The sequence below is a fragment of the Balaenoptera borealis genome, assembly GCF_965194805.1.
Source record: "Balaenoptera borealis genome assembly, chromosome: 2".
NCBI lineage: Eukaryota > Metazoa > Chordata > Mammalia > Artiodactyla > Balaenopteridae > Balaenoptera > Balaenoptera borealis.
Window position 1 is genome coordinate 36,219,494 of NC_138867.1, and position 288,358 is coordinate 36,507,851.

Sequence of the window (288,358 nt, forward strand, 5' to 3'; positions counted from 1 at the left end):
TTCTGTTATCTGTTCTTCTAATTAAACAAAAAAAAAAATCTTTGGAGAGGGGAGGAGATGGCTCTTAGCAGATTAGCTTTTTTTTTTTTTTTTTTGAGACTGTGCCTTATAAATAATAATATTTCCACACGTAGGAATCAGTATGAACAGAGAGCAGAGGCTTGAGATGTACACAGTCTTGGGTTTAGATCCTGGCTCTGCCACTTACCAACTGTTGCTGTAAAAGTTCATATCCAACACCAATTAATTTAGTACCTGTAAGTAGCCATGTATCAGGTTCCTGAGTTCTATGTGTGCAAAGGAAGCAATGGCATAAGAACTATATTTATTTATAACCTGTATTATTTTTGTAAATATATACATATTATACATATTGTAAGTATATATATATTTACTACATATATGTTTATATATATATATATATATAGAGAGAGAGAGAGAGAGAGAGAGAGAGAGGTTTTAGTTTTTGTTTGGCTTTGACTTGTTTCAAATAAGAACGACTAAGTAGTTTTAGGATTTAAATATCAATGATTTAAGTCACAGTTGCCCTTTCTTATATTATTCCTTTTTAAAATGCATTGTCACCTAATCAGCAGACTATACTAAATCCTCTGATTACGTTTTTTTAAAAACACTTTTCAAGAAGTTTATAAAGATATGCAACTGGACTATTCAAATGGAGGTAAACTACCAGAGATGTGGGAATGGGTCAGGTTGGGGGTGGAGGGAAGGGATGGCACAGCCTAGGACAAGTGCCATTACTGCAAACAACCACTAAATCCATCTCTGCTTATCATGGTAGACCAGGCCAAAAAGAGCAAAGAAAGTGAGATATGAAGTAAACCTATTAGGGAAGAGGTAGTCTTTCTTGGTAACAATGCTACAAGAAACTTATGATACATATCCTAATATAAGAGACAGGCAGTTAGATTTGCCATATAAAACAGGAGAAACTCAAATAATGGTTTAAACAAATTAGCAGCTATTTCTCTCTTGTATAAAGCAAGGTCAGACATAGTGAATCCCAGGCTTACTTGGAGAATCGTTATGGTGTCCCCAAGGACTCAGGTTCCTATTTTCTGATCCATCATCCTCAAGATGTATGGTTTTCATCTTTTGGTCCAGGATAGCTGCTGGAGCACCAACCATCACATCTGAGTTTCAGGCTGTCAGCAAGAAGGAGTAAGGCACAAAACTCATTTGTCTCTTTCCATTTACGAAAGCTTTCCAGAAGTCTCACCAAACACTTCCTCATCTATTTTATTGGCTAGAATTTAGTCACATGCCACATCACATAGGAAGGTAGGGCTGGCTGTGAAATGCAGTCTTCTTCTGGGTAGTAATGAATACCACTAAAAATACTTGATAAGCAACTGTTCGTCTCTGTCACAGACAGGGAATAACAAAATGCACAATGTCTTCAACGACCATTTTACAGAAAATTCAAATAGGGTTTCTATAGAAATATGTCATCAGAGACAAGGGAACATAATCCTTTGACCACAAAATATTGGTGCATGTACACCCCCTTAGCCCAGGTCTCTGGGAGTTTAGGAGAAATGAATGCTGAAGCTCCAGAGAAATGATTACATATATAATGTGTTGCTCTAGTTCAAGTGATCAGTTCTCTAGGGACCAACCTACTTAAAAAAAAATGAAGTTCTTATAGGGAAAACAGAAATCTAGTTTTTATTCAGGAGATGTAATCAATACATAGCCTTCTAACAGGCAATAGACACACAGAACTTTTGCCTGCAGTCTATGTAATAACTTAATTGTAGGGAAAGTGCTTTGTTCAAAGTAAATATTTATGTAGTCTGTGTATCTGGAGTTCTTCCTATCCTTGTAGATCTAAAAAGGATTGATTTGGGCCCCTGGACTGTGGATGACCAGAGCCCTTTCCAAGATTGTCATGAGCCCCAGAGGGACTTGTGTTCTCATGGTCACTTCTGGCTTTGGACATGTGCTTCCACTGTTGGCCCTGATTTTATGAATCGGCTTGCTGTCTTGCTCATGTTGTTCCTCTCCCACTGTGTCGACTCTGACGTAGGACATGGATATTTTCCTTATTTTCCACATACACAAAAAAATGCAACCCCCCACTTCACAAAATGAACCAACAAAAATAAGCAGACTCCCATACAAGGTAATTTTGTGTAGAAGACTTTCCTGAATTATATCAGAGTATACATCACATACAATAAACAAGTTCAATTTAAACTGTAGACATCTTTGGGATAAAAGTCCTTAAGCCACCATGCCACTGGGGACAGTTTCTTGGCAGCCTCATTTTCATTTCTACTTCATCTAATCCCTTCTCAGCCCCATACAATATTGCTGGCTTCTCGGCTCTCAAATACAGAGAGGTAAAGCTCTCTTTGGTCCTTATTCCCGAAGTTACCCTTGCATATTCAAGGTGAACTTGCATATTCAAGTTCCACTGAACAGCACAGCTGGATGGCAGTTGTGATTGCATGTAGCAGGTTTTGTACGCATCATACCTGCATTGGGCTACCTTTGGCCCATGGTCTGTTTTTAGGATCGTAGCAGTGAAAATGAGATGATGAATGTAAAAGGCAAATCACAGCATCTATAAGTGAATACATGGTAGTCATTTAATAAGTGTTAGGTATTATTATTATTAGAGTAACAATCTTCAATTGATACTGCTTCTCTCATTGAGAAAAATGTTGAGTTTTTCTATTCTTGAAAAACTATTCTATTAAGACTATTCAGAATAGTCTTAATTCGAACATAGAAGCCTCCAGAATCTGGATTTGGGGAAGGAGCCTGTCAGGGATCATGGACAGCTAGTTCTCAGGATAGGTTGATTCTTGGGGTGATTTCATAGGAATGCCAGCTGTGTTTCTCTGTTACCATATTTCAGTGGTGGAATGCCACAGCTAACCATGCAATAGTCAAGCACATGAGCACTGAATATCAGTCAAAGAACTAATTCATCACTAAGGAAATGTAATAACTATCATTTAAAGTATAAAAGAGCTGCCTAAGCTGATTAATAATAATTTACCCTGAGCTTCACAACCCAAAATAAACAATAAAAACGTACAACCAACCAACATCTTGGATATCACACCTCTTTGAATATTCACTTCTGTCCTTCACACTCTTGCCTCTTACTCCCTTCATTAATTTTCTCTCTTAACCTGTCCTGCTTTTTCCCCCCTTATTTTTCCTTTCTAAAAATTCTTCTGCCTCCTTAGATCCATTGCTTTAATTGATTATGAGTTGAGAACTAAGGTAGTTTACTTTTCCTTTGAACTAATTATGCATATTTAATAAATAATCAGTTTCCCTTGTTAAAGTAGCTAGACTATTTTCCTTTGTAAATAAAGCAAAACTTCTTAAGTTATTTTTTACAGTCAAGTGATTTTCCTTTGAGGATACTAATCCTTAAGAAAATGGTTTATTCATACTGGCCCAAATGTTTCTCCTCCAGGCTGTATCTTTCTCCCTCCCTGTGGTTTCTTGACTCTAGTTTTTCAAGTTATTTATTATTCAACCATTTCTTGAAGACACTGAGGTGGATGCTGTGGATTAAATAAGATTTGGCTCCCTTTCTGAAGGAGCGTGTAGCATATTTTGAGAGACAAGATATAAAAACACACAATACATATTTTAAGGAAGAGTTCAAGACATTCTATAAAAATGTCCTATGGTATGTCCTGTTAAGAGGTTTAACACTTAAATACAACAGTCCCAGTTTAGTGATAAATTATATTGTCCTTAATTCCCTAGCAACAGACTAAATTCTAACAAAAGACACCAACCAACGCTCTTTCAAAGGAAAGCAACAAGTATGTTTGTTATCTTTCAGAACGAGATCTGAAAAGGTGACACGGTCATGGATTATTATAACAGATTTACTCTGTATTCTAGATTTGCTATCTCTGGCACTCACTCAAAATAGAGTATCACTTAAAAGAAAAGTAATTCTTTCTTGAAATATATGACTAATATTTCATATAAAATGTCATTTTAGACGTAACAGTTAAGTACCTGAACTCAGTCAGACAAAGATAGCAGTATTTTCTATAAAAGGAACTTAATGAAGAGAAACGTAGGTACTTTTTTTAATGTAGGAAGGAAAAAAATACTTTCTTAGGTTACTCTCTGGTTGTTGGAGATGGGAAATAAATTACATGGCCTCAGAAAGTCCTTAACCAGGAAGAAGACAGCATCTTTCCTTTCTGACATCTTGGGGACAGATGAGTGAGGCCGACCTCACTTCTCAAGACAATGTGTGTTTTTATGTCACCTTTGCACCTGGGAGGCTCACAGATCTGTGACCTCCTCTGAGATCACAGGTCATTGTGGGGATAGTCAGACAAGAATTGACAAACTTACATATATTTTTCATATAACCACTTGAATTTTAGCTTATTTTATAAGAAAAGTATATTTCTATATGGAAAGCAGGGGCAGGAATACAGGGTAGGAGAAATCATTGTTCATATATCACATGCAGTCCTCAAAAATATTGTTCCCCTGACTTAGTTAACAAAGGCAGTTTCTCAGAGACTTTGAACTACCTTGGGCATGAGGAGAGGGGGTAGGGGTAGAGGGTAGTGGCAAATAGAAAGTTAGAAATTGTAGGCATTTAAGATGCTGAACAAGATGGTGCAGAAAAGGAAAATGGAATGAAGAAGAGAATGCTGGCTTGACCGGGGAGAGGAAATCATAGAATTTCAGGACCTCTGGTTTAGAGAGGCACATCAATGATGGGTCCTGAAACTAAGTGAGAATATTCTGTTTAGTGGGCCTGAGAAGTTTCTAATCTCTAGCATTCCTGTGTGTGTGTTGTGTATGTGTGTTTAAATATGTAATACATGCACATTTCAAAAGTTTGAAAGGCTTACAAAGATATACAGTGAAAATGTTCCTACAGTCACTGCCTCTAAGCCATCCAGGTCCTGATCCTGGAGGCAACTGATGTTACCAGTTTCTTGTGTATATTTCTAGAGATATTTGATGCATATATAATATGACTATATTTATTTTCTTCTGTTGCCAATATGGAGGAAGTGTTTTTGAGTCTACTGTGTTGATGATTTTGCTTATCAGTTAAGCCATCGGAAAGTTATGTGCACCCTCTGTAATAAAAGGCAAGCTCAGGACCGTTATAAGAATTGACTAGAATGCCAACTCATTTTCCTGAGAGATAAAACAGAAAATGGAGAAGTAATTTGCTGAAAATGGAGCAATGCGTGCAATTATTTTTTCATGAGGATCACTGTTAGGAATCTGTATTCGTCTATATTATGGAAATTATAAGGGCACTGTGCCTTGCCTCATGTTATAGGGGAGACATCACTGAATACAAGGGTAAAAGCGGAAAGGTAATGTGACCTAAGCAAAGAGGGACCTTCAGAGCTATGTTAGATTATAGTTTAGGTACATTTTTCAAGAATTATTGTGTAATATTCACTTTCAGAATTTCAGGAACTTAATTTCAAAGTCATGTCTGGAAAGAAGAAATGAGTAGCCTTGGACCTACTGAACTCTTGCTCAATATGGCTATGGCTATGGTATAGCCTGTTCCTGCCTTAAATTCCACTCCTCAAAGCCAGAAACTGTGCTTTATTTATCCTTGTATTTCTTACCTAGCCTAATGCTTAGAACTTGGTAGCTACTCTATAAATATGTGTTGAATGAATGAATAGATGAAAACATTTATAAATGAATCAACCACCCATCACACAATCTATGTTTAATTTCTGCACTTTTCAGCAATGAGTATTTCTGTTTGAGCTTTGATGAAAATAGAAAAAAAGGTATAACTGTCCAGTTTTTCATACTTCTTTATAGGAACATTCCATGAAGTATAAGGTGCAATTCTTATGTCAGTTTTGCTAAATTAAGATGTTAATGAAGAAAAATTCATGAGCCTTGAAATTCCTTTTTTAGCTGCCCTACCTTCACTTTCCAAAAGGACAAATGAACATCTGTGTGCCTGGAACAAAAGACAAATTAAAAATAAGAGCTTAATTAAGGATTGGATAGACATTTTTTAACACAAATTTTAGTACTATAGAAGTGGGGGAAATCAATCATTTCAAATGTGCTAAATTGAAGGGGGTTGGATTTTATTGATTAATTTACTTAAAAGCTGACTCAGTCTGAACAATTAGAATATCAGGCAGAGAACACAGGCTTTTGCATATATGAAACAAGCTTTGGAAGTATTGTCCATTAAGTACTATGATTGCTGCAAAAAAAAAATAAATAAAAATAACATGCTTTGCACAGCTTTGTTATCAGGAGCCTTTAACCTGACATTTTGGAAGCAAAGAAAATGAATGGCCTGAAAAGTTGAAAAGCCAATTCATCACGATGTCTGAAATTTGAGAGCTGATATTATTGTCTGCAATTTAAAATTCAGAATTTATAAAGTGCCGTCGTATAATACAGCCCAGCAAACAAAGGGTCTTGCTGAAATGTCTGTACTTATCTGGGAAAGCAACATAATCACAAAAAGTTGATGGTTTTGAATTTGAATATTTATTCCTCCCCACCTCACTCCCCAATTTTAGAAAATAACAAACTTCTACCTTCTGCAAACAACAAACTTCTATGTACAAGAGACTAATTTTATATAGGGAAATTTAAACATCTACTACATGGTCTCTGTTATTATGGCTAAGAAACTTTTCTTGAATATGCATCATGTGACATTTGTTGATCATCGTTTGCTTTATTTCTGCTCAAACTATGAAGCACATGAAAATATGTTCAAAGCTACTCTGGGAATTCTGCTTAGAATACCAATGGTAGTTGTGCTGCTGCTGTGTGATTATCAGTAAGATTTCCTAGTCCAGAGATTACTATCCGGTAACATCAGAAGGTATTTTCAGTAATGTCTGCATCAGAATACATCCAGTTGGATATATTCAGATCAGCTTTGGAAACCATAGTCTCAAAGTCACAAAAGGTGCCCCTCAGAGTTCTGGGGCCCAGATAATCTTCTTGGCCTTGAACCTGATCATCTAGTTTCCTTTTCATCAAGGGAAACAGCATTAGGATCGAGAGAAGGACATGAACCATTTTATGCTCAACCCTTTCCTTGTCTGGCATTGACAGTCTTGCTGCTCTCTCTCCTTAAGATTGGTTTGCTCTGTGTACTGTGCTTGGCTTTCCTGCAGTTATGCTTACATCAACAGAGCAAAATATTCCCCTTCTTCTTTCCTTACAAATACTTCAAGAAAAAGCACCTGGTGATTTGTACAATTGACAACTGCAACCACTGCTTCAGGGCAGATTGAGAAAAAGTCATATTCTCTCTAACATAACCCAGAAGTGCCTGTTCATCTACCTTATGGTGGAGGCATGTGTTTCCTTGCTGCTCTGTGATGTAATTCAGAGGAGAGATAGCTGCTGCATTTTCAGTTGATATATAAAAATAGCTGGTTGCACTAGACACCATTTGACGTAGTGGAATCATTAAAAAGCAGTGACCAGTCTGAAGAACGTCTCCACGGAAGCCACTGCAGCTCGATGTGCAGATACTTAAGCCATATCATTTTTTCTTTTGACAGACAGTCATCCTCTGTTGTAAGGTAATTTTCATCAATCACTTAGCTAAATATGTGGTCAAAGCTCAAGTTCTTTCCACTACACCATGGTGCATAATCCTATGTTAAAGTTCAGCTACATTTGCGAAGAGTTCATATCCTGTGGAGATGGAGAGAATGGACAGTGAGAACCTCAGGAAATATCTTTTTAGACTCCTAAATAAACGAGCCCACAGCTAAGCTCTTTTTATATTGGTTTCCAACTGTAGGCTGTTGTACTAAAACTTAAAGGTGACTGATGCAGGAGGCCACTGGTCAATAACCAGTATGATGCTGAGGCCCACTTACAAATTCTTTCCGAGAGATGGAGCTCATACCAGGAACCAGATATGAATATCAAAATGCCGGATGGGGTCAGGTTTGAGTCTGCCAAATCTGCTCTTCTGGAAAAAGTTCTGCTGCCCTTCCCTCCTGTATGGAGTCCCTTCTCCATTCTTCACTGTCAAGCTAAAGTCTACCCATCCTGCAAATGACCTTGAACTTTGAGCAACCACCCTGGCATCACATTATCTTTCCCTTTCCTGATCAAACTACTCCTGCTCATGGACATTGCCCAAGCTCAGACCTTCATCACACTCTCTTTCACTGTCACGAAAGAATGCTTTGCTGACCCCCATTTACTATATCTCCACTCTGTCTTTCACCATGCCCCAGTGCCATCCTTCTAAAATACCTTCTGATTATGCTAGGCCCTTGCTCAACAGCCATCAGTGTCTCCCTGTGTGAGAGCTCCATCATCGGGATTCCTTTTAACCAAGGCACCTCATCCATGTCCTACCCAGAAACCAATTAAACAAATGGTTGGTTCTCCAGGCCTTGGGACCCTTGATTTTACCGTACCCCTGCTTTTTGTTATTCACCTGTTCCTGCAACCACTTGACTTATGATACTCTTGACTTCATTTAGAGTACTTACCCCTCACACTTGACAGATTTGCCTTTGTTAATGTTGAGCAGTTGTGTTCTCTTTTGAACATAATTTGTTATACTCCTATGACTACTCAGGTAACATTCTGTTCAACCAGTATCCAGACCTAGGTCTCCTGATGGAATATGGCTCATCTCCCTCTTGGGAATAGGTCATATCCTCCCTCATTACCTGCAAGATAAACCCCATGGCACAGTACACAAAACTCCAATCCATCATTCCAGACTCTTCTACCAGTTTCCACCATACACCTGTATATCAGTCACTGAACCCACCACAGTCTTTCCTTCTTCTATTCTTCCATTCTTTTGTCACACTATGTCTTACATTTGTCAAACCCCTCCACCATTTTCCATTTGGCATATTTACCTTTTAATATTAACCTCAATCGATATCCCTTCCCCTACTAATTTGATTCTATCTACATGTTCCCATGGAAATGTGTATTTATTATGCTTGTAATTATTTGCTATTCATCTGTTTTCCCCCCCAAACTTGACTTTCCATAATGAAACTAATATTTTATTCATCTTTTTATCCTCAGATATAGATACAATACAGAGTCTGTCAAATGGTTCCTCAGCAAGTGTTAATTGAACAAATAAAATACACCGTATGTTTGAGCATAGCCTGATTTTTAAATCTATACCATTTAATACTTAAATATCCTTCATCTATGTATAATTACCTTTGATTAATAATAAACATGATGTATAGCAAGCATTTTAAAAATACCCTATATACTTCTAGGTCAGTGTTGAGAATTTATACTTGAGGAACTATGTTCTCTTTCTTGATATTAGCCTCTGGTTTCTGTTTAATCTATATTGTGAAATTTTCATCTATGAATATATTCTTTTATACTTGAAATTTTAGCCTTTACCATTTCTTAGGGGAATAAAGTTCTTGACAATGTTCCTTTCACTTCTTCACTCCCATTTGTTGATGGCTCAAATCCTATCCCAATAGAACTGAAACACAAGGAAGCCACTTACATGAGGGTGGATTAAAGTTGGCTAGGAAAGTTAACTTGAGGTCCCAAATAGGAGGAGAATACTTGTCGCAAAGGATATCCATTAATGGTATCTCATTTGCTCATGTCTGTGTCCTGCTGTCATCATCCTATATAGCCTTAATAATTGAGAGGGGGTCTTGTTTCAATCCAGGTTCTCTTCCTAAATACATCTAGAGAAGGTCACTTTGTTCTTCAATTTTTGTCTTCAGCCAGTTCACCCAGCTGCCTACTCAAGAGCTACCCACCCCATCACAGAGTATCTAAAATTCATTATGTAAATAGTGCTGCAATGAACATTGTGGTACATGTCTCTTTTTGAATTATGGTTTTCTCAGGGTACAGTAGCCAGGACATGGAAGAAACCGAAGTGTCCATCGACAGATGAATGGATAAAGAAGATGTGACACATATATACAATGGAATATTACTCAGCCATAAAAAGAAACGAAATTGAGTTATTTGTAGTGAGGTGGATGGACCTAGAGTGTGCCATACAGAGTGAAGTAAGTCAGAAAGAGAAAAACAAATACCGTGTGCTAACACATATATATAGAATCTTAAAAAAAAAAAAAAAAGGTTCTGATTAACCTAGGGGCACGACAGGAATAAAGATGTCAACGTAGAGTATGGACTTGAGGACATGGGGGAGGGGAAGGGGAAGCTGGGACGAAGTGAGAGAGTAGCATTGACATATATACACTACCAAATGTAAAATAGATATCTAGTGGGAAGCAGCTGCATAGCACAGGGAGATCAGCTCCGTGTTTTGTGACCACCTAGAGGGGTGAGATAGGGAGGGTGGGAGGGAGGCACAAGAGGGAGGAAAAATGGGGATATATGTATATGTATAGCTGATTCACTTTGTTATAAAGCAGAAAATAACACAACACTGTAAAGCAATTATACTCCAATAAAGATGTAAAAAAAATAAAATTCATTATGCCCAAAGTTTGAACCAATGATCCATCTTTCCAAACGTGTGCATCTTAGAATCTCTCCCATTTTCATAGTTAGCACAACGATTTCTTGATTTTCTCAGGTTACAAACAAACATGTGAGTAATCTTAGACCCCTTTCTTCCTGACCCTCCTATTGACTCAAAGACTAAATTCTGTGTTTTAAACCTACCTACTTATCTCCACCTCCACTGTCTTTATTCTAGTCCAAACCATCATCATCTCTTTCCTGAATTCTTGCAAAATATTTTTATTTGGATCTTCCAATATATTCTCCATATGGCATCCAGGGAAATCTTTTAACAAAAAATTATGATTACTTGCCTCTGGTGCTTAAAATCCTTTAATGGCATGAGATTGCCTTTAAAATACAGTCTGGAATGCTTCTCACAGTCCACAAGACCTTGTATAACCTCTTCAGCTCCATCTCAACCGCCTCCCTCCTCAGTCTTCATGAGGCTCACTGGAATTCTTTCTGATACCCAAGCATTCCATGATTCCACTTAATGCCGCTCCCCAAGCTCTCCCTGAACCTTCCTCCCTCTTTACCTAGCCACCACCTACTTATCCTTTAGAACTCAATTAAAGCATCACTTCTTCTAGGAGCCTGCTATGATGCCCAGATTAAGTCAGGTAATTCTTTTGTATGTACATTCACTTAAAATCATGACCTTCACTTCGTATATCATGTCACATTTGTGAGTATGTAACTATTTGTGTAATAATTAGTTTTAGTTTTCCTTGCTATAATGTAAGTTTTTTTCTGGGAGGACAAGCATGTTTATATCTGGTTCACCTCTCTATCTATAGGATATAGTGGAGTACCTGGAAAAGAGGGGTGTTCAATTAAAAGATTAATTCCATGAATGTATGACTGTTTCTTCTCTTTGAGAGTTCAGCTATTTCTTGAGATTCTGAATTTTTAATTTAGGCTTGGGTGTATGATTGACATCTCTATGGCTAAACTGATGAAAACAGGTGAAACATTGAACTACACATTTTTCTTTGCATTGGACTACACATTATTCTTTTTGGCAAAACTGCCTTCCTTTTAACTACCTTGGTAAGAAGTTCTCCACACTTAAAAACAGCACATACAGGAAGACAGCAGTCTCTACTGGGCTTTTCTCAAGACAAGAAGACATCTTGTGATTCTGAACTTGTGTTCGTTAGTTGTCTAGGTTGGCACATCATTGGCAAGTCAGACCTTGTCCTTTTGTTTGAGTGCTTCAATAAATATGTGTTTATAACTTGTTGGGCAGACACGGGTTGTAGCTAATCACAGAGACACCACTAGGCAGCTGCCAATGGAAACTGCAGGACAATCAAATCAATTCAATAAGGATGGCTAAGAGTAATTGCATGAAGAGGTGCCATAGTTAGACTTCATATTGTCTGGCCTGTTTCAGGGCACGTGGAATGTTTTTTTTTTTTTTTTTTTTTTATAGCTACTTTATTTATTTATTTTATTTTATTTTTGGCTGTGTTGGGTCTTCGGTTCATGCGAGGGCTTTCTCTAGTTGAGGCAAGTGGGGGCCACTCCTCATCGCGGTGCGGGGACCGCTCTTCATCGCGGTGCGCGGGCCTCTCACTATCGCGGCCCCTCCCGTCGCGGGGCACAGGCTCCAGACGCGCAGGCTCAGTAGTTGTGGCTCACGGGCCCAGCTGCTCCGTGGCATGTGGGATCTTCCCAGACCAGGGCTCGAACCCGTGTCCCCTGCATTAGCAGGCAGATTCTCAACCACTGCGCCACCAGGGAAGCCCGTGGAATGTGTTTTTAACTTAAATATATTTATTGTAACCATGTTGTTATTAGTAAGTATTTCAGAACTCTTCGGAATAGAATACACTTTCTACTTTCTGTCTTACGCCTTCTATTTTACTGTAAAGAACACGAACTTTGGTGTCAGGCAGCCCTGGGTTGAAATCCAATTTACGAATTTTGCAACGCTTTCAACATTATTATCCTTTGAGAGGTCCTGATTCTTCAACTTCACAGCCGCCAAGGTTAAAAATAACATGTATAAAAAGGCTGGCAGATAATAGAAGTTGGATAAATGTTAATTTTCTCTTCCCACACTCCATCCCTTATTTCTCTTTCTTTTTCTTTACTTCAATTCCTTTGTCTTGGTCTTCCTGGTCTGTGAGGCCCTGGGCGACTGTCTTTAATTCCTAGGATGTTGGCTGGCTAGTATATTGACTTGCAGATTCTCCAGAATTCTATACCTTAGGAAAATTTAAGCCCTCCTTAAGCACATTAGTAATTAGTGAAAAATTCTTCTTCTCTGTTTTTAACCGATGAAGGGTCTGTTTCCATTGACTGAAGAGTTTAAGATCTTTCTTCTGTGTGCTATATGTCTGCAGTTAATCAGTTTAAAATTTCCTGGGGCATAGCCATTCTAACTCATACTTCTCTGGTAGATACCCTGGAGGGAAGGAAGAAAACTTAGGATTAATCCTGCATCATCAAAATATCCAGTATCCCCTGAATGTCTACCAGAGAAAAATTACTTCATCTTTTTCTCAGGCAGGCATTCCAAGCAAGGAATAAAGGTCTGCCCGACCCCTAACCCACAGAATTGATCTGATATCTATTGGTCCACTGGAATTGGACATGAAGATGGATGAGTTGTTGCTAAAAACATTTTAAGTGATAGAAACAGAACCCACATTTAGCCCCATCCCAGTGGGCCATAGAAAATAGAGGAATTGATTGGGCAGAGTTGTTTACCTCACCAGGTTCTGCTCTCTATGATACCCCTCCCTGAATACTTCTCTGGTTTATTCTGGTTACCATTCAGCATTGGTGATTGGGGTAGGTGAGATGGGAAATGATGTCTTAGAATAAAAGAAATCTAGAATTTTAAACAGAAAGGATGATTGATGACTATTTCATGCCCTCTCCTTTCTCTCTTTACCTTCAGCACCTCCCCACCTATCCTTACTCTCAGCTGATGAATTTGCTTTCAGACTTAGTGAGTATACTATGGCAATCATAGAAGGTCCACAAGTTCCAACACTACATCTACCCACTGACTAGCACCTGCACCCTTATTATATTCTGTCTTCCCTCTTGCTATTATAGACGTAGCGTCTGTGCTCCTAGTAAGAACAACATCTTCAATTATCCATCAGATTCCATTCTCCTCACATTCTCAGGGATACTGCCCCAGGAATACTCCTTCCTACATCATCAATTTCCCTTCCCACCAGATTATTCCCATTATCTACTTATACGCTATTATTTTGCAATCTTAAATAAACTTTCTTTACCTCACTTTTCTCTCTAGTAATCAGTCCATTTGTTTGCTCTCCTCTACAGCAAAAGCCCCCAAAAGTGTGGTCTCTACTCACTACCTCTAGTTTCTCTTCTCCCATTCTCTCTTAAACCCACTCAAGCCATGCTTTTGTCTCTATCATTCCAATAAAAGTATTGTTTTCAGCAGTAAGCTCCAGTTCCTAAATCCAAAGGTCAATTCTCAGCACTCATCCTATTTGTCCTTTCAGCATTATATGGCACAATAAATCATGTTTATTTCTTTCATTTTATCCTCTTTTCTTCTTTTTTTTTTAAATTCATTAATTTTATTGTTTATTTTTGGCTGCATTGGGTCTTCCTTGCTGCACGCGGGCTTTCTCTAGTTGTGGCGAGCGGGGGCTACTCTTCGTTGCGGTGCGCAGGCTTCTCATTGCGGTGTCTTCTCTTGTTGCGAGGCACGGGCTCTAGGCCCGTGGGCTCAGTAGTTGTGGCTCCCAGGCTCTAGAGCACAGGCTCAGTAGTTGTGGTGCACGGGCTTAGCTGCTCCGTGGCATGTGGGATCCTCCCAGACCAGGTCTCGAACCCGTGTCACCTGCATTGGCAGGCGGACTCTTAACCACTGTGCTACCAGGGAAGCCCCTCTTTTCTTCTTGACGTGCTGTCTTCACTGGATTTCTGGGACACCACTCTCTCCTGGTTATCATCATCCTCACCTACTACACCTCAGGCTTTGTTGCTGATTCCTCTCTATCTCCCTCACTTTGATGTCAAAGTGTCCTGAGACTCAGTACTGTACCTCTTCTTTTCTCTAGTTACACTTACTTCTTTGGTAATTTCATTCAGTCTCGTGGTTTTAAATCCTAACAACACTTTGATAAGTGCCATCCTGGAACTTTCCCTAGAAATCCAGGTACAGATATGCCACTGCTTCCTTGATATCTCCACTGGGAGTTTATGGTTTATTGACTAAGTCCAAAACTGAATCCTTGAGCTTCCCCCCATACCTAATCTTTCCTCATTTTCCTCCTTTCGACTCATGTCAAATCAAATATACCTTGGAGTCATCCTTGCTTCTTCTTTCCTTCTTACTCCATAAAGTCCTGATCTATATATATCATCAAAATAGAACCAGAAACCCACACATCTCCTTCAACTCTGCTGCTACTCGCAAAAACCACCATCATCTCTTAACAGAATTGTGTCAGAAAACTCCTAACTGGGTTTTCACTTTCACCTTCACTCCTCTTCAGTCTCTCGTTAACAGTGTGCCCACAGGAATCCTGTTAAATCATAAGTCAGCATGTCAATAACTTTCTACCTCAATCGGAACCAAAGCCTAAGTTCATCAACATCTATAAAGCCTTACATGGTGGAACCTTCATTACCTCTCTGACTTAATTTCCTTTTATTCTTCCCATTGCCCCATCTAGTCTTACCTCAATGGCCTTCTTGCTGTTCTTTAGCTTGCCAATTGGATTTCTATCTCAGGATTTTGTCCTTCTTTTCCCATTTGTGTCTTAGCTTCAGCCACCCAGAAACAGAGGCATAGAGCTTATGTGATAATCAGGGAATCCAGTTCCAGAGACAAGAAGAGACATGTGGGAAAGGGAGGAGAACCAAGGCAAGGACACACTGAACTGGTTTCCATATAGTGCTATTAGTTGTTCAGTTCTCTGGTCTGCACTTTGAGCAGCTGTATTCCTGGGGAACCTAAAGAGTGAAGAATTTATCCACAGAATTCTCTTTTGCACTAGTTTAAGTTTATCCCCTTGGGTAACAATTCCCCAGCACTTCCAACTGGCACATGTGTGGGTTTAGGGCCCCAGGTTCTGCAGTAGTAAAAACAGGAAGCCCTGGGGCAGCAGGAAAGAAATTAAATGAGTTAGAGTCCCCACAGTAGTGGAAAAAGACACAAATGAGGCCAAGAGCATCTCAGGGATGCATAAGAGATGTCTGATAAACTCTGCCTGGAGTGTTCTCTTCTCCAGATGTTGGTATGACTTGCTTTACCTTTAAGCAAAAGTGGGTTTTGTTCAAACACTACCTTCTCAGTGACACCTTTCTCAATTTCCCCTTTAAAATTATAGTCACCTACATGTTCCAAATCCTCCTTCGCAGATTTATTTTTGTATTTTTAAATTTTCACTAATATACTATAAAATTACTTATTAATTTTGTTTATTGTCAGTCTCCTTACAAGACTTTAAGCTCTAGGACAGCTGTGTTGTTTGTCTGTTTTTTTCACTATTGTATCTCCCTCCTAAAACATAGTATATATTCAATAAATATTTGGTGAATGAATTATTTATAAAAATTCTTGAAACTGGAATTGTGAGCTTTCACAATACACTTGAATAAAATATATACAACATTCTAATCAAAGCATAGGTCATGTGTTTATTTTGTCAAAAAATCAAATATTCTAAACATTAAAAGATAGGATGGGGTGTTTCCTAGGTGGGTCCTAAAGCAAATTACTGAATTACTGAGAAGACTCATTAATGTCCACTGATCAACAGGATATTTATTTGCACAGCTTCTTTATTCTTCCAGTTGCCTTTTAATACTTTCCCTTATTGATCTGTTCCATTAAATCTCTATGGAAATAGCTCCTTGGGTTCAAGATGGCAGAGTAGAAGGACATGCGCTCACTCCCTCTTGTGAAGCATCAGAATCACAACTAACTGCTGAACAATTATCAACAGGAAGACAATGGAACTCAACAAGAAAGATACCCCACATCCAAAGACAAAGGAAAAGCCACAATGAGACGGTAAGAGGGACGCAATCACAATAAAATCAAATCCCATAACTGCTGGGTGGGTGACTCACAAATTGGAGAACACTTATACCACAGAAGTCCACCCACTGGAGTGAAGGTTCTGAGCCCAACGTCAGACTTCCCAATCTGGGGGTCTGGCAATGGGAGGAGGAGTTCCTAGAGAATCAGACTTTGAAGACTAGTGGGATTTGACTGGAGAATTTTGACAGGACTGGGGGAAACAGAGACTCCACTCTTGGAGGGCACACACAAAGTAGTGAGCACATCGGGACCCAGGAGAAGGAGCAGTGACCCCATAGGAAACTGAACCAGACCTACCTGCTAGTGTTGGAGGGTCTCCTGTGGTGGGGGTGGGGGTGGTGGCTGTGGCTGACCGTGAGGACAAGGACACTGGCAGCAAAAGTTCTGGGAAGTACTCTTCAGCATGAGCCCTGCCAGAATCCACCATTATCCCCACCAAAGAGCAGGGTAGGCTCCAGTGTTGGGTGGGCTCAGGCCAAACAACCAACAGGGAGGGAACCCAGCCACACCCATCAGCAGACAAGCAGATAAAAGTTTTACTGAGCTCTGCCTACCAGAGCAACATCCAGCTCTACCCACCACCAGTCCCGCCCATCAGGAAACTTGCAAAGCCTCTTAGATAGCCTCATCTGCCAGGGGGCAGACAGAAGAAGCAAGAACTACAATCCTGCAGCCTGTGGAACAAAAAACATTCACAGGAAGATAGACAAGATGAAAAGGCAGAGGGCTATGTACCAGATGAAGGAACAAGATAAAACCCGAGAAAAACAACTAAATGAAGTGGAGATAGGAAACCTTCCAGAAAAAGAATTCAGAATAATGATAGTGAATATGATCCAGGACCTCGGAAAAAGAATGCAGGCAAAGATGGAGAAGATGCAAGAAATGTTTAACAAACACCTAGAAGAATTAAAGAGCAAACACCTAGAAGAATTAGAGAACAAACAAACAGAGATGAACAATACAATAACTGAATTGAAAAATACACTAGAAGGAATCAATAGCAGAATAACTGAGGCAGAAGAACGGATAAGTGACCTGGAAGACAGAATGGTGGAATTCACTGCCATGGAACAGAATAAAGAAAAAAGAATGAAAAGAAATGAAGACTGCCTAAGAGACCTCTGGGACAACATTAAATGCACCAACATTTGCATTATAGGGGTCCCAGAAGGAGAAGAGAGAGAGAAAGGACCTGAGAAAATGTTTGAAGTGATTATGGTAAAAAACTTCCCTAACACAGGTAAGGAAATAGCCACCCAAGTCCAGGAAGTGCAGAGTCCGAGACAGGGTAAACACAAGGAGAAACACACCAAGACACATAGTAATCAAACTGACAAAAATTAAAGACAAAGAAAAATTATTGAAAGCAACAAGGGATAAGTGACAAATAACATATAAGGGAACTCCCATAAGGTTAACAGCTGATTTCTCAGCAGAAACTCTACAATCCAGAAGGGAGTGACATGATATATTTGAAGTGATGAAAAGGAAGAAACTACAACCAAGATTACCCTACCCAGCAAGGATCTCATTCGGATTCAACAGAGAAATCAAAAGCTTTACAGATAAGCAAAAGCTAAGATAATTCAGCACCACCAAACTAGCTATACCACAAATGGTAAAGGAACTTCTCTGAGAAACACAAGAGAAGAAAAGGACCTATAAAAACAAACCCATAACAATTAAGAAAATGGTAATAGGAACATACATATCGATAATTACCTTAAATGTGAATAGATTAAATACTCCAACCAAAAGACACAAGCTTGCTGAATGGATACAAAAACAAGACCCATATATATGCTGTCTACAAGAGACCCACTTTAGATCCAGAGACATACAGACTGAAAGTGAGGGGATGGAAAAAGATATTCCATGCAAATGTAAATCAAAAGAAAGCTGAGTAGCAATACTCATATCAGATAAAATAGACTTTAAAATGAAGAATGTTATAAGAGACAAGGAAGGACACTACATAATGATCAAGGGATCAATCAAAGAAAAAGATATAACAATTATAAATATATATACACCCAACATAGGAGCACTTCAGCTATAAAGGGAACAGCTAACAGCTATAAAAGAGGAAATTGACAGTAACACAATAATAGTGGGGGACTTTAACATCTCACTTACACCAATGGATGGATCATCCAGACAGAAAATTCATAAGGAAACACAAGCTTTAAATGACACAATAGACCAGATGAATTTAATTGATATTTATAGGACATTCCACCAAAAACAGCAGACTATACTTTCTTCTCAACTGCACACAGAACATTCTCCAGGATAGATCACATCTTGGGTCACAAATCAAGCTTCAGTAAATTTAAGAATATTGAAATCATATCAAGCAACTTTTCTGACCACAATGCTATGAGATTAGATCAATTACAGGGAAAAAGAACGTAAAAAAACACAAACACATGGAGGCTAAACAATACGTTACTAAATAACCAAGGGATCACTGAAGAAATCAAAGAGGAAATCAAAAAATACCTAGAGACAAATTACAACGAAAACACGGCCATCCAAAACCTATGGGATGCAGCAAAAGCAGTTCTAAGAGGGAAGTTTATAGCAATACAAGCCTACCTCAAGAAACAAGAAGAATCTCAAAAATGAATCTAACCTTACACCTAAAGGAACTAGAGAAAGAAGAACAAACAAAACCCAAAGTTAGTAGAGGGAAAGAAATCATAAAGATCAGAGCAGAAATAAATGAAATAGAAACAAAGAAACAATAGCAAAGATCAATAAAACTAAAAGTTGGTTCTTTGAGAAGATAAACAAAATTGAGACACAATTAGCCAGGCTCATCAAGAAAAAGAGGGAGGGGACTCAAATCAATAAAATTAGAAATGAAAAAGGAGAAGTTACCACAGACACCACAGAAATAGAAAGCATCCTAATTGACTACTACAAGCAACTCTATGCCAATAAAATGGACCACCTGGAAGAAATGGACAAATTCTTAGAAAGGTATAACCTTCCAAGACTGAACTGGAAGAAATAGAAAATATGAACAGACCAATCACAAGTAATGAAATTCAAACTGTGATTAAAAGTCTTCCAACAAACAAAAGTCCAGGACCAGATGGCTTCACAGTTGAATTCTACCAAACATTTAGAGAAGAGCTAACATCCATCCTTCTCAAACTCTTCCAAAAAATTGCAGAGGAAGGAACACTCCCAAACTCATTCTCTGAGGCCACAACGACCCTGATACCAAAACCAGAAAAAGATACTACAAAAAAGAAAATTACAGATCAATATCACTGATGAATACAGATGCAAAAATCCTCAACAAAATACTAGCAAACAGAATCCAACAACATGTTAAAAGGATCATACACCATGATCAAGTGGGATTTATCCCAGGGATGCAAGAATTCTTCAATATAGGCAAATCAATCAATGTGATACACCATATTAACAAATTAAAGAATAAAAACCATATGATCATCTCAATAGATGCAGAAAAAGCTTTTGACAAAATTCAACACCTGTTTATGATAAAAACTCTCCAGAAAGTGGGCATAGAGGGAAACTTCCTCAACATACTAAAGGCCATATATGACAAACCTACAGCAAACATCATTCTCAATGGTGAAAAACTGAAAGCATTTCCTCTAAGATCAGGAACAAGACAAGGATGTCCACTCTTGCCCCTATTATTCAACATAGTTTTGGAAGTCCTAGCCACGGCAATCAGAGAAGAAAAAGAAATAAAAGGAATACAAATTGGAAAAGAAGAAGTAAAACAGTCACTGTTTGCAGATGACATGATAGTATACATAGAGAATGCTAAAGATGCCACCAGAAAACTACTAGAACTAATCAATGAATTTGGTAGATTAGCAGGATACAAATTTAATGCACAGAAATTTCTTGCATTCCTATACACTAGTGTTGAAAAATCTGAAAGAGAAATTAAGGAAACACTCCCATTTCCCATTGCAACAAAAAGAATAATATACCTAGGAATAAACCTACCTAGGGAGACAAAAGACCTGTATGCAGAAAACTATAAGACACTGATGAAAGAAATTAAAGATGCTACAAACAGATGGAGAGGTATACCATGTTCTTGGATTGGAAGAATCAATATAGTGAACATGAATATACTACCCAAAGCAATCTACAGATTCAATGCAATCCTTATCAAATTACCAATGGCAATTTTTACAAAACTAGAACAAAAAATCTTAAAATTTTTATGGAGACACAGAAGACCCCAAATAGCCAAAGCAGTCTTGAGGGAAAAAAACGGAGCTGGAGGAATCCAACTCCCAGACTTCAGACTATACTACAAAGCTACAGTAATCAAGGCAATATGGTACTGACACAAAAACAGAAATATAGATCAGTGGAACAGTGCAGAAAGCCCAGATATAAACCCACAAACCTATGGTCAACTAATGTATGACAAAGGAAACAAGGATATACCGTGGAGAAAAGACAGTCTCTTCAATAAGTGGTGCTGGGAAAACTGGACAGCTACATGTAAAAGAATGAAATTAGAACACTCCTTAACACCATACACAAAAATAAACTTAAAATGGATTAGAGGCCTAAATGTAAAACCGGACACTATAAAACTCTTAGAGGAAAACATAGGAAGAACACTCTTTGACATAAATCACTGCAAGATCTGTTTTGATCCACCTCCTGGAGTAATAGAAATAAAAACAAAAATAATCAAATGGAACCTAATGAAACTTAAAAGCTTTGACAAAGCAAAGGAAACTACAAACAAGATGAAAAGACACCCCTCAGAATGGGAGAAAATATTTGCAAACGAATCAACGGACAAAGGATTAATCTCCAAAATACATAAACAGCTCATGCAGCTCAATATTAAAAAAACAAACAACCCAATCCAAAAATGGGCAGAAGACCTAAATAGACATTTCTCCAAAGAAGACATACAGATGGCCAAGAGGCACATGAAAAGCTGCTCAACATCACTAATTATTAGAGAAATGAAAATCAAAACTACAATGAGGTATCACATCACACCAGTTAGAATGGGCATCATCGTTAAATCTACAAACAGCAAATGCTGGAGAGGGTGTGGAGAAAAGAGAACTCTCTTGCACTGTTGGTGGGAATGTAAATTGGTACAGCCACTATCAAGAACAGTATGGATGTTCCTTAAAAAACTAAAAATAAAATTACCATATGACCCAGCAATCCCACTACTGGGCATATACCCAGAGAAAACCATAATTCCTAAAGACACATGCACCCCAATGTTCATTGCAGCACTATTTACAAGAGCCAAGTTATGGAAGCAACCTAAATGCCCATCGACAGACGAATGGATAAGGAAGATGTGGTACATACATACAATGGAATATTACTCAGACATAAAAAGGAACGAAGTTGGGTCATTTGTAGAGACGTGGATTTATCTAGAGACTGTCATACAGAATGAAGTAAGTCAGAAAGAGAAAAACAAATGTCGTATATTAATGCATATATGTGGAGCCTAGAAAAATGGTACAGATGAACCGGTTTGCAGGGCAGAAATAGAGACACAGATGTAGAGAACAAACATATGGACACCAAGGGGGGAAACATATGGACACCAAGGGGGGAAAGTGGCCGGGGTGGTGTGATAAATTGGGAGATTGGGATTGACATATATACACTAATATTTATAAAATGGATAACCTATAAGAACCTGCTGTATAAAAAAAAAATCTTTATGGAAATAATTTCAAGGATTAGTGGCAAGCTTATTAATTGTTCTGCCCTCTCCCGCAGGTTAACAGGGATCCCTGTGAGTCAAACAGTGATAACAGAAGAAGACTTACGAACATCAGATTCTGAACAATTCTGAACAAAAATTCTGAACAAAAACAATTCTGAACAAAATCGAGTGTGGAAACATGAAGGTGAAGGGGAAAAAATAATTCCAGTTAGTTCCTATAAGCATACATTATTAACATCATAAGTTATAATGTATGCTATTAAACTATAACCATTATTGATCTTCTTTCTCTAGTCTAACTCTCCAAGAAGCATTAATGTTCTCTGCCATTATTGTTGCAGGGAAGGGGAGGTAAATAATCAGTAGCAATGACACAATGATTTTATATATTTTTTATCATTAGTATTATTTTCTCAGGGGGCTTTACCAGGGCCTGATGAGTCATTGATCCAGAAATGCCTGCATTACATTCTGGTTCAGCCATCTTTTAGTTTGTGCAAACCTGGGCAAGTTATTAAAGTCTTGGTTTCTTTAAATAAAGAAAATAGAGATGATCGCATTTAAATTCCAAGTTAGATATTTGACAATTAAACAAGATGATATAAAGAAAATAATAGTACATAAAAAAATTTTAATACAGGCTAGATCCTCCTAGTGTTAATATTTATGAAGAAACAACAGTGTAGTCATAAAGATCAAAAGAAGCATGAGGTGAGAAAAAAATAAAGTAGATATAATACCAATTAGACTTCTAAATTAAAATAGTAATTTTACATAATGATTTCAATTTTATTCATATTCAAGATAAAAAGTATTATAATAGCCTAAGCATTTCAGGTCACTATGTTGAAGTGTTACACAAATAGCACACATCAGACATGAACGTTTTTGGCCTCCAGTGTTATAGTGTTCCCTTAGCACTTGTATAGTTTAGGGAACCTCTCTCTTTTCTCTAAAAGTTAGTTAGCAGCTAGAATATATCATTAAAGAATGAGAATCTGCTAAACGTTGTTAGTCTAGAACATTTCGTTAAGCAATAGAGAGATTCAGTTTGCAAGCTAGGAAATTGATGTCCAGATATGCCAGTTATCAATTTACTGTTCCAAATCCATACTTCATTGCCTGTCTTGTGAAAATATATCTGGGCTCTTTAAATATATTTTCTTTGTCAGCTGGCAACATGTCAAGCTTTAGGAGTAAAGAACATGGCGGGGATGGGACTGGAGCAAGAAAGTGTTATTTGTTTCCTAGGTCCTATTTGTTCTTCTTGCCAGGCTTCTGCAGCATGGTTCCTCTAGTGCTGGGTCCCTGCCGTACACCTCTTCTCCAGTGAGTGGTATCCCAAAGCACCCATGGAGTAGCAGCTTCCCCCAGGAACCCCCGGGATTGCTATACAGCAAACAGTTTCTGGAGGGCCACATCCCTGCCCATGGTTTCCCCCACATCCACTTGTGCAACATGCAATGAGTTCTGAGACTTGACACCTCCCTCTGGCTGGCTTTCTTCAGAGGGCAGATTGCCATCAAGTTCCGTGACACTGTACCTCAGCAACTCCCCAGGGAGCTATGAATCTCACCCTGGGAAGACCTCTTTTTTTGATGCTCTATTCCAGCCTTAGGGGTAGAGACTGCTCTTTATTTCTGCTCTTTCTCTATTCTTTAGAGTTCTAGTTCTCCTTACTTCATTCTAGCCAATACTCCATTACTTCAATCCCCTGTGTTAGTTAATTATTTCCCTGTTCAAATTATTGTGTGGTTTCTGTCCCCTTGTTTGATCCTGATGGATGCACCAGGGTTTATTATTATCTATATGGGACCACAATACAATAAACCTGTTCTATTTGGATATCATTCTATAAGCCTGTTAATGCAGGGCTCAGTCTATTATATCTCTTGAAGTGAAACATTTCAAAAAATGGTAGATAAAAAAGGAAAACAGGATTATTGATCATGTAATCATTCTACTTGAGAAGAAGCCTACAGAGACCTGTAATAGGAGAGTTATAGGAAAAAGACACACTGGTTGAGCAGAGCATGCTAAAACATTTTTCTAGTTACATAACAATGTAAAATGGTTGTTTTTTGGTGTCCAGGTCATGTAGTTCTTTGTTATATTGTCAGTATATGAGAAAAAAGGTGTTCCAAATGGGTTTTTACATACTAGTAGTTTGAATTTTATTTTATACAGTTTTGATATAAATTATATTTACTGAACAACTAGCCTACTGAATTATAGAGGAATCTTTCAAAAGAAAGATGGATGATATGCTAATATTATTTCTTAACACACAGTGGCTAATCCAGCATTTCTTTAAGATATGTACTGATTGGTAGCAGGTTGAATAGTGTCTACTAGAATCTCAGAATGTGATCTAGTTTGGAAATAGGGTCTTTGCAATTGTAATTATTTAAGATGAAGTCATACTGGATTAAGGTGGGACCTATATCTAATGATTGGTGTCCTTACAAGAAGAGGATGACACAGACATAAATATAGAGAAGGCAATGTGAGCTAGGAAGCAGAGATTGGAATGATTCACCCATTAGCCAAGGAATGCCAGAGAATTTCCTACAACTACCATGATCTAAGAGAGAAGCATGAAACGTTTTTTCCTTGGAGCCTCCAGGAATTAACCAACCCTGCCAACACCTTCATTTCAGACTTACAGCCTCTGGAAGAACTGTGAGAGGATAAACTTCTGTTGTTTTAAGCCATTGTGTTTGTAACGGCAGGTGTTGGTAATTCACTGGTAATAAGACAAAAATCACTTTTGTCCCCACGGGCTGCTAATTATTTTTGATATTTTCAGGGTTAGCTTAAAAACTTATTTTTACATGGTATTTTCAACTTGGAAGGGCTTTTTCTTCTTACAGCGTCATAAGAAATTGCACCTGCTAAAATGGCAGCTAAAGTTTGGAAATATGGCCTTGTGGAGGATCTTATTACATGTGGATATCTAATAAGTTTTCAACTCAATTATTAATAAAAGTTTTTAAGATGATATTCTGCAGAAAATCCAATGGAGCACCTAAATATTAACACACACACCCACCACTTTATCCAATTCCTTAATTCAGAAATGCTTTATCTCAGGAATCAGGTAGATTAGGTTTAGCTAATGGATTTAACTGTTACCCCAGGAATGAGCTGATGACTTCCAGATCTCCTGTGATTAGCATTGATTAGGGAGAAATGATTTGGTGCTACCAAGGCTATAAATTTCTCTCAATATTGAATTAATTTGACTATGTTGCCCCCTTGTTCTGAAAATAGTCTCTTTCAGAAGAATTGCCTGTCACTTCCCGCACAGTAAAAACTCCACATCTTATCCAGACAAAACAGCATACTTAACATCCTGCAATATATTATACATTTTAGGGATGTACAATTTATACATTTTCACATTTTCCTTCCTCTTCTTTTTATATGAGCCATTGGCTTTATTTTTATATTCCGTGTGGTGCTTTGGAATATCGTGCATTTTGAATGAAGACCTACTTTATTATATGAATGTTTTCAAGGATACAGCTTTTTAAAAAAAATCTTTATTGGAGTATAATTGCTTTACAATGTTGTGTTAGTTTCTGCTGTATAAAAAAGTGAATCAGCTATACGTATACATATATCCCATATCTCCTCCCTCTTACATCTCCCTCCCACCCTCCCTATCCCACCCCTCTAGGTGGTCACAAAGCGTTGAGCTGATCTCCCTGTGCTATGCAGCTGCTTCCCACTAGCTAGCTATTTTACATTTGGTAGTGTATATATGTCTATGCCACTCTCTTACTTCATCCCAGCTTACCCTTCGCTTTCCTGAGTCCTCAAGTCCATTCTCTACATCTGCATCTTTATTCCTGTCCTGTCCCTAGGTTCGTCAGAACCATTTTTCTTTTTTTTTTAGATTCCATATATATGTGTTAGCATACGGTATTTGTTTTTCTCTTTCTGACTTACTTCACTCTGTATGACAGACTCTAGGTCTTCACTACAAATAACTCAATTCCATTTCTTTCTATGGCTGAGTAATATTCCATTGTATATACATGCCACGTCTTTTTTATCCATTCTTCTGTCGATGGACGCTTAGGTTGCTTCCATGTCCTGGCTATTCTAAATAATGCTGCAATGAACATTGTGGTACATGACTCTTTTTGAATTATGGTTTTCTCTGGGTATATGCCCAGTAATGGGATTGCTGGGTCGTATGGTAGTTCTATTTTTAGTTTTTTAAGGAACCTCCAATACTGTTCTCCATAGTGGTTGTATCAATTTATATTCCCACCAACAGTGCAAGAGGGTTCCCTTTTCTCCACACCTTCTCCAGCATTTGTTGTTTGTAGATTTTTTGATGATGGCTATTCTGAGCAGTGAGAAGTGATACCTCTTTGTAGTTTTGATTTGCATTTCTCTAATGATTAACAACGTTGAGCATCCTTTCATGTGTTTGTTGGCAATCTGTATATCTTCTTTGAAGAAATGTCTGTTTAGGTCTTCTGCCCATTTTTGGATTGGGTTGTTTGTTTTTTTGATATTGAGCTACATGAGCTGCTTCTATATTTTGGAGATGAATCCTTTCTCAGTTTGCTTCCTTTGCAAATATTTTCTACCATTCTTTTTTTCTTTTTTTTGAATTTTATTTTATTTATTTATTTTTGTACAGCAGGTACTTATTAGTCATCCATTTTATACATACTAGTGTATATATGTCAATCCCAATCTCCCAATTCATCACACCACCCCCTTCCCACCACTTTCCCCCCTTGGTGTCCATACGTTTGTTCTTTACATCTGTGTCTCTATTTCTGCCCTGCAAACCAGTTCATCTGTACCATTTTTCTAGGTTCCACATATGTTTGTCAATATACGATATTTTTTTTCTCTTTCTGGCTTACTTCACTCTGTATGACAGTCTCTAGATTCATCCATGTCTCTAAAAATGACCCAATTTCATTCCTTTTTATGGCTGAGTAATATTCCATTGTATATATGTACCACATCTTTATCCATTCATCTGTCGATGGGCATTTAGGTTGCTTCCATGACCTGGCTCTTGTAAATAGTGCTGCAATGAACATTGGGGTGCATGTGTCTTTTTGTATTATGGTTTTCTCTGGGTATATGCCCAGTAGTGGGATTGCTGGGTCATATGGTAATTCTTTTTTCAGTTTTTTAAGGAACATCCATATTGTTCTCCATAGTGGTTGTATCAATTTACATTCCCACTAACAGTGCAAGATGGTTCCCTTTTCTCCAAACCCTCTCCAGCATTTGCTGTTTGTAGATTTAACGATGATGCCCATTCTAACTGGTGTGAGGTGATGCCTCATTGTAGTTTTGATTTGCATTTCTCTAATAATTAAAGATGTTGAGCAGCTTTTCATGTGCTTCTTGGCCATCAGTATGTCTTCTTTGGAGAAATGTCTGTTTAGGTCTTCTGCCCATTTTTCGATTGGCTTGTTTGTTTCTTTGAGGTTGGGCTGCATGAGCTGCTTGTTTATTTTGGAGATTAATCCCTTGTCAGTTGCTTCACTTGCAAATAGTTTCTCCCATTCTGAGGGTTGTCTTTTCGTCTTGTTTATGGTTTCCTTTGCTGTGCAAAAGCTTTTAAGTTTCATTAGGTCTCATTTGTTTATTTTTGTTTTTATTACCATTTCTCTAGGAGGTGGGTCAAAAAGAATCTTGCTGTGATTTATGTCATAGAGTGTTCTGCCTATGTTTTCCTCTAAGAGTTTCATGATGTCTGGCCTTACATTTAGGTCTCTAATCCATTTTGAGTTTATTTTTGTGTATGGTGTTAAGGAGTGTTCTAATTTCATTCTTTTACATGTAGCTGTCCAGTTTTCCCAGCACCACTTATTGAAGAGACTGTCTTTTCTCCATTGTATATTCTTGCCTCCTTTGTCATAGATTAGCTGACCATAGATGTGTGGGTTTATCTCTGCACTTTCTAATCTGTTCCATTGATTGATATTTCTGTTTTTGTGCCAGTACCATATTGTCTTGATTACTGTAGCTTTATTGTATAGTCTGAAGTCAGGAAGTCTGATTCCTCCAGTTCCATTTTTTCCCTCAAGACTGCTTTGGCTATTTGGGGTCTTCTGTGTCTCCATAAAAATTTTAAGATTTTTTGTTCTAGTTTTGTAAAAATTGCCATTGGTAATTTGATAAGGATTGCATTGAATCTGTAGCTTGCTTTGGGTAGTATATTCATGTTCACTATATTGATTCTTCCATTCCAAGAACATGGTATACCTCTCCATCTGTTTGTATCATCTTTAATTTCTTTCATCAGTGTCTTATAGTTTTCTGCATACAGGTCTTTTGTCTCCCTAGGTAGGTTTATTCCTAGGTATTTTATTCTTTTTGTTGCAATGGTAAATGGGAGTGTTTCCTTAATTTCTCTTTCAGATTTTTCAACACTAGTGTATAGGAATGCAAGAAATTTCTGTGCATTAATTTTGTATCCTGCAACTTTACCAATTTCATTGATTAGCTCCAGTAGTTTTCTGTTGGCATCTTTAGGATTCTCTATGTATAGTATCATGTCATCTGCAAACAGTGACAGCTTTACTTCTTCTTCTCCAATTTGTATTCCTTTTATTTCTTTTTCTTCTCTGATTGCCGTGGCTAGGACTTCCAAAACTATGTTGAATAATAGGGGCAAGAGTGGACATCCTTGTCTTGTTCCTGATCTTAGAGGAAATGCTTTCAGTTTTTCACCATTGAGAATTATGTGTGCTGTGGGTTTGTCATATATGGCCTTTATTATGTTGAGAAAGTTTCCCTCTATGCCAGTTTTTATCATTAATGGGTGTTGAACATTGTGAAAAGCTTTTTCTGCATCTATTGAGATGATCATATGGTTTTTATCCTTCAATTTGTTAATATAGTTTATCACAGTGATTGATTTGCATATATTGAAGAATCCTTGCATTCCTGGGATAAATCCCACTGGATCACGGTGTATGATCCTTTTAATGTGCTGTTGGATTCTGTTTGCTAGTATTTTGTTGAGGATTGTTGCATCTATGTCCATCAGTGATATTGGTCTGTATTTTTTTTGTGTGTGACATGTTTGTCTGGTTTTGGTATCAGGGTGATGGTGGCCTTGTAGAATGAGTTTGAGAGTTTTCCTCCCTCTGCTATATTTTGGAAGAGTTTGAGAAGCATAGGTGTTAGCTCTTCTCTAAATATTTGATAGAATTAGCCTGTGAAGCCATCTCATCCTGGGCTTTTGTTTGTTGGAAGATTTTTAATCACAGTTTCAATTTCAGTGCTTGTGATTGGTCTGTTTAAAATTTCTATTTCTTCCTGGTTCAGTCTCGGAAGGTTGTACTTTTCAAAGAATTTGTCCATTTCTTCCATGTTGTCCATTTTATGGGCATAGAGTTTCTTGTTGTAATCTCTCATGATCTTTTGTATTTCTGCAGTATCAGTTGTTACTTCTCCTTTTTCATGTCTAATTCTGTTGATTTGAGTCTTTTCCCTTTTTTTCTTGATGGGTCTGTCTATTGGTTTATCACTTTTGTTTATCTTCTCGAAGAACCTGCTTTTGGTTTTATTGATCTTTGCTATTGTTTCCTTCATTTCTTTTTCATTTATTTCTGATCTGATTTTTATGATTTCTTTCTTTCTGCTAATTTTGGGGGTTTTTTTGTTCTTCTTTCTGTGGTTGCTTTAGGTGTAAGGTTAGGTTGTTTATTTGAGATTTTTCTTGTTTCTTGAGGTAGGATTGTATTGCTATAAAGTTCCCTCTTAGAACTGCTTTTTCTGCATCCCATAGGTTTTGGGTCATTGTGTTTTCATTGTCATTTGTTTCTAGGTATTTTTTGATCTCCTCTTTGATTTCTTCAGTGATCTCTTGGTTATTTAGTAGTGTATTGTTTGGCCTCCATGTGTTTGTATTTTTTACAGTTTTTTTCCTGTAATTGATATCTAGTCTCATAGCATTATGGTCAGAAAAGATGCTTGATATGAGTTGAATTTTCTTAAACTTACCAAGCTTTGATTTGTGACCCAAGATATGATCTATCCTGGAAAATGTTCCATGAGCACTTGAGAAGAAATCGTATTCTGTTTTTTTTTTTGAATGGAATGTCTTATAAATATCAATTAAATCCATCTTGTTTAATGTGTCATTTAAAGCTTTGTATCCATTCAGCCAGTCTATGTATTTGGTTGGAACATTTAATCCATTTACATTTTAGGTAATCATCAATATGTATGTTCCTATTACCATTTTCTTAATTGTTTTGGGTTTGTTACTTCTCTTGTGTTTCCTGCTTCAGAAGTTCCTTTAGCATTTGTTGTAAAGCTGGTTTGGTGGTGCTGAATTCCCTTAGGTTTTGCTTGTCTGTAAAGGTTTTAATTTCTCCATCCTATCTGAATGAGATCCTTGCTGGGTAGAGTAATCTTGGTTGTAGTGTTTTCCCTTTTATCACTTTAAACATGTCCTGCCACTCCCTTCTGGCTTGCAGAGTTTCTGCTGAAAGGTCAGCTGTTAACCTTATGGGGATTCCCTTGTATGTTGCTTTTCCCTTGATGCTTTAATATTTTTTCTTTGTACTTAATTTTTGCTAGATTGATTAATATGTGTCTTGGTTGGTTTCTCCTTGAATTTATCATCTGTGGGACTCTCTTTACTTCGTGGACTTCATTGACTATTTCCTTTCCCATATTAGGGAAGGCTTCATCTATAATCTCTTCAAATATTTTCTCAGTCCATTTCTTTTTCTCTTCTTCTTCTGGGACCCCTATAATTCAAATGTGGGTGCATTTAATGTTGCCCCAGAGGTCTCTAAGACTGTCCTCAATTCTTTTCATTCCTTTTTCTTTATTTTGCTCTGTGGTAGTTATTTCCACTATTTTATCTTCCAGGTCACTTATCCGTTCTTCTGCCGCAGTTATTTTGCTATTGATTCCTTCTAGAGAATTTTTAATTTCATTTATTGTGTTTTTCATCATTTTTTGTTTTCTCTTTAGTTCTTCTGGTCCTTGTTAAACATTTCTTGTATCTTCTCCATTCTATTTCCAAGATTTTGGATCATCTCTACTATCATTACTCTGAATTCTTTTTCAGGTAGACTGCCTATTTTTTTCTTCTTCTGTTTGGTGTGGTGGATTTTTACTTTGCTCCTTCATCTGCTGCATATTTCTCTGTGTTCTCATTTTGCTTAACTTACTGTGTTTGGGGTCTCCTTTTAGCAGGTTCCAGTTCTGTAGTTCCTGTTGTTTTTGGTGTCTGCCCCCAGTGGCTAAGGTTGGTTCAGTGGCTTGTGTAGGCATCGTGGTGGAGGGGACTGGTGCCTGTGTTTTAGTGGATGAGGCTGGGTCTTTTCAGTGGGGTGTCCAGCACTGGAGCTTGCTGGTTCTTGCATGGAGCTGGGTCTTAGCGTTGAGCTGGAGATCTCTGGGAGAGCTCTTGCCCTTTGATATTACATGGGGCCAGGAGGTTCTGGTGGTGCAGTGTCCTGAACTCAGCTGTCCAACCTCAGAGGCTCAGGCCTGACAGTCGGCTGGAGCACCAAGTCCTTGTCAGCCACATGGCTCAGAAGAAATGGGAGAATAAAAAGAAAGAAAAAATAAAATAAAATAAATTAAAAAGCTATTAAAGTAAAAAATTAAGAAAATATTATTAAAACAAAAAAATAAAGTGATAAAAATAAAAGAAGTGAGCAACCAAACCAATAAATAAATCCACAAATAATAACAAGTGCTGAAAACTATATTAAGATACACATAAAAATCAGAAACTAGTCAGTCACATACAGCAAACCCCAAGTCTACAGTTGCTCCCAAAGTCCACCGCCTCAATTTTGAGTTGATTTGTTGTCTATTCAGGTATTTCACAGATGCAGGTACATCAAGTTGACTGTGGAGATTTAATCCACTGCTCCTGAGGCTCTGGGAGAGATTTCCCTTTCTCTTCTTTGTTCGCACAGCTCCCAGGGTTCAGCTTTAGTTTTGGCCCCACCTCTTCATGTAGGTCACCCTCTTGCATCTGTTCTTCCCCCCAACAGGACGGGGTTAAAGGAGTCACTGATTAGGGGGCTCTGGTTCACCCAGTCTGGGGGGCGGGAGGGTATGGATTGTGGGGTGAGCCTGTGGGGGCAGAGGCTGGCATGATGTTGCAACAGCCTGAGGTGTGCCGTGTGTTTTCCCAGGGAAGTTGTCCCTCAATCATGGGACGCTGGCAGTGGCAGGCTGCATAGGTTCCAGGAGGGGAGGTGTGGATAGTGACCTGTGCTTGCACACAGGCTTCTTGGCGGCTGCAACAGCAGCCTTAGCATTTCATGCCCATCTCTGGTGTTTGCACTGGTAGCCGCGGCTTGCGCCCATATCTGAAGCTCATTTAGGCTGTGTTCTGAATCCCCTCTCCTTGTGTACCCCAAAACAATGGTCTCTTGCCTCTCACACAGGTCCAGACTTTTTCCTGGACTCCCTCCTGGCTAGCTGTGGTGCACTAGCCCCCTTCAGACTGTGTTCACGCAGCCAACCCCAGTCCTCTCCCTGGGATCTGACCTCCGAAGCCCGAGCCTCAGCTCCCAGCCCCCGCCCACCCTGGCGGGTGAGCAGACAAGCCTCTTGGGCTGGTGAGTGCTGGTTGGCACCGACCCTCTGTGTGGGAATCTCTCCACTTTACCCTCCGCACCCCTGTTGTTGTGCTCTCCTCCGTGGCTCCAAAGCTTCCTCTCCACCTACTCCCCCTTTCCACCAGTGAAGGGGCTTCCTAGTGTGTGGAAACTTTTCCTCCTTCACAGCTCCCTCTCAGAGGTGCAGGTCCCATCCCTATTCTTTTGCCTCTGTTTTTTCTTTTTTCTTTTGCCCTACCCAGGTATGTGGGGAGTTTCTTGCCTTTTAGGAGGTCTGAGGTATTCTGCCAGTGTTCAGTAGGTGTTCTGTAGGAGTTGTTGCACATGTAGGTGTATTTTTGATATATTTGTGGGGAGAAAGGTGATCTCCACGTCTTACTTCTCCTCCATCTTGAAGGTCCTCCCAAGGATATAGATTTTTAAAGTTTTCAGTTATGACATCTTCATTGCTTCTGGAATGTGAATAATACTTTAAAACACACTATTTTTAGAACATTGAAAAAATATTAATCGACAAATGACTCCAAGGAAAGTATATGTGGAAGTTTTCTCCATTATTTTGGCAATTTTTCTGTAAGTTTGAAATTATTTACCATAAAAAAGATTTTTAAAAAGACCCCAAAACATAAAAGTTAAAAATCTACTTAGCATTAATTTTTACTCTCTCATCTCTGGAATTCAGACTGAATTCAAAGCAATAAAGGCCAACATTTTGAATAAAGGAAAGCAGTGCCCCCTACAGGACATGATTTCAGGGTATTGGGAAAGTCTGTAAAGGACATCTGTATTTGTACTTGGCTAGAGCAACTTCTCACATCTTCTAGTCCAGAACTTCAATTTTCCTTGTAAGCCACCGTTTCCCCATTCTCCATCCATTCTCATGATTGGGAACTTGACGTGAAGCGCAGCTCAGACCAATGAGACTCAAAATTTTCTTTCAGTTCAAATTATTGAGAAAAAGAAATTCTTTTTGATCATCTTGCTTTAGTGTGAAAAAACCCTACTTAAATATAGTCAATGCAGAGGCAAGTAAAACTGAGAGATGGAGAAAAATCAAGCCCTAATGATATTGTGTGAGAGCACAGATACAGTTATCCCCAAAGCTACTTCTTTTTCAGGTTCAATTAGCCTGAAAAGTACCCTCTTTTTTTTTTTTCTTTGGCTTAAATTAATTTGGGTTGTATTTCTATCACTTACGAACTGAGAAAATAAAAAAAATAGCTTGGACTAAGAAAGTAAAATCTGCCTGGCCATTCATTAGGCTGGAATAACAGGCATAGATAAAGTCAGCTCTGCAAAGTTAACAGGAAATACTTCTCTCAAGGACACACTGCATCTCTAAAGTGTCATAATAACCCCCTTCTTGAGTAATGAAGGCTATTATTGGAAATTCTATCAGTAAGAATGAAACATCCCACTCATGCATGCAGGATCTAAGTCACTTTGATACAGGAAATCAGCTTCAATTCACAACCTGGGAGCAGAAATTCAGATCCAGGGTTTCTGCACACAGCCTTCCTCAGCTATCTTAACTTTGAAGGGCCAAGACATTAGGCTCGTTTTGCAGCCCAGACCCTTTACACAGCCTTACTTTGCTTTGAGCCTATCATAATAGACTTAAATTTCATCTAAAGTTCACCCCTGCACAGAACTCTGTAACAACTCTGTTTTTCTTAGTTTGGTGAGATAATCCATGTTTCATCTTCCGCGTGGTCTCTCTTACTGCGATGGGTAAATAAACCTGACTTCATCAGACCACAAGTAGTTACTGGTGGCTTTAGGTTGACAAGGCTTGGTTTTCTTCTTTCCTATAATAATTCCTCCACTCAAACTGTTTGTTTTATAGTTAAAGATTTGGTCATTTACCCTTCCCCCCCCAAGTAAATCTCATCGAAAAGTCAAGACTTAGCAGTTGTTCTAAAGTTGGGCTCCATAGCCTGGCTACTCAAAGTGGGATGCCTGCCATAGCAAGATCAACATCATTTGGGAGCTTGTTTGAAAGTCAGAATCTGGGGCTCCATCCTCGTTTTCCTGAATCAGAATCTGCATTTTATTAAGATTCTGGTAATTGAAGGTGTAATAAAGTTTGAGAAGTGCAGCTCAGGGGAGTCCTAGGAATTTCTGTAGGAATACCCAGGAGAACTCATAGAAGGGGGACACAGAACCATTGGCCTTTCCCTTATGAAAGCCATCTGTAATATACTGTTTTGTGAGTTTAACCTTTCTGTAAATGTGTCTTTAAAGTAAAAAATGTTTGAAAACCACCATTTTAAGCCCCGTTAATATCAATACTTCATTGTGAAGTATTGTTCATCAGATTGTTTGTGAGGGAATAAGTTTTCTTTGCAGTGGACAGGGAAAGGAGGAATCCCAGTAAGGAGAAGCTAGGTACCTGTACACGAAATCCCTTACCCAATTTGCTCATTTGCCCATCTTGTGGAGATGGCTATGGGCAGGATCTGCTGGTCCTTTTAGGCCACATGCCTCTGGGGTCCTAGAATGAAACTAAATAACAGAATTGGGAGGGTGGGTCTATCAGAGGCCTACTGTATAAGAACTAAGGAAATCCCTAGGATAATTTCTTGAGAGAAGGAAAAACCAGGAAGATAAATTTGACCAGCAAAAAAGCCTTGGTCCTCAGAGGGGAGCAGGGATTTTCAGAATGGCATGGTGGCAGTCCCTGGAATTGATTTCTGTCCCAAGCCCGTAGCGGGGAGAGAGAGAGAGAGAGGGAAGGAGTTGAATAAACTCTTTGCCTCTGATCTTGGTTAATTAATTATTTTGGGACACAAGAATATAACATAAAGAGAGAAGTATTTCCTCACCTCTATTCACTTAGCAGTAGACCACTCATCCCTTTGACACCCGAGGACTTTACCTCTGGAGTGATGCTCAGCTGGGGGTAAGCAGTGCCAACTGGGCAGGTTGCTGGTTCTGGTGGAGAAAGGGCAATGACTGGAGACTGCAGGGGGCATTGAGATGAGAGTGCAGCAGCAGCCAGTAGCCAGAGGCCATGGAGTTTTACTCGGCACAGAAAACATCTTCTGGGGATGCAGGAAAGTGTGGTGAAGGGGACAGTCTCCCCAAAGGGTGTGTGAGCAGAGCTCTTGTGTGGAAACAGGAGCCTGTGGAATTTTAGTTAATGTATTCACGCAACCCCACTTGTATCTGCAAGAGGATGAGGGATGGGAAAATTTAACAAGAGATTTGTTGAAGCTCAAAATGGAATCCCCTCTCGTACCCTTTCTCAGATCCTTTTAAATCGATGCGTCTTAACTCAAGTTCCCCTGGGTGCATCTTCTTCACAAAGATTTAGAGTTGACTCTACAGCTAAGAGAAGAGGTCTTAGTGTTTGAAGAGAACACCACACAGTGTATTTTCCCCTAAATTCTCCCAATATTGTCAATATTTCTCCAAGGAATGCGAGAGGTGGAGGAAACTGCTGGTACTTTTCTGCACACTCATCACCATCCGACTGTGCTCCGCACGTGCACAGCCCTGATCAGGCACTTGTCTACGACTCGACTGGGTCATAACCCGTCACAATTTCATTTCATTGTTTCCAAACTGTTTTAATAACTGCTATGCCCTGGGAATACAAAAACAGCGAAGATGTGCCTCTAACTTTAAAGCTTAAATCAAAGATTCATAATCTTTTAGTCCAATGAGAAAAGAATTATTGGTTCGAAATTAATATTTTCTGCCTTTTCCCCATGCCAAAATAGAAACCAGTCTGCAGGCACATTTTTCTTTTTCCATAATGAAAGAGTACAATTTAATAATAGCTGAGCAGTCGTGTTGAGGCAAGAGATTTTTTTTCTTCATTATTTCTCAGTAAAACCCCAAGGGGTCAAGCTTACATGTTCCTCTGAGGTAAAAAGTGTGAGTAGAGGATAAGCATTCTGCCAAGGGAAGCTTGGAGCTGCCAGCACTAGAGTTCTCTGCCACCCTTCTCTGCTTCTCACTCAGGACACTAAATCCACTTTCTAGAATTTAATGTGGTTCACCGTTGCCTAAGGCTCCAGATGCTCCCAGGAATATTTCTATCCACAGGACTGAAAGATGAATATGGTAGAAGATGCCCAGTTACATTTAGGTTCATGTCTTGCCACTTAACTCAGGGCAGTCATTATGACAGACAAATATTAAACCACCTGTTGACATCCAATGTTGAAATGCTCCATCGTACCACAATATTACTTTCCACTAAGAAAGAAATATTTCCTCCAAAGCCAGCTGATATGTGGACTTCTTTGATCTAGGAGGTATCAACATCTTTACCCCGTGGGAGGGAGACACTTCTTTATGGGTCTGCTTTACTTTAGGAGGTCAGCCTCTGCTGGCTAGAAAAAGCAGCTTCATCTGAAGCTCTGGAAGTGAGGGGAGCAAAGAGAAGGGATGGAGCCTCTGTTTTTGCTGTTTTGGAGCTATGGATAGAACATGGCACCCAAGCTCATATACAGCATCCTATGCATGGTGACAGGGATCGTGGCAGTGGAGAGGGGGGATCCACTCTTCATGATATGACCAACCTATTTCCCATTATACTTACTGTAGAAATTGTCCCTTTCTTCTCAGGCTTTCAGGAACAAATGTGTTCAAACAGTTTTGCTATCTGGGGATATTACTTCGAAAAGGTCATTGAGAATGAATTTATATTTGTTTGTTTAGATGACAAAATGATGCCACCTGCTATTTCTAATGATAAACTACCTAAGATGTACTTATCCATTGTCCTAAAGAACATCTTAGAAATGCTTTGTAGTGCTTAGCAGGGGACCTGCTGTATAGTAGACACTTGGCAAATAATTGCTGAATTACTGAATAAATAAATAATGGCTGTGATTAAACTATAGCAGTGTTATGTTAAGGTCAAAGATATACTTACATGGAATATTATTTGCAGATATATATTATTTCATAAATGTAGAAATCATTACAGCTTTATAAATAGAAATCCTCTAATGTCATGAACCTACTAGTGTATATAACAAGCAGAGCCTTTTGGGGGATTTATGTCCAAATTCAACCTCAAAAATAATCTTGGACCACAATTTTTTGCTGGATTTTTATAATACTATTACAATGCTTAAGTTTTAAGACTGATTTGAACCCAACAAGTAGGGTTTATTTCATGAAATACAGTTTCACTTCTGACATAATGTTTCACGCATTGGACATAGTGGAGGTTCAGCAAAAGTAGATTTCACATTAAGCTTTTAACCTCAAGACGCTGTTTTATAATATTAATATACTATATTAACATAGTATTGCTATACTGATATTGGCCTTTGTGGCAATATCAGAAGCTAAAAGCATCAGACTTCGGAGATACCTAACTTTGATGTAATGGAAGCACTCATGGCATTGTCTTTATTGGTGGAGAATACTATATTCTTTCACAGAGGAAATCCTAATATGGTGATTTATATTTTTTAAAAAGAATGATATTTCCTGTTGCTCTGAGTCGTGTCCTATTTAAGAGATCCACTTTGGGGTTATCATGAAGCGCTGATGAATATGAAATAAAAAAATTAAGACAACTGGTATCAGGACTTTATTAAGCTTTTCACTGGATACAAAGAAACTTTTTTAAACATTAAGAACACGATCTTATCAAAAAAATTTCACATTTGCTAAACAGAACTGTAGGCATGTATTTTCTTTACACCACATTTATTAAAGTATCAATGACCAGATCCTAAAAAGAGAAGGCACAGATCTGTCTCCTTCTGGTGAATTTCTAGTGTCTAACGAAGGAAATGTCACCAGCTCTGCAAATTCCCATCCTATAGACATGAAGCAAATCAACACAAATGTGTGACAGCAGGGGCTATGAGATGGAAATGTTACATTAAGGGATATGGATTTTCTTATCACTTACACAAATTTCAAGAGAGAAGATAGCTATCCAAATGTTCTGAAACTCCATCCACATTCGGACTCTGCCAAGGATTCACCATTGGATACAACAGTATTTGAGAACTCTATTTTAGGAATGCCGACATGGTTCTACTCTCTGAAAAGTGTTCTAGAAACTGGCCTTAGCTCCCACTGTTCTTACTCTGGGACGTGTTGGGTTTCCTCAAAAAAGTGTTGGTTGTTATAATCTGTTTTGGCGAGCGTCTCTGTCAGGTGCTGGCTTCATTGTCAGGCACTGCATTCTATCTCCCACCTGCTGCCTGAGTAGGCACCAACAGAGCTGTGTTCATACCTCAGACTCTTCTCTCTTCCTCAGGCAGTCAAGAGAGTTCCTTTCTATGTCAAATTTTCTACAGTTCCGTAGAAGACCAGTTCTAATCTGATAAAAATAATTTGTGGTAAGATGTTAATGAGAAAAGTAATGGATTAGTTTGTTACTTCTCTAAAAGAAAAAGATAATAAATTTTAAAAGAGGTCCTGGTATGGGTTAGATGGTGCTACTATACTCCAGGGTCATTTTAAATGTCTGGGTGTGTTACTGGTTGTCCCAATTATTGGGGAATGTTACTTAAGGGATTAAGGGGGGCAGGCGGAGCAAGACTTGGATCTCACAACAGGCCAGTGAATGTGGCATTAATCTTATAAAAGTTCTTATCTGATTATTCCTCCTATATTTGAGTTAGTCCTTCATAATGCATTTGTAGGACTTGGCATGGGCCAATATTTTCCTTCATGAAGGGTATTAGGACTATGGATTTTCATGAAGTATCTTAACACAGGAGTGTAGAAAGAGGTAGGATTTTACCCCCTATAGGTAGCCCTGATGAAAAAAGTAGAAAGTCAGGATGGATAGGGATGCCAGATTAGAAAAAAATACAGACACAACCAGTTAAATGTGAATTTCAGATAAACAATGAATAATTTTTTTGTATAAGTACATCTCATGAAATATTGGGAAAATACTTATACTAAAAATATTCATATGTATCTGAAATTTGAATTTCACTGGGTGTCCTGTATTCTATCTAGCAACCTTAAATATGGGACAAAAATAATTGAAGATGGAGAAAGAGAGGAAAGAAGATTGATTAATATTCCATACCAAGATCCCAGGCCCAAAGATTACAGAGTTTTGCTTTGAACATGACCACCTGTGTAGATCCTCAAATTAGTACTTAGTTTTTTATTGCTAGACTGCACATAGGCAGATAGCAAAAATTTGAGTGTTGCATCCTGTTTTTTTGCAAAGGGTACCACCTAATGTTGATGGGTCTTTAGTGACTCTCACAGGGCCAAGGCAGTTAATCTCACTTGAGAAGATCCAATTTTTTAAAAAGTAATGGTTTGGAGAAACAATTTTTTATGGAAAACTTATCCTTATAAGCAAAATGGGTTTCATATTTGGAAGAACAGCTTTAGGAATGCACTGGTTCTGTTGTTGATGGAAATGAATCTGAATTTAGTTTCTTTGCATGTTAATGAAGTTAATAAATTAATTGATGTTTGAAACTTAAAGAGCACTGGGTGTTCCACAAGCTGGACTATTTGCTTGTGGGAACTCAAATAAGTGCTAAAGCACATTTCTCATGTGATTAAAAAAAAAAGGTCATTTTTAACAAAAATATAATTTCTTTTTAAATTTTAATCCCAAATTGCAACAATAACAAAAATGTCAATGAATTAAGGCTGGTCATAATGTGCCCTTTTTCTTTAGGATAAGTTTGATTTTGTATAAGATACAGTATACTTACACACACATACCACATACAAGCACACACTTCTGACTCATACAAATACACATTTAGGACTAATACCTACAAAAGAGTATCACAAATGAAATAAAAATTGCACAATTTTCAACTGACTTAATCAACACGTTTTACAAATTCTACAGAACATTTTATCTCTGTCATTGGGAAAACGAATAATTTAGAGCATTATTTAAAACTGTATGTAACACAGGAGCCACCAATAAGTTATGGCAAATACAGCATTTACACCATTGTGTCACTGAAATCTAGTTGAAGAGACTAAAGTGCTATAAAATAAAATACTTTTAAAAACCTTGTTTAGCATATCCTGAGGGACACTATGCATTATTTTCTATTAGCAATTCAAAAAACGAGCACTCTATCTGTGGAGCTCTCATTTGGACTAGCAACCAAAGGTCAGAAGATTGTGTCACTGGATCATTAAAATTGTAGAACTGAAAAAGTCATGAAAACATACACTTCCTGAGACTTCCAAACTTCCAGTCTGGAATCCTAACAGGGGAGATTCTGAATGGGTAACCTTAGCTAAAACATGTTAGAACTCAAAGAACTTAAAACAACATTAAGCAAAGATGCATATCTGTCTGTTTGTGATTTATATTTAAGTCCATCTTTGATTCTCCAGCTTGAAGTGTAATTGACAGTGCAGTTAGACTATTACTGCTAGGCATTTCTTATTTATGACGGTCTCATTTTTCATTGGTTTTCTAGTGATTTTTCTCCTCTTAAATATTTAAATATTTGAATTATGTTTGTTCCTACTTACGTAGGAGATATTAATTTTAAGAGTTAAAATGGCAATAGAATCAGGTTGAGTGATTAGAGTGCAGTTTCATCTTGAATAATGTGTGAGATGTGCATGCTGTGTGTGTGTGTGTGTGTGTGTGTGTGTACGTGTGTACACACACAGGTGCATACATACCAAACATTTTATGCTCTAATACATTCATTGTTAGGTGGCACTCCATGAAAAGTGAGTTTTCCCAGTATGGCTGAAAGTGAATATTGAGGTCATCATATAGAATATCCTAAGGCTTTTAAAAGATGCCTCCTCATTCTCTGCATTCATATGATTGTGTAGTAATAAGGGAGACATAAAGAATAATGGCAGGAGTATCTAAATATTGGTCCTTCGAAATTATAGACAGGAAAGCAAACCAAAAAATGATACTCTTTGTATATTTTCCCTCATCTCAGCCACTCACTCCTTTGATTTCCTGCTGTAGATTGGGTAAAAGTTGGATTTTGTTTCTGTTTTCTTTGCCTTGCAGGACTTGTGATGGAAAAGTCTTAAGAAATAAGCAAAACAAAAAAATGCACCAAGATGTATCTCCTACCATTTGGGGGTCTATTTGTAGCCCTTGTGCTCTAACTCTCTGGAAACTCAACGTCCAGCTAAGACAAAGGAGCTTAGGCTGATGGTAAGCTCTGATTGCATACCACTAGTCCTCACCCCCTACCTCTTTATTTAAGGCCCACAGCCTGCTCCCTAAGTGTGTTCCAGAGCAGGGCCAATGGGCAGAAGACAGCCAAAGGCATTTTCTCTCCATTCCCCTTGCAAAGGAATCCCTCCTAGTGAACTCTTTCTCTAGTGGAGAATGCATGGTTCACTTCTACCTGTTCCCTCCTTTAGAAATTAAGGCAAGTCCATTTACTCCCAGTGCCTGTTACATAGATACTGTATATCCACATGGACGCTAAACGTTGGCTTGGAAGTATCTTTTGTCAAACAAGGTCTCTATGTGCATATCATTAATAGCAATTAAAAGCTTTCTCCAACTGAGAAACTGCACAATTAATCTAATGCTTCAGCATGTTTGTTTTTTTCCAGCACCCAAATGACAGATATGACAAAGCTAATTCTAAGCAAACATAAGAAATCATCTAAGTTCAAGAAAATACAACATAGTTACCTCTATATTTTATTCATTTTTCATTAGTATTGAATATGTTGAAAGATCTATTTTCTCATACATTTATAAGTTAAATCCTTGTGTCATTGCAAGTGTGCTTGGCTAAAGATCCTCCTGAGGGATGAATAATGAATAGTCAGAGAAAACCTCCCCCAAAAACAACTTCACAGGACATAAATTTCAATAAGCTATAGTCCTTTAGAAAGGATTCATATTCAATTGCATATAAAGAGCAGGTGAGAGAGATAGAAAGACAATAAAACTGCAAGGGGAGGGAAAGCAGAAAGAAAATTATATTTGAAGATAATTAATATCTATTTTTACAAAAATATTTGAATATGATCAGCTACTCTACTTTCAAAAATCTCATCAACTCTTTTTCATACATTGTTAAGGGTTTTGGTCCTAAAATTAAATTATTTAATATTACCTAAGTTTTCACTTGAAAAGAAGAATTGTCACTGTGTCTGTCCATGACTGTGTGTGTTTGTGTGTATTTGTATCTGTCTGCCTGCACAAGAGTGGGTATATATTGATATATTTTTTCTGTTGAGACATATACACACAATTGGAATGGAGATCATATCTGTTGTGTGTATATGCATGCTACTTGGTCAACCACACACACCTGCACACTTTTCATAAACATTCTCTTCAGTATAAACAATTTCTCTTCCTTCCCCACAGTTGCTAATAAGCACTATTTTCTGATAGTGAGCATTTATAATCTTTTAATCAACTCTTGATTATTTATAATTTTGACGTATGTAACCTTGGAATCAAATCCCTTACCTACGACTCAAAGATTAAACCACATGTCATACATCTAAATTAACTGAAAACTGAGAGCATGCTTTTATTTCTCTATGGCCCCACTTTACATGGACTGTGTTTTCCCAGGAAACTATTGAGGTGAGATTATTTCTAAACATGAAGATAAAATAATTCAGAATTGTACAAATTTAGCAAATTTTATAGATTCTTATAAATGCCTCACAATACTCCTGTGAGGCATATTGGTAAGGGTTATCATGCTCTTTTAAGATTGTTTAGAGCTGTCAAATATCACAAAGACACCAAGGAGGAAGCAATGCTCAAAGTTGCATTACCATTTTTCTTCCTCATACACCTGGACTATCAAATGGTGGATGGCAGAAACTTTCTGTGAAACTTTGGCCTCTGCCTCAAACTTGACCCTGGGGTGGGACACAGAAGTGATTTTCAATAAGTCTGCCCAAATCACATGTATTTAAGAATCTCCTAAAAATGTTTCACAGATCCTTGAGAGTTCACGGTCATAGTTTCAAAAACATTGCTCTAATTCACTCTGCCACCCTTCCATTTTCCTCAACTTCAAGTAAAAAAACTCAGATTGAAGCTTCTCAGAATATATTCCTCAAAATCTGGAATTTAGAATGACATATTTGGAAATCTCAATTTGTTAGGAAAGCTTGCTCAATCTTTCATTTCTTTCTTTTCTTCTTTTTGTTTTTTCAGTCAAGATAATTGTTAGAAGAACTTTTGTAAGAGTTCTTTTCAGAGTTTTCTGATTTTAACAACACTTGTCATAATTTTTCATTTACTAAGCATTTGTAGGACAATATTATTTAAGAGATTTCTGAATTAAAATGACATCCATCTCTTCCCCCACCCCCACTTTTCACTATGGAGTTGGCACTAATAGTTCTTCCACAAAAGTTTTTACTCTATACTTATAGCTGCCTTAAACAGAAATACTGTGAAACACTATTGTTGTTATATAACACAAAAATTACTGATTATGGCCACCAATATTACTTATGTAGGGAAACTGATTTGATGCATACTGTTTATGACCCAAAGTTAGTGAGATTGCAGACTACAGAATATTATACCAGGTCCCACAAAACAAGTACATTTCAGTACAACAATGTATTGATAATACACATTATGTTGGGCATTTAATTATTTTTAAGTCCCATACAGCATCTGATTAAAAAGAGCGAGCAAGAGAGGGAGCAGAAAGGTTCATTTAGAGGATACACAGTGTAGGAGCCCTAGGTTGAAACAGAAACACAATCAAGTAAACACTCATAAGTTACAAAAACTAATTCTGAGAAATGAAATTTACTAGTCTTTTTTTTATTCCTAACACTAGAAGTAGGTTTTGCTCATCAAATGGGAAATGAAATATTTATAGTAATGAAGAGTATGATAATAATCACTGAAGAAATGGTTTCCCCTTTTTCCCACCCACTTTCAGCCCTTATTCCCTCAGAGACTCAGTGGAATAGGAAGATCAGAGTGTTTATACATAATATGCCTAATACAGTGAGTTTTCTCTATCTTATTCACTGGCACTCTAAATGGTACTATCAAGTGTTGGCTTCCCCTTCATCAAAGACATAGTTGAGCTTTATGACAGTGCTGATGAAATCACCAAGTTCTACGAAATCGGCAGTGACAATATTGATGCCACTCTCTCCTGGCTTCTGCGTGCGGACCCACTGCATCATGGCAGGAAGGGCTCTGAGAAAGGAAAAAAAAAAGAGAAGTCACAGAAGGAAAGATATTATTTTTCGAGCTCACAATTCCCAGGACTTCTTTTAGTTTTCTAACTTATTAAAATAAATGCCCCAATTACAGATACAGAATGGAGAAAAAAGCCAAATGGACAATGGTAAATTCTTAACCTCTGAAGTGACTCTGCAGGAGAAATACAGCCATCCCTGGAATCCACGAGGGATTGGTTCCAGAAATCCCCACAGATACCAAAGTCTGCGGATGCTCAAGTGTCATATAAAATGCAGTAGTAAAGTCATCCCTTCTCATACGCGGTTTCTGCATCCGTGAATTGAACCAACCCGGGATCAATTTTATGGATACGGAACCCTAGGACATGGAAGGATGACTGTAGTCACTACCTTGGTCCACATTGGACTCTATCTTTGGAGATCCAGATGCCGTGAGAATTTATAGAGAAGCTTCTCCACTAAGAGAACAACATTCTTGCACTCATATTCTAGTTTGGTATGGTGTGATTGCAAACCCTGCAAAGCTATGGGGTAGTGAGGTCAGAGATGCATACATGCACTTAGCAAACATTTATAATGAACCCACTATTTTCAGCAAATATGCTGGATATTGTAAATAGATGTAAGGGCAAAACTCCCCGCATTTGACAAGTGCATGGTTTGGTGGTGGGCAGGTGGACAAGGAAGAAAATTTTAATACTGTATAGCACAATCAATGCTCAGTCATCCTCTAAACATATTTACTGATCACCTCTTCTATTCCAGACACCCTTGAAGGCACTTGGAAAACTTGAGTGAACAAAGCAGATAAAAGTATCCACCTGTGTGGAGCTTACAGTCTAATAAGGAAAGACAAACAATGACTAATAATCATAAATTAATTATATCATTTGATAGGAAGGAATACGTACTATTAAAACGCAGCAAAAAAAGGAGGATTTGGAGTGCATAGATAGAGAGGTGTGGAGCAGATTGCAACTTAAAATAGGTGCTTACACAGGTCCATTGACAAGCGGACATTTGTGTGAGGGTTTGAAGGAGACAAGGGAGTTGTCATGTAGAAAGCTAGGGAAAGCGTTTCAGTTCCTGCCATGGCCCTGAAGGGGCAGCATACCTAAATGTGGCAAAAGAAAGAAGAAAGTATTAAAAGATGAAGTTAGAGAAATAATAAGGAAAGGGAGGCAGATGCTGTAGAGCACTGTAGGCTATTATAAGGGTTTTGAGGTTACTCTGAGTGAAATGGGGAGTCTTTGGAAGATCTTTAGCAGAAGAGTGTTATGATCTGACTTAATTATAAAAGATGATTCATTACCATGACAGCATAGTGGAGAGTCACCTAGCCTAGCTTGCAAGGTCAGGAAAAACTTTTCAGAAGAGTGCTCCCTGAATGTTGAGGGATTAGGAAGATTTAGCTGGGTAAAGGTGGGAACAGGGTGATGCAGTGCATTTTCAGACAGAAGAAATAGCATTCCTTCATTCATTGACAGGAATAGGGCATGCTTAGCAGTAGGGCATGCAGACAGATCCAGGAGATGTTAGTAAAAATGCAATATCCTATGACAGCACATTGAAGAGAAACCACTACGACCTAAGGGAGCAGGAAGGGAGGTTGACATGAAAAAGGGATAAATGAACTGAGGTCTGAGGAATGATAGTGCAATAAAAATGAAAGAGTGAGGAAATACATGTGGACATTAATTTCCTGGATGAGATGGAGGGAGAGAGAGAAGTGAGTGGGTAGAGAGACAATGATGAAATTAAGAATCTCAGAGAAGTTACAAAATTTAAGGAAGTCTTAAAAATGTTGGAGAAATAAGAAGGAACCAGATGATAGAGGGCTTTCAGAAATGTAGACCAGCTGAAAGCTGTTAACCAGGGAAATAATATGCTTAGACTTGTGATTCAGAGAGAATGGTCTGCCTTCATTGTGAACAAATGAATGGAAGAAAGCAAGACTGGGATCAGGGCTAACAATTAGGGAGCTGTGGAAGGAAGCCAGACCAGAGGTAATGGTAGCTTACATCTCAGTGGCCACAATAGATATATTTGAAAGGAACTGGGGAGATAAAATGACAACATTTGACTGGTGTGGGATTGGCTGTAGATGGAGAGGGAGAAAGAAGCCATGAATGATGCCTAGATTTCTAGCGGTATTCTGGCAGGTGAGCATCATTCGCTAATCTTGGAAAGATAGCACTGAAGGCTTTCCAGTGGATGTGCTAAGTTCAGTCTGAGACATGTTGACTTCGAGGTGACTTTGGGACACAGGAGTTGAGATCTTAATTCACAGTTAAGTACAGTTCTGATATTCAGGACATAGAGCTGGTCAAGAGTCATCACATAGAAAGAATAGTTAGAGCTATGAGAGTGGATAAAATTACCTGGGAAGATAGTATAAAGAAGGACGAGAAGAGAAAATTTGAAAATCAACAACATGGGCAGAAAATTTGCTTCAATTAAAAAAAAGAGAGAAGTAGGCATAGAAGTAAGATGAAAATTAGGAGCATGTAGTGTCATGAAAATAAAGGAGAAAAGAAAGCCATGCTTCTTTTGGTTTGTGAGGTTGAAGCATAGAATGTAATATGTGTGTCTTTCTCCAGACCTCAGAAAGTGTATCTAGTCAAACTTGACCCATCCAGGCAAAACTGAATCAACTGCCTTGGACTACATTCATCCTGTGGGTAATACCTTAAAAATTCTGATCCACATTTTTCAGCATACAGATAGAGGAGGATCCAAGTGCTTCTAAAAGAGCATAACATCGATTTAAAAGGCCCATTGCCTTCAGAAAATAGACTGGCAGTGGAGAAATTTGGTCTTCACAACAACAGCTTCAGAAGAGAATTCTATCTTGAAATGAAAAATCTGGATCCCTAGAGCACAGACACAAGTGTATTCAAGTTCATTAGAAAGACAGATGCCGTGGCAATGTGTGTGCAGCCACTTGGGTTTGAATTCCATTACTTTCTCTTCTGGACTTGCTAGGGCAGATGGTTATATCTCTGTTGTGAATATAGTATCACCTTGGCATTTTAGAAAAAGCAGACACTCTTTGGAAAAACTATCAGAACGAGTGCATTTCCTGGGAAGAATAGTTCTCTAGCAGATATACTCACCTTGAGAGGTGAGATGTGGGGTAGAGAAGAGTGATGCTGAGGCCAGTGCTGACTCTGTATTAAGTTTAACCAAGTAGCTGGCCTACCAGATCCCTAGGGGACTAGGTTTTGGGAGGCTCCTGAGCAAACAGACCCCCATTTTAGAACCATGACCATCACAGAAAGAGATACTCCGATGCCCACTACTGCTCTAAGACTGAAATTCCTGGGCCTGAATTTAGAACAACTAATTGTTATCCCCATGGAGAGATGTTAGGAGAATATAAGAGTGCTCTTCTCTGTTTCTCTATAAAGCAGATTGCTTTGAGGATTGATGAAATATCATTTTGGAATGGCTTTTAGGCCTCAGGTGAAATAGGAGTTTTACATTTAAATGCCGTTTCTCTGAGTCATGGGAATATTTCTCTTTTTCTGTTCAGATATAGTTTTGTAAAGTCAGTATGATACCAAAGACAAAACAAGCAATAACACCCAGTTGAATATGAAATACTCAGACAGACTTAAGTCGAATTATGTTAAACAAAAAGACTCAGTATACTGGATTAAAACTAGCAAATGCTACTGAAGTTACAATGATTATTTAGAGTGGCATTTCTTAAACTTTTAAAATTATTTCCCCCTTATGGAGCCTTTTAAAATACTTTTTCCCTCCTCACCCTCCTTCTCAATAAAATTTTAATACCACAGATAGACTCTAAATATGTTTATAAGTTGTTTGTATATACCTGTGCTTTTTATGTAAAAAGAGTAAATTTTTTATTTGCCCTCCTGAGAATCAATTTTTATATTAGGTAATTACAGTACATTGAAAAGCCTACTCTGGTGGTAATAAAGTATTGTCTCAGTGTAATAATTTTCATGGTATGAGACAAACTGGTTAACAAAGACCTACTGTATAGCACAGGGAGCTCTACTCAATATTCTGCAATGACCTATATGGGAAAAGAATGTAAAAATGAGTGGATATATGTACATGTATAACTGAATCACTTTTCTGTACACCTGAAACTAGCACAACATTGTTAATCAACCATACTCCAATATAAAATTTTTTTTAATTTTTAAAAAATTAAAAAGAAAAACTGGTTTAACTTTAATTTTTAAAAATCACCCATTCACTCATTCAACAAAGATATACTGTATCTGTGGAAGACAGCGTTCTAGGTGTAGCTCCCTAGAGCCATTTTGGGGTTCAGACCTTCCTCACCTCTCTCCAAGAAACGCTGCCACAGCCCTGCCACCAAACTGTTTTTTTGTGCCTTTTCTACACTACAGTCACAACACTCTTTCTCTCAACCAAATGCATTATTCTTCTACATGAACACTGCAAAGTCTTCTCTCACCTACAAGATACATAGGCTCTTGATCAGTATATATGAGTCCCTCCATCTTCCCTCACGCATCCACCACACACACCTCTCTTCAGCTGCATTTGTTGCTACTTCCTACATGCTAATTTTTTCTCTAGTAATACTGAAATGCTTACGTTTTCTCCCAAACATACCCTGTGGTTTCAGACCTCATTTTTTTTTTTCAGGACTTCTCTCTATATGAAATACCATTCATTCTTTCAGTACCCTTCTTGGTCTAGTTTCTGCTTGCCCTTCAAGACTTGGCTCAGGCAGCATCTCCATCCCTCAAGTCCAAATCTGGGTGAAGAACTCTGTTTTTGATGCTTTATCTCCTTAAGCACAGTTCTGTAACTACACACTGCACATGGCATTCAGATTTTCCACTTCCATGCCTATTTCTATCAGCACCTGAACACTTTTCAGAAAACAAAAATCATATCATAGTCATCAAAATATCCCCTGTACTTACCACAATCCCTGGGACCCAAAAGGAAAATAACACATTTATTGAACTCAAATGTTACCTAGAAATCCTGGTCTCAGCTGTCTCAAAGTCTAACAAGTAAAATGGATGTGAACCAACCATGACAATACAATATGGCACAACAGGCATGGGCATAGGATTCTATGGGAGCATGTAGGTAAAATAATTTATTTCACTTGGGAGAAATTATGGAGAAATTTAAGGAGCATGTCACAAAATAGGTGACATATGAGCTTGGTCAAGACTTTTTAGATAAAAAAGAAGAAAGCATTTCAAGAAAAGGGAACAGCACATCCAATAGAATATGGGCTGCATAGTAGATCTCCAGAACTTATTTATCTCGCATAACAGAAACTTTGTACACGTTAATCATCACCTCCCCATTTCTCCCTCTCTCCAGCCCCTGTGAACACCATTCTATTCTCTGCTTCTATGAGTTTGACTGTTTTTGATTCCACATATAACTGAGATCACATAGTATTTGTCTTTCTCTGTCTGGCTTATTTCACTTAGCATAATGCCCTCCTAACAAAACTGTACTGTATACTAAGATTTGCTAAGAGGGTAGATCCTATGTTAAGTGCTCTTACCACACACACACATAAAAAAATAATAAAGGGGGCAGGAGGAAAGTTTGGGAGGTGATGGATATATTTATAGCCTTGATGGTGATGGTTTCATGGGTATATACCTATCTCCAAACTCATCGAGTTGTATACATTAAAAATGTACAGCATTTTATATGTCAGACCTCAATAAAGTGTTTTTTTAAAAAAAGCATATGGTCATGAAAGAGAGGACATGATTAGGAAAGACAAGGTGACCAGAGAGTGGGCGCCATGGAGGTGTGGGGACACTAGGGGGACTGACTGGAGTAGGGGAGGAACAGCAATGTGTTTGGGCCAGATTGTTAACGCCTCCTTTGACAACCTGTGAAGTCAGAGCTTCCCTTTATATGCAGTTAGGTTTGCTGTTGATTTCATCCAAAGAAGAGTTCTTCGATTTTCCCATGCAATGAAGAATCTAATATTAATTCCATACAAAGTCTATCATCTAATGACACTGAAACTTGTATTCTCTTCACTTATAAATAAAGAGCTTAGGAAGTTCCCTTTGGAAGTTCTCAGATTGCTATGAGATCCTAAAAAGCATTCATTTTTTCATATTAGTTCCACCTTTATAACCAAAGTTGCTAGCAGAAATTTGAAGAGCATTCACTAATATTATGAAGGAAAATATTTCTTAGTGAAATTATGTAGTCTGAAGAGATTACTAAATTCTCTTTGAATTTGTATATTAATATTTTAGTATCTATTTATGGAATAGTCTCCTTTGGTCTCCTATAGTCACATAGAAAGATGTGACTAAATAAATACTGCAATGTTGTCTTTTAAATGTCCCTCTTTTTTCTTAATCTCTCATTTTCATTAGATGCTGGATTTACAGTGTGGATTTAGACTGTTTATTTGCAAGACCTCACTGACTACCAGGAGAATCATTTCAAGATAAAGAAAAATTTAAATAAAATCCTAGCACTAGTGTCAAATCTGGAGCCAGACTGTTTCTGCTCAAGTCTCAGCACCAGCATTAATTATGAGCAAGTTAGTTAACACTCTAAGCCTCAGTTTTACCATCTATCACATTAGCATATTAATGAGGATTAAAATGCTTAGATGAGTGCCTGGCTCTCTGTGAGTGGTAATGTACTGAATATCCGCTGAGTGACAGCCCAGGCAATGCCCTGCTCCAGAGTCTCAAAGAAGGAAGGCAGCAGGGAATTCTGAGGGCAACACCCAGCCATAATACAGTTGTGATGTAAAAATGAGCCTGCGGGATTTCTTTCCAACCTTCACAATTTCCAATCAATGATAGAAAGAGGGTGGGGGAGGTGTCCTTGTGTATAAGGGCAAGACTGGCAATGAAGCTTTAGGGAAATATCCTTGGAAGGGTTTTCTTTGGGGGCACATAATTGGGGCAAACGTCCAAATATGCTTTTCCCATCATAGATTCTAACTTAAGTTAGCAAAAGAGCAGGTCCAGAACCAAAATTTGGTACATGAAACCTCAAAGCCCTTCTCCGGAATATGGAGCTCTCCTGAGGAAAGGCATCTTCAAACAGTTTGCAGGCTTCTTAGAGGAGAAACAGGCAAATCTACAGGAATCAGAAAACCTTCCTCCAAGGAAGCAACAGGAGGGCAGCGATGTGGAAGCCAGAGGTCTTCTGATGTTCTAGTTTTGAGAAACAATTTTGAAAAGATTTAAAGGAAGAGATTTAGGAATTGGAAGTGCTGAGTTCAGTAACCCTCAGTGTGCTGACCCTGACTTATTAATTCATGTCAGTCTCCTACTTAGGATGCTTCAATCACCCCTCACTGCTTTTAGCATAAAGATTAAAATTCTTAACTGGTCTATAGGCTCTGAACAGCAGCCACTAGCTGCTCCTCCAGTTTCATCTCTGGTCACTCTCTCCCTCACTGAATTCTAGCCACATCCACAGTCTTGCTCATCTGGACCAGCCTAATTTTCCTCAGGGAACCATTGTAAGGGCCGTTGTTTGTTTGCTGGGTTTTTTTTTTTTTTTCATCAAGAATACCTCATCTTCCCTGCCCCTTCACTTGACCAACTCACTCACTTTTCTTTCAGGTGATAGTTTAAATGTCACTTCTTCAAAACACTAGTCAGAATTGTAATTATATTTACATGTTTGATCAGCACCTGCCCCCTATCTAGACGGCAGTGGCTTTGAGGACAAAGACTGTCTGTTTTCTCATTGTTGGAGCCCAAAGGCTCAGCATAGCACTTGGCATAGACTGAATACTCAATAAATTTGTATTGAATAACTAGATTTTATTTTTAGAAACAAAAGGTTGATTTTTAGAATAAAAGTGCATGCAATAACATAATTCATGGAAAGACTGCTCAGTTTTCCTCACTGTGGCTATTGCCACAGATTTTAGTTTGTGAATTCACTGCTATTTTGCTGAACAAAAGTCTTTTAAAAATTAACTTGAAGGATTTTAACTTTTCTGTACTTGGCAGGTCTTACTGGCAAATTTCCAAATTGAACAGTCAATTTGCAAAATGACTTTTCCTTCATTATACGTAAAGTGTCCTGAGAGTCTGTGTTAATAACGACAATAGTAGTCATCATCTTTCTAAGAATAAAGTTTATTAGCATTAAACTTAAACAGATTTCTTTATTTACTATCAATTTATTATTAATTATAATTACCTATCATTTAATTAGAATTAAATTTATTAGGAACCCATGTCAAATTCATATTCAAGTGTGTGTGTGTATACATAATACTTTTACAACAAATGCGTCTTATATATGCTACTTCTCTAAATTCTCTAAACTGTTGTATTTTGTGGTTATGAATGAACAATGTGGATAATAAAACACTTGAATCTTTCAGTGAATTTTATTTGAATATATTTAATTTTCAATGAAATGTTTCTTTTGTTGAACGAAATAGAATCTTTAAATTAAATTAATTTTTACAGAACTCTCTGATGCCCTTGGAAATAAAGATTACAATGAAAATGTCAGAGCCATGTTACTGCCTTTCTCAAACCCAGCCTCTCCTGAGAAACGGAGTCTTCACTGGTCTGTAAAATTTAAAATAATGATCACAGGTCTTTCTTCCCTTGGGCAACTGAGTCACTCAGGACCAACTAATTCAACTCAAGTCTGACATATTTAAAATGTGATTTCCTGTCAATCTGGTCATTTCTGAAGGCTTAGAAATTTCACTTGAAAATGTAAAGGAGAGAAAGATGAAACAAAAAGAAACTTTCCCAAAAGGTTGGCATTTCATGCACTGAATCATATAGTGATAAAAGGCAGGCCTTTGCATCTGTAGGTTTAAACCCCAGAAAGGGCTTCAAAATAACTTCAGGCAGACAGATGGATGTATCTCAGAGATTGTAACTTGCATGAAGACAAGGCTTACCATTTTTTGCTAAACCTGTTTCTGCTTAGAAAGGAGCATATCTGATTTATGCCTGATAAAAATAACTCATTTTTCGAAAAAAAACCTTTTCCCCCTAAAATTGCACTCAGAGAAAGAATGAAGTCATGTGAATGATCTGCAAAACAAATGGCCTAAAATCAACTCTAGAGATTTTAAAGGACTTGGGTTTTCTTGAATAAGAGACTAAAGTCCTCCCAAGTCTTCCTATGACAAGCGCTATGTACTTTCAGAACTAAATCACCACAACTATTTAGATGTAAAACAGATAATAATGAAAGTTACAACTAAACATATAGCTGATTTGAATTTTTCCCTCTGTGGCCATGAAAGGAAGAAATCCCTCTCTCCTTAACCTTCCCAGATTCTCTGCTCAAATCAAGTTCAAACTCCATCTGCAGCTTGATAAAGACATCTGTTCAATGCATATTTATAAAGCACCTCTTATGTGCTACATATTATTCTGTGTGCTGAGGACACCAGGGTGCTCAGAAAGAGACCCAGCCCTTGCCCTCTTGGTCCATACCCTCTAGTTGGGGAGAGAGAGATTTATTAAAAACAAACAACAAGCACCACTTATTGAAGAGGCTGTCTTTTCTCCACTGTATATTCTTGCCCCCTTTATCAAAGATAAGGTGACCATACGTGCATGGGTTTATTTCTGGGCTTTCTATCCTGTTCCATTGATCTATATTTCTGTTTTTGTACCGGTACCATACTGTCTTGATTACTGTAGCTTTGTAGTATAGTCTGAAGTCAGGGAGTCTGATTCCTCCAGCTCCGTTTTTCTTTCTCAAGATTGCTTTGGCTACTTGGGGTCTTTTGTGTTTCCATACAAATACCCTGAGAAAACCATAATTCAAAAAGAGTCTTGTACCACAATGTTTATTGCAGTACTATTTACAATAGCCAGAACATGGAAGCACCCTAAGTGTCCATTGACAGATGAATGGATAAAGAAGATGTGGCACAATATACAATGGAATATTACTCAGCCATAAAAAGAAACAAAATTGAGTTATTTGTAGTGAGGTGGATGGACTTAGAGTCTGTCATACAGAGTGAAGTAAGTCAGAAAGAGAAAAACAAATATGGTATGCTAACACATATATATATGGGATCTAAAAAAGAAAAAATGGTTCTGAAGAACCTAGGGCCAGGACAGGAATAAAGATGCAGACATAGAGAATGGACTTGAGGACACAGGGAGGGGGAAGGGTAAGCTGGGACAAAGTGAGAGAGTGGCATTGACATATATACACTACCAAATATAAAATAGATAGCTAGTGGGAAGCGGCCACATAGCACAGGGAGATCAGCTCAGTGCTTTGTGACCACCTAGCAGGGTGGGATAGGGAGGGTTGGGGGGAGACGCAAGAGGGAGAGGATATGGGGATATATGTATACATATAGCTGATTCACTTTGTTATACAGCAGAAACTAGCACAACATTGTAAAGCAATTATACTCAAATAAAGATGTTAAAAAAAAAAAGACTATGTAAAGTAAAAACAAAAAGAAACAACAAATAAACAAAAACTACCAAGTCAAATGGATTGGTGTTGAGAGAAATTTCAGTTCTGGTCCTGACTATAGTAATGCCTTTTATTGTGTTTTATAATCTTGCATAAATTATATTAACCCTGTGAGTCCCAATTTTTCCTAGTTGGAAAATTAGGTGTGACAACACTTGGGGTAGACACCCCCGCACAAGGTGATGATCTCTATGTGGGTACTATTCAGATATGTAAGGTCGGGGTTGTTCATAACAACTCGGCCACAGCCATGAGGGCTGACATGCTCCAGGGGCCGCAAGATAAGGACACAAGAGCCAGTGTCACACCAGGAATATCGGGGGACTGACTGACCCTCGCCTTCACCCTAACTATCCTAGCCACCTTCAGTTTTCAAAGGGACAGATTCCAAGTTCTCAAGAAGACATGGGAACGATCCCACCTCCCTCTCATGCCTGGAAGTTTGTTAGTTTAGTTTAGCTTTGTGTTTGTTTAACAAAAAGTAATGCAGTCAAATCAAAGCAAAAGACACCATCTGTTTCCTTTGATGATGGCAAAAGTAGCCCTTTTCATTGTGGCATGGAAGAAAACCATCAAAAATCCATTTTCAATTAAAATAAGATCATATAAACTGCAAGAAGAATGGTGTTTAGAGTTCATAAAATGTGCTGTGTCCTCAGGCCCATCATTCCCTTCAGCCCCTGTTTCAGAATAAGCCATAAACCCTGCCAGGAGACAGAATATGAGCAGTCAGCCCTCGATGGGGCCTCCGGCTGCGCAGGGACTATTCTGTCTGCTGATTTTCTAAGGGAGAGAAGGAAGAAAGAAAGCTTCGTACATTCTAAACAAAGAGACCCTTCAGTGTATTAATAAGATTTAGACTGCCAATGAGGCAGACAGTGGGTTTTCTTTCAAGGGTAGAGTCTCAAAATAATGAACACTTCTGTATGGGATCAAGTGTTCTTGCCTCACAGTCTCTTCCTCAGTACCAAGTAGCCCCTCACTCAGGACAAATGCTCCGGGAATCTGGGGACTCAAAGCTCAGAAGCAATTTACTTTACTCAAAGCGTACAGTTTCTATCTGCTGGTACCTGTCTGTCCTTTCTCCTCTTTGGAAAGATTTCCATTTGCAGAGAAAGAGCTGCTGCTCACCTGTGCAGAAAGGAAGTTTTAACATTTCTGGTTTTGCCTGGAACAAACATGTCAAGGACTATCTAGGTTTATCCCTTCACTCTCAATTGTTCCTGACTTGGGGATCCTGGATCTCGGGATAGCAGAGGTAATAATGTTGAAAGTCACAAAAGAAATCAGTCACCCATGAACTGTGGTCACACAATGTAACTGAAATGCTGCTCTTCTTTACCATGGGCAGAATCATTTTATCACTTCAGGTTTAGTATTGACCATCTGTTGCTTATTGGAAGTTCTAGTGGAAATCTGCATGCTTTTAATTTTAACAATGGAGAGATAAATTATTACCTATAAAATATACATGTATTAAGAGAAGATGGTCTCTGTGAGGAAAAATGGTGTAAGAGATTCTTTGTTTAAACTGAATTATAGTTTCTGTACAATATTATATAAGTTACAGGTGTACAATAAAGGGATTCACAGTTTTTAAAGGTTATACTCTACTTATAGTTATTATAAAATATTGGCTACATTCCCTGTGTTGTACTATATATCCTTGTACTTATTTTATACACAGTAGTTTGTACCTCTTACTCCCCTAACCCTATATTTCCCTTCTCCCCTTACCTCTCCCCACTGGTAACCACTAGTTTGTTCTCTACGTCTGTGAATCTGCTTCTTTTTTGTTTTATTCACTAGTTTGTTGTATTTTTTAGGTTCCACATGTAAGTGAAATCATACAGTATTTGTCATTCTCTGTCTGACTTATCTCACTTAGCACAATACCCTCCAAGACCATCCATGTTGTTGCAAATGGCAAAAATTTCATTCTTTTTTATGGCTTAGTAGTATTCCATTGTATATATACCACATCTTCTTTATCCATCCATCTGTAGAGATTCTTGATGGTGAAATCCTGGGAACTATTGGTCCCCATCATGTTCATATATTCTCTCTCACTTTCAATAGATTTTATTGAGTACTAATCATGTAGCAATTGTTGGGGTGGGTACAGGGATGAGTCAGACATGGTCCTTGCCTTAATTATAGGACTAATTCTGGAAATACCTGAATTGGTACAAATAGAAATTGTTTAATTGCTCTGAATAGAGTTGCATGAAAACATTGGACAATGATGTCCATGAAGCGTCTTTTGGCCTCATGAACTAGCTGCTGGCCTCCTTCTTGGCACACATTCCAATTCCAAATGGAAATATTCCATGGAATCTTATATATTTATGAGGCTAAATAAAGACTACTCTCTAAGTACTCATAAGTTAAGTGAGTATTTATTGAGTTTTAATGGACTGCCTATAATTGATACAGGGGCAGTAGAAAGAATAAGAGCTTTAGAATTAGACAGAGCCCTATTTGAGTTACTAATAATGTGTGACTTTGAGGAAGGTTGTTTTTCACTGTAAAATGGGGATAATAATGATATGTAAATCCTAGGGTTTTTGCAAGACTAAAACAAAATAATACAAGATGGGTAGGTGGTGTAACATAGAGGTTAAGTAAGAGGACTTTGCAGCAGACTGAGTTCAAATCCTGGCACTCTCACTAATACTCGTGTAACTTTAGGCAAGTCACTTAAACTTTTCTAGCTTCAGTTTCCTCACTTGTGAAAGAGAATAAAAGGAGTGAATTAATGTGGAGATTAAATGAAATAGCATGCATAAAATTTTAACATAACACTTGTGTGGTGATAACTCAATAAATGATAGCTGCTACTCCATTCTTAGTGTTCATGCTTGAAGTGCCTAGTACATAGTAGACAGTAAATAAATGTTAGCTACCTTCATTTTTCCTACCTTTAGATTACTTGAAGGCAAGTAACTCTATGAAAAAGTTTCTCTCTATATTGATGTGTAGTGCCTGCTGTGAAGAGCTGCCCAGATTTTCCCTTCCAGATTGAGAGCACTCATCTCAATGAGTGCTAGGAATGTTGTTGGCTGTCAGCTCTCAGCTGAGTTTCTATCTATGTGAGAATTTCCCTCAGCTAAAAAGTTAGTCATGCCACTCAAGATCACACACCCTCTCTGGGGACAACCTGCATCCAATGACTGATCTTTGGGAAGGAGTGTATGCAGGCACTTGTCTCAAGGTGGGACAGCTTGGAAGGTTCATCCCAGCTCTAGAGCTTCCTGTAGGCTTGGCTAAGACCTTTGTTGTGACTGCATCACAGCCGATTCCTCCCTCTACTCAATCCTGTTCCTGTCACTCGCCCATAGCATGGATCCCAAGGGAACTCTGGAATAAAACTGCACACAAATCTCAGAGCCTTAGAGTCTATTTCTTGGGAAACCCAACCTACAGGTCTTCAATTTAGATGGCAAGAAATTCTGTGATCAGTGGACTTTCACCCACGTAGGAATCAAGGGTAGCCTTTGGTAACCTTAATGAGATGGAGAAATTAAAACTACATTTCCATTTCTTAAATGCAAACAGGGTAGGTCCTACAGTGGTTTGAGGGTTTTTTTTTAAAGAGGGAGAGTGGGAGACGATCACCTGAGAAAAACTTCCTTTATGCTTAGTGCCGTGCACTAGGCAGAATCATGTGGGTGCCTCCACTTACTCTGGCAAAGTAGAAAGGCCACCAAGTCTAGACTACTTAGAAATAGTGACCACATAGTCTTACATTGGTCATCTGTTAGGATTCCCCTCTGGATACCATTATGCTATGAATAATGTATCAGAAGCTCAGAACATCTAAACCTACTTCTAAAGGAAACAATTGTCATGGTCACTCTAATGGGAGACATTTCCAGTCCAAATTGCCCAGCAGAAGCTGGGGGTGGCGTGGTGGCAGCGAGGTGGTATTTATTCCATCATCACAGCTTTTTCTGTATAGTACTTTGTGCAACTCCATGTCCCTGACATGCTCTTTCAAAGCTAAATGTTGTTATAGCATCCATTTCAGATGTTCAATTTTTTAAAAAAAGTCAAATTCAGAGATTCCCCATTCCTTAGAGAAAATGTTAACATGCAGAATGAATACAAACAGAATTTAATTTGATCATAATTTCCCAGGTGCTAATGTGTCTGTGCGCCTCTGGGCCCCTGCAATCATGCATAATTATCAGGGGGTGATTTCTTTGGCCTTTTCCCCTTTAATCAGTGACAACTGCAGGTGCAAAGGGCAGAGGAACATGTCATTTATTCTGCAAGAGAATAAGATTCATTATGCTGTTAATTCTATAATTTCCTCCTGACAGCCGTCTTACAAAGTCAGAGTCTTTTAATAGTACCAAAAGAGTGCAAAATTTTAAGTCAGTTAGTATGAGAAGAGTGCTTTCCATTGTGTTGTCTGTTGGTTATATTTTTGGGAAATCGTGTTACCTGACACTTTAAAAATATTCCACTTTAGCATTCTTTGACAACATGGAAAATTCCTAGGAACTTGATAACATACAGTAAATATTGCCAAACCATATTGGTGCCATATATGTGTCTTATTTGCTAATGCATCCTCCCTCTTCCTTGTATATTTCCTCCTTGCCACATTTAGAAAAGCACCAGAGGATATCAGGTTTGAAAATGTCTCTACGATATTTATAATCTGTGACCACATTCTCTAAAAAATGTTACCTAAACAGAGTTCCATGTTACAATGTTTCATGAGCTATTGAAAGATATTCCTAAAACAAATAAATATTCCTTTGGTTGAATAAATTTAGGTAATAGTGAAGCCTCTTTGATGTTCACAATACACATAATAGCATATTAAGCACATTGTCATATTAAGGACATTGAGATAAGTCAAGAACTTATTCCCCTGTCCTCAAACTGGTGTTTTCCAAACTTATTTGACTCAAGAATAGTCCCAAAACTATTAACACATGGGCATGCACACACAATTACACCTTTTAAATTTCTTCCTACAAACAACCAAGAGACATCTAGTGGACCTAATGTTCTACAGAACACTGTTCTGGAATTATTGTTGGAAAGCATCCTTTTCAAAGACTCAACTCTGCCATGTGTTTCAAGGACTGAAAATTCTCACAGCCTCCTGAGTCAGGCCCTCCCATCTTAAGACTGCTTCCACTATTAGAAGGTTCTTAGGTTCCCCAAGAACAAGTTTGCTCCTCTTCAACAAGATATCCCTTTAAATATTTGAAAATGATTGGGATTCTCCTACCCCACCATCTGTACCTGCCCTTCTCCATCTTAAACATCCCATTTTCTTTCCTTAGATGATTCCGTTTGGAACATTTTTATTGTCCTTGTCACTCCCTTCTGAACACTCCACTTTGTGTATATTCCCTACAAAAGAGGTACCTTTGGAAAACCATGCAATTTTCTAACTTGGGTATACAGTATAACAGAGTATCTCCACCCTCATTCTGGGTACTATGCTTCTCTTATTATGGCCAAAGATTCTTTTGACTATTTCTCTATTCATGTTTCCCAGCCATTCCATTGTCATCTTTTCCCTGGAATTCTTTAACAGCTTCTTCTGAAGGAAGGAGGAAGGTATTAGGTGGTACCAATGGAGGGGAAGCAGCTCTCCTTCTAGAAGAGTTAACACTAGCTTGTTACCTTACACATTCTTCTTCCTCTTGAGTTCAGGGAATCTCCTCTCTGTCACCAAAAAAGGTACCAAGCATGCAGGAGGCGAGGTCCCACCAGAAATTTAAGAAGAGCCTTCAAGAGTGATCTGAGGCTGGATAGTTGCTGGAGACTAAGGAGCAGCGCAGATGAGAAATATGGAAGTTTGGATCCTCTAGGAAGTAGCCCCAGCTGGCAGCAGCAACGGTATTGTCAGGGGATGTTAAACATCCAGGTGAGTCTCCACTGGGTTGTTTTAGAGTAAAGATAGCAATGAATACAGAGAAATCTAATTTTTTTCAAAACTTGGAATCATATATGCATGTGAATAGTTGGCCATGTAAATTATCTGCCTGCCTGATTGAGTCTGCACTTAGTGACGACAGAAGCAGGGTTTGGCAAAGTGACATGATGACAGTAATGCTGCCCTTCCTCAGGGCTGGTGCTCACTGTAGTTTTAACTAAGTCATTAATTAACTAGCTATTGATTCAAAGAGTCATTGAGCATAGAATGTGCCCTATGAAGGAGGAGCATTATTTGCAACTGTGTCTGGTTATGTTTTAGGGCAGTGTTTGAAAATGTGGTCCTAAAAAGACACTTGCTACCCTTTTTTTTCTTGATTAAAATCTCCCTCACATTCATCTAGAATGCAATAAAAATGACTCTTAGAAAGGTGAAATAAAATGCTCCCTCATGGCAGACCCTATCCAGTCCTGGATTATCTCAGGGGAGGTTTGCAGGGATAGGTCTTTAAAAGTTGTTATAGGATTGATTCTGGCTGGAATAGAAGAAAAATCACTGGCCATAAAGAAGGTCAGAGGAGTCTTCAGGTGGGCGCATGAAGACCTGTTGAAAATTCAGAAAAGAGGCTCTGGGGTGTGTGTGTGTGTGTGTGTGTGTGTGTGTGTGTGTGTGTTTTCTGGGATCTCAATTAACTTCCAAAATTCTACAGAGTCACACCTACAGTTGCATTAACTGCATGTTTTTATATAGATGCTGCTCTCTTGACATCTGTTAGCAGTACCTCTGTGAGATACTAAGAAGCAGTCTCATTCAGGGAACGCAATGGCCAGCAGGCACCACAGTCAGCCTTATATCAGGGTATTTGCCTACAACTGAATTTTGAAATTGGCTGCACACAGTGTCCTGAAAACAGATAACATGATCTTATAAAACAATTTAATTAAATAACTAATATACTAAAATATCAAAATTACCCTAGAGGCAACAAAACATATGATATATAATTGATATTTAATATCAATTACCTGAAAGTCGTAAAATAATGTGAATGCCAAGAGTTCTCAGTTTCTCTGTTCTAGACTGGAAGTACAATGATAAAAGAAATGCCATGTATTCTTTTTCACTCTAGACTGGAAACTTTTCTTTCAAACAACTCGAGTCCAAATTTGAAAAGGAACCCACAAAGGGAAGTAGGTGGAGAACTAGATGGCAGCCCCTGTGATGGGCACTGTCTCTGACGGCTGTATGGGCCAGCTTCTCAACAGATTTACGAGGGAGAGGCAAGGACACAGTAGAATCTTCTCCCAAGGTGTAAAATTCTCTCTGGTAGGGAACTGTTTCAGAGGGTCAGCGCTATTTTCAAGAGAAAAAAATTAATGAATACTTTTCAACTAAAAGCTGAAATCAGCAGGAAAGAACCTAAAGAACGTTGCTTCTAATTTTATTAGGAACTCATGTCCCACTGGAAGTCATTAAGTAGAAATCAGTTGAAAATATCTTCAAATGTGTGGCTTTTGTAGCTACTAATAATAGAATATATTTTATAACAGGTTTTATTTCTGGTATTCAGTTCTATTTTAGGGGATGAAAAGGGTCTGATATTTAAAAAACAAATGGAAACCTTTGATAATATCCTACCGAAGTACGGCATTTCACATAAATGTAAAAGATGCTGCTCCTAAAATACTTTCTATTTTTGAATGACACTCATTACTATTTCCATAATGGTCCATAATGATGATTTACTTTTCTCAGCTACATTATGTTATTATATCTAGTAGAACTGAGTGGAAAAGAAAATCAGTAAGATTGACTTGAGAATTGTGAATCTTTGATTCTAAACCTGGGTCTGCTACTACGGGCTACCCATGGAAGACAACAGCATCAATTTCATATCTCTAGACTGCTACATCAGTGTCCATATGGACATCATTCTTCCTGACTACGAAAAAGTCATTCTTGAAACCAAGACTGCAACCCTACTTAAACCATGTGTGCAAGTCACTGACCCTCTCTGTGCAATATACAGAATGGAAATATATCACTCCGACTCAGGGTTATTGGGAAGCTCAGATATAATTATGACTGTGAACACCCTTGAAAATTGCAACGTGCCTTACAAATTTAATTTGTTCCAATTAAACGAATTATGTGGAATTATGTAAACTGGAAATCCTCCTGCCCTCAGCTGAATTTTTCACTTGTAAAACGGTTGGATTGCCATTGGGTTTTCCATGTTTATTCATCCAACCTGCCTTGGCTATACATCATTCTTTTTACGTTATTAGAGGTCATAAAGAGTGGTGGAAAATAGTCAAGGTCATGGCAGAAAGTGAGTTTCTATCACTCTGTATTTTTACATTTCTTGGAGTCTTCCCCATGTTGCTATTCTCAAATGACTTGAATCTAAAACAAAGTTGGAGTCATCTAGTACTAGAACCTATAGGTTATAAACTGATATTCCAGCTTGCTGCTTTGGGACCAAACAACTCAACTGGGTGGCAAAGGAGTACATTTTTAGTCATGTTTTCTTGCTCAAGATAGTCCACAGCTCCTCTCAATTGGAGTTTCTACCATCCACAAGAAGGCTTTCTTCCAATTGTAATAAATGAGACGATTATGGGGCTGAGGTCTCCTGTCTTCTCATCTATCTACTCAAGAATAAATCTAGGTAGTCTGGAAGGGATCTGTCCATTTTGTAAATGAGCACAGCAGCAAGCAGATGTGATTTTGAGGGCACCATCCCTTACAGGGTAATCCATATATCCTCCAGTTGATCAAGCCATGGTAACATCAGCTTGAGCAGAGTATTTCACTTTGGGATCATTCTGGCTAATGATGCCATAGTTTTCTATTTGCTCCTGTGAAACCAAATACTACTGCCCTTCAGGCACTGTGCTAGGCAATGGAGGCACTGCTCCAGGTGTTGAAGAGTGAGCTCAGAAGAGTATGTGAAGATGAGACCTTAAAGTTTCTAGTTTAAACCAAACACTAGAACATAAACTCAGGAAATGGCCCTAGTTTCACCATCTGTGCAGTAGTTAGGTGTTATTAACTCTGTCCACCAAACTCCTTAATGGTGGCACAAAAAGTTTGGTAAAAGATTTGGTAAAACTCAAAGAGTTTGAGCCAAAAGGCAGCTTGATGATTTAAGACAAAGGTTCACAAACTATATTTTATTGAACATACAAAATAAGATGTCCAGAATGCTTTGTAAATTTAATGTCAATATTCTATTATCAACTTCAGCATCTCATTCTTGTCTCTGTTTAATATATCAATAGTCACCAGCAACTGTGATAGGAAAAATTTCAAAACAGAAGCAAAACACCCTAGTGCAGGAAAAATGTAAAACAACAGGAAAGAAGGAGCTGATTCAGTCCAAAATTCACATATATAAGATTTTGTAACCTACTTAGTTATTTCAATAAGCTGATATCCCTGCTTCAAATACAGAAAAATATGAGCAATGGTGTTCCCCGCTTCTGGCGTTTTTTTGCATTTCACCTAAGAAGGATAACATCTGGACAAAGCTAAGGATAGTGGTGGATGACTGGGTGGGTCCTAGAAGTCGTCATGTCCTTAGAACTGAACATATGACAGCTTCAAAGACCTATACTTACCTGAATGTGAGTATAGAGTGAAAATGGATATTCTTTTCATTAGAAGCACGTAAAAGTTTAATGGTAACTCATTACCATCAACACGCTTGTGCTATCAAAGCTGCTTCAACTTCACACAAGCTGTAGGATCCTTAGAGTTAAACCAGGTAGCTCTATCTTTTTCTGCCCTGGGTCCTTCATATACTGAGCTTCTAAGGGTATGGTACGTGGAGACTACTCAATACACCACAATGATACAGGGAAATTGGACTAAAGATATTAAAAACATGTTTTTTCCTTCAAACAGAGGGACTATCTTTTATTATGCAATCTGAAGACTTTAAGTTTATTTGAAATCTATTGCTTTGCTTCAAAAATCTTTTATATAAACAGAAAAAACATCCAAAGCCAAAACAAAATATCTCCAAGTATCCAAATGAATATTTTGAAAATGAATTACCATTAGGCAAAGGAAAATTAACTTTGTTTATATACAAAGTGCCTTCCTTTTGGCTAAAATAAATGGTCAATTCAGTTCCAAAGTCAAAATATCTAACCCCAGTAGGTGGTTCTGTGTTGGACTACCACAAACATCACTAAACTCAGTGTGTAGCTACAGCCTGATCATTGGATTGACATAATTTAAAACCATAACACATGTCTAGACTGAATATATTTTTATTCACAATGAAAATCCAATATGCTTAAACCTGGAGAAAATAATGACTTCAGCTAATAGTGTATTCTGACATTTTTCTTAATGAAAATCTTAATGAAAATGATCTTAATGAAAATGTTCTTAATGAAAATGATCTTAATGAAAACGTTTTTCAAGGTCAAGTCACAGTCATATTAAAGCATTTTTCCCTAAAGCCCAAGCTTATATATGTTATACACAAGGCAAACATTTTAATTGTGTTATTTACTTGCTCGAGCTGAACTGGATGATTCTTCTGTTTGAAAAATTCTTTTTTACACCTCAGGCATCTATTTCAATTTCAGATGAGTAACAAAAAACTGTATTGCTTTTTTACTATCTTTTATTTGTTCTAAGTTTTAAATGGCGTCTATGGTTCTCCATTTGCCGTAGAACATTATCTTGGAGTGAAGAAATAATCTTTCTAAATTGATATTTTGAATTAATGGGCATGTTGAAAAGGAATGATTTCAGACGGACTTCTAAAACATGAAAATAAATTGGTCATAAAGGGCAAGAATTAAGCTGGCATTTAGAATCATCTCCATGAACACAGGATAGAAGAAGGCAAAAGGTAGTCTGTCCAATAGCTTACTGACATATTTGACTGAAAGAAAGAATAAGTGCCAAGTCAACCATCCAGAAGTGCAACTTATTTTTAGAAAGGGTAGAATTAAATCTGAAATTAAGATTTCAGATTTCTTCAGCTCTTATTCAAGAAAAAGTAGGACTTTTTATATTTGTCAGTTTCTTTTTCTACAGCAAAATGAAAATATAAACTCCAAATGACCAAATCATCCATTGAAGAAATATTTGAATCTAAAATGAAAAATCTATTTCCATTTTGTCACTTAAAATATTTTTGTTTTAAGTTTTATACTCAGCATACCTCTCATTAATTTTCTCTTATGACTTAATTTTAACTCATCAGTTTGCCTAGAAATTATTTTAGATGAAAAATATATAAATGTAACTGATGCCCATGACTCACATCAATTAACAGTAAATCATTAATGTAAAAGAAATTACTATCGATTCCTAAAAATTAAAATTCTTAAGTTCCTGTTGGAAAATTTTCAGCTTAAGATTGCAACCTATGTTAGATACCATTTAGGAAAAGCTTCCTAATTCATTCAGAGTAAGGCATGTGTTAAAAATCATAATTTTATTTTACTTCACATAATTGAAAATTATATTTGTATTGCATTAAACTAATATATTTATCCATTCATTCATTTACTTACATATGTATTGCCTACCTACTCTGGGCTCCAGGGACTGGGGAATTAATGGTGAAAAAAAAAATTCATTCTCTACTCTCACATAACTCACAATTTAGTGGTGGGTGTGTGTGTGTGCAGGCATTAACAAGGTAATCATAAAAATAAGGATGTAATTACAAACTGTGGTAAGAGATATGTAAGGAGGTTAAATGGCTCTATAAGTGCATATAACAGGGTGACTTTGACCCAGTCAGGGTAGTCAGGATACTGACTTGGATAATTTTTTTTTTCAAAGTCCAAATAGTAATTGATGAAGTAAGTCAACATTTGATTTGCCTCAAAATGAAATTATCTCTGCAGACATGGCTTTTCTTTGAGATTCTCCAAATTATGTCTTGGTTAAATTTAACCAGACAAGACAAAAGAACTTGAGAGCAAAAATGTAGTTCAGAGAGCATGTAGTCCAACCCTCTTATTGGATACATGTGGAAATTATGCATGAGGAAGAGTGAGTAGCTTGCTTTGCATTGTTTCCACTCAGTGGTAGAGATGAAATTAGAACCCCATTATGCTAAAATCCTGTCCAGAGTGAATCCATCTCATCCGTACCACTCTATGTCTGGTTTATCTAATGTTATCTAATGCACTAAGGCAGTAACTGGAATAGCAATGTGGTAAGAAAGCCAAGAAAATGAGAATATTCATGAAGGAACAATTGCTTTCTGAACACAACCTATCACTCAGCTCAAGTTTACTTTAGAATTCATTCTTTGTGCTGTCAGTTCTATAGGTTTTGACAAATGAAAAATGTCCTGAATTCACCATTACTGTGTCATACAGTTTCACTGCCCTAAAAATCCTCTGTGCTCCACCTATTCAACCTATTCTCCCTTCCCCTAAACCCTTGGCAACCACTGATCTTTTACTGTCCATATAGTTTTGTGTATGTGTGCATAACATAAAATTTACAATTTTAACCATTTTTAAGTGTACAGTTCAGTGGGCACTAAATACATTCACATTGTGCAACCATCATCACTATCCAACTGTCTCTATAGTTTTTCCTTTCCCAAAATGTCATGTTGTTGGAATTGGACAACATGTAGCCTTTTAGACTGGCTTCTTTCACTTATCAAAATCATTTAAGTTTCCTCCATGCCTTTTTGTGGCTCATTTATTTTCCTATTGATATTATTCTGTTGTATGGATGTATCACAGTTTGTTTATCCATTCACCTATTGTAGGACATCTTGGTTGCTACCAAGTTGTGGCAATTATGAATAAAGTTGCTGTAAACATCCATGTGCAGGTTTTTGTGTAGACATACTTTCAACTCATTTTGGTAGATACCTAGGTATGAGATTTCTGGATCATATGGTAAGACTAGGTTTAGCTTTTTAAGAAACTGACAAACTGTCTTTCAAATAGCTGCTCCATTTTGTATTCCCACCAGGAAAGAATGAGAGTTCCTGTTGCTCCACATTTGGTGGAGCATTTGGTATTGTCAGCATTTTGGATCTTAGCCATTCTAATAAATGTGTCGTGGTATCTCTTTGTTTTAATAAATGGACATTTTAGAACTTTCCAAATTACGATGTTGAAGAGAGTCCTCAGCACAGTAAAAGAAAATGCTTCACCTATTTAAATGATCTCTGGTCCATTATTGGCAAAGCTTGCCACTCTGTAGAGTTGGTCCACTCTGGATATTTACTAGATCAGTTTCTAGGTCTTTAGAAACCTTTCACTCCAAGATGAAATGATTGATCTTTTTTCTGAGCTCTCATAGCACATTGTTCATACTTATATTACTTGCTTATCACACTGCACCGTAACCGTCTACTGCAATGCCAGACTTTCTCACTGAACTCTGAGGTTCTAAAGGCAGAAAGCTTGATGTATGTGAGACTGTGGCCCTGTGCTGAGCACAATGTCTATATGTGATGGTCATCATCGTAGAGTTGTTCCTGATTATGACAGATATTAGTAGAGGACATGTGAGCCCAGCTCAAATTCATCCTGGCCTCAGTCTCACCATCTTCTCTCTAACACTTTTGCCTGAAGTTGCAGTTTTGGCCTTTCCCTCTTCTAAAACTAGATCAAGTAGAGGCACTGTTACTCAGAAAATCAACGAGTAGGGACAAGAAAGAAAAGACTGAGAGAGAAAAAACAAAATAGTCCCCAAGGGGTAACTAGTCCATTAACAATGAAAGTTGATGGCTTTATCAGTCTTCCCCTTTGCTTCCCCACCTCTCCAGGTACAATGTCAATATCTACTACTCTAGCTTAACTAGTTAATTAACAAGACAAAGTGTCTTTTGCAAATGTAATAACAAAACATCTTCCAACTCTGAAACAGATTTTTTTCCCAGAAATGTCATAACCATCATATAAAAAGATGACTTGCAAATAGAGCAAATTACCAGGGGGTTTTGCTTTGATTTGGTTAGATCCCAAAGCCATTGGGCCAGAGATGATGTTGAATACAGTAGGTGATTGGCAGTCTCTGCAACGCAGGCTCACTAACTAGAAAGGCTTGGGATCGAGACCTGCAGTTTCTCCATGAGTAATAGGTAAGGAAAAAGAGAGACTTTTTTTTTCAGTGTTCTTGTGGAAATCTTTACTCAAAATTACACTTGTAAAATGACAAATTACAAGATTCTTTTGTAATTTTGTATAATTCTTTTACGATTATAAATTATGTAACAAATTATTAATTTGCTGTTTGACCACGTGATTCCCAAGCACTTTTGGACTCTTTTTTCCAAGGATCTGATTGGTTCTTTTTTTTTTTTTTTTTTAACTTTTATTGGAGCATAATTGATTTACAATGTTGTGTTAGTTGCAGGTGTACAGCAAAGTGAATCAGGTATACATATACATATATTCACTCTTTTTTAAGATTCTTTTCCCATATAGGTCATTACAGAGTATTGAGTAGGGTTCCCTGTGCTATACAGTATGTCTTTACTAGTTATTTATTTTATATATAGTAGTGTGTCTATGTCAATCCCAATCTCCCACTTTATCCTTCCCTCTCTTTCCCCCTGGTAACCATGAGATTGTTTCTTACATCTGTAACTCTACTTCTGTTTTGTAAATAAGTTCATTTGTACCATTTTTTAGGGTTACAAAAATGGTACAGAAGAGAGACTTTAAACTGCCTGAGAATGAGAACAAGCCTTCACTTTCAGAGAAAACATAGAAACACTGAGCTTTGAAAAGTCTGCCAAGGGTAGTGAAAAGTGGTAGGGTTTAACAAGGTCAAATAGTAATCACACATCCAAGTACTTGCTCCAATTATCCGGTAACTGTATCTAAAACATATAATTCAAAATCCTTAGATGACTGTAATGTGATTTGCTAATCTTTCCCATGATTTATTGACAATATGCATTAACAGATAGTGACTATCAATGCAAAAGTATTAGAAAGAGTCTAGATACTTATATTTGACCAGTTCTGCATCTGCAAGAAGACTCCTAATTTTATCCAGTAGTTGTTTAATTGGCCAGTGTTTCCAAAGCAAGCTTTATTTTTTAAAAGGATAGCGGGGCTCCTTCGAGGCTGCTAGAACACTTAACATGACTTTAGGAAAAAAGGAGCAATCAGAAGTTCAAAGTGTTATGTCTGGATGAAAGAATGTCATTTTGAGAATCAAACAGCTCCTAAGGAGGACTGTCATTCTCAGGGAAATAACTTTTCCCACATTCAGAAATGTCAAGTCCTCTTGTTAGGAAAAGTGTATGGAATTCTTTAACATTGTGTTTTACTAAATTCTGCCACATAGTGTGATAAAAGGACATTGTCCTGGAGAAATCAATATTCCCTTAAGCGGCAGCAAGCAGGGCATATCCCACTCCATGGTGGGTGTGGAGTTGGAGGTGAAGGTTGTCAAAAACATCTCATACTTTTCCCACATGAAATGGTCCAAGGGTTTAAAGCAGTGGTTCTTGTCCTTTGGAGATTTAAATGACACTTTAAAATGCTAAAATTTTTTTGCTGCACACTTGAGGAGATTAAAAGACAAAAAAGCAATAAGCAGGTGAGTAATTATTACAACACAATCACATGTAACACAGTGCCTATAAATCACCTAGGGTTATGCAGCACTAGTCCCTTGGTGGCCCTTTAGTACTGTGCTTATTCTTTTTACAGCCCTGACTGTACCCATGAACTCCCAAAGCAAAGTTGGAATGTCCTCGTAAACACACAGGCTTTATTTTTTTCTTACTGCTCTGCACCATCTTGTTGCAGAGAACTGTATCCAGCTCTACCCTGTGCTGCCTAAGCTGTGCAGTTGAGCTAATATCTGTTTTCAGATGACTCCACGATGGCTTGAGGTTGATGAAGACCCCACTCACTTCCCATGCCAGAAGTTTCCACTGTCCCTTGTGTCACAAGATACCATAATCCTCACACATCTCCCGTTTGCTCAAGTTTTTAAGTAGTTCTGCATAGAACATTTTTAACTTCAAGGTACCGAGGAGCTTGGAAAGCCAAATCATTCTCCTCTGTGCTGAGTATCTGCTAAGTCTCTTCTTCATGTACTAAACATCAGGAGCAGTTTGCAGTCTGCTTTATTTTCACAACAAAGTCTAAATAAATTCTACACGTTGATCAAAATTTGACAGCTCAGCATGCAGTTTTGCAACATGCTGCTTGAGTACCCTTGCTTTAAAATACTCAAGGTCATTTCCACAGTGAGAATCCTAGAAATGACTGAGCTTGAAACACCTTACTCCTGGCTTCGTCTCTTCTCCACTTCCCTCTGTTTAGGAGCCTAATTCTCTTATTCTTTAGTTTCTCCTCTCTGTTTACTCATTGAAGATGCATGAGGCATATTTGATTTTAGGCAATTCTACAGCAGACCCCATAAGGGAGGTCCTGGGAGAGCTCTTTTTGCTACAGTTCTCACCACCTGACCCCATGTCTGCTGCACACCCCAGCTCTTTTTAAAACTCTCTCCACTTGCTCTTTTTCTCCATTTTTTCCTTTCTCTCCACCTGAAGCTCAAGTGTGGGAATTAATCTTAGGATATTAGGTCCTATCTCCATTATGCAGAGGATACTATGAATTTTCATGGGATTCTATCTTTCTTCTTAGGGTTTAGATACATTCCATTAGAAAAACTATTAAGGCAATGGAGAACTGGGTAACTAAATAGAAATTTCATCTTTCCTGAACCACACTTAAAGGAGTACAGTAAGAGTTACCTGAGCACATAACATTGTATCAGAAAAATCAGGTGCAATCCTGTCCAAAGAGGAGGTCAATAAAATTTTTCTGGGTAGCCATTCTAGAAGACTTAATATGAAAAAGTCCAGAAATCCATGAAGTAGGGCAATTATAAACAATAGAATTTTTCCCAGAAAATTACCTCTTAAAGTATGATGAAAAACAAAAAAAATTTGCATAAACTAATAAAAATCTCATTAGTTGAATTTCTTTTTAGATCTTGTCTTTTTTTAAATTGTGGAATATGGGACTAGTATCTAGTTTTGGCAACTTTATTTATGCCTTTACCACCATCTTGAAATGAAAAGCTCTGCAAAGAACTGATTCCTACTCTTACAGTGGGCAAAATTCACCAAACCATACTTTATAATATTGTTTGTGGCAAGGATTGGAAAAACTTTAAATTAGGTGATGATGTGTTTCATAAACTATCAAAGAAATCCCAAGAAATCAGAGCAGATACTTTTTTTGAAGTAAACTTGCTCTAATCTTCAGATGGCTTGGACTTCTAAGAAAACAACAACAACAACAAAATCAGGGTAAATAATCTGACTCACTAGGTCCCTCTGACAAGTGTTTTCATTGGGCCATACATCTTTCCATGTAGCACCCCTTGCTGCTTGCCATTTCACTTCAATGAGACTTCATTAGTACCATGCTAATATCTATTCCTGTTGAAGGCTAGTAGGGATGCTGTTTCCTTTTTCCATCATTGTATCCCCAGAACCTGGCAGGAGGTCTGAGCACACAGTAGGCTTCAATGAATACAAGGGAAATGAGGATCTCCCCCCAACTTCCTATTTGGGCTTCTTGCAGAACAGAGGCAGTTCAAACATTATCTCAGTGATGCGAGGAGACATATGGTGGAAAGAAGCCCCTGGAACAGGAGTCCAAAGGCCTGAATTTTAGGACCAACTCTGCTAAATTTCTCTTTGATTTGTGATCATCAGTTTTCATATATTTAAAATGAAGTTGCAATAAGGTGAACAGTTAAGATGCCTTCTGTTTTTCAAATTCCAGGGTTCTTTCTGCTGCCAGTGTAGTAAATTGTTTCTTCATTCATTCAGTGAATAAGCAATGTTAATGATATTACTACTGCCCATTACACTTTAAGGACCAAGCAGATCTTGGTTTCAAGATGTTGAGTCTATATTATTTTTCAATTAAATCATATCACTCAACTTCCATGCATCACTTTGCTGCTTTGAAACATGTCAGAAATATGTCATTTATTTTTTTTTTTGAGGAGACATTTGGGAAAAAAAAGCAAAATAATTGCAGTGTTCTGGCATGGTGAATATTAAATTTCATGGTGACTATTAGATTTCAGAACTAAGGCATTTTTACCTAATTTATCTACTGCAACATTAAGTTATGTGGGCTTAATGAGGCCAGAAATGGCCTCTTCCCAAAATGTCTAGATCCTGAGAATTTTAATCAATGAACTTGACTGATGATAAAACTGGTCACAGTATGGACTGTAGGCACAGATACATTCTCCCTATGCATATATGTATTTAAAATTATAAAATACAGAACCGCGTCTTCCTGTCAATTAAAAGGCTCGGCACACAAGGGAAACACCCCATTGTCTGACCTCTTTTAAACTTCTTGTTACTTCATCTGGTCCCTCCCCCATGAACTTGGGTTCAAGACCCATTAAACACCTGTGTGTCTTGAATATGAACATTCTTGCCTATTTCACACCTCCTACAATTTATATATAGTAGTCCTTCTGCCTCAAAAATTCTTTTTCCTCAGATTCATCTGGGAAACTCTCAGATCAAAAATCACTTTCTCTGTGAAGTTTTCCTGAAAACCTCTGGGTTCATGAAGGCAGAGACAGTGTCTTATTTAACTTTAAATGGACAACATCTAGCAAATTCTGGAAAAGCAGGTGCTTGAGATATGAATGAATGATAATTAGCCCAGTATTAAATATCTGCCTATTTTTCTTAATTTTCTTAATGTACTTGATTAGAATAAAGGTGTAATCCATTATACAAGCCACCTTTTCTATTCAGAATTCTGTACTAGTAAGTCTGAAATGTTTAAGACCCAGCTAGCTGTCTTTGATTTATTCAAGCAAATAACAAATATACCTCTGAACAATTCTTGACAGCTGAAAAATGCTTTGTTTAGAGAGCTTAAAATGAGACAAATGTTTTTTAACAAGTCATTCTTTTGGAGTTGTGGATTTTTTTTTTAAGTTTCAGGTAATTTTCTAGGAGAGTTCTACACGAGTGGAATTAACTTGAAAAAAAACCCATAGTGTCATCACTGGCTACGGAATACTTCCCAGAGTTGAACCTATCTGAAGGAGAATCCTCTTAGTGAACATTTTAAAGAGCAAGATAATATGAAGATTTTCTCATATGATTTAAAGACGGTGCCCATCATGCTAAGAAGTTTTTACTAGAGGCACTGAATAATCCTCATGACACAGTGAACTCTTGCTTAACTAAAGTCAGCACACCAGAAACTTCAGTCAAAACCAATATTTTGAGCATTCAGATTTCAAGAGAAGAAGCCAAACACAAGAAAATGAATTCATATTAGTAGTTTTATACAAGCAGGCTTTCCTAGATATGGTTTGAGGTTAGTACACAACCGGTCCAGATGTATGATTGACATTTTATTCATACAACAAATGTTTTTTGAGCATCTGCTATATGCCAGGCACCATGCTAGGCACTGGGGACCCAAATGTGATCAAAAGAGACAAAAATCTATGCCTTTGTGGAGTTTCAATTTTATCAAGGGGAGACAGATAGTAAACAAACTATCAGGTAAAATACAGAGTTATGCCGTGCTATGAAACCACTCCTTAAATAAGCAATTGCTCAGGATTCTTCTACTTCTGAGTTTTAGTTGGAAACTTAGGCGTAGAGGGACTGGTAGAAGCACTTTTCCTCTGGGCTCCAGCAATACTTCATTTCTCTACTGTGAGTGTTGGTGGCTCTGTATTATCCACTTGTCTCCCATCTCATCAGACTTTGAACTTCTCCATGGGTGAACAATGTTTCTTTTATCTTTATATCTTCAGTGTATAAAATATGGGCCCCTTCTTGAAGTCTTCTCCTTTGGCTTCTAGGAAGCCATACTCCTTGAGGTACTTTCTTCCAACCTTTGGCCCCTTCTCAGTTTTTCTGCAACCACGTTTCTTCTGCCCCAAACTAAAATGTTGGTGATTGTCAGAGTTCAGTCTACTTCTTTGGGATTTTCATTCCCTCTCTCAACGATCTCATGATTCCCATAGTTTAATTCCCATCTGTGTGATGTAACCCCTCCAAATACTTTTGCAGCCCAGACCTCTCTCCAGAACTCTAGACCCTTTCTATCCAGGTTGCCTTATGCTCCTCAGGATATGGATGTCCTACATACCACTCAAAATCCACTTAGCTGAAACAAAGTATCATCTTCCCTCCCTCAACCTGCTCTACATCCAATGTTTCCAACCTCAGCGAATGGCATCATGAGTGATCCAAGCCAGAAAACTCTGTTTTTATTTTGATTCCACCAAATCCTCCCCTCTCTCTGTAACAAGTCAGTTGTTCAACTCTTATAGATTCTACCTCATAACATCTTTAGAATCTCTGTCCGCCCCTCCTCTTTCAATCCCTACTGCCATCGCATTAGCTTAGGCCATCATCATATGATATCTAAATTACTATCACAGCCTCACTCAACAACAAACATTTATTGACTATCTGTTAGGTACCTAGATCCTGAGGAGCAAAAATAGACAAAGTCCCTGCTTCATTGGGGATTTTGGTCTGGTAATTCCTCTCTGGTCTCCAGGGCTGTAGTATTATCCCACTCAAATTCATTCCCTCCACTAAATCCAAATCTGATACTATTACTTCCCTGAATAAAACACTTCAATTAGTTCTCAAGAAAATCCTCAAATTTCTTAGCATGAAATAAAAGGAAAGCCCTTCATAATGTGCACTGTTTTTTCCTCTAGACTTATCTCTTGCTTTAATCTCAAGTGCTATATTACAGTACACAGAACCCCTCGCTATTTCCCTAATGCACTGTGTGCTTTCTCTTACCTCCAGATACATTGCAGGTCTATATATCTAAAGAAAAAAACTCCCAGCAGAGTACAGACAGATACACACCAAGCTTCTGATACCCCAATTGTGTCCATGCTTACTCCAAGACAGACCTGACTGTACCCCCATCTCTTCCTTCCCCTAACACTGGCCTGATTCCAGGTATCAGTCTACTAAGAGTACAGAAGTAGGCAGTCTCTTAGACCTATGACAGACAGAAAATACCCTTAGAGTTCTAGATATCACAACTCCTAACCCAACATTTGATTGTGTGATGTAAATGATTCTTCTGTCTTTGGAGACTGTATTTTAAAATACACAGAGCTACAAAGAGCCACACAGCACCTGGGGAAACACCTTTCCAGCCAGAACAGGGATGATGTACTCTAGAACACTTTTCAGCTTGCAGAAGTATCTTTCTAGGCAATGACGCACTTATCTGAAATAATAACATCACAATCCACATCTACTGCAACCTCCATGCTCCTGCTTCAGCCTGAAGCTCCAGCTTTTTTTGAACTCTTAACAGAGTCATGCCATGGACTGGCAATGTTCATTGACACTCTGTCCAAACTCTCCCTGCGTGCGATGCCTGGAGAGGATGTCAATGTCAGCTAGGGGAGCTGGAAGACTGCCTAGGGATTTTTCTTGAATCCCTTTGACACATTGAAAGGCAATGAGTATCTTTGCATCGTTTTTATTCACCAAATGATGTCTTGCTTCCCATCCACACTGCCCTACTCACAAGAGTGGGCTGCATATAAGACATGGAGAGTCAGCCTGGGGGAGTGTTGGTCAGGCTTGAGCTTGGATTGGGACAGGTGATGATGTCAGGAGAAGAAAATAACTTCTGCTCACCCTACCTCAGGGCTTTTTTATTTTCCAACTACTGTATCTTTTTTCTTTGGACATAAAATGGTTTCCTTTGGCTTCAATTTTTAACTTATACGAAATGATTGTTTGCAAAACTGGATTGTTTATCTTTACTACCCAATCACTTCTTCTCCAAAAAACTGAGCATCTTGATGTCCTTGACAGATTTACTACAATAATGGGCATTATTACCAAAAGATGGTCTTGTGGTAGAGGGGAGAAAACTAGGCATGATTATAGAAGATGTTGATCTAGGCAAAAATTAGTAAATGTCTTTGGGTAAGTCTTTTCATGTGTGTGGATCTAAAAGCATAGGCGTCAGCAATTATTGAGATACTATTGCTATTGACTGACTTTGGGGTCACTCCTTTTAACTGTCCCTTCATTAACATAAGTGTTAAGTTTCTTATTATTGGGCATATCAATAATTGCCAAATTATGTGGAGCCCAGTTTTTAAGAATGAAAATGGCATCTCACTTTAACTCAGTTTACATATAACCTAGTTTACAGAGTATCATATCTGGACAAAGCTTTCTGCTATCAATGTATTTTGAAACACATGCTATGAAACTTTAGCAAAACCTCTTGGGGACACACCTCCAGTGATAGGAGGAATCATCCTCCCTTCTCATCTTTCTGCTGATGGGGCCAAAATGGGAAAGGCTCAGTAGGCCATGAGATCTGGAGGGTCATATGGTGTTACTGTAAGCTACATGGCAAACAGGGAGCGCTGCATGGGAGCGTGGAAAATTCATACATCCCAAGCCTCCACATGAGCTCCCAGAATTAGCTGCACAATTACCCCAGTCACACCAAGTTGTCACCAAGGGCGACAGAGACCCTAGAATCAACTTAATGAACCATTTTCAGTTTTACTATCACAACACTGTGTATGCAGACATGCTTGACCTCACCCCAAGATGGACATAGGCTTACTTGCAACAGAATCTGCTGGGTTGGTTTATGTATTTAAATAATGGCAATGTGATTAATGACAACAACATGTCTTTCTCAGAACAGTGCTTTGTCAACATTGTCCAGCCAGCCCAACCTGTCAACAGATCACAGAAGAACAGGTATTTAAACTATTCATTCATTGTGGCTAGTCTTTGCTCCTTGGTATAAATTGATATAGCAATAGATGTCAGAAAAATACTAGAGACTGAATTTTAGAAAACAATGTTGTCAATTAAAAAATTGTTATTGTCATAATTTAAGGTAGCATTGGCCAATTATGAATTTGTCAGATATTAATTCATTTCTTAAAACATGAAATCTTTGTTTTTGTTTGGAATACGTAACTCAAGTTCTCTTTTATTATCTTCTATGGTATCTGACTTCCAAAACTACTCACAAAATACATAATATATATTTTAAGCCATTTTAGGGGTACAAAACTGAAGAGGTGGTGGTCCGTTTCTTCAAGGACACGTGTAGATTGTAAAGTCCCACTGGTAATTCTGATGCACAAAATCACTGTAACACACTTCAGCTTAGTTCTCAAAATGATTATAGCAAAATAAAAATAATGATAAATATAATAGAAATCTATAATATTAGTATTAGAAACACAACTCCAAGATATCTGTCACAAGACGGCCACAAAACATCTGACAATTAGTGTATGGAATTGTTATGTGTGCCCACATGTATTGAAAAATCCAAATCATCATGATAAACTGTACTACAATACAGTTCTATTTAAAGTAAACTTAATTAGTCTCAATAACGAAATCTCTTCCTAGGAAATCAGGTTCTCAAAGAGGAGTATTTACTCTTTTAATTTAGCAGAGCACCATTGAGTGTCCTTACAAAACACTAATTGTTAATAATAATAATGAAAGTCAACATTTTTTGATCACTCACGGTGTGCCAGGCACTGAGGTAAACACCTTGGGTGATTGTCTCCTGTATGCTTCACAATAGCCCTATGAGACGGGTGTATTTTTTTTCCATTTTCTGGAGAAGGAACTGGGCTCAGAGAGTTTAAGGAATTTGCCAAAGGTCATACAATGGCCAAGTGGCAGAGTCAGGACAAGCCCAGCACTGTGTCCAGAGTGAATGCTCTGAGCTACTTCATCTCTACTGGAAACATGAATGAGATGCCCTAATGGAATGAACACGAGACTCTGCCTCACTCATTCCCAGGAGGGAGAACAAATAAAGGAATGAAGAAATGAATGGACAGATGTTTGCTCTTTACTGGCAACCACATCTCAAGGCTGTCAGTTAATTTCTTGCCTTATAATTCTCTACAATTTTACATACTACAATATGACCCAGATGTAATATGGTTAAAATGGATATTTCACTTAATTGACTATTTTAATCTTGAATTATCACGATTTTAATATATATAGGTCCCTCACAGACAGAAGCTAAAAGCTAGAGCTAGACGTGGCTGCTCTTTGGGCAAGCCACCAAACAGAACAGCACACTTGTTTTCATGTTAGCGTGTCTGGTGGTACACCGACCGAAGGGGTAACCTGCAGATTGGATTGCCTTTTCCCCTCTCCCTGAAGCATTGGGATTTTAAAATATTCTGGATAAGAACTAATGACACTCCTTGGAAGTCATTTTCACGTGTTGGGGAAAGCTACTCTCCTCACAGGACTTTTAAGTTGTTGGTCATTTAAAGTCCGTGAATTTGGAAGTAGATATAAACATTTTCTTCTCTTTTATTTTGCAGTTGTTAGTAAATATGGGATACTTTCACACTATCACTTTGGGTTACTTGTGAAAAGAATTATATAATTTCAGAACTTAATCAGAGACAACTCCAAAGGTGGAGGGATGTATGGGGGTAAAAATAAGAAACACAGACCCTGAAATCAGACAGACATAGGTTTGACTCCCAGCTCTGCCACAGACACTGTATAAGGCTAGGTGAGTTGGTTTACTTTGCTGAGCCTCATTTTTTCCCCCACATATAACATAGAAGGGAAAATATCTGCATCATTCATTTGTTAGGAGGTCTAAAATGAGAACACATATTGTGTGTCTATAGTAGTCACTTAGAATATATTATTTCTCATTCCAAGCTGTTCATTTTACAGTTGAGAATGGAGAATTCTGTTGAGGTCAGAAACCTATGGCCTGAAAGTCATACAAACTTGAACCTAGGTTGATGGATGTAACTCACATTTTTTTCCAATAATACATCAATTTAACAAAGAATTTGTGAGTTATTTTAAATATAGACATTTTATTGTTTATATACTTCACTTCCCACTGCTTGCCATTTTCCTCAGATACAGCAATTTCTGGTCCACCAAGGCTACATATAGCTCATTATAACCCTGCCTAGTCCAGGAAGAAGAAAGTCAGGATAATTCATTTGGTTTATGATCATTCTTTAATAATGAACTATCAGTAACAGGTCACGTCTCTCAACAGTTGCTCAAGAACATCTAATGGGGCATTTCGTCCTGTTTTGGTAATGATTCAAATGGAACTAATGGTTAATATTTAGATACTATATGATTAGATTTCCCTTACAAAACACTGTAATACATATGCACTTGGGAATTGTCACTGTTGCCATAGGCTCAGAATATTGATGCTAGAAGAGAGGACAAAGGTTAGCAATGCCTTCTCTGTACAAGATCAGGAAACTGAAGGCAAGTAAAATTAACTGACTTCCTCCAGTTTACTCAGTTAGTTAGTAAGAGGCAGTGCTGGGTTGAGAAACCAGGTAAACACCTGCCTCTGATTTATCTTAGCACTTACTACACTGTTGGAATAAACTGTTCATGAATATGTCTCCCTACTAGAAAGTAACCTCCTTGAGAACCAGGGTCTGCGTCATAGTCAATCTGAAGTGCAGGAACTTAGCACAGACTCAGTAAAAGTTCTGTAAATATCTATCATTTTATCTAAGTAATACAAATAATAATAAATATATTTAAGGAAAGACTTTTTTTTTCAAAAAGCAAGAACATTTTCTCTTAATCTTATTCTATGAAGTATGACTCCAACGTAGTGAGATTTTCTTTTTATAACAAACACCCCCAAACTTACAAGCTGAAAGTGAGCTATCACTCAGAATTGTTACCTGTGGAGATGATTGTTCACTCAACCCATCAATGGTAGGAGACTCAAAATCTTTTTATGACTCCTCTATTGAACTTGCCTTCAGAATATGTTCACAAGGCACATAAGAAAAATCAACCTCAATATTGTTCCACTTGGATTTGTCTCCAAACAGCATTCATCAGCTTTGCTCACCCACCTTATTTACTTGGCTCTGAATGAGTTTAGGCTGTTTCAAAAACCAATTCACCTTGAAAGGATCAAGATTTACCCCTCGCTAAAATTATTCTTAAATTTCTTCAGTATCACTTGGATGGATGAATAAATTCCCAGGGTGACTAATCTGAAGGCAGCAGATGCTGAAAATGGATACATTTTGGCATATTCATTTACACAATAAACAAGCTATATAACTAAATATGTTTCCTTAATCCCTGGGCAGTTGGTACCATCTATCTAACAAGTAAAGAAACTGAGCTTCAGGAGAATTGATTATCACAAGACCTTTTGTGTGGGTGGGTGGATGCCCTAGGCCAGTGGTTTTCAACTGGGGGGAGGGGGGGATTTTTTTTTTCTCACATACACCCCTGAAGGGTGAATATTTGGCAATGTCTGGAGGCGTTTTTGACTGTCATGACTGGGGGGAGGGGAGGAAGTGCTACTGGCATCCAGCAGATGAGGCCAGTGATGGTGCCGAGCATTCTACAGTGTACAGAACAGCCCCCCACCACAAAGACTTACCCTCTCCAAAATGTCAGTTCTGCTGAGGCTGAGAAAAACCCTGCTCTAGGCTGAGAATTCTGACTCCCAGGCTCTTTGGTAGCCTTCACTAGTATCAGTGTTAATATCCCCACGTCCCCGTGTTTCCATAAGTGAAAGGATGCACATGAATTCTTCTTTGGTGATGAAAGAGTAAATTTGTTCCATGCTATTTTGCCACTTGAACATTTCCCTCTGCCTTAGGCTCCTTTACCAAAGAGTACTAAATTGTCACAGAGGTTGCCTGGAGATGTATTTGGCATCCTAAAACTCTAATTGGCAGGAAAATTAAAGCAACTTAAAATGTGTGTGCTCTTTAGAGAGATGTGCTATTCCCACCCTATATTATTAGCTCTCAGAGACAGCTGGAGCAAGAACAGCTGGGACTTCCTGCTCTGCTGTTTCGTCAAGTTGCTATAAAATTGTCCCCTCTCACTGCAAAACTGAGAAGAGAGGAAAAAAACAGGGCAAAGGCCAACCACACGTGTCAAAAGTTTGCTTCTCAACTGTCTTTCAGGTGTCCCAAAGGTGGCTCCCCTGTTGTTAATTCAATAAGTGAAGGAATGTACTTGGTTTGGTATGTAACTTTGAAAATAAAGCATATATCTTGGCATATACATTGTATAGGACAGAATGTCAAGCCTAAAAGCATTTTTTTCCACCTCAGGTTTGTAAATTAAAATATGTAACATGTAGTTACCAAACTTTCTCAGAGGATTTGCTGAATTTTGTGGTCAAAAGAGAACACTTTCACATCATGCTTTTGCTTTCCCCCTCTCTCTCATAAACAGTTGCCACTAACACCAGTGAGGACACAAAGTGTTGAATGTCTGTGGCTGGGTCTTTCAAACTCCATGAAACTCTCACTCGGCCTAATCTGAACCTTATTGTCTGGAAATAGTCCCCAAACCAAGCATAATTTTCCATCTTAGAAAGGATGCTTTTTACTATTTTCAATGGTCAATGATTGGACAACCACAAAAGTAGATCACATTTAAGGAGAGAAAGTAGACGTGCTCTTGATATTTGAGCAAAACATTACAATCGTTCGAGGAAAGGTAAAGGGCAGGAAATGTCAGGGTATTATTGTCCTGAGATACTAGAGAAGTCACTTTTGTCATCTTTCCTTTCCTTGAGCCCCTCCGGCATATGAAATCTACAGGTTAAAATGTTAGTACGCAGCTGCACTCTGTCTTATACCATTCTGGAATTGTGTCTCATGTAAATCTCACATGTCAAGGAGATTGCCCTGCAAACCAAGGGCAAAGATCATGAGGCAAAATTTTATGACTCTACACCATGCCTCTCTTGTCCCCACGCCCAGCGCACTGCAGGGTCTTATTATGTTGTTGTTGAGGAACTGGCTGACTCAATAAATGGATGGATTCTTATGCTGGGACCCTGGGAAAAAAAGCTTTTGTTCATTTTGAAAAAGAGAAATTAAAATTCTTTAAAGACATAGAATAAATAACATTCTAGTCACCAACTGGTGATATTACTTTCTTTCCCCTCTCCACCTCACCATATCTAAGTTCTGTCTGAATTTTTAGCAAGGATTAGAGAAGGAAAAGCCCCCCAAATATCATAGAGATAAGTCATGCACTGTTGGGGAAGAAAAAAAAGTTTTCCCAAGTACAACCACCAAAGAAATCCCTCAAGAAAAACACTAAAGAAGAAATGAGGTCTAGAGCAAGCTTAAAGAATGTAAATGCTTGTTCCAGGATAATCATGAAACTAGGTGAGAAAGTTCCATGTTGGGTATTCGAGCATTCTTTCCTCTACCCTCAATTGGAAGATAAGGAAACACTGGATGTAAAACTCTTCCTTCCTGAGATGTCGTACATATATACAATGGAATACTACTCAGACATAAAAAAGAACGAAATAATGCCATTCGCAGCAACATGGATAGAACTAGAGATTATCATACTAAGTGAAGTTAAGTCACAAAGAAAAAGACAAATACCATATCACTTATATGTGGAATCTAAAATATGACACAAATGAACATATTTATAAAACAGAAACAGACTCACAGACATAGAGAACAGACTTGTGGTTGCCAAGGGGGAGAGGGCTGGAGGAGGTGTGGATAGGGAGTTTGGGATTAGCAGGTGCAAACTACTATATATAGAATGGATAAACAACAAGGTCCTACTGAATAGCACAGGGAACTTTATTCAATATCCTCTGATAAACCATAATGGAAAAGAATATTTAAAAAAAGAATGTATATATACATATAACTGAATCACTTTTCTGTACAGCAGAAATTAACACAACATTGTAAATCAACTATACTTCAATAAAAAAAAAACTCTTCCTTCCTGCATGAGCAGGAGTAAAGCAATGTACTCTCACAGGTGTTGAGAGAAGACTAGATTTCTACTTATTTTAATTAATTACTTCTCTCACCCTTTTCAACACACACACACACACACACACACACACACATTTTAAGCCTAAAGCTGCCTACCTCATGCTAGTTGGAGCAGAAAATGGTGGCTCACTGAAACAGCCTTTGTATGCGCAGCCAATGGCATGGAAACATCAAAATGTCCCTGCCCATGGTTCACGGCTTTAAGGAGCCTTTCTTTATGATACAAGAGCCATTGGACATATCCGGTTTGGAGGCTGCCTGGACACATGGGAGAAGTGCAAACACACAGTGGCAATGAGTTGTGTGTGCCTGAAAGGTGTGAAATTCTCCTATGTCTCGTAGAAGCATGTAGGTATGCACATGGCAGCCTGCTCTGCTTGTGAATGGCAGTAAGAGTCAGGTTCATTAGATAACCCCCTTAACTGCTAACCAATACATTGAAAACTGAGGTGGGAATACAACTAATTTTCCTGGCTATTTTCTAGCAACAGATCCATCATGACTTCCCTGAATCCACATATGGTCTCTGTTAACAGATTTAACTTAGACTGAACCTTGCACTCAACCAAGTTTCCCTACAATCTATTCATGACAAGCTACTTATTACAAGTATTTTTTTGGAGAAACAGGCAATATAAATTAACCCTTTCAAAATGAATCTAAAAAAATCTGAAAGATGTATTTTCATGAATAACTTTTTATAACATTATGGTGTTATTTATTTTCATGACTGGTTCATTTTTGAACCTGAGCTACATCATATAGGCAACAGCTTTTCTGTTTAGTATTCTAGATAAGCAGCAGCTACATGGTGAATTTGCTCAGTTTTACATCGGCCAAATCTCACATACATTTCCAAAGGGCAGCCTGTGCTTTTAGCATTCACTAATGAAATCACACGTTACAATCTCACTGCCACATACCGCTCCTTCAAGACAGGGTGTCACAGCTCCAGAAACAACTTGTAAGCTTCTTCTCTTTTAATAGCTGAGGCCACAGGGAAATAAGTGATCAGGGGGTAGGAGGAAGGAATATTTTAAAGCCAAAATTCAAACTGTACTTGTGATTTCTGAAAAAAAAAGTCAATTATGACAAGCAAGTATCTAACTATTCTTGTCAAATTACTTTTAGTACCTTGAAATAAGTTAATTCGCAATAGGCTACAATCCCAGACATACAGAGCAAGAGCCAGAAGATTTGTGCTTCATATAATAAAGCCAAATATTAGTGTCTTCAGTTGATACATGCAGTATTTTCTTCTGAAGTCCTCCAAGGCCAGATATTCTGAGAAAATTTCATATACCCAGCTTTTTTTAAATTGTTGTTATTGCATTGAAAAGATCATGAAAGAAAACATTTTATCAACTGAACGTGATACGTTAGAAGTTGAAATGTCATTGCGTAGAGTGGTGTTAGAAAGTTATTTGAGATTTATACAACAGTTTTGTTAGGTGGGGCACACTTTTGACAGAGAAATGTTGGCTTATATCACCTCACTTAAATAAGCACTTATACTTATTGGAATCACCCTTGGTAATTAATAGATCAGTCACCCAAAGCTGTGTCTTGCAAGTACACCCAGCACAAACAAGTTTTCAGGGACACTCATTCAAACAAGACCAAGAAAAATACGTCTCCTGCTGCCAAAAAGGGCAAGAAAAAAAAATTGGTTGAAAATATGATAGCTGGCCATCTCACCTTTTGCTCCTTTCTGCCTGGAATGAATTGTAAAACCTTGGGAAGGAAGTTGGAATGTTCACCAATATTAAAGAGTCAGCAATTCCCTTTACAAAATGCTTTGTTTTCACATTTTTTTCCCTGTCTCAACTCCTTTGGTCTCCACCACCCAGGATTCCTGATACTTGTCAATCAATTCCAAACTTGCCCAATGAGATGGGCAGAAACTTAAGACCACAGAGAAAGCTGATTGTCTATATGACTCAATCTGAAGAGTTTGCATTTTAGTAGATAAGCCCTGGGCTAGGTTTTCACCAACTCTTTGATTTGCCTCATTGTCAACATGATCTGGGCTTCTGCATAGATACAGCCTCAATTGTTTTAATGAGAAAAAGAACAACAAAGAAAAAGAACATGTAAAGCCTAATTCACATCAGAAATTTTCAAACCAAATGGAAATAAGTGCACTAAAAAGGGGTGAATGAAAAATTTAAAAGGAAGTCCTGATATCTGGAAGCTGGCCGGACTCTCACAACTAAACCAAGTTCTTCTCCTGTTGGACATAATCTCCCAGAATACCAACCTCAGACAAGATTACTTGAGATCATGAGAAAGTGAGATAAAAAAGGATATTTTGTAATTTTGTCTGAGCACAGAAACCATATCACCTACAAAATACAAAACACTGACCTCTCTAGACTAAAATGGACAACTTTGATTTCTTTGCCAATTAGTTTATCATCGCTCTAGTCCTATAGATAAGACATATTGAGATACCCAATTATAGACTTGCCCTGACAGCATCCAATCTAAAGAGGACCTCTGCTTCCTTTAAACCTTCCCCCAAGTCACCAGCCTAAACCTTGATTCTATAAGAAGTCCTTTCTACCCTCTCTCACTGGGATATCTCCTGGTTCCCATTGTGTGTGTCTTCCCGAAGGCCTCCTCTCACAGCCTCAGGATGTGGTCTGGGCTGTCCAGATCTAGTCCATTTTACTTCTTGAATCAGAAAACTCTTACTTGTTCATCTACTTGACAGTTCATGTCACAGTTCTTTTCAAGCCAAACAAACCCCTCATTCCCTAAGTTGCTGGCTGAAGTCCCCACACTATTGTGTCATGACCTGGTTGACTAAATATCCCTGCTGCCTAGACACTTCATCTTTATTCCCTCTACCCCCATCGCCAGCTACATACTAGGTTAGTTCCTCTTCAGATATTAAACTCCAGCAATTCCATATAAGAAAACTGAGATCCAGAGAGATTTACTAAAGTGAGTAAACCTCTATCCTAAACCATGCTTCCATGCTTTTTAGAAAAGTATATGTATTCTCTCTCTCTCTCTCTCTCTCTCTCACACACACACACACACACACACACACACACACACTCACCAGGCACTGAATGGGAATCTGACCTCTCAATAGCTTGGCAATTCTCTCTAGTCTTTGACTCTCTTGCTACAGACAATTAAAGGTACCTATCTGCATCTGCCTGTACTTTAATCTTACAACATCAGCAGAATGAAGGAGAGCAAGAGCTTTTATGTGCATGTCTGCTTCAAAAATTCTTAGGTCTACAGTTGTTAAGAGAGAGTTACAAGACAACCCTCCCTCCTTCCATACCCCAGCATGACCCAGGCTAAAATCACTCTTCTGTCACACAGCCTCAGGGTTGGAAGCTGTTACAGAATCTTTTTTTTTTTTGCTGCTTAAAATCAGGGCTGGGGAGGCCATTGGGTTGCAAAGAGCTGTGATGTTAATTGGTGCTGAAATGTTTATTGGTTTTGGTGGAAGACACTGAGTCTGGAAGTTACTAAGCCTTCTTCCATGGGGTGTGCTTTAGAGCCCAGGGAAACAAAGAATCCCTCCCAGGAGCCTTTCCCTGTGCTTCTGAAGCACAGTAATCCAAGGATCGAGCTATGTGACATGGGAGAGAAGATACATGGGAGAGAATAGCAGAGGACCATTATTTGGAAATCGATGATGCGCAGCTCTACCTTAGTGATAGGACAAGCAAATTTGAACTTAAATCTGGCAGGGCCTGTGGGTAGAGGAGTCATGGTTTAGATTTAAGGAAGAACTATCTGAACCTGGGGTGGGGAGGGGACTGATAAATGTTGGGGTTGACTCTCTTTCCAGATTTTTTAAAACCAACTTCATCTGTTGGTGGGGGTGATTCAGGTACAGCTTGTTGGCAGACAAGAGCAGGGCTACTCAAAGTGAGGCTCACCTGGGGTGCGTTAGAAATGAAACTCTTTGAGCATCGATTCATGAATCATAGCCTCTGAGGGTGGCATAAGCACTTCCCAGTTCGCCAAGCCCTGAGCTAGGGAAAAGAATGCTTTCTGGAGCTTCCTTCTGATTTACAAGTGAGACTCCTTGTTCTAGTGGTTCAAAAGACCTAGATTCTTTTTTTTTAATTGAAGTATAGTTGATTTATAATATTGTGTTAGCTTCAGGTGTACAGGAAAGGGATTCAGTTATATATATACACTGTTTTCAGATTATTTTCCATTATAGGTTATTATAAGATATTGAATATAGTTCCCTGTGCTATACAGTAAATCCTTGTTGCTTATCTGTTTTATATATAGTAGTTTGTATCTATTAATCCCATACTCCCAATTTATCCCTCTTTCCCTCCATTTCTCCTTTGGTAATCATAAGTTTGTTTTCCATGTCTGTGAGTCTGTTTTGTATATAGATTCATTTGTATTACTTTTTAGATTCCACATGTAAGTAATGTCATACAATATTTGTCTTTCTCTGTCGGACTTTCTTCAGTTAGTATGATAATCTCTAGGTCCATCCATGTTGCTGCAAATGGCAATATCAATATTTCATTCTTTTTTATGGTTGAGTAATATTCCAGTGTGTGTGTATCATAGTGTATCATATCTTCCTAAATCAATCGTCTGTTGATGAGCACTTGGGTGTTTCCATGTCTTGGCTATTGTAAATAGTGCTACTATGAACATGTATGTATCTTTTCCAATTAGAGTTTTCGCAAAAGATCTAGATTCTGATTTGATACCAGCACTGGCTCACACCACCACCTGAACAAATTATTTAGCCTTTTTGACCTTTGATTTTCTAAATTGCAAATTGGGAATAACATCTGTTGAACAAATGAAGCCTCTAATAAATATACGTTGAAAAAAATGGATCTTACAATGAAAGCATCTTGTAAACGATGATTATTCTAATGCTGGTTTTCCATAATGTCCTTGATATTCTTTCCACTTAGGCATATGTAGCCCAAGGAAGCAGCTTTCCCTTTTACTGAAGAGAATGATAGCAGACCAGCTCTACTAATGCGCTGACCTATTTGGGGGTGTAGTCTAGGGGGCGGAGCCAGAAAGCTGTCCATCATGAAGATTGATGTCACCTGTAGCTGTCTTTGAACCATTCTGAGCCTCAGTCCCTCAGTGTGGTGTTTCTTGGCTCCCCAAAGCTGCTAGGATGACTGGTGCTGCAGGGGAACAACTTCCCAGAGCCCAGCCCCACACCAGCTGGGTCAGTGCACTGACAGGGTAAATCGGCAGCACAAGTGTTGTTTGGGGAGTTGCTGTGAGCTGGGATGTGTCCCCACTGAAAGGAAGAAATAGTCTATTGTGCTTGTGAAGCAGAAAGAGATAGGACCCAGGGAAGTCTGCCCTGAACAAAATCTGTGGTCCATCCCCAGGCCCAACTTCTGACCACTCTAGTCAAGGTTCCAGGGCACCATGTTATGCGGTGCACAGCGCAGTCTGACAGCTGGTTCGCCCTCCCACGTGGTTCCCTGCAGCCTGATGCTCCCTGGCCCCCCTGATCTTCCTGCCCATTTTCTGTCCTTACCCCTCCCTCCCTGAAGTACGGAGGGCAGAATTCTGCCTGCAAGCCGGGAGACCTAATTATGATTCCACCTTTGCTGCCAGTTAGCTCTGTGACCTTGGGCGACATTTTAGCAGTCCTCTGGCCTCAGTTTCCTTACTAAATGGAAAACAGTGACATGAGCAATAGGCACAAGGCAAGGAGGATTGAGTCAGGTCACCTCTAAGTTCCCTTCCTTTTTATTATTCAACAGCAGTGCTTCCCTAGGGGAACCCTGCCAGCGTGCTATCTTGAGGCAAAGCCATACACTTCAGATCTGCTCTTTCATAGCCTTCCGCACCCCACCTCCAGTATACTTTACCTTCCCAATGCCTAGACCTGACTTTGCCCTCCAAGATGACAAATAATGCATTATATGCACCCACTGCTAAGAAAGGTGAATTTCACTTAATTTGCAGGAGTAAGCATGGGACTTGGAGTCAGACCCAAATAACAATCCTGCCTTTGCTAAACTGATCTGGGACTTTTGAGCAAGGTACTAGACATTTCTCAGGCTCCATTTTCCATCTCTAATGGATGTAATCCCTACTTTGCAAGGCTGCAGGGAGGATTAAATGGATACAATTCATGTCAAGCACTTAGCACAGTGCCTGGCACAGAAAGTGGGCTCAACAAATGTAGTTGCCTCCCTTTCCCCAGTTGGATAAAAGTGGTGCTTATTAAAAACCAACCACATCCTTCTTCCTTACCCTCAAGGAAATGACTGTGATCATGAGAATAAATGGGCAGGGCAGTTAGCATAGTATTAAACAGATAGAGAGCACTTAATAAATCATCATTACTATTACCATTATCATCATCATCATGATATAAATTGTTGACTTGTATAAACATTTTCTAAATTAATTCGGCATCAATTTACTTACAAAGATGCACTGCTCCTTAAATATTCTGACAGGTGGTCTAGCTGAATTTTTTTTAACTAAAAAAAACCTATAATTTAATAAACTTCCGCAAATTAGGGAAGGACTTGACTCAAGTTACACACCTTCTTTTTAAGAACGTGTGAATTCCGTGGGGGTGAAGTGCAAAAGCTGGTGTTTGAAAAATAAATTAAAAATAGGTCTTTAAGAAATTAAAATCTGTGTCTTTTGGCATTGCTAAAATGTAGAGAACTCATCTGCAGTATTTGGAACCTGTGGCCAGATTGAAAGTCACGGTACCTAAATCCAGGCTGGATTTAGTTCCCTGAAAGCCACCCACATCTTCAAACACTGTTTTCTAAATTCATGTGCTCAGAGTTTTGTTAACCCAAATATAGACATAATGAAAAATTATAGAGAAACTAGTCAAATCCAGGATTGTAGGATTTTAGAACTGGAAAGGATCTTGGAGATAATTGAATTCAAACTCCAAATTTTGCGAATGAAAATATACTAAAGGCCCAGAGAAGTCTTAACATTGCCTAGTGACTTCTCCTTTGGTGGCAAAGGACTTTCTCAGTGAGCAGCTTTGGTACACAGCAAAAGGAATGTGACAGTAAAAGTCTTTTTTGTGGGCTTTATCACTTGGTGAGAAGAGAAAAGAAATATATTTTGGGGGAGTCAAGTGTTTTTTCACTACCTGTATCAGGAGTAATAAGTTACCTTTGCAAGGCATTATCCAAGGATTGACAATGACCTTTCCCTATAGGCCTCACCACGAAAGCTGAAATATGTCCAAACCAAACCAAACCAAACCTCTGGATTTCACATTAACACCATACACAGCATACATGTTTTGTAATTGGTTTAAAAAGAGGCTTTCTAGTACTGAGACAAACTCCATTGAGAATGCTTACAGCACAAATATCATGGCCAGGTTCAGATATATTTGCAAGTCATTTGCATAATCCTAGAGAGAAAATAGTTGACTCTACCTATAGGGTCTTCATTTCTACTTTTTAAATTCTTTTCCCACTCTCTCTTTTCACTGGTAAAACTCTACTATTCCAGATATATAAGCCAGAGGCAAGTGAAAGGTTCTGAATTAGAGTAGATGGCTGAGGACATTTTGTCAAAATTAATTCCATGGGCTGTTAATAAGTGTTATCTGAAAAAAAAAATCAAGTGCTTGGAAAACATTGTATTAGTTAAAATTAAATAGGATTCTTCACTTAAATACTTGTTAGTGCCTTTTATATGCTAATGTGCATTGTGAATCTTTTGGGAGAGTTGTGTGGATAGATATTATCATTTTCAACACTCTCCTAACTTACCTGATCTTTATTCTACAAATCCTACTTTGGTAATGCTGTACTAAAGCATAAGTAAACAAAAAGCAGTTCAACGTATAACTTGCAAAGTTCTATTGCATGAAATTCCATAAGAGAGAAAAATGAAAGTCATTTATTCCTTGAGTAGATTTTCCTTCTTGACTTCCCAAAGGCTATTCCCTACACAGGTATGGAGTCAGGATATGGTTCTTGGCCAAATGCAAAGTAGGCAAATTGTATAGAAAAGTATTTTCCTAAGCATAGAACTATACAACAGAAGGTAAAGCTGGAAGGGAAGACTCCTTTCATGTCCAATATGTAAATGTTAGAAGTAAAGCTTTTTAAATGAAAGGTGTAGCAAGAATGAACAGAATTAGAGTCAACCATTCCCCAGGCCCCTCCTGTCCCCTCCCCACCTCTACTGGGGCTTCCTCAAAATCTGGAGGCTCTATGGGGTAGGTCTGAAAACAACACATTCTCATGTGTATATAACTCCCTCATTTTTTAAGTATGTAAGGTAAGTTGTTATTTATGAGATCAATTAATTTTTATAGAAAGTGGTTCTATTAAAGAAAAAGTCTTCTTGTTCTGATGAATACATTGATGGGACTAACTGAATGTAGGCTTAGGGCCAGGGAGAGAGGTGAATAGTTTGGTGCAATAATCTAGAGGAGAGTGTAGCGTCTCCACCGCAATATGGGGTTGGGGGAAGAAAACAGATGAGAAAAGGACAGGAAGGGGGTAGAGGAGAGGATTCAGTCAGAGGACTAGAGTCTAGGGTGAAAAGTGGTACAGATGTCATCAGAAGATATTCCAGGTCAGGAGATTTGTAATTCCAGATGAGTCTAAAATTCAACTTTAAGTCATCTACATTATTATGATTATAAAACCTCCCTTTTATGCTCAGATCTTCAGTAAAGTCTAAATAAACCACTATATAGAAATTGAGCAAGAAGCAAGTTTCATGTCTCAGGTTACAGAGGGTGGGACATGGATAGGCCACATGGAACAATCAATCCATAAAATTATGTAATCCAGAAGCAACAAGGGCTCGTTCCATAAGGATGTAAGAAATCTAGACATCAGCAGAAATCTTAGGGAAGGCTTTACACTTGCATAGAGTGTACAGTGAGGATCCCCAGTAAGGGTTGGGGATCTTACTTGAATTGAAAGAACAGGGAGATCCCAGCAAATACCTGAATAACAGAAGGAAGTTATAATTTTGCATGGAGGAATACTTCCTCTTCAAGGACCTGTGGCTTTCATTGCCAAAAAATGCAGTATCCCCCCAACGAGTTAACCTATATTCCTAATGATCAACTGGGTCTACTTGGATGCCTTTCTAGCGCTTTAAATTTAGCATAATCCTGATTGTATCTTCCCCCTGTCCTCCCCAAGTCCCTGTATCTTTGTTTCTTGCTTCTGTGAATGCATCCATCACTCATTCTACTTCTCAAGAAGAAACTTTATTCTCCCCTCTTTTCTTTCATTCACACCACATAGCTAAATAGTCATCCAACTTTTGCTGTCGCATACTGTCCCCTTCTACATTTTCTCACTTCCTCAGTTTAGCTTGCATATCCTTGCTAAAACAGTTTCAAGCACCTCTTAACTGCTTACTTTCTTCACTCCATCTACCCTCCATGCTTCACCAATTATCTACCCAAAATGCAGATCTGGTCAAGTCACTCCACCACTAAATATCATTTTCTAGCTCCCCATTGCTCATAGGATGCTCCCTGTAGCCTGGCTTTTAGCCACCCTCAGTGCCAGTTCCTAAGCTCTGGCCAGTGCCGGCTACAACCCCAGAGCCCTCCTCCACCTCACCTGTGATGACATTTTTTTCTCTTTTATATGTTATGATTTATTATATTTAATATGGTAAAATTTAGGTTCATTATAATTTAATCTCTCATCACTTTAGGTTGTACAATTCATTAACTATATCCTCTAGACTGTGCAAGAAGGATTTTAGCCTTCTTGCAAATGTATTCCTGCCCCACTACAAATTTCATCTGCCATTCTCCACCATATAGCAATTTCACCTCTAAAGGCCACCCACGGTATTTTCACCTCTGAATCTTTTCTCCTCATTTTCTTGTCTTTCCCTACAAGACCTTGTGCAAAACATTCATTCTCTTCCTCTTTACCATAATCCAAAATTATCAATTAAAGTTAAAAATAAAAGGTGTGATAGGAATTGTGTTTGTTCTTCAGTGTTTGCCTTGTTTAATACTTTAACTCAAAAGAATAAATAACATGTACAATGCTACATGTTGTATCAGGGGAATGAGTTACAAAGATCTTTGGTGATTGCTAATTACACCTCACAGGTGACCACTACCCTACATGTATGTCTGGGCTTGACCAATGGAATGCCTACTCTCTGGAGATTGATTCTTGCTAACAATGTAGTGTAAAGGCATAGAATACAGCTTGAGAAAAATGGTGCTTGAGTCTTTGTTTCATCATTCATTGTCCAAGTGGCTTTAGGCAAAACATTTCACTTCTCTGAACTTTAATTTTTACCTGTTATACAGTATCTACTTCCCAGGATTGTTATGCAGATCAAATGGAATCCAGTATGTGAAAATACTCTGAAAACAGTAGACAAAGGGCTTTGTAATCTATAAAATGCTATGCAAATGTGAAAAGGAGTGCTATGAAAAGATAACTGGACATGGGGTCAAAATGCATGGTGCAGGAATTCCCTGGCAGTCCAGTGGTTAGGACTCCATCTGTGCTTCCGCTGCAGGGGGCCCAGGTTCGACCCCTGGTTGGGGAACTAAGATCCCGCAAGCTGCATGGTGTGGTAAAAACAAAACAAAAACAAAAACAAACAAATAAACAAACAAAAACCATGGTGCTGTGGGTTGACCTGTGTCCTACAAAATGACATATTGAAGTCCTAATCCCCAGTACCTGTAAGTGTGACCTTATTTGGAAACAGGGCATTTGCAGATGTAATTAAATTAAGATGAGATCACTAGGGTGGGCCCTAATCCAATATGACTAGTGTCCTTATAAGAAGAGAAGACAGAGAAACAGGGAAGAATGCCATGTAAAGGTGGGTGCAGAGACTGGAGTGATGCATCTGTAAGCTAAGAACCACAATGGATGCCAACCATCATCAGAAGTTAACACAGAGGCATGGAAAAGATTCTCCCTCAAAGCCCTCAGAAGGAGCCAGTCTTGCTGACACCTTGATTTCGGGCTTCTAGCCTCTGGAACTGAGGGATGGTCCATTTCTTTTGTTTTAAGCTACCCAGCGTGTGATACTTTGTTGTGGCAGCCCTAGGAAACTAACTCACATGGGTGTGAATTAGCTCCATCACTTATTAACTATTTGAATTTGGGTTTAATTCCTTAAAAATTTCCCCTGATAACTTAAGGACACTTACCTTTCTGTGATCGTTTCTCTGAGACCACTGGCCACCCCTTTGACCACGGTGCTAGCTTTGGGGGTCAGCACCACCTGAGATATAAAAAATGATCCCTTCTTCCTTCTCTCAGTGATGGATGCCTGAAGAAACTGGATCAGTTTTTCCGGGTCTGTGGTGTTGGCCCAGGGTGCTGGCATCATCTGCCCAGGCCAGAGAAAGGGTACTTCCAGAGCCACTGGACTGTGGTAGAAGACCAGCACTTGGTAGTCCTTCTCCCACAGGTACTTTAGACTCACTTCCTGGGCAAAAATCGCTGGGCACATTTTATTTCCATAGATGTCTTTCAGCATTTGGACGAGTTTTTCATGGTGATACTTCTGCATCCCATAAAAGTGGTTGAAGTCCAAGAATACTACCTCCTTATGGTGATCTGTGAGGAATGCATTGATCTCCTCAAGGCCTTCATTGACTTTGGCACTGAACAAACCATGAGCAAAGTAGAGTTCATTGTCGGGGTCTCTGGGCTTGGTGGAAATTCGAAGATCAAAATAACGGATCCCAGCTCCTAGCTGACCAGTAAAGTTCATGGTTTGAGTGGCTAGCCATTTCCGCATCAGCTTTTTGGCCACAGTTCCAAACACAGAGACAAAATTCTGGACAGTTTCTGGCTGTTCAGGCCCCACTGGAGAGGCTTCGTCAATGTAGAAGCTGAAGGAATCATGAGATCCTAGAAGAATAACAAGGCACAATGTGGTTACATTTCAGTCCTTTGTCCTTCCCACCTTCTTTCCCTCTTGCCATGTCCATATCTCTCCCTCAAATGAGCCAAAGGAAATATGAAGGAATATTTACCTAGTACACTCGAATGTCTTAGAAGGGTCTTTTTTTATAACCTAGTATAGTACACGGAGGACTTCAACTGACCAAATGGTTTGTAAAATGATAAGGAAAAAATCCCAACTAATCAATTTTTTAAAATTCAAAAGATCATCTTCTACTTCTGTAAACCAAGAATTTAATATATTCATTAGGATTGGTTTTCCATATAGGTGGCATAAGTGACCATTCATAAAGTAGAATTTATAGGAACTCACAAGTTCCCAAATACTTTGTCTACAATCTTGCCCTTTCCCTCTATTTTGGGTTGATTGTAAGCCTAGAGGGCTTGTTTCAATGAATAAAGAAGACCTTTTCACAGGTAGATGATCAGTGTTACTTCCTGCACATTGGAAAGCACAAGAGGTCATGGGAATAAAGGAGGGGAGAAATAAGGCAAGAGGACGGTACAATTGCTGATATTTTATCATCATTCTTGACCCTGCATTTGGGCAATTGTGAATGTAGATGAAGTCAGGTACTTTTTACATATTGAATAAACAATTATTTTTTTCTTGCAAGTTAACACAACTGACAGTATTTAAAAATTAACTAGTAGACTATTTTCTTCACAGATATTTCCTCTCTACAGTGAATGCTCTCTTTGGAGTTGCTTCCAAATTTAGAAGAATTTCTTCCTAGGGAAAACCTATTTAATTATTTATTTTTGGCAGTTACAAATATCAAACCTCCAGAAATGTAGCAATGAACATGTGTATGATTTGCCTGTAAGTACAGAGTGCCATTTAAAATATGATTGGACCCAATAAAGGAAAATTATTTCATTTTAATTTTAGAGACACAGATGTAGAGAACAAACGTATGGACACCAAGGGGGGAAAGTGGCGGGGGGTGGTGGTTGTGTGATGAATTGGGAGATTGGGATTGACATATATACACTAATATGTATAAAATGGATAACTAATAAGAACCTGCTGTATAAAAAAATAAATAAAATAAAATTCAAAAATTAAAAGAAATATTCAGAAACATTACAGAGAATCTTCACCTAAAAGTTCTTTTAAATAATTTTTAAAGGTAAATGTAAGATTACCAGATCAAAATAAAGTTCTTCTGACTTTGAAAAAAAAAAAAAGCCTCCTTTATGTCTTGATAAAATTAAATTAATATATTCTGGATTTTTCACACATTAGAAAAGGCAGATGTCATTATTCCCCATCAGTTACTCAGGCTTCCTTACACCTTGTTGCTCACTCCTGATTTACATCCATTGAGGTACAGCTTTTTCTAGATTTTTCACTCTTCCAACCCAAGATGTGTACTTGCGCACACGCGCTCACACACACACACACACACACACACACACACACACACCTGTAAGTTTATTATCATCACCTCAGGGCCTTTAACTGTTAAGCTATTTGAAGCAAATTTTTTTAGTGATGCAATATTTATCTTTGTCTATATTCCATATCTATGTCAATCTATATCTCTGTGCCTGTATGTATATCTATTTATCTATGTCTAGCAGTAAACAGCCTACAGTAATCACAAGAGTATGGATTTTAGACACCATGGTGGGTTGTTAGAAAAAATAGTTTGAAAAATACTTTGATACCTTGCAAATCATAACCTTTTAAGACTTGGAACAGATAATTCCTCAGAATTATTGGAATTTTTCAAACAATGAAAGGTAACCCCAAAATATAGAAATGCCACATATAATTTCATCCAGAACTTTCTGATCTATTTATCTTTAGTAGATGGTATGGGAAGAAAATGTCAGCACTTTCTGGATAAGGAAAACTGTCAGTTTGGATCTGGCATTGGTAAATTTTGATAGGGATTTAAATTGCTGCATGTTGATTTATTAGTTGCTGTTCAGTGAATGGCTAATATAAATGAAGAAACTAAATTGTACTATGGTTTAATATACAGTAAGATTATGTTTTAAGAAAGAAATAAAAAAGTGAGCTTAAGAAGAGTTATAATGAAATGATCTAGGATTGGATTAAAATAAGTATAAATAAATAAATAAACCCTCAAAATACGGGTTAATTTATAAAATTTTAAATTAATTTACAGGCACGTGAAGAAAAGGTGGATGAAAGTAATTAGTTACTTCTGTAATCTAATAGAAGACATAATTGGAAGCACGCAGAAAGGGAATTAAATATGACTAGATTTCTTCTTTCAGAAATGAGTTGCTCCTTGTTTTTGACATGTTACTAGAAATATTAATTTGTTATTAAGGTCAAAATAAGGTAATATTAAAAATAAAAATTAAAAACAGATAACAGGCAGAAGGAGAAACCACTGATACCCCCACCAGTATTTGTTCTAAGCTAGATGACTCTGATGTGCAGGATTATTCACCAGATACAAATATTATTTGAAGAGGAGAATTAAATTATCAATCAACATAAAACACTATCTATGCATTTTGGGAGAAAATACATAATCTAACATCGGCCAAGAAAGAATATTTTCAAGACTTTTAATTTCATTTGGAATAGTAGTTCCTCCCCAATTTCAAAATTTCCTCTAAACCATGAAGCTTTCTATTTGTTTGAACTTAAAACAAAAATACAGCAATACTACTTTATGACTTTCAATAACAGAGAAAGCCTCTGGCCCAGCCCTGTGTCTTTAAAATCAGGGAGCCTGCCCATGAGCAAAACAGTGCTAAACACTATTTCTTTGTTCTAAATCCACAACCTGTGTGCCTTATCTGGTCTAATATTTTGCTTCTACACTGGTTCAGTATTCCTGTCCTCTCGTCCTCTTGTCCTCTTATTCTTCTTTTATCTACCGCCCAACCTCGTACCTTGGACATGATACTTAAAGTTGCTCCTTTGATTCTGAACTTAGCCTTTCAATTTTGGGTTTGATTTGTCCTCTTTACTCAGACAAGAGCTGGCCACTCCCATTATGAACCCAGGCCAGTCAAGTTCCTTTGCTCTGGCTCTGAATAAGTGAATGGAATGGAAGAGGTTATTTTCTTTCATTTCTTAGAAACAGGCACTTTTATTAGTTTCTCCTCAGTCGGCTACATCATTCCCTCATTCAGACAGTAGGCATACTTCTAAGACAGACCCTAACATTCCCTGCCATCCTGACATTTACATCTCTCTGTTGAGTGTGGGCCCAATCTAGTGACTTTTTTCTAATAAATTAAATAACACAAACATCATGGGATACCACTTCTGAGATTATGCTGCAAAAGACTGTGACTTCCATCATGCTACTCTCTCTCTTGCTGGTTTTGATGAAGCAAACTGCTGTGTTGCAGAGGTCCATGTGACAAAGACCTGGGAATGGCCTCCAACCAGCAGCAAGTTAGGAACAGAGCCCCTCAGTCCAACAGCCCTCAAAGATCTGAATCCTTTAATAGCCACTGAGTAACCTTGGAAGTACATCCTGCCCCAGTGGGATCTCGACTGTAGCCTTGTGAGAGATCTTGAAGCAGAGGATTCAGTTAATATTTGCCTAGACTCCTGACCCACAGAAACTGTGTGTTGTTTTAAGTGACTAAGTTTGGGGATAATTTGTTACATAGCAATAGTTAACTAATGAAAGCTATAACAACCCTTTGGGGTTAATGAGGGCATTTGAGGTCTACAAACCCAACTGCCTAATATAAGAACTTGAAATGTTAATGAAGAGAAATTAAATTTAAAATGTTCATACGCATCTCTCTATGCTTGTAAACTATGTATCAGCTAAGAGAAAGAGTGAAAGAAATCAAGTTGGTTTAAAAAGTTTTCTTGAATGGAGGAGTTACTCCATTCTGCATTCTGGTATGGATGATCTTAGATGTCATCTAGTCTAATCAGCTAGAATGCAGCATCCATTTTATTAACTCAACAGTGTAAGGGATCTGTGTGATCATCTCATTTTTATGGTCTCTTGTAGTACTGAACTTAACATCTCATCTTATCATTTGCTGTGGTAGGATCGCCCCCCAAACTTCCATCCCCTGTTATAGATGTCCTGTATAATCCCCTCCACTTGAACATGGTAAATATGAGGGATATCATTCTCATGATTATGTTCCAGTATATGGAAGAGTTTTTTTTTTTCAGATGTAATTAAGGTCCCTAATCAGTTGGCTTTGAGTTAACCAAAGAGAGATTATCCTGAGTGGACCTTACCTAAGCAGGTAAGCCCATCAAACAGAGAAAACAAGCAGCAGCAGATGTTCTATTGTCCTTAAGAAACAAAATACAATGTGGTAGAGAGGACCGTGTGGCAGTTGAAGCGATTAATAGCTCACCAAAGTGATATGAAAATTACTTTGAGCTGAATATATCTGAACAATCAGCAGCCACAGAAAGAAACATTATCTAAATTTAAATAGAGCCTCTGAAAATATAGTTACCATTGACTTCCCTCCCAGGGAGTTACTTGATTGGGGGAAAAAAACCAAAAAAACAAAAAAACAAAAAACGACACTTAGCACCAGAAGTGTGGATTCAGCTGCTTGTTAGAATTAAAAAAAAAAAAACAAAAGAACCTTCCATACTCTCCCATTGAAGCCCTATCTACCTCTCTTTTGTTAAGTTTAGTATGTAAGCCTTTTCTTTCTGGTTATTCCAGTGAGTTACTAGTCTCTGAGTGCTTCTGCATGTACACTGTGCATGCATAAATAAACATTGTCTTTTCTCCTGTTAATCTATCTATTGTTGATTAATTTGCAGACCACCAATCACTGGACCCAAGTTGGAAGAGGAAAAGATTTTCTTCTTATAAAGTGAAGAGTTGGCAGCTTCTAGGAGCTGAGGGCCACAGTCCTACAACTCAAAGAACTAGATTCTGCCAACAATCAGCAAGCTTGCAAGAGGATCCTTAGCCTCAAATGAAATTACAGCCTTGGCCAATACTTTGATTTCAGACTGATGCAGCCTGGTCTTCATATTAACTTAGGCAATGCAGTACTTTGAAAACAGCATTGAATGTGTTGGAAGACTAGGCTCGAATTCAAGCTCAGTTACTAACTCAAAGTTTAACACTGGAGGGTCATCAGATTGTTAACTCTTCTGGTTTTGGATTTTCCAATTTGTTCCATTAAGATACTCTCCACACCTACTTCATATGATTCTTACAAGGAAGAAACGAACCCATGTTCATGAAGGTTCCATAAAAGAACTATAAAACTTAAATTACAATTATTTTCATATGGTGATATACCTAGTCACAAAACATCTATTCACTTGTGGCTAAGAAAAACACTACCTAGACAAACACACATTGGGACATCTGTGTAAGCAGGAACGGAAATGATTTAAGTTGCAGGATTTAGATTTATGTAAATGTTTTTTGAAAATAAGATTCTTATCCATCACTTGTCTAAGATTTAGCAAATGTAGGGCAATCAACATTACCACATTTCTTGTTGCTTTGAACAGCAGCTAAATATTTACATTCTGCCATGTTAAGAAAATTGATCTGTTATGTATATTAAGTACTACCTCTCTTCCATTCAATATCTTTCCAGTATTATTTATAAAAGCTCTTTGAGATGGAGTTCTGGTTGGTCTCTCAGTTTGGCCACAGTTCCATTTCAAATTCTGCAAAATTATGGGTTTAATAAACATCAAAGAAAATGCATCAAGTTCATTTCATCTGTGAACCTTCAGAACAAGAAGGCCCAGGAGGCTAAGGTTTGACATGTTCATGAGTGTGCAATTCTGGTATCTATATCCTGATCTTAGAATTCAGGCTCTGACTCCATCAGTATAAGAACTGCTCCTCTCCTGGTCTCTGCAAGGCACTAAGCTTGCTTGCAAAAGTTTATGCATGGCACTCTGTATTTCTCTTTCCTTGCCTGTTTTATTCCTGTTTCATTTAGCACAGCGCCAAGGTTTTTAAGATTCCTGCTTTCTGGGAACAGGTTTCCTGTGTATTTGATATCTTGGTACCTTTTGTGATTATAAGGCCAACACCACAGGAGTAGGGAAGCATACTTACCTGCAATCTGTGAACCGAAAGAAGACTGCTGGATGAAGGGGTGAAAGAGTGTATTTAGCTTTTGACGCCCTTTTCTAAGGTAGAAGATAAGCAGGTGGTAGTATCTCCACTTTCCATGGGAAGAGACAGAGTTCTGGAGTGAAGTTTACCCATTGGTCTTCCCTTCATGAAAGTCTCAGTCCTAGTCTTCTTTTGCAACTTACATGTATTCCCTTCTCTGTGGCAAAGCCTTTGTTCACTCATGGTGGTCTTCCTTTCCCCTGAATTCACAGTTCGTCTAGTCTGCAGCTCCTTCTCATCAACCAGTAACAGTTATTAGATGTTGTAACTAATGCTCATTATGCTCATTGAATTTTTATTCAGTCTTTATATCTTGCTCTCCACCTGCAATCCCCCAACGTACATATTAATTTTAATCTAGATTGTAAGCTTCCCCAAAAGAAAAAACTATGCCTTATAATCTCCTGTGCCCACTACTGTATCCAGCTTTATAAATATAAAAACATTTGGTTCAAGTCAATGGGTCAAAAATTGTTCACATGGGATATGCTATAAAAGTAAAATCACTACTTCTACTAATAACCATTTTTACAGATCAGGCCATTATTGACCCCCTTTTTCTTTACTATTTCCTTTTAGATTTCTCAGAAAATTAGTCTACACAGCCTGGCTCTCTCTCCCTAACTTTGGTTCCATCTTTAACTGCTGTAATCAGACTATCATGATTGTAACTCATATAAAACCTCTGTGAAATATCCTCAGTGACTACTAAAGAAACTCACCAGCCTTCTGTGATCTCATTCCTAAATCCTAGCTCAGAGCTTAGCAGGCATTTAAGTTAACATTGTTGAATAAAGGAATGAGTGAATCCTGCTCAGCCTTGCTGGAACATTTGATACTGCTGTACTTCCTTCTTGAAATATTTTCCTCCTTTGGCTTTTTAGCCATGACTCTTTCCTAGTTTTTCTACTTTCTTGTAACTGTCCTTTCTCAGTCTCCTTTGCTGCCTCTTGCTGATCTTCCAACTCCTAAATGAGAGTGTTATCCAAAGTTCTATTCAAGACTTCAACTTGCTCCATGCTTCTTCCTAGGGTGATCTCATTCAATTCTTTGGCCTCATGCCTTGTAGTAGATCATAATAAATTGATACCATCCAATCTGACCTACATTACAGATTCCCTGTCTGCCTATCAGGTAACTAAATTTCATTGCTCCATGGGAAACTTAAACTTAAAATGTTTTAGATGAAACATAGTATCTTCCCCTTCAAACCTGCTCCTTTATATGTGTCTCTTTCATACTTATCTCATATTCCTTCCATCTCATCCTTGGATTCATCTTGAATTCTTACCTGCCCCTCAAACCTCACATTCAGTCAGCCTTAAAGTCCCATTGTACTGACCTCCAAATCCTCTCTCAGATATGGCCTCTTCTTTTCCATTCCATTGCCAATGGCCTGGTTTCCGGTTGGGACCACTGACATAGCTTTTAGGTAATGTTCCCTTTATCCTAGCTACTATCATTTAACCTTCCTCTTCAGGCATTATCCTGCCTCAGCTTCTAGAATGGATTTAATCTTAGAAAAAAAGCTATAGAATTGATTCCAGACAATAGAGTGGCATGTCTCATCAAATTCCTCTTGCTTTCTGTCTCACTTTCATTAACAGGAATCTTGTCTTGGTAACTTATCCAGTATTCAAGTCTTCTAAGGAAACTATTTTCTCTTATGACCCCCTCCCACCCTTAGGATACTGAAATTTCACCACTAAATGTTAGGCTGGTAAGTAGAACTTAGTTATGTGTTGAGTCTCTCTGCCTGTTGGTGTTCCTTCAATATCATTGACTCCAGAGTACTAATTAGTCAGCTCCATTCCCTGTTACCTTGTACTAAAATCCCTAAACACAACTCTGTGTGGACTCTGGCCTTGAGAGGGTACAAACCTGATTGATGGCATATAAGACTCTGACCTCAGCACATGATCATCTCTGCAGGTAGATCTGTACTGCCCCATTCCCGGTAGTACTTAATAAACAAAACCTACTATTGGTTTCTGACTGTAATAGAGTAGGGAAAATACACAGATTATGAAAAAGTATTAATTCTCAAATCACTTTTACTTGATTTGGAAGTCAGTCAATTCTCTCCAATTGTAACTACACAATGCTCAATCAGACAGAAAAAAATGTCAAAATTAATTATTTGGTTATTATTTGACAACCTACAATTAATCTCATTAATTTTTTTTCCCCATTGATTAAAGTGATCGGTTATTTGGATTTTTCAGAGACAAAGTCCAAACCTTGAGGAATAAGGATCACTCCTTATTCCTGTCATGTAATCTTGCTTCAGTCCTCCAGCACACGATCAGGGCTTTGTGGACAATACAAGCGATTTTGTGTCATCAGAGATAATGCACAATATGTAACACAAACCAAAACACTTCTAAAACTGAACAGATAATTAAAAACTACATGCTTGTAATTTAATATTTGTACTTCACTTGACATAAATGTATAGGAAATACAATTTTTAATATTAAATTAAACCCAACACATCTTGTAGAACACTGAGATTAATCCTTTTGTAAGGAAAAATCAAAATGATCATGCTGTGTTTTCTCCTTGGATAAATCTGTATCTTTCATATTGTGTAAAGCCTCACTCAGCACGACTCAGAGACAGTAAGCTGAAGTAAAGGAGGTTGGTTTCTTTACTTTTAAGTCTTTTGATCCAGGATCCCAGATGCTAAATTTGAGAAGCCTTATTACATTAATGCCTCCCAGTAGAGAAGCTCAATATTCATCACAATTTCTTTAAACTTGCTGGGTTGTTTCTTTAAACCAATAGATGAGCTGACAGTGAATAGTTTAGAGCAGCAGAGTTTCAGTCAAGGGGCAGAAAAGAAAGCCTGCTCCAACTGCCACCCTTGGTGAAACTTATTAAACCTCTTTTTCATATAGATTTCCTTTTAAGGACTATCAATAGGGCTGTCTGAAAAATAATTAAAAGACACCCCAAGGAATAAAGAATCCCTAAATTACTGCTAACTTCCCGTAAACCAGCTCAGCTATACATTCTCCCTCTCCACTACAGCATCTGCCTACACCATTCTCAGCCGAGAGTCAAATGGAATCATTCCCTGAGGTTCTGCTGTGTACAGGAGCTGCTAAGCCAGGGATAACAGTATCCCAAACTTCTAAATCTGCCAACACAGCATTGGTGAGGGCAGCTTCCTAAATGGGAAGGTCCTGAGACCAGGAAGAATCTATATATGAAATATAAAGATTTAAGAGGAAAATCAATAGAGCAGCAATACTGTTAGGTAATCAGAAAGACCAACAGACCCATCTGTTTCCCAAGAGAAGTGGTACTTAACCAGGGTTGATTTTGATCCAGGAAATATTTGACAACACCTGGAGATGTTTTGTGTTGTTATAAGTGAAGGGGGCAGTGCTACTGGCATTGAGTGGGTAGAGGGCCAGAGATGCAGCTGACCGTCCTGCAATGCACTGGACAGCTTCCATAACAAAGAATCAACCAGCTCAAAATGTCTGTACAGTAGTCCCCCTCATCTGCAGGGGATATGTTCCAAGACACCCAGTGTATGCCTGAAACCATGAATAGTACCAAATCCTATATATACTCTGTTTTTTCCTATACGGACATACATATGATAAAGTTTAACTTATAAATTAGGCACAGTAAGAGACTATCTGAATTGCCAGCATCAGTACTCTTGTACTTTCGGGCCATTATTAAGTAAAATAAGTGTTACTTGAACACAAGCACTGAGATACCATGGCAGTCTATCTGATAACCAAGATGGCTAAGTGACCAATGGGCGGGATATGCTGCTCAAAGGGATGATTCACTGCCAAGGTGGGACAGAGCGGTCAGCATGAGATTTCATCACACTACTTAAACACTGAGCAACTTAAAACTTATGAATTGTTCATTTCTGGAATTTTCCATGTAATATTTTTGGGCCAGAGATGACCTGGATAACTGAAACCTCAAAAAGCAGAACATCGAATAAGGGGGGACTACTGTACTAACAAGGTTGAGAAAGCTTGGTCTAGTTGAAACTGTACAGGCAGATAAACTAATTTCCAGAAGTAGAAACCAAACATGGAATTGTCTCCCTCTACCCACACACACATTTTCCCACAGTAAAACTCATCTCTCACATGCTTCTCATTGTGCCATTTTACTTTGAAGATATTCTGAATACTTACAGCAACTAAAACTATCACACATGAAGCACTGCTTTTTTTTTTTAACATCTTTATTGGAGTATAATTACAATCTTGTGTTAGTTTCTGCTGTATGATAAAGTGAATCAGCTATATGCATACATATATCCCTATATCCCCTCCCTCCTGTGTCTCCCTATCCACCCCTCTAGGTAGTCACAAAGCACGGAGCTGATCTCCCTGTGCTATGCAGCTGCTTCCCACTAGCTAGCTATTTTACATTTGGTAGTGTATATATGTCCATGCCACTCTCTCACTTCTTCCAAGCTTGCCCTTCCCCCTCCCCATGCCCTCAAGTTCATTCTCTACATTTGTGTCTTTATTCCTATCCTGTCACAAGGTTCTTCAGAACCAGTTTTTTTTTTTTAGATTCCATATATATGTGTTAGCATATGGTATTTGTTTTTCTCTTTCTGACTTACTTTACTCTGTATGACAGACTCTAGGTCCATCCACCTCACTACAAATAACTCAATTTCATTTCTTTTTATGGCTGAGTAATATTCCATTGTATATATGTGCCACATCTTCTTTATCTATTCATCTGTCGATGGACACTTAGGTTGCTTCCATGTCCTGGCTATTGTAAATAGAGCTGCAATGAACATTGTGGTACATGACTCTTTTTGAATTATGGTTTTCTCAGGGTATATGCACAGTAGTGGGATTGCTGGGTCATATGGTAGTTCTATTTTTAGTTTTTTAAGGAACTTTCATACTGTTCTCCATAGTGGCTGTATCAATCTACATTCCCACCAACAGTGCAAGAGGGTTCCACCCTCTCCAGCATTTATTGTTTGTGGATTCTTTGATGATGGCCATTCTGACTGGTGTGAGGTCATACCTCATTGTAGTTTTGATTTGCATTTCTCCAATGATTAGTGATGTTGAGCATCCTTTCATGTGTTTGTTGGCAATCTGTATATCTTCTTTGGAGAAATGTCTCCTTAGGTCTTCTGCCCATTTTGGGATTGGGTTGTTTCTCTTTTTGATATTGAGCTGCATGAACTGCTTGTATATTTTGGAGATTAATCCTTTGTCAGTTGCTTCACTTGCAAATATTTTCTCCCATTCTGATGGTTGTCTTTTCATCTTGTTTATGGTTTCTTTGCTGTGCAAAAGCTTTTAAGTTTCATTAAGTCCCATTTGTTTATTTTTGTTTTTATTTCCATTTCTCTAGGAGGTGGGTCAAAAAGGACCTTGCTGTGATTTATGTCATACAGTGTTCTGCCTAGGTTTTCCTCTAAGAATTTGATGGTGTCTGGCCTTACATTTAGGTCTTTAATCCATTTTGAGTTTATTTTTGTGTATGGTGTTAGGGAGGGTTCTAATTTCATTCTTTTACATGTAGCTATCCAGTTTTCCCAGCACCACTTATTGAAGAGGCTGTCTTTTATCCATTGTATATTATTGCCTCCTTTATCAAAGATAAGGTGACCATATGTACGTGGGTCTATCTCTGGGCTTTCTATCCTGTTCCACTGACCTATATTTCTGTTTTTGTGCCAGTACCATACTGTCTTGATTACTGTAGCTTTGTAGTATAGTTTGAAGTCAGGGAGCCTGATTCCTCCACCTCCGTTTTTCTTCTCAAGATTGCTTTGGCTATTCGGGGTCTTTTGGGTTTCCATACAAATTGTGAAGTTTTTTGTTCTAGTTCTGTGAAAAAAGCCATTGGTAGTTTGATAGGGATTGCATTGAACCTGTAGATTGCTTTGGGTAGTAGAGTCATTTTCACAATGTTGATTCTTCCAATCCAAGAACATATATCTCTCCATCTGTTTGTATCATCTTTAATTTCTTTCATCAGTGTCTTATAGTTTTCTGCATACAGTTCTTTTATCTCCTTAGGTAGGTTTATTCCTAGGTATTTTATTCTTTTTGTTGCAATGGTAATTGGGAGTGTTTCCTTAATTTCTCTCTCAGATTTTTCATCATTAGTCTATAGGAATGCAAGACATTGCTGTGCGTTAATTTTGTATCCTGCTACTTTACCAAATTCATTGATTATCTCTAGTAGATTTCTGGTAGCATCTTTAAGATTCTCTATGTATAGTATCATGTCATCTGCAAACAGTGACAGCTTTACTTCTTCCTTTCCGATTTGGATTCTTTTTATTTCTTTTTCTTCTCTGTTTGCTGTGGCTAAAACTTCCAAAACTATGTTGAATAATAGTGGTGAGAGTGGGCAACCTTGTCTTGTTCCTGATCTTAGTGGAAATGGTTTCAGTTTTTCACCATTGAGAATGATGTTGGCTGTGAGTTTGTCATATATGGCCTTTATTTTGTTGATGTAGGTTCCCTCAGTGCCTACTTTCTGGAGGGTTTTTATCATAAGTGGGTGTTGAATTTTGTCAAAAGCTTTTTCTGCATCAATTGAGATGATCATATGGTTTTTCTCCTTCAATTTGTTAATATGGTGTATCACATTGATTGATTTGCATATACTGAAGAATCCTTGCATTCCTGGGATAAACCCCGCTTGATCATGGTTTATAATCCTTTGAATGTGCTGTTGGATTCTGTTTGCTAGTATTTTGTTGAGGATTTTTGCATCTATGTTCATCACTGATATTGGCCTGTAGTTTTCTTTCCTTGTGACATCTTTGTCTGGTTTTGGTATCAGGGTGATGGTGGCCTCGTAGAATGAATTTGGGAGTGTTCCTCCCTCTGCTATATTTTGGAAGAGTTTGAGAAGGATAGGTGTTAGCTCTTCTCTAAATGTTTGATAGAATTCACCTGTGAAGCCATCTTGTCCTGGGCTTTTGTTTGTTGGAAGATTTTTAATCACAGTCTCAATTTCAGTGCTTGTGATTGGCCTGTTTATATTTTCTATTTCTTCCTGGTTCACTCTTGGAAGGTTGTGCTTTACTAAGAATTTGTCCATTTCTTCCAGGTTGTCCATTTTATTGGCATAGTGTTGCTTGTAGTAATCTCTCATGATCCTTTGTATTTCTGCAGTATCAGTTGTTACTTCTCCTTTTTCATTTCTAATTCTGTTGATTTGAGTCTTTTCCCTTTTTTTCTTGATGAGTCTGGCTAATGGTTTATCAATTTTTTTAATCTTCTTGAAGAACCTGCTTTTGGTTTTATTGACCTTTGCTATTGTTTCCTTCATTTCTTTTTCATTTATTTCCAATCTGATTTTTATTATTTCCTTTCTGCTGGTAACTTTGGGCTTTTTATTTTCTTCTTTCTGTAATTGCTTTAGCTGTAAGGTTAGGTTGTTTATTTGAGATGTTTATTGTTTCTTGAGGTAGAATTGTATTGCTATAAACTTCCCTCTTAGAACTGCTTTTGCTGCATCCCATAGGGTTTGGGTCATTGTGTTTTCATTGTCATTTGTTTCTAGGTATTTTTTTATTTCCTTTTTGATTTCTTCATTGATCTCTTGGTTATTTAGTGGTGTATTGTTTAGCCTCCATGTTTTTGTATATTTTACATTTTTTTCCCTGTAATTGATATATAGTAATTGATATCTAGTCTCATAGTGTTGTGGTCGGAAAAGATACTTGATATGATTTCAATTTTCTTAAATTTACCAAGGCTTGATTTGTGACCCACGATAAGATCTATCCTGGAGAATGTTCCATGAGTACTTGAGAAGAAAATGTGTTCTGTTGTTGTTTGATGGAATGTCCTATAAATATCAGTTAAGTCCATCTTGTTTAATGTGTCATTTAAAGCTTGTGTTTCCTTATTTATTTTCATTTTGGATGATCTGTCCATTGGTGAAATTGGGGTGTTAAAGTCCCCTATTCTTATGGTGTTACTCTCGGTTTCTCCTTTCATGGCTGTTAGCATTTGCCTTATGTATTGAGGTGCATAAATATTACAATTGTTATATCTTTTTCTTGGATTGATCCCTTGATCATTATGTAGTGTCCTTCTTTGTCTCTTGTAATAATCTTTATTTTAAAGTCTATTTTGTCTGATATGAGAATTGCTACTCCAGCTTTCTTTTGATTTCCATTTGTATGGAATATCTTTTTCCATCTCCTCACTTTCAGTCTGTATGTGTCCTTAGGTCTGAAGTGGGTCTCTTGTAGACAGCAGATATATGTGTCTTGTTTTGTATCCATTCAGCCAGTCTATGTCTTTTGGTTGGAACATTTAATCCATTTACATTTAAGGTAATTATCGATATGTATGTTCCTATTCCCATTTTCTTAATTGTTTTGGGTTTGTAATTGTAGGTCTTTTCCTTCTCTTGTGTTTCCTGCCTAGAGAAATTCCTTTAGCATTTGTTATAAAGCTGCTTTGGTGGTGCGGCATTCTCTTTGATTTTGCTTGCCTGTAAAGTTTTTAATTACCCCATTGAATCTGACTGCGATCCTTGCTGGGTACAGTAATGTTGGTTGTAGGTTTTTCCCTTTCATCACTTTAAATACATCCTGCCACTTCCTTCTGGCTTGCAGTGTTTCTGCTGAAAGGTCAACTGTTAACCTTATGGGGATTCCCTTGTATGTTGCTTTTCCCTTGCTGCTTTAATATTTTTTCATTGTATTTAATTTTTGATAGTTTGATTAATATGTGTCTTGGCTGGTTTCTGCTTGGATTTATCCTCTATGGGACTCTCTGTGCTTCCTGGACTTGATTGACTATTGATTGACTTGTGATTGGCTTGATTGACTGTGTTTGTGTTCTCCTTTTGCAGGCTCCAGGTTCGTAGTTCCTGTTGTTTGGTGTCTGCCCTCAGTGGGTAAAGTTGGTTCAGTGGCTTGTGTAGGCTTCCTGGTGGAGAGGACTGGTGCCTGTGTTCTAGTGTATGAGGCTGGATCTTGTCCTTCTGGTGGGCAGGACCACGTCTGGTGGTCTGTTTTGGGGTGTCTATGAACTTATTAAGATTTTAGGCAGCCTCTCTGCTAATGGGTGGTGTTGTGTTCCTGTCTTGCTAGTTGTTTGGCGTGGGTGTCCAGCACTGGACCTTGCTTGTCATTGAGTGGAGTTGGGTCTTAACGTTGAGATGGAGATCTCTGGGAGAGCTCTTGCTGAGCGATATTACGTGGGGCCAGGAGGTCTGTGGTGGTCCAATGTCCTGAACTTGGCTCTCCCACCTCAGAGGCTCAGGCCTGACACCTGGCCGGAGTACCAAGACCCTGTCAGCCACACAGCTCAGAAGAGAAGGGAGAAAAGAAAGAAAAAAATAATAAAATAAAATAAAATGTTATTAAAATAAAAAATGTTTAAAAATTATTAAAATAAAAAAATTTTTAAGTAATAAAAAATAAGGAAGAAGCAGCCAAACCAGTAAATAAATCCACCAATGATAACAAGTGCTAAAAGCTATACTAATATACAGATAAAAATCAGAAACTAGTCTGTCACATACAGCAAACTGCAAGTCTACAGTTGCTCCCAAAGTCCACTGCCTCAATTTTGGGGTGATTCGTTGTCTATTCATGTATTCCACAAATGCAGGGTACATCAAGTTGATTGTGGAGATTTAATCCGCTGCTCCTGAAGCTGCATAGAGAAATTTCCCTTTGTCTTCTTTGTTTGCACAGCTTCTGGGGTTCAGCTTTGGATTTGGCCCTGTCTCTGTATGTAGGTCACCCTCTGGCATCTGTTCTTCACCCAGACAGGAGGCGATTAAAGGAACGGCTGATTAAGGGGCTCTGGCTCACTCAGGCCGGGGGGAGGGAGGGGTACGGATGCGGGGCGAGCCTGCGGCGGCCGAGGCCGGCGTGACGTTGCAACAGCCCGAGGCGCGCCGTGCGTTCTCCCGGGGAAGTTGTCCCTGGATCACGGGACCCCGGCAGTGGCGGGCTGCACAGGCTCCCGGGAGGGGCGGTGTGGAGAGTGACCTGTGCTCGCACACAGGCTTCTTGGAGGTGGCAGCAGCAGCCTTAGCGTCTCCTGCCTGTCTCTGGAGCTCCTTTAAGTGGTGCTCTTAATCACCTCTCCTCGCGCACCAGGAAACAAAGAGGCAAGAAAAAGTCTCTTGCCTCTTCGGCAGCTGCAGACTTTTTCCCGGCCTCCCTCCCGGCTAGCACCGAAGCCCGAGCCTCAGCTCCCAGCCCCGCCCGCCCCGGCGGGTGAGCAGACAAGCCTCTCGGGCTGGTGAGTGCTGGTTGGCGCCGATCCTCCGTGCGGGAATCTCTCCGCTTTGCCCTCCACACCCCTGTGGCTGCGCTCTCCTCCGTGGCTCCGAAGCTTCCCCCCTCTGCCACCCGCAGTCTCTGCCCACGAAGGGGCTTCCTAGTGTGTGGAAACCTTTCCTCCTTCACAGCTCCCTCCCACTGGTGCAGGTCCCGTCCCTATTCTTTTGTCTCTGTTTTTTTCTTTTTTCTTTTGCCCTACCCAGGTATGTGGGGAGTTTCTTGCCTTTTGGGAAGTCTGAAGTCTTCTGCCAGCGTTCAGTAGGTGTTCTGTAGGGTTTGTTCCACATGTAGATGTATTTTTGATTTATCTGTGGGGAGGAAGGTGATCTCCGTGTCTTACTCCTCCGCCATCTTGAAGGTCCAGCCAAAGCATTGTTTTTGAGTTTGTTTGAAACCCAGCAGAATATGTGGCTTAGGCACTTATTTCTACCAATCTCTTGATTTTTACCTCATAATTTCTTTCAATTGTTCTGACAGTTCTCAAGATAATCAGTAAATTTTTCAGGCTAAAATTAAACCATGCAGATAAGTACCTTTTATTCATTGATCTCCATCTCCACTCCAGGAACTTCTGTGTGGCAGGAGTTTTGCAGAGACTAGATTTGTCTAGTTCTTATTTAACTTACTTAATAAATTAAGTGCCTGTTTTGTGCAAGACACTGTGATAGGAGTTCTGTGTGTGGCTGAGAAGAGGTGGGCAGTTGGGAGATGAAAATAACGGCACTTATCAAGCAAAGGAAGGGAAGGTGGTTCCTTCTATTAAGTATTCCTTATGCCTCATGTCCTGCTCTGGACTATTGAGCATTTGGTAGACATTTATTGAGTATCTATTACATGCCATGCATTGGGTCAGGGATATGGAAATCAAAGAGTACACACTTGATCCTTGAACAATGCACACGGGCTAGGGGTGCCCACCCTCTGTGCAGCCAAAAATCTGCGTATAATTTATAGCTGGCTCCCTGTACACTTGGTTCCTCTATATTCGCGGTTCTGCATCTGCCTACTCAATCAACCATGAATCACGCTATACTGTAGTATTTACTATTGAAAAAATTTACATATAAGTGGACCCAAGTAGTTCAAACCCATGTTGTTCATCCTTGTGGAATTCATATCATAGTGGAGTGAATTAGGCAAGAAAAAAATCACCATTATTACAAAGTATGATAAATGCTGTAATAAACTATATGTGATACTTTTTGATAAAATAGTTGTTCAGTCCTGAGCTGGACATGATCTTCTAGAGATCCTTGATAACCAAAGATAAAGGGTGAGAATAATACCCAAGCATACGCAATCATTAAGGCTATACTTTTTCAATGTTAATGTGCATATGGATCACTTGAGGATCTTGTTAAAATTTGGGATGGGGCATGAGATTCTGCATTTCCAATAAGCTCCCAGGTATTATCAATGCTGTTGTTTGAAGGACCACACTTTGAATAGCGAGGAATTAAGGTAATATTGGCATCTCTTGCTCATCAACTACATACCCATTACACCGTCTTCTCTCCTCAGTTTCCTATGCTTCTCCACTCCCAGTTCCCATCTTTTCACACACACACACACACGCATGCATAGACACACACATGAATACATACATACACATTGATGCACACACTTCTACTTGTGTGACTTCCAAGTTTGGAGAGATGTCATAAACACTGTGTTGTGGGTTATGAAAGAAATGTGGCAAAGATCAGGGAGAAAATGGCATACTTTGTTGATAATGTTGGCCTTGGCTATTTTAGCAGAGCCTAGAGAAGAACTCCAAAGGGATCTTTGTTGGTAAATAATGTGGGAAAGAACCAGAAGAAAACCACACTTTCTCTGGTATTCTGCTCTGCTTCAACTCCCAAAGGTCCAGGACAGCCCAAGAAAGACAAGACAGTCTGTACCTAAGAGAGAGATGTACTTTACCTAAGAGGAAACAAGAAAATCTGTTTTGCACAGCACTGTCTGGTTCTTCCTCCATTCACTGCCCCCAAAGATGCTCCATGAAGTCGAAAGAAATCAGACTCCCAGGAGCCTTTAGTAACATGTAGCTCAGGGTCCTAAGGCCCCTCAGGATGGGACTCCCTTTGCTTGCTGCACCCCAGCTACACCAGCCTTCTTTCTGCTAACCAAATACCTAAGCTCATTCCAATTTAGCCCCTGTGCGGACTCTTCCTTCAGCTCTGCCCCTAGTTGTTTGCATGGCTGACACCTTTTCATTCAAGTCTTACTTAAATGTCATCTTCTTAAGTAGACCTTCCTGTATCTAAAGTATCTAACTCAACCCACCCTCCCTGTTAGTCTTCAGCACATGATCAAGTTTTATTTTCTTCATAGTATTATATTTATCACCAACTTCAAGTCTCATATTATTTAATTGCTTATTTGTTTATTGTCTACCTCCCCCCAACTAGAATCTAAATTCCATGAGAGTAAGTATCTAATCTGTCTTGCTCACTATTGTATCTCTAGCAAAAGGCACAGCAATTGGCACATAAAAGATACTCAAATATTTGTTGTATAAAATAATATCTTTCCATCTCTGTAAACCTCAATATCTTAATCTATAAATGGACAGACGATGCCATCTACATATAAAAGTATAAAGTAAAATAAATGATAAGCACTAGACATGGATCACATAAAATACTTCACAAATATTAGCTTTTATCGTCACTATTAATTATTATTTCTGCATTATTAACTCTGAACACTAAGTGCCTGGCACATAGTAGGTTCTCACCAAATACTGGCTGAGCAAACAAATGAATGAGAACTGCACCAAAAAGTTAGAAATACTGTGGCTGCCAAAAATTCTTAGTACTACTCAATGGAAATATTGTCACAGCATCCAGGAGTGCCTAAGATAGATAAATGTGTTTTAAAGTCCTCTCCCTTATTGAGTCCCTGGACCATGAGTTCCCTTTCCTGTACCAGATGCAGCAATGCCAAGAGCCACCATCTCTGGAAGGCTCTGTTCCTAACCGACATGCCATTCCAGATTCTTACCACAAGTATAGGTTCTCCTGAAATCCAGAGCCAGAACCCACGTGTAGGGGGCTCAACTGTAGGGTAACTTACTCCATGACCATCTCTTCTCCCCGTAGTTTTATCCTTGGGACAGGTACCTAAATCTAACTGTGCACGGCAGGCATTGAAAGAGACGCAAAGCAGATTCAGTCATATTCAGGGAATATGCATCATAAGGGAAAGGAGAAAAGTTGGGAAGGCAGATGTGGTTGTCACACAGTCAGCCCTGTCTTCCCACTGCTCTTTAGGAGCTGATTGTTTAAGACACTGATGTCTTTTTAATGCCACTTCCTTCCCTGTATTCTACCGCCTTCCTGGGATTCTCCACTAAAACCTCCCTGTAGTGTCAGACTCCAGAATTTGGGGCAGCTTTGAATATCTGTAAGCACAGGAGCAGCTCTGGTTACCTGGACAGACAGAAGAAATGTACTGGGGAAAGGGAGGGGCCAGAGTAGATAAAACCAAATCCCCATCACTAAAAGCAACTATTCTGAATGAAGAATCTCTACTGTGTTTTTCCCTCTAAGAAAGCAAATATGAAACATGGCAAATAAACAGTCCAATTATTATATTCTCTTAGATTTGAGAGCCAGAAGGCCTCTGAAGCCTATTTAGCTTTGTTCTTGCACGTCTGACACTATTGGTTTTCCTTTTATGAATAACGAAAATCGGAAATAACACAACATTACCCTTAATCATGTTTGTGCCACAGAAATAACGTCTCCTTGAAATACAAGCCTTTGATTCTATGATGCCCTCACAAAACACCACTTGCCAACAGCTGGATCTTTTTTTTCTTTTATCAAAGAAGTGTTTGAGGCATGGGGATTATTTATTCCTCCTGTCTTCCTTCCAATCTCCCTTCCTCTCCCTCCAGACTTGAGATCTGAGATCTGTATGTGTAGAGAAAAGCATACCTCATCTTACTTTCCAAACTCATGGCAAAACTAAAATAATAAGCAATGTCTGTAGATCTGGTGCACACATACACACTGGTTTATAAAAACTAGAACAGAGGTACCATTATTAGACCTAAGAAGATTCTGAATAGCATCACCTTAATGTTACATGATATTTTGTTCCATAAATCCAAGAACACACATATGTATTACATGCTATATAAACATGCCCAAACCACTTACCCCAAAGTACATATTTGTTATAAAGCATTATTTCTTGCAGTAGTATTGGTTATATAGAGTATCGATCAGGGATATACAGTGTTGTCTTACTTTCAAATGAAAAACCCATGACTCTACATTGTATCTAAAATGGGTAATGGATGTTGCTATTTGTGAAATGAAAATATTGCAATGACACTCAAAATGTATTAACTGAAAACTAACTTAGTATTTCACAAGCACCTAGTATGTGTCCTGTACCAGGCTAGCAGTCAACAGAAAAATGGACAGCCATTCTCTGCCATCAAGATCTTTCTTAATCTCTCATGGTAAAAAAATAAGACAACAATGGAAACTTGGGAACAATGACACCAACAGTCTCATCTAGGGCCTGGTGATCCTGCTGTCCACCAGCTTCACCCTCCTGCCTCTTCCACATCCCAACATACATATGTTGATTTTATTAGCTGCAAAGCAAATGTGGTAACATTAAGGGATAGATTAAAAAATAAAGAAGATATGCAATTTCCTACCTTAAGAGAGCTACCCTAGAGAAAACTATCCATTCACCCATATATTCTTTTAGTCTGTGTTCATATGCATTCATATTTTACATAGTGTGATTGGTGTGTACCAAGCACATTGGATTAAATCATCAATGTTTTTCGATACTATTACATAGTCTTCAAATATTGTTTAAATGATTGCATTATATTGCACATGCTAATACATACTTTAACAATTCCTCTATTAGTATGCATTTTTGAGTTTCCTCTCATATAAATTATATAAAGAAACGTTCTTCATTTTTTTTTTTTTTTTTTTTTTTTTACAATAAATTGTCAGAAATTCAGTAGACACATTTTTGGGATGATTTAACAATCTTTCTTCCTCTACTTTATCACTTCTTCCTGCATCCTCTCAGAGTTGTGTAACTACCTTAAGAGAAGTAAAGGACACTAAAAGCTGGCTGTGGAAGTCATGGCAGTTATGAGTGGGGAAAATTACAGTGGCAATGGACTCCTTTTCCACTCGCTCCTGACAATGACACTCTTCTAATCCCATACCTTTCTCAGTCAGCTCCCCCCTAGGACACAGGCATTTCTTGTTTCAGTTTTGATGCCTCACACCTCTATTTCCTCATGTATATTCTTTTCTGCCAGTCCTTAAAGTGTCTACCACTCAAGACCGTACCTCAAAGGCTTCCCCATGCCCAAAAGCCGTGATATTATCTGCACCTGTAGGCACACTATTTAGAGCACACACAGAAACAGACACATCCCAAACAGCTCTTTTACTTCTTAAGGAAATTCTTTTATTTGAAAAATCTTTTTTATTGTGCCAGACTATTTGTATTGTCTTCTGATAGGAACTGTTCGGATTGGATTTAAATTGTGGTCAAGTATGTACTCCATGTTCTTATTCACTTTTGGTGAATGAAAGTTGGAATGATCTCCCATGGTAACCAGTCATTTTCTAGTGATCCCAGGTTGATATAAAAACAAAACAAAACAAAAAGTAACAATAATAAACCCTGTTATTTACTGTATTACACTTGTTAGAGTTTAAATTTACTTAGGGAGTTAACACTCGATCACACAAGATTGCAAATAATTAAAAAAACAACTCCCTAATTAAAAGTTATTTATTTTATACAAGCCGAGCAAATACTTTGTAAGTGAATAAGCCCAAGATTAGATCATGAAAGTCACAAATTCTGTGCAAACATAAGAAAGGGATCGCTGTGAGCTGGCTCTATTTCTGTGTCGGAACAGGCAGAACAAGAGAAACTATTACGGCCACTTTTTTTTGCATTGGACTTGGAAGAGTCAATTCAAATCAGCAAATATATTTTGAACACCTGCAATGTAAAAGGAAACAGGCTAAACACCATGAAGGATATGAAAATAAATAAGACAAGTTCTAGCTCCAATAAACTCAAATGAATATCTTTAAAAGAATAGTCCTTACCTTTAAGGAATTTTAAATTAAAAATTCTATAGAATACTGCCAAGAAGGCTATTATTTTACTTTCCACTATTCATTTCTCACTGCGAATGTACTTGAATTGCAGCATATTTGAATTCGCTGAATTAGCTTCTTGGTCATAAAAATTTTTCTCAATACATTTGAGGTTACTAGTCCTATGAAGTGACTTGTCCCAAATCACACAGTGTATCTGTCAGAGTATCAACAGAAAACATATGGAAAAATCCAATTAGGATAATTCAAGGAGAGTTTATTTATAAAGGGATCATGTGGACGGGGTAATGTATAGTCTCAAGGCTAGTAACAGCTGAAGAACTGTTGCCACTTCTAGGCTGCAAAGAATAAGGATAAGGAGTGTTACCAGAAACTGGTAGAAGAGGGCTGTAATGAAGGCTGCCTTGAGAGGGACAAGGAACTTCAGTGAAGGGACTCACCAGTCTCAAAGCAAGCTCAGAGAGGGATGCAGAGCAATAAATGCCCCAACATCACTTTCCTATAGCCACTTGAGGTACCTCCACTGGTTAAACCGAATTGTAAACCTGAGAACACAGAAACCCATTAATTAATTCCATAGTAGTAAGCCTTCTGAAACCAAGGGCAAGGTGAAGAACAGTGGAGAGATCTGGAGGGAAAAAGAAACACGATCTGGGCATATAGCTTTGGTTGTAGTAGAGTTCTCCTAACTCTAAGTCCACTGTCAACTAGAACATAATTCTTCTCATATTGCTCAAGATGCTTAATGAATTGAGTTGAGTTACTGAATTGAACGATAACTTCCCAACAAGAAGGAAGCACTGGGCATGTAATGTTGAGTCAGGGCCCAATGAGGGTGGGTCTCAGACCATCTCCTACTTTTAGAATTGGAATCAGATCAAAGAGCTGTACTCAGAAGCAGATGGGAAGCCAGTGTAGTGCCCAGGGCCAAGTGAGTAGAATGTTCCAAATGACCAGATCCATTCATCATCCTCTTTTGTTAAACAGTGACACAACCCAGCATCTGACAGGCCAGACACTGTGTGAAGTGTGGGACCATAGCCAAAGCCAGATCTGGTTTGGCTTAAAAGAGACATGGTAGTTTCCAGAATTTGAGAGTTAACTCTGTGAAGTGTCTTTCCACGTGAGAAGAGATCTGGCAGGGTGAAAAAGTTTAAGAACCATTGGTCCTTTGCACACACCTAAGACCCCCGCTCTAGTCAGAGGTGGAACTGAACTCCAGAAGACAGGAGTAGATGCACATCTCTTTGTGGGTTTAAAGGCAGCTCTCTTAGAAAAAAGAACCCTCCTACACTGTTGGTGGGAATGTAAATTGGTGCAGCCACTGTGGAAAACAGTATGGAGGTTCTTTAGAAAAACTAAAAATAGAATTATCATATGACCCAGCAATTCCACTCCTAGGAATATATCCAGACAAAACTATAATTCAAAAAGATGCATGCACTTCTATGTTCATAGCAGCACTATTCACAATAGCCAAGACACAGAAACAACTTAATGTCCATTGACAGGTAAATGGATAAAGAAGATGTGGTACATATATACAATGGAATACTACTCAACCATAAAAAAAGAATGAAATAATGCCATTTGCAGCAACATGGATGCAATTAGAGATTATAATACTAAGTTAAGTAAGTCAGAAAGAGAAAAACAAATACCATATGATATCACTTATATGTGGAATCTAAACTATGACACAAATGAACCTATCTATGAAACAGAAACAGAGTCAGGGACATAGAGAATAGACTGCTGGTTGCCAAGGGGGAAGGATGTGGAAGAGGGTTGGATTGGGAGTTTGGAATTAGCGGATGCAAACTGGTATATATAGAATAGATAAAGAACAAAGTCTTACTGTACAGCACAGGGAACTATATTCAACATACTGTGATAAACCATAATGAAAGAGAATATACCAAAGTGACTGAGTCACTTTGCTGTACAGCAGTAATTAACACAACATTGTAATTCAACTATACTTCAATAAAAAATAAATAAAATAATAAAGGCAGCTCTCCTAAACCTCCACTACAGCAGAATTCCAGAAATAACAATTAATCTTATATGAATAAAAGACACTTCCCAGGACCAGTCATCAGACTGGGAACACTGACATGTGTGGGCATGACAAGAACAATGGTGGGGCCATTTTAGGATGATATACTAGATATCTTACTAGACCTCTCTCTTTCCTTCTTGAATCAGTATTTAATAATAATGGTGCCCGTTATTCCTTTGTACACATATCTCATTGGGGTATTATGATAATCAAGGGAAAGAGTGAAATAGCACTTTGTAAATTATAGAGCTTTATACATATAACCATTGTTATTATTACCCATTGTGGGCTGTCTAAGCATCCCAGAAAGGAATACCTATTTCTACAACTTACGTTGGCTATTATCCTGAAAGACGGTTCCATTGCTGATATCTGCATTACAAAGAGAGTTTTCCCACTGTAGTTGGGTGGATAAGGTGATGAAATCTGCCTTCTCAGAGGCCCCAGCTGAATTCCTGGGTCAGCTTCCTCCTTCCCACCCCAGGAACTCGTAGCTAGAAGCAGATGATAAGTCTTAGCTCAATACCAAGAGAGGGGCTCAGGGTGCTGTTTGATGAGACCATGAAAAAGTATTCCCTTGCTTCTTGTTCAAACTAGCAAGGCAAAAAGACAGCTGGTGACTGAAGACTCAACAGAGCAGGGGCAATCAGGCCTCTGAGAAATCCTTGGAGAAATCCCAAGAGAAGAAAAAAAAATCCTGGAACGGAATAACACAGTCATATTAACTACTCCCTGATTAGTAGTTAATTGTTTCAAATGAGTTTACCAATCTTTTCCCTGACTATTAGGAAAGTGTGACCACCACAAAGCTGTCAAGCTATGGCACAGATCTGTATTGTACAAACCTGTGATGACTGGACTTCTGTGAGGAGGCCACAGATATTCGGGCAAGGTGACTCTGGTTACTAGGGGAAGGTGGCCAGGGAAATTTGCCTACAGTGGAGGGTGATCTGGTGCACATCAGACCGGCTGAACAGACTGGGCAGGTGTTTGGAGATTTGGATATATGGGATAGAGAAAAGAAAATAGCCTTATATGTTGTTTCATCTCACTACTTACTAACAGTTTGGCATTATCTATGTATTGTTTTTCAGAATTCAAATGGCACATTAAGGTGTCCAAACTCTATCAAACAATCCAACAACAAATGTAATTGCCTCTTCATTATTAGGGGGAAAATTTTGTCCAGAATGGCTTGGGATAGTCTTTTCAAACTGTAATATAGGCACATAGCAGCATAGTGTTCTAGAAGCCAATGCATAAGCATGGTATCTATTTCTAAACCATCATTTTTACCTGATATTTGAAGAAGGAATAGATTATTTTCATCAAACACATACACACATACATAGGCATGAAGGAGAAGAGGACTTTCTTCTTTGTGGCAAGCTACTCTGAATAACACACAGCCCCACACACCCCTGTCTGGGGGCTGCTGTTCATATACAGCCATTAGAAGTACTTGGATGGAAAATTCCAAGGAATTCTACTGACGTAAAGCCCTACATGGTAGCAGAGCGACAGGCAGTAGAAAAAGCCCTTAAAGTCTTTTATAAACCTAGAAGCTGAAGACAAAAAATGAGTTATATTAAATTTTTGGTAAACAATATTTAACATGTACCTGGTGATATCCTAGGCAATATACTGAGGTCCTCCAGGTTATGACTTAAACTAGATCAAGGGCTCCTAAAGTGGATGTAATATCTTCTTGTTCCCTCTCTTCTTCCTGCCACACCCCCTCCCCACATCTTCCGCCCCAGTTTCCAGCTGAAAACACATTCACTCATAAACTATCTGAACCATTTGTTATTCCAGCAGTGACACTGAATCATTCACCATTTTTTGGAAGACTATGACCCTCAAATATTTTGCCATTTCCTATGATTCACAATGAAATGATAAACGATTACACCCCAAAAGGTTACACTGTTCATTATAAAAATCACCTTGTGAGTGGAAAGCAGTAGAGTCAGAGAGGGGCCAAGACTGAGCTGCAGGCAACAGAGTTCTGGGTTCTGCCATCTTGGAGGAGTGACTGAAAGACTTCCTAGAAAGTCTCTCTATATCCATATTACTCAGGCTACTCAAGCAGCCCAAACTTTGGGATTTCATTCAAAAGGAAAATGACTCATTCTATCTATCATGCTAGGCATACTGTCAAACACCAAAACACATATGCAATATTACCTAATGAAAACTTTCACCACTCACAGAAGCCATTGGACTCATGATCAGTTTTCTACTACGGCTTGCTTAGGAAAGACCAAGTGATCCTTGAGTGAAGTTAGGAATGGATAAGACTGAAAACTAAATGAAATAGGACAAAGAAGACACCGCTACTGTGGGTGGGGGGATGGACACATTGAATATCTGGAGATAATCCACTGCAGGGGTTTGAGGGGAAGCATGGAGGGATGGAGGGAGGAAAGGAGGAAGGGGGAAAGAGAGGGAACACTAATGATGTTATCTCGTGTTACCTTATCATCTACCTGGTCAAACTGAATTGCAAAGATTGATTAAACAGGAGTATATACCAAATGATTTTAGGAAAATTTTGTGGATTTGTGTCTTATAGGACTGGGATTTCTAATATCACTGAATTTGGGCTCCCAATCATCTTGAACATGAATATGTTCATATGATTTCAAATAATAAAAATGTCACAGGTTTATTGGGAATGGATGCTGTGAATATGTGGGTGCTTTGGGAAATAAATGCCCATGAAAAAGGGAAACAAGGAAGTATGATAAGGAAGGAAGATGAGAAAAAAAGAGAAAAAGGAATGAGGAAGGAAGTCAGATCTGAGACTTTTCTGTAAGAGTTAACATCTATTCACATCCAAATTGATCCAAAATTCATTTGAGGAGTCAGATAAGTTAAAGTTTTAACTTATGTTTAATGTTCTTATTTAGCACCAATTAATTACAAGTATCATAAAGGTAGAAAAATATGCAGTGTCTCATCAACCTTGATGCCAATATCAGAGGAAAGCAAATGTCAAAGATGGGGCCCAATGCCAAGTTGGTAAGGCATCTCCCAGTGATCTAAATCAAGAGAGAAGACTCTAGAGCAAGACTGTCAGAGTTTGAATCCTAGTTTGCCACTGTGCAGCCTTGAGCAAGTTACTTAACCTCTCTGTGCCTTAGTTGCCTCACTTATATCATATGACTAATAATAGTATTTACCTCATAAGGTTGTTATAAATTAAATCAGTTAATCTTTGTAAAGCACCTTTAACAGTTCCTGGAATATAGTGAATGCTATAGAAATGTTTGTCAATAAAGTAAATACACACATTTAATTAATTTGCTTTCCATGAGAGAGCAATGAACCCAAAAAAGGTTTGCTGAATTGAAATGAATAGTTGCTTAGAACTCTGATAGTTTTAGATTACAGAACCAAAATAGTGAACTCGTAAAGAATTGGCCTGTCTATAGTTTTCCAAAGTTAAATATGGAAACAGCATGAATTCAGTTTGTTGAAAATGCTGTATCTTGAAGCAGCAAAAATTTCTACATCTTCCTTCAGTAATGGGGTTTCATGAGGCAAGAAAATAGAGGAAAGACATAAAATGCTTCACAAGCATGGTTGGGTTTTCAGTTGCCTTCTCTGCTCAGCCTTTCCCTGTCCAAAATTAACTCAGCAAGCCTGCAAGAGAATCCTCTGACCTGGCTGGTGTGTGCCGTATGCTGAGGGACAGTACTCACTTATCTGTTCAGTGACCTTCACTGGTTTCTCTCCAGGGCACCTTCAAGGGGGCCAGAGAAGTCCCTGGGGCTAACATAATTTGAAGATGTAAATTACCCAAAGTCTTTGTGAGGGAGAATGAAATACTTAAATTATAAAATCAATCCTTAAAAACGTACTATCAAGTGTAAAGAAAATAGAAATGTTTCCATGAAAGAGAGGGGAAAATTTTGGCACATCAGATATCTGTCCCCACAGCCTATCACAAAGCACATCTTCTGCTTATCCAAGCTGGCTCTAAGAACAACTATTTTCCCCCAGCTTTGGCTGACCAATTTGTTGTCCTCTAATGGATATTTGACCAAATTGCCTTCACTTGGAAATATGCCAGAAAGGAATTCTCTACTGAGGAGCTCATTGTACCATGGGCAAGAGTCACGGAACAGATGCACGAAACATCAGAATTAGAGGAGATTCATGCCAATACCCTGGACTGGAAACCATCTATTTCCATGTAGGGATTTAATCTCTCATTGATAATGTCCTGAATTCCAAGCACGATATTTGGGGTTATTACCTAAAATTTTATTTAATTAAAGAATGGTCATAGATAGAACTCCTGGCCTATTCTCTGGTTTGAATAGGAATGAGAAAAATACTTTTTAAGTATATTCTTCTCAGTATACGAGAGCCTGTGCTAAGAGTTTGTAAAGGTAAAAAGAACACCACGTATATAAAATATACTTCTTTTATATGATCTTTCTTTTTTAAACCACTCTACTGAGGTATGATTGACATACAAAAAGCTATACATATTTAATGTCTACATGTTGCTGAGTTTAGAGATTAGCATACATCTGTGAAACCATCACCACAATCTATGTCATAAATGTATCCATAAAATTCTTGATATTTAGACTTATAAATGTTTGCACATTACTTGGTGGTGACATTTGTATTAGGTTATAGATTTATTCATGTAATATAATCACTTTAGTAATAAATGTATCCAAATTTTCTCGCCAAGGTAGATAATTTCATAGAGATGTTCTAGAAATTATACAACATGAATTGGGAGGGAAATACTCACTAGATTTTACATTAAAGGTCTGGTTGCCTGTCTGTGTATTTCACTTTTCTGTTCTGCACTTAAAAGGAAAACTAGCAGAACAAAATCCAATCATCCTTTTTGTTTGATTGTTTTCTGACTAAATGGGAGTATTCTACATTAAAGCCCACAGAGGGAAGTCTCATTGACCTGGCTGTCTTGCTGACCCATTATTAACAGATCTCTAATAGAAACAAGGTTTTTGAAGATAAGAAGCAGATAATTTCAGATTTCAGATGACACTTTGCTTTTAGAAATTTAGGAGGGGAATAGTAATGTGATTACCTCCAATTTCAAGTCACTCTCTTACAAATGGTCCATGATGGGTGCCAGGCCCATGAGGCTTGTTTTATGCCAAGAGCCCAGGGCAGCCGCATGGGACCTCAAACAAGATGAGCAAGAGAGAAGCCAGAAAGATGGAGCACGTAAGATGAAGCAGAGGTGAGAGATCCCTCTGTCTGCAACATGAGAGGGACTTCCAACTACCCAGTGTCCACCCAAAAAAGACACAGCTTTCCCTGGTTTCCTGCCCTCGGATGCTGTGAAATTGTTTAAATTGACTTTAGAACCCAGAGAGGATATGAATACCCGCTGAATATAATCCAGACTGAATATTACAAGGCCCCCTTCCCTTACTTTGTAATTTAAAATAAAAACAATTTTAACAATTGAATGCAGAAAGTGCAATTCTCATACTGGTAATAAAAGTAGAGGAGTTTCTTTCTAAATGTCCCAATTGTGAAATTTGGGTAAGTTTATCAAAGATGAAAAACTCTCATTTCTTTGGCTACCACTGCTTTTCTTGTGGCCAGTATCCGTTAATTCAAAAAGTAAAGGAAAGTAAGAAGGGAAGAGAAGGAAAGGGGAAGGAATGAAGGAAAGAAGAGGGAGAAGTTGTACTGAAATGAGGTCATTAATTCCTTATTATAATAATTAATTCCTTATTTATCTTATAAGGTCTTAAAATTTTCAGGGGTAAACTGCATGTCATGTTTTCAATGTCTACTCTTCCAGTAATTACTTTAAAACTGCCCTTTCCAAAGCACAACTTGCCAGAGAAAAGCAAGTGAGAGAACCAAGTTCCAAGAGGAAAGAGATGCTGTCAGTGGTGCCTGAGCACCCAGCACAATCTGCCACAGTCAGTGCATGAAGGGTATTTGTTGAGCAAATAAATGGAAGCAAGAAGATGCTGCTTATTTTCATATAATAACTCAACTCACCGATGAAAAGAAAAAAATGTAATCAACCAGTTGTCGTGTCTTAAATAAATAGCCGTGTTCCAGTGGCTCTCTTGACATTTTTGTTGAAGTGACCTGCTTATAGGTTGAATTGACTGCTGTATCTTTTCCCATAAAAGGACAAAAAGGGCTGTCTACTCTGTCCACATCTCACTCTGTAGTTTTCTTTTGGGCCAGAACCATTTTCTGATGTCACATGGAACTTGACCTTATTTTCAAGGTCCTGGAGCAGCAAGCTAGTGCTGACGCTGAGGTCAGAATATTGCACCTCTGAAGCTCTGTGCAATCACCCTTGCAGAACGCAGCCTGCTCTATTCAATCAGCCGGCGAGCAGCGCTCTCACCATTTTATGAAAGAGGAACTCGGAGGTCACCTGCACAACACCAGCCTGCTCTCTGCCTCCGTGGCCGCTCTCCTCTGCTGGAGTCAGACTGGGGTGAGAATTTGGACTCTGCTACGTACCAACCAGGTAACCTTGGATAAATCTTTGCTTCTCTGAGCCTCAGAATCTACACCCTAAGTGAAAATAATCAAACCAATCTCATTGCCCTGTTTGAAGATTATATGATAGTAAATCCCTAATGCTCATAACCTGGAATATGCCCAGTGTTTGTTAAGTGATACTTATCTCTTTCCTTTTGGCCCCCTTTCCCACCTATTATGTACCTAAGTGATGCTAAAGAGAAAGTCAGAAAAATGGCCTGAGGTTGGCTCCCCCAAACCTCCCTATTGTAAAAAATCCCGCTCAATCATTTGCCAGAACACCTTTCCTCAGTCTCAAGGTGGAGGTGGCTAGATTAATTGCTCAGTGACCTCTGAGAGCAGTTTTATAGATTTTTCCATGTTTGCTCAGGCACAGGAGAAACAAGACCTGAGCTCTTGGTGTCAAAGTGTTTTTTCTATTACTGACACGAAAAGATGACAGTAAAAATTAGCAAATAAAATGCTCATCCTAGGAATGATTAAAGTGGTGTGAACACAGCCCTGCGTTCTAATCAGCACCGTCACAGTAGGGAGAGAAAATTGTTGCAATATTAAGTTAAAACTTCGTGAATCAATTCTTAATGCACAGCAACAAAAACATAAAATGACTCCTCTCCATTGAGGTGATATGATTTTTTCCCCCTCCTCTAATCTCCTTCCATCAAAAGCCTGGAGGTGGAAAGGGAAAATGAATGCATCACTTGAGGAGCTGCGATGTGATATGATCTGATTGGAGCCAATGGGATGCAGCGTTTCAGCACGGGTGATGTACGCACGCATGGCAAACACATTCAGCAGCAGCGCCTGAGCCATTCACTCCTCTCCTTCTGCACAGGAAAACAGCAGGAGATGCTCTCTCAGCCACTGCAGAAAAATCCCAGGCCTGCTTGCCCAAAACGGTGAACCCTATGGTTCTTCCACGTGACTTTGCTTACCTCCATTTGCCCTGATAGCTGCTACCCACATTGCTATAGTACAAAGCACACCCGGTTTGATTTCTGTGTGTGATTTTGGCCAAGTCACTTGACCTTTCGTTCATTTATTAATTCATCCGATGAATATTTATTGAGTACCTTCTGTGTGCCAGACACTGTGTAGGGGCTGGGGATACAATGGTAAGCAAAAGCAGATCCGGACCCTCTCCTCATTGGGTTATGAAGAGATGGGTATGGATAATGGATGATTATCCAGCGGTACATTATCCATATGCAACTGGGAGAATGACTAATAACAGAAGGACGTGACCTAGTTAAGGAGGTCAGGGAGCCCAGCTTGGCGACCAAATTGCAGCCTGGATTTTATTCTGCTTTCAGTCCCACAGTCGCATGCCTTTATGCAGGGTACAGTGAGCACAGAGGTCCTGTGTCCAGCCCCATGATAGTAAGTCTTGTAAAAGCAGAATAAGAACACAATCGATAGGATGATTTCAAAGGCATCAAGAGTCTGAGTTATCCAGGATGAATCTTGGAATGCGCCTTGAAAGATGGATAGACTTTTGGTGGATGGAGGTAATATGGTGAAAAGAGAAGAGGTGGCATCGTGTTGAAAAGTAGGAAAGTGATTACCAAGGACCTGGGTGAAGGTGAGGCTGGTAAGAGTGTGGGCAGGAGTAGCTGTCCCTAGAGATCCCTTAGGGTTGTGCCTATAGCTGGTGTTACAGGTATTTTGGAGGACTCGGAGAAAGTAGGTAGGATTAGAATTGGTAAACAAGGGAAAAAGGGGTCTAATGTTTTGTTTTTCTAAATGAAAACAGCTTCATAGCTTTTTCCTCTTTATTTTAATTGTAGTACACACACCTTGCAAAACATTTCCAACAGTATAAAAAAGTACTGTATGTGAAAAAAATAGAATTTATATATAATGCCTCTATTCAAAGAATTGTCTATTAGTATTTTGGCATATAGGATTTTAGATATTTTTCTTTACATACAGACATGCATCCACACGCACAAGGGCACATATGGTTTTAAATGATGCCGTACTGAGAATATTACTTTGTAAGCTGCCTTTATCACTTTTTGATATTCCCTGGACATTTCTCCAATTCAACAAGTATACGACTTTGTCATCATTTTTATAAAAATGGTAGATGCCACTATATGGTTGCACCATGACTTATATAATTAGCCCCATGGTGATGGATATTATTTTCCAAGTTTGGGCTATTGTAAGTCACCTTCTGATAAACATCCTTCGAGAAGCCAGAGTATGCAAAAAAAATGTCAGCCTGCCTTTGAAACCCAAGATTACCGTCTAGCTTTATCATCTGACAGAGAGGAATGTTGTGGAAAGTGCACTGGGCTAGATGGTAAAGATGTTGAAAACTTAACATCTCAGCTCTTGCCTGAGAAATCTTAGAAGAGTCACCTGGCCTCTCTGAATCTGAATTTCCTCATATGTAAATGAGACAGGGGGGTTGGTTGGGGCGGGGGTGAGGGGTTGGGGGAGATGAGGGCACGTTAGATCACAAAGCACTTCCCAAAACTCTAATTCTGAGCAAAATTAATAGCTGTTCTTTGGTAAATATAATGGTTCTGCTGCAGAATATGTTTCAAAACACTGGGTAATGTGTTGTTTCAGAGAATGGGACCTGTTATATTACTAAATTGGGTTCAAATCCTGGCTTTGTCTCTTACCAGCTGTATACCATTTGTAAGTTACTTAATGTCTCTAAGCCTTGGTTGACTCAGCTCCAACCAGAAGCTTGGTTAAATAGTTAAATTACACCCACAAGTACAGAGTTTTCTACTTAACATGTTCAATAAATGTTAGCTATTACTCTTGCTGAAATATTTGAAAAGTTATTAGGCATCTCCTTGTAATAGCATCAGCAAGCATTCTACTAAGAAATCCCAAAAGTAGAAGGTTGTGACCATCCAATACTACCTAGCATAACACGCAGCCATGAAATCTTTCAATTCAATACTACAGCCCCTTACTAAGCACTTTCTTAGCAGGTGCACAATAAGAGGGTACAGAGGGCCAAATCAGAGCTTGCAGAAAACAGACAGCTACTTCATATTTCTGTGGGTTGTGTTGGACAAAAGATAGAAACCTACCTGAGAACAGATTTTTTAAAACCAAACTTAGTGTATTAAAATCCAAAATAATTTATTTATAGAATTCAACTAAAGTTCTGTTATTTGATTTCATGGATTCTGTACTTTGGGGTATTTAGTATAGTCAAGGAAAAAGTATGAGCTTAAAGGGTCACCTTAATTCTTCCTCGAAGCTCTTTTACTTAAGCAGCATATGGAAAAGTCTTGTCATAGAATCTCATGAGGTTAGAAAGGGGAGTGGTGTAAAAATCTGACCTTCTGATTTTGTCCTTAGAAACCTTCAGTATTTTTTCCCTTTTATCTTTCATTTAATAGACTCACCCTAGTGGGAATGTAAAGATACAATTAAATTAGAAGACATCACCCCTGTCTTTGTGGAGCTTGTAATCTAAACACGGTGACAAAGTACATAAAATTCATGGAAATATGAAATATTGAGACATTGGGCCCACTGGAAAGAATTATGAGCCAGTCTGATAGAGGCTCTGGCCACAATAAACCTTCATTCTATTAAGTGGTGATAAACACTTAGCAAATAAACCACCGCTGTAAATAAGTAAATGCATAAAGAAAGGATATTCCAGAAACTATTTATTAAAGGAGACCATAATGACAGCCTTGTGATAGTAACTGGTGGCAATGGGAAGTGGTTGGGGAAAGCCTGCTTGCAGAGGTGATGTTTGAGGAGAAAGTGGGCTGATGAAAAGGAAGCAGAAATGTGAACATTTCAGGGTGCTCCTTCCAGACCCAGGACACAGCACATTCACACACTTGAGAGTAGGAACGAGCTCGGTGAGGTCAATAAATAGAAAGGAGCCACTGTGGCTGAACCCAACTGATGCAAAAATGGAGGGGGTGGTGTCAACAAGAGTCATTGGCCAGATAATGTCATGTCTGGTAGATACTGGCAAAAACTTGGGACTTATTCAAGTGTTAGGGGCAGCCATTGGGGTGATTGGATCAGAAGAGTAGTATGATATAATTTACTTTTTAAAAAGACTTCTTTGGCATTAGTGAAGACTAGATTATGAGGTACAGAGCGTGATAGAAGGGAGACTAACTATTGTCCATTAATGTGTGATAAATGCTGCTAGCTGGTCATCCAAATCCAATTTTTCCTTCTTCCTGGACACAAGGCTATAGGATATTTCCCAGTTTCTCTTGTAGCCATGTGTAAGGCTTATCACTGGAATGTGAGGAAAGTAATGTGTGAAATTTCATTCTCATTTGTTTGGAAAGAAACCCCTAATCCTGGGCCTCTTATTTCAGCAACTTAATCATTTTACCTTAATTAATGCACAAGGCAATAAGAGCAGCTTGCTAACACATGTGAAAGTCTCTCCATTAGAGACGTCCAAGGTTTCAATCTGGGCAGTGTCCTTCGGAACTTATTTAGTATTGAGACTATGGTTAGAAAAGCAACTTTACAAACTATTTATATCAACTAAAATCAGAGCATAAAAAAAATCTAAGTGATCAGTCAAGTGTTTTTCTCCTTGGAAAAGAGCCAAGGAAAGCAAAGCTTTATATGTGTTTATTTCTGTACCCATAAAAGTACATTTATCCAGGTAAATTTCAAGGCTTTTTGTTTGTTTTGATGCAGGAGAGCCCCCATTTTTAACAATCTAAGCAAAGGATAACAGCATCATTTATGATTTACAATGGTGCTCAAGGATGTGTGCTGATATACTATTTTCATAAAAAGGAGACCAGGCTGTTCTCCAGGGGTCCTGCACCTCCCGGGAGCCACCCAGAGCACATTTTAATTTCTTGCATGGATAATGAACGGAAAATTTGTCCATGAAAAATTAAAGGTAGTGAGAAGAAACTAATAGATTATTTCCATTCTTTATGTGGCAAAACTTACTAGCTGCTTATCTAACATGTCATCTTCCCTTCCAACTTACTACTAAAACCTTGATTTTTAGGTGGGTACATTGATGTGCTAAATAAAGGACTACATTCCCCAGCCACCCTTGCAGCTAGGAGTAGCCGTATGAAAAGTTCCATTCAATGAAATGTAAGCTAAGGTATTATTTGAGAACTCCAGGAATTCTCCTTAAAAGAAGGTTTCCCATTGAGGAGTGCACTTCCTCTTCTCTGCTGACTGTAATGCAGATATAGTATCTGACTGAGATGACCTTAAGGGTGGATGCTGAGAACTAAGGATGTCAGAGTACAAAGATAAGTGCCTTCATCTTTATGATGAATATATCATAAAACTACCATTTCAGCCCTGGACTAACGTCTTCCAAAATTCCTACAGGTGAGAGGAAAAAAAAATCACCTTACTTAAGCTACTATTATTTGTATTCTGTTATATACAATGAAGCTCATTTTTTTTTTTTTTTTTCTAAATTTATTTATTTATTTATTTTTATGACTGTGTTGAGTCTTCGTTTCTGTGCGAGGGCTTTCTCTAGTTGCGGCAAGTGGGGACCACTCTTCATCGCGGTGCGCAGGCCTCTCACCATCGCGGCCTCTCTTGTTGCGGAGCACAGGCTCCAGACGCGCAGGCTCAGTAATTGTGGCTCACGGGCCCAGTTGCTCCATGGCATGTGGGATCTTCCCAGACCAGGGCTCGAACCCGTGTCCCCTGCATTGGCAGGCAGACTCTCAACCACTGCGCCACCAGGGAAGCCCTCATTTTTTTTTTAAACATTTTTTTAAAACATCTTTATTGGAGTATAATTGCTTTACAATGGTGTGTTAGTTTCTGCTTTAGAACAAAGTGAATCAGTTATACATACACATATGTTACCATATCTCTTCCCTCTTGCATCTCCCTCCTTCCCACCCTCCCTATCCCACCCCTCTAGGTGGTCACAAAGCACAAGCTGATCTCCCTGTGCTATGCAGCTGCTTCCCACTAGCTATCTATTTTACATTTGGTACTGTATATATGTCCATGCCACTCTCTCACTTTGTCCCAGCTTACCCTTCCCCCTCCCCGTATCCTCAAGTCCATTCTCTAGTAGGTCTGCATCTTTATTCCCATCTTGCCCCTAGGTTCTTTTGACCATTTTTTTTTCTTTCTTTTTTTAGCTTCCACATATATGTGATAGCATATGGTATTTGTTTTTCTCTTTCTGGCTTACTTCACTCTGTATGACAGACTGTAGCTCCATCCACCTCATTACAAATAACTCAATTTCATTTCTTTTTATGGCTGAGTAATATTCCATTGTATATATGTGCCACATCTTCTTTATCCATTCATCTGTCGATGGACACTTAGGTTGCTTCCATGTCCTGGCTATTGTAGATAGTACTGCAATGAACATTTTGGTACACGACTCTTTTTGAATTATGGTTTTCTCAGGGTATATGCCCAGTAGTGGGATTGCTGGGTTGTATGGTAGTTCTATTTTTAGTTTTTTAAGGAACCTCCATGCTGTTCTCCATAGTGGCTGTATCAATTTACATTCCCACCAACAGTGCAAGAGGGTTTCCTTTTCTCCACATCCTCTCCAGCATTTACTGTTTGTAGATTTTTTGATGGTGGCCATTCTGACTGGTGTGAGGTGATACCACATTGTAGAAACTCACTTCTAAATTGACAGTATCTCATATACTTAAACCTAATATCTAAAACCTTCAATATCTCAAGTTTCCATTGACTTGTATATTGGTCCCTTATCAAGTACTAGATTCTCCAGAGACACAGAAGAACCATAAAACACTGTCTCTCTTTAAACATTTTCTTAGGCTAGTTGGGCAGGCAGAATAAAAAGTGAAAACAATAGCAACTGTGTTAAATTGGATAGAAGTGACTGTGAATTTTAAAAAGTGGAAAGAAGTCTACAGCAGGTGTAGAAGGGGAAGGATTCATAGACAGGTGGTATGTGGGCTTGGTTTATATGATGGCCATTTATAGAGTAGTAGAGGATAGTGATTAAGTCTATGGATTCAGGAACCAGACCATCTGGGTTCAGATCGTCTTTCCACTGCTGTTAACTCTGTGTCCTTGAGCATATTATATAATCTCTCATGCCTCAGTTTTATAATCCATAAAGTATAGGAAATAATATCTACTTTATAGAGTTATTGCAATGAGTCTATTAGTTGATATATATGTAAGTACACAGCGGAGTGTGTGGCATATAATAAGTGCTCTCTAGAATTTAGCTGTTATGTTTATGATTCTGATTCAGACTCTTTCTGGTAACACACTCTCTTCACTTTGGGAACTCCTGCTCATACTTCATGATAATCATGGCACTCCTCTCCCCCACCACCTCACAGGTGAATAAAAGGGCCCAAATTACGCCAAAGAGTAACTCACCCACGGGCCACTTTGATTATTCCAGGAAGTTGACATGTGCCCTAATATAAGGCAGGCAGAATGTTCCCTAGAATCTTTAGAACCAAAGCTGAGGAAGAGGGATTCTCCCCTTTAGGGAGACTGGAAAGAGATGGACATACAAACTATGGGTCCAAACTCACAGAAGAAACTGGTTTAAGAAGAAATCACTAGTCCTGAGCAAGCAGGGCCCTACACTTTGAAGGGCCTTCCTTGAATATGTTAAAGCCCCCTCTGGTGTCTGGGACAAGCTGGGTTTGGCAGTGACATCTGTGTGGGCTCTGAGCCTAGATGAGGACCTCTGTGTCCCTAGTCCCTGTTTCTTCCCTTTGGCGTGCTCTCAGGCCCACTATTCCTGCACATAGGGTTGACCAGATGCTCTGAGGAACTCTGGGATTTTTGCCTATATGGTCATCGCAAGGCCCCATGCCCAAACCCTGATTTTATATTCCTTCTGCCCAGTGTGGTATATCTTTCACAGGATATTGGCTAAGGAGGTCGGGAGACTGGGCTGTCAGAACAGGATGCCTAGGGGTGACCCTGAAAGCCAGTGTATAGGGAGATGCAGAAAAAAAAAAACAGAGACAGTTCTGATGGTATTCCAGGTCCAGAGAATCAGAGCTGTCTGATTACTGCAGCCCTTACTTAAATTTTGTGAACTACCCAAATATCATGCCACTAAATTCTGTCCATTTGTCTACTCATTCATTCATTCATTTATTTAATTTTTGCTTAAAATAGTTCAAGCTGGAATTTGGGTACCTGAAAAGATGACAGACCCCAAAAATACAGTCTTAAAGAGAAGTACAGTGAAAGAGGAGTGGATACCGGGCAAAAAGGAACAGCACTAGCCAAGACACAGAAGAGAACTGGATTAGAAAACTCACTTATGCCATGTCAGTGTCATTACTCACTAAATGTGCTGCAACTCTAGCAGAGACAAGGCAGCCCTTCTGCCACCATTTGCAAGATCGTTACTTCTCACAGGGAAGAGTACAAATGCATCCGAACCCATAAGTATTGCTCTGATTTTCACCCTTCTCCTCATTCTCATGAGAAGTCAGTTTCTCTCTTTATGGCCAATAGAAGTTCCTCACCTGCGATAGCTCCTTTAAGCATCCTCATGGAGAAACCTCTCTCCAGGGAGGAGTGTAAGGTGGACCCAAGAGATTTCTCCAGAGCATCCCATTTGTCCACATGCACCACCAATTCTTTAGGTAGATTTACATATTCTGGACCTCATCATGCACTTTTAAGGTAGTTTCTTGATTCTTTTGTCTCCCTGGGTGTCTTTCATATCACCTGCAGGAGAAGTCCAGGCCAAGTCTTAGGAATAATCTCAATTTGTCAAATGAACATGAAGGGATCATCTCACCTCCTTATATTTCAAGTTCCCTGCCTATAGATGAAAATAATAATATGGTCCATGCTATAAATGCAAATATCTAGAGTGTCTACAGACATAGGTCACAGATGCTTGCTTTGATCGCCTCTGAACACTGAGAAAAAATGTTTAAATCTATATGAGGGCTAATTATTGTGGAAGCCTCCGTGTCTGGATTTAAATCATTCTTTTTAAAAGTATTACTATGTTTGGAAAGCAAAATTTAGATTTTGAGTAACAGACCATTTTAGATTCTCCCCTAAGTCAACTCAAGTGTTGCTGTCCATTAAAGAAGAGTATGTAGATCAGCAAAGGATTCCAGAGTCTTATTATATGATCATATTGAAATTTTAATCATCCCATGGAAAGAAATCATTCCATCCTATGGAAAGAAAATAATTACTATTAAAAAGAGCAAACTTTTCATATTCCAGGATAATAATGAATTTCTTTTCTAAATCCATATGTAATAATGAATAAAAAACTCAAGACAGGTGTTAACTGACAGGTAAGTGAGTGTACAAAGTAGGCATGCTGTATGACTTAGCTGACAATATTCTACACTCTTCCAAGTTCACTGGAAAGTTTCCAGTGCCAAAGAGCTTCTTTAATATGTTCTGGTATGTTGGTGCATCCCAACCCTTTACATGTCATGGCACACCTTAAAATAATGGTAAATATATATGAGGACTAGGCCACTGCCATCTTGCCCAAATCACCTTGTTTCTAAACCACAGTTTTCTTATTTATGAGTGGAAGAAAAACAAAAGTCACCACTGTGAGGATTAAATGAGACCACGAATGTGTTAAACCACACATAATATATCATGGAGATATTTTATGGTTTGCCTGAGCAGAGTCAGACTGAGCAGTGACACTTTTCCAACATCCAAAAATAATTAAACTAAGCAAGCTCAAATAAATTGTGTTGCAGTGGCAGAACAATGCCAAAGGAGAGTTGCACTCACTACACAGGAGAAATTTCACAGTCTGCTTTCCCCACCTCATGAGCGGCTCCTAATCCACCTTCCCTTACACAAACACCTCAGATCAAACCTGATTGGATGACTCTTGTCTTCCTTGTCCTTCCTCTCACCTTCTCTATCTGTATCTTCTAATGTGACTCAGTCAACTTGTCATGGTTTGTTTTAGTCCTTCCCTTCACCCTTCACTCCAACCCACACAAGTCACAAAAATGAAGACAGCAAATTCAAAATTCTCCTTATTGTGAGGAGGAAGAGAAGGAGTAGATCCAGGGATCCCCACACATTAATATTTGTCCAGTAGAGAGATGATACATAGATAAGTAGATAGATAAAATTAGTCATTACAGGACCTAGGGTTTAGTAAACATTCAATATATTGTCATTACGATGATGATGATGATGATGAGAGGCACAGCCTAGAGCATGGAAGAAACGGGCCGATCGTTGGTAAAAATGCCGAGAAGGGTAACAGTCTAAGGGAAGAAATCTGAACTGAGTCTCCCCTTTAGGAAACTTGGGATGCGTTGTTAAAACAAAATGATTACCATTTTTGACAAGCATTTCAGGGCAGGCTGGGTGAAGTACAGACAGACCAGACTTAGGTATAAATATAAGGACAACCTATGAGTTGCTAAAAAATAAGAAATTCATCTGAGAATGCATGTATACTATTCCTCAGCTATTGGGTTTGTTTTTTTTTTTAACCTTCTTCTGTCTTGATACAGAGCTATTTTTTTGGTAAGAAGTTGGAGTCTGCTTTTTTTCTAGTTAAATTATTGCGGTCTTTTTTTTTTTTTTTTTATACAGCAGGCTCTTATTAGTCATAAATTTTATACACATCAGTGTATACATGTCAATCCCAAGCCCCCAATTCATCTCACCATCACCACCCCCCGCCACTTACCCCCCTTGGTGTCCATACGTTTGTTCTCTATCTGTGTCTCTATTTCTGCCCTGCAAACCGGTTCATCTGTACCATTTTTCTAGGTTCCACATATATGCGTTAATATACGATATTTGTTTTTCTCTTTCTGACTTACTTCACTCTGTATGACAGTCTCTAGATCCATCCATGTCTCTACAAAAGACCCAACTTCAGTCATTTTTTTTGGCTGAGTAATATTCCATTGTATATATGTACCACACCTTCCCTATCCATTCGTCTGTTGATGGACACTTAGGTTGCTTCCATGACCTGGCTATTTTAAATAGTGCTGCAATGAACATTGGGGTGCATGTGTCTTTTTGAATTATGATTTTCTCTGGGTATATGCCCAGTAGTGGGATTGCTGGGTCATATGGTAATTCTGTTTTTAGTTTTTTAAGGAACCTCCATGCAGTTCTCCATAGTGGCTTTATCAATTTGTATTCCCACCAACAGTGCAAGAGGGTTCCCTTTGCTCCACACCCTCTCCAGCATTTGTTGTTTGTAGATTTTCTAATGATGCGCATTCTAACTGGTGTGAGGCGATACCTCATTGTAGTTTTAATTTGCATTTCTCTAATAATTAGTGATGTTGAGCAGCTTTTCATGTGCTTCTTGGCCATCTGTATGTCTTCTTTGGAGAAATGTCTATGTAGGTCTTCTTCCCATTTTTTGATTGGGTGGTTGTTTTTTTTTAATATTGAGCTTCATGAGCTGTTTATATATTTTGGAGATTAATCCTTTGCCTGTTGATTCGTTTGCAAATATTTTCTCCCATTCTGAGGGTTGTCTTTTTGTCTTGTTTATGGTTTCCTTTGCTGTGCCAAAGCTTTTAAGTTTCATTAGGTCCCATTTCTTTATTTTTGTTTTTATTTCCATTACTCTAGGACCTGGGTCAAAAAGGATCTTGCTGTGATTTATGTCATACAGTGTTCTGCCTATGTTTTCCTCTAAGAGTTTTATAGTGTCTGGTCTTACATTTAGGTCTCTAATCCATTTTGAGTTTATTTTTGTGTATGGTGTTAGGGAGTGTTCTAATTTCATTCTTTTACATGTAGCTGTCCAGTTTTCCCAGCACCACTTATTGAAGAGACTGTCTTTTCTCCATTGTATATCCTTGCCTCCTTTGTCATAGATTAGTTGACCAGAGGTGTGTGGGTTTATCTCTGGGTTTTCTATCCTGTTCCATTGACCTATGTTTCTGTTTTTGTGCCAGTACCATATTGTCTTGATTACTGTAGCTTTGTAGTATAGTCTGAAGTCAGGGAGTCTGATTCCTCCAGCTCCGTTTTCTTCCCTCAAGATTGCTTTGGCTATTCAGGGTCTTTTATGTCTCCATACAAATTTTAAGACTTTTTTTCTAGTTTGTAAAAAATGCCATTGGTAATTTGATAGGGATTGCATTGAATCTGTAGATTGCTTTGGGTAGTATAGTCATTTTCACAATATTGATTCTTCCAATCCAAGAACATGGTATATCTCTCCATCTGTTGGTATCATCTTTAATTTCTTTCATCAGTGTCTTATAGTTTTCTGCATACAGGTTTTTTGTCTCCCTAGGTAGATTTATTCCTAGGTATTTTATTCTTTTGGTTGCAATGGTAAATGGGAGTGTTTCCTTAATTTCTCTTTCCGATTTTTCATTAGTGCATAGGAATGCAAGAGATTTCTGTGCATTAATTTTGTATCCTGCAACTTTACCAAATTCATTGATTAGCTCTAGTAGTTATCTGGTGGCATCTTTAGGATTCTCTATGTATAGTATCATGTCATCTGCAAACAGTGACAGTTTTACTTCTTCTTTTCCAATTTGTATTCCTTTTATTTCTTTTTCTTTTCTGATTGCCGTGGCTAGGACTTCCAAAACTATGTTGAATAACAGTGGCGAGAGTGGACATCCTTGTCTTGTTCCTGATCTTAGAGGAAATGCTTTCAGTTTTTCACCATTGAGAATGATGTTTGCTGAGGGTTTGTCGTAAATGGCCTTTATTATGTTGAGGTAGGTTCCCTGTATGCCCACTTTCTGGAGAGTTTTTATCATAAAGCGGTGTTGAATTTTGTCGAAAGCTTTTTCTGCATCTATTGAGATGATCATATGGTTTTTCTTCTTCAATTTGTTAATATGGTGTATCACATTCATTGATTTGCATATATTGAAAAATCCTTGCATTCCTGGGATAAATCCCACTTGATCATGGTGTATGATCCTTTTAACGTGTTGTTGGATTCTGTTTGCTAGTATTTTGTTGAGGGTTTTTGCATCTATATTCATCAGTGATATTGGTCTGTAATTTTCTTTTCCTGTAGTACGTTTGTCTGGTTTTGGTATCAGGGTGATGGTGGCCTCATAGCATGAGTTTGGGAGTGTTCCTTCCTCGGCAATTTTTGGAAGAGTTTGAGAAGGATGGGTGTTAGCTCTTCTCTAAATGTTTGATAGAATTCACCTGTGAAGCCATCTGGTCCTGGCCTTTTGTTTGTTGGAAGATTTTTAATCACAGTCTCACTTTCAGTGTTTGTGATTGGTCTGTTCATATTTTCTATTTCTTCCTGCTTCAGTTTTGGAAGGTTATACCTTTCAAAGAATTTGTCCGTTTCTTCCAGGTGTCCACTTTATTAGCATAGAGTTGCTTGTAGTAGTCTCTTAGGATGCTTTGTATTTCTGGGGTGTCTGTTGTAACTTCTCCTTTTTCATTTCTAATTTTATTGACCTGAGTCCTCTCCCTCTTTTTCTTGATGAGCCTGGATAATTCTTTCTCAATTTTGTTTATCTTCTCAAAGAACCAGCTTTTAGTTTTATTGATCTTTGCTATTGTTTTCTTTGTTTCTATTTCATTTATTTCTGCTCTGGTCTTTATGATTTCTTTCCTTCTACTAACTTTGGTGTTTTGTTTGTTCTTCTTTCTCTAGTTCCTTTAGGTGTAAAGTTAGATTGTTTATTTGAGATTTTTCTTGTTTCTTGAGATAGGCTTGCATTGCTATAAACTTCCCTCTTAGAACTGCTTTTGCTGCATCCCATAGGTTTTGGATTGTCGTGTTTTCGTTGTCATTTGTCTCTAGGTATTTTTCGATTTCCTCTTTGATTTCTTCAGTGATCTCTTGGTTATTTAGTAATGTATTGTTTAGCCTCCATGTGTTTGTGTTTTTTACTTTTTTTCCCCTGTAATTCGTTTCTAATCTCATAGCATTGTGGTCAGAAAAGAGGCTTGATATGATTTCAATTTTCTTAAATTTACTGAGGCTTGATTTGTGACCCAAGATGTGATCTATCCTGGAGAATGTTCTGTGTGCACTTGAGAAGAAAGTGTAATCTGCTGTTTTTGGATGGAATGTCCTATAAATATCAGTTAAATCTAGCTGGTCTGTTGTGTCATTTAAAGCTTGTGTTTCCTTATTAATTTTCTGTTTGGATGATCTATCCATTGGTGTCAGTGAGCTGTTAAAATCCCCCACTACTACTGTGTTACTGTCGATTTCCTCTTTTATAGCTGTTAGCAGTTTCCTTATGTATTGAGGTGCTCCTATGTTGGGTGCATATATATTCATAATTGTTATATCTTCTTGGATTGGTCCCTTGATCATTATGTAGTGTCCTTCCTTGTCTCTTGTAACATTCTTTATTTTAAAGCCTATTTTATCTGATATGAGTATTGCTACTCCAGGTTTCTTTTGATTTCCATTTGCATGGAATATCTTTTTCCATCCTCTCACTTTCAGTCTGTATGTGTCCCTAGGTCTGAAGTGGGTCTCTTGTAGACAGCATATATATGGGTCTTGTTTTTGTATCCATTTAGCCAGCCTGTGTCTTTTGGTTGGAGCATTTAATCCATTCACGTTTAAGGTACTTATCGATATGTATGTTCCTATTACCATTTTCTTAATTGTTATGGGTTTGTTTTTGTAGGTCCTTCTCTTCTCTTGTGTTTCCCACTTAGAGAAGTTCCTTTAGCATTTGTTCTATAGCTGGTTTTGTGGTGCTGAATTCTGTTAGCTTTTGCTTGTCTGTAAAGCTTTTGATTTCTCTGTCGAATCTGAATGAGATCCTTGCTGGCTAGAGTAATCTTGATTGTAGGTTCTTCCCTTTCATCACTTTAAATATCTCATGTCACTCCCTTCTGGCTTGTAAAGTTTCTGCTGAGAAATCAGCTGTTAACCTTATGGGAGTTCCCTTGTATGTTATTTGTCATTTTTCCCTTGTTGCTTTCAATAATTTTTCTTTGTCTTTAATTTTTGCCAATTTGATTACTATGTGTCTCGGCGTGTTTCTCCTTGGGTTTATCCTGCCTGGGACTCTCTGCGCTTCCTGGACTTGGGTGGCTATTTCCTTTCCTATGTTAGGGAACTTTTTGACTCTAATCTCTTCAAATATTTTCTCGGGTCCTATCTCTCTCTCTTCTCCTTCTGGGACCTCTATAATGCGAATGTTGGTGCATTTAATGTTGTCCCAGAGGTCCCCTAGGCTGTCTTCATTTCTTTTCATTCTTTTTTCTTTACTCTGTTCTGCGGCAGTGAATTCCACCATTCTGTCTTCCAGCTCACTTCTCCGTTCTTCTGACTCAGTTATTCTGCTATTGATTCCTTCTAGTGTGTTTTTCATTTCAGTTATTGTATTGTTCATCTCTGTTTGTTCTTTAATTCTTCTAGGTCTTTGTAAAACATTTCTTGCATCTTCTCGATCTTTGCCTCCATTCTTTTTCCGAATTCCTGGATCACCTTCACTATCATTATTCTGAATTCTTTTTCTGGAAGGTTTCCTATCTCCACTTCATTTAGTTGTTTTTCTGGGGTTTTATCTTGTTCCTTCATCTGGTACATAGCCCTCTGCCTTTTCATCTTGTCTATCTTTCTGTGAATGTGATTTTTGTTCCACAGGCTGCAGGATTGTAGTTCTTCTTGCTTCTGCTGTCTGCCCTCTGGTGGATGAGGCTATCTAAGAAGCTTGTGCCTGTGGTCATTCTTTTAAATGAGAAGATTAGTGAAGTACAAATTAGTCTGTAGATATATTTTCTTCTCAGGTTTTATTACTCATCTCTAGGCTTGTATCTTTAATTAAGTTTTGCCCTATAATCAGTGGCCTTAATTTGAAGTGAACAGTGATGATGACCGAATTTCTCACATAAGAGTTATTTGGTGATTTGGTATTTTAATGTTATATCCTCAAGTCTACCCATGGGTATCACCCTCAGGTTAGGGTTTCTTCCTACAAGCCCCCATGATTCCTCAAGGTTTTTTAGCAATATCAATATTGTACCCATTCTCTCTGAGGATGGCAAAGTTAGAGTCAAAGGGAAGAAATCCTAAGGATAGCACTTCAGGTGCCAGGAGAAACAGATAGAGTCACAATTTTGGTTCGGTTAGAGGAGCTCATTCAATGCTTCTCAGAGAGCATCAGCCAATATCTCCCACCTGAGCAGTAGTGTCAACTTTGCCAAGAATAGCCTGTTTGTCTATAATTGAACTAAATTCCTGCTGCTGAAATGTAAGCCCAATTCTTGTTCTGTCCTAATTACTTAAACAAATAACTCAGGTCCTATAATATCAGTTAAGCTGCAATACATGCTGGTAGGTTAACAATACATGAATTAATAAAAGAGGACACATTTTAAGCAGCGATTTCATAGCTGCAGATAATGATATTAATAAAAATGAATAATCAAATGTCCAGTTCCATTTTAAATAGGTATCATAGGCTGAAGCCCACTAACTATGCATCAAAGCAAACAGACACAAGCAAATTACTCATAGCAAAGGTGTGCCAAAGTTATTTTATTAGCACCTGGTAGGCTTTTTGATTATGGTAGCATATATAAGGGTTTGCTATTAATATGGATATTAATTTTGGCATTAATTAATGAATAAAATTAGTAGAGTACTTTGGGATATTATATTTTTTAAAAAAGGGAGAGAGGGAAGTAAAAATTGGTTCATGTTCTTGAAGTGAACAGAAGAGAAAGAGCTTGTTCAATAAGCTTCTGTCACATAGACAGCTTGTAACAACGTGTAAATATGTAATATGCTCTCCCTGGATGTAGCTCCAGAAATAATTCTCCACTGATGAGACTCCCATGGCCCTGAAGAGAAACCTGTTTCTTTAATGTGCTGAGCATAGTCGACAAGGCGGAAGGTCAATTTTGATTTGTGACTTTGAGGCTCCTGCCAACTGAATTCATAACAAGCCTGGTTTATTGCATCGTGGGGGAGTAATTCCTGGTGACAGACTATTTTCAAGTACCAATTCATTTATATCCAGCGTTCAGGGTCTCTCATTAAGGAAGGGCATATCATGGCTCCCAACCTAGGAATTATGCTGATTGGGACATCCTTATTATGCCACCTTTTACCCAGTGAGTCAAAGAAAAACTAATATCACACCTCAAATGCATGACAGAGTTTCAGCAAGCAAGTCATTCAGATGGGAAGAATTATTAAAGTCTTCAAGTCTCCTTCTATAGGAATATGGCAATGATGCCACAAATTCTCACTAGGAAATGAGGCTTCAATTCAGTGAGGTAAGACTTCCTTGAATCCCTCTCTGAAACTGATTAGCAGAGTCTTCTCTGGGGAAAAGATCAATGAAATAATTTCTCCAAAAAGTTAAATGCAAGACAAAGTATATTTTGGGGGAGAGGGAGGAAGGTGAAACTATTTTTCAGAACAGTCAGAGAATAGTGTATGGCAGGGAGGACAGTACTATTGTTTGGTTCCTTCCTACCAGTGAATTAGCACCTACAAGCTATTTTAAGGTCTCCTTGGCTTTAGAGGCTGGATTAGCCAATCATATTCATACCAAAGCAATTAACCAGTAATGGAAAGTATGGCTTCTATCCAGCTGGCTGTTCATTCTAAAATTGATTGGCCTGTGATCTGACTCAACTAGTCAATTCTGAAAAAGAACTTCACATGGGTGTTCCATACTGGCAAATGGAGCCTGCGTAAAAATCCCCATGGAATGAATAAATGCTAGTTTCAACTGAACAAGCTTTTTAATTTGAAAGCCAGTCTTCCAAATAAATGCTAAATTAACTATAAAATTACTTTATTCTGAACCTAGCTGAAGCTACATGTAGGGGTGCTCTAATAATTGCTCAATAGTTGAAAAAGCTATTAATGTTCATAAATAACTTCCACCTACATGCCACCCATGCCAAAAGGTCTTATACAATGGTTGTATGTGTGGGGTGGAGGTCAGAAAACTTCATGAAGTTTGGTTTGGAAAATGGGCTGGAGAATGATTTTATTAACCTTTAGTGCTTGTAAAACTCTTACCCAGTTCCTCGTTCATGACTGATTATGAATCAATTTGGTTGTGTTAATAGACCTGTTGCCCTTTTCTTCTCATTGCTAAGCATTAATCAGTTACCAGAAAGGCAGACTGGGAAAGAGGTGGTTGTTAGCCAGGGTTAAAGATTCAGTGGTAATTGAAGTGAATGGAGAAAAAGAATTTGAGAGAAAAAGGACAAGGCCAAAGTATTTGAAAAGCTAAAGCATCGTGTTAATTTCTCTTTCTTTGCGAGGTTTAGGTTTTCATGTCATATTATTTCCAGGATCCTAAATCCTGCTGGATTAAAAGAGAGAGGAAAGAAGGAAACAAAGAGGACAAGGAGGAAAGAGAGAGACAGAGCCAGTACACTTGCAGACCCTGTTTGGTAACAGTATATCAGAATGAAGATGCAACTCCATGGATTATGTGACTTGAGTAGCCTCTTCATCTAACACATGGGTGAGCACCAGGGAATGTTGTATTTAATTGCCAAGAATAGAGAAGGAGAAAAGTCGAAATGGCCCAAAGAACATAGCAGCAGGAGGAGGCCATAACATCTGTCTTTCTCTGCAAATGGACCTGACAATACGTCAGCATAAAGCTACAATTTTTTCTTCTACCCACTTAGGTAAGACTGACAAATAAAACTAGCATAAACCTTCAAAACTGGGCGGCAAACAGTTATCTAATTAAGGCAAAGCCCGTTAACTTGCTATCATCATCTGGCTGAACACTGTGCTGTGAATAAATTAAACATGGATTCAGAAACATTCTGGCTGTTGCTGGTTGACATGCAATATAACAGTACGAACACAACCGATCATTCACATGCAGAAATGATGGGGCAGAAAGGAGGAGGAAAGAGAAAAACTACCCTCAGACACTCAGACACTGGTGCAGCTGTAACTGAAAGCCTCATAAACAGTTCTTAAAATACCATAAAGAGTTGGAACATCAACTCTATAGATCATATTTCTCTGGATCTCCAGGACCAAAACAGACATCAAAGGCTTCATGAAATCAATGCATCTGACAAGGTGCTCTTGGCTGGCACCTGGGGCCCATTTCTCCCATCACTCCTGGAGCCTGCAGAGCTGGTCCAAGCCAGGAACACTTTTGACTTCTATGAGCCAAGAAGGATGAAAAGACCACCTTCCCTTGAATAGAGGAGGTCTGGGGCCAAGCCTGGGGCACATTTACCAACTGGGCTGGAGCCTTCTTACTTCCCACATCCCAAACTGGCCACTGGTCAGTACAGTAATCCTTTGAAAAGTGCCTTGAGAATTGGTACCAATTAGATTTTCCAAAAGTAACTGAGAAAATGGTTAGAATCAGAGAGCAAGATAAAATCTGTAACATGTCTCACATTGTAAAACCATTCAGGGCTGGTATATGGGTTCTGTGTGTGGCCTGCCTTAAATCTTTCTGGAAAAGTTAGTGAATAACAAAATAAATACATAATTTGTCTAAAACCAAACTCATTCTCCCTTAATTTTCCTAATTTTTCAATCATCCAAGGTCTGAGTCATCCTCTTCTCCTTTTGTCTTCTTTTCACCAGGTAACAAAATCCAGTGTATACCTTTAAATAGAGCAGAATCTCAGTATGTGTTTAATGAAACAGATGAATGAAAGAATGAATGAATGCTAGTACTTTGTTCAAAAACAGAAAAAGAAAAATTATATTTACCTTCCAAACTCCTTAGCCTGACATTCAGATTCTTCTTAACCTCATATTTTTAACTTTAATGCTTCCCTAAAAGAATCTTCCATTTCAGCCAGATCCAGAATGCCACACATACACACTTTATCCTCTCTGTTCCTGTAAAACTCCTCTAGCACATCAGGGATCCTATTTCATGAGATTTTCCAGGACATTTTCCATACACGTCTTCCTCTCTGAACTCCTCCAATATGTATTGTCTCCACTTTCATGTTATATTTTGACACTGACTCCTTGGCATCCTGCATATTATTTTATCTATTATCTTTTAACTCTTTATGTTTTCCCCTATTCTCCTCAAATGTGCTAATATTCTTATAAATAGAAAAAGATATTACTAAAGAGATTTACTGATATCCTCATAGCAATTTGCATTAATGCCTTACATATCAGAGCTCAGAAAAAACTTTTTAAATGAGTGACTAAACAAGATTGTACTGAGATTATAAAGCAGAAATCTTAGAGCATAGGCCCTGGTCTAATTTCAAGATAACTTTCTAATTTTCTAAACTATATGCAGATTTTTCTATTATTATCAGTGACGCCATAGAGTTTCATGTTCAAAGAATAAAATATATTATTTCTGTTTGTGGCTTAGTTTGGCTTGCCCAAAAGCAGATGCTGAGCCTAAGATTTTAATGCAAGTAGTTTATTTGAGAGGTGATCCCAGAAGCACCAGTAGGATATTGGGCAAGTGACACAGGGAAGGGAAAGAAGCCTATGCAAGGCTTAATGAGCAGGTTATCATTGTGAGACTTGGGGCTCTATCCCACTGAGAACATCTGGGATATAATATTGAATATGTCTCAGAGCTGTTTCACCAGGGGTTTAGGAGGCTGGGATATTTATTTACCAACTTCTTTTTGTTACTGGTTAAGCCTCTGCCTGCACTTCACCCTTCAATCAACCTTTTATTAAAAAGCCTTGCATTTAGAAGCCATTGGTAGGCACAGGAATAGGGAGTGCCAAGGACACCAACGGTGTCTGCTGTACCATATATCTCAAAGCATAATTATAAGCCTTACCAGAGGAATGGTATTGACACCAAATACTTTTATATATTTAATCCTAAAAGAGATGTCATTGGCATTCTTTGGAGGACTACACAAGAGAGCAACAATGTAGTAAGTATGTCTACATACAGAAATGGTACCCTGAAAACAAACTGAAAGAAAAGAAAATGATTCTGCCCTATGGCACCCCATCCTTTCTTCCAACTTCAAATCTGCCCTTGGTCTTAGCTTGATTGCCCCAGGATCAAGATGTTGAGGAGCCTGGTGAAAGCAGGGACAAAGGACAGCCTGGGAAGACTCCGTATAAAAAAACTGATGCAAGGAGAGCAGAAAACCTGCTGATTTTCTTTGCAAGTTGCAATTGATAGGAAATTAACATTTATAGCATCTTAGGCACAAAAGCTTCAAGCCAGGTGGTAGTCATGTTATCTCTAGACAAGCTTCTACACTCCATTTTTCAAAGGTCTCTAAGATAAAAGAACGTGGAATTGTAATTAGCAAGTTTCAATTGACAGAGAATTAAAATTTAACCTTCTATTCATTAATAATTTAAAGATGAAGTTCCTTTGGGCAGTGCTTAGGAAAGGTGGCCGTCAGGAGAGGGGCTGCTAGTTTACACATACCTCACCGACAACACTGTCAAAGCAGGATGCAAGTTTCTTGCAAAGAAAGAAACTTCGGGTCTCTCCAGCAGTAAAGAGAGAGGCTAATTTACCGTTTTCCCATTTAACTCTCGTCTTCCTAAGAATGCTTTACTTGCTAAGATTTTCTATAGAAGATCCTTATCAGTGACACATTTTCTATATGCAGGTCTCTTGAATCTTTGGGCTGCCTCTAATGCCTACACACAGATCCTCCTCCATGAGAAAAGTAGAGAGGGGTAGCCACAGTTGATTCCCTCCTCTTTGTTCATGGGATTCACCAGATGGAGAAGAAGAGAGAGAAGAGGGGCAGTAGGAAGAGGGGAAAGGAGATGGGTTGCAGCACAGACTGTGGGGAGGATGCAAGCAGAAAAATGGAGGAAGAGGAATAGGAGGTCAACTAGCAAAGCTGGAGCTGAAGTCTCCTGCTGCCTCTATGCCAAATTAATGAGACCCTGGAGTCAACTCTGTGTTCTCATCTCTGGTCTAGAGGAGGCCTCCACATCAGGAGAAGATTCTCTGTGTGCACACTTCTGATGAAATAAATGGAATCTGGACAAACACCATTCTTTTGGTACATTTTGAACAAAGAGTCCTCCTCTAGGGGGGACTTCATAAGATACTGAAGGCTCAAGGATTCCAAACACCTTAAGGTATCCTGAGACATCTCAGTTAAAAGCAGAAATGTAAATCTAAATTTGTTTTAATATTTTTTGGCTCCTGAGATACCCATGTGGAATATTTTGAAAGCTAGTGAATTGCTTGACAGAAGAAAGGTATGTATAGAATATTTGCCCTATGATGATCTTTGGAGAATGTTATAAAGATCTCTGCTTGAGGGGGAAAATGGCGGGATTGTATTTACAACTCAATTTGATAGACCTCCACGTACCTATTATTGCAAAAGTAAGCACAAACATCACTGATGCCAGCAAGATCAGAGTCTAGCAGAAAAGATGAGTATAGACCACTGAGATAATAAAGGTGGCATGCCCCAAATGCTTATGCAGGGAGGAAAAAGCACTGCTTTGCCAAAGACATTTGAGAGAAATACCTCAGAAGAAGAATAGAGTGATTATTTTGTCAGGTAGTCCTGGGCTCTGCTTATTTTCCACTGGGTGTCAACCCCAAATCCTTGTTATCAACAAAGGACCAGATGAACTCACCTAACGAAAGACATTGGAGGGAGTCTGTGCCCTAGGAACTGGCTCTCCATAGGGGTTCTTCCTTTTTTCACATTTGTCACTTTACTCTAGAGCCTTCAGATAGCAATTTTCCTTAAACAATATAATCAATTGATTCACTGAACAGTGAGATAAAATATCATCTTGTAGGTTTGGAGGCTTCCCAACACCTGCCTGACACTTGGACACTTGGAGTATAATATTTACCCAGTTTTCCAATGAAGACAATTTTGTGGCTATGTTGAGCAACAGTGGTATCTTGATTGCCACACTGTCAGCCAAATCCTGCTTACCTCTCACAGGGATTATGTTCCTTATTGAAATATAACCAATACCCCAGGTACTGTTGCCTGAAGGAGGAGTTTGATGGGAAGATCAAACTGAGCTGCCCTGATTTTATCTCCCAAGTTTGTCCTTCCCTTGGTGTTCTCTTCTTTCTAATTTCGCAGCTGTTGTCTCCTGTTAAATCGTTTGTACGAGTTTGGACATGACCACCTTCCTTTGGTTCTCTTTAGCACTGTACCATCAAGATTTCAAAAGTGCAGAATTTTACTAAACACTAAGGAAGAGCAAATGGGAAATGATTTAAGAAAAAATCTGTATACATAAAATGTAGCTGATTAGATTTTCACCAAATTTAGAAGGCATGCTTGCAATGGTCTAAGCTTTATAAATAGAGGCTATAAGGTTTTCATCAAGGGCAGCACCTAAAATAAGTAGGCAATGATGTCTCAGATGAGGTGAAACCAAGTCCAAGAGTCCTGTGTAACTGCTGATAAGGAGACATGCCATAGATTACAGAGCAAACAGAACAAACAACAACAAAAATAGTGTCAAATATGATCTCCAAATGAAAACTCTCAAGAGCAGACATACAAGCCAGTGATACACACTCAAGCTGCTTCCCACACACAGCATCTCTGTGCAGTCTACTTCAAGGTCAGTGTGGGCAGAGGCATATTTATTTAAACAATGGTTAATGATTTTCTTGAACAATGCTGGCCAGCCCAGCTAGTAACAGAAATTTAAAAGCATTTGCACTTAAAGGAACATACTTCTCAGGCTCCCATAGCTAACTCCAGTCTCAAAAACCCTGGGCCATTCCATTCTTTTTTGCCAGAGAGTCTATCAATATTCTTATGCCAAAGAACCGATACAAGTGTCACAGACTCTTGGCTGGATATTTTGCTACTATGCTCACTATTTTCTATTTTCTTTTCTCTGCCACATGGGAACTAGTCTACTAGATATCCTTATTCTTTCATAAGCATGTCCCCTCATCCAGCCACTCACCTGGGGTATGTCCATTTGGTTTTGCTTCTGTTGTATGACATAAGCATAGACAATTCAAATTCTGGCTCAATGACTCACTAGAACTATGTATCTTGGGCAGATTTTTTAACTTTCTTAATATCTTTGCCTCATCTTTAAAATGGGGCTAATAAGTATCTTACACTGCAGTTTTGAGAAATAAATGAGTTACTTATGTTTAACAGAGAATCCATCATAGCACCCAGCATGTGGTAGGTGCTAAATATATTTCTTCAATGGAACACAGATGCTTTTCTGCACAGAATTGTATAACCCTAGGTTCTAAGGACAGGAAAATAAGTTCACGTGTAGGAAATTTTTGTCTCAGTCACTTTTCCTCAGAGAAGCACATCCACTGAATTGCCCAGAGTCATTCAGCTGGTCTCTGGTTTCTAGAGACCAGCATCACATTTCCTGACTCACTCTATGTGCTGATGTTGGCAATGGGAAAATTCAGTTATAACACGCAGGGCTTGGTTTGATTATGTGTCCTTTTAGATTTTATCCAAAACAATGATCATGACTTCTAGGCTTCTATGTTCCATATTCCAAATAACTAAATCTGCACAAGTTATTTCCATTGACAAGAGAAAAATATCTTTATTGGAATGGGTTTAGACTTTCCAGGCATCTGCTCAATCACATACAAGAACACCTCATAATACCAGCACTCCTTTGAAGGCTAGAAACAGATCACAAGGTATACTGGGTTAGATAATGTACTCTCCCAAATTCATGTTTAATCTGAACCTCAGAATGTGACCTTATTTGAAAATAGGGTGTTTGCACATGTAAATCATTAAATTAAGGTGACATCACACTGGATTAGAGTGAACTTAAATCCATGACTGGTGTCCTTATAAGAAGACCATGTGAAGACACAGAGACACACGCAAAGGGAAGAAGTTTATGAGGTGATGGACTCAGAGATTTGCGTGATGTGTCTACAAGTCAAGGAACACCAAGGTTCTTCAACAACCACCAGAATATAGGAGAAAGATATGGAAAAGATTCTCCCTCAGAACCTCCAGAAGGAACCAAACCTACCCACAACTTGGTTTTAGGTTTCTAGCCTACAGAACTGGGAAAGAATAAATTTCTGTTGTTTTAAGCCACTCAGTTTGTGGTAATTTTTTACAGCAGCCCTAGGAATCTAATATATGAAGGATTTCATCTTTCTTCATTTTTCCATTGACTTGACTCCCTCTTTCCCAATATCCACAGCCTAAACCATCATTTTCTCAGTTTGAATATGACTGAAAACTGCAAGGGACATCAAATAAGGATGCCCAGTCAGGCTCTTCCAGAAGGACAATGAGATCAGATGTCAGGCAGGAGTAAAGGGACAAGCCTTAACCACAAAGGCAATGGCTGAACAGCACTGGAGAAGCTGAAAACAGAAGAGAAAAGAAATAGAACTCTGATGGAAAGAGGAAATGAGAAGGAGAAAAGTTAGATGTAGAGCCATGTGGATTGAAGTACAGGAACACAGACTCCAGAAAATAAAACAAAGTATAAAAGGACATAATCCTGCCATATGAGACTTCATGCATTCTAAAAAGATACAATGCCTATCTTAAAATATCTGCTCATATTTTTAGAATATTTGTTTTTAGCAGATTCTCAAAAACCTTTTGAATCATTATCAATCCTGTAATAAGCTCACAAGGGGAATTTCAGGAACTATATTGCCTCTACCACATTTTCAAGTATGGCAATGCAGGTCCTGAGAGAAAGAGAAACATAAGGTTACTGTTCCATATCATCATTTTTTTAAATAGCACATGTGAAAATTTGTTGCAAACTATAAAAACATTTAAAATATAAGATATTGCTACTGCTACTGTCTAGTCCTTTATTCCTAGGTAACTAGGCAGCATGGTACATGGTACATGGAGTCTAGAGTCAGGGAAATAGAGATTCAAATCCTACTGTACACTTATTAAGCTATGTAGAGTGGCATAAATAGAATTGGTAAGTGCTGAGGGACAGTGGTTCGATTTTATATGGGATGGTCAGGGAAAGCCTCACAAGGAAAGCAATATTTGAGTAGAGATCTGAAGGAACTATAGGATTTATCCCTGTAGCTAGATAATAGGCAGTTGTTTATTTTTCTCAATAATTCTAGAATTCTCCTGGCATCCTAGGTTCTGTCTAGTTTTGTGGAAGCTGTCTGAATTCTGTGTATGATCTTTGTACATAGCTACATAGCAAACAAAAACATAGCTATCCATTAAAACCTATTGTTCCAAAAACATTCTATGTTTTCTAAGTATGAAATACAGTATGCAATTGCTGATTTTTTTCTAAAAGAGATAAGTTCAGGATGGAAAGACCCTCATAAGGATAAATGAAAAATAAAATGCCCATTCATGTTGAAAAAAGAAGTCCTCAAACTCTGCAGTTATCCATTTTATTAAGGAAGATCACTTTTCTGTTGTCTTCTTACACTTTTTAGAGTGGATGGTGTATTATGAGAGCACATTAGCACTAATGAGAAAATGCACATACCCAGCACATACAAATCAATAGGACACAAGAACTTTCTGCAAAAATACATTTGGGGAATGCTTTTGCCATTTCAGAAGCATGAAAGTAAGTCAAGCCAATATAAATACTTGAAATATATAATTCAATTTCATTGGATTACCAACTTAAGGGCCTACTGACAATTGTACAGCCTGGTAACCACACTTGTCTGCCCATCAGACAGCCATTAGAAAGTGAATGGCATGAAACTCTGTCTGAGAACACTAGGCTTTTTTTAATGATAAGAAAATTAAATGCAACTATGACAGTAGCCTACTAATAATAGAGGGAGATATTTATACATTTAAGTGACTATGGTGGATGTAGTCAGCTATCTACGTGAAGCTCATGCACCTGGGAGTTGGCAAGTCACTCAGAGAAACAGACACGAGGGTCTTGGTCAAGGGAGTGCCCAGTCTCCTCTCAGATGACTGGAAACCAGGAGGGTGCCTTCTCTGGTACAGACTATTCCTGGGGAACTTGTATTTGTTCCTGAGTATAGTACAGGCAGGACATTGATACCCAAGCTGACTGTGTTCAAGTAACCTTTGATCCCAGAAAAGTATGACTATATTCAAAGTGGTGTCCTTTAAAGTAAGTCACATAAATTCCTTTTGCTTATTTTTGTTTCAGAACACTCTCATGGAACTAGGTCTCTTAGGAGGCACATGAAAGCTCATAATATAACAGGTTACACCTTGGGACAGGGCAATGGAGGGAAAGGAAATGCAAGAAGACTGGGTCTCCCCCATCCTCTGTGGACCATTGTGTTTCAGCTCCCTCTCCCTGCCTGCCATGATGTTCTGTAGTTCTAAGAAAGAAAACAGTTCATAAACCACAGAAATGTAAGGCTCTTTGTATATGGATGCGAAGAAAAACTGTGTAGCTATATGAGTGGAAAGAACCAACAGAAGCAGCAAATTTAACTTAGGAAAGAATCAACCATCATACAATGTGTTTGAGACACAACAATGATTTTAAAAGGGAGAGAACAAATGTGAATTGTCACTGGAATGATGTTTAACCAGCATGCATAAATTGTTTTTCCTCCTGCCTCTCCCCATTCTACATAACATCCATGGTGGTAAAGATGAGCTTTGTCAGAGGTGACAGGGTAGAGGGTGGTCAGTGTCATATTTTAGAAAACAGATTCAGATACGACCCAAGTAGATGAAGCTTTAGGGATTTAATCTTTAAAGAACTGAATATAGAAGGATAAAAAACACAGTGAACAGCCTGAGAATCTCCAGTGGAAATTACAGGTTAGAAACTGAAACTATAAAGTTGAAAATAAAACCGGAAGTAATAAAAATGTAATTCTGGGTAGTAAGAGAGAGGAAGCAATGTGATCAGGATGAATAAGAAATATAAACAGTCATTTACCTCGAAGAGTAAAAGTTTTTCAGTGACAAGGAAAGTTGGAGCAAATATTATGAGGTCTAATAATTTTCACTTAGTAAATATTAATTGAATGCCAATCCTGTGCCAGGCACTGAGCTAATTTCTGGGAATAAGTGGTGGACAAAACAGTGGATTTAAAGCAAATAGTCAGGGCCGAGGGTCGGGTCATTTCAGAGCAATGCTGAACTCCCCCGAAAATCAGAATGCTTTTCTTTGTACTGTGAGGCCAGAAAAAGCTAAAGCTGGAAGAATGAGCTCAAGTGAAAACCCAGGGTTCTGAGGAAGAACATCCAAAGGCATCTACATAAATTGCATTTATTTCAGGAGCTATACACACATTTCACAGGGAAAGTACCCCATAAGACCCTGTAAGATAATTTACACAGAAACATTGGGTGGTATTATGCAGACATATGCAACATACACCACATTTTAGCTGTTCACAAAAAAAGGTATATTTATATTTTTTCAGTGTCTGTCCTACAACTTACTTCCTTATGAAAAGCATCGTTTGTTTAGACGTTTCCATAGAGTATTGCTTGATTTTTTTCTTTCTTTTATATTATTTTTTCCTAAGAAAAATATTTCCCTTAAATGCCAAGTACTTTTTCAAATGGTTAAATAGAAGAACAGTAAAGTTATTGATTAAATGTTCTCTTCTCTTTCTGAGTCTCTTCACTTAGGTTCAAGGCTATAAAGAAAATATGGCTTAAGAAGACAAATGACAAAAATACATTTGCAGCCACTTTCATGTTTGAACAGGTTAGGAGGATTTTGTGTCTTGATTCTTCCAAATGTAAATGGCATTCAGACTAGACAAAAGCAAAAAAAAAATAGTCTCCAGGATTTCAGAAATGCTGTAAAAAGATCACCCACATCAATGTGGCAGAGTAGCTTGCTTAAAAGCCCTTCCATTAGATTCCACTGCTATAAATGGAGGTGAGAAATCAATCACCACAACCTGGGACCAGAAATAATGTCACAATGAATAAATACTATAAGTCTAGCTTGATCTCGATTAATTTTGAAAGAATGGTAAATTCATTTAAATGAATGGAGCATGTCCAATTAGCATCACAACTCAAGCCCTTTTAACACACCAATGTCAAGTTAATATTCCTAAAATACCACCTTTGTAAGGTCAATAACAAAATCTCATAGCCCTGTCTTCAAGACTGCCAACTGGTTAGATGGCCTTGTCTCTTACTGCTTCCTAATACATTCCACTGCATTCAATCAGATACTCCCCACTACAGTTTCTCAGTCTACCATTATTTTTTTCTCTGCCAACATCTTCAGTCAGCACTCTCAATCCACCTGTCAGATCCTGACCTCTTCCTAGCGACTTCTTTTGTTCCCAACTTAAGGCTTACCTCCAAGTATACAATCAAGCAAGTGGCAAGTATTGACTGAGCATCTTTTCTGTGCCTATCATCGGGCTAAAGTGTCATGGAGGAGAAAGGAAGGAGGAATGATTAGATACATAAACATGAATCTCTGTAAGGTGCTAATGCTGAAGGTCAAGGCATAGTTTGAAGAAACAATCCCAGGTCAAGGTCATATGTAAGAAAGAGCTTAATTGTGCAATGCAAAGAGAAAAGGAACTACAATTTTGAAGACTTAATTAGCTTATATTTTCCAACAAGATATGTCTATATAAAATATATCATAATGGTCCCCAGTCTCCTCTAAATGGTGCTTTTATGGGTGCTTTATCTTCCCATTTGTGTTGTAAAATTTTCAGAGATAAAATTTTCATTTTTAGCACTCCAGTGCCTACCACAGTGATGACCACGTTGTTAGTTCTCAATACTGTTGGCTGAATTTTAATATACTTCATATTTGCTCCTGCTGAACTGTACTTAAAACATTGAAAATGTGGGCAAATGTGTCAGGTGCACAGGTAGTACACATGTGTCTTTCATCTTCTGCTAGTATATATGCTATAGACTGAATGTTTGTGTCCCCACAAAATTTGTATGTTGAAAACTAATCCCCAATGTGATTGGAGGTGGAGTTTTAGGGGGTGATTAGATCATGAGGACAGAGCCCTCATGAGTGGAATTAGTGCCCTTATAAAGAGGCCCCAGAGAGTTCCACTGTGAGGACACAGTGAAAAAACAACCATCATGTAAGAACCAGGAAGCAGCTTCTCACCAGACATCAGATCAACACCTTAATCTTGGACTTCTCAGCCTCCAGAATTGTGAGAAATAAATTTCTATTGTTCTAATCCACCCAGCCTACAATATTTTGTTATAGTGTCCCTAATGGACTAAGACACATGGATCATTAGATTTACTTTTTTTTTAACTTAAAGAAACTTTGGAGTGAGGGCTATGAAATCCCAGCATGGAAATTCCAGGGTTTATTCCAACTCATCAACATTTAGAACAAAGTGCCTCCTGGCACATTGAAAAAAACCAAGCAGTTTATGTATGCTTCTACTTTAATGCCATTGTACTCTGGGTAACCAAGAAATTAAATGTGTTTCCACACAAATAATTCTACCTAGTGAGTTCTCATTACTCTGCAACAATTGAAAGATTCATTGCTATATTTATGACAGATTTATAAGATAAAATTTTTATAATGTATTTATAAAATTTTATGTATTTATGTATTTATAAAATATGTATTTTATGTATTTATAAAGTAAAGTTTCATTTGAAATCTTTGATAATTAGATTTTATGTATTATCTTTAACAAGTGGCTTACAGCGCTGACATCCAAAATAAAGCAAATGTTCCTTTCCACCAACTTGCCTCTTTATTGGCTTTTGAGCGGCGAGCAGCCGGACCCCACTTTCAGCTACAGCAGGAGCATGCTTGTCATATTCAAGGAGTGGCAAGTAGGCCACGGTGGTCTAGTGGAGTAAGCAAGGGGCAGAATGATACAGAATCGAAGAATAGGAAATGAGGTTAAAGGGGTGTGGGATGGGAGGAGGCAAGCATGAAAGGCCTTGTAAGCATTAGAAGGACTTGGGCTTTTACTCTAAGTGAGATGGGGAGCCATTGTAGGATGTCAAGCAGAGCAGTGACCTGCTCAAACTTAAATCCTTAAATCCTATAAAGCGTTCTGCATTCTGTAAGTAATTTAGATTTCTTGCTTATGAATGTGTAAAATTATTATTTTTTAATAAATTTATTTATTTTTGGCTGTGTTGGGTCTTTGTTGCTGTGCACGGGCTTTTCTCTAGTTGCGGCCAGTGGGCTTCTCATTGAGTGGCTTCTCTTGTTGCGGAGCACGGGCTCTAGGCACACGGGCTTCAGTAGTTGTGGCTCGCGGGCTCTAGAGCACAGGCTCAGTAGTTGTGGCACACAGGCTTAGTTGCTCCTCAGCACGTGGGATCTTCCCGGACCAGGGCTCAAACCCATGTCCCCTGCATTGGCAGGCAGATTCTCAACCACTGCGTCACTAGGGAAGCCCTGTGTAAAATTATTGAAACTATTCTTTGATTGTTTAGGAATTGTCAAGTTTTTTCCTTGTTGCTGTTGTCATTGCCTAAATATTTTGTCTTTGATCAAAGGGATTATAACAAGTTCTGGGTTCCATTTTCAGTATATGATTAATTTTTAAATATTTTATCAGCAAATGCACTCAAAATATTCTCAGTAGTATCAAATCTTTGTCCCCTAACAATTGGTTTGTTATTTTCTGAAAGGACCAAAAGTTGTCTGGACTACACCTACATTATCCATTTGAAATGGAAAGTCAAATTATATAATACAATTTGGTATTATATTGGTTTATTGGTAAATAAACTAAGCAAAATATTCCTTCCAGATATTGGAACAGACTTTGCTATATAATCCATAAATTGACTCAACAGACAAAACCAGAAAGGATACATTAGTGTGTTATGCATTGAGAATGAAGAGATTAGGATTCTATTAGAGAAGCCTGGAGGAACTGTGTAACACACGACTGAAATAATTTCCTTTTTTTTCTGTATCCTACAAAAGATCAGGAAATTATCACTCCTACCTCAAAAACCTGTAAAAGAGGAGGAGGAATAATGTGATTTTTTAAAAGTAATAACTCTCCATTAAATCACTGCAATCTGTTTCACATACATTTGTGGATTAATTTTCTCTCCTCCATAAAATGTGCAGCAAAACCATGGCAGTTTCTTTCTAAGACACTGGGTTACAGGAGCATTTTTCATCACTGCCTCACTTGTTAACCTACACTGATATTTCTACTTTTATGCTTATTTTTACAGTATTTCCAGGGTGTCTGATCATCTTTCAAATGATTAAGTGATAAGATAATCGAGAGAGAGAGAAAGGGAAGGTGACACCAGTCACAGTGGTTGCTTGAATGTGGGAGAACGAAGCAGCTTCTGCTCCCAAATCATGGCAGCTGACCAATTCAGTGTCATGGTCAGAACCCAACTGGCTTCACACCAACACCCAATTAGGTTCACACCAACACGTCAGTGTCCCACTCCCATCACAGGGACAACTCTTTAGAAGTTGAGTCGTGATAATTTTGTCTCCCATATTTCTGTTTTCCATTAACAGAATCAATTTTAATTTAGGTATCAAATCCACTGGAGAAGTAGGTACCTCATATTCGATAACTTTGTTCTATCCACAGCCTTGAGAAACTCCCAGGAGCCTAAGAGAGCCTCAGGGTCACATATGGTGACTCCAGCCAGTAGGTGTCACACCCCTGCAGGAGACACATCCAGTTACAAGAACCACCATATTCAGGAAAGCCCAAAGATGTGATGTCCACATCAGGTATGTAGAATTTCCCCTAGCAAGATCCAGTTTAGAAATCCAGGGTCATTTTATCATAAGCAATTCTGCTTAAAAACATGGTTGACATTTTACCCTGATCAGGTTTGCGGGGGAACAAAGTGGGCAAGTTAACCAAAGGGCAGATCCTGACATGGCAAAGGAAATGGGGTATGAGCAGAAGTGCGGTTTTGAACATATTTGCAATACCTGTGAGACAATCTAATGGCATATTGGAAGTTGGATAGTCCTGGAACTCAGATGAAAGATCTTGACTGGAAATATAAATTTGGGAGTTATTTGCATATAGGTAGTATCTCGTCTAGAGTGAGCATATAGAGTGAAAGGAGAAGAGGGTACAAGACAAAGCCTAAATCTAATATTTAGAAATCAGAGTAGAGGAGGGCTGAGGAAGAATGGCTCAAGAGGTAGGAGGAAAATCCACGATAGTATCATGTAGCAGAAGCCTGCAGAATAAACTGTCTTCTTAAAGAAAGATGATGTGCTCAACTTTGTGAAATAATGCTGAGATGCTGATTTTAAAAGTTACGGTGAATTAGAATGAGCATTTTTAGCAGAATGGTGAGGGCAGCAGCCAACTGATTTGAGTAGGAAAAAGAATGGAAAGTGAGAAACTGGAAACAACATGCATAGACCTCTGAGCAAACTTGGCTTTGAGGAAGGTTTATATATTGTGTATCTTATAACCAATTGTATAAAACAGTTGTGGTCTCATCTAAACACCAGTCCCACCTAAAAAAGAGCTTGTCATATTGTACTTGCTTCTGCTGCTACGAGATTCACATTTCTGGTATTTGTCTTAATGTTACCTTTCTATCTCTAATACGTGTTTGCAACTTCTTAGGGATCTTTCCAGGGCTTGCTTTCTGGATGCCAAGGCTCCATGTTTTCCCCAGAATTTAAGTAACCATAACACAAGGCTTATATTCCTGACCATGGCAGGTGTCCCTGTACTGCTGTGGCACTATTAGCTCTAAGCTTCTCCGAATTGTGCATTGGCATTAACCACTATTAGGCTTGGTTTTCCTTGGGCTCCCTTCTTTTCCACCCATCATAGCATTCACCTTCAGAGCTACCTTCCTCTGTGGATACTTGTCCTGTCAAAGAGAATTAAGCTTTCTAAATCCTTGGGAATGCAAGCAAATCAGCAACAACACTTTTTAATGTAAATTTTTTATTAGCAATTTTGCTACAGGCCTTGCTCTAGACACATGCTAAAAATAGCAGTGAGATGATGAAATAAAATGTTTGGGTAAACATTATATTTACTTCCAGTCTCCACTTTCAAAAATTTATCCTTTAGCTTCCACTGGTCATCATTTTTCTAGCTCAGTACCCAGAAGGTGTTCCCAGTCTTAGATTTATGTCTTATGTTTGGGGGAATTCTCAACCATAATCTTTTTAAACTCTGTTCCTCTTCCATTCTCTGTATTTCCTCCTTTCTGAACTTGTAGCACATGTATGTTGGACTTTCTGAATCTTCTATGTCTCCTAATTCTTTTTTAACATTTTTCTTTTCTATATCTTTGGGCTATGTTCTTCTAGTTCATTAGTCTCTCCTCAACTATTTCCAGTCTTCTATTCAATGCATGTAATTGTGTTTCTCTTTATTTCAATAACTACTAAGTCTAAGAATACTAATGGTAATTTTCAATATATCTGCTTTTTTGTTTCATTATCTCTTATTCTTGTTTGATTATCCCCTGTACTTTTCTGGTGTTCCCATTCAATTCTTTATGTTTTAAAAGATATTAAAAGTATTTATTTTATTTTTTTTTCAGATTCTTCAATGTTTCCTATATTGGGGGATGTAAATAGATTCCCAAGCCTGCTAAACTTATTGCATGTTTTTCATCATATTGACATTCTCAGGAACCCAGGGAGGTCATCTTTGTGTAAATCCAAAGTAGTTTCATGGAGGCCCCAGCATTGGTGGTGTAGTGCTCAGCATTCAGGCCCTGTTAGGGAAACTCAGACGATGTAATGTTCCTAAACTTCAGTTCCTACTTATTCCCGTGGGTTTCTCTCTTTTTTCAAAAAAGGATTTCTACTTGTGATCTCCAGAGACTTTCCTTTCCCAGAGTTTGAAATACTTATGTGTTTTCTAGATTTTTACAAGTATTTATCCAGGTTTTTTTTATGAGTTTGGACCAGATAGGAGAGGATTTGACATGTGCTCAATTCTCAATTCACCCTTTGAATCAGAAACCTTGTCCTTGGTCTTTGCCTCAGCTTTGCTTTCAACCCAATAATCAACAAGGGGAATTTAAAAAAATTGAGGTTGAGTAGGGAAGTGACTCACAGTCTCTTTAGAGATATTCAACCACTGCATATTCTAAAATGATGCTCTAAGCAGGCGTGGGGACCAGGGAGCATTTGTCTGTGGTCTGAAAACTGGACTGGCCATTACAAACCTCTATTCTTAGCTCTGTTCTTGACTTTTGGAATAGCTTGGGGTAAAAGCTGCTGTCTCAGCTCCCTTATTGATGCTTCTTACTAACCTCAAGAGAACGTTCCCCTCAATTCAATTTGAAAATATATCTCTGCTATGAAATTGGCTAAGAGTTTTTAAGCCCCAAATTTTCTTATCTCACAAAAACAAGATCTTGAATTTTAAAAAGAAAACTACCCAATTAAGTTTTTCCTTCCTTTTCTCCCCTTATCTTTCTATAGACACAAAAGGAAACCCATTTCTTTCATGTTTCTCCTTCGATCTCATTAACTGACACTTAAAACAAGTATTGCTCTCTTTCATGCCCTCTTTTTCTAATCTTCTAAAGTGTTGTAGTCTCCAAATAGAATGAAAATTCTAAAAAGAATATGATCTTAAAATACTATGTATAGAATTTAAGGATCAGAAAATTGTTTTTAAAAATTTCACAGAAAAGTATTTTCAAATGTGTGAGAAATTTGAGCACTGGACAGAAAAAGCACATCTAAAAAATGTTTATAAAGTTCATAATTAAATCTAGCAATGTGGGGGAAAAAATTACAGGTACTAGAAAAAAATTATTATAGTTTCATTTTTATAAAACTGCAATAATAATTTTTTTTTAAAAACTTACTATCGATTAAATAACAAGTGAGGAGGAATTAGGGTATATTTTCATCTGTGCCATACTAATATATCACTTTGGTAGGAAAATGTTCTTTCTTTATCAGAACATATGTTGTTTTCATTACTTTTCTTGCTGATGTGAGTCATACATTCACCTACCATATTCTTTTACTCAGTTGAAAGGTCTTAGATGCCAACAGAGTTTATCCACAGTTTCTATTTTTTAAACACCTTGCTTCTCTTGGGTGGGATGAAGAATGAGAATGGTAAGACAAAAAGTGATAATGGGCTGACAAGAGCTAGTTTGGAAAGATCTCAACAATGGCCTCTTTGGTGTGATCAAGACCAGCAGCTCTGTCCAATGATATCGCTAGCCAAGGCATTTAAAAATACATGATGAGGAATGAATTTAGATTAAATATGTGTGTTTATCTCTATTCCCATCCCAAACTAAAAAAAAAAAAAGAGAGAGAGAGAGAGATGTAAAAATTATAAGAATAATGAGAATATGAAAGGAAACAGATATCAACAAATATCTGGAAGATTAAAAGTGGATGAATTAATTAATTATAAATAATTTAGAAGATCAGAGGGAGCCGAAACCCAAGGGCCTGAAGAGAGAATACTGATAAAAAGAAAGACAATCATTCCACAGAACCCTGAAAAAGCATAGGATTTAGAAGCACAAGTATCATGGAAGATGCAATGAGGAGACGAGCTGGAAATGAAGGTAACATTAGTCAAAAGTCTATGAATCGAGTAGTTAGGTCTCTTCCTTCCTCCCATACAGTTGGGCAAGGATTCCACCCCCCAGTGGAGGAAGAACAAAGACTGCTCTGGAGGAACGGATCTAGGAGGGACATGTGTATGGTGGAAACTGAAGGTGGGAAAATGTCACTCAACAGTGGGAATCCCAGCTCCCTTACAGGTCTAGTTCCCCTAATGTTAGAAGCCTAAACAGACAAAAGACTAGAATATTCTTTTCTGGATAACCTGCAGAGCTTCTGAGAAAAAAACCAATAAATTCTTCCACAAAACGAGCAGGGAAGATGTCTACCTTGGTGAACAGACATGCTACCATCTGATCACCTTGGAGTGAATCCTAAGAGTTGATAAATGAACTTCATCCCTAAGCCTCCTCCAACACATATCATCATCATCATCATTATCATCATCAAATTTACAATAAATCTCTCTGCTCTTTCACTCTTAAATATGAGTGGACATCCAAGATCACCAGATATTTGAATGAAGCCTCCAGCATGAAAGAGAGGGACTCAAAACAAATGAGAAAAGGAATCTCTAAGGACACAGACTAATAAGACTTTATACTGTAAAGAAACAGATAAACAAACAAAAAAACAGGAAGGAAACTAGTAAGCAAAAAGGAAAATTTTGGAGACCTAAAAACATAAAGTTTATAGATTGAAAGGGCCACCAATTACCCAGCAAAATGAATGAATAAAAGGAAATCATCATCAGAGGTCAAAACTCTAGAGATAAACTGGAGTTCCTAAGAGGTTACAGAGGTTATTTACAAACAGGTCATACACAGGGAGTCAAATGGCATTTTATTTCTTAAAAGTAACATTGATGCTAAAAGATAATGCTTCCAAAATTCTGAGTTAAAACAAAATTCCATACCTAGCTAATATATCAATCAATCATGAGCATAATATAATGACATTTTCTGACATGCAAGGATTCAAAGCTTTACCCTCTAAATAACTCTTTAATATGTAATGAAGACATATCTTGAGAACAGGAGGAAGTATATTAAAATGATTAAGGCACAGATCCTGGAATCAGAATCCTGGGTTTGAATATTGACTCTTCCACTTTCTAGCTGTGTGCCATTAAGAAAACTAACTGCTATGTACCTCAATTTCCTCATCTGTAAAATGGAGATAATAATAATACCTAACTCATGAGCATTCAGTGAGTCTATGCATGTAAACAGTGCCTGGCACAAAATAAATGCTACATAGTAACATTATTATCTTTATAATATCATGGAAGATATGGACTTAGTACCTAGGATATAGGACGTTATCTATCTATCTATCTATATTCTCTCTCTCTCTATATATATTCTACACAGGGTCAGAAATGGTAAGTCCAGATAACAGCTGCACATCAAATCTACAGAGTAATCCATACTAGGGCAGGAGATTGGCGGGCTCAGGAGTGAGGTATCCAGGGAAAACTGGACCTGATGCACTGTTTGGAACTGTGAGCATCTAGAAAAAATATTATAAGCAAGTGACAAATCTTTGTATTTGGAACACAATAGCCATAAGCATAAAGAAAACAAAAACTTTAAAAAATGCAACCTTTAACTTTAGTAAAACAAAAAAAACTGTATGAAATATAATCATATCATTACTTGGCTTAGTAGTAAAAAATAGTTACCTAGTCATAGGAATGTAAATAGCAGCTAATCGATTTAACCAAAAATGGTAATATGATTATAATGAGAGAATAAGGGGTGGAGATGGGAGTCAGTAGGAGTCAGTGAGTAAGTAGTCCTCAAGTATACTATACCAAAAAAGTCAAAAGATGGTGACTAAAACTGACAAATCAGTAAGTATCAATATAAGGTTATTATTTAGAGATAAGGAGGTAAACATCATAAGATGTAGCTTAAAAGAAGTTAAGAGTGTTTTTTCTCTACAAAAAGGGACGGGATGGGGACAGGAGACTTCCACTTTTCAGTATAGGCTTTTATACTATATAATTTTTAGCTATTACTTTGTTTACAAAATTATCATAAAATAATAAAGTAAAAATTGAAAACAGTAACTGAAGAGAATCATGGCATATAAAAATGCATACATTCATTCAAACATTATTGAACCCCTAGCACATGCCAGATATTTTAGATCCCGAGTGTGTTAAAATGCATAAAATGATCCTAGGCTTAAGAAGCTCACACACTAGCAAGGGGATTCAACAGAAAATCCTTAACAGGAGACAGTTTGATATATGTGATGATAGGAAATGAATAAAGTATTCCAGAGAATAGGTGACAAGTCCATTTGCTCTTCCCAGGCAGGTGAATTTTTTAAAACAATATTTTGAATAGATAATACACACACACTACAAAAGTCAAAAGATCTAAAAGGACATAAATGGTAAAATTTAAATCTCCCTCTCATCCCTGGTCTCCAACAAATTTTCACCTCCCAAGGGCTAATGATTGTTACCAATTACTGTGTATTTTTCCAAAGATAACTATGCATTCTGAGCATAAATATAAATATATATTCGTACATAAGCATTAAAAATATTCTTGAACACAAATGGCTGCACATAATACAGATTTCTTCATGATCGTTTTCATTTAAAATACTGTGAAGATCATTCCACATTGGACATATAGAGCTGTCTTAGTATTTTTTTAATGCTTGCAGAGTATTTCATTGTAACATAAACTATTTAAACAGACCCCTCCTGATAGATATTTAAGTCGTTTCCAGTGTTTTACTACTGCAAACAGTGCTGTAACATCTTAGTATCAATACATATATCACTTTGCAAATGTACAAGCATATCAGTAGGATACATTCCTAGAAGTGGACTTCCTAGGTAAAAGCAAGTCTCAAAGTGAGTTCATACTGAGAGTGATAGTTAACCTAATGTCAGATTTTAATTGGATAACTTAAGTGAACACCTGCAACAAACCTACATGGACTTCAATAAAATGAGTTTGATCTTGAATCTAGTTGAATCAATAAGGTAGGAGCATTTCGTAAAGCACATCTTTGAAGATAAATGAAACCCGTCTCTATTTCACTAACCAAGGTTTTGATATTGAGATTGACCTTCAACTTGCCCACGGGATTTAATCTCTCAGTTATAACCCAGGTTAAATACCAATATGATTATTTGTCAGACCTAAACATGGTCTTTCCTATTACTACATATAGAAATATTTGTCAGCAAAACCAAAATGTAGTAGGGCACTTCCCTTTCACATTGCTTTACTTCTTGTTGCCCTCTCTATATAGCTGTGTTTGAATGATTATCCCATCTCCTTCACTATTCACTTGACAACCAAGACTCCAAGCCCCCGGGCTAATCTCAGAACAGTGTCACAAAATTAAAACCTGGATCTACTTCCCACTTAAAATGTAAGTTGCTAAATATAATGAGTTCACAACTGAAAGTTTCAAATCAAATGATATACTTAAGCAGGCCTCTGCATAAAGGATGCCTTATCTGGTTACAAAATATTTATTGTTGAAGCAGTTTGTTTCTTAATTTTTCAAACTCAATGCTTCTGCCATTCTGTACATTTTAAGAACAGGCAGTTAATTCTGTAAGCACCACTGGCTGCATCCAAGCTGCCCTGACTGGTTTCTGAACCATTTGGTAAGTAGAGTGTGGTCTAAGAATTGAATAAAGCATTTATTCTCTTCATTGTCTAATTAAATACCATTTTTCTTATGACCTAAGATTTCCTTGCCTACAAAACTGAGTTAAGAGATTTAAGATGATGGAGAAGCATATAAACTATGTTAAATTGTACATGATAGAATTGGAAATGGCTATATTATTGAGTTTTCACCCAAGTGGATTTCTTTAAAGTCCTCAAGTAATTAAAGCAGATTCTTAAAAAGAAAATAATTAAACAATCTAGACCATAATTGCTATATAGTAAAATAACATGTATCTCATTCCAGGATAGGCAGGCCGTGTCACTCTCTTTCTGAGAGATGACATTGCAATGGCCTAAAGCTCTGCCTTCTAAGAAGCAGTGAAGGTTTGCAGGTTATAGTTTTGTCAGAAAAGCACCGCATTATTAGAGAGTTGATGATCTTTAACTTGGTACCAATTTCTCAATACTCAGGAGATTCATTAGCTGACCAAAGAAGGAAAAACTGTTCATTGCAGATACTAATGTACTCATAAGTTACATCTCTATTATTAAGAGATAATTGGTTTATTAAGTGTAAAGAACAGAATAATTTTTTTGTTTTCCTTTAAGAACACATGTGTTTAGAAAAAACTCATGATTCACCCAAATATCAGCATCAAGATTGTGGATAATCCAAAAAAATAAATGAAACTATAAGCCTCTTCTACCTCCTTAACGATTTGTATGGTATTTTATGCCAAAAATTTATTTTTAAATGTTTTACTTTCTAAAGCATTTTCTATTGTCTAAAAAAATCTGCTCATGAAAGAAAATATTCCGGATGGCCGGAGAAAATCTGCCTGGTATTAAGAATTAGCATGTAAAGTAGCCATAAAGTGAAAAATGCATTGGCGGTAATTGAGGATTAACAATATTGCAACAGAGTAAAAGAGGAACTTTGACATCTTGGGTCTTTAATGAATCAATTTAGAATCACTGGGATTTCTACAGCACAAAACAAAGTAATGACTTCCTCCCTCATACAAAGCACAATAAATGTGTGATAGCAAATTTATCATCCTTTCTTGGTGCCAGTTGTGAGCAATACAATGACGGAACTGGTAGAACCATTCCATATTCAGCTTTCCTTAGTAGGGAGAAAGGCACATAATGAAAGAGTCCACAGAAGTAAACTTGTCAATTACTACTGTACAATAATTTGGATGTCGACTTCAGTGGAAACTTGGAGCAAAAGGTCCCTTCTTTGTTAATGTCAAACAAATCTGCAAAGTTTTAGAAGTAGTTGAGTATAAGTATCCTCCACTATCATGGGAATTCTGTACATCAGGATGACATTGTCTCCTGTGTGTGGACCTTTCTAAGTATCTCTTTGGCCAATAAGGCATAACACTCAAGAGATTCCTGGGAAGATCATATTCTTAATTGCTACAGCTTGACAGATGGAATTAATGACATTTTCCCATGTGGTTATATGGGTGTGTAATGATTCATAACACACAAATATATCCACAAAAGATCATGCCATATCTGCAACCCTCTGAAACTTTCTCTTTATCCCTCCTTGCCTCCTGGTTAATCTGCTGAGAGTAAAATATACTGTTTTGTGGGCTCATTCTCTGCCAAGCATTATGTAAGCCTAATACATTATCTCATTTAATCCTCCCCACTTTGGGAGAGTATGCAGAAAAGTGTTAACTAGGCATCTTGAGTTTTATTCTTTGAAAGGCCTACCTACAAGTTTCACACTTGACTGGCATCTAGGAACTTGGATTCCAGGAGGGTTCCCACCATTTCCAGAATTGATAAGAGTAGCTCCCTGTGCCTAAATTGTTTGTATAAACAATACGGTTTATGTTGAACACCTGCTTTCCTTCTGGGTGTCTAGAGCTTGATACATGCCAGGCAGAGGACACTTACATGATCAGTCTCTAATTAAAACCCTAGGTACTGAGTCTCTTATATACTTCCCCGATTGGCAACATCTCACACGTGTTGTCATGACTCACTGAGAGAATTAAGCGTGTCCTGCCTGTGTGACTCCAGTAGGAGAGGACTATTGGAAGCTTGTGCCTGGTTTTCCTAGACTTTGCTCTATGTGCCTTTTCCCTTTATGATTTTTAGTTTGTATCCTTTCACTATAGTAAATCATAGCTGTGAGTATCACCATATCCTGAGTCCTGTGATTCTTCCTAGTGAGGCGTTGAACCTGGGGTTAGTCTCAGGGAAACTGACACAGGGAATAAGTATTCTTATTATCCACATTATACAGAGGAGAAAACTAAAGTACAGAAAGGTTAAGGAAATCTCAAAGTTCTCATCAAGGCTTTTAGTAAAGATCAAAAATTATTCTGCAGGACATAACAATGCTTAATACCTCAATCTTCCACTGATTCTGACATGGATACAAAATGTAGTTTCTATAGATTTTCCTGTTTAACCAGTATTCAGTGACAATGTTCTTTTCATTTCCTGCTACAAAAATTTAATTAATTCATTAAACATATGCATATGTATACAAATGTACTGCTAGACACTAGACCAGGAATCAGCAAACTATAAACCACTAGACAAATTTATCCTGCCACCTGTTTTTGTGCATCCTGCATCCTAAGAATGGCTTTGTATTTTTAAATAGTTTAAAAAGACAAAATAATATTTTGTGATATTAAAATTTTGAGAAATTCAAATTTGGGTGTCCATATATGATATTTTAATATAACACATCCATGTCCATTTGATTACATATTTTTGTGGCTGCTTTTGTGCTACGTGGCAGAGTTGAGTAGTTGTATCGGAGATCATATGGCCCTCAAAGCCCTTTACAGAAAAAGTTTGAGATCCCTCCTCTAGACCTGTCATGTTCAAGGCCTCCCTCTCCTAGCCAAACTTATGTCACTTGTACTGTTCTCATCTCCCACATATCACTTTTCTATCCCTGTCATCCTGAGAAAACTCCCTTTTCTAAAAGCCAGAGCCCATGTTTTATATTTCTGGTCCTGTGAACTTGGAAAAAAATCACTTTTTTTCTCTGGGATTCAATTTCCTCATCTGAAAAATGGGAATAATATTATTATCCTTACAGTAAAATTATGAAAAATAAATGAAATAGTATAGGTTAAAAAATCATTTAGCTCAAAGTAAGAACTCAAGAAATGGTACTTGTTACTAGTATTAGTTGGAGTTTCTATAATAGCCAATAATCCTTTTAACTCTTAGTACAGTACAGTGCTTGTTATAGCTGATTAATAAAAAAACAACAACATACTTCATTAGCACGGCATTATAGAAAGTAACAAGGATGCACTGGGTAGTAGAGAGAATTTGGGCCAGTTATCTACTCCGAGTTTCGGCATCCTTGTTGCTAAATACACTTGTGACATTACCCGATTCTTTCTGAAGCACCCTTCAAAGAATCAGGTACATCTTTTCTCAGATCCTTGGCCTGAAATAGTACTCAGAATCAAGATGTCTCTTCCATGATCCCTAAGATCCAGCCTCCTTGTACCACAGCAACTTCCAAATTCTGGATTTCTCAGCATTGCCGCTTGCTCAAAAAAAAACTCACGTAGGATGGGACTGAGTGAACTGATGAGGATGATTATAATTTTTGTGACTTTCTGTTTGAATTAAAAAACAAAAACTCATATAGGTATTAGAAGTCATTTGGAAGAGGCTGTCCTATATCTCAGTGCAGTTTCCTAATTATCCACTACAGACTATCCCTTGCTTTTATCAGATTGTAACTGACCTAATTTATAAAGACTCCAGTGAAAAGAGTCTCATTAAAAGCCTTCCTCTCTTTAGCAGCCTCTCTTTTCTCCCCCAAATGATCTAGGACAAAATGGCCCAATACAACCAGCTGGGAAAATTACCAAGTCACTTGAGAACCTTCTGAAGGGAGCTTGCAAGGAGTGGGGTCTCTAAGGATTGGTGACAGACATGCACTGGCTAGGAGTGGGGTTGGGTGTAGTTGCAGGATTAACAGCACTTTAAGAAATGTCTGGCAAAATATAGCACTGGGTCACTACTACTCCACTTTCCCTTACAGAAAAGTTTTAAGAATCCCTGGCCACTGCACTCTGGATTGATTATACCTGTGATTCAGAAGACATTTTATTTTGAGACTTGTGCTTCATGCAAAACAGGTACAATAAAACAATTCTCAATAACAGCATCATTCAATCAATATTTATCAAGTCTGCTATGTGCAAAACATTGCAACCATGGAGGCTGAATCAGTTAGGTATTCCCATAATAATGCTGCATAACAAATGACTTCAAAATCTCAGTGACACACAACAATGAGCATTTACTTCTTCTTCACAAATTTCAAGTGGCTGAGAAGGCTTGACTTCAGACAGCAATGGCTTGTGTGGTTCTACTCCACGTATCTCTTGGCTTCCCGTTGGGGCTGGCAGGCTACCCAGAGAAAGCTACTATCACAACAATGGCAGAAATAAAAGAGGGAGACCTCTTTAAGACTCAGAACTGGCATACTGTAACTTCTGTCCCTATTCTCAGCAAGTCATATGGCCAATTCTGAAATCAAGAGGTAGGGAAATATCCTCAGCTCATAATGAGGCTATGCCAAGTGGATACAGGAGGGGTGAAGGTATTTCCACATTTCAAGCTGCTACAGAGTCATAAGATAAAACAGTCTCCAGGATCCTGGGGACCATCTAGTCTAACCCTGAAATTTCAAAGACAAGAACTCTGAATATCAGAAAAGTTAAATTACAGCTAGCCCAAGGAAACCATTTTTTTTGTACCATGGTGAATCATACATACCACGATCTGCCCTCTAAAGGAATAAGAGCTTAGAAAGATTGATTGAAATCACCCATCATAAACAATACTTGGCTGTTAGGCTTTGTTGGCAGGTTAGGTAGCTGAGACAAACCCAGAAGGCAATTGGGGGAAGTTTAAATAGAAAACAAGAAAAGAAAGCTGAGACAGGGGCAGTGTCCTGGTGTCCAATTGGATAGCAGGATGGATCGTAGGAACTATGATTCAAGGCATAACTTAAGTCCTTTGGAGGATTATGGGGAAAGATAAAAGCTCAAGTCCTATAGACACTTGAGCAGAGAGTATTTGAGGGGAGAGAACTTCCTCCTTCACTTCTGATGTTTCTGGCCTATCTCCACATACTTCTGCAGTCCTCCCCATGAAGGGTGCAGGAAGGACTATCACATTTAGCTTGCCCATCTCTCAGTAGACTTCCTGCCCTACCAGAGAATGTGTTATGTTTTCCTCTCTGCCAGGTGGTGGCAGTTAGGGTCCCTGAGGTTAAGCCAGTTTAATTCTGGGATTTTGTATTAAGAAGCTCATTTGTACCTCATATAAAAAGTCGGAGTGAGACCACCAATTGGATTGAGAAGCTAATCCAAACCAACTCTTACATTAAAAATTTAGTACACAAGAAAATGAAGCTAAATTAATACTAAGTAACTAAGCCATTGCTCAGAGTCAGCCTTTTATGAAGTGCCTGGAGCTGGGTACCCTATAAAGGGAAACGTGAGAGGTCCCAGTTCCAAAGATCAAGGAATGCAGTGATATGGGATTCCCCAGACTTAATGCTACTCCAATATGAAGTCTTACTTGGCAGTTCTTCTCACCATGTGATATTTTACATATTACCTTATCATTGTTCACTAGGCATAGGTGAAAAGATGGCTTCAGCTGAAGCTCTCATTCTCCTAGAGCTCTTATTCACTGCTCTATCTCATCTCCAAATATGTTGCTTTGTGTCAAACAACTAATGATTCCTTGACTGTGCCATATTACTTGACAATGTGATGCTTTTTGCATGTATTGACCCTTCTGCCTGGAATTGCCCTGAACTTCCTTTCCTGATAAGAAAACTAATTCTTTGAGACTCAATTTCAGCATTACCTCTTATGGTAAATCTTCCCTGTCTACTCCCCTCACTACTTATACATTCCAGAGAAGCTAAGCATATCTCTACTTTGCTTTTGTTCATACTGTATTATTATTATTTTAAATATTTGTGCTTTCTCCAGGAAACTATGAACTACTTAAGGATAGAGACTATCTTATTTTTTGTGGGCACAGAACCTAGCAGTGTCTAGTAAATTCTATAAGGTAAATGGTCATTGAATGAGTATAAGGAGGGAGGACACACTGATTTCTTATGACTAATCTTCAAAAACAGTAGCTTCTCCATTTCAGGAGAAGGAAGTCTTTTCCATTTCGGTTTTGCTTTCTGTGAAGTTTCTAATGAAGATAATTCTTCCTATTTTAGTTTGCAGAGGTCTATTTTTCTCTCTGTCATCAAGTATGAGAGGCAAGTGGAAATGGGAGATAAAGCCAAACGGGTCAAAATCCAAGTAGACTTTGGATAGAAACATGGACCCAGAGCACAAGTGGGAGTGAAGGAAAATAACCAGGAGCCAAGATAAATGTCCTTACCTGAGCTGGAACATGAGGGACCTAGTGTTGGCTGGGTGGTTTGGCTAGCCTAGAAAAGGCAAGGATTCAGGGAAGATAATTTGCTGAAATGCTGCAGTGGTTAGAAATGGTAATCCCTCAAAAGTCTGAGGATAATGTTATAAGTCATAATTCTAGTTATTACTTTAAAATGTATATCTCAGAAATAACTAAATTTCCTTGTCAATTGCATTATTATGAACTTTCATCAAATCTTTAACCATGGTCATTTTTAAGTCTTTTGTCATTTACAGACAGTTCTGGGTATACTCTGATGTTTTTGCAAAAATGTTCCTGTAAGAGGGCTTCATCTTCAAGGAATTCATGGAAAAGACTCTGACAAGTACAGGTTTCTGGTAACTGACTATACTGCTGAACTGAATGAATAAGCATTTTCAGAACTCTAATGGAAAACTGATGAATTCATAAAAGTGCTAACAAAAGATCAAGATGATAAAAAATTAATTACATGGGACTGAGTGAACTGATGAGGATGATTATAATTTTTGTGACTTTCTGTTTGAATAAAAAAAACTGTTAAAAAAAATGCATTCCAATATGCATCAGGTGCAGACAAATCCTGGTTGATTCCACTTATACGAGGTACCTAGAATAGTCAAATTTATAGAGTCAAAAAGTACAGTGGTAGATGCCAAGGGGTGGGGAGGGGGTGGGGTGGGGAACAGGAATGGGGAGTTAGTGTTTAAAAGGGACAGAGTTTCAGTTTGGGAAGGTGAAAAATTCAGGTGATGGATGATGGTGAGCATTGCACAACAATGTGAATGTACCTAATGCCACTGAACTGTACAGTTAAATATGGGTAAATGGTATGTTTTATATTATGTGACTTTTACCACAATAAAAAAAATTTTTTTTTAAAAAAAAGAAGTGGCCAAAGCAGGCAGCTTTTATACTTTTTAGACAAAGAAACAATAAATTTGAGAGGAACTGACAGGACAAAGAAATTGAGGTTTGGGTGCTTAATTAGGTGCTTAATTAGTAAAGAATTTAAGCAAAGTTTGGGCTTGGGTAATAAATTAGTGAAGAATCAACAAGGTTTGTTTGTAACAAGGATGTCTTTCTACCTCCTAGTACAGGGAGGGCAGTTTTCACATGGGAGAAATATATGCCATTGAGGCATATTTTGGGGGCACCTGCCCTGGGCCTTAACAGTAAAATCTATCAACTACTTAGCACAGCGTCTAGTACATAATAGGGGCTCAATAAATGTTAGTTGTTATTACTAAAAAAAAAAAAAAAAAAAAGACCACACCATTGAGAAATTATCTTAGGATGACTTGCATATATCATGGTTAAAGACAATATTTAATAATCGTGACATACTGATTATTATATCCCCTTTCCATGTGGCCATGTCATTTATTGGTATTTATTTATTTTGAGTGAGATCACTGGCTATTATTAAGGCCATTTGTACCACCAGTCAATGATGTTTTGTTCTGGTTTTTGGCAGGTGCACAAAGGCTTATATTTGCATTTTATACTCAACATCTAGACTAAGTATTTCCTCACACTAATCCAGACTTGTGCTTAGGGACTGACACAGATAGATAATAAGCATTCATAACTAATAATAATTCATGAATTTCCAAAAAATATTTCTGCTATGAATATCATCCAATGTTTGGTCCATTACCAGAACATAATCACACATAGTTAATATCTAGATTAAGAAATCTGAATTGAAATAACTATAATATTTTACTTATCTAGAAGTCACTACTCCTATGAACTTAATTATCTAAAACACCATCAATAACACTTTCAATTATATACCCTGAAAGTACATAAAATAAAAGAACATTTCAGTGATAAAATAAATATAAAATTTATATACTAAAGCTGATGAACTTTATTTAATTAAATGTCCATCAGAGTCTATTTACTTCTATTCTAAACACAACTGTAATCAAATTAGCTAAATCCCTCTTCAGCTAAGAGAAAATAAACAGCAAAGTAGAAAGAGGTATAACTAGGTAGGGTAAGTTTCTTGAAAATAGGCATAATGAAAAGGCAGCAAGGGAGATCAAAACTACAAGAATAAGATTCCTCAAAAAATTAAACATAGAACTAACCATATAAACTAGCAATTCCACTTCTGTGAATAGACTCAAAAGAAGTAAAAGCAGGGACATGAACAGATATTTGTGCAACAATATTCATAGCAACATTATTTACAATAGCCAAAGGTGGAAGCAACACAGGTATCCATCAACAAATGAATGGATAAACAAAATGTGATATATACATCCAATGCAATACGATTCAGCCTTAAAAAGGAAAGAAATTCTGACATGTACTACAACACGGATGAACCTTTAAAACATCATGCTAAGTGAAATAAGCCATTCAAAAGAGGAAAAATATTATATGAGTCCACCTATATGAAATACCTAGAGTGGTCAAATTCATAGAGACAGTAAGATGAATGGTGGTTGCCAGGGGATGGGAGGAGGGAGGAAGGGAGAGTTAGTGTTTAATGGGTTTCACTAGAGGAAGATAGAAAAGTTCTGGAGATGAATGGTGGTGATAGTTTGCAGAACAATGTGAATATACTTAATGCAACAGACTATATACTTAAAAATGGTTAAAATGGTAAAATTTATGTTGTATGTATTTTACCGCATTAAAAAAAACTAACAACAAAACACAAGAACTTAGAAACATAGATATCTGGTCCAGCAAGTATATGTACAAACAGCTGTGAACATACCAATGCTTTTCCAAATATCCCTGTATGATATATAGTTTAATAATTCATGCTACTAATAATTATAATCCTGTATCATAAAATAGTTAAATTATATTGGTCATTAGTACTCTGAAAAAGGAGAGAGAGAGAGAGAGAGGGAGGGGGGGAGAGAGAAAATATGGTCCTTAAAAAATTATGCAAAATACTTGAAATTAATCATGGTATTATCATTTTTTTTAACATCTTTATTGGAGTATAATTGCGTTACAATTGTGTGTTACTTTCCACTTTATAACAAAGTGAATCAGCTATACATATACATATATCTCCTCCCTCTTGCATCTCCCTCCCACCCTCTGTATCCCACCCCTCTAGGTGGTCACAAAGCACAGACATGATCTCCCTGTGCTATAGGTCCATACACCTCACTACAAATAACTCAATTTCATTTCTTTTTATGGCTGAGTAATATTCCATTGTATATATGTGTCACATCTTCTTTATCCATTCATCTATCGATGGACACTTAGGTTGCTTCCATGTCCTGGTTATTAAAGCTGCAAAGAACATTGTGGTACATGACTCTTTCTGAATTATTGTTTTCTCAGGGTATATGCCCAGTAGTGGGATTGCTGGGTCGTATGGTAGTTCTATTTTTAGTTTTTTAAGGAACCTCCACACTGTTCTCCATAGTGGATGTATCAATTTACATTCCCACCAACAGTGCAAGAGGGTTCCCATTCTCCACACCCTCTCCAGCATTTGTTGTTTGTAGATATTTTTTTAACATCTTTATTGGAGTATAATTGCTTTACAATGGTGTGTTAGTTTCTGCTTTATAACAAAGTGAATCCACTATACATATACATATATCCCCATATCTCTTCCCTCTCACATCCTCACATCTTCCTTCCCACCCTCCCTATCCCACCCCTCTAGGTGGTCACAAAGCACGGAGCTGGTCTCCCTGTGCTATGCAGCTGCTTCCCATTAGCTCTCTATTTTACATTTGGTGGTATATACAAGTCCATGCCACTCTCTCACTTCGTCCCAGCTTACCCTTCCCCCTTCCCGTGTCCTCAAGTCCATACTCTACGTCTGTGTCTTTATTCCTGTTCTGCCCCTAGCTTCTTCATAACCATTTTTTGTTTTTTATAGATTCCACATGTATGTGTTAGCATACGGTATTTGTTTTTCTCTTTCTGACTTACTTTACTCTGTATGACAGAATCTGAATGAGATCCTTGCTGGGTAGAGTAATCTTGCTTGTAGGGTTTTCCCTTTCATCACTTTAAATATGTCCTGCCACTCCCTTCTGGCTTGCAGAGTTTCTGCTAAAACATCAGCTGTTAACCTTATGGGGACTCCCTTGTATGTTATTTGTTGTTCTTCCCTTGCTTTTTCTAATATTTTTTCTTTGTATTAAATTTTTGATAGTTTGATTAATATGTGTCTCAGCGTGTTTCTCCTTGGATTTATCCTGTATGGGACTCTCTGCACTTCCTGTACTTGATTAACTATTTCCTTTCCCATATTAGGGAAGTTTTCAACTATAATCTCTTCAAATATTTTCTCAGTCCCTTTCTTTTTCTCTTCTTCTTCTCGGACCCCTGTAATTAGAATATTGGTGCATTTAATGTTGTCTCAGAGGCCTCTGACACTGTCCTCAATTCTTTTCATTCTTTCTTCTTTATTCTGCTCTGTGGTAGTTATTTCCACTATTTTATCTTCCAGGTCACTTATCCATTCTTCTGCCTCAGTTATTCTGCTATTGATTCCTTCTAGAAAATTTTAAATTTCATTTATTGTGTTATTCATCGTTTGTTTGCTCTTTAGTTTTTTTAGGTCTTTGTTACACGTTTCTTGTATTTTCTCCATTCTATTTCCAAGATTTTGGATCATCTTTACTATCATTACTCTGAATTCTTTTTCAGGTAGACTGCCTATTTCCTCTTCATTTGTTTGGGCTTGTGGGTTTTTACCTTGCTCCTTCATCTGTTGTGTCTTTCTCTGTCTTCTCATTTTGCTTAACTGACTGTGTTTGGGGTCTCCTTTTCACAGGCTGCAGGTTCGTAGTTCCCATTGTTTTTGGTGTGTGCCCACAGTGGCGAATGTTGGTTCAGTGGCTTGTGTAGGCTTCCTGGCAGAGCGGACTGGTGCCTGTGTTCTGGGGGATGAGGCTGGATCTTGTCTTTCTTGTGGGAAAGACCACAACCGGTGGTGTGTTTGGGGATGTCTGTGACCTTATTATGATTTTGGGCAGCCTCTCTGCTAATGCGTGGGGTTGCGTTCCTGTCTTGCTAGTTTTTTAGCATAGGGTGTCCAGCACTGTAGCTTGCTGGTCATTGAGTGGAGCTGGGTCTTAGCGTTGAGATGGAGATATCTCGGAGAGCTTTCGCTGTTTGATATTACGTGGAGCCGGGAGGTGCCTGGTGGACCAATGTCCTGAACTTGGCTCTCCCACCTCAGAGGAATAGGCCTGACACCTGGCCGGAGCACCAAGACCCTGTCAGTCACACGGCTTTTCCTCCTGGCATCTCCTGGGTCATCAGGAACCCCAGCTCCTGTCAGCATGGACACAGCCCCATGTTGTCCTGAAGCCCAAACCCCGGCGAGTCCAAAGAAGGCTCCGCTCCTCTCAGCAGAGACGCTGACCCTGGCATCCCAGCCCAAGTTCTGGCGGCGCCTGAGACAGAACTTCCCTCAGTGGCACACAGAGCCAAGCATGGTATTATCTTTAAAGGTGCAAATTCCATAACTTAAAAAAGTGACCCTATGAGTGCATTACATATAAATGTTAGCCAATATCTGCCAAAATATCTAACACACTCCCTAGAATTATAGAAAGCAATTGTTAAAGTTGTTTCCACATGCTACTTTTTTTAATGAAGAAAAAAATCTAGTAAAATGTATTTCTTTCATTTAATTTCCTATTAAAATATTGCCAAAGTTTAGGAAAGTGCATATGTTATGACTGTCAGCAAATGTCACAATGAAATCAAATCATTTTAGAGAGACTGGAGCCAAAGCTTTGTCATATTCTATTCTGAATTTTGGTGGAAAAGAGGTTTTCAGCAGGCATAAAAATGATTTTTGCCCAGACATTAGCCAGGAAAAATCCCTTGAAAACAATATTCTGGGAATGGCTCTAAATTCTTGATAGAAAAGCAATCAAAATCAAAATGCCATCTCCCAGGGTCAAAGACCAATGTGTCAGCCATTGGGAGGCTCTCAGTAGTGTCCTTTTGAATACAACATTGGGATTCAAAGTTCTATTTAGGCTCTTGTGAGGCTAATGTAGCTGCACTGAATATTTTTTTCATTTATAGCATTTGCTTTTTTCTCATCGTAGAAGACGGTATGATGACATTTTGCAGGGGTAGGGTGTGAAGGGAAAACACAACTTGGGGTTTAAGGCATAAAGCAAACTTTTAATCTCACTCTTGCTGAATTTAATTCCATTAGTTTTGGTGTTTTACTTGTTTAAGTATTTAAGAAGATATCTGAGTACATTTTTAAAGTTATAGCATAATGGAAAAGTAGGTTAAAACATTAAAATACATAAATACTGATTGCTTTTGAAAGGGCTCAAATAAATATGCACTTAAAACAACACAGAAAAAGATCATTTATAATTGTCAATGAAGAGAATCCTGGAAAAATGGTGAAGACTGCTACTCAAGACCTAGGAGCTTTATTCTGGATATAAGACCTAATTTAAAAAAAAAAAAACTTAGACTTTGAAACTTGACAGCTCTCTGTCTTCATCACCTGATACCTCTTTGAGTACGAGTATTCAGTCTCTCTGTTTGCACATCTGTAAAATGGGAATAGTATTGACTGCACAGGGTTATTACAAGGGTTAGAGTTAATATGTGTAAGTGATTGTCAGAAGGCAGGCCCTTGATAAATGGCAGTTATTACTGTGATCTTTTCCTATGATATTGCTGCAATAGTACTTTTAGCTGGATCTCCTGAAACTGTACTTCTGCCTGTGGGAGAGCTTTCCAGCCTACTGAAAATGATTCAGATTATACTTTTGGAATCACATATAAGAATCAAAACCAACAACTGTCTTTAACCTCTGAAACAACTTCCTTCAGACTCTTGGGATGCAGGGTGACCCTAAAACTCAGCAAATGCTCTCCAACTAGAACAACAGCTTCCAAAAGGGCCAGGCAAAAGGAGAGATAGTACCTTATTACTACCCTGGTCAGCGCCTGAAATTGAGGATGCAGGCAAATAGTGTAATATGATGATCGCAAGCAAATGTGATTGGAAGGAGGCTGTAAAAGAAACTGAGATTGTGCATGTGGGACAAAGTTAAAGAAACAGAGAAAGGCTTCTAGGATGAGCACCTCAGTCACAGCCTGCCCTTCTCCTGAGTTCTGGCATGAAGAGAAAGGAATGAGCCCACAAAAACATCCCTGTGAAAGATGGACAGGTCAAGCCTTCATCTAGATATTGGAACTATCTAAAATAAAGCCTGAAATTTTCACTATTTAATTGGCTATGCAGGGCCAAGCCATGTGAACAATAATCTAAGAGTACTCATGGGAGCATATGACGGGTCCCAACCATTGTGCTCATTTTCTTCATTTTAAAGTGAAAACAAAAAGTGAAGTCCTCCAAAAGAAATTGTTAGGACCTGGAGCTCAGATATTTTAACAAAAATCAACGTGATTCCCCTGGTTTAGGTGAATTCTTCCAAAGAGTCTTTTTCTCTGTAGTTGTTTATGGTCTCCTTCCTACTACTAGAATGGAATTACCTAATCTAGCTTGTCTACCTCCATTTCCAGCCCCTAGAACAGCCTGGAACATATTCAGTGTTTAGTATGTAATTTCTGAATGAATGAATACTGATCTTGTCCAAGTTATAATATGGTGCCACCAACTTCATCCAAGAAGAGAAATTGTCCTTGGGAGGTAACTCTGGGTGATGTGAATCCTAAATGTTCACAAACCCAGGAATATGTTTCCAATACAAGGAATTTGAAAGCATCCATATATTATTTCATTAACCCTTACCAGCAGGGTAATTAAGAGGACAAAGGACATTAGTCTGATATCACACTAAAGAAACAGAGACCTAAGAAGGTAATGTAATTTGGCCATCTTCAATCAGTGAAATCATGAATGTAATAAGAAGAGGGAAAAACAAGATTATTAGCCTCATAGCCAGAAGCAACACTGAAGAAGATGCCTTTTCTTGGTGTTAGAGCCTCAAAGAATTACAAACGCTGCAGAAAACTGTATAGCAAGCCTCCAGGAGCTTATGTCAAAACACATAAAACTTGATCTGACTGAGCAAATTTTTTCTTCCCATTTGTGGTTAAAAAAAAAAAAAAACTATAACATAAAATTTACCATCTTAACCACCTTTAAGTGTACATTTCAATAGTGTTAAGCATATTCACATTGTCGTACAAGAGATCTCCAGTAAAACTGAGGAGATCTTCAACAAAACTGAAATTCTAATCACACTAAACAACTCTCCAGTTCCCCCTTCTCTCCACCACCTCCAGGCAACCATCATTCTACTCCTGGATATTTATTGTTGCCAAATTCTATAGTGTACCCCCATTAAATTGTTGAAATGGTCCTTAGATGAACTGCGCATTAACATAATGAGATGTCTGGAGAGTAAGCTGGCTTTAAGGAGAAAAATATTCTTCAAAATATTTTGAACTCAAAGTTGTTGTTTTCTCCTTCAAGAACTTTGCTGAAGTCAGGTCCTTAGGGTCATTCTGGCATCTTGACTTCAGGAAAGGCCCAGGGGATCCCAATTTGTGTACGGGTAATGGAATGATTGCAGCTGGGAAGCTGCATATCTTCTATCACAGGAGGTCAGTTTCAATAACTACATTGACACAGAGAGAAATAAGTTCTACCTACTGATACACCAAAATATTATTCTTAATCTAATAGCCTTGGAAATAATATTCAGGTCTTAAATTAAAATGGGTTTTGTTCCTGGGGTACTCAATTTTCTGTTCATATCCTGCCTGCTAGAAGAGATTGTTAAATTCTTCCAGGCAATTAAACAATAAGTAAAACTTTATAAAAATGAAGGGAAAAGAACAGAAACATGCTACAGATGGAGGACAAGTTAAGGCAGAAAGAGTGATCAGTGAGTTGATTTATACAACAATCATATGAAGATGGGTACTATTCCTACCCCCATTTTCATATAAGAAACTGATGTTATAAGACAATAAGTAACCTATCCAAAATCACAGTGTCTTAGAAGCAGAAAAGGCCTTAGAGGTCATCTGGATCAAATTCTGTGTAAATGCAGATGTTTCGAAGATGACCAGCTCTCTTTACACACTTCTACTAGAGAGGGTAAAAATCACATTGATAAAAGGTTCTTCCTTGCTTTCAGCTTGCCAAAATCTTCATCCCTTTAAAATCTTTTTTTTTTTTTTTTGCTTTAATTTAGAACTTCATAGACCTCTCCTTCATGTGTCTGAAGAGAGGTAGCTATATTCCCATGCAAGTTGGCTTCCAGAGACTTCAGAGTCAATGACTCGGTAAAGCCATCCCCACAATCCACAATCCCTTGTTCCCCCTACACCCTGCAGCTTTCCAAAGTCTCCGTGAAAGTTTGAAGCCCAGAACAGAGCACCACGCTGCAGATGGCTCTGCCCAGCACAGGGTCAGCCAGGCTATTATACCCGTTGCTCTGCTAACTATATCTGGCGCTGCAGCCCACACGTGCATACACATTATTGCTGCCATGTCACCCTACTGACTTACAGCCAGCTCCCAGTTGGCTACATGCCCTAGATCCTTTTCTCACAAACCACAGTTAAATCAAGTTTCTGCCGACCTGCTTTTACATATTTTATATTTTGATTTTTTTTGTTTGACTCTTGTTAAAGCTTGTCAAAATAGCTCCAATTAATCTTCAAGTTTATAAATCATTTTAAAATTTAGCCTCTGTTACCTAATGTATCAACTTGTAACAATCAGGAGTTTTCTCATAAATCACAGTGAAAGAGACTTCAGGCAGGCACAAGGTATTCTGGGATGGGTGGGACTGGGAAGAATCATACAGAACTTTTCTCATCCTAGGATATGGGTACAGCCTGGGGCTGAAGAACTTAAAGAGAAAAATCTAATCATCTAAGGTGGTGTCCAAAGCTCAGACTTGGACAAGTAAACTTCATGTAAGCAAGTTCAACCTGGCTGAAGTTTGCCTGTGTTTCTGGGAAATCTGCTTGTAGGTTTCTTATTATCTCTGTCTATATATTGGACCCTGTTCTCTGTGCTGGACCAGAACTATTGCTGGACCCTGTCCTCTCTGGATATGGATATTCTTCTAATCACTTGACACTGGGTCTACCTGGCCAATATCTTCTTCACCAATGGGAAGTTCCATTCCCCTCTCTGGGCTACTCATGTGTGCCCCTCCTACAACAGTTCATTGTTCTCTACGCAGCTGCATTAGAAGCTGAGTACTAGATGCAGTAAGGAAACTGGTGAAATGGCCCTCTTTACATTCCCTTGTTTATGGTGGGATGGGTTCTGGAGCCTACGGCAGGGCTGAGCCTGCAAAGGGAAAAGAGAAAAGTCAACAGGCTTTGACTGAGGGGAGACAAGGGAAAAGGAGCTACGAAAGCAAAGAGCCAGGTACGTCCCACCAGGGACCCTGTTAGCAAAGTAAATGAGCTTAATTAGACATGATGGAATGAGAAAAAGAGATATTTTATTTTATTGAATCCTCACCATAAAGGATGTGAGTTTGGTACTGCCATTATCTCCATTTGGGAGCTGAGGAAATTGTAACTCAGAGGGTTTTTAGTGGCTCCCCGAGTCAGCTGGTAAATAGCAGAGTCATGGTTTGAACCAAGTTTGTCCACAACATTAACTGCTAAGCAGTTTTACAGATGTAACACCACAGACCTAGTAGACTTAAGTGAGTTGCCCAACACTTGGTTGCAGATCCAGGACTGCCATCAGGGTCCCAAGTCAACCAACTGATTCACTTTTCACAGTACAAGGTGATCCCTTATCATCACTTCCTTTTTTAATCACTTACAAATCATTCAGGTATTACCATATGAAGTCGCTGGGATTTATTTTTCCTCTTTTGGACATTGTGACATTTGCATACCTTTACACCTCAGTTTTCACAATCTCTAAAAATGATTCCTTGATTCTACAGTATTTTATCATTTTTCCCCCTTAGTACCCAGAGATATACGTTGCCTTGGCACAAAAGCTTGAACACATTTGAAAACATTTTTTCTTACGATCCTCTCACTTTTCTTCTGAAGATTATTCATCCTGATTGAAAATCACAAGTGAAACATGAGTAGGTAATATCATGTACACCAGACCTTCTTAGCCACTTTACACACATCCTCATTTAATCCTTACAACAACCTAAGAAGTATTATACCTATGAAGTACTCATAACAGTCTATGAAGTACTATTATTATCCCCAGTTTTTAGTTGAGAAAACTGAAGCACAGAGCTAATAAATGGCAAAGCCACGCTACAAAGCCCAGGTGTTTGAAACTAGAGCCTGCATTTTTAAACTATACCTCCTCTGCCTGAATTACATAGTCCTTATTTCTCTTTATCATTTGTTCATTTCACACCATCTGCCCTAAACAATGTTCTGACCTTTCCTTATACTACTTCTAGTTCCAAGTATAGCGAAGAGAGATCTTAGTATTGTCTTCATTGTTTTAATCTCAACCCTTTCTTGACTTCACCCATGTTAACACATTTCTCCAATTAAGTGCCAGCTCTTACATCTTTTGTACATGACATTTGAAATACATTATATTGGTTTTGTAGATGTATCCTCTTTTTTTGCCTTGTGGCTATCATGTATAATTTTGTTGTATTTTAATAGAATTCCTCATATTCCTTTACAGAGGCTAATAAAAGCATTATTCAAAATAATTGTGGAGTTGAATATTATTACTATATTTTGGTTCAATAAGTCACTATACAGATCATACTTGAATTACCAACTTATAGATAACTGGAATACAAAACTTTAAAATCAAAGCAGTATTAAAGATAGCAAAGTTTTTTTTTTTCCTTGAAGGCACAGAGCAATCTAATATTTCTTCAAAGTCTTTATTATAACAATTATTAAGTATATAAACATATAAATTATAAGAAATTGGTTGAACATGCAGTGCCATAATGGCTAAAAACTGCTGTATAAAACAAATTTCTATTTCATTTTGTTCAATTATCATGTGTCTCATTCAAAAAACATTGAGCCCAGCATAGTCTTTATTAAAGTTAACTGAGATCATCACTTTACTGAAATTAACCCATTATTGATCCGGACTTGTTAAAAATTTTGAATAATGGAGCTGACTTGAATAATTTCTTTGGGTTGGCTTGTTCTCAGATCAACAGGACAGAATCTTTTGTGCAAGATCAGAGTCCCTCTATACTGGCTTTGTCATTTGTCAACATATATATATCACACAACTATAGGCCAGACATATTCTGGGCACTAGAAAAGATTCAAATAAGGTCCTGCCCTCAAGGTGCTTATATTCTACCCAGTTGACAGACAATGAGATATAAATAAAGTAATTAATTATTGTTACCCAAGCACTATGAAGAAGATAAGCCAATCAATTGTTAGAAAAAATGATGAGGGTGGAGGTGAACTGCATTGGCTAACACAGTCAGGGAATATCTCCTGAGGAGAAGGCATCATACTTGAGGCCATAAGGAGAAGAAAGCAGGCTGTTGAGAATCTGGAGGAAGATTCCAAGCAAAGCTCTAAGACAGGGAGAAATCTGGAGGGTATGAGGGCCAGAAAGAATAGCTGGGATTAGTGAGTAAGGAAAGGGTAGAAAGAGTCAAGGTCAGAGAGATAGGGACCAGTAATTTTAGTAAGTAAATGCAGAGGGTTTTAAACAAGTTAATGATGTACCTGATTTATACTTTTAAAAGACACTCTGTGTAGAAAGGCAAAAAGAGGTCAGGGAACCTGGTTAGGAGGCCTTTGGAGTAATTCATGTGGGAGATGACAGTAACTAGATGACTAGTAACTAATAATGATTAGTGATTTTGCACATCTTTTAATGTACCTGTTGGTCATTTGTATGTCTTCTTTGGAAAATGTCTATTCAGGTCCTCTGCCAGTTTTTTATCAGATTATTTGGTTTTTGCTATTGAGTTGTAGGAATTTCTTACATATTTTGAAAATTAACCCATTATTAAATATATGGTTTCCAAATATTTCCTGCCATTCTTTAGGATGCCTCTTCATTTCGTTGATTATTTCTTCTGCTGTGCAGAAGCTTTTTAGTTTGTTGTAGTCCTACCTATTCATTCTCATTTTTGTTGCTTGTGCTTTTTGTGTCATATCCAAAAAATCATTGCCAAGACCAATGTCAAGGAGCTTTTCCCTATGTTTTCTTTGAGAAGTTTTACGGTTTCAGGTCTTATGTTTAAGTTTTTAATCCATTTTGCGATAATTTTTGTGTATGGTATAAGAAAGGGGCCCAATTTCATTCTCTTGCCAGTTTTCCCAACACCATTTATTGAAAAGATTATCTTTTTCCCATTGAGTATTATTGACTCCCTTGTCAAATAATAGTTGACCACATATGCATGGGTTTATTTCTGGGCTCTTGATTCTATTCCATGTCTGTTTTTATGCCAGTAGCAAACTGTTTTGATTACTATAGCTTTGTAGTATAGTTTGAAATCAGGAAGTGTGATGCTTCAGCTTTGTTCTTCTTTCTCAAGATTGCTCTGGCTATTCAAGTCTTTTCTAGTTCCATATGACTTTTAAGATTTTTTTTTTCTATTTCTTTGAAAAATGCCATTGGAATTTTTATAGGGATTGCATTGAATTTATAGATGGCTTTGGGTAGTATGGGCATTTTAACAATATTAATTATTCTTATCCCACAACATTGAATATCTTTCATTAATTTCTGTCTTCTTCAGTTTCTTTCATCAACTTCTCATAGTTTTCAGTGTATAGATCTTTCACCTCCTTGGTTAAGTTTACAGGTTTCCCTCACTCTCTGAAAGTAGAGTGTTCCTATGAAACCTTTTGTAAGCAGAAATGGCATAAATCAAAGAAGCAATTAGGACACATGTTGTTAATGGATGTATAAAATAAATAAAGATAATGCAAAGATGCTCACAGACACAGTTCAAAGTATGGTGGCTTGATGCTGAGACACTGAGCATAGCTCCCAGGGATGGAGCTTAGCAGTGCCACTCTGGCAGCTCGGGGTGAGTGCTGCCTTTGTAATGGCTCACTGCGAAACAAATTTGAACACTTTTTGCCTTTTGCTTTTTTCTGTAAAAGTGAAAATCTTCTTCAGATTTCTTTTGGTTAGAAAAATAAGTACTAATGTAGATCTTTCATAAAAGCAAAATGGTATAAAGTGAACTTTCAAAAAGTGAAGGGTATCTATAGTCCTAAGTATTTTATTGTTTCAATTTACTATTGTAAATCGGATTGTTTTCCTTTTTTCTCTTTCAGATATTTTGTTGTTAGTGTATAGAAAGGCAACTAATTTTTGTATATTGATTTTGCACCTAGCAACTTTACTGAATTTCTTTATTAGTTCTAGCAGTGTTTTTGGTGGAGACTTTAGGGTTTTCTGTATATAACATCATGTCATCTGTAAACTGAGAAAATTTACTTCTTCCTTTCTGATTTGGATGACTTTTATTTCTTTCCTTATCAAATTGTAATGGCTAGGTCTTCCAGTACTAGGTTAAATAGGAGTGGTGAGAGTGGGCACCCTTGTCTTGTTCCTGTTTTTAGAGGAAAATCTTTCAGCTTTTTACATATGAGTATGATGTTAGCTGTGAGTTTGTCCTATATGGCCTTTATTACATTGAGATATATTCCCTCTATACTTAATTTGTTGAAAGATTTAATTAAGAAATGGCATTGAATTTTGTCAAATGTTTTCTCTGCATCTATTGAGAAATCATGTGATTTTTATTTTTTACTGTATTAATGCTGTGCATAACATTTATTAATTTGTGTATGTTGAACAATCTTTGCATCCTAAGGATAAAACCCACTTGATCATGGTTCATGATTTTTTAATGTGCTGTTGAAATAGGATACTCACTTTAGATTTAAGGACACACATAGACTGAAAATGAAAGGATAGAAAAATATATTCCATGCAAATGGAAACTAAAAGCGAGTAGGAGCAGTTATATTTATATCAGACACAATAGACTTTAAGCCAAAAACTGTCACAAGAGTCAAAAAATGTCACAAAACTGTCACAAAAGGGTCACATAACAATGAAGATATATAAATTATAAATAAATATATACACCCAACATCAGAGTATCTAAATATATAAAGCATACATTGACAAAAATGAAGGGATAAATAGACAGTAACACTATAATAATAGGAGATTTCAATACTCCACTTTTCATAATGGATAGAATGTTCAAACAGAAGATCAAGGAAACAGAGAACTCGAACAACATTATAGACCAAATTATACAGAACATTCCATCCAACAGCAGCAGAATACACATTCTTATCCAGCACACACAGAACATTCTCCTGGATAGATCACATGTTAGGTCACAAAACGAAAGGATTAAATAAATTTAAAAGATTGAAATCATACCAAGTGTCTTTTCTGACCACAATAAAATTGAACTAGAAATCAATAGAAGAATAAAGCTGAAAATTTCTTTAATATATGGATATTAAACAATATACTCTTTAATAACAAATAGGTCAAGTAAGAAATCAAAATGGAAATTAGATAATATCTTGAGACAAAGGAAATGAAAACATACCATACCAAAACTTATGGGCTGCATCAAATGCATTAGTAAGAATAAAGTGTATAGCAATAAACACCTTCATTAAAAAAGAAGAACGATCTCTTTTTTAAGGCAAAAAATTTCAAACAAGAAGTACAGTATGTCTTTTCTGATTTAAAACATTAAAAAAAATCCCAAATGAACAACCTAATTCTACACCTCAAGAAGTTAGAAAAAAAAGAACAAATTAAGCCCAATGTTAATAGAAGAAAGGAAATAATAAAGGTTAGAGAGGAAATACATAAAACTGAGAATAGAAAAATAGCTTTAAAAAATCATCAAAACTAAGAGTTGGTATTTTGAAAAGATAGACACAATTGACAAACCTATAGTAAGACTAAGAAAAAAAGAGAAGACTCAAATAAATGAAATCAGAAATGAAAAATGAGACATTACAACTGAGGCCACATAAACAAAAAGGATTAATAGAGACTACTATGAACAATTTTATGCCAATGAACTGTATAGCCTGGAATAAATGGATAACTTTCTTGAAACATACAATCTACCAAGACTGAATCATGAAGAAATAGAAAATCTGAACAGACCTATAACTAATAAGGCGATTGAATCAATAATTAAAAATCTCTAAGCAAAGCAAAGCCCAGGACCAGACAGCTTTAGTGCTAAATTCTAACAAATGTTTAAAGGGTTAATGCCAATCTTTCTTAAACTCTTCTAAAATATTAAAGAGGAGGGAACACTTCCAAACTCATTTTTGAGGCCAGCATTATGCTGATACCAAAGCTAGCCAAAGACACTACAAGAAAACTACAGTCCAATATCCCTGATGAATATAAAGGCAAAATTCCTCAATAAAATACTAGCAAACCAAATTCAATAGCACATTAAAAGAATCATACACTATGACGAAGTGGGATTTAATCCAAGAGTGCAAGGATGGTTCAACATATGAAAATCAATCAATGTGATACACCATTAACAGAATGAAGGGTAAAAATCACATGATCATCTTTATAGATGCAGAAAAAGCATTTGACAAAATTCAACACCCTTATATGATAAAAATACTCAACAAACTGGGAATAGAAGGATATTTACCTTAACATAAAAAATGAAATGCCCACAGCTAACATTGTAGTTAAAGCTGAAAATGATTCTGCTAAGATCAGGACAAAGCAAGTATACCCACTGTTACCACTTCTATTCAGCATAGTACTGGAAATCTAGCCAGAGCAATTAAGCAAGAAAAAGATATGAAGGACATCCAAATAGGAAAGAAAAAACTAATATTATTTCTGTTTATAGATGACATGATTCTATATGTAGAAAACCCTAAAGATTACACACATACACACAACAACAACAACAACAAAATCAACAGAAACCTGTTAGAATAAATGCTTTTAGTAAAGTTGCAGGATCAAAATCAACATACAAAAATCAGTTTTATTTCTATATATTAAAAATCAACAATCCCAAAGGGAATTTAAGAAAACAATCTTATATATAACAGCATCAAAAAGAATAGGGCTTCCCTGGTGGTGCAGTGGTTGAGAGTCTGCCTGCTAATGCAGGGGACACGGGTTCGAGCCCTGGTCTGGGAGGATCCCGCATGCTGCGGAGCGACTGGGCCCGTGAGCCACAGGTGCTGAGCCTGAGCGTCTGGAGCCTGTGCTCCACAACGGGAGGGGCTGCGATAGTGGGAGGCCTGCGCACCACGGTGAAGAGTGGCCCCCGCTTGCCACAGCTGGAGAGAGCCCTCGCACGGAGGCGAGGACCCAGCACAGCCAAAAGTAAATGGATAGATAAGTAAATTAAAAAAAAAAAAAAAAAGAATAAAATATTTAAGAATAAACTTGACCAAGGGGGACTTCCCTGGTGGTCCAATGGTTAAGACCCCATACTTCCACAGCAGGGGACAAATCTACAAATTTACAATTCATATATCTGTAAGGAATTAATTTCCAAAATATATCAACTCCTACAACCAAATACCAAATAACCTGACTAAAAAATGTCAAAAGACTTAAATAGGCATTTTTCCTAAAAAGACATGCAAATGGCCAACAGGTACATGAATGGAAGTTCAGCATCACTAATCATCAAGGAAATTAAAATCAAAACCACAATGAGATATCAACCCATACCTGTTAGGATAGTAATTATCAAAAAAACCCAGAAATAACAAATGTTGGTGAAGATATGGAGAAATTGGAACCCTTGTTCACTGTTGGTAGGAATGTAGAATGATGCAGCTGCTACAGAAAACAATATGGCATTTTCTCAAAAAGTTAAAAATACAACTACTATATGACCCAGCAATCCCACTTCTAAGTATTTAATCAAAATAATTGAAAAAGGCTGTTAAAGAGATATTAGCACTCCCATGTTCATTGCACCATTATTCCCAATAGTCAAGATACAGAAACAACATAAATGTCCACTGACAGATGAATATATAAATGAAATTGGTATATACATGCAATGGAATATTACTCAGCTGTGAAGAAGGAAGGAAATCCTGACATATGCTACAACATGAATGAAACTTGAGTACATTATGCTAAGTGAAATAATCCAGTCACAAAAGAACAAATACTACATTATTCTACTTACATGAAGTAGGTATCTACTTCATCAAAGTAGAACGTAGAATGGTGGTTGCAGGGCCTAGTGGGAAGGGAAAATGATGAGTTGTTATTTAATGGGTATAAAGTTTCAGTCACGCAAGATGAAAAAGTTATAGGGATCTTCTATACACCTTTGTGCTTATAATTAAGAATACTGAACACTTAAAGAACCATTAAGAGGGTAAATCTTATGTCATGTGTTTTTTAACCACACACACACACAAGAAGTGTCTTAAGAAGCCAAAGGAAGAACATGTTTCAAGAAGAGGAGTGTGGTCAGTCACATCAAACGATCAAACGATGCTGAAAAGTCAAATAAGATGATAGAGAATTATCCATTAGCTTTAGCAAAAAAAAAAAAAATCATTGGCAACCTAGATAAAAACAATTTTAGTGCAGTGGTGGGGAAATAATGAGATTAGTATGCGGTAGGCAGAGGAAAGGAAATAACCTGAAGACAGAGGGGATATTTTTACAAATATCAGAGAAATAGTGCAGTGGATAGAGACACAGGTGTGGAGTCAAGGGGGATTTTTATTTCTTTAAGAGAGGTAATATTGATAGTAATATATGTTTGTGTAGCGACTGAAATGATCTGGTAGTGGCAGGAAAGAGAGGGGATAAATTTGAGATCAAAGGTAGGAGATTTGAGTGAATGGGATCCAGACCATGAGTAGAGAAGCTGGACTTAGGTAGGATCAAGTCATGACTTCTTCTTACCTAAAGAAAATACAGAATATGCAGAAATAGATGCAGGGGGGTGATGAGTTAATTGTGGGAAACTGAGAAAGTTCATATCTGTTTGTATCTATTTTTTTCCTGTAAAATAAGAGGTGAGGTCATAAGTTTAGAGTGAGGCGGGAAGGAGATATTGATTTGAGAAGCAAGAAGAGTATGAAGTTATTATCTCAGAGAACAGGAAAATGAATTTACTAGGGATGTGCAGTAAGATTACTAGGGATATGCAGTAAGATTACTAGGGATATGAAGTTTTCTGGGATTGGAATAGGTAGAAAAATGAGTTTAACTGAGTTGGAGTTTCTTCCAAGTAAGCAGAACAAGAAAGAGTAAGATGAGAATTAAGGACATTTTCAAAAGTGAAACTCTATTGCTAGACCCAAGGAATTTGAACTGATGCAAGGAGAAACGAGGACATGAGGGGTGACAGTTCTGCAGCCTTCCTTTCTAGCAACTTTCAAGGTGATATCTTTATATCCCCTTGACCAATTTTTTTTTTCCTGAGAAAAGCCCAGAGCAGGTCATGGCAGGAGTGTGTTTAGGGCTAATTCTGTGCTGAGACAGCCCTGTTCCTCCTTCTCCTCATCTTCCTCCTCCTCCTCCACATGGCAACAGAGGAGTATAGTCAGAGTTGTGTATTGAAATAGGTTCCCATTTGCCCATGAGGACCCCTTCAAGTACATCTTCCTCTTCACCAGCCAACGTGACAGAGGGGACCTCCAGGGAAGCCTACGAGGCAACTAAGATTGTCATTCATTCATCAGAATCCACTTACCTTCATGAAGAACAATTCTCCAAGTGAATCAAGGAACACAACCATCATTCATAATGTTGACCAAGGATAAACATGGCTGCTTCATAAAAATTAATTCACAAGAAGAATTCTTCTATGTGAAACATAATATTAGTGGACATTTAAGATAGAGTGGTGTAAGAGTTGTCCACTCCCAGGATCCATAATGAAATATAGGAACATAACAAGAGCACATCTAACAAATCAATGGACCATCTGTTTCAGTACCTGATCTCCGGAGGTGACTAATCCTGGCAGCTTCTCAAGCATGTTTAACCGTCTCCTCCTGACCCTCTTTCTGACCCATCTTCCTCTCTTAATAGAGCATAATAAAAGCATATGGTGCTGTAGAAAGCTTCTGGGTGCCGAATTTCATTTGAACTATGGTAATTTTCTCTCTCACTTTCCCCTGTCTTCTAGAATATACGATTTTTATAATTTTCTGGTCCCCAATCTTCTGAGACTGATCCTAACCCTACACAGAGAAAGAGAACTAAGAGAATCTATAAGCTTCTTGAGAATAACAAATTCCATGATAGTACCTAGAAGTTCCTTGAGTGCCCATGGGTAATGGTTATGGATAAACCTCATTGGTGGTAATAGGTAAAATTTCCAGATTAACAGAGCTGACCCCTTTAACCAACAATAGTTAAAATGTGTGCATATGTGTGTATGAGATTTAACCTTCTCTTGAAGGCTCAGAGCACATCAATTACTCTATTAATGTGCTTTAAAGCAATGAAGGTGTTAATAATTACCTTAGGTCTATCAGATTATTTGGTTCTATTTACATTGTCCCAGGCTGTTCACTGGGAACAGTATGGACCCCAGCTTCTGTTCCTACTCTGGACCTGTCTGGAGGAATGATTAATTAGGTAGCACCTGAGGTCTACTTATAGGAAATATCAAGAAGCTTCTTGGAAAAGAAGTTATCTTAAGAGAAAGTTGATACACCTATGGGCATGCACACACACACACATGCACATGCACATGTACATGCAGAGAGTGAATTAACATTGAGAATGATGCAGAGTACAGAATAAAACCTATTGTCCTCTGCCCGGCCCTCATAAACTCATTATTGCTGATGTATGTCACTCAACAGTTTTACTCCTCCTCTTTGTAACTTATTCTATTTTGATTAGGTAGGGTTGGACTTAAATAGGATACAATAAACTCTAAGTAATGATATGAGAAATCTTCATATGAGTAAAGTGTGTGAGCCTTAACATATAAACGTATCTATTTTAACAACTTGAAGGTTCTTTTTAAAATTTTAACTCTTTTAGAGCACTGATTATGCTAAAATTACTAAAATTCAAGCAAGGAAGTTATAACCACATTTATGCATGTTTCTATTCCATATAAACCATGATTTAAATAAATGAGGTATGGTTTGCAAATACAAAGATTGATCATCTTCTTTCCATCAAAACTCGTTACTGTTTACCTTTGTGTTTGAGATCTTTCTGATGCTGATTATTACTACAGTTTGCATTTATGACGCCACTATTACTTCAGAGCAATATTGAAAAGTTTTAGTTTATAGATAAGGTGGACAAATCTGTGACCTATAAATATAACAAAAGTAGCTGGTCCTGTAACACACACAAAAAAGTGGGATTAAATAGACAAGAACCAATATGGAGTGTCTCCTAAATTGTCATTAGTGACCACTAGCACCACCAGATGGTCTGATTTTAAGTGCTGTTGACAGCTGGTATCAATGAGCATCAGGACTTTAAGGAAATGAGGGGGAAGATTTTACATTTATCACAGTGACCTAATTTGAACACTTAGGTAGCAATTAAATCACTTTTATTGTGATTTTATTGAACTGTAATGTCAGTTATCAGAAATGTTCCCAACCTGGGCCATTAGCCTTGAGTCAGATATGGGGCTCTGGCTCTAAGCCTGATTGTAAATTTTAACACTCACAGATAGACTGCATGGTCCGTTAGAAAGAACTTAGTCAAAGATGTATATTTAAATTTGGTTCTGCCACTTACATAAAGGTTCCTCTTAGAGATACCCTAAGCAGTGTTTCTCAAACTAAATGGGTATATAAATCACCTGGGGATCTTGTTAAAATGCAGATTGTGATTAAATCGGTCTGAGGGCTGGGGTCCAAGATGCTGCATTTCTACCAAGAACCCATGTATGCCGATGCTGTTGGTCCCTGGATCAACGTTGAGTAGCAAGGCCTGAGGAGACTATTGATAGAACATGTGAAAAGCATGTGTGTTCGTGAGAAAACACTTTGTAAACTGTAAGATGATGGAAGTATCATTTTATATTGATTAGTAAAAGTTGGTGATTCAGTTCAACTCATCAAGAAAGAGCCCCAGTATGATAAATTATGTTCCAGATAGTCAATGTGTTTCTTTTTAGCAAAATCAAAAACAAAACTGGGAATTGGAAAGGCAACACAAGAAAGATAGTCATTCTAAACAATTTTGTTGTTTTTTGATTGCTTTGAAAAATTAACTTCCATATCACTATCAGAACTAAAATGATGAAAAGAAATGTCCTGTTTTTTAAAAGAAACTTGTACAATTAGACCCAGTCCCAGATTTGCTCTGTAGATTGTCTCATCCCAATCAAAATAGAAATAGTAAATTACAAGGAAAAAGAAGATAGTTGGCTCCAGGAACAACAAGAAGAGATCACTGTGAGGGAAGAAATTTAAAACTAATAAAAGCCAACACAAGAACACAGAAACTGGAGCTATATAAACATCTAGTTTCCCTAAGTAAGACTGTTCTTTTTCATTGGTGTTAGCATTTTCTGGAAGAGTGTACAAAATCTACAAGAACAATGATCGATTTCTAAAGCATTTCTGTGTTCCTTATCTAAAGTACAGTCAACAATTCCTGTTCAAGTTTTGATTTGAAAACTGGCGAGGAAGAGACCAAAGAAAGGCATATCACTTCCAGATTGGAAGGTGGCAAGTTTAATAAGCAGGGAACTTACCTAAGAAGCTTGTTTTAAGGCAGCTGCAAGATGACTGGATCTCCGCACCTACCTGCCAGAATCTTAAAAGTTTATATAGAGGTCTTAAAGAGGTTCAGCCACATACACTGTCCAGATGGTCTCAGTAACACATTGCTCTCTCAAGGCTGCATCCTTGAAAATGGTTCCCACTGTGTGAACAGTGGGCAGAAAGTACATTCCAAGGACAGGGGATGGGGTAAGCAAACTCTGCCCGGGTCCAGCTCGAAGGCCAACTGGTGGTCAACTCAGTAATCAACTCTGACACCAAGGAAACATACACTCTTTCTGAGATTCTAGTCCCACAACATTTTAGCCAGTCTTTCATTATTACATGGTCAATTTACTGTATTATGTGAAGAAGACTTTCATCACATATCAGAAAATACATAACGGACCCCTCCCATGGAGTAAAAACCCTTCCTGATCTTTTAGAGTTTGGACAGAATGACTCCCTGTCATAGATCCAGATCACCAACAAATTACCCAGATCAAGCAACAGCTTGCTTGCTCCCATGATGGATCTTTTTACAATGGTTCTGGCAGCACTATGATTATAGAGTTAGAACTCGGCTTCAAAGATGCCAGAAATTCATCAGACTCACCTTCACCTGAATTTGATACTTTGTCTCCCTGCTTCCATCCCTGTTTATCCTCTCTCAACTGTTTGTGGTGAGAGGACACATTATTCATAAGCCAAAATGCCAGGATATTGTTAAGCAAACATGTATGAATGAAAACTTAGCTTGGTGTCATCAGAGAGAGGAAGAAAAGACAAATGAGAAAGAAATCCAAGTAACTGTCAGTGTGTTACGACACTACCATTCCTCTGAAAAATAAAGTGAAAGTAAAACTACTAATACCGATTACTAATTTAATTCCTTAGGCCAGTCAATACCAAATCATGAGGCCATTTAAACGCAGAACAGCCACTGAGAAATTTGGCTATGAAAGCATTCAAGATGCAGACACTTAAGAAACATTTAAAGATGCCAGAACTGCACACCTGGTGGGGAATATCACACACCTGCAGATTGTTCTTTGCACTAGCTCTGGGTAATCCAGATCAGCTGCCCCAGGTGGATGGCTTCATAATTAGACAGCTCTTCACTCTCCAGTTGCTCCACCTAAGAAAACCTGAAGCTTTGAGGATGACCGAGCAGCCGTTCCCTTCTACAGAAAAACACTTGTGTGGTACATCAGGAGTGGTTTTAAATGGTGGAGATAATTACTTAATTCAAGCTGTAGCAACTGGCCAAGTAAACAAGCAGCAGCCAGGAAGCTATTAGCATGATTTTAAGGCAATTATTCCATTAGTGTTTAATAGTCTCCAATTAGTTTTCCCTGACTATCGAAGTTTGAACGTCTTTTTTCCTCCAAAAATTCTCGCAAGTTGAGTAACGCGGAAAGGTACCAAGCCCATTTTTAAACCTGGATTTATATGTGCGGATCTGCCAAACGTACGTTACAGAATCATGGAGGAATTCAGGCATGTAGATTGGTGAAATAGGGTTTTTTTTTTTTCTCAGAAGTATTGAGGGTGAGAATGGAAGGCTTTGCAGGGGATCCACTTTGAGTATAAAACTAAGAGGAATTGGGAAAGCAGTGGAAATTCCCACTGCATCCAATGCCATCATCAGTATGTCTCTGCTGTAGGACTATCAGAATATCAAAGCCTCTGACCTCAGGTTTTCACTTTGTCCTGTGGAAAGAAAAGAAAATTCATCCTGTTCCTGCTAATGCCTATTTCCTTGTCCTCTCACCCTGATTAGTACTTGTTGTTGCTGAATCATCCAGATACAAACCCCAAAGCATTTCCCTCCAAAATTTCTAGGAGGTTTTTCCTAAGGACCATTTTAAGGGTTATATCACTGAACTGATTGTAGGTCATTTCCCTTCACTGAGGTGCAATTTTCACATCTGTGAAATGGAGTTAATACTTATCAGCACCGACTGCTTCACAAGGTTTGGGGAAGGATTATGTGATCTGGGTTACATACTAGGGCTTTGAAAAGTGAAGTACTATAAAAAAGTAAGTTAGATTCAGACATGGTATCATACCATCCCTCAGAACTTGCAGTGTGAACTTGGGCTTTTAACCTCCCTGTGTCTCTGGAGAGTCACCTATCAGGAGGCTGGCAACAGAGTTCTTGCCCTTCTTACCTTTTATGTGAGCACAAATTCTCAGGTGAGACCATGTAAAAGTAACCTTCTACAAACCAAAAAATAAAAAGGAAGGAAGAAAAGAGGATAGGAATGCCTGTGGAAGTGAGAGTGGAATTTTGCCAACACAGTTCTGTGCTTTCTACTGTCTCCTTCAAAAGAGCAATCCCCAGGCTCTCCCAGGGAGCAGGGTAAGTGCAGAGTGGAGAAGCTGTCTTGTTCTTTTCCTTGGAGACACCTGGGCTCTTGGGAAGCTACCTCTTGAAGAAGGACAAAAGTAGACGAACCCTTCCCTTCCAGGGTTGGCTCTCAGAGTGTAGCCTGTGCCTATCATAACCGCCAAACATCCACTTGATGAACGACCATTGATTTAAGTTACTGATCAATTCCAGGGCTACTGGTTAGCGACTCTTGGGATTTTCGAGAAAACCCATCTTTCCCTTTTTTTTTTTTTTTTTTAAGTATGATTTCCCCCAGTGGCTGAGAGGGGGCGCCGGCTAGGGCAGATCTAGAGAAGGCAGACCAGAAGGTTGAACTTGATAACACGGCACAGCTTGGGGCAGGGGGTGGACAGCCTGTAGGTATTTTGCCCTCTAGCCGAGTCCTGGAAGGGTCAGGCATCTGCACCCTCAGCCCAAGAGAAAAGTCAACGAAGTATGGCTGTGTCCCCAGCTGTCACCGTGGTACACCGACCTGAAACGACCCTCCCTCCTGCACATCCGAACTAGGGTCTGCTGCGCTCCCGTCCCAAAAACCTGCCCGGTCCTCTGATCCAAGTCGTGCGCGCTATGCTGAAGCCTCTGGATGCCTCCAGTCTCTTCCTCGCTTTGCCCAGGCTTCCGTCCTGCTAGCCTGTCCGGACACCGCCGCAATCATCTTTTTCCTAAGATTTGCCTATTAATCCCACCCCTCCGCCGCAGCTCACGCAGGTTCCCCGGCCCAGCTTCCGTCCCGAACAACAAATGCACGGTCCACGAGGGTTTGCTTTCCTGACCCGCGCGCTGTAGGCTGCTAACAGCCCGTGGACCAAAATGCAGACAGTAGCCACCCGGCCAGGCCCTCTGGGTCCACGCAGATCAGGAAACTGCCCCCTCCGCTCCTCTCCCCCTCCAGCTCCCGGTCAAGGGCAGCGATCACGCCGCCGCCGCCGGTCCCTGAACTTTCATCACTCTTCGGGAAGCGCTTTGTCTCTTTAAAGGAGACTAGGGACGAATATTAATGACTCGGGTAGGTTCTAACAGAGAAATCCACCAGATCCACTTGATTCCGTGACAGGGATGGAGTGGGAGGTCCACGGGCCGGAGCCGAGCCCTTAGGACCGCAGCTCGTTCTCACCGGTCACTATCACCCCACAGCCCCAGAGATCGCCCCCAGCCCCAAGTCTTCGGGGAAAACGTGGCAGGGGGGCACGAGGGGCCGTCCTGGAGCCAAGCCTCTCCCCTGCCCCAGCCCTCTCACACAACCTGCTTCAAAAGCCCATGGAAAATCAGTCACCTTGACTCCCCGCGCCACGGTCCCCAGACGTTTGAAAAGCGCCAGGAGCCCGGAGGCTCCCAGGCACGCACTCGCCTGGCCGAGACCCACCCCTGGAGACGAGTTTCCCTCCCGCGGGCATCGTGGCCAGTTACCACTTCGTGGCGGATAAAGCAGGGCGGGGCAGGGGGAGCGGACGCCGGGCGCCCCGTCGGCAGCCTCAGCGCGCCTACCTGGGAGGGCTAAATTGGTGAGGGGGACGCTGTGGATGCTCTCGGGCAGAGTTGCCATCCAGTCGGCGAATTTCAGCTCGTTCTTCCCCTGAGACGAGGCCATCGTGCGGTCGCTGCGCCGCGCGCTGGTCCTCGCGCTCCTCGGGCAGGCTGGCAGGCTGCTGCCGCTAATCGAGGGTTTGCTCCGGCCCCGCTGGAGTTTACACTCCGCTGTGCGCCACACCCACAGGATGGCGCAGACACATGCTAATTTGAATAATTATTCAAAACACCCCATGCTCCCTTAGTGCCTCCGCCAGACTCCGCTGGAGCTTTTGTTCCTGACGTCCGCGCTCAGCTTTCTCCTCTCTCCCCGCCCTCCCCGACTCCCTCCTCCTGTCTTATCCCTCCTATGCGTCTCTGTCTTTTCTCGCCATTTCTGCAGCGTTCCTTGGCTTCTTACTAAATTTTTTTTTTCCTTTTTCTTTTTTTTTTTTTTAACTTGGTTCACACAGCTGCTTTGCCCATGATCTTGCTCGGTCCTTCGATGAGACTTCCTAGTCCTGTTTGTATAAAAGACAATCTTGGGGTTGACCCTAAAATCCTAGTAGACTTTGGGATGCTATCACCTCCTGGGGAGTCGACTCTCATACTGGCTTTCAGGACTTCCCATTCTTACAGAAGAGCTTTGCTTTTTGCAAGCGACAACAGGTTATTTTCTTTCCTCAGTCGGGGCCCAGAGCCCTGCTTATAACAAAATGGTGGTCTTTCTTCACCACTTTGCCTAATTTTTGGAGTAGTTGACAAGTGTGCTGTCAGCAAAGAGCAGTAAGTTCCAGGTGGTTCCTACTTAACCCCTGGCACCCTGTTCTAGACATTTCAAGGTAAAGAAGCACATCAACCCCTTCATTTCCCTGATTATGAGAAATGTATGCTCTATCTATGGAGAAAGCTGTTTATGTCCTCTCTGTGTCATTTTCGTGGCACTCAGGACAAGGCTGAAGCCTGATGCTAGAAGAAAATCACCACATTTCCCAGTGACAGGTTGTAATTATTGCCAGTAGCATTTGGTGGAATTTATTTGGCAGCATTCAAAATGATCTGTGTGATTGTCTGAATTTTCATTCCTTGGCAGACTGGAGAGGTGCGCCTCTCTCAAGAGAAATCACTTGTCGAGCCTCCAAAGAACTGTCCTGGTCCACCTGCTCTCAGACGAGAAAGAGGAGAAAAATCAAATCTCACAAATGTGATGAGTCCAGGGATGGCCTGAATAGGAATGATAAGCAACGGACTGAAAATGTGCGGGGTCTTTGCAGCCCAGTGAATGTAAATGCAATAAAGGTGCCTCTGTTCTTTGATCCAGTGATGTAAAATCCTTTTCCTAAAGTAAATGCTGTTAAGTTAGGAAAATGAAAACCAAGGTAGGAGAGAGAGCTGTAAAATATGGGAACAATTTTTTCAATTCAGTAAACCATATAGCATTTTTTAAAAAACAACCACAACTGAAGCCTGCTTATTATACAAGGATGCAGAACTCAAAGAATATTCACTCCAAATAGGGAGCACTGTGGGAAAGGTGGAGAGAGGAGAGAGAATACCTTATCCATGTGATCAAATTTTCTGTTCTCCCACAGAATCAATTCATAATTGCAAAAGGACATGGTAGGGTTATCTTTAAGAATGAGAAAGAGATGTACTGGGATTTTTTTCCCAAGGTAAACCTTAATATTCCTGTTAGCACAGTAGAACTCACATATCCTTTTGATTAGGGTGAGAATTCAGCTCACTATAGGATTGTTGGTCAAGAGACCTACAAACACCACCCTAATGCTAATGCTGGCTAATGCTGGTGCTCTGTGGGCATCATTGCAGGGCAATGAGGAGAGCTCAGATCTGGGAATTGGCTGCTCTGTCTCTGAGTCATTTAAGCAAGTCCTCTAGTCTCTGTCAGCCCTGGTTGTCTCCATCATAAAATGGTGAGAGTAACTCAGAGATTTGTGGTGAAGCTTCCAGAAAAGAGTGTAATGAAAGAGCTTTGTTATCAGCAAAGCATCACACAAAATGTGAGACCTATGTTTATTAAGATAACAATGTGTATTTCCCTCTCTTTGTCGCTTCTATCTTTATAAAATATTCATTTTCAAGAGGATGAAATAATTATTGAATCTTGGGATTTTTTTTTTTTTTAGTAAGATGCACTTTAAAAACATGCCCTGTTCAATTGTGTTGAACCTATGTGTCCCTGAAAGTTTACAAAGCATTCAAAAAAAATGAAACCACCTTAAATGTTGAGGAAATTTGCCTCTCTAAAGAATAGTACACTTTATCTTTTGGTAAAGCAAACAATCCCTCCCCTGTTTTATCTGCTTTGAACTTCAGATTTTTTACTGTATTGGTTTTTCATGAAACTTTACATTTCTCTGCATGCGATCCACTAAAAAGGACGGTGCTGAAAGTGGATAGTTTACGAATTTCTTTCCCAGAATTATAATCAATATTTTAGGCAATTTATGACCCGGTTTCCCTGTCTTTCTATTATAGCTTAGTCACCATTTACTAAATGATATTAGAAAAATCATACAATTTCTCTGGGCTTTAGTTTGCCCACTGTATTAGTCAGGGTTTCCCAGAGACACAGAAATATGGATATAAATATAGACATATAGAGAGATTTATTTTAAGGAATTGGCTCATATAATCGTGAAAGCAGGCAAATCTGAAAGACAGGCCAGCAGGCTGGGAACCCAGGTAGGATTTCTGTGTTGCAACCTTGAAACAAAATTCTTCTTCGGGAAACCTCAGTCTCTGCTCTTAAGACCTTCAACTGATTGGATGAGACCCACCCACATTATAGGAAGTAATATCTGCTTTATTCAAAGTCACATAATTACATATGCTAATCACATCCACAAATACCCTCACAGCAACATCTAGACTAGTGTTTGACAAAACTATTAGGTATCATAGCCTAGCCAAGTTGACACATAAAATTAACCATCACACTCAGTGGCAAACTAAACTAGAGGTTGTTACTAATCTCCCCTTTTGACTCTATTATTCTATCTTTCTGTTTCCTTTATGATTATTTCTTAACATATAGCTGCTGGCAATAGCAGGAGGAGGAATGAAAATATTTAGTTTTTTTACTCTATTCAGAGAATTCAAGGTATGGATTAACATTTTTATCATTACAACAAAGATGAAAAAATACTAATGATTTTTAATTGTGGTGTTGAGAAAAACTTAAAAAAACTTATCCTTAAAAAATTTTTAAGCATGAATGGAAAGAGAAGAATGACTTATTGCAGTGGTTTCCTGCTCGTATTAAAACTTATTCATGTAATCCTCAGCTGTCGATCAAAACCACACTATACACAGTTTATAAACATGCTACTCATTTGGAACATTTCCTTTCTTCATATCCTCCTCCACTCAAAAATACATGGCTCTTTACTACATGTTTTCTTTCATTAGTTCATAATATTTCTCAATTGTTGGAGATATATACTTTTTTTATATATTTTTATTTTTATTTTTCTAATTTTTTCAATTAAATTGATGTTGAATTATGTTCCAAAAAACCAGGATTCTTATAGCTCAGAAAACTTTAGAACACATTTCAGCTGAATAATATTTTTAAAGTGGAGCTCTGTTTAAAACAACTCAGCCAAATCATTAAAAAACATGGTGTTCATAAATACGTATTTATAGAGTCAAACTTAAAGAAAACACAAACAAAAGGGGAATAAAGAATCTTTGCAAAAACTAACTACTAATAATCAATGCTTTCTGATCATTCTCTGCAACCTCTACCCAGATATTCCATCATAAGATGGAATTATTGTATTTTAAGCATATAAAAATGCTTTTTACACTTAAATTCAAAGTAGAAAAAAGTGACAACTTCCACTTCCCTCCACCATTTTAACCCTGCAGAGTTTTTGGTTGTACCCCTCTCTCTTCCCCTACATCTACATCTTATATACAAGTCCAAAATAAGCTAATTAATACTCACTAAATACAATCTAGTGGTCGGAATCATAAGCTATGGAATCTGAAGGCCTGGATTCAAATTCAGATTTCCCCAGTTAACTACTATGTGTTTTTTGATTTCCTTAACTGAAGCATGAAGAATGATTATTCCCTCCTGAGGGGTAGGAAAACGGAAGGTGCTATGAAGCTTAAGTCAAGTGAAGACTTTAAAGTTTATTGAACAGAATGGAAGCTCTATAAAATATAAACTATAGTTCATCCTTATGCTTCTTGCAACCACCACGACTTTGCTCATGCTATTAACTCCACATGGAATACACTTTCATGCTTTCGCCTGTAAAAATCCTTTCCATTCTAATTCACCTTTGCAACTTCTGTCACTATTCATAAGCAGAAGTAATTTTTCCTTTTTCTGCACACCCATTACAGTTTGTTTACAGCTATCTTGTAGTGTGTTTCTAATTCCCTAGTTAGCCTTAAAGCATTATGTGGACAGCGATGGTGATACTTGATACCCAATCATGCCTCTCACAGTGCCTAAGACATAATAAGGACTCATTATAATCATTCATTTACTTACTTCATAAATATTTATTGAGTGTCTATTATGTGCTCTGTCCTAGAGAGGGAAGATAGAGCACAAGTCCCTGAACTCACTGAGCTTATGTTTCAGGCAGAAAGTGGCAAATGATAGCTTAATGGCTGAATAAATAAATGACTTGTCTGTATCTCTCACCTCAATGTCAAAAGCCCTCCTTTAGCATGCTTGTTTTTTAGTACTTCACTATGTAGCAAACAACTTATAACTTAATTTTGAAAATATATTTTGAAAGAAAAATTGTTTCAGAATTGTTTTGCCTGTCTATACTGGCTCTTCTAATTCTTTCCATCCTATTGTTATCTTGGTAAAGTCAGTGATCACACTTGGAAATAACATGGTGTACTCTTCCAGATTTCCAGGGGTCATCACTAGCAAACTGTTTGATTTCTCAGAGCATGGGGATTCCTGGGGGTGGAGGTTAGCCAGGGAAGGAAGAAGGAGAACGTTTTAGGTTTACTTGTAGAATCAGAAAAATCCTGGAACTATTCTACTTCTCATTGCTAAAACAATTATGACCATAATTATACCAGTGCTCATAGGAGCATTATTCACAATGGCAAAAAGGTGGAAACAACCCAAATATCCATTGACAGAAAAATGGATAAATATAATGTGGTATAATCATACAATGGAATATTATTCAGCCTTAAAAAGGAAGGAAATTCTGATACCTGCTACAACATGGATAAACTCTGAAGACATTGTGCTAAATGAAATGAGCCAGACATAAAAGGACAAATATTCTATGATTCCACTTATGTAAAGTACCTAAAATAATGAAATTCATAGAGACAGAAAATAGAACAGTGTTATGAAGGATTGGGAGAGTGAAGAACGACATTTTAATTGACGCAGAGTTTCAGTTTAGGATCATGAAAAGTTCTGGAGATGGATAGATAGTGGTAGTAGTTGCACAATAATGTAAACATTATTCAGTGTCACTGAACTGTACACTTAAAAATAATTAAGATGGTAAATTTTATGTTATGTGTATTTTGTCACAATTTTAAAAACTAATGACTCTATTGGACAGAAGAATCATACTTGTTTTATCAATTATAAGGCTCCCATTGTAACCCTTTAGTACTAGTTTATCCTCCAGCCAGTGATTGCCAGGAACACACCTGAAATTATACAAATTGGATTTATCACTTTTTGTAGCAAGAGAGAATGCAAATCATGGGAACCCTGGGCCATATCAGTAAGAAGATGTTAGCAAGAACTTATTACAGGATTTGCCCTTATGTTTGGTGATTTGGGGAGGATTTAAGGAAGTGGGGTTTTGCTCTGATTTGGATGCTGTTAGGAAGTGGTGTAGGGGGTAATTCAATGAGTATCTTCATAAATCTTATCTAGAAGGAGGAGAGACTGTACTAATGCTAGAGCTATAAGAAGTAAAGAAGCAGGAGTCACTCATTAGAGTGGGGTATATAAGATCATTTTTGTGGCATGCACAATACTAATGTTTTGTCCATTTTCAGCCATGATTACAGAGGGCTCATGTTCTTTTTTGTTGTTGTTGCTCAAGGTCTTGTGGTGGCCTTGTATAATGTTGATGTTCCATGAATGTGTTTATGTTCAACAGGTGAACACCAAGGCCTGGCTGATAATACCAGAAATCCTAGACGTCAGGGGCTATTTTTCTTTTTCCCACCAATAAGTAGAAGGACACAGCCCAACCTAATTTTTCTAGAGCTCCAAGAGTCCTAGCCTTGTAGACCTTTGCAAATGATAAATGTGATTGGCAACTTTGATATGTACTCCCCATCAATAAGATTTTCACTTACATTTTATGGCATGAACAGATTGATGCAATAAAGCAAATGATATGCCTGCATGTGCAAGCTCATGAGTGTTCATGCACAGTTATGCCCTGAAAAACCATTTGTATCCTCCTGCCATTCTCGAATAGTTACCAAGGTACACAGAAGCAATGATAATCCTTGCTGCAGAATAACTCACTCAATTTGCATTTTTTTTCAGTCTCTTCTTGCAAACCCCAAAGACAATCATTTGTATCTAGGGCTGTCTGACAGGCACAGATAATGCTGTGGTACACCACTAACACCTTAGAGAAAGAGATTCTGAGAAGAAAAGTCAAATAATGAGCTCTCAGTCTAGCCCTAGCCCTAGAACTGCAGATCAGCTGTGGAAGATAGTGTCAGAAATCTGGACACAGTGTGTGAGGCAGGACAAGAATCTGACTGTTCAGGGAGCTCTGAGCGATGCTCAGCACAGAAAAATGAAGAATTAGATACAATGACTATTTGTGCTTATTCATCTTTCTGACTACCATTCTAGCATCATTTAAGACTACACCTTTGTCCAAATCCTGCATTTGTCTTAGTAAATGCATAAACTTAGGGGATCCTGCATCTAAGCCATAAACTACGCTCGCTCAGAGTAGCTGTCCATAACTCTAGTGCTGAACATGAACAGATTCATAATTTGCTCTGAGTGTATGTTTATGATGGTTAGCTGTTGCAAACCTGTGACTATACTGTTCTGGTGGTAAATGACAATCATTTTTTGGTAGTTCACTGCCACAGCTATCTTCTCACTTGATTTCTTTTGAAACATTTCATCATAAAAAATTTCACACACTTGCAAAATTGGAGAGAACAATTAATAAACCTTCACATACTCATCCCTCAGACTCAATAATTATCTGCTAATGGGCAACTTTTATTTTTTATGCACTGCTCCTTCAAATGGAATGATTTAAAGTAAATTCCATGTGTGATAATATTTAATCCATAATATTTTGATATGTTATTATCTAATATAGTCAATCAACCAACCAATTCAGATTTTAAAAGTCACCAATTAATGAACGAATTAACTGAGATTTTTCTCAACTCACTGATTAGTAGCCTAGATACAATATAAATTGGATACTTTAAATTCTGTTATTTAACTCAAGTTGTATGTAGGGAAATATATATATATATATTTGTTTATACAACTTGTAGGGAAATTGTAAAAAGTAAAATTAAAACTTTACAAACATAGACTACCTTAAGTTAAAGGTAACCACACCCTCTGGTTGTATAATTACTATGTGAATACACTGTTGAAGAGAGAATTAATTTCCTTGAATTATATGTGCTGTAATCACTGCATTTATTCTTTATAGTCTAAAGACTTTATCTTTTAAAATGATTGAAGTTTGTGTATTTTTTTATCAAAATGTTAGTCTTTTATTTTGAAAAACTAAAGAAAATGCATATATCTCTAATAAAAAAGTCAAGCCTAAGACCTAGGCCTCATTTTGTCCACTAAACACAAAGTAACCCAAATGACTACTAAATTATTTTATTATGTCCCACATTTATATAAGACATATTTTTTTACCTTCCCATAGAGGCAATACAGTAATATAATTTCATTTAATTATTACATATAGTTTGAAAATACCATTTGACAAAAATACTAAGAACACTTTCAGATGTCTCTGCAAATACATATAAAGACTTTTTTACAGCTACTATTGAGAAATAACATAATTCTAAGATATAAGAATTCATTCTATTTAATAATTATCTAATATTTGTACTGAGTGCTAAATGGCTATGTATGGAGTCAGAGTATCTTTGAAAGCTTGTATAGAGTGCTTGTAAATAAACTTGTCTTTACAAGCACTGGAGAAAGTGTTACAAAATTTACACTACATAAAATAAGGACAAATTATCATTAATACAAAATGGCTAAGGAGCAGCTTTCCTGGCCCAGCAAAGACAATTGTGGACCTGGAAGAGATGAATGCCAAAATCTATAATAAGTCACATAACAACTGATAAAAATTTCTGGAAGGAGACTGCAAATGCCTAAATGCCTTATTTCCCAGGCTGAGTGATTCTGATTTGTAAAGCACATGGAAGAGAATAGGAGCTAAGGAAATATAATCCAAGAGTACACCCACACATAAATATCACTGGGGAATGAGAAATTATGGTGCTACCCTCCTAAAATAGAAAAATTAGTAAGCATGCAACCTCCAAATTAATGGGTTTGGCAGAAAACCTATGTGGTCAGGACACTGAAAAATGGCCCAGGTCTCAAAGTAAATAATGCTGGTTTGCAGACACAAAGAGTCACAAGACTAATTTTGATTTTGTGTGGAAATTCAAAAATGCAATATTAAAAGTTATGGCTCCATTGTATATTCTTGCCTCCTTTGTCAAAGATTAATTGGCCAGCGTTGTGTGGGTTCTCTATTCTGTTCCACTGATAAATATAAAACCTCTCTCGTTTGAGCCAGAATCAAACCAGCGACCCAAGGATGGCCACAGACAGGCATCTACAGTCCTCCACTCTACCAGCTGAGCTACCAAAGGGAACACACATTTGATTGAATATATAATGAATATGCTATAGAGAAAAGACAGTCTCTTCAGCAAGTTGTATTGGGAAAGTAGGACAGCCATATGTAAATCAATGAAGTTAGAACACTCCCTCACACCATATACAAAAAATAAACTCAAAATGGCTTAAAGACTTAAATATAAGACATGGCACCATAAAACTCCTAGAAGAGAACATAGGTGAAACATCCTCTGAAATCATAGCAATGTTTTCTTAGGTCAGTCTCTGAAGACAATTGAAATAAAAACAAAAATAAACAAATGGGACCTAATCAAACTTATAAGCTTTTGCACAGCAAAGGAAATCATAAATGAAACGAACAGACAACCTAGGGACTGGAGGAAAATATTTGCAAACAGTGTGACCGACAAGGAATTAATTTTCAAAATATAAAAACAGCTATACAACTCAATAACAAAAAAACTAACTAACAAAATAAATAAATAAATAGCCCAATAAAAAAATGGGCCGAAGACCTAAATAGACATTTCTACAAAGAAGACATACAGATGGCCAAAAGGCACATGAAAATATGCTCAACATTGTTAATTATTAGAGAAATATAAATAAAGACTACAATGAGGTATCACCTCACACCAGTCAGAATGGCCATCATCAAAAAGTCTACAAATAATAAATGCTGAAGAGGGTGTGGAGAAAAGGGAACCCTCCTGCATTGTTGGTGGGAATGTAAACTGGCACAGCTACCCTGGAAAACAGTATGGATGTTCCTTAAAAAACTAAAAATAGAGTTACCACACTCCTGGGCATATATGTGGAAAAAACTCTAATTCAAAAAGATACATGCGCCCCAATGTTCATTGCAGCACTATTTACAATAGCCAAGACATGGAAGCAACCTAAATGTCCATCGACAGATGAATGGATAAAGAAGATGTTGTACTCATATACAATGGAATATCACTCATTCATAAAAAAGAAAGAATGCCATTTGCAGCAACGTGGGTGGACCTAGAGATTATCATACAAGTGAAGTAAGTCAGACAGAGAAACACTAATATCATATGATATCACTTATATGAAGAATCTAAAAAATGACACAAATGAACTTATTTACAAAACAGAAACAGACTCATAGACATAGAAAACAAATGTATGGCTACCAAAGAGGAAAGAAAGATGGGGGAAGGATAAATTAGGAGTTTGGGATTATCAGATATAAACTACTATATATAAAATAAACAAGGTTTTACTGTATAGCACAGGGAAGTATATTCAGTATCTTGTAATAAACTATAATGGAAAAAAGTATGAAAAAGAGTATATATATAACTGAATCACTTTGCTGTATACCAGAAACTAACACAACATTGTAAATCAACTATACTTCAATAAAAATAAATAAATAAAGTTATGGCTAAGTAATGTGGCCACCTGCAGGCTATTAAGGAAGAATGTCCCAGTATGCACTGGCTAATAACAGGGAAGTAAGTTACTTTCGATTTAAAATTATTTATAGCAAGGAAATTATTACCCAGCATAATCTTATACTCGGTATAGTTATAAAACTTAAATCCTTCATACATGACAATTGTTGGTATAATTTTCCATAAGATATTACTCATTATTCCTCATTATTAAATTTGATTAGTGAGATTAAAAAGAATACATCCATTATGATTATTCATGCCATTCTTATTTTGTTTCACCAATATTTTAAAAAGCTGAGATGTGGCTCCCGGCTTATGCCTAAGAGACACAGGATTTGGCAAATTCAGCATTTGAAAAGAATGGGTTTGAACTGACTGAAGTTTATTACAATGGCTCTAAAGGAGATTGGGAGGCCTTCACCTAGTTAAAGATGATTTTAAAATAAACTATACAAAATAGCTGTTGGCAAGGATAGTAAGGCAATGGGAAATAAACACATTTCCACCTGTAATGTATTTAGTGGTTTGATTTGATGGTAAGACATTTGCTGAAGTTAATAGTTATAGGAGTAATTGAAATATAAACAATTTAAAAATTATGCAGACAGATTCCATGTGAAGCAAATATTGGCAGGTCAGCTAATTGGTAACATGGAGAAATGGTTTCAGACTAACAAAGTATAATTTTAAGTATCCGTCACTGATAAGTATTAACCATTTGAAGATTAGGCTATAGACAAGTCTGTATAATCTATTCTGCAAGCAATGAACAAAGAAGGAGAAGAAAAGCGGAAACCATCATGGGCTGAAAGTAGGGAAAGCTAAGAAGAGAAACAAAAACAAAAGTTAAATGAAATTTGGAAAGTATCCAGTTAATACAATTACTGTAGAAAATTTGACTGATTAATTTGGATGAAGATACCAAATTTGGCACCTCTAGACTCTTGTTTATTTGACAACACTAATTAGTTTGTTCCTCCTCACTTCACTTTCTATTGTGTAGTTGTGCCTAAAGCTACCCTCTAATACAACACCAGATGAAAACGGGGTGATTTATTCAATTATTCAAATGTTTTGTCTATATTAGTAAGGTTTGATTTTTTTTCTTTTTTCATTTAGCTATTTTTGCAGTGTATATCATTTCAATAGAAATTACACCCAAGTGGTAAATTTTTTGTTTAATCCCCAGGGACATAAGCCAGACCAAAAGATAATGAAAAATAACATTTAAAAAATAATTTAAAAATTTTTTAAAATAGTGTTGGAAAATACAACTTCATCTGACAATAATTAAAAGAGAAATTCATAAGCCACATTTCTCTCAGTGGCTCAGACTCTCTACCACCTATTCCCTGAAAATCACTCCCAGAGAAGAGGGCAGGCACAGTAATAATGTTAGGTACAGTTGCTGAGTCGTTAGTACATACTGTAGGCACTGGGATAAGCAACACATTATGTATATGATTCTATTAGATCCTCACATGAGAATTAAGGTGCATTAACCCATTAATGCCCAAGGACTCCTCTTTAGGTTTGAACTTTCAGTTGAGTCATCAGAGAAATGCAAAGGTTCCAATGAATAAATATATATCCATTCAAATTGATTTGTCATTTGGCTCACTGTAGCCATATTCTACGTCTTTCTTTTGCTGATGTACTAAGTATCCTCAGATCTTCTCTCCACAACCATAGCCTTTTTATACCCCTTAATATATGTTATTCCAATAATTCCACTTTTCCCATGCTCACTGTCCTGTGACATTAAGGTGAAGGACTTATTGGAGTCTGGGCCCAGCACCAAGGTTGCCAGTTAGACCTTTGTCCATAAATTTGAATCGTGAATCTGGTTTATAAACTTAAAATTAATTTCTAATGGGTTTTGCTCTTCTGTCATTTGATTCCTCCTTTTAATCCAGATATCTTTAAGTTTGATATTATTCCTCCAGAATTTAAACTCCAAGGACAATTCTTGTTCTTACTTCTATATTTTCAAGTTAAAATTAATATTTTTTCATAGAATTTCTCTTTTCTAACTAGCATATATTATGAATCTCTTATATTGCACTATAATTCAGACTGTTAAAATCATTTCTATGGTGGGTCAATGTATTAGATAATGGCATAACTAATTTTATCATAAGAGCCCATTAAGTTCTCAGTAAACAAGCCTTTCTCAGGGTAAGGAAAGCTCTCTGTTAACCGTGAGGCTCTGTGCTTTAAGAAGGAGGATGCAGGGGCTTCCCTGGTGGCGCAGTGGTTGAGAATCTGCCTGCTAATGCAGGGCACATGGGTTCGAGCCCTGGTCTGGGAAGATCCCACATGCCGTGGAGCAACTAGGCCCGTGAGCCACAACTACTGAGCCTGCGCGTCTGGAGCCTGTGCTCCGCAACAAGAGAGGCCGCGATAGTGAAGAGGCCCCCTCACTGCGATGAACAGTGGCCCCCGCTCGCCGCAACTAGAGAAAGCCCTCGCACAGAAACGAAGACCCAACACAGCCAAAAATAAATATAAAAATAAATAAATAAATAAAAGATGACTATTAAAAACAAAAAACAAAACAAAACAAAAAACTTCCATGAGTATGAACAGTGTACTGTAATGAATTGTTTAAAAAAAAAAAAGAAGAAGAAGAAGGAGGGTGCAGCAGAAGGATGGGCAATGACTCACTCAGCAGCCAGCGGGCAAGAACCTATACATCTGAGCCTCTATTACAGTCCCTGGGTTTCTTACTACCAGCACTAGACATCAGATTGGAATGCAAGAATATTATCCACCTTCTACGCCGCATACACACACACACACACATCACTTCAGTTTTTCCTTCTGGGAAATATTTTTCCCTTTAAATTCCATTGTTCATGTAACCCATCTTTAGATATATGGTAACTTTCAGTGTGACTTGCTCTAGGTTCCAAACTCCTTCTACCCAACCCCCAAGGTGTTGGCTTTTTATCGCATGTACACTTGATTGTTTTGACTGCTGGTAGACTGATATCACATCACCTCCTCCCAGTGTCTCGATGACCTTAAAGAGCTCTACAGGCCATTGAGGGTGAGCAGGGAGTGGGAGAGAAGGAGGTTGTGGTCAGGATCTGGACATTTGTAAAATAATTTCATTAGGTCCACTAAGAGAAGTGCACTCCTAAACAAACATCATTCCTATCTGATGAATAACCTCTTCAAAGACTGGGTGTGGAGGTTTAGAAGGGGCTCTGGGTTGCTAATTAATGTCAGAGTATAAAAAGCAGATTTAAACAGGATTAAGATCACATTTCCATGATTGAAACATTACTATTTTATGTCGAGTGCATTTACTCTCTGGCAAGAGTGTAATCGAAAGGATATTCAAACATGTAACAAATGAGGTCATAAATTGTGAGTGTGGTTTTACTATAGCACACACATCTAGAAATTCAAATGGATTGCTTCTCTTGGCAGCTTATTTGAAGACTGTAAGGTTTTATAACATAAATCTCCCTCTCTCTCTCTCATACATGTGTGCACACGCACACATGTGCCTATGAAATTTTATTAAGATCTTCACTGAGATGGACTATTAAACTACTGGTATTAAAAATTACATAAATATTGAATTAAATCTGGCCAAACTAAACTACTTTTTGCATATTTTTAACTTTAAGATGGATTAAGATTTTCTAGTAATCCAGTATCTTATTCCTTTAAATGATTTTTCTGTTTCAAAAAAAAAAATCAAAACCAGTGTGAATGTCTTTTGGGTTTTGGTTGCTTCACATTAAGAAGAAAATTTTAACCTTATAATCCTGTGAAATGATTTTGTTGGGAAGATAGATTTTTCTTTCTATACCATAATGTTTCCTACAAAACAGCCAGCATCAGACAGGCTTGAGATCATTTGTCTTCCCTCACAGCTATTCTTATTCATTTCTTCAAAGGCTATTATCACTCTTTAATTTCACACCCATTTGTTAGGAGATTTGAAAAACTGATCACAGTACAAATATGTCAGGGAACCAAAAGTGTACTGGGTATTCCAACCAAGAGATTTTAATGTAAGGAAATGGTTAAACAGATGTTGGAGAACTGAAAAGTCTAAAAATGAACACTGTAGTAATTATTGCAAGAAGTGCTGTCATCTCTAGGGTTGGAGAAACAAAGAAAATAATTTGAGGTTATCAGAGAACCCAGATGCTTGGAGCAGTGGCTCTGATGAGTTGAGATTTGAATCTCTGAAGAGGTCCATTGCCCAGCTTCTGTGGGTAGTCTGAGGGTAATGAGACTGATTCTGAAAGTGTGGCCATTCTGGGAATGTGGAAAAAGGCTGTGATCTGCACCATCTGCTGCTGCCTGTAAGGACCATTGCTGGAGCAATGCCAGTAAGAGCATCAAGCTATACAGAAAGAATTCAGTCCCTTCTTCTTCTTGCCTTCTGATATCTTTTAATGCCCCCTATTGGCATAACCTAACAGAGAACCAGCTACTAAAGCAGAAATATAGTGTGCAAAGTCCATTATCTCAAATCGGTGAAATAGAAAAGTGGGTTTGTCACCAAGGAAAAAGCTTAGCAACTGGCATATCGGGTAGACAGACTAATGGCTCCCCCGAGGTTATCCACATCCTAATCCCTGAAACCTGTGTGTATACTACCTTATATGGCAAAAGGGACTTTGCAGATGTAAGTATGTTAAGGACCTTGAGATGAGGAGATTACCTTGATTTATCTGAGTGGGCTCAATGGAATTATGAGGGTCCTTAAAAGAGGGAGGCAGGAGTACAGGAGCATCAGAGTCAGAGAAGGAGATAGGAAGACAGAAGCAGAGGACAGAGAGAGCTACTTAAATATGATGTACGGGAATAGATATAGTGTTGGATTTTTTTTTTAAGTTTTTTTTTCTGACGTGGACCATTTTTAAAGTCTTTATTGCATTTGTTACAATATTACTTCTGTTTTATGTTTTGGTTTTTTGGCCGCAAGGCATGTGGGATCCTAGCTCCCCGACCAGGGATCGAACCCACACCCCCTGCATTGGAAGGCGAAGTCTTAACCACTGGACCTCCAAGGAAGTCCCTAGTGTTGGATTTTAAGTATACAATTATGAGTAGTGAATAAACCTTTCATTCTTTTAAAAGCATGTTTGCTCTACTCACAATTTCTCTAATATTTTGTAATCGATCAGAGTTTTAACCCAAGACAATTTAGAAAATAATACTTTCCATTCTCCCCTTCAAAGACAGGCAGGATGAAGCTTAGAGAAAATTGTACAGACACTGTCCATCAAGTGCTCAGTAAATATTGGCAACTAAATAATACCACATTTTACATTGCCATTACTTCCTCTAAGAAGTTTGAGTTTAATGGATTTTTTTTTCAGGAGAGTTCTGCTCACTAAACTCAGCAACGTTGTTCCCTGCTGTTGGGAGGACAGAAACATGTCCATCACAATCCTTCAGTTCTGTCGCTTGTGTGGGCTGATCCTTGAACCAACTCTAGAGTCAGTTCTTAAAGAGAAAGGAGTAAACAGTCATGCAATGGCTTTTAACTTTGAAAAACTGTGCCTGTACAGGAAGTGGGAGAAATGCAAGAGAAGTTAAAAAAAAAAAAAAAAAAGTTACATTGAATTAATTCTAAGTGAGGACTTGACTGGTTTGTCAGCAGTCTATGTCTTTTACAGGAGATGTTATTTCCTGTTGTTGGCCCTATGTTACTTTCAGCCAAGATGGTAAAAAGAAAACAGGATACTCTAGATTCCTCCACCCAAAGAAAACAAAAGGAAGGAATCTTGCTCTGTTTTCCTTTTCTCTCTTTTCGTCCTGTTCCCCTACCACTGAAGTCCCAAGTAAAGCTCCCGATGAATGTTGGGTCAATTTTCACAATCTGATATGGACCATTTGGAGTCTGAGAGAGATTGGGCTTTACTGCATTCACGTAGGTCTCCTTTAATATTTTAAATTAGTTTTATAATTATCAATATAAATATTACATTCACAAAGCAACAGCAGGGGACTGTACCCTGTGGAGTTAATTAAATACCTATAAATTAGCTCAGCTCATCTGCTAAGGCTGCATAACCTCATACTTAAGTGTGTGCTTTAATTGCAAATGGAATGAGTTTGAATTCCTTTGAGTTTTACTTTCACTATAAATTTCTATCTCCTTTTTCTTCTGATAGCCAATGGATAACTATAATTTTCATTTCATCATTGTTCTCATGTAATTCTATCTTGGATCTAATGGAAATATTTATGTAATACTTACATATCCAATATGTAAATATCCTATGGTTCCAAGGAGGGAAAAAAATGACATTAAATCTAACTTTCAGAAAAATTTACTGTATTTTTACTGGACAAGGGATGGTGCCTCTTGGGTACTTTATTAGCACTTTATTAAGTATTGTGCGGTATGCTTCTCTTTGAATTCTCAGCGTGTCTCTTTAGGTTCAGGAAACAAGAAAGGACCCCACAGCATCATCCCTTTAAAAGGGAATTTTTATTGACTAACGTTCAATCAAGACGAGTGTTCCCAGCATGTTAAAATATAATGATGCTTGCTCTACACACAGTTGGAGGATGCCATAAGCAGCAAATTTTTACTTGTCTGGTGAATCATCCCTTCTTCCTCTGCGGGGTTTCAGTCCAGGATAGCTTGCTCATTGATAAAGTTCGCATCCCTTACTTTATGGCCAAGTTGCAGCTAGAATCATAGAATTGTGGAATTAAGCATTTCTACAAGTACAGCACAGTTCTGTAAATTCTGTTCTCTAATAGATTTCTCCTGTAAAATCAGAGCAGTATTCATAAAGGGGAGAAAAATCTCATACTGGGCTAAGTCAAAAATTATTAAAAAAAAAAATTATTGATGAAGGGTTTGTGTTGTTGTCAAAGAAAAGAAGAGCAACATATTTCTTTATAGCCAGGGAGCTGGAATCCACCTCCAGCAGGTTCCACTTTCCTGACAAAGGGTCTTTCTCAGTTCTCTCTGTATAGGTTAGGGTATTCCTGAGCTTTATAGCTCCAGACCTCAACCGTGTGTATCCTGGAATAATGGTAAAAGTTGCAGAGTCTGACAGACAAAGCTCCACCATTTAGGAAAATTATTTACATATTTAGCATATGCATACATAGCTTAACTTCTATATTACTGGATTTCATGGTTTGTCAACACATTTTAGGTAATTGTAGAAAGTCATAAAACATACATGATATAGGACTTTAGGGGGTGATAGGATTCTTCTATATCTTGATCGGGTGGTTGTTATAAATTGCGTGTGTTAGCCAAAATTTGCAGAACTGAACGCTAAAAAAAGGAGGAATTTTGCTAAATATAAAATTATACCTTATTAAAACAATGGAGAAAAATAACGTGGATAGTGTAGGAAATAGTGACAGTTCATGAATTGTATTTTTAGTCATTTCACATGCTGAATGAACTTACAGAGAATGTAATTTTTCTAATTAGCCTTCTTCTTAGAGCTAAGTCCTATATGTTACACTTTGTAAAAGAAATCAGGGACACTTAGGTGTTTGAGATGGCAGCTCTGCATTTGTCTCCCTACTCTAATGATTTAATAAATGTTTGTTTGACACTCCCTAAACCTAAAGCAAAATGTGAAGCTTTGTTTATCTTTTTTTACAACCTCCCTACTTTCATCACAGGTGTCTATTTGTTTGGGAAAATATAACAAGATCTCCGTGTGGTCCATGCTCCTTGCATGACCTACTTCAGAGAATGGTGTGTTGAACATCTCCTGCATAAATGTCAAGAATTGAAAAGTTTTGTGCTAATAGGAGAAAAAAAAAAAAGGGAAAAGAACACTTGCTAACTCAACCTCTCAAATTTGAGAGCTCAAAAGCAAAAGACTTCATTTGTGAAAGTCCAGCCTTACCAATCACAGAAATTGCAGTAGAGCAACTAAAATATATGCATTCTAATTTCATCTCCTCCACTTACTTGGTGACCTTGAGTGGATCCCCAGTGGATATGGCACCTATTTTATAGAAATTTATGAGGATCAAATGAGACAATGTGTATAGAAGATGTTGAAAAATTTTAATGTCTTATATAAATATAAAGATAATATTAGTAAGTATGAATGTGTGCTGGGCAAAAGAGCGACCTATTACAATGCTATATCACTCTTTCCAGTACCTCACCTCTAAAAATCATTTTTTACTTGCTTTTGAAAACAATCTATGAGATTTCAGTTGGTCAACATATGACCACAAATTCTAATGTGCCTCCCTTTACAGCTTGAGATGAATAAAAGGCTGAGATGGCCACTATCAAACAGAGCTCTTACTTTAGTCATTATAGTTTATGACACCAAAGACTAGAAGTTCTTGGTGCAGCTCAGCATCTGGATCAGCATCTACACAGAGCAAGCTTAGCGCAACAGAAAGCAATGATTTAGACAGAACTCTTTGTTAATCTCAACCATTTCACACAGAAAAGTTTGAGAATGTGATAAGAATTCCAAACATCAGGATTGAAATAGTCTTTCAGTTATTGAACAAATTTTTCCATCAGAATGGATTACAAGTAATTTTCCAATGTCCTAAAATAGATTGCCTAGTGGTAGTCTACTGACAATGCCTAAAAACCCATCATGAGAAACAAGGATGGAACTGCTTTTTTGTGGATAATGGACAAAAGGCAAAGGATGGTGGCTGTGTCAGTCCATGCCAGAGGCATACTCCAGGGGTCTGCTGGTGAGAAAAAGAAGGTCTAAATGCCACAAATTCTCTTCTGGTTGCTACAGGCTGCTGGACTGCAGACAGTTCAGCTGGGTGCCTGAGGTTGCTTAGAGCCCTGCTCTCTTTGAGGTGTTAATGCCTCTTTGGTACCAGTTGACCCATCCACAGGAGCCAAAGGGCTGCTATCTCTGAAGCCTGATGCTCAGGGAATTAGCTGACCTCTAGTGAACCTAAATTCTGCACAGACCTCAGTATACACTGCCTGCTGTCTCACTGCAGGGAGCTGTAACCTGGTGGTCTGCTCCAGAGATGTGAGAATCTGGGACCTGTGTTCTTCTAGCTGTTGCCTTATCTCTTATTATTTTATCCTATCTGATTATGTTCTTTTAACTGATGCCTTTTACTTTCACTAAAATCTAATTTTTAATTTTGCTTACTTTTGAATTGGTACTATAACATACATAGAGTGCATTCATCTTAACAATACAGCCGGATGTGTTTTTACATGCGTATCCACCTGGGTAACCACTACTGAATCAAGGCATAGAATAGTACCAGCATTGGAGGAATTTCTCTCATGGACTCCCAATAATTGCACTCCCCCAAGATAAACACTATTCTGACTTCTGTCACAAGTACATTGGTTTTACCTGTTTTGAACCAAATGTAAATAAAATCAAAACTATGTACTTTTTTGGTCTGGTTTCTTAGAGCATAATTATTTTGATTTTCACCTCTGCTATTCACCAGTAGTTGATTGCTTTTTATTGCCTGTATTAAGTCCATTGTATGAATGCACAATGGTTTTTTATCCATTCTCCTGACATTTTGTGATTTCTTGTTTTTAGCTATTATGAATAGTAATTCTGTTAACATTCTTGTAGAGGTTTTGGTGAACGTATGTATACATTTCTATTTCTTATGTAACTAAGAGAAAAATTCCTGAATTATAGGAATGCAGATTTCATAGAAACTGTAAATTTTCCAAAATGTTTGTTTACCCTCCCACCAGCAGTATTTGACAATAAGACTTCATACCATAAATCCTTTAACTTTTTGCTATGTTAGTGGATGTAAAGTGTTATTTTATTGTGGTTTGAATTCACATTTTTCTGGTGAATAATAATATCGACTAGATTTTGATATGCTTATTGGTTATTTGGATATACTACTTCATGAAATGCCTGAAATTTTTTAAAATTTGTATGGTTTGTTTATGTCATATTAATTTACATGAACTCTCAATATATTCAGGATACCAGTCCTTTGTCAGATATATAAATTACAAATATCTTCTTCCAGTACGTGACTTGTCATTTTATTCTTATAACGACTGATATCTTTCAATGAATCTGCAGTTGAGATTTTATTGAAGTCCAAAGTATCAGGGTTTGAGGGGTTTTTATTGAAGTATAGTTGCTGTACAATACTATATAAGTTACAGGTGTACAATATAATGATTCACAATTTTGAAAGGTTATATTCCATTTATAGTTATTATAAAATATTGGCTATATTCCCCATGTTGTACAATATATCCTTGTAGCTTATTTTATACCTAATAGTTTGTACCCTTTACTCTCCTACCCCCATATTGCCCCTCCCTGCTTCCCTCTCCCCACTGGTAACCACTAGCTTGTTCTCTATGTCTGTGAGTCTGCTTCTTTTTTGTTATATTCATTAGTTTGTTGTATTTTTTAGATTCCACATATAAGTGGAATATCCTACAGTATTTGTCTTTCTCTGTCTGACCTATTTCACTTAGCATAATGCCCTCCAAGTCCATCCATGTTGCAGCAAATGGCAAAATTTCATTCTTTCTTATGACTAAGTAGTATTCCATTGTGTGTGTGCATGTGTATATATACATATATATATATATACACACACACACACACCACATCTTCCTTTTTTAATTTTAATAATACATTTTATTTAATGTACATATAAAACATGGTATTTCAACATGTATCAACATAAAAAATTATTAACAATATATTTTATATTCTTTTTCTCATTTGAAGTCTTCAAAATCTGGTGTGTATCTTACACTTTCAGCATCTCAGTTAATTCTGGCCACAGTTCAAGTGATCAATAGCCACATGTGCTAGTACCACATCTTCTTTATCCATTCATCTGTTGATGGACACTTAGGTTGCTTCTATATGTTGGCAATTGTAAATAATGCTGCTATGAACATTGGGGTGCAGGTATCTTTTCGAATTAGTGTTTTTGGTTTTTTCAGATATATACTCAAGAGTGGAACTGCTGGGTCATGTGGCAGTTCTATTTATGTTTTTTGGAAAAAACTCCATACTGTTTTCCATAGTCGCTGAACCAATTTACATTCCCACCAGCAGTGTACAAGGGTTCCCTTTTCTCCACATCCTTGCCAACATTTGTTATTTGTGTTCTTTTTGATGATAGCCATTCTAACAGGTATGAGGTGAGATCTGATTGTAGTTTTGATTTGCATTTCCCTGATGATTACTGATATTGAGCCTCTTTTCATGTACCTGTTGGCCGTCTGCCCTTCTTCTTAGGAAAAATGTCTATTCAGTTCCTCTGCCCATTTTTAAATCAGGTTGTTTGTTTTGGGGTGTAATTTGGTTTGATTTTGGTTTTGGGTTTTTGGTGAGTGTTTTATGTATCTTGTTTAAGAAATCTATGCCTACCCTAAGGTCAAAAACATATCTTCTATTTTCTTCATGAAGCTTCATTTTTACATCTTTCACATATAGACCTATACTCCATCTTAAGTTACTTTTATTGTATGCTATAATATAGGAGGCAAGGTTCATTTTCCATATGGATATTTAAAACTATAGCACAATTTAATGCAAAAACCACCCTTCTCTCACTGAACTGCAGTGGCACCTTTGTGATAAATCGAGAGACTGTATACATGTAAGTCTATTTCTGGACTCTTAATTCTGTCCAATTGGTCTATTTGTCTCTCCTTGCATAATCCCGTACTGTCTTAATAACTGGAGCTTTATAGTAAGTCTTGAAATCTGAAAGTGTCAGACCTCCAGCTTTGTTCTTCTTCAATATAATCTAAGTTTTTTAAGGTCCTTTCATTTCCATATAAATTTTAGAATCAGCTTGTCAATTTCTACACAAAAACGTGCTAGAATTTTGATGGAGGTCACATTGAATTTATAGATCAATTTAGGACAAATAATACCTTAAAAATATTAACTCTTCCAGTCCACAAAATTGATATGTCTCTTTATTTCCTTGTCTTCTTTAATTTCTTTTAGCAACACTTTGTAGTTTTAATTATAGATGTCTATACATCTTTCATTAAATTTAATCCATAAATATAGTTTTAAGGTGCTATTTTTAGTGGCATTGTTTTTCTAATTTTTTTCTTTTCTTTTTCAGCTGATGTATAGAAATAAAGTACTTTTTCTCTACTGATTTTCCATCCAGCAAATTTGCTAAATTACTCGTTAATTCTATAGTTCATAACTTCTTTTGGAATTCTCAAGTGGCTAGTTATGTCATTTGTATATACAGGAAATTTTATTTCTTTTGTTCTTTAATATCTTTATAATTTTCATTCCTTTTTTCCCTATTGACTGAACATTCAAAACTACATTGAGTAGACATGGTAGCAGTGGACATTCCCAGACTTAGGGGGAAAGAGTTCAATATTACACCATTAAATATGTCAGCTCCAGATTTTTGTAGATGCCTTTTATCACATTAAGTTCTCTATTTTCCCAATTTATTCATATTTTTTAAAATCATGAATGGGGCTGAATTTTGTCCAATACCTTTTTTGTATCCATTGAGATATGATTTTCTCTGTTTTACAGTTAGTTTTGAAATTATATCGACTAATTGATTTTTAAAGATTAAAACATCATTGTATTCATGAAATAAACCTTACTTGGTCATGAGGTATTATGCTATTTCTATATTGTTGTATTCTATTTATTAATATAATGTTTAGGAATTGTGAGCCTATGTTCATGGACGATAAAGGAATATAATTTTTACCTATAATGTCGTTATCATGTTTCAGTGTCAGGGTTATACTGATGTCACAATGTGAATTGGAAGTATTCCCTTTCTTTATTCTCTGAAAGAATGTGTGTAAACACAGCATTATTTCCTCCTTAAATTTTGGAGAGATTAGCCAGTGAAGCCACTTAGGCCTGAAGTTTTCTTCATAGGATTTTCATCATGGATTCAATTTCTTTGGAAGATATAGACCTATTCAGATCTTCTATTTTGTGTCAGCTTTGATAAGTTGTGCTTTTAAAGAATTTTTCTATTTCATCTAAATTGTCAGCTTCTTCACATAAATTTATTTACAATATTCTTATTATCATTTTATTGTCTGTAGGGAAAATCTTTAGGGCTACATAGGGATGTGGATTTCCTCACCTTGGGAGTAGATATCAGAGTTGAGTCCCCTAAGACCACAGCAACCATGCACAGCAAGTGCAACATCTTAGGCTGGAAGAATGGGGAGAAAGAGAAGGAGGAAAGAAGAGAGGAAAGGATAAAGGAAGAGAAAACTAACAAAAAACATAGCACAAAACCATAGAAACAAGTTTATGGGGGGCCAACACCTGAGGCTATATTTTTTTTTTTTTAATTTTAATTATTATTTATTTATTTATTTATTTTTGGTTGTGTTGGGTCTTCGTTTCTGTGCGAGGGCTTTCTCCAGTTGCGGCAAGTGGGGGCCACTCTTCATCGCGGTGCGCGGGCCTCTCACTATCGCGGCCTCTCTTGTTGCGGAGCACAGGCTCCAGACGCGCAGACTCAGTAGTTGCAGCTCACGGGCCTAGTTGCTCTGCGGCATGTGGGATCCTCCCAGACCAGGGCTCGAACCCGTGCCCCCTGCATCGGCAGGCAGATTCTCAACCACTGCGCCACCAGGGAAGCCCCTGAGGCTATATTTAACTGAAACAAAGATTGACTTAGCAGGCACAACTTACCTAATGTATATATATTTTTGTATTTTATTGCCAGCTTTATAAACTTTTTCACACTATATTTATATATATATATATATATATATATATTTCTTTTTTAACATCTTTATTGGAGTATAATTGCTTTACAATGGTGTGTCAGTTTCTGCTTTATAAGGAACTGAATCAGTTATACATATACGTATGTTCCCATATCTCTTCCCTCTTGCGTCTCCCTCCTTCCCACTCTCCCTATCCCACCACTCTAGGTGGTCACAAAGCACAAGCTGATCTCCCTGTGCTATGTGGCTGCTTCCCACTAGCTATCTATTTTACATTTGGTAGTGTATATATGTCCATGCTACTCTCACACTTTATCCCAGCTTACCCTTCGCCCTCCCCGTATCCACAAGTCCATTCTCTAGTAGGTCTGTATCTTTATTCCTGTCTTGCCCCTAGGTTCTTCATGACCATTTTTTTTCTTTTTTTTTTTTTAGATTCCATATATATGTGTTAGCATACGGTATTTGTTTTTCTCTTTCTGACTTACTTCATTCTGCATGACAGACTCTAGGTCAATCCACCTCACTACAAAAAACTCAATTTCGTTTCTTTTCATGGCTGAGCAATATTCCATTGTATATATGTGCCACATCTTCTTTATCCATTCATATGTTGATGGACACTAAGGTTGTTTCCATGTCCTGGCTATTGTAAATAGAGCTGAAATGAATATTTTGGTACATGACTCTTTTTGAATTATGGTTTTCTCAGGGTATATGCCCAGTAGTGGGATTGCTGGGTCGTATGGTAGTTGTATTTTTAGGTTTTTAAGGAACCTCCATACTGTTCTCTATAGTGGACGTATCAATTTACATTCCCACCAAAGGTGCAGGAGGGTTCCCTTTTCTCCACACCCTCTCCAGCATTTATTGTTTGTAGATTTTTGATGATGGCCATTCTGACTGGTGTGAGATGATATCTCATTGTAGTTTTGATTTGCATTTCTCTAATGATTAATGATGTTGAGCATTCTTTCATGTGTTTGTTGGCAATCTGTATATCTTCTTTGGAGAAATGTCTATTTAGGTCTTCTGCACATTTTTGCATTGGGTTGTTTGTTTTTTTAATACTGAGCTGCATGAGCTGCTTGTAAATTTTGCAGATTAATCCTTTGTCAGTTGCTTCATTTGAAAATATTTTCTCCCATTCTGAAGGTTGTCTTTTGTCCTGTTTATGGTTTCCTTTCCTGTGCAAAAGCTTTGAAGTTTCATTAGGTCCCATTTGTTTATTCTTGTTTTTATTTCCATTTCTCTAGGAGCTGGGTCAAAAAGGATCTTGCTGTGATTTATGTCATAGAGTGTTCTGCCTATGTTTTCCTCTAAGAGTTTGATGGTGTCCGGCCTTATATTTAGGTCTTTAATCCATTTTGAGTTTATTTTTGTGTATGGTGTTAGGGAGGGTTTTAATTTCATTCTTTTACATGTAGCTGTCCAGTTTTCCCAGCACCACTTATTGAAGAGGCTGTCTTCTCTCCACTGTATAGTCTTGCCTCCTTTATCAAAGATAAGGTGACCATATGTGTGTGGGTTTATCTCTGGGCTTTCTATCCTGTTCCATTGATCTATATTTTTGTTTTTGTGCCATTACCATACTGTCTTGATTACTGTACCTTTGCAGTATAGTGTGAAGTCTGGGAGTCTGATTCCTCCAGCTCCGTTTTTCTTTCTCAAGATTGCTTTGGCTATTCAGGGTCTTCTGTGTTTCCATACAAATTGTGAAATTTTTGTTCTAGTTCTGTGAAAAATGCCAGTGGTAGTTTGATAGGGATTTCATTGAATCTGTAGATTGCTTTGGGTAGTAGAGTCATTTTCACAATGTTGATTCTTCCAATCCAAGAACATGGTATATCTCTCCATCTGTTTGTATCATCTTTAATTTCTTTCATCAGTGTCTTATAATTTTCTGCATACAGGTCCTTTGTCTCCTTAGGTAGGTTTATTCCTAAATATTTTATTATTTTTGTTGCAATGGTAAATGGCAGTGTTTTCTTAATTTCACTTTCAGATTTTTCATCATTAGTGTATATGAATGCAGAGATTTCTGTGCATTAACTTTGCATCCTGCTACTTTACCAAATTCATTGATTAGCTCTAGGAGTTTTCTGGTAGCATCTTTAGGATTCTCTATATATATAGTATCATGTCATCTGCAAACAGTGACAGCTTTACTTCTTCTTTTCCAATTTGTATTCCTTTTATTTCTTTTTCTTCTCTGATTGCTGTGGCTAAAACTTCCAAAACTATGTTGAATAATAGTGTTGAGAGTGGGCAACCTTGTCTTGTTCCTGATCTTAGTGGAAATGGTTTCAGGTTTTTTTTCACCATTGAGGACGACGTTGGCTGTGGGTTTGCCATATATGGCCTTTATTATGTTGAGGAAAGTTCCCTCTATGCCTACTTTCTAGAGGGTTTTTATAATAAATGGGTGTTGAATTTTGTCAAAAGCTTTCTCTGCATCTATTGAGATGGTCATATGGTTTTTATCCTTCAATTTGTTAATATGGTGTATCACATTGATTAACTTGTGTATATTGAAGAATCCTTGCATCCCTGTGATAAACCCCACTTGGTCATGGTGTATGATCCTTTTAATGTGCTGTTGGACTCTGTTTGCTAGCAATTTGTTGAGGATTTTTGCATCTATGTTCATCAGTGTCATTGGCCTGCAGTTTTCTTTCTTTGTGACATCTTTGTCTGGGTTTGGTATCAGGGTGATGGTGGCCTCGTAGAATGAGCTGGGGAGTGTTCCTCCCTCTGCTATATTTTGGAAGAGTTTGAGAAGGATAGGTGTTAGCTCGTCTCTAAGTGTTTGATAGAATTCGCCTGTGAAGCCATCTTGTCCTGGGCTTTGGTTTGTTGGAAAATTTGTAATCACAGTTTCAATTTCAGTGCTTGTGATTGGTCTGTTCATATTTTCTATTTCTTCCTGGTTCAGTCATGGAAGGTTGTGCATTTCTAAGAATTTGTCCATTTCTTCCAGGTTGTCCATTTTATTGGCATATAGTTGCTTGTAGTAATCTCTCATGATCCTTTGTATTTCTGCAGTGTCAGTTGTTACTTCCCCTTTTTAATTTCTAATTCTATTGGTTTGAGTCTTCTCCTTTTTTTTCTTGATAAGTCTGGCAAATGGTTTATCAATTTTGTTTATCTTCTCAAAGAACCAGCTTTTAGTTTTATTGATCTTTGCTGTTGTTTCCTTCATTTCTTTTTCATTTATTTCTGATCTGATCTTTATGATTTCTTTCGTTCTGCTAACTTTGCAGTTTTTTTGTTCTTGTTTCTCTAATTGCCTTAGGTGTAAGGTTAGGTTGTTTATTTGAGATATTTCTTGTTTCTTAAGGTAGGATTGTATTGCTATAAACTTCCCTCTTACAACGGCTTTTGCTGCATCCCGTAGGTTTTGGGTCGTCGTGTTTTCATTGTCATTTGTTTCTAGGTATTTTTTGATTTCCTCTTCAGTGATCTCTTGGTTATTAAGTAGTGTGTTGTTTAGCCTCCATGTGTTTGTATTTCTTACAGATTTTTTCCCGTAATTCATATCTAGTCTCATAGCGTTTTGGTTGGAAAAGATACTTGATACGATTTCAATTTTCTTAAATTTCCCAAGGTTTGATTTGTGACCCAAGATATGATCTATCCTGGAGAATGTTCCATGAACACTTGAGAAGAAAGTGTATTCTGTTGTTTTTGGATGGAATGTCCTATAAATATCAATTTAGTCCATCTTGTTTAATGTATAATTTAAAGCTTGTGTTTCCTTATTGAGTTTCATTTTGGATGATCTGTCCATTGGTGAAAGTGGAGTGTTAAAGTCCCCTCCTATTATTGTGTTACTGTCGATTTCCCCTTTTATAACTGTTAGTATTTGCCTTATGTATTGAGGTGCTCCTATGTTGAGTACATAAATATTTACAATTGTTATATCTTCTTCTTGGATTGATCCCTTGATCATTATGCAGTGTCCTTCCTTGTCTCTTGCAATAGTCTTTGTTTTAGAGTCCATTTTGTCTGATATGAGAGTTGCTACTCCAGCTTTCTTTTGATTTCCATTTGCATGGAATATATTTTTCCATCCCCTCACTTTCAGTCTGTATGTGTCCCTAGGTCTGAAGTGGGTCTCTTGTAGACAGCATAGATATGGGTCTTGTTTTTGTATCCATTCAGCCAGTCTACGTCTTTTGGTTGGAGCATTTAATCCATTTTCATTTAAGGTAATTATCGATATGTATGTTCCTATTACCATTTTCTTAATTGTTTTGGGTTTCTTATTGTAGGTCTTTTCCTTCTCTTGTGTTTCCTGCCTAGAGAAGTTCCTTTAGCATTTGTTGTAAAGCTGGTTTGGTGGTGCTGAATTCTCTTAGCTTTTGCTTGTCTGTAAATGTTTTAATTTCTCTGTCAAATCTGAATGAGATCTTTGCTGGGTAGAGTAATCTTGGTTGTAGATTTTTCTCCTTCATCACTTTAAATATGTCATTCCACTCCCTTCTGGCTTGCAGAGTTTCTGCTGAAAGATCAACTGTTAACCTTATGGGGATTCCCTTTTGTGTTATTTGTTCTTTTTCCCTTGCTGCTTTTAGTATTTGTTCTTTGTATTTAATTTTTGATAGTTTGATTAATATGTGTCTTGGCGTGTTTCTCCTTGGATTTATCCTGTATGGGATACTCTGTGCCTCCTGGACTTGATTAAATATTTCCTTTCCCAAATTAAGGAAGTTTTCAACTGTAATCTCTTCAAATATTTTCTCAGTCCCTTTCTTTTTCTCTTCTTTTTCTGGGACCCCTATAATTCGAATGTTGGTGCATTTAATGTTATCCCAGAGGTCTCTGAGACTGTCCTCAGTTCTTTTCATTCTTTTTTCTTTATTCTGCTCTGCAGTAGTTATTTCCACTGTTTTATCTTCCAGGTCACTTATCCGTTCTTCTGCCTCAGTTATTCTGCTATTGATCCCTTCTAGAGAATTTTAAATTTCATTTATTGTGTTGTTCATCACCGTTTGTTTGCTCTTTAGTTCTTCTAGGTCCTTGTTAAACGTTTCTTGTATTTCCTCCATTCTATTTCCAAGATTTTGGATCATCTTTACTATCATTATTCTGAATTCTTTTTCAGGTAGACTGCCTATTTCTTCTTCATTTGTTAGGTCTGGTGGGTTTTTGCCTTGCTCCTTCATCTGCTGTGTATTTCTCTGTCTTCTCATCTTGCTTAACTTACTGTGTTTGGGATCTCCTTTTTGCAGGCTGCAGGTTCGTATTTCCTGTTGTTGGTGGTGTCTGCCCCTAGTAGCTAAGGTTGGTTCAGTGGGTTGTGTAGGCTTCCTGGTGGAGGGGACTAGTGCCTGTGTTCTTATCTAGGAGATAAGGAGAGGGGACTAGGCTGGATCTTGTTTTTCTGGTGGGCAGGTCCACGTCTGGTGGTGTGTTTTGGGGTGTCTATGGCCTTATTATGATTTTAGGCAGCCTCTCTGCTAATGAGTGGCATTATGTTCCTGTCTTGCTAGTTGTTTGGCATAGGGTGTCCTGCACTGTAGCTTGGTGGTTGTTGAGTGGAGTTGGGTCTTGGCATTGAGATGGAGATCTCTGGGAGATTTTTGCCATTTGATATTACGTGGAGCTGGGAGATCTCTTGGGGACCAGTGTCCTGAACTTGGCTCTCCCACCTCAGAGGCACAGCCCTGACACCTGGCTGGAGCACCAAGGGCCTGTCATCCACAGGGCTCAGAATAGAAGGGAGGAAAGAAAGAAATTAAGATAGAAGAAGATAAAGTTAAATAAAATAATATAAAGTAAAATAAAATAAAGTTACTAAAATAAAAGATAAAAAATAAATATTAAGAAAAAAAAATTTTAAGTGAGAAAAAAAAAAGAACAGACAGAACCCTAGAACAAATGGAAAAAGCAAAGCTATAAAGACAAAATCACACACAGTAGCATACACATACACACTCACAAAAAGAGAAAAAGGGAAAAATATATATATATCGTTGCTCCCAAAGTCCACCTCCTCAATTTGGGATGAATCGTTGTCTCTTCAGGTATTCCACAGATGCAGGGTACATCAAGTTGATTGTGGAGATTTAATCCGCTGCTTCTGAGGCTGCTGGGAGAGATTTCCCTTTCGCTTCTTTGTTCGCACAGCTGCCGGGCTCAGCTTTGGATTTGGACCCGCCTCTGCGTGCAGGTCGCCTGAGGGCGCCTGTTCTTCGCTCAGACAGGACGGGGTTAAAGTAGCAGCTGCTTCGGGAGCTCTGGCTCACTCAGGCTGGGGGGAGGGAGGGGTACGGATGCGGGGCGAGCCTGCGGAGGCAGAGGCCGGCGTGACGTTGCAACAGCCTGAGGCGCGCAGTGCGTTCTCCCGGGGAAGTTGTCCCTGGATCACGGGACCCTGGCAGTGGCGGGCTGCACAGGCTCCCGGGAGGGGCGGTGTGGAGAGTGACCTGTGCTCGCACACAGGCTTCTTGGTGGCAGCAGCAGCAGCCTTAGCGTCTCCTGCCTGTCTCTGGAGCTCCTTTAAGCGGTGCTCTTAATCACCTCTCCTCGCGCACCAGGAAACAAAGAGGCAAGAAAAAGTCTCTTGCCTGTTCAGCAGCTGCAGACTTTTTCCCGGACTCCCTCCCGGCTAGCACGGAAGCCCGAGCCTCAGCTCCCAGCCCCCGCCCGCCCCGGCGGGTGAGCAGACAAGCCTCTCGGGCTGGTGAGCGCTGCTCGGCGCCGATCCTCTGCGCGGGAATCTCTCCGCTTTGCCCTCTGCACCCCTGTGGCTGTGCTCTCCTCCGTGGCTCTGAAGCTTCCCCCCTCTGCCACCCGCAGTCTCTGCCCACGAAGGGGCTCCTAGTGTGTGGAAACCTTTCCTCCTTCACGGCTCCCTCCCACTGGTGCAGGTCCCGTCCCTATTCTTTTGTCTCTGTTTTTTCTTTCTTCTTTTGCCCTACCCAGGTATGTGGGGGAGTTTCTTGCCTTTTGGGAGGTCTGAGGTCTTCTGCCAGCGTTCAGTAGGTGTTCTGTAGGAGTTGTTCCACATGTAGATGTATTTCTGATGTATTTGTGGGGAGGAAGGTGATCTCCGTGTCTTACTCTTCTGCCATCTTGAAGCTCTATTTTACCTAATATTTAGTACTCAGTTATTTTCCTGAGTCTTAGCACTGTCTAGAGTGGGTATAAATAAAGATCTTCAATCTTCTTACCCCATGAAAATACAAGATGGTACAACTTCCTGTCCTGGAGGGACTATATCCATGACTGCGACCTAGTCTGGTGGGACCTCAATCTCCAGTCTCCTGTCTGACACCCACGTAACAGACAAGCAAACCAATTTCAGTGACGTTAATGACTAGTCCATAGTCGTACAGTTAACAAAGTGTTGCTAATCTAAAAATATCTACGTTCCCTTCCAAGAATCTGATTGCATGATAATGATGACATGCTTTATTGAGACCTTTGCTTGTTTTAAATTATATGGCATTCCAAAATATGGCTCCAACCCCTGAATTTCTACAGTTAAGGAATAAGACAAGGTATGCTCAGAACTTCAGCATCAGGGAAATTTTCCTAGACCTGTGTTTGATAAATTTGCTTTCTTCACATTCATTACAGCATTTGAAATTTCTTCCATCCTTCATACTGCCTGGAAAAAAATCAAACTGGAAAAAAAAATTTGTAACCAACTCTTCAACCACAGATTATGGGCAGCTCAACCAGTAACTAAAAGAACAAACTATATTTTAATGTCCCTGTCCCTTAGCTCCAAATCTTACATTTCACTTCTACCACAGGGAGTCATCTGCTATCCCACTAAGAAAGGCAAAGGGAAAGAAAGATACTAATATGGAAGAAAGGCAACAAAGGAAGGCTCGAATGAGGTTTAGGAGTGAGAAAGGAAAGTAGGAGTCATGGAGAACAGGGGAGCAGGTCAGTTGCCAATGCATCAGGCTATTGTCACCAGCCACCTGAGAAAAAGCCTCGACACTGCCACTCACACCTAGCCTTCGCCAGCCCCAGCACAGCCTTCCCTCACTCTCTGATGGTCAGTTAGCTCAACTCTTCTCTCTCCTGCCTGGGGTCAGGGAAAAGGATGCACTAAGCTCTTACAAGTAGAATTAGGTTTTCATAAAAATTCTTTGCAATTAGGACCAATAGCTCCCAGCTGGGAGTTGTGTTCATTTCATCATTTTACACCACGAGTCTTTAACTCCATTTTCCGACCATGTCTTTCAACTCATTCAACTTTCATTCAGCCATTATTGACTAGAGGTGAAGCAGTGATCATCTCAAGTGCCTGCTCTTGTAGAATTCATGTTCTAGTTGAGGAAACAGACTATAAATAACCCTACACAAATATAAAATGCAATGAGAAGGTTGGAATATGTGCTATAAAGAAAGATAAAGGAGGGGGCATTTGAAGAGAGACCTAAGCCAAGTGAAGATAATACCACACATTGACGTGTGAATTCCCTGCTGAGGGCACAACAATGATCTCACACTTCTTTTCTAAAATATTTCTGAAGAGGAGTAATTTTTCTGTAATTTCAAAGAATCTAGTTATTTTCTTAACCACTGTACAAGCCAAGGAAGATAGCGCATTTTCTTTCTCATCATCTTCCAGAATGGCAAAAGTCAAATTCTGATGAAAGTCTCATAGCAGGAGAGCCTCCTTAAGCGTTGAAAATACAATCTACAGAACCACAACGTCTTTACTCTCTGTGATGATGTATCAAAAACTCTTAATTAAAACATGCCTCATTTGTTGACAGCCAAGCTCCCTGCTCAGATTGCCAGCCAAAGCTCAGCTCCAGTCAAGTTCCTGGCTCATTTTCAAATTGATGTTTCTCTTTAGCCTGGTAGTTCTAAATTCAGAGTTATCCAATAACCAGTTCCACCTAGTTAAGAGGAAAATGAAACACTCAGCTAGATCATTATTTCCATGGTATGAAATAAGAAAAGTGAAGGTAATGCTGGGGAACCAGAACCCCCACGATACCAGGCCTTAAAGAGGAAGATAATTGAAATAGGGAGGCAAAGTTTCCAAGAGGGTCCAATTGTCATGCTATGTACTGTGGTCAATTCATGCATTTGAGAAAAGCTTTTCATGGGAACTTGCAAAGAAACATTAATAAGGCAATAGTAATAAAGTTAACTCGTCATGGAAGAATTTTTCTCCTCCTCTATGTGATGCTTTGAAATTTGTGAGGCTGTCTCTCTGTCTTCTCTGGAAAAATCAGGGGGAATTTCCTATTCCCCAAAGTTCTTCAAGTGTCTCAGTGATAGGCTTTACAAAAATGGGTGGATTTGTCTAATTAATGAGTGGTTAAAAAGTACTTTGAAAATCCCATCATCAAAGGAGTGATTTAAGTGAAAGGATCATTAGATTATATATTTACACTCAAGTAAGATGAAAAGGATAATGATGGGAAGTGATACAGTAATTAATCAGGAAGACTGTGAATGATTCCTTTTCCAGAGTAATAGTTATTGTCAACAAGCACATTCAGATCATTTCCTGAAAGGAGATTCTGAGCAGCTCTACAACAGCGAGCTGAGTCTCTCTCTCAATAGATGTTCTTTCATAATGTGTTAAAATAAATCTCACCTACAAGTAGTAATTGCATTGGGAGATACAACAACAATAGGTACCAATTTCTGAGGACTGAACTAAGTATCTTCCATGTGTATTTCATTTATAACCCACAACAACACTCTAAGGCAGGTATTATCCTGGGAAATTTAGGACTAGTAGTGACCATCCACAGCTATTGAGTCTTGGAAACAGAATTTAAATCCAGCTCTAACTCCACAGTCTATTCCCCTGAACATTGTACTATATTGCCCTAAGAGTCCTCATTTTCTTTTTCAATTCCTTACTTTTTGTCCCCATAACATTTTCTATTTATATTTACAGACCAGGGACAAGATATAGGGCATATCCTGGGTGATGGACAACATTTCTCTTTGGTGTCATTCTAAATGACCTAAAACATTCTAGAGAAGGCTTTGTACATTGTGCATTGCTTTTCTAACATGCTTGTTTCAGAATTCAATAATGCATATAATATTGTGTTACAAAGATAATACATTTTCCTTTGGGGCATAGTGTTATTGAGACACTTTGTTGTGAAAAAAAATAAAAGCTATTAAAACTAACAAAATGAGGAGAAAATAGAGGCAAGTAAATTTTTGGTAAGATATTTTCATAACTGTCAGGAATTCTCTGTGATATGTGCCCTTCTATGTTCAACAAACTGGTCAGCATTTTATTCACCTAGTATGCAGGCACTTATGTAACCCCTTTCACCACTCAGTCTGGGCTCGTGATCAGTATTAGATGTGAGTCCAAATGGATGATTTCCTATGTGGTAGCACCACAGTTCATAGAGTCTCCAAGTTCTATCTAGTGCCAAATTACTCTTTTACTATCTTTAGCTGGGAACTAGAGTGTCACTTCTTGTTTTGATTTTAGTTCTTATTTTCATGAGATTCCTTTGCAGGTTCCCACATGAAGCATTAGGACCAATCAATCTTTAGACAGAAGTCAGATTGGGTAGAACCCAGCAGAGATCAGAGCAGTGTGGAACAGAGTCAGAACGGCTCTATCCTCCCTGGAGCTTGCATTACAGCGTTGGGGAAACAAACAATAAACACAAAAACTATGTAGAATATGTAGTATATCAGATGGCATGAAATATTCTGTATTCATTTTCTAGGGCTGTCATAATAACATTCCACAAACTGCGTGGCTTTTAAGAACCACCAGAAATTTGTTCTCTCATAGTCTAGAGGTTGAAAGTCTAAAATCAAGGTGTTCTTTGGCTTGCAGCTGCATCACTCCAATCTCTGCTTCTGTCATCTAAAAACATTCTTCCTCTGTGTCTCTGTCTTCCTATGGTGCCTTCCACTTCTCACAAAGACACAAGTCATATTGGATTGGGTTAGGGCCCATTCTAATGAATTCATCTTAATTTGATGAAATCTACAAGGACACTACTTCCAAATAAAATCACATTCATAGGTACTGTGGACTTTCAATATATCCTTTTAGGGACACAATTCAACGCATAACAGATGCTAGGAGAAAAATTAAGCAGAGAAACTCAATATGACATGTGTGTAGGTGGGGAATAGGGAATAGATGCATTATTAAATAGAGTAGCCAAAAGAAGTCTCAGTGAAATGGAGATTTTTGCATAAAGATCCGAAGATGAGGGAACCAGCTAATGGATGATTGAACAAGAACACATGCAAAGGCTCTGTGGAATGTAGCAGACATGTTCAAAGAGCAGCAAGGAGGCCAGAGTGGCTGAAGCAGAGTGAACAAGGGGTAAAGTAATAAGAGAGGAGTTTTGAAAAGTAACAGGGGAGCCAGATTGTAAAGACTTTGGCTTTTATTCCAAGTGAGATGGAAGCTCTCGAAAAATTTTGATCAAAAGATAACATAATTTCACTTGTGTCTTAACAGGACTTTTCTGACCATGGTTAAAAGTAGACTCTAGGGGAGCAGGTGGAAGCAGGGATCCAGTTTAAAATGCTATTGAGAGATGATGGTGGTTTGACAGTGGAGATGGTAAGTTTCTGAATATTTTTTGAAGGTGGAGCTAACAAAATTTGCTGACAGATTGGTTGTGGGGTGTGAAAGAAGGAGAAGAGTCAAGGATAACACAAGATTTTTGGCTAGAGTAACTGAAAGAAGACAGTTGCAAATAACTTAGATGTCCAAAATTAAAAAAGAGCTAGTACTAGAGGGAAAATCAAGAAATCATTGAACATACCAAGTTTCAAATTTTGGGGGGGGTGGTACCCAAATGGAAATGTCCAGTGGAGAGTTGACTATGAGTCTGTATGTGTGAGAAAAAACCTCCCTGTTCCACATCTCACCTTGGCAGGTGCTGCGGCAAGGCTGGCTGATGCTATAGTGTGAGCAGGAGCCTGAACAGAAAGCTTCGTGGTTTGTTTGGGAAAATATCCCAAAGGAAAAGTGGAGGAACTATAGTGTTTTCTCATGATACAACTTCTGAGTTTATTCATTCATGTAATAAACAGATATTCATTATATAGCTTGGCAGTTTTTAGAACTATATATTACAAGGACTTCCAAAAGGTGAGAGACCAAATTTGCAGATCTCACATAAAATAGGTTGCTCTCTTATTAGTAAAAGATCCCATAGATAAGAGAAATGATCTAGCCAGAAGACAGAAGCAGACAAGCCCAAACATTCATGGAGGAGGGAGGATGTATGGTTCTTCATTATGTGGTGTCAGGAGGCTCACCTTTAACCCTTCCAAAGAAGAGGACTACCATGGGGTCTGGGAGGGAAGGATCCACAAAGCACCCAACCCAGGCCCCATGTGGGACCCATCCTCAGTTTGGGACAGAGTGAAAGTGTTCTCTCCAACTTTGCCTGGAGAGCAGCTCTTTTGACAAGAGGAGATGCACCTGCCAATTCATGCTCTCCAGGAAGTGCATTCCAGGAACTCCAGGAAGTTCTCCAGGCAGCACTGATTATCACATGCCTCATTCTGCCAGGAAATGAGGCTAAAAGTGTGGTTTTGTAGGTTTGTAAGGTGGAGCTGAAATTCAAGTACCTACCCCAGGAAAAAGCTTCAATCTGCGGCTTTCTTCCCATACTTTCATTTTTTCTCTTCCAGGCTAAGATGCCACTATAGAAATGCATCATGACCTTGAGGTCCAAAGCTGGGATCCAGAGGTATTTTCAACCATGGCTGTGTTCCTTTTCTCTCTATTCAACCTCTGGTCCTATACCATAGACACAGCGAAGTCATGTGGTGTGGACACACAGCTCCTCCAGAACACATTCTGGGTTGTTAAGAGACGCTGTGAAGCTCTAAGTGGTGCAGGAAAATGTAAATTGTTACACAAATCTTAGTTAACTTCTTAATTAATGCCACAGGTTATAGTTAACTTCTTAATTAATGCCACAGATTAATGGAAGGCTTTTACTTCTTTAGAAGAAGTCATGTAATCAGTCTATAAAAATTTACTAATTTTGCAGAGGAGGAATAGGAGGGCAAACTGGCTCGTGGCTTGCTCAAAGCCTTACACTTTGTTACCCATGGAAATAAGGGTAGAATACAAGTCTCTCTTGACTGCTTGACCACTTTTTCATACACTACTCAGTATTTAACTGTAAATAGTATGGCTGCCAGGATCTCTAATATTTGGCAGACATACAGCATCAACTTACATCTCTGCAAGGATCTTCAATGGTCCTTTCACTCCAGGCAAATTACAGTCAAATCTTCTTAAGATCTTAAAAATCTTTCCAGACACTCTGAGGGAAAAGGTTGCTTGATATAATGGAATGGCCACAAATTTTGAAATCAGGCAGCTGCCTCTGAACCCAGGCTGTCATTCACTAACTCTGTGACTTAGAGCTTCTAGGAGCTTCAGTTTCTTCACTATACAATGAAGACAATAACATTCATGCCAAGGATTTGTCTTAATGATTAATTGTGATACTGTATTTAAAGGTTGTAACAGGCACAGAATAGTAATAACTGCTGAATAATAATTATTATTGTTATTAAAGGAAAGCTGCAAAGTAAAGTGCACTCAAGTTGACAAACAGGTAGGATGCAGTTATGAACTGCTAGGTAAAAAAAAACCAAAGGAACAGACAATATACACAAATGGGTAAGTAAATATGATAGTGAATAAATAACTAGAGGCATCTGTGATTAAAACAGTTGGCAGAACCAGTGATATTACACAGCCTGGAACTTTTTCATATCTTATTTTCATGAGTATCTTTAGCGCATAGTACCAAGAATTTTGAAAATCTATCATTAACAAGAATAAGTTAGAAGAAGAAGGTGAGGAGGAGGAAGAGAAAGGAGGGATAGGAGGTGATGGAAGACACACAGTATATAGAGACATATGTGCCCCTCAGAACTACTTGTACAATACATAAGGGAGCCTTTTGTAATTGAAAAGGAAATACAGACACACTACCTTGTTGGTGTCTGTAAAATCACCCATTGGTCTTCTCATCCCTGCAGAAAAAAAATATCTGAACATCAGTGCTTTTGCATAGAGGAGGATCTTAGGGGGATGGAAAGAAGAGCCTGGAGAACACTCAGGCCAGACACACCCCCTCCGCATGTCCCACACACCCAGCCCCATTCCACCTATGGAGAAACTGAAGCAAAGTATGACTTCCCACCACCATTATGGTCAGTGCTAGGAGCAGCCAAGTAGCAAACCTTTTGATCCTTTGTAGTCAGAAAGCTCATCAATATTATTTCCAAATACATGAAGACACTTATCATAAAGGGGCCACTCGGGCAGTGGTTTTCTTCTAGACTCTTTTTGAAGCTTTCTTTCCTTCCAATTAATGTTCCTTCCAGCCAAAGAAAATCTAGGGTTCTCTCTGAAAGGTTTCCATCTCCCTCAAGTTTTCCTCCGTGGTGGCACAGTTGGCCTTGGTAATGAGGACCTTGGGGGAGAGTTCAAGGTTGCCAGTGCCTCCCTCGCCCTGGCTGCGCATTACAACCTGGCATCAAAGCTTCCGAGAGTTTATTACCATATGTTCCATTTCCCTTTTTAGCACTGTTTGGGCTCTGTGTTCAAAGACAAGGTACTTCCTACAGTCGGGCTACAGCAGTTTTTAGAAGATGATTTGAGCTATAACAAGAACACTGTGCTTTGTTGAAGACTCATCTGGAAGAGAACATTCTCCCTTTCGTGAGTAGCTGTGTTTCAGCACACAATTACACATACATATTAAAAGGTTCTATCAGCTAGCCTGGGCAGGCAGGATTTTTCCTGCTATTCTAAACTTACCTTTCACACTGTCAGGCTCAATAATATTAAGGATGCCTGTCAGGGTTGGAATGGAAGGAAATCTCAGACAGGCATAAAGTTTCCTTGTAGCTAGAGGATCAAAATAGATTCCTCAAATTAACTTCTTGTTTGTTTTTCTTTGAGATGATTTTCCAGGAGGGTTGACATAAGCAAAGACTTTCTCCTGCAAATCCCGTGCTCTGATTGTGAGAGAGGGTTTGTAGAACTAAAATCCTGTAAGTGTTGTCCTTTAAAGCTCCAAAGATTTTATTTTTAGCCCGTTCTATGGAATGTTTTACAAGTGTGGTTTGTGTTTATATTTAAATACCCTGGCCACCCCCACATTCCATATAATGTGATCAAACTTACTGAAAAAGACTTATGTAGCAATATTTATACCACAGGCAGAAAAAGGCTATGGAAACATACATATTACTTGTCAGTGTAGAAATACAATTAAACCATGTCTTACATATTTTCCTTCTTCTAAAATTCTTAATAGCTTTCTTTCCAGTTTGTGGTCATGATTCCCAAAGGAAAATTCCAAAGTTGCCCTGGTTACCCTAGTAATAGAATCAGGTATAAATTGCACTCCTATATTTTCAAACACCTGTATCCAAGCAACATATGAAAGTGTGCTGCCAGATGATGTATGTATAGTCAGTAGGTAAGCTTGACTTTATAGAAAAAAGTTGAGAGAAGAAAGAAAGGAATAAAAAACAAAAACAAAAGCAAAATAAAATCAAAAGGAAAAGTAATACTGTATTTCTTTTTTTTTTTTAATTTTCTCTGTTAAATCTGAAAAAAAAAAGATAGGCTATTATTGTTTAATAAATTACTAATTTCCAGGGGAATTCATAGTTTTGGATTAAATGATGTACCTTACTGGATTCTTCTATAGCTAGCCATTCTAGCCTGAAAAATAATTCAAGAAAGTTTCCTGGTGGTCATCAAAAGGCCTTCTTAAGTGGCAAGTAGAAGAGACTCATAAAGGCCCAAAGCATTGATCGTGATTAAAAGAGACTGTGGAGTAGGAAACTCATCAGCCAGGACTCTAAGAGTAATATGTTAACATTTTACTGGTCTCTTGTATTCCAGAACTCAGACTTTCTTATATTCCTAGCACAATCCTTCTTACCTCAGTGAATCCAGAAACTTAAGGCATAGACTGGCATTTCTGCCTGGACATCCATATTCACTCCAGATTAAACTCTTCTAGACACATCTATGCCAGACTCTAAAATTAAAGACACGTACCAGCTCTATGCCCTTGGGAAATATTTTTCACCTTCTTTAAGCCTATGTTGACTCATCTTCAAAGCATAAATAATAAGGGGAGGGGGAATAGGGAGTTATTGTTTATTGGGTACAGAGTTTCAGTTTGGGAAAATGAAAAATATCTAGAGATGGTTGGTGGTGACGGTTGTACAACAATGTTAATGTACCTAATGTAACTTAAAAATGCTTAAAATAGACCAGGAAGATAAAATAGTGAAAATAACAACTGCAGAGCAGAATAAAGAAAAAAGAATGAAAAGAATTGAGGACAGTCTCAGAGACCTCTTGGACAACATTAAATGCACCAACATTCGAATTATAGGGGTCCCAGAACAAGAAGAGAAAAAGAAAGGGACTGAGAAAATATTTGAAGAGATTATAGTTGAAAACTTCCCTAATACGGGAAAGGAAATAGTTAATCAAGTCCAGGAAACACAGAGAGTCCTAGACAGGACAAATCCAAGGAGAAACACTCCAAGACACATATTAATCAAACTATCAAAAATTAAATACAAAGAACAAATATTAAAAGCAGCAAGGGAAAAATAACAAATAACACATAAGGGAATCCCCATAAGGTTAACAGCTGATGTTTCAGCAGAAACTCTGCAAGCCAGAAGGGAGTGGCAAGACATATTTAAAGGGATGAAGGAGAAAAACCTACAACCAAGATTACTCTACCCAGCAAGGATCTCATTCAGATTTGACAGAGAAATTAAAAGCTTAACAGACAAGCAAAAGCTAACAGAATTCAGCACCACCAATCCAGCTTTACAACAAATGCTAAAGGAACTTCTCTATGGAGGAAACACAACAGAAAGAAAAGACCTACATAATAAACCCAAAACAATTAAGAAAATGGTAATAGGAACATGCATATCGATAATTACCTTAAATGTAAATAGATTACATGCTCCAACCAAAAGACATAGACTGGCTGAATGGATACAAAAACAAGACCCGTATATATGCTGTCTACAAGAGACCCACTTCAGACCTAGAGACACATACAGACTGAAAATGAGGGGATGGAAAAATATATTCCATGCAAATGGAAATCAAAAGAAAGCTGGAGTAGCAATTCTCATATCACACAAAATAGACTTTAAAACAAAGACTATTACAAGAGACAAAGAAGGACACTACATAATGATCAAGGGATTGATCCAAGAAGAAGATATAACAATTGTAAATATTTATGCACCCAACATAGGAGCACCTCAATACATAAGGCAAATACTAACAGCCATAAAAGGGGAAATCAACAAGAACAAAATCATAGCAGGTGACTCTAACACCCCACTTTCACCAATGGACAGATCATCCAAAATGAAAATAAATAACAAAACACAAGCTTTAAATGATACATTAAACAAGATGGACTTAATTGATATTTATAGGACATTCCATCCAAAAACAACAGAATACACATTCCTCTCAAGTGCTCATGGAACATTCTCCAGGATAGATCACATCTTGGGTCACAAATCAAGCCTTGGTAAATTTAAGAAAATTGAAATCGTATCAAGTATCTTTTCTGACCACAATGTTATGAGACTAGATATCAATTACAGGAAAATATCTGTAAGAAATACAAACACATGGAGGCTAAACAACACACTACTTAATAACCAAGAGATGACTGAAGAAATCAAAGAGGAAATCAAAAAATACCTAGAAACAAATGACAATGAAAACACAACGACCCTAAACTTATGGGATGCAACAAAGCAGTTCTAAGAGGGAAGTTTATAGCTACACAAGCCTACCTTAAGAAACAAGAAATATCTCAAATAAACAACCTAACCTTACACCTAAAGGAATTAGAGAAACAAGAACAAAAAACCCCAAAGTCAGCAGAACGAAAGAAATCATAAAGATCAGATCAGAAATAAATGAAAAAGAAATGAAGGAAATGATCACAAAGATCAATAAAACTAAAAGTTGGTTCTTTGAGAAGATAAACAAAACTGATAAACCATTAGCCAGACTTATCAAGAAAAAAAGGAGAAGACTCAAATCAATAGAATTAGAAATGAAAAAGGAGAAGTAACAACTGACACTGCAGAAATACAAAGGATCATGAGAGATTACTACAAGCAACTATATGCCAATAAAATGGACAACCTGGAAGAAGTGGACAAATTCTGAGAAATGCACAAGCTTCCGAGACTGAACCAGGAAGAAATAGAAAATATGAACAGACCAATCACAAGCACTGAAATTGAGACTGTGTCCAAAGCCCAGGACAAGATGGCTTCACAGGCGAATTCTATCAAACATTTAGAGAAAAGCTAACACCTATCCTTCTCAAACTCTTCCAATATATAGCAAAGGGAGGAACACTCCCCAACTCATTCTACGAGGCCACCATCACTCTGATACCAAAACCAGACAAAGATGTCACAAAGAAAGAAAACTACAGGCCAATATCACTGATGAGTATAGATGCAAAAATCCTCAACAAAATACTAGCAAACAGAATCCAACAGCACATTAAAAGGATCATCCACTATGATCAAGTGGGGTTTATCCCAGGAATGCAAGGATTCTTCAATATATGCAAATCATTCAACGAGATATACCATATTAACAAATTGAAGGAGAAAAACCATATGATCATCTAAATAGATGTAGAGAAAGCTTTCAACAAAATTCAACACCCATTTATGATAAAAACCCTGCAGAAAGTAGGCGTAGAAGGAACTTTCCTCAACATAGTAAAGGCCATATATGACAAACCCACAGCCAGCATCATCCTCAATGGTGAAAAACTGAAACCATTTCAGCTAAGATCAGGAACAAGACAAGGTTGCCCACTCTCAACACTATTATTCAACATAGTTTTGGAAGTTTTAGCCACTGCAATCAGAGAAGAAAAAGAAATAAAATGAATACAAATTGGAAAAGAAGAAGTAAAGCTGTCACTGTTTGCAGATGACATGATACTATGCATAGAGAATCCTAAAGATGCCACCAGATAACTCCTAGAGTTAATCAATGAATTTGGTAAAGTAGCAGGATACAAAATTAATGCACAGAAATCTCTTGCATTCCTATACACTAATGATGAAAAATCTGAAAGTGAAATTAAGAAAACACTCCCATTTACCATTGCAACAAAAAGAATAAAATATCTAGGAATATACCTACCTAAAGAGACAAAAGACCTGTATGCAGAAAATTATAAGACACTGATGAAAGAAATTAAAGATGATACAAATAGATGGAGAGATATACCATGTTCTTGGATTGGAAAAATCAATATTGTGAAAATGACTATATGACCCAAAGCAATCTACAGATTCAATGCAATCCATATCAAATTACCAGTGGCATTTTTTACAGAACTAGAACAAAAAATCTTAAAATTTGTATGGAGACACAAAAGACCCTGAATAGCCAAAGCAGTCTTGAGGGGAAAAAATGGAGCTGGAGGGATCAGAATCCTTGAATTCAGACTATACTGCAAAGCTACAGTAATCAAGACAGTATGGTACTGGTACAAAAACAAAAATATAGATCAATGGAACAGGATAGAAAGCCCAGTGATAAACCCACGCACCTATAGTCAACTAATCTATGAGAAAGGAGGCAAGGATATACAATGGAGAGAAGACAGTCTCTTCAATATGTGGTGCTGGGAAAACTGGACAGCTACATGTAAAAGAATGAAATTAGAACACTCCCTAACACCATACACAAAAATAAACTCAAAATGGATTAAAAACCTAAATGTAAGGCCAGACACCATCAAATTCTTAGAGGAAAACCTAGGCAGAACACTGTATGACATAAATCACAGCAAGATCCTTTTTGACCCAGCTCCTAGAGAAATGGAAATAAAAACAAAAATAAACAAATGGGACCTAATGAAACTTAAAAGCCTTTGCACAGCAAAGGAAAAGGAAACCATAAACAAGACCAAAAGACAACCCTCAGAATGGGAGAAAATATTTGCAAATGAAGCAACTGACAAAGGATTAATCTCCAAAACATACAAGCAACTCATGCAGCTCAATATCAAAAAAAACAAACAACCCAATCCAAAAATGGGCAGAAGACCTAAATAGACATTTCTCCAAAGAAGGTATACAGATTGCCAACAGACACATGTAATAATGCTCAACATCATTAATCATTAGAGAAATGCAAATCAAAACTACAATGAGATATCATCTCACACCAGTCAGAATGGCCATCATTAAAAAATCTACAAACAATAAATTCTGGAGAGGGTGTGGAGAAAAAGGAAACCTCTTGCACTGTTGGTGGGAATGTAAATTGATACAGCCACTATGGAGAACAGTATGGATGTTCCTTAAAAATCTAAAAATAGAACTACCGTATGACCCAGCAATCCCACTACTGGGCATATACCCTGAGAAAACCATAATTCAAAAAGAGTCATATACCAAAATGTTCATTACAGCTCTATTTACAATAGCCAGGACATGGAAGCAACCTAAGTATCCATCAACAAATGAATGGATAAAGAAGATGTGGTATATGTGTAGCCAATTCACTTTGTTATAAAGCAGAAACTAACACACCATTGTGAAGCAATTATACTTCAATAAAGATGTTAAAAAAAAAAAGATGTGGCACATATACACAATGGAATATTACTCAGTCATAAAAAGAAATGAAATTGAGTTATTTGCAGTGAGGTTGATGGACCTAGAGACTGTCCTACAGAATGAAGTAAGTCAGAAAGAGAAAAACAAATACCATATGCTAACACATATATATGGAATCTTAAAAAAAATAAAAAAGAAAAAAAAATGGTCAGAAGAACCTAAGGGCAAGACGGGAATAAAGATGCAGACATACTAGAGAATGGACTTGAGGATATGGGGAGGGGGAAGGGTAAGCTGGGATAAAGTGGGAGAGTGGCATGGACATATACACACTACCAAACGTAAAATAGATAGCTAGTGGGAAGCAGTCGCATAGCACAGGGAGATCAGCTCGGTGCTTTGTGACCACCTAGAGTGGTGGGATAGGGAGGATGGGAGGGAGGGAGGTGCAAGAGGGAAGAGATATGGGGACATATGTATATGTATAACTGATTCACTTTGTTATAAAGCAGAAACTAACACACCATTGTAAAGCTATTATACTCCAATAAAGATGTTAAAAAAAATTTTTTTTAGTGCTTAAAATGGTAAATAGTAAATTTTATGTGATGTATATTTTACCACAATAAAAAACAATAACGGGAATAATGAGTACCCCATAGGATTGTTTTGAGAATTCCATGAGATAATAAACAGTCTACACGGTGTGTGGCACATAGTAAGTGCTCAATAAATGTTCCTTATTAGTGTTGTGATTCACAGTAACATTACTAAAAATTGACTCGAACTCCTGCAGGAGTCACAACCAGTACCTGTGCTTATCATTCCCTGTCTCATCACTTTTCTCCTCCCCACTGCACTGGCCCACCTTCACCCATTGGTCTCTGGTCCCTCTCTTCGCTATTTCCCTTTTCCAGGTCTGCATTCTCTCCAACCTCCTTAAATCATCAGAGCTAGTCATCACAAAAGCCCAAAAAATGTTTGGGAGGGTCAACCTCTTTTACTAAAGTTGCATATAAAAACAATTTTAAAAAGAAACTATTTTAAATTCAGCTTCCAGCTGATAAAAAGATCTTCAAAGTGACTCTAAAGCTTTGACAGTTGCAAGACTAACCCTGGGTAAAATTACACAATAAATTTTGATTTCCATTTCCTCCTACTCCTTCTTAGATGGGAATAGAACCACTGACCACCACTTCAGGATTTAGAGCAATTTTCACAGGTTTCCATTCATTCATTTCATCCCCCTACAGTTGACATCCCAGGAACACAGTTACCCCAAAACTATCATTCTTGACCCTACAGTTTGATGGTGTCCTGCAGCCTTTATACACCCATGATGCCTAATAGGATCTATCCTCCAAATCCTGTCCCTTCCTCCAGACACTCCAAAACATAAATGGTTAGAGCTAGAAAGAACCCTGGGAATCTTCAGTCAATGCCCTTCATCTTACCAATAAAAACTTGAAGCCCAAAATGGTCAGATAATGAGAACTACCTTACATATCTGCTCTGGATCCCACTGTCTTCAGTCTTCTTACAGACCTTGCACTATCAAGGATTCCCTCTCTTCTGTAACTGCCATTTTGCCTCACAATTTGTTCTTTCCAATTGGCATTTATATATGCACAGATGTTTCCCACCTTTTTTAAAAATCCCTTTCTCCATCTCTACCTCCCTCCAATTCCTAGTCTATGTCTCTTCTCTCACAGTCCAGGGTCTCAAAGGCACGAGCTGCACTCACTCTTCTCACTTCCTCACCTCTCACTCATCTTCACAACCCAATGTGGTCTGGTGTCTATCCTTACCACGTTTCCAAAACTGCTCTCTCAGGTCAACACCTGAAGTCTTCTAGGTCTTTATATTCATCTTTCAAACATCTTGCCTGATCTTTCAATAGCATTTGACACTGTTCAAATACTTCCCTCTTAAAATACTCTTCCCTGACTTCCTTGCTGTCACTCTGTCTTGGTTTTGCTGCAAATTCTCTGGTCACTCCATCTCAGTATTTTTGGCTAGCTGCCCATCTCTGCCCATACATTCAATGTTAGAGTGCCTCAGGGCTTTATCCTGGACCTTTTTCTTTAGCTTTTTCTCTATAAACTCTTCCTGGGCAATATTTTCTGCTTTGGTAACTTTAGTGGCCAATAGTTCTGAAATCATTTGCTTCTGAGCTCTATATGAGTACCAACCCGATGGCTTCATTTTTATGATCTTTAAGAAACCTCAAATTCAACCTGCTCATATCATTTTCCCTCCAAAATGTGCTCTTTCTCTTATTTTTTATTTTAATTAATGGTCTTATTATGCACCCAGTGGCTAAGGAAAAAAAATCTAGAAGGCACCCTTATTCCTCCCTCTTCTTTAATCCCATTTTATACATTCATTCTTTTATTCATTGAGACATTTGAGTTCCTACTAGGTACCAGGCTCGATTTCAGTCATCTCTAATCCATTCTGTTATCTAAATAGTGATCTAGTTTGCCAAATTATCTTCTCCACGACACCCTTAGTTTATGCTCCATGTCTTACCTGAACTACTGCAATAACCTCTTAACTGCCCCACATTCACTCTTTCTTTCTTCATTTATCCTTATGTTATAATATTTAATCCTCTCTATTACCACTTTTAATCATCAAAACCTTCAAAGAAGTTTTACAGTGAACAACAAGCATGCATATATGTGCTCTCCATTTATATTCCACAATTGTTAACACTGTACTATATTTGCTTTAATTTACTCTTTCTATATCATGCTTTTGTGAACATAAAAATATTCATATTTTTATCTGTATTATTTGAAAGTAAGTTGTAAATAACACGATACTTCACCCCATGACTTCAATGTACATATCTTAAGAACATGGAGAAAGTCCTATATAACCACAATACCATATCTAAGAGAATTAACAATGATATCCCATAATATCCAGTCCATATTCCCAATTTCCCAGTTGCCCCAAGAATCTCTTCTCTTGTTGCTCCCTCCACCCTCAATCAGGATTCATTCCATTGTTATATATCTCTTTTACGTTTTAGTTTAGAATTGCCCCCAATCATTTTTTTTAATGACATGAACTTTTTGTTAAGTTCAAGATAGTTGCATTGTAGAGTGTTGCATATTCCGAGTATGTTGGTCTATTTCCTCCTTATACAGAGATGTTACATCTTAACATTTGGTGAAGGTGCTAACAGCTCTCTGCTCTCTTCATCACAACCATATATTTTTCCCTTTTCAATTAGAAAGTGATTTGTCAGGTGACCCTCTGGCACCGTGCTAATATCTTGTTCCCCAACAAGGTTTCACTCAATGTTTTAGCAACCATTGATGATCATTGGCTGCATCAATTACTAAGTTGGGGTAATCTTTTCAAACTGTAAATCTGATTATCATTTCTTGTCAGTCGTTTTCTATTACTACACAATAAAGTCCAAAACACTTCGAATACCTTCCAAGTCCCTTCAAGGTCTGTTTACCCCTCCAAACTGTTATCTAGTTTCTCTCATCTTCACTCTACACGTTCTATCCAAATTGGTTTTCTATTGGAAATATGCAAGTTAGATTGAAAGTTCACATATTCTGCCTTTAGCGATGCATTTGACCTTCTAAAAATCTGCTTTCCTGCCTTTTGTGTTTATTTTTTTCGGGGGAAAAAAACATATGACTTGAAGCAAAGCTGAAAGTCTCTGTGAAGCCAGATAATAATGTTTTCTTTTAAGCTAATCTCTTTTGCAAAGCTGTGGATTTCAAAGGCTCTTAGCAGGCAGTAGAGGGTCTGCTTCTTGGAAGGGATAAAATGTCTCAAACAGTTTCACCCTGATTTTCACTTAAGGGAAAGGAAAAGTCATCTGATGCACTTTCTGTGTAACTACTGTTGACAAAAATGTTCGGCCTGAAATTTCTGCCCCTCTGTTTCCTCCAGAGAAGGACTAAAGGGTAGACAAATGATAATGCGCTTAATTTTTCTTCCAGCAGTTTCAACTTCCACTAAATTTCACTTTTCAAGTTCTTTAGCTTTCTGAGGTTATTGCTGTTAACAGAAACAATAATTGCTATTATTATTATGATGGTAATATAGCATCTGTACTTTTATTCTGCCATCTGGAGAACATCAAAACTTGAATAACCCATTATCATCTTTTTAGGTGAGAGAACACATCTGTAGACTAACTGTTCTGGCCAACAGTCAGGGTGTGTCCCTTGGAGGTCAGTACTTTGGACCACTCAATCCTGCATGCCAATGGGTAGCCCTCATCCATGTTAATAACAGAGTGGCATGCAACCTAGGAAGTGTTTGTTAAAGAAGAGAGTACAGTCTGAAGCAAACTTACAACTTTTCTAATAGGAGACCACGTCTATACTGTGTACATTAACAACAAACGACAATTTTGGTCAGGATTATCAGGACGTTCTTCTACAGAGTTCTCACTTTTCCCAGGTTCCTATGAGTCTTGAGGATGGTGTTCCAGTTTCAAAGTTTGCTTATCCTCCCACTTCATCAGGTTCACAAAGAAGACTTTCTCAGTTCCTGTCACTCCTACTTCAGTATTGTCTTCCTCTGCCTCATGGTCTTCTAGGGCAAAAATCTCAGCCAATTTTAATTGTGTACTTTATACAAAGCCAACCTGTGGGGTAAAAAAGAACTTTGGAGGGCCAACCAAAATAAGCTCTTGGTCCAAAACAACTGGTCTCAGTCTAGATGAGCATGATCCTTGAGAAGAAAAACGTGGAGGCCTGAGGGTAAAGGGGCCAGAGGTTGTTGGCTTTTTCTAGTGGCCACATTTCAGGTTTATTGTCATGGTCTCTTATTGAACTCATGCTCCCTGCAGACTCCTTATCTCCTCTGAGCTCCTCTTGTCTCCTAGGAGAAGTCACTCATTTACAGCTGGCAGGTACTAGGATATCCCTACTAAAGTAATAAAGCTCTAGTCATTTGGACCATGATATTAAACAGTCACACAAAGGATACTTCCTTCATCATACTATTTAATCAAAAGCCACATGTCAGGGCTTCCCTGGTGGCGCAGTGGTTGAGAATCTGCCTGCCAATGCAGGGGACACGGGTTCGAGCCCTGGTCTGGGAAGATCCCACATGCCACGGAGCAACTGGGCCCGTGAGCCACAATTACTGAGCCTGCGCGTCTGGAGCCTGTGCTCCGTAACAAGAGAGGCCGCGATAGTGAGAGGCACGGCGCGCGCCCCGCGATGAAGAGTGGCCCCCGCTTGCCACAACCAGAGAAAGCCCTCGCACAGAAACGAAGACCCAACACAGCCATAAATAAATAAATAAATAGATTAAAAAAAAAAAAGCCACATATCTAAACCCACTGAAGACAAAATCTATAATCAGTGAGTTAAGATATTACCCTTATGGGAATCAGGTAAGCCCAGTTGCCTTCGTTATAAAAGGTTGAAAGTATATGGGGAAGTATGGATGAACTGAGTATAGAAATATTCTAACTATATTCATTATTTAGAGAATACCTACTAGGTGTGTGCTTGACTCTAAGGATAACGATCCTCATTCATAAAGGACCAACAGTCTTGTGGGGACTCAGATACATCAACAATTTACCAAGTATCAACACAGAAATAACTGTGTAATAACTGATACAGGGTCACAATGATACGGCAGCTATCTCTCTGGGAGCCAGAAAATAGTCCACAGCAGAAGTACAATATCAAAAGTGACCTTAAAGAATCACTACGAGGTGATTAGGTATAGCAAGAACAATGGTATTTCAGTGCAGAGGGAAATGTAGCAACACATCCAATTTTCTCTTGGTGATACTTCTCTGGGAAAATTTTTCATTTCAATCTTGTTTCCCTAACCACAGCATATGTCACCTCCCACACACCATCAGGTAATTTTGGCTACTAGATTGAGAATGAAGTTTTCATACTCATTTAAATGACATGAAACGGAGACAGAAGGGTGTTACTTAGGAAAGTAAAATACAGATAGTTTTACCAGATGGCATATAACTGAACAAAATAATTTATTGTTATGAGGTTTGCAGTCTTTTCCTGACTTCTTTTGCCTGATTATTTACTTCCTCTTTTCCTCTTCTTCAAGGAGAGAAAGGATGAAATTTTGCCCATGGATCGTTTCTTGAGAACACAGTGCAGAAGGAAGATTTCTCTACTCCCAGTATACATTTTATACTGGGAGATTTCTATAGTCCCAGAAATCTGACTACATCTGGGGGAACTGAAGTATCAGGAACATGTCCTGGGGTCATAAATGGCATCCACAAAAGAGCTGGTCTTAGAACTAAGATGATAGGGACTGGATAGCGTGGATGGCAATGTTCTTTTAAGTCAAAGAATAAGAGATTCCTAGTTTTAAGGTAGAGGGGCATAGAAGCAGATAGGAGAATTTAAAGTAGCTGTTTGGGCTTGACTTGTTTACATATGACCCTCCTTTGACCTTGAGTCAGATGGGGCATAGCTCCAAAAGTATTTCTTTTATAACATATATAATTCTGCAGTGTTGATCTATGCTTAGCAATATGAGAAGGGGACGGGGATGGGAATTTATGTTTATTAAATACCTATCACATTTATCTTGTTTCAGGCATTTTATTGGATATTTTACATGTGTTTCTCAATACTCATATTGGGTTTCTTCACCTTTCTTTCGAAACTGCCCACCCTTGGGAGCCTCCAGCTGCAATTAGCTGTACATGCTGCACCAGGTTTGTATAGGGAGACTCCCAATGTCAGCTTTATCCTCCACTCAACACTCAGGCCATCAGACATATTGCATATTCTTTTAATCTCCATCAAAATTTACCTGTGTGCCAGATCCCAGCTAGAGAATTGATAAGTAGTTCATGTATTAATGTTTTCCCATATACCACTCCTCACACACATGCAATTTTGTTAATGTGGCTGCATATAATGAGATTTTCACTTGGCTAGGTTTGCCCCGCCCATGCAGTAGTTATCTGCTTTCGATCCCTCTCTACTAACAAATACGGTGTTTTCAAACACAACTACTGAAGCCCGTGCGCCTAGAGCCCGTGCTCCGCAACAGGAGAAGCCACCGCAATGAGAAGCCTGCGCACCTCACCGAAGAGTAGCCCCTGCTCGCCGCAACTAGAGAAAGCCCTCGCACAGAAACGAAGACCCAACACAGCCATAAATAAATAAATTAATTAATTTTAAAAAAGAAAAAAATGTTAAAAAAAATGATATTCTTGAATAAGGTAATTAGGCTATCAATTAAAAATATTTAATTTCTTTCTTGTAAAAAGAAATTTTTTAAATGTTTGCTTTCCCTTCATTATTTCACAGTTATTTAATTTATTTTTTAATCAATTTTTAAAAATTGAAGTATAGTTTATTTACAATGTGCTAATTTCTGCTGTACAGCAAGGTGATTCAGTTATAAATATATACACATTTTAAAAAAATCTTCATTGGAGTATAATTGCTTTACAATGGTGTGTTAGTTTCTGCTTTATAACAAAGTGAATAAGCTATACATATACATATATCCCCACATCTCCTCCCTGTTGGGTCTCCCTCCCACCCTCCCTATACCACACCTCTAGGTGGTCACAAAGCACCAAGCTGATCTCCCTGTGCTATGCGGCTGCTTCCCCACTAGCTATCTATTTTACATTTGGTGATATATATAAGTCCATGTCACTTTCTCACTTCGTCCCAGCTTACCCTTCCCCCTCCCCGTATACTCAAGTACATTCTCTACGTCTGCGTCTTTATTCCTGTCCTGCCCCTCAGTTCTTCAGACCTTTTTTTTTTTTTTTAGATTCCATATATATGTGTTAGTATATGGTATTTGTTTTTCTCTTTCAGATTTACTTCACTCTGTATGACAGACTCTAAGTCCATCCACCTCACTACAAATAACTCAGTTTCGTTTCCTTTTATGTTTGAGTAATATTACATTGTATAGATGTGCCACATCTTCCTTATCCATTCATCTATCGATGGATACTTAGGTTGCTTCCATGTCCTGGCTATTGTAAATAGAGCTGCAATGAACTTTGTGGTACATGCTTCTTTTTGAATTATGGTTTTCTCAAGGTATATGCCCAGTAGTGGGATTGCTGGGTCATATGGTAGTTCTATTTTTAGTTTTTTAAGGAACATCCATACTGTTCTCCATAGTGGCTGTATCAATTTACATTCCCACCAACAGTGTATGAGGGTTCCCTTTTCTCCATACCCTCTCCAGCATTTATTGTTTGTAGATATTTTGATGATGGCCATTCTGACTGGTGTGAGGTGATACCTCATTGTAGTTTTGATTTGCATTTCTCTAATGATTAATGATGTTGAGCATCCTTTCATGTGTTTGTTGGCAATCTGTATATCTCCTTTGGAGAAATGTCTATTTAGGTCTTCTGCCCATTTTTGGATTGGGTTGTTTGTTTTTTTGATATTGAGCTGCATGAGCTGCTTGTATATTTTAGAGATTAATCCTTTGTCTGTTGTTTCATTTGCAAATATTTTCTCCCATTCTGAGGGTTGTCTTTTCATCTTGTTTATGGTTTCCTTTGCTGTGCAAAAGTTTTAAGTTTCATTAGGTCTCATTTGTTTATTTTTGTTTTTATTTCCATTTTTCTAGAAGGTGGGTCAAAAGGATCTTGTTGTGATTTATGTCATAGAGTGTTCTGCCTATGTTTTCCTCTAAGAGTTTGATAGTGTCTGGCCTTACATTTAGGTCTTTAATCCATTTTGAGTTATTTTTGTGGATGGTGTTAAGGAGTGTTCTAATTTCATTCTTTTACATGTAGCTGTCCAGTTTTCCCAGCACCACTTATTGAAGAGGCTGTCTTCTCTCCATGGTATATTCTTGCCTCCTTTATCAAAAATAAGGTGACCATATGTGCGTGGGTTTATCTCTGGGCTTTCTAACCTGTTCCATTGATCTATAGTTCTGTTTTTGTGCCAGTACCATACTCTCTTGATTACTGTAGCTTTGTAGTATGGTCTGAGATCTGGGAGCCTGATTCCTCCAGCTCTGTTTTTCTTTCTCAAGATTGCTTTGGCTATTCGGGATCTTTTGTGTTTCCATACAAATTGTGAAATTTCTTTTTCTAGTTCTGTGAAAAATGCCAGTGGTAGTTTGATAGGGATTGCATTGAATTTGTAGATTGCTTTGGGTAGTATAGTCATTTTCACAATGTTGATTCTTTCAAGCCAAGAACATGGTATATCTCTCCATCTATTTGTATCATCTTTAATTTCTTTCATCAGTGTCTTATAGTTTTCTTCACAGTTATTTTAAAACCACTTCTCATCTCTTTAGCTGCTTTTGGTGTAAAAAACAGAAAACATATTCTCCTTCATTTATACTCTATTTCCAGTCAGAGCTCTCCTTCCTGAGCCTGCTAACAACTTGAATCAAGTCCCGCTATTATCCCTGGGGTACAATATAAGTAAACAAATACAATACAAATAAAACAGAATTACCTGCAGTAAATAACTGTTCTAATACCAGCAATAAACAACTCAATTTCAAGTTTGTGCAGTCTTCAAATGCTTATTTTTTATATTTTGTTCTTAGATCTCTATAAATGGCCATATAGTCAAGATATGGGCCTGTCTGAGAAGAGTCCATATTGGTCTTCCCATTTGCCCCATTTTCTCTGAACTTGGGCATGCGTCCAGATGGGCAAACTCCTGCCTTGTTCTATTCCCGATCTCCCATGTGCATTCCTCAGCACTTCACAGTCTCTCTCACCTGTACCTCCTCTAGGTCACTTGTAAACGGACAATCTCAGTTGACTCAGAGAATCAGGCAAGAGTTGCAGATGCAACTTTGGGTGTCTCCTTAGTTCAAACCCATTGCCTCAGAGACGTTGCACATGTCTAGACTCTGCTTGGTAACAGGCCCCTCTCTCATCACAGGGCTGGGCAGTGAGCCCAAGCTGAGGCAGCCATAGCCCTTTACCCTGCAATGATTGCTTCAGCTGGGCACATGCAATGATACTAGCAAGGAAACTCTTTTTCCTTCTCTGGTTTCCTGCTAAAAGGATATAAGCCCTGAACTCTGTAGCTTTATTTCCTGACACACATTTATAGCAACAGGAAATGAGAAAAGCAGATGTCAGGATCAGAAGATAATCTTGTGGATCACTCCCATGATCCAGTTCCCCTAGAGGATGGTCCCCTTCCTTCTGTTGAGTAAAAAAGTAATAATAAATTCCCCCTTTTAGACTAAATGGGATTTAGTTGTATGTGTATCTCTTACAACTGAAATAATCTTGACTAATATAAAAAGGGTGAGATTCGGGAAACAAAGTTGAGCATAAGCCTTAGGCACGCCGTCAAGTGGGACCAACCGGAGATTTACCCTTTCGGAGGGTTGGGGAGGCAGTGGTAATAACTGGAGAGGGAAAGAGAGTGCAAGGATGAGAGGGGGCCAGTCCAAAACTCGGGATGTTGTTTTAAGTAAAAGTAGGTCAAGCAGTCTCCAAATCAGAGGAACTGCAGAGGCCCCAGGCAGGTAAGAGACATGTGGCAGCAGGTGTCTCGGATTTGATCACTGGAAACTGGGCTACCAGGTTATGATTTGGCACAGGAAAATGAGCCATGAGTAATTAGGAGTTGGTACACAAGAATCCTAGTAGGCTCAAACAAAAGAGCAAATGATACAGATTCCTTTAGCCATTATATCCACCCTACCTAGGGGTTTGATTGCCCCCAGAATCTGGGCTGGAACAAAACTAGTTGCAAGGACAGGTATCTATAGCCTCCACCACTCTCCTCCACAGAACCACTTCAATTGGCAATATCTTTTTGCAGGCTTAATTTTAAGTCATACCCCCTGAGTGTAATTTTTGCCACTTCTTCACAGATATGAGACTCTTTCTCTCCAGGCACTTTCCAGATTCCAAATAGGTCAGATTCCAAATATTTGTTTGTGTGAACTGGAAAAGTAATTCTTCAGAATGTACATGAGCTTTAGTAGGTTTTTGAGGGCTGAAACCCAACCACAAAGGAAATTGATGTTATGGGTAAAAGGACTTTGAGCTGAGACTCTAGACTCCAAGCATACATCTCCCCACCCCAGCTTCAAGCCTAAAGCCACAGCTACTGCAGAGAGAACATGGCAAGATCCAGAATAATCCCTTCCCTACTTGGCATCTAGTAGTATGAAAATAATGAAAAGCATTGAATGTTCTGGTTAACAGAACATTCTGTATAACAGAATGTTATACAGTGGCTGTATAACAAGCCACTCCCAAAATTAGTGACCATAAGTTGAATAGGAATAAAGACCACTCTACTGTACCTCATGATTCTGGAGGTCAGAATTAGGGTAAGGTTCTACTGTGCAATTCTTCTGTTCACTTGAAGTCTACTGGGATGACTTGTGGCTGGTAGCTTGGTTCCTTACATTCTGGAAGATCCCGAGGGCTTCACTCACATGCCTGAAACCTCAGCAAGAATAGCTGCTAGGCTGGACTCAGCTGGGCCCCTCTCCCTCTCCATGGAGTCTCTGAGCCCCTGGTTATAGTCCTTCCAATAGGGTAGTTGGACTTCTCACATGGCATCTCAGGACTCCAAGAGAATAAAGTAGGAGCTGCCTATCATTTCAAATGCTAAGTCCAAACTGGCAAAGCATCTCTTCTATCATATTCTATTTGCCAAATTGACGCAGGCCAGCCCAGACTCAAAGGGAGAGGAAACAGACTTTCATCTTTTCATGGGAAGAATGTCAAAGAATTTTCAGCCATTCTTAATCCACCAGAGTGTTCTTCTAGGACTCTAAAAAAGGGCTACACCCTCAACTTTTGGGGTCTTTTGTTGTTTTCATCTTCAAACTACTTTTAAAATCCACTGCTACAGATTTCTTCAGGTGAGTTCAATAAGGCTTTATTCATGCATTACTCACTGGGAGAGAATAATGTGCCAGGAACAGTGCCATGCCCTGGGAATATAATGATAAGCAAGGCAGACAGATCATTTCTGCCCTTATGCATATTACATTCTGATAGATAATATAAGAAAGTAAAAGGCAATCACCATATCCTTTGACAAGTTCTATGATAGGGTATTTGAGCATGGAACCTGTTCTAGAAGAGGTGATATTAAAGGGTGACCTAAAAGATGAGTAGGAGCTAGCCAGACCAAGAAGGGAAGAGTATTCAAGGCAGAGAGAAAAATTTGCAAAGGACTGAAGTTTTTATAGACAGCCTGGTGTCAGTCTGCTTCTACAATAAAGTTGAAAATGGGTAAAGGGATAGAGAGTATATAAAGAAAGAAGTAGCGAAAAGAGAAGGTTGGAGAACTAATCAGGAGCCAAATCAAGGAGAGCCTTATAATCACTTCAAGAAATCAGGACTTTATTCTTAATGTGGGAACCCAAGACTGATGGAGAACTGAAGGATTTAAGCAGAGAAAAGGCATAATTAGATTTCTGTTTCCAGTAGATTGCCTGGCTGCAGTAAGAGGAAGGCATTGGATGACAGCAAAGCTGGAGGCAAGGAGACTATTTAGCAGATTGTGCAATAATATTGGTAAAAGGTAATGTGGCCTGAATAGGGAAATAGCAGTCATATAGAAAAAAGTGGACAGTAATTTTAAAAGCTATTCAAAAAGTCATATCAACTGGACTTTGTGATTGGTTGTAGATTGTGAAGGAGATGAAAGAGGAAAGGCTGCCATCCAACTAGTGATTAAAGTTTTGGGGTAGACTGATGGTGCCAATTCACCAAGGCAGAGAACACAGGAGAAGGCTCAGGTTTAGAGACGGGAGTGAGTATATTTTGGATGCATTGAATTTGAGGTACCAATGAGACATCCACATAGAGATGTCCCGTAGATGGTGAGAAGAAACACTTCAAAGGAGACTAAAAGGGCATGGCCAGAGTTAAAGAAAAGGGTAATGACACAGAAACCAACAAGAGTCAGTGTTCAAGAAAGAGTGTGTGGAGTGACCAGTACTTTCAAATGCAATCCCCATGCACCAGACACTGAGCTAGAAAAAGGAACCCAAAAGACATTCTTCCTGCCCTTGGAAACATTATTGCGTTATTTCACTGTGTCTAATCCCTAACTTGACTCTCTTGGTACTGAGATTTTTATCTTCCTCTCCACAATTCTCCTGGAATCTGGAGTTCTGTCACAAATGCCAGTTTATATTGCATGGTACCTAGTCATGCTAACTCATTACTTCTTACAAAATATCATTGATGTGGTACTTGACTTCCCGCTGCTAAAAATTGCCTATATTCCTTTCTCTACTTGATTGGGGTCTGTTGTGTCCATGCCCCTGTTATGATCTGGTTCATTTTGTTTCTAATTGAGTGCCAAGACCAATTCTCCTTCCCCTTGTCCCTACCCAACATGAGCTACCTGTTCTAATACATATATGGAATGACACTAAACTAGATGTTCATAAGACAGAGATAATCTGTATTCTTAAAGATAAGAGTCCAAGAGGCGTTTCAAGACTTGACTTCAGCAGAGAGTTTTCACTTCCCTATAACGCTGGCAGTTCTTTTGTGTGTTCCCTTAAGAGAGGTACTGTGAAATTTTTTACTTCTTTCAGAGGACATTTATCAGCAGGGAATTGACCCTGCAGTATCTTTGTGGACATGCAGGTTTTATTCAGTACAGGAGTCCTCATCCTTCCCTCCTGTTATATCCTATATGTTAGACTCCCCGTGGGGTGGGGAAATCAGGGCAGACCATGGAATCATCTGTTCCTTGGTACTGCAATATCACCTGGCAGATGGAACTTTATGGCTGAGCTTTGGAGGAAGGCATTCTTTCCTGCCATTGGCAGGAATTTAGGGCAGCTTCTTTCTGGCTCATAAAGTTGTCCTTTGTAAACACTATCATTTTGGCTGTCTAGTCCTTTCTCAATTTTCCATGCTAAAAGGAGCTGAGCCTTGGCATAGATAATGCACAATATACTACTTGGATAATAATTGGCGAACATATTATAATGGATGATTATTTTTGTAATAGATGTAATTTTTTCCATCTATGCTTTGCCTAGACTGGTATTAAATGGGCACACAGTCACTGCCAGCAGTTTTATGGGGAGAGGAGAGGACGTTGAGTAAAAGCCAGGCTACGATTTTTCAAATTTGTGGTGAAAAATTCACATATAGTTTATAAAATGCTGATTGTGCATTTAACCCAACAATACACAAGGGAATTGAAGTGTGATTCAGCGTACATCAAATGTTTCAGAAGAGTAGAGTCACATCATACAGGAAGGTTACCTTCAAAAGAGTATCCTATAAACACAAATTTGCATATAGTCAGAATTATTCTTAAAATTTCTTAAATCTTGGCAATGTTTCACACTTTTGATTTGAATGTACTCTTAGTAAGTTCAGAACAGGTACTTTTTTTTGCAGAGTTAACATAGATTACTATTCCTCTGGTAATCTAAATTATATTCCAACACTCGAATTCTCAGAGTTGGCTTGAATTTCCAGGTGTTGAACAAAAACAGAAACTTTTCTTAAGATTTAAATCTTAGAATAAAATTAGCCAGGCAACAAATTGTACAACTTCAGATACACATAAGCTAGCAATCAGTGGGAAAGCATGAAGACCCCAAATATGCCTCCTTTCCAGAAGACATACACAGGAGTTTCTTCTACCCTGAGAATACAGCTCAAGGATGTCACCAAGTCCTGGCTTAGAGTTTCTCACTGGATAGAGGAATAATCATAGTTATGCCTATGCTGCTTCCATCTGACTTGCTGGTCAAGGAATGGCCTGTATCAAGGAGTTAGCACAGAAGTCCTAGTTCAAAGTGCTGGTAGTACACAGTTGGAAATAATTGGCAGTTAAGTGAACCTCATTTGAACCGAAACATGGTCTACATAATACACATAATTTTGTGAAATAATGGAATGACGTACATAGTTGCACTAAATATGTCGCATTCCAATAAGATGTAACATGACCATAGAAGGAGCCAATCTGGATCTCATTCACAGTTTGAGTGCATTTTAGTTCATCAACTTACAAAGCAAAAGGAGCTTGCTTCAAATTGATCCTAGCAAGAACCACAGAAAATATCTCTCGTATATCTCTTTTGGGCTAGGTCGTTGAAAAGAAAAATATGCTACATTTCAGAAAAGCTCCTTCTTATTCCAAATCCACCATAGATCCCCGTGACTACAGCAGTATCATATGACTGCTTCTCCTTAACACATAGTTCTTAAGTTTCAGTGCAAAAATATTCAATTCTAAGATATTTCATTTTCCAGTTGAACCTCAGTAGTATTTTAGATCTTTTCACAGATGATGCCAATTAGATAATGCACGAGAAGAATTTAATCTATATTTTTGTTTTGCTGTTGATGCTTGAGGCAGAATAGCATAGTGCGGAAGTGTGGGCTTTAACGCAGACAAGTGGGGGTGTGAAACGTCATACTTTCATTTATGATCTATGTGACTTTGGGCAATTCTCTTTGCCTCTCTAAGCTCCAGTATCTCTATCTGTAAAATGGAATTAATAATATCTATTTCAAAGGTTGTTGTGAAGAAAACATAATGTATTTTAAGTTGCTGATGTCAGCTAAGCCAGTAATTCTCAAAATAAATTTGCATAAGAATCACTTTAGGATCTTGATAAAAATAGCAATCCATTCAGATGTTCTGATTCAAAAGGTCTGGGGAGGAGTCTGAGAATCCACATCTATTAACAAACAACTCAGGTAATTCTGTTTCAAATTTCCAAAGAGCATTCCTTGAGAAACACTACACTGGACTCTTTTTTTTTTTTAATTGAAGTATAGTTGATTTACAATGTTGTGTTAGTTTCATGTGTACAGAATACAGTTGCAAAAATCCTCAACAACATATTAGCAAACCAAATCCAACAGCACATAAAAAGGATCGTACACCATGATCAAGTTGGATTCATCCCAAGGTCACAAGGATGGTCCAACATATGCGAATCAATTAATGTGATACACCACATCAGCAAAAGAAAAGACAAAAACCACGTGATCATCTCAATAGTTGCAGAAAAAGCATTTGATAAAATTCAACATCCATTCACGGTAAAAGCTCTCACCAAAGTGGGTGAGAGTGGAATATACTTGGCCTTCAAAATTCTAATCATTGTTTGCCGCTGTCTATTAAGGACTCCAAGCTCGCTGAAGACAGAGGCCATGTATGCTTAGTTGATCATTGTCTGACCAGCACCCAGTAGAGTACCTCACACATAGTAGGTATTTCACAAATATTTGTGGAGTGAATGGATGAATATTTTAGAAAGATCATTGACAGCAAAGTAGAAAATGTATTGGGGTAGGGTTGGGGGTGGCAAGGCATGAAACACAGAGCCAAGCTGGGAAAGTGTTGTAATAGCCCCAGTGAATGATGATTTTGATCTGAACAGGAGCAGTGAAAGAGAGTATGGAGAGATGGGGACACATCTAAGAAATAGTAAAAAGATAGAATCAGCAAAAACTGCAGAATTTGCACTAGCTGTATTCGTCTATCTTTTGAATCCTGTACTTCCTTCACTCCATCCCTTCTAGATGCCTATAGTCCCTTCTCTTCGATCGCTTATGCTTTGATTACTCCTATTCCTAACAGTCTGTTCTTGGCCTCTCCTATTTTTTTTTAATGGATGCATTTCCTCAGATGCTCAGGGCCATTCACCATAGGGATCTTCAGTGAAATTTCCTCACTGGCTCTTTCTTAATCTATAAGCTACAGTTTGATTTTTCTGTCAAGAAGAAGAAGAATGAAACTCAACAGGAAGCTCATTTGTCCAAAAGCAGAGCATCTGACAAACTCTGGCCTTGCTTTTTCTGGAAATGTCAGATTTCTGAAGATAGAGAACGCTTTAAAAGTTTGTTCCAAATACTTATCTCCTTTTCACCTACTCCTAATTCCACTACAACGCAGCAGCCTGAAATGAGGTAATGTCATTTATAATTGTATGTTTTTATAATGTCTTTTATATTATATGTTTTCTATTTATTTTACCCTGCTTTATCACTCAGGATCTGCATAATCAACCAACCACATCAATCACTCCTCTCTCTACAATTCGATGGTCACCATAGATGAACCATACAATCTCACATTTTGTTAAACTACCCTCTATTACCCTTGCACTACTCCCTGTGTGCTTCTGTCTGAACTTACCGTCTAATCAAGTGCTAGAAGTACCTGCCTCTGCTGTCTCCCTGCCCTCACTCCAAGTGCTTATGTAAGCAAGCAGGCTCAGTAGGTCAGTCCCTGACGTTAACACATTGACTTGCTTTGTTTTCTTCAGAACACTTCCTAATTACCTAACCTCCCTGCAATAGATAGGATAGCTGTTCTCTGAAATAGCTACCCTATGAGCCCACTTAGATTTACTCTTTAACTTGAATATCCAGCCTCTTCACCATCTGCAAAAACCCTTCACATTTTGTTCATTTTGATACCCACAAACATACTTCATTCACTCCTCCTTATTCACCCACCTTGTACTCTTTCTTTAAGATGGAGCTTCTTGGGGTTTCCATTCAAGATGGCAACGTAGGAGGATCCTGGGCTCACCTCTTCGCATGAACACACAGAATCTATGGCTAAATATGCAACAACTTCTACTGAAAAAACCTAAAAAACTGTCTGATCTACATATCAGGCAAATGACAGAAGGTCCATATCGAAGTGGGTAGGAGAAGCTGGGACACAATATCGCCATAAACCCCATCCCAGTACTGCGACCCACAATCAGGAGGGAACTCAAAACCCAGAGCTTCTCCCGGAGGAGCAAAGGGTTTGAACCCCACATCAGGCATTTCAACTTTTAAGACCTGCACCTAAGAGATGAGCCCCCCAAACATCTAGCTTTGAGAATCAATGAGGCTCATGTTCATGAGACCCAAGAGTGTAGTGATCTGAGAAACAGCTCTTAGAGGCCTACACGCTTGGATTCACACCCCCCAGGGCCCAGTGCAGAGGCACCCAGACTTTGAGTAAAAGGGGCTCATTTGCAATCTTAAAGCATCAGTCTGAGGGGTAGGCATCTAACTCAGCACACATCTAGGGTCCTGCTGGCTGGCAGGTAGATGCTTCCTCTGCCTTGTTCTAGCTAGCAGGTGCCATATTTTTTTTTAACACTGGCTTTTTTTTTTCATTTTTCCTGCAGGTGATGTCTACATGCTCTCCTTCTGCCTGATTCCAGCTGGTGGTTGCCAACTTTGCACCCTCTCTCTGCCCATTCCAAAGTACCACTGTCTCCTAGAGGGGAGCTTTTATGCATGTCTTATGCCCAGGGGTCACCTCTTGATCTCCTGGCTCTGGAAGCCAGGGGAGCTTGTGATCCTGGGTCCCATGGGACTGTAAAAATTGGAGTCAGTCCTTGACAGGCTACCGCCCCACGGCGCTACACAGATAGCAGACAAACACACCTCTGGCCTTTCTGTGAAAGATGCCTATTTGCTTGCCTTGGAGCTTCAGCCCAAGGGGTAGACTTCTGGTTTGACACACAACTGCAGGCCTACAGAGGTGCTCTCAGGAACAGAGGGTCTGCCTTTGGTACCTCATTGTCAGTCATTGGCCACTGGCTCTGGTGGGGGAGAGGTGGTTAGGGAGAGTAAAACCTCCACTGGGGTAGTTTCTTTTGACATAGAGCAATCCTCTAGAGAATTCTCCTATGGTAATCCTCGCAGGAGCTGGGGGGTAGGTACACCACCAGTGAAGGAGATCTGGTGGGGGACCAACAGTCTCCACTATAACATGAATTCTCAATGGGGCAATGTTCCCTCAAGGGGGTGATATTAGTTCTTAGAGGGTGTGGGAAGGGGAAATCTTAGACATTACAATGGTTTATGTCTCTCAAAAGGACCACAGTATATAAACAAAGGTACAGTGTTAACTAGTATTTCAAACCTGAAAACTGGTTCTGCAAACTTGCATTTCCCGATTATTAAGTTACTTCTCCCAGCTCCAAACCCACCTTTGTGCACTCCGCTTTGAGATGCTGCCACTGGGACTCTGAACACATCTCACCTTTGCTAGATGGCTCCCAGTTTGGTTCTGGCAAAAGGGGCTCCCCTAACTAAAGGGACGCTGATGACAGGCAGAGGGAAAAGGGACGTGCTCCTTCCTGAGTACTTGCTGTCCTGTCACTCTCCCCTTAGCAACAGCCCACCACCTGGGCAGTGGCAGGTGATTCTGGTTTCCTGTATTTTTTCACACTCACATAACTGGCCTCATTGTGCCCTTCAGAGATACCGGAAGACTGCCCAGCACCATCTCCACAGCAGTGTGGGTCCCAGCTCTGTGACACGCCTTTGCCAGGGACAAGTTCCAACCACTTCCCTGTGTCCCTCCTGTAGTGACTAGATCTATGTCATCTCAGTGCTTCTTTCTTGCCCTTTCAGTTCTCCAATTCCTTATATTAAATCCTCTCTATTCAAAAAGCTGGAGTGATTTCTGTTTTCCTGACCAGATTCTGGGTTCCAAATGTTAACATGTTGCCCTTGGCCTATCACTTCTCTGATTCTTTATTTTTGCTTTATTAAAACTGGGGAAAGATGGGAAACCTGCTTTAAGAGTACCTCAGAGAGAAAGCTGCTGAGAAGGGAAATACACAGCAAAGGAATAGAATCATACTTTGAGTTCTGGATCACAGAATGATGTGCAAGTCCCACCCCCGCCTCCAGCCAGTACCTGTGAATGTGACATCGCTTGGAAATAGGGTCTTTACCAATGTAATCAAGTTAATATTGATGTCATACTAGATTAGGGTGGGCCCTAGTACAATGATGTATCCTTACAACAAGAGGGAAACAGGGACACAGAGACAGACACACATAGAAATGACCATGTGATAACCAAAGCAGAGACTGGAATGATTGCTCTACAAGCCAAGGAGTGCAAAGGACTGCTGGTAACCACCAGAAGCTAGGAAAGAGGTGAGGAAGAATTTTCCCTTAGAGGCTTCAGAGAGAGCACGGCCTTGATGACATCTTGATTTCAGAATTCTAGCCTTCAGAACTGTGAAAGTATACATTTGTGCTATTTTAAACTGCCAGGTTTGTGGTAATTTGTTACATCAGCTCTAGGAAACTAATACAATTTTTTTAAGCATTAAATCATTTATTTCTTATTTATGTGTGTGGTTTCAACATATCTATGCAAATAAGCCCTTTCTCTAATTTAGGAAAAAATTTTCACTTAAACAGAAATGACAGTGAAACTAATATTAACCCCTGCCTGTCTCCTGGTTCTGAATGAATGATTCCTAACCATTATAACACTTAACTATAGGCCTTTTTGGCCTAAGTTTTTTATATCCTGACATCAGGCTCTTAGGTAAATCCTTAAGCGTAAATATTGAAAATGCGCTTCACTAGTATTTCTCTACTTACAGCCCAAAAGGACAATACAATATTTTACTTACACAGGCAAATAGACACAAATAAGCCATTTTTAGACTTTGCTGATTACTTATATTTCTTTTTTAATGACTTATTAAAAATCATATTTAATATGCCAATGACCTCCTGTTAAGTTGTTACTCTTCCTTATATAATGGACCCTTTTGGCAATAATAAGACAAGAAGAATTTTGACCTTAAATGCCAGAGAGAAACGTGTTCCCAAAGTAATTTGCCATTGCTAAATAAAGGGAAAACTTTGGGAATTTTCTTCCATTTCAGTTGAACTTCAAATAGCTAAAAGCCAATGACTGCAGTCAGATCCTCAATTACACCAAGGCAAAAATGTATTCCACTCAGGATTCTGAGTCCTTTAGGAGGTCACACCCCCCACCCCCCGCCCCAGACCAGATTTTCCCAGTTGTAATTCCATGGACTCTGGTTTCCAGCCCTCGTTATGAGCTGAATTGCTGAAGCATCACTGCCTTTTTTCTTCCACTAGATCTGTGGACAAGTCTGCCAGAATGGCAGACGAACAACTCCGTACATGAGGACCATGGCAAACCCTCTTTGTCCTGGGAAACATCCTAGGAATGGTTGTCTTTTAAATAGCTGTTTTTCTTCCCATATTCTCTTTATCACTTTCATTAAGGCCATGGCTAAAATTTGCCAAAACATTCAAGTAGAAGTTAAAAGTGTTTCAACTCTTTGTCACCTCAGCCCTCCCCTGCCCTCACCCTATGTGTCCTCTGTGCCTGCTGGAGAGGAAGGCAGCTCATCTTTCTTTATGCTTCTTCATGTCACTCCTTTGTTTTATTCTTTCCCTTTTTGTGATGGAGAAGCACCACAGTATAGTAACTAAGCACATAGGCTTTGAAGTAAAATGAAAAGACTTGGGTTCACATTCTGGCTTTGCCACTTATTAGTTGTGTGTCCTCAAGCGTATTATTTAAACTTTTATGAAACCTATTGTCCTCATCTATAAAACAGGAACAGTAGTATTAACTTAGGGTTATTTTTGAAAATTAGTGAAATTATATATATAAAGTGTTTAGCTCTCTTAATATAATAAGTAACCAAATAAATTGGCACTTGTCTTCCTCTGCTTGCTATTTAGCCATAATCACATTTAGATTAGATCCAATTAAAGTGTGATACATTCTACATTCCAGTGGGGCTTAGCTACTAAATCTCAGGGCAAATGAATACTCCAATTTTGTTCTATTGACTATAGCATATCAGTGCAAAGGCACTGTCAGTACATGGCAAATGAATGATCATCAAACGCATGGAACAATGAATAATTATAGTAGGTTGAATACCAGCTTTTAAAAGACACTGTATCTGTACAAAAGACAAATGAGAGGGAAATTTTAAATAAATATATATCGCCATTTTCTGTTCATCTGAGTTGTCAGCGGGTTTTGCTTTTAGTTTTTTTTTTTTTTTTTTTTTTCCTGTAGAACAGTAAGGCTGTTGAAATTTGCTCTGGAAATTGAACAAAGAGAGGCAGAATTTTCTTCCTTTTCCTCTGAGAAATATTGTGGATTATTGTGTTCCGTGAATAGTATAATTACTTCCACAATAACAGAAGACTGAACAGTCACAGGTGTTGGGTTTTGCATTGCACCTTGTGGGTGAGAGCATCATTAAAAGCTTTGTTCTCAGTGTCACCAAGAACAGGCATCACCGTGTCTCACAGTTGCCAACACTTGAGAACATTCAGAGAGTCATACTCTCCCAAACTTTGTCCTTTCCTGGAGGAGGCTATCCATTTTAGAATATAACTTTCCTTATGCTTTTCTCTCCCTCATCCACAGACCTGATGAGAGAAGCAGGTGTCCGGAACTACAGTACTCTTCTGGAAAGGCATACCCAGTGCTGAATCTTCACTGTCAAACATCTCCCTCGAACATGCTTTTGAAGGCTTCTTCGGGCTTGCTGGGATGAGACTGGCTTCTACTTGATCTATGTGTGCCCTCCATCTTCCTCCTACACATCTGTCAGGCATTATGTCCCCTTTGCAATGATCAGAGAGAAGCATGACTCCAATAGTTTGGCCCTAAGCAAATGAAGGAGGAAATTGTCACTAACTTAGATGGGGAAGAATGCCTAAGCAGCAGGCTTCAGGAGAAAAGGAAATGAGGGCAATCAGGGTAGGAATTCAGTTTTGACCACCTTATGTTTGAAACGTCTATCATTCATCCACGTAGAGATGTCAAGTAAATAGTTCAATGTAAGACTAGAGTTCCCGGAAGTGGTCAGGACTAGAGATATACATGTGGTTAGCTGTCAGCATGTAGATGGTATTTAAGCCATAAGACCAGATACAATGACCAGGGGAGTTAGGATAGATGAAAAAGAAAGAAGGATAAAAACCTAAATTTTTGTGGCAATTCGACAAGAATAGGATGTAGGAGAGACGATGAGGGATAAGTAATTAGTATGTTTTTATTAAGTTCATTTGCTTCTCCAGGTAAAATATTCTCAGATTGTCTAAATCACTTTTGTGGGACATGTTTGCCCAACCCTAGTACCATATTTCACTTTCCTGGTGAGAAGTAAATGAACTTAGTACACCAAATGGAATAGAGCAAGTCATGGCATGAACTGTACAGAGGAAAGACGGACCAGTACATCTTATAATTTGAATCCCAGAATTTTATTATTGCAGACCATGTTTCATGTTTTCTTCATACCTGAATCACCGTAGGTTCAGTTCTCCTAAAAACAATACGTAGCAGGCTGAATTCTTGAAACCAGATGCAGTAATTTACACATTTTGCCTACAGATTTCATATTGTTGTACTTGCTCCTCATTAGTCAAATCAGATATTTTTGAACCCAGGGCAAAATACTGACTGCATCACATTTGCTTGGCTTTGATTACTTGAAAACCATGCCTTCTGTATCTACCTATATCCCCTTCTCCAGGCAACATTAAATTTGTCATTAGAAATTTTCAGGATCTCAAAAAATTTTACAATATGAATCAACACTATTACTCTCAACCAAAACTTTCTTATTTAAAGACATTACACTTTGTTCTGTCCTCAGCAGAAAAATGAGAATTATTGAGACTGAATACACTTGCTTGCCAGTGAAACGTTTGTAGCTGTCAGAAATGCCAGATGAACAACTTTGATTAAAATATCAGAAATTTTAGTTACTCAGTAGTAAGTTTATTATCTTCTTCTTTATTAATTTTTCTCTTATTAAACTTATACATGAACAATGTAAATTTTTTAACATCTTTATTGGAGTATAATTGCTTTAAAATGTTGTGTTAGTTTCTGCTTTATAACAAAGTGAATCAGCTATACATATATATTTATCCCCATATGATTTCCCTCTTGCGTCTCTGTCCCTCCCGCCCTCCCTATCCCACCCTTCTACCTGGCCACAAAGCACCGAGCTGATCTCCCTGTGCTATGTGGCTGCTTCCCACTAGCTATCTATTTTACATTTGGTAGTGTATATATGTCCAGGCCACTCTCTCACTTCATCCCAGCTTATCCTTCCCCCTGCCCGTGTCCTCAAGTCCATTCTCTATGTCTGGGTCTTTATTCCTGTCCTGCCCCCAGGTTCTTCGGAACCATTTTCTTTTTTTTTTTAGATTACATATATATGTGTTAACATACAGTGTTTGTTTTTCTCTTTCTGACTTACTTCACTCTGTATGACACACTCTAAGTCCATCCACCTCCCTACAAATAACTCAATTTCATTTCTTTTAATGGCTGAGTAATATTCCATTGTATATGAGTACAACATCTTCTTTATCCATTCATCTGTCGATGGACACTTAGGTTGCTTCCATGTCCTGGCTATTGTAAATAGAGCTGCAATGAACATTGTGGTACATGGCTCTTGTTGAATTATGGTTTTCTCATGGTATATGCCCAGTAGTGAGATTGCTGGGTCATATGGTAGTTCTATTTTTAGTTTTTTAAGGACCCTCTATACTGTTCTCCATAGTGGTTGTATCAATTTACATTCCCACCAACAGTGCAAGAGGGTTCCCTTTTCTCCACAGGCTCTCCGGCATTTACGGTGTGTAGATATTTTGATGATGGCCATTCTGACTGGTGTGAGGTGATACCTCATTGTAGTTTTGATTTGCATTTCTCTAATGAATAGTGATGTTGAGCATCCTGTCGTGTGTTTGTTGACAATCTGTATATCTTCTTTGGAGAAATGTCTATTTAGGTCCTCTGCCCATTTTTGGATTGGGTTGTTTGTTTTTTTGATATTGAGCTGCATGAGCTACTTGTAAATTTTGGAGATTAATCGTTTGTCAGTTCCTTCATTTGCAAGTAGTTTCTCCCATTCTGAGGGTTGTCTTTTTGTCTTGTTTAAGGTCTCCTTTGCTGTGCAAAAGCTTTTAAGTTTCATTAGGTCCCATTTGTTTATTTTTGGTTTTATTTCCATTTCTCTAGGAGGTGGGTCAAAAAGGATCTTGCTCTGATTTATGTTATAGAGTGTTCTGCCAATGTTTTCCTCTAAGAGTTTTATAGTGTCTGGCCTTATATTTAGGCCTTCAATCCATTTTAAGTTTATTTTTGTGTATGGTGTTAGGAAGTGTTCTAATTTCATTCTTTTACATGTAGCTATCCAGTTTTCCCAGCATCACTTACTGAAGAGGCTGTCTTTTCTCCATTGTATATTCTTGCCTCCTTTATCAAAAATAAGGTGACCATATGTGCGTGGGTTTATCTCTGGGTTTTCTATCCCATTCCATTGATCTATATTTCAGTTTTTGTGCCAGTACCATACTGTCTTGATGACTGCAGCTTTGTAGTACAGTCTGAAGTCCAGGAGCCTGATTCCTCCAGCTCCGTTTTTCTTTCTCAAGATAGCTTTGGCTATTTGGGATCTTTTGTGTTTCCATACAAATTGTGAAATTTTTTGTTCTAGTTCTGTAAAAAATGCCATGGGTGGTTTCATAGGGATTGCATTGAATCTGTAGATTGCTTTGGGTAGTATAGTCATTTTCACAATGTTGATTCTTCCAATCCAAGAGCATGGTATATCTCTCCATCTGTTTGTATCATCTTTAATTTCTTTCATCAGTGTCTTATAGTTTACTGCATACAGGTCTTTTGTGTCCTTAGGTAGGTTTATTCCTAGGTATTTTATTCTTTTGGTTGCAATGGTAAATGGGAGTGTTTCCTTAATTTCTCTTTCAGATTTTTCATCACCAGTGTATAGCAATGCAAGAGATTTCTGGGCATTAATTTTGTATCCTTCTACCTTACCAAATTCATTGATTAGCTCTAGTAGGTTTCTGGTAACATCTTTAGGATTCTCTATGTATAGTATCATGTCATTTGCAAACAGTGACAGCTTTTCTTCTTCTTTTCCAATACGGATTCCTTTTATTTCTTTTTCTTCTCTGATTACTGTGGCTCAAGCTTCCAAAACTATGTTGAATAATAGTGGTGAGAGTGGACCACCTTGTCTTGTTCCTGATCTTAGCTGAAATGGTTTCAGTTTCTCACCATTGAGAACAATGTTGGCTGTGGGTTTGTCATATATGGGCTTTATTATGTTGAGGTAAGTTCCCTCTATGCCTACTTTCTGGAGGGTTTTTATCATAAGTCGGTGTTGAATTTTGTCGAAAGCTTTTTCTGCATCTATTGAGATGATCATACGGTTTTTATCCTTCAGTTTGTTCATATGGTGTATCACATTGATTAACTTGCGTATATTGAAGAATCTTTGCATTCCTGGGATAAATCCCACTTGATCATGGTGTATGATCCTTTTAATGTGCTGTTGGATTCTGTTTGCTAGTATTTTGTTGAGGATTTTTGCATCTATATTCATCAGTGATATTGGTCTCTAGTTTTCTTTCTTTGTGACTTCTTTGTCTGGTTTTGGTATCAGGGTGATGTTGGTCTCATAGAATGAGTTTGGGAGTGTTCCTCTCTCTGCTATATTTTGGAAGAGTTTGAGAATGATAGGTGTTAGCTCTTCTCTAAATATTTTATAGAATTCACCTGTGAATCCATCTGGTCCTGGTCTTCTGTTTGTTGGAAGATTTTTAATCACAGTCTCAGTTTCAGTGCTTGTAATTGGTCTCTTTATACTTTCTATTTCTTCCTGGTTCAGTCTCAGAATATTGTGCATTTCTAAATTTGTCCATTACTTCCAGGTTGTCCATTTTATTGGCATAGATTTGCTTGTAGTAATCTCTCATGATCCTTTGTATTTCTGCCGTGTCAGTTGTTACTTCTCCTTTTTCATTTCTAATTCTACGGATTTGAGTCTTCTCCCTTTTTTTCTTGATGAGTCTGGCTAATGTTTTATCAATTTTGTTTATCTTCTCAAAGAACCACCTTTTAGTTTTACTGATCTTTGCTTTTGTTTCTTTCATTTCTTTTTCATTTATTTCTGATCTGAGCTTTATGATTTCTTTTGTTCTGCTAACTTTGGGGTTTTTTTGTTTTCTTTCTCTAATTGCTTTAGGCTTAAGGTTAGGTTGTTTATTTGGGATGTTTCTTGTTTCTTGAGGTAGGATTATATTGCTATAAACTTCCCTCTTAGAACTGCTTTTGTTGCATCCCATAGGTTTTGGATCATCGTGTTTTCATTGTCATTTGTCTCTAGGTATTTTTTGATTTCCTCTTTGATTTCTTCAGTGATCTCTTGGTTATTTAGTAGTGTATTGTTTAGCCTCCATGTGCTTGTATTTTTTACATGTTTTTTCCTGTAATTAGTATCTAGTCTCATAGCATTATGGTCGGAAAAGATACTTCATATGATTTCAATATTCTTAAATTTCCCAAGGCTTGATTTGTGACCCAAGATATGTCTACCCTGGAGAATATTCCATGAGCACTTGAGAAGAAAGTGTATTCTGTTGTTTTGGGATGGAATGACCTATAAATATCAATTAACTCCATCTTGTTTAATGTATCATTTAAAGCTTGTATTTCATTATTTATTTTCATTTCAGATGATCTGTCCGTTGGTGAAAGTGGGGTGTTAAAGCCCCCTACTCTAATTGTGTTACTGTCGATTATCCCTTTTATGTCTGTTAGCTTTTGCCTTATGTATTGAGGTGCTCCTATGTTGGGTGCATAAATATTTACAATTGTTCTATCTTCTTCATGGATTGATCCCTTGATCATTATGTAGTGTCTTTCTTTGTCTCTTGTAATAGTCTTTATTTTAAAGTCTCTTTGTCTAATATGAGAATTGCTGCTCCAGCTTTCTTTTGATTTCCATTTGCATGGTATATCTTTTTCCATCCCCTCACTTTCAGTCTGTAAGTGTCCTTAGGTCTGAAGTGGGTCTCTTGCAGAGAGCATATATATGGGTCTTGTTTTTGTCTCCATTCATCCAGTCTATGTCTTTCGCTTGGAGCATTTAATCTATTTACATTTATGGTAATTATCAGTATATATGTTCCTATTACCATTTTCTTAATTGTTTGGGGTTTGTTATTGTAGGTCTTTTCCTTCTCTTGTGTTTCCTGCCTAGAGAAGTTCCTTTAGCATTTGTTGTAAAACTGGTTTGGTGGTGCTGAATTCTCTTAGCTTTTGCTTGTCTGTAAAGATTTTAATTTCACCATCAAATCTGAATGAGATCGTTGCTGGGTAGAGTAATCTTGGTTGTAGGTTTTTCCCTTTCATCACTTTAAATATGTCCTGCCACTCCCTTCTGGCTTGTAGAGTTTCTGCTGAAAGATCAACTGTTAACCTTATGGGGATTCCTGGTATGCTATTTGTTGTTTTTCCCTTGCTGCTTTTAATGTTTTTTCTTTGTATTAAATTTTTGATAGTTTGATTAATATGTGTCCTGCCATGTTTCTCCTTGGATTTATCCTGTATGCTACTCTCTGCACTTCCTGGACTTGACTGACTATTTCCTTTCCCATATTAGGGAAGTTTTCAACTATAATCTCTTCAAATATTTTCTCAGTCCCTTTCTTTTTCTCTTCTTGTTCTGGGACCCCTATAATTCGAATGTTGGTGCGTTTAGTGTTGTCCCAGAGGTCTCTAAGACTGTCCTCAATTCTTTTCATTCTTTTTCTTTATTCTGCTCCATGTAGTTATTTCCATTATTTTTTCTTCCAGGTTACTTATCCATTCTTCTGCCTCAGTTATTCTGCTATTGATTCCTTCTAGAGAATTTTTAATTTCATTTATTGTGCTGTTCATCATTGTTTGTTTGCCCTTTAGTTCTTCTAGTTCCTTGTTAAACGTTTCTGGTATTTTCTCCATTCTATTTCCAAGATTTTGGATCATCTTTACTATCATTACTCTGAATTCTTTTTTCAGCTACCCTGTCTATTTCCTCTTCATTTGTTTGCTCTGGTGGGTTTTTGCCTTACCCCTTCATCTGCTGTGTGTTTCTCTGTCTTCTCATTTAGCTTAACTGACTGCGTTTGGGGTCTCCTTTTCACAGACTGCAGGTTTGTAGTTCCTGTTGCTTTTGGTATCTGCCCCCAGTGGCTTAGGTTGGTTCAGTGGGTTGTGTAGGCTTCCTGGTTGATGGGACTGTTGCCTGTGTTCTGGTGGATGAGGCTGGTTCTTGTCTTTCTGGTGGGCAGGACCATGTCTGGTGGTGTGTTTTGGGGTGTCTGTGACCTTATCATGATTTTAGGCAGCCTCTCTGCTAATGGGTGAAGTTGTGTTCCTGTCTTGCTAGTTGTTTGGCATAGGGTGTCCAGCACTATAGCTTGCTGGTAATTGAGTGGAGCTGGGTCTTAGCGTTGAGATGAAGATCTCTGGGAGTGCTTTCGCTGTTTGATATTACATGGAGCCAGGAGGTCTCTGGTAGACCAATGTCCTGAACTTGGCTCTCCCACCTCAGCAGCACAGGCCTGACACCCGGCCGGAGCACCAAGACCCTGTCAACCACACACCAGGTACATGGGAGTTTCTTGCCTTTTGGGAAGTCTAAGGTCTTCTGCCAGATGTCAGTAGGTGTTATGTAGGAGTTGTTCCATATGTAGATGTATTTCTGATATATTTGTGGGGAGGAAGCTGATCTCCATGTCTTACTCCTCCGCCATCTTGAAGGTCTCCCCCACTTCATCGGAGATCCCACAACTGGTGCGGGAGAGAACTCAGAGCACCAACAATGTAATTTTAAATGTGATTGAAACTTTTTTGTATCTTTATTGTGGTACAGTTGGCAAATAAAACTGTATGTATGTTTAAGGTGTACAGCATGATGATTTGCTATACATATACATTGTGAAATGATTACCACACCGAGGCAAATTAACATATCCAACTTTTTTTGTGTTTGTGTGTGGTGAAAACAGGTAGATCTACTCTCTTAGCAAATGTCAGGTATATAATATAGTATTGTTAACTATAGCTACCATGCTGTATGTTAGATTTTTTTAAATTAATTAATTAATGTATTTATTTTTGGTTGTGTTGTGTCTTCATGGCTGCACGCCGGCTTTCTCTACTTGCGGCGAGCGGGGGCTACTCTTCGTTGCGATGCGTGGGCTTCTCATTGCGGTGGCTTCTCATTGCAGAGCACAGGCTGTAGGTGCGTGGGCTTTAGTAGTTGTGGCACGCTGGCTCAGTAGTTGTGGCACTTGGGCTTAGTTGCTCTGCAGCATGTGGGATCTTCCTGGACCAGGGCTCAAACCCATGTCCCCTGCATTGGCAGGTGGATTCTTAACAACAGTGCCACCAGGGAAGTCCTAGATCTTTAGAACTTATTTATCCAACATAACTGAACTTTGTACTCTGACCAGTATCTCCCCATTTATCCCACCCCCAGCCCCTGGAAACCACTTTTCTACTCTCTGCTCTTACGAGTTCAGTTTTTTAGATTCCACATATAAGGGAGATCACGTACTTTTATTCCTGTGAAAAACATAATCTCTTAGAAGAAAAACGTAGTGATAATGTTTACTATCTACTCTCAGCAACTTTCACAAATACTATATTTAACCATAGTCACCATGCTACACACTAGCTCCTCAGTGCTTTTTCTTCTTATACCTGAAAGTCTGTATCCTTTGACCTACATCTCCCCCTTTATTGTTCTCCCCAGTATCTGGCAACCATCTTTCTACTTTCTGTTTCTATAAAATTGGAATTTTTTGTTTGTTTTTTTCACATGTAAGTAACACCATACAGTATTTGTCTTTCTCTTGTCTGGTTTATTTAACTTAGTATAATGTGCTCTAGGTTCATCCACGCCATTACAAGTACAAGGTATATACCTGAAAGAATTGAAATCATGGTCTTGAAAAGATATCTGTACTCCCATGTTATTGAAGCATTTTCTCATTCTTTTAAGCTATTTGAAATCTTCTCTTTTTTTTTTTCATGAAATGGGCAGTACTAAACAGGATTACAAAAATCCTTTTAAAAAAGGGAGATATCATACTAATAATTTAAGCAACTCTGATCAGATGAATTTAATTGTCTCTAGTTTAACAAGAACCACTAAAACCTTTTCAATTTATAGTAAGAAAGTCATCAAATTATATCAAATAGAAACTGGGGCCTCTCTGGAAAGAAAAACTTTAAGAAATGTCTACTATCTCATCTTAGCACAATTATAAAGATTGAGAAGTTATTTTCATACACTATTTTCATTGAATTATCCTCAAAAAGCTCTTCCATTAGCATTTTATTTCTTCTGATATAAATTACATAATAATGCTCCATTAATGCTCTGGTGTCCAGGAGGTACTACACATATACCCTTAGATGCATGAGGAGAAGGAGCATGTGTATGTGCATCTTTGTTTCTAGAAAGCCTTACTTTTGACTCAACTTAGTAATCTTCAAGTAGAAGCCCCTTATTTCCAATCCATTTTCCCATGGATGTTTACAATGGCAATCAAAAGCTTGGAAAGTCTTCAGTCTTCCTAAGTGAGATATTCTGTGAAAAATGTCTCTAATTGAAGTATTTTGGTAAAGACAATCATATTCTCATTGTCCAAAGAACACTGAGATGAATCTTTTCTTAAAGTGAAGAGTTCTTTTAGAATGAAAGAGTAGAAATATTTCCCAGGCCACTTCAACCTTGGAGGGAAAGCAGGTGCCTAAGTGCACTCACAGGATGGTCTTTCTTCCTCCTACAGTTGTGTCAATGTAATACCCCACCTATTTATGAACACTCTGGGTGTTTTCTGTGCTTTCGATGATCGGATTCTAACGTACACATTTTGAGCCTAACCATTTTCCTCCTCTCATCTCCCATCCAGACTCCAGATGTTTGTGATGAGATCTTTCAACTAACTGGCACAATGCCACTTTTGCTTGCTGAAGGTTCAAAAGTGAATACCTGCCAATGCACTGCCTCAACCCACGGAAGCCTCCAATGCAACTGAGACACAACTGATAGCTTCTGAAAGGGGAGCCCTTGTCTATCTCCTTTGCTCCAGATGGAAGCTGGTTCACTCAATAATTCAACCTACTATGTCTATTCTATATTTGAATGTTCAACAGCAGTAATCCCTGTCAAAGTCTCCTCCCATTGGGGCTAAATTCTTAATATAAGCTACAAAGCAACACTGCCTTGGGTTCATGAGCTCTCGATAATTCACTGAGATCATTATAAAATAGCTTTAAAAAAATTCAAAGTCAGCCTGACTTTAAGACTGGGGTCCAAACACTTGCAAGGGAGTCATTGCTGAGTGGGAGGACAATTTTCATGAGACACCCTGTGTTGTATTCAAATTACCCTTCACCTCCAATCCTGTGGTATGGTTCTTTCTATAACCTTTGAGTCTCTAGCAGTTTCATTTAGATGTATGCTTTCCCAGGAGACCACAGTATCATTCACAGAAATGGCTACCCAACAAGCCCTTTCCTATAGAAGTCTATATGAGGTCAGACATGCCTAAGATCTAGAGAAAACACTGCTGAAGCTCAAGGCGGGGTCCCTGTTATACAGGAAATTATCTCCTAATTTATTTGTTTAAACAATATGAGGTATTTATCACCCTAAAGCTATACATGTAGGGGTGTGTGTGTGTGTGTGTGTCATTAGAGTCATTTAAATACTTACTAAATGTTGAGGGACTAGTTTTTAAGACATTACTTAGTCAACTGGATTTCGTATTTCAAATGTTGCATTACAGCTTTATTCTTGCCCTGAACTGGATTATTAAATATAAGAAATAACCTTGAGCTTTCAACTGAGAATGTCTCATTGCCCACAGACAAAGGATAAATCAGGACAGTTATAATCATGCTAAGATGTACTCTTTGAATTCTCTGCAATTCTGTGTGACTCCATTGACAGTGACAAATGAAAGTGGTCTTCACACACCAGTGGACTGTGTACCACCCTAACTGGGACACATTTAGTACTAAGTAGGTAAGGAAGTAGAGTGTCCTCATGATTCTATATCAGCAAGTTTTTTATTTGTGGGTTTTTTGGGGTTTGTTTGTTTTTTTTACTCTTAAGCTACAAATGATAACAAAGAAAAAGAAGCACATAACTGAGTACAAGTTCTCTGGATTTGAGTGCCAATTGTTCTTTGTTATTTCTTTCTCCTAAAATTGAGTTTCATGTTAATACTAAAGAAAGTTAGACATGGTGGCTCAGAGGGGGTTTCAGGTTATTAGGGAAAATTGTTTCATGGAAGAAAACTGATACCAAAATGGTATTTATGCAGTATTCTGAAATGATTGTGACATTTGAAAAAAGCAGTTAAACATGACCTTCACCAGGAGTCAAAAGATTATACCATTTTCAAAAGAAGTAAGAGGACATTAATTATATCAAGATTTCTTTTGGACTGCACTTTCAAATTTTATCTACTGACTAGCATTTCAATTTATGTGATAGTTGGACATTGTATCCTGAAATGTTGGTCAGTGTTCAGTCCAGGTACAGAAATTGTTACAGTGATTTCTTCTACAGACACTAAAATGATGGCATCTGGTAGTCCAAGGAAATGAAAAGCTATTTAGCTGATGAATAGCAAGACAATAGGTGAACTAGGATGTGCAATTCTACTTTTCTCTTAAGTGGCTCTTGGGATCTATAGTATGAGACTAAGTTAAAACTGAATGTGCCTCCTAACCAGGTCCTTCCAGCATTTCAGGAGCTAAACATTCAAGAAAGAACTAGAGGCAGTGAGGTAGGTAACATTATAACATTCTCATTATTCTTTGCAACAAAAACCTGATTTCTTCGAAATTACTTTGGGAAATAAAGTGATTCCTCATCTTGTGACAACATGAAGTCTAGCACTTTAGTTCCAAAACAATTAATAATATAACCTTATGAAACTGGTTATGTTATTAATGGTTAGGAAAAGTCATGAAGAGGAGCAATCTAAGAAACGTGCCAACACAGACATATGTTTAGATGAATATGTCTAGCCTATGTCATATTTTAAACCTGAGCTCAGAACATAATGTTCTAGTCAATTACTTCTAGGATTCTCAATCCCAAATAGCTCTTTTCAACTAAGGCCATTTGCTCCTTAACCCCTGGGCATGTTAACATGGTCTAAATAGAAGATGAGCAGTCTAAGCATGTCTAGGGGTCACCAGAGACCATAATCTCATAGAGAATCCATTTTCTTCCTATTTTGATCTCATTCTATTTTCTTGTCTCCTTGCCATGCATGGGAGCCAGATTCTGAGAATGTAAATTTCCTGAGCCGGTTTGGCAAAAAGGATACCTGAAAGGGTGAAATCACACGACCAGAGTGAGGAGAGTATCTAGAAAGTGGGAGACCCTCAGCATCACTGTAGACTAGACTCCTCTAGGTGTCAACTCTTCAGTTGCAAGTGACAGAAAACCCAACTCAGATTACCTGAGCAAATGAGAAATATAGGCTCGTGTAATACAAAATCAGAATGGCTCAATCCAATAAGCACTGTCAGCAGGACAAGCATCTGTCTGTATGTTGCCTCCACTCTCCTCTGTGTTACTCCCTTTTCAGAGAGGCTTTCTTCATGTTGGCAAGATACCTGTCAGCAGCTCCGTGCTTACAGCCTCCCAGATCTGGACCCATGGTTGAGAGAATGACTCAACAAGTGACACAAAAGGCCTGGAATTAGCTCTGATTGGAAAAAAAATTACCTTGGCTTTGGTCCTAAACCAAATCTCTATAGAAAAAGAAATGTGATGGGACTTTCCTGGCGGTCCAGTGGTTAAGACTCACTGCAGGGGACGCGGGTTCAATCCCTGGTCGGGGAAATAAGATCCCACAAGCCATGCAGCGCAGCCAAAAAAAAAAAAGAAGAAGAAATGTGATTCCCCAATCACCCAGTCTTGGATAACCTGCTGTTCCTGGAGCCAGAGTAGCCTCAGTTCTGCCCACAGCACATAGACCAAGAGTGAGTTAGGAATGGTGTCCCAGGGTAAAGGCACATCACCATGACCAGGAAAAGAGCCCATGAATATAGAGAGGCAAAAGCAATAACTATCCACTAAGTACTATTCTGATGATTTTATCCTGGCTATATATAATCCACGGAGCTTTGTATAAATATGTAAATATACATAGGCTTCATTAGTTCCAGGGTGGGGACTGGACACATGTATTTCAGAAAACCTCTGTAGATGATTCTGTAATCAGCCAGGTAAATCACTACTATGGTGGTCTCAGTTAATTCATTTTTTAAGTAAGTGTAGTAAAATAATTTAGCAGTTCTCAGACTTTCCAGCTCTGAGCCACTTAAACAATGCTAAAAACACTAGAGCCCACCTTCCTACTCACCAACTCATACTTGACTAGCACCAAACACACCTCCCTCATCGAGGTTGTTTCAATAGGATACCACTCAAGAAAATCTTCTTTTTAAAGCATTCTAAGCAGGACTCTGAGCTCTGCCCTACTTAACAGTAATGTGCTTGTCAAGGTTTCCAGGGCTCCTTAGAACATTTTTTAAGTGTATGGCTAACAGAAAAATTCAGCTTAAGCTAAATATCAAAATATATTAATATATTAAATTCAACAAGCACTTAGCCTCTCCCTTCCTTGACCTTCTCACTTAGTCACTCTCTCCCACAGTTACACCAAGGATCTTGGCATTGCACGAAGCTCTACTATCCTTAAACTTACAAAATCATGCACGCCTCTCTGACCAGTCTCCTTTCCTTCTTACTAATTTTTTTGACCATTCTTTACCCTCATGGAGCCTCAAGTTCATTGATAATTCTGTTCTTGCCCTATCCATTGGCTTCTACCTGCCTTTATGTCCTTCCTTAGATTCTAGACCCAACTTAGATTCTAGAGTCAACAAGTTCAGTAACTCTATGCTTAATACCTCTCTGTCTTTTCTTTGTACTTGCCAACCCAAGTCCAGGACTTCCTCCAAGTTTGCACTCAGGCAGCTGAGATTTTTTAGGAAAAAATCCCAGCATGCAAGATCTATCATGTCACTCCTCTGCTCAGAACCCGCTGATGATGTCTCAGCTCACTCTGATTAAAATCCAAATTCTATCACTTTTATATGGAATCTAAAAAATAATACAAAAGAATCTATATATAAAACAGAAACAGATTCACAGGCATAGAAAATAAACTTATCATTACCAAAGGGGAAAGGGTGGGGATAAATTAAGAATATGGGGTTAACAGATACAAACTACTATATGTAAAATAAATAAGCAACAAGGATTTATTGTATAACACATGGAACTATGTTCAATATCTTGTAATAACCTATAATGGAAAATAAACTGAAAATATATATATATACATAACTGAATCATTTTGCTGTACACCTGAAACTAACACAATATTGTAAATCAACTATACTTCAATAAAAAAAATCCAAATTCCTTTCCTTGTTCTAAAACACTCTGTGATTTGGCCCACATTTTCCATTCTGGTCTGTCTCCTCTTCATATCACTCCAGCCCCTCTGTCCTCATTGCTGAGTCTTCTTCCTGCCTCAGGGCATTTGCATTTACTTTTACCAGGTATTTCCTGATATGAAATACTCTTCTTCCAGATCAATAAGTATCACTCCTTCATTTCATTCATATCTCTGCTTAAATGTCTCATTCCCTGACTTCCCTATATGGAAGGACTATAACAGATGTCCTTCCATAACTGTGATTTTTCTGCACAGCATCTATCACCACCTAACATGTCTATGATACACTTATTTATTTAACCTTTGACTGTCTTCCTCTCTAGGAATGTAAGTTCTATAATGAAACTGATTTTGTTTTGTTTGAGGCTATATCCTCAGTACCTAGAACAATGGTAACATTCAATAAATATTTGTTGAATGAATAAGTAAATGAAGCAAGTATATTTGTACTATTATAAATTCATGGTCACTTACTTCATCTAACCTCTCTTCACAGCAGACAATCTTACTTGCAACTTTACTGAGAAATAGATTATCACAGACAAGAAGCTCCTATATGCCCTGTTACAAAACCTTACTCTCTCTTATATATACACATACTTTTCTAATTCCTCTTGTTATAAAAGAAAGGGTGCACTTCCTCCTACCTAAGTCAGTTGCTCTTTTTGTTAGACCCTATTTCCTCCTACCTTCTCAGGAACTCTCCCTATCTGAGTCTTCCAATAGCCTCAAGTCAATCCCATCTTAAAACACGAAATCAGGACTTCCCTGGTGGTCCAGTGGTTAAGAATTCACCTGCCAATGCAGGTGACACAGGTTCAATCCCTGGTCTGGGAAGATCCCACATGCCATGGAGCAAGTAAGCCCATGTGCCACAACTACAGAGCCTGCACTCTAGAGGCCACGAGCCTCAACTACTGAGCCCACATGCTGCAACTACTGAAGCCCACGTGCTCTAGGGCCTGTGAGCCACAACTACTGAGCCTGTATGCTGCAGCTACTGAAGCCCGCACACCTAGAGCCCGTGCTCTGCAACAAGAGAAGCCACCACAATGAGAAGCCCATGCACCACAACGAAGAATAGCCCCCATTTGCTGCAACTAGAGAAAGCCTGCGCACAGCAATGAAGACCCAGCACAGCCAAAAATAAATAAATAAATAAATAAAATACAATTTTTAAAAAAATAAAATACAAAATCAAAATACCCCCTTCAGCCACGTAACCCTCTATAATCACTCAAACTCTCTCCTCCCCTTCACTGTCAAACTTTTAAAAGTAATTTTCTATCCTTGTTGGCTTTATTCTCACTTCTCACCCACTCCTCAGGCCACTCGAATCTGATTACACACCCATCCCTCACCAGAATGGCTTTTACGAAGGTTACCATTGACCTACTTCCACGTTGCTAAAAGACACAGTCATTTTTCTGTTCTCATCCTTAGGTGAATCACCAGCAGAATTTTGCACTATTAAGTCCTTCTTTTAAAAGTCCATACTGTGTTCTTGAAACTTCCTTGACATCACACCCTCCTAACTTTCCTCTTACCTGTCAGCCAGTCCTCCTCAGTTTCCTTTGTGAACTCAGCCTCCTCCGTCTGGCTTTAAGTATTAGCAATCCTCAAGACTCAGCCCTGGCCTCTTCTCTTCTAACACTACTCTTTCTCCTCTGAAAATCTCACTGCCACCCAAGGCTTTAATTACCACTCACAAACCAGTAATGTTCAGAGTTAGACCTCTAGCCCTAACCTCCCTTCTGAGCTCCCAGCTTGACTCTCCAAATTTGTAATGTATTTTCTCCATTTGATCATCTTAAGGACACCTCAAAATCAACCTGTTCAAAACTGAATTCATCTACTTTCTTTCCAATCTAGTCATTCATCTTTTTTCCAGTCTTAGGAAACAGAGCGTCCTGTATCCAATAATGAAAGCCAAAAAATGAGGAGTTAGCATGGACACCACTCTCCTCCTTAATTCTTTCATACAATCCTTCACCAAATTTTGCCAAGTCTACCTCTTGAATATCTAATCTGTTCTCTTCTCCTCTGCCTTTTCTCTCTAATCCCCTTGCCACCATCCCAGTCTAAGGTGTTATCCATCAATTTTTATTCTACTTGGTCTCCCCATTTTCCTCATGCCCACTCTGATCTACTCTCCACAAGGCAAACAAAGAGATCTTCTCAAAACACAACTCTGATTGTTCCACGTCTCTGCCTAAAATCCTTTAGTGGTTTCCCAATGCACTTAAAATAAGACGAAAATCTTCAACATGCATTGCAATGTCTGAAGGAGTGGGTCTCCGCATTCCTCTACAGACTCCCTACACTTCAAACACCTTGGTCTTTAGCGATAGAAAGAGCTATGCCCCTCACTACCCCGTGGCCTTTTGCCATGCTGTTACCTTTTTATCTGAGGGCTTTTCTCACCTACCTTTGCCTAATTCATTCCTATTCTTTCCTTATTCTGCATATCTCAGTTCTCAACTCAAATTTTTTAGAGAAAATCATTCTGAGTGCTAGACTGAAAGAGGTTCTCCTACTATGTGTTCTAATAACTCCCTATATTTTCCTTTCTGGCACTTGTCATGGTAAATTATTATAAACTTATGCAATTATATGACCAACACTGGCTTAATAAGAAAGACCTTCAGAGAATGAATATACTTATACTTCATTTAATCATTACTTTGCTAATTGATATCTTGGAGGTTCACATTTTTTTGCTATTATTTTCTAGATTTTATACAATGCAGATACATTACTTTTACATTGGGGGGAAGGGAAAAATTACTTTTAAAATAAACACTCACTAATTAAGCAGTTGAATGATAGTATTTGTTCTCCAGAAACAAAATTATAGACACTGTCATTATCTAAGACATCACATTTTAAAATACCAGCTAATGCCTAGGTCCCACCTCTAGAATTTTCTGATGTAATTGGTCTGGAATGAGACTTAGGCATTGATTTTTTTTTTTAAACTCCCCAGGTGATTCTCATATGCAATCAAATTTGAAAACCACCACAGAGAAAGATGCTTATGAAATACTTATCAGTACCATTTTCATAAATTGAGTACTTTGGCAATGAATGTACCATTGAGTATAAATACAGCAAAGATCATGTTAGTTAATAGCCTTGTGTAGCACTGGACAGAGCACTATGTAATCATAGGCTCATGGTGATTAATAAGACTAAGTGGGGAATCATTTGAGTGAAATGATTCAGGGAGCATTCCTGGCTCCTACTGATTTGGAATGTGACTTACATTTGAAAGAGAAGTTGTACAAATGTTCATCTCAAGCAACAGTGCTGCGTCCCTCCAGTTAAGGAGTCAGCAGCTCCATAGCTGGTAAGTCAGGACAATAGACACTTTCATACTACAGCAGTTGCAAGAACCTGGCTCTGGGCTCAGGATGGCTGGGTTTCAGTCTTGGCTCTAACACTTGCTAGGTTGTGATCTTGGTCAAGCCCTTCAACTTTTTTAATCCTCAGTCTCTGTTTTTAATACTGGGGAAAGGATAAATGCATGATAAATGTATTTAATAGTAGCTATCTCAAACTCTTTGTTTGAAGGTTAAGTATTAACATAATGCATGTAAAGCATTGAGCAGAGTGCTGGCCCATAGTTTGCACAGAATACACATCAGTTATTAGTACTTTCTCAAGTTAAAGCTGGAAATTCCTACCCAAGAATTAGAAATTGTCCATTTTGTTATTTTAAAGCCTATTTGTAGATCAAAGAAAATCAAAACAAATTGCAGAACACATAGAAAGTAATAGTATTCTAAACAGAACTAAAGAATAACAGTAAAGCTATAGTCATATTCCTATATCTTTATTCCATAATGAGAAAAGATTCCAATTGGTGAAATAAATATTTAACAACAAAACAAACTTAAAGAAAGCAAAAAAAAAAAATGAGTTAATAGAGATAGTAGCAAAAATTAACAAATTACATAATAGAGAATTACAGAACTAAATGAATAAATTCAAGATCTAGTTCTTTAAAAAGTACAAAACAGGTAAAACCTTAGGTAATCTAATTTTAAAAAGGTCAGTGGGAGAAAGCAAACTTATGGAGAGTCCTTAAAAAACTAAAACAGAACTGCCATATGATCCAGCAATCTCACTCCTGGGCATATATCCAGAGAAAACCATAATTCAAAAAGACACATGCACCCCAATGTTCATTGCAGCACTATTTACAATAGCCAAGACATGGAAGCAACCTAAATGTCCATCGACGGAGGAATGGATAAAGAAGATGTGATATATATATATATATATATATATATATATATATATATATATATATATATATATAATGTGATATATATATATATATATATATAATACTATGGAATATTACTCGTATAAAAAAGAATGAAATAATGCCATTTACAACAACATGGATGGACCTAGAGATTGTCATACTGACTGAAGTAAGTCAGACAGAGAAAGACAAATATCATATGGTATCGCTTATATGTAGAATCTAAAAAATGGTACAAATGAACCTATTTACAAAACAGAAATAGAGTCACAGATGTAGAAAACAAATTTATGGTTACCAAGGGGGAAGAGGAGATGGGATAAATTGGGAGATTAGGATTGACAAATACACACTACTATATATAAAATAGATAACTAATAAGAACCTACTGTATAGCACAGGCAACTCTACTCAATACTCTGTAATGACCTATATGGGAATAGAATCTAAAAAAGAGTAAATATATGTATATGTATAAATGATTCACTTTGCTATACAGCAGAAACTAATACAACATTGTAAATCAACTATACTCCAATAAAAATTAACTTAAAAAAAAAGAAAAGGTCAAGGGGAGAAAGCAAACTTAGGGCTTGGAGGGAGAATAACTTTACATTTTTTACCTTTTTTTGTTTATTTTGAATTTGATATCCTTGACATGATTTGGACTGGTAGTATGAGATTTTTATTTTGTAAGTGTCACATTTACTTTTTTACTCTTGTTTTTAATAGTCCATGAATGGTTTGGGACATGCAACAGTGGCTCCTGTAGCTTATGAGTTCCTAGGATATCACAGATTTCTTTGGCACTTTGGGAACTAGTTGCCAAAGCATCCAGTGAATTGTTAATAGCAAAATTTTTGCATCAGATTAGAGTTAGATTAATAAACTAGTTTTTTGGTGTCTGTTACTGAGAAAAATCTCTCTATAAGCATAAGCACAGCCTCTAGAGAGGCTGATGTACTGAAAGAGACAGGGAGAAATAAAATTGAAAGGTATCTTTACCATGACGGCAAAGCAATGGAAAGGCTGAAGTTCAAATTGCAACAGGCTTAAAATATCAACACTTACGTTAAACCACTGGGACTGGGGCCTGGAGAGAAACTTGGCAGAACACATTTTTGAGTTGAGAGTTATGAGATATAGTACATGTTTCTTTAAAGTCAGGAAGTCTTCTCCTTCCCCTTGAAAAACAAAGTGTGATAAACCACACCACAAAAGGGTCCATAACTAGGCAAGAAAAACTAAGGTTGTCTTTCAAGTCCTGCTGTGCAGATTTGTACTATAGCCATTCAGCTTTCAGAACATTATCAGCTGAGCAATAGCTGTCCTATCCAGACTCACCTGCAAGCAAACCAAGTTCAGGGACCCTAGGCATTTTCCTCTACCATGTTTGAGAAAGCACAGATCACTGGATTACAGCAGTGCTCTATATTAAATTTTTTTATTTGATTTGATTTGATTAAAAATTTGTAATTTTTATACTTTATGAGAACCAACTAAACTGACTTATGTTTCAAACTTTGCATTACTGATTTTTTGCACTTTTGACAGCCCTATTTACAAGCTTTTTCCTCTGGGAATGGTAGAGCATACATCCCTCCATACTTCTCCCCTCCTTCACCCAATCTCTGACCATATAGAATATTCCCAGAGTCACTAAAAGCTGGTAGAAAGTCTGCTGCTTTTTATCTGCTTTCCTGTCCCATGCACAAGACATGAAAAATAAGGCACCAATCACATGCTGAGTGAGTTAACATGGAACAATAATCATGATCTTACCAATGCAAAAGTTATGGGGGGTGGGAACAATAACCAGCCCATATTGCTAGAGACGTTAGAATAAGAAATCCTAAACTGAAACTTAGTGGAAATTACACAGTACAGAAACACTAAGCGGAAGTGGAATTCAGTGAAGAGTCTTGGTGACTTTTCCTCAACTTGAAGGAAGCTCACTTGGTTTCCATCTCTGCTCCTCATTTCCAGTTTGCCCCAGTTCACTTCTCATCCCCCCCCACCTCCTGCACCTTCTTGACTCCCTCCCTCGTTTTTAATTTCCTTTTTCATTCTCTCCCAAATGCAATCTTCTAGCTTCAGCTCAGAATTTCCTTCGGAGCAAGTCATTTCAAAGCCACTTGGATGTAAGGTAACTATGGTTACCGCTCTTCAAGATTGTGCATAAACAGGAGGTTAAATGAAGACTAGATGCCCATCATCTATTTAGGATGTACACACTAATGAAGCACCATCCAAGGACCCCAGCACTCCTAGGTATCAAAGGAAAAATAACCCCCATCGAAACCATCTCCTAAGGAAAAAACCACAGCCAAAGAAATCTTTTTAAAAGTTGACATGACACATGATGCTAGAGGTCTGCTGTCCTTAGAACGCAAAATCAGCAAGCATTTTTCTAATCCTAAGATTGGCCCTGGGTAAAATCTTAAAACAAACACCACTTATATTTTTATTAATTTCTATTTTTTAAAGTAGCATGCGTAGAATTTACAAATCAAATAGGAGGAGCAGTATCATTCTGTGGGTAAGAGCACAGACTCAGAAACAGACTGCTTGGTTCATATTGTGGTTGTGTATTTCTAACTCTGTGATCATGGACAAGTTACTTAACTGCTTTGTGCCTCCATTTTCTCATCTATAAAATAGGAATAATAATAGCACATGTTTCACAGAGTTTTGACAGACTTCACATATGGGCTGAATTGTATTCCCCCAAAATACACTTGATTAAGTCCTAATCCCCAGTACCTTGGAATGTGACTATATTTAGAGGTAGGGTTTTAAAGAGGTGATGAAGGTAAAATGAGGTCAAATGAGTGGACCCTAATCCAATATGACTGGTGTCTTTATAAGAAGAGGAGATTAGAACACACACACACACACACACACACACACACACACACACAGAGGGAAAGTCATGTGAAGACACGAGAAGGAGATAGCCATCTACCAGCCAAGGACAGAGACCCTCAGAAGAATCCAGCCCTGCCAACACCTTGATCTTGGATTTCTAGACTTCAGAACTGTGAGAAAATACATTTCTGTTGTTTAAATTACCCAATCTCTGGTATCTATTATAACAAATCAATAAAGAAAACATCTGGTGTATAGTCAGTACTCTATCAGGGTATTATTATTATTACTATTATTAAAAGATATACATTAATAAAAACAGCAGCCCTCTACTCCATCTTTCCCCATCT

The 288,358-nt window shown here is 38.1% G+C and overlaps 1 protein-coding gene across 1 annotated transcript; it reads right to left on the bottom strand.

Moving 5' to 3' along the window:
* Window positions 1-38,411: 38,411 nt before the first annotated feature.
* PLCXD3 (phosphatidylinositol specific phospholipase C X domain containing 3) lies at window positions 38,412-200,210 on the bottom strand. The gene is made up of 3 exons (XM_082382457.1): window positions 200,103-200,210; window positions 95,362-96,070; window positions 38,412-44,984 (listed from the first exon to the last, which is right to left on the bottom strand). The coding sequence occupies exons 1-3, from the start codon at window positions 200,203-200,205 to the stop codon at window positions 44,831-44,833; spliced, it is 966 nt and encodes a 321-aa protein (XP_082238583.1). The 5' UTR covers window positions 200,206-200,210; the 3' UTR covers window positions 38,412-44,830.
* Window positions 200,211-288,358: the final 88,148 nt, after the last annotated feature.

Excerpts from the sequence above, each read along its gene's own strand:
- PLCXD3 (XM_082382457.1), bottom strand. The coding sequence starts at position 200,205 with ATGGCCTCGTCTCAGGGGAAGAACGAGCTGAAATTCGCCGACTGGATG. Across the intron at positions 96,071-200,102 it reads CACCAATTTAGCCCTCCCAG|GATCTCATGATTCCTTCAGC; the intron begins GTAGGCGCGCTG and ends TTATTCTTCTAG. Across the intron at positions 44,985-95,361 it reads AGAGAAACGATCACAGAAAG|AGCCCTTCCTGCCATGATGC; the intron begins GTAAGTGTCCTT and ends TTCCTTTCTCAG.